This window comes from Nicotiana tabacum, chromosome 6 (genome assembly GCF_000715075.1).
Source record: "Nicotiana tabacum cultivar K326 chromosome 6, ASM71507v2, whole genome shotgun sequence".
NCBI classification, from domain to species: domain Eukaryota; kingdom Viridiplantae; phylum Streptophyta; class Magnoliopsida; order Solanales; family Solanaceae; genus Nicotiana; species Nicotiana tabacum.
The window spans coordinates 67,289,295-67,577,652 of record NC_134085.1 but is presented as its reverse complement, the minus strand read 5'-3'; the positions used below and the strand labels follow the sequence as shown (position 1 = coordinate 67,577,652).

The 288,358-nt window shown below is 42.0% G+C and overlaps 1 protein-coding gene across 1 annotated transcript; it reads left to right on the top strand.

Annotated features, from left to right (window-relative positions):
* The first annotated feature begins 181,071 nt into the window (after positions 1-181,071).
* On the top strand, positions 181,072-184,123 carry LOC107819750 (transcription factor MYB54-like). Its single transcript, XM_016645897.2, has 3 exons — positions 181,072-181,459; positions 182,546-182,983; positions 183,664-184,123. The coding sequence occupies exons 1-3, from the start codon at positions 181,345-181,347 to the stop codon at positions 183,852-183,854; spliced, it is 744 nt and encodes a 247-aa protein (XP_016501383.1). The 5' UTR covers positions 181,072-181,344; the 3' UTR covers positions 183,855-184,123.
* The last annotated feature ends 104,235 nt before the right edge of the window (positions 184,124-288,358 follow it).

Here is a 288,358-nt window from a genome sequence, read left to right as displayed (position 1 = left end):
GGATAAATAGTAGAATTATCTACACCTAAATTTTCATAATTCCAAGATGTCATGTTTCTCAAATCAATAGTTATAAGAAAAATACAAAAAAAAAAAAAATAAAAGTTCAAACTTGAACCCTAGCAATATATACAGCTACAACTACACCGTTAGTTCCCCGGCAACGACACCAAAATTTGGTCACGCCCAACTCAAGTCCTAAAAAGGATAAGCGGTCACTGCAAATATAATCCGGTCTAAAAGTCCGGAGTCGAATCCCATAGAGAACTAAGGCTTAGCTATATCTGTTTAATATCACTAAAAAGACAAGTTTGAACAATTTTCTAAATTATAAAGATTGAGATTTATATTTCTAACTAATTAATTAGCAAATACTAGAAAACGGTAAAATTATCAACTAACGAGACAAAGGGTTGGAGACTAAATTAAGGAGGTCTAGAGTTATGATTTCCCCAATTGTCGGAATCCTTCTAGCTATGTTCCCTACAATTTTGCCAATGTATTCTCTACTGATCGTGAGCACTTTAGATGCCGTAATTATCTCTCGAGAAACAACAACAATTTACTAGGCATATTCTCTCGAACTACGCTAGTTGGCTTTATCTCACCGCTCATTATGACCACGTCAAGGCTTTGTTATTTCTAAACCTACCTTTAAACCCGCTGTATTGATTTCTCACATACATTAGGAGTGACGTTGTTCAACAACCACTTAAATATGTATCCTTTCTCAAGCAACACATAATAAATAGGCACAGTCAATCGATGGCCATTCAATCAACAACAATAAACACGTAGTTGAACAAGTAGAGAAATCCAACGGCTCAATTATATAAAAACATAACAAGAATTTATTCTACAAAAGGTTCTATCAAAACCCTAGATAACAAATTAATTATTCATAATAGTATGTAAAACTACAATACTAAAAGTCATAACCAATAATGAAAAAATAGGAAGAGGGAGGAAAAACTCATAGAAGAATTCCCTGCCTTGCTCCTATTGTGTCTGTGCCTCCTTAGGTCGAATCTGTGTCAAATATTGGTCTCTCCCCCATCAAAATACCATTTTCCTATGTATATATACCAAGTAAGGTCGGGACCAAACTATTATACCTTCTCCTATGCAAAAAAGGATAGGTTTCCAGGCCTGGACGTCCGTGGCCTCGGCATGGGCGCGGTATTTGTCAAGTCTATTGTTTCAGTCCGCATCAGGTCTACGGTTGCAGTTTTGACTGCATTTTTCACCCTGTTCCGTTTGGAATTTGGAAAAACGATAAACATAAAAGTTGTAGCCCTTTGAGTTATATTTCTAACCATATATTGTGGATCCCAAATGGAGTTTTGAGCAAAAGGTTATGTGCATTTTACTAGATAGTGCGCAATATGCGTACTCGATTCTTCGTTTTGTTGCTCTATCATCCGTTTTGATCCCCGAATATGATCCCGGCTTAATTCCTTGGGCTTTTCCTCAGACTTCAAAGCTTCAAATCACTTGAATTCATTTTATAACATCTACATAACTCGGAATCACTCCTACAAGATATAAAACACACAATTAGTGCAAGACACTAGCGATTAAAGATCAAACTCAATTAAAGTGCAGTAAATTTGAGTGTAGTAAGCGACTAAATTATGTAATTTAGCCTATCATCAACACCCAACACTTAAACCATTGCTCGTCCTCGAGCAATCAAACTGCACTTTTTTTATAGACATGACCTTTTTAAACAATTCTCCTAACTTATCACACTAAGAGTATTTAAAATAGACTAAGCACATTAAACGTATCATCTTCACCTCAAGATTTGACTCACAAGTACCACGCATTATTCACAACTCACCCACTTACTCTAACATAGAGGTCACTAACATTACCTTTCCTTCATGAATCAAGTGCCCTCACACAACAACAGAGAGTAGTTCCACACAATAAAATTTAAGAACACTTAGGAACTCAAGATAGAAAGAATTCACTCACTCTCAGAAATAACATTAATATGCCACAAAAGATGCACCATAAGCTTGCCCGTAGTGTACTACTCCACTAATCGAGCTCATTCAATCTAGGATCAATTATGACTTTATTTGGTTGTAATGTAGGCTACGGGATGGGTAGGATACATTTAGATATAAGAGTGACTACATCACCCTAAGCACTTTAATACATATACTTTAACATTCAAGCCTCATACTTATGTCAAACCAAAACTCCACCTTCACATCAATGTATATTACCCTATTCTTCTTTAAGCACACTTACATCAAGAGCCACCACTTATCAAGAAATTTTTTTTCCACAACAATCCAACTATTTTTTTTTCAATTCAAGTTGCTCTTACTTTTTCAAAATAGTGCACCTTTCTCCTTATTTAATTAGTTCCACTCAAAATCCAAACCAACCACCCCACACTTTACAAAGTTCATAAACAATTCAAGTGCTCATGAGAGGTTAAAATGGTTCAAATATATGGTTAATTCAAACAAATGGGTAAGGCTTGTAATGTGGTTAGCAAAGAAACAATATTACATGCTCAAAGGGGTTAACTATGATACATATCAACTAGGTGGGTAAAATATACATATCTGGCTCAACAAAGAAACACCTATATCACTTCCAAGACTGAACAAAACTACTATTTCGCTTTGCAAACACACAGGGAAAGTTCTAGGCATCAAATGCAATGCACAAAATATAACAAATCCTTACACACACATGGCACATAACTCACTCAGGATTGCACTCATCAAGACACTCTAGTCAAAACAGTTAAGCAAATTTAAGATCATACAATTTAAGGTACTTATAAAAGAGTCAAAAGCTGAGCCTAAGCGTCACAACCAAAGTACTTACTATTCTCAAGGCATAACAAAATCAAGAGATATTGCTTCAATTCAAAAGACAATACAATGGCTCCTATTCCTAAAAAAACTAACTATACCCGGTTCAAATAAAACCATTGGAAAAGAATCGCGTCACAAAGAAAAACCAAGGGGGAATTGCTACACTACCTAACAAAAGAAAATCTTTTTATTTTATTTTTTCTTTAGACCTAAATCCTTCAAGAAAATTGTCTAATAAATCCATTGTCGGGAAAAGTCCAATCTTTTCTATTTTTTAAAAAAAATTATTCAATTAAACTAACACAACTAAAATAGCATAGAAAGTCACCCAGACAATCTCCTCGCCCCACACTTAAAATTGTGCATTGTCCCCAATGCACACCATAACTAATAAAAGGGTAAAAGTGACTCTCTGGTAGGCCAAAGGCCGAAGCACTAACAGCTCATGGGGTACTCAGACTTCTCCCAAGCTTGGTCCTTCGTGCGGGTACCTCACACTTAGTTCCAACCATTTGGTTTGCTGTTGCATCCTTCCAATACCTTTGCTTTCTATGCTCTTAGAACATAAACAATTGACACTACAAAAATAATACAGTTAAAAAAAATATAATATAAATAAAAGAAAGCAATAAAGCTGGGTTGCCTCCCTACAAGCACTTGATTTAACGTCGCGGCACGACGCGAATCACTTTTTGCCTCCACCTCCAGCTTATGAATTGAACCCCCAATTTGGCATCAAGTTTTCGGCTATGCTCCGGGGGTGGAGAAACAAATCTAATTGGCCCAAGCAACCATTGTACTATTCTACACTTCATGCCTTTTAGATGAGGTATGTAATCTTGTCTTTCTAGCAAGAAAAATTCCAGAATGTAGGCACCTTGTTCCTCATTCCTTGACTTCTCAATCGGCTCGGATGACTCTATTTCCATATCTTCATCCAAGTACAATGTAGAAAAATGTTTGGAGTGGGGACCAATGCGCTCACATACATGAACTTCAGGACTTTCGGCATCCTCAACATCAATGATACTAGAGTCAACAAAATTTGTATCCTCAATATCCTTGGCTGACTCTAGTCTCACTTCTTCAACATTGATATCCTCAAATTGTAGTTGGCTAGGTTTTTGATGTTCTACTTTGACCTCCCCAATTAACACCTCAAATTCATGCTCTTCTTGGCTACTATCCCCAATATTGGCTTGTTGAGCATTAACAACTCCAACCACTTGACTCAATTGAGCCTCCAAGTTGCGAATAGTTGCCTCTTGCCTCTCTATCTACAGTTGTTTATCATTATTTTATTCCAGAAGGCACTTTAGCATATCCTTGATCTCCTTCAGGCCCGCATCCCTAGGTTCTTTGTTCCTATTAACTTCACAAGAAAAGGTAGAACCATCATAGTAAGGGGTTGGGGGAAGATAAGAAATATAAGCAGAACCATTAAAGTGACCATTTTTTACCACCACACACATCAAGCACATTCTACAAATAAGATTGAGTTGGTGCACATAACTCGCTCTCGGTAATATTTTGATAATTTTGATACGGGTGGTTTCCTTCACAATATGTATGAGGATCAATAGTAGAATTATCTACATCTAAATTTCCATAATTCCAAGATGTCATGTTTCTCAAATCAACAGTTATAAGAAAAATACAAAAACAAAAAAAAATAATAAAAAAAAAATTTCAAACTTGAACCCTAGCAATATATACAGCTACAACTACACCGTTAGTTCCCCAGCAACGCCGCCAAAATTTGATCACGCCCAACTCTAATCCTAAAAACGATAAGCGATCACTGCAAATATAATCCGGTCTAAAAGTCCGGAGTCGAATCCCACAGAGAACAACGCTTAGTTATATATGTTTAATATAACTAAATAGACAAGTTTGAACAATTTTCTAAATTATAAAGATTGAGATTTATATTTCTAACTAATTAATTAGCAAATACTAGAAAATGATAAAATTATCAACTAACGAGACAAAGGGTTGGAGACTAATTAAGGAGGTCTAGAGTTATGATTTCCCCAATTGTCGGAATCCTTCTAGTTATGTTCCCTACAATTTTGCCAATGTATTCTCTACTGATCGTGAGCACTTTAGATGCCGTAATTCTCTCTCGTGCAACTGCAACAATTTACTAGACATATTTTGTCACGACCCAAACTGGAGGGCCATGACTAGCACCCGACCACACTTGCCGAGCACCAACGTACATTTCATCTAACCTTCATTATTATCTTTTAGGGCTGACGAGATCAATATAAATGGTAGACCTGGATCATGGACAACCAGCAATAAAATATGACGGCATGAACATACATAGCAAGGGATGACCAGACAATCAAGAAACTACATATAAGGTATGCGCTACCACGCTACTACAAAAGACTATACAACAAAACTAGCCAACAAGGCATACCAAACTATACATGAGTCGACACCTGTCTATGAGCCTCTAAAGGAACATAAGTGCTGCAACATAGCCGGAACAAGGCCCCGACATACCCATAATGTCTATAACAAAAATGCATACCAAGACCAAGGCAAGTCCGGAGAAGAGATCTCGCCAATCACCGCTGAACTGGACAGCCTACTGTGGTGGGGGAGCTGCACCTGCCTGTCTATCAGGACCTGCAGCACGACATGCAGCGTCCACAAATAAAAGGACGTCAGTACGAATAAAGTACTGAGTATGTAAGGCAGGGAACCATAAATACGATCAGTAATGTAAGCAAGGATAGAGAATATACAACCTGTAACATCTTAGTACCTCTGAGGGCTACTTACATGAAATGCATGATACATATGTATAAATACATAAACCCTTAAAACATTCGCCTCTGTGGGCATCATCATCATCATATCGTACCCGGCCATAATAGGCTCGGTAAAAAAACGTACCCGGCCATCATAAGGCTCGGTAGAATCGTACCCGGCCACGTGGAGCTCGATAAAACCCAACTGATCAGTGGTTACACAATAGGTGCCGTACCCGGCCAACTATAGCGTGGCTCGGTAGAGTAAAATAGATACATATATATAATGCATGCTCGACTCATGGAATCACATTCTAAACCTTTCGGAGTGACGTAAGGTCGGTATCCTCTGTACACGTTATTAGGACTAACTCTTCACTATGAACCTTATAAGAATCAGAAAGTACCAACAACATTGATAACATAAGAATAAGAGAAGCAACATCAACATCAATCGTTCCATAAGAGGGAAAACAATGTAAGTACTGCTAGCTTCTAAGAGTAGAGTATCTTGGAAGCTCGTTCATTACATTATGTACAATCGGAGTCGTGCAAAAGAAGGAAAGGGACAGCCTCACATACCTTGTATATACTACCCCAATCTCAAGCTATGCAATTGTCAAAACTCCTTAGTCTACAATAAGAGGAACGATACTATCATTATCATTTAAGCGTCATAACTATTATGTATCGACCACAACCTATTTTACGATGAAACGGACAACACCTCCCCTATATATATGACCTCACACCATTCAAAACAGTTACCAAACAGCCCAAACAACATCAATAATAAACATATTGAGCCTCCCAAAATAGTCCACACACAGCCTAATCACTCCATACATATGACGACCACCGTAGTCGTGTCAAACAACCTGGAAATATTACGAATAACTATCAGCCCATAACCCTACATATATATGGTGTTTATCCACACCCTTCATCCTCCAAAACTCCACAAAACAGTAGTAAAATACGCAGCCCAAAAGCAACGCAAAACAGTCCAAAAAACAATAACATTACTACCAAGCCTTTCGATATATATTTCACAAGTTCTAGCTTCAATGGCTTAGCCGCAAATTGGATAATCTTAAATACATATAGAGTAAGAGGTTCCTTACCTTTATACAGAAATAACAACTCCAATTTGACCTTAAATTTCCATGAAATATCCTTCCAATGCTGCCACAACAACAAAAAAGCGAAACTAGCGATCAATTAGTGTTTTTCGGCACTAGAATCACTTTAGAAGGCTTGAAATCACCTAGGATTTATATTAAGAACATGAGGGAGTATTTAAAGAACATAAAACCTTTAAAACAACCTCCCACACGAGCTGGAACGACACAAAAATGAGCAACAACAAGAAGAACAAGAGACTTACTAGCGCCACGGAATTCCCGACACTTGATTTGTGTTGTTTGCCCTTTTTTTGGGTCTTGAATCTTGAGAGAACCTTGAGAGGATGTTCCTAGGATTCTAAGGTCTGAAAATAGTGAGAAGAAATGACTTAAAACGGGTTGGAGGCATCCTATATAGGTCCAAATATCTTAAACCGCCTTAGTGGGCCCCATAGAGAGGTGCTTGGCGCAGTCTCGCGAAAACGCGAATATCTCTCTACTCCGAGATCGTATTAATGAACGGTTTAATGCGTTGGAAACTAGACTCATAGATCTTTAATTTTGTTAGTAGATCACCCGTAATTCCTTGTTAATTAGGAGAAAAGATTAGAAACATTTGACCTAATGTTTAAGTAAAATTATGAACCTAAGTTGCGACAACTTTTGTTTCATAACTCGTTTGACTTCAAGACTTATGATACAGATATTATATGATTAAAATACCTTAATAAATGAACTCTTGAGTGTATTAAGCACCACTAGATTACTTGAAAATACGAGTTACAACATCCTTGATTCATTTAACTTCTAATACTTGTTAGTCACCCTTATACACTCTTGTATCACTTAAGACCAATAGGATTGACTTCTTATCATATCAAAGATAATTCCTTCTTGGATTTATGTTAACTAATATATGGCATGAACTAACACATGTGGATATGAGTTGTAACATATTCTCTCGAATTACGCTAGTTGGCTTTATCTAACCGCTCATTATGATCACGTCAAGGCTTTGTTATTTCTAAACCTACCTTTAAACCCGTTGTATTGATTTTTCACATACGTTAGGAGTGACGTTGTTCAACAACCTCCTAAATATGTATCCTTTCTCAAGCAACACATAATAAATAGGCACAGTCAATCGATGTCCATTCAATCAACAACAATAATCACGTAGTTGAATAAGTAGAGAAATCCAACAGGTCAATTATATTAAAACATAACAAGAATTTATCCTACAAAAGGTTTTATCAAAACCTTATATAATAAATTAGTTATTCATAATAGTATGTAAACTACAATACTAAAAGTCATAACCAACAATGAAAAAATAGGAAGAGGGAGGAAAAACTCGTAGAAGAATTCCCCGCCTTAAACGCGTAGAAGAATTCCCCGCCTTGCTTCTATTGTGTCTCTGCCTCCTTAGGTCGAATCTGTGTCAAAAATTGGTCTCCCCCCTCAAAATACCATTTTTCCATGTATATATACCAAGTAGGGTCGGGACCAAACTATTATACCTTCTCCTATGCGAAAAAGGATAAGTTTCCAGGCCTGAATGTCCTCAGTCGCTGCCCGGGCGCGATATTTGGCAAGTCTACTGTTTCAGTCCGCGTCAGGTCCGCGGTCATGGTTTCGACCGTGTTTTTCATCCTGTTCTGTTTAGAATTTGGAAAAACATAAAACATACAAGTTGTATCCCTTTGAGTTAATTTCCAACCATATATTGTGGAGCCCAAATGGAGTTCTGAGAAAAATGTTATGTGTATTTTACTAGACAGTACGCAATATGCCTACTCGATTCTTTGTTTTGTTGTTCTATCATCCGTTGATCCCCGAATACGATCCCGGCTTAATTCCTTAGGCTTTTACTCAGATTTCAAAGCTCCAAATTACTTGAATTTATTCTATAACATCTACATAGCTCGGAATCACTCCTACAAGGCATAAAACACACAATTAGTGCATGACACTAGCGATTAAAGCTCAAACTCAATTAAAGTGCAGTAAATTTGAGTGTAATGAGCGACTAAAATACGTAGTTATAGCCTATCATCATTTACCAACAAAATTGAAATTCATAGGTATATTATCACAATTCCAAATCTACTGGTAAATTATGGAAGGAACTCGAATTCGTTGGTAAATTACCGATGGAATTCAATTTATCAATAGATGTTGAGGAGGGAACTTGCATCTATATCCAATTTTGGGATCACCATCGAAGTTATACCACTTTTGCCTAAAAAATTACAAATTTACCCATTTTAGGATCAACTTTAAATTTATCGGGTATGAAGTTGGAAAACAAATTAGTTTGAAGTGTGATGCACTTAAGGCCAATTGTATGTCTAAAGTGTAAAAATTGCACTTAAGATGTACTAAGGCCAAATTAGTCTGAAGTACAATAAATGTTTTCATGCACTTAAGACCAAATAGGTTTGAAATGCAAATTACCCAGAAATAGAAATTTGTTCTTCGAATTTCAACAATCTAACACATGATTTAACACCTAAATCAACTCCAAATAAGCTTAAATTTGAAATATAACCTCCAAATATTATAAAGAACAAACCATAATCATCAATATATCAAAACAACAAGTCTAACAAATGCATTTTGCAATTACGAAGAAGAAGAGACCCTAAGCAGTAGCAAAGAAAGGAGCGTCACAGCAACTCACAACTGTAAAATATCATAAACCACCTTAAAATCTGCTCACAAACACCAAGTAAATTCACCATCACCTTTGTTTTCACAGCAATTAAGAAGAAGGCCTAAGGTTATTTGTAATTTTGATATTAGTTAAACTTTATTTTAAAAAGCGAGTACACGTTAAATATGACTACCAAATAGGACATCTCGTAAGATTTTTACTGTTGAGGATCGGGAGTAACAACTAACTATAGGGCTAAACTAAAATCAATTGTTGTCATGTACATACCTAATTGATTGGTAATCAACCGTTACTAAATTCCGTTCTATTTTTCTACAACATTTACCTTTAGGGATTTTTTATTTTCAGCTCATCGGACGATATTATTACGGGCATGTTACACCCCAAAAACCAGCGCAACCGGCACCTAATACCTTCAGCTTACACCGAGCGAACCACTTGAACTTGTCTATCCATTCATGATTATTTCAAGGTTTGAAATATAGCTAACTATCTTAACTAAGTACACGTGCGGCACTTGACAACTCGCTCACGATCTTGCACAACTTGCTCATGTTCTTGCTATGTCAAGTCAGCCTTACTACACTCAAGATCGCTAAGAGAATGGAAGAAAGAACACAAGAGAATTGTTAAAGGAAACTTTGTATTAGAGAGAACTTGAATTGTTTGCTTGATGAATTACAAATGAGTGACCCCCTTTATATACTAGTATCCTAGGGGCTAGTGTATAAATATTAGTTATTATACAAGTCCTTGACATTTACAAGATAAGGGTTTTCTCTAATATTCTCTACAAGCCTAGAAGATTCCAAGGACTTTCCTAGCAAATCCATAAGGATCTAGGTTCTTCCTAAGGAAATGTCCATACTTCTCTAGAACCTTTTCACAAATGCTAGCCTTCTTCTTATGTAAGCTTCTACATGGTATTAATATATGCCAAATGGTTCCTATGTGGCATGATGATGTGGTGGGTCATCACACTCTCCCCCACCAAATATTGCGATGACCGCGGCGCAATGCTGCTGCATAAACTCTCGGATCTTGTCTTTGAATTGCCACAAGTCTACATATCACGCGGCCTCCTCCGGTGATTGCCGTTTCCAATGGATGAGGAACATATCAGTGGCTTTTTGCCCTTGTTTTCGCCTGGCCTAGTAATCTATGGTAACCTCAATCTCCCGATCATACGAGGTGATGATAGTTATTGGCGCTCAACTTGATTGGACCCTACTCGGATCATCCTTATCTTCATGATATGGCTTAAGCATGCTGGCATGGAAGACATGGTAGATCTTAAGATACGATGGCATGTCAAGCTTGTATGAGATCTTGCCTACCTTGGCGACGATCTTAAATGGCCCATCGTACTTGCGAATCAGATTCTGATGCATGCCCCTAGTGCCTTGAACTGTCTTGGGTTAAACTTCACCATGACCATGTCCCCAACTCTATAGTCTGTGGGATGCCGCTTACGGTCCGCAAACTTCTTCATCTTCTTAGCTGCCTTATCCAAGTAGGACTTAGCAGTGTTGAGCTACTCCTCCCATCTTTTGGCCATATGATAAGCCCCCAAACTCTTTCCCTCGAACGCGGCTAGTAATAAATATGGAGTTTGTGGTTGTTGGCTTGTGGCTAGCTCAAATGGTGTCCGCCCCGTGGACTTACTCCGCTGCAAGTTATAAGAGAATTGGGCGATGTCTAGGAGCATTGCCCAATCTTTCTGGTGCGCGCTTACATAATGCCTCAAGTAGAATTCTAGTAAGGCATTGGCCCGTTCCATTTGTTCATCCGTCTGTGGGTGGAAACTAGTAGAAAAGTGCAATTCAGTGCCAAGTATGTCAAACAACTCTCTCCAAAAGTTCCCAGTGAAGCGGGGGTGTTAATCACTGATGATATGCCTTGGTAAGCCACAATACTTTACCACGTTCTTAAAGAATAGCTTGGCAGCTTCCTTAGCTGTGCAACCCGGTGAGTCGGGCATGAAGGTGGTATATTTGGAAAATCTATCCACGACCACCATAATAGTACCATAACCGTCAGACTTCGGTAGGCAAGTGATAAAGTCCATAGTTACGCTCTCCCATGGATGCTCTGCAACTAGTAGTGGCTCCAAAAGTCCTCCGGGTTGTTGTTGTTCAACCTTGTCCTATTGACAGACAAGACAAGTCTACACATAACACTCTATGTCATCTCGCATGCGTGGCCAATAGTAGACTGACTCAATCAAGGCCCTAGTGCGACATTCACCTGGATGACCAGCCCATATTGAGTCATGACTCTCCCTTATGGTCCGTCGTCTAATGTCTCCAAACCTCGGCACGTAGTAGTAGGCCGTCTTCTATCCAAAACCATCTTGTCTTACCTTTGTTAGCTAACTCGATAGTTGTTTGGCTGATGGATCATGTTACATGCCTTCTTTTATAGCCTCCCGAATGTCCCATCTCGCTAGAGTGATTGCAGCAAACTCGGCTTTCCGGCTCAAGGCATCGGCTACAACATTACCTTTTCCTGGCTTATACTCCAGTGCATAATCAAACTCGGCCAAGAAATCCTGCCACCTAGCTTGCTTTGGTGTGAACTTCTTCTGTGTCTGAAAGTAGCTAGTAGACACATTATCAGTCTTGACCACGAATCTCGATCCGAGTAGATAATGTCTCCATGTACGAAGGCAATGCACAATGGCAGTCATTTCCTTCTCTTGCACCGTGTAACGCCGCTCCGTCTCATTTAACTTGCGGCTCTCAAATGCTATGGGATGCTTATCTTGCATCAGGACACCCCCAATGGCGAAGTCTGAGGCATCTGTGTGCACCTCAAATGTCTTGGCAAAGTCAGGTAACGCCAAGACTGGCTCCTCTGTTACAGCTGTCTTAAGGCATTCAAATGCCTTTTGACAATGCTCCGTCCAAACCCATGGCTTGTTCTTCTTTAGCAACTCAGTCAATGGTGCGGCCTTTGCTGAGTATCCACTGATGAACCGACGATAGTAGTTAACAAGGCCAAGGAAGGATCTCAACTTAGTTACCTTTATAGGAGCCGCCCACTCCTAGATAGTACGTACCTTTGCCTCGTCCATGCGTAGCTCTCCATTGCTAATGACATGGCCCAAGAAGTGCACCTTTGATTGTGCGAACTCAAATTTCTCCCTCTTGATGTATAGCTCGTTCTCTCGCAAGACTTGGAAAACCTTCCTTAAGTGCTCCATATGCTCTTCCAAGGTGTTGCTGTAGATGACTATGTCGTCTAGGTAGACTACCACGACCTGATCAAGGTAGGGATGGAAGATCTTGTTCATAAGGGTGTAAAATGTGGCTGGTGCATTGGTTAAGCCGAACGGCATCACCAACCACTCAAAGGCTCCATATCTCGTCACACATGTTGTCTTTGGCTCATCCCCTTCCGCAATACGAACCTGGTAGTAGCCCTTTCGAAGATCCACCTTGGTAAAGTACTTGGCTTGCCCAAGTCTATCAAACAAGTCCGCAATGAGCGGGATCAGGTACTTATTCTTCACTATGACCTTATTAAGTGCTCGGTAGTCTATGCACAAATGCAATGCTCCATCCTTCTTCTTCTGGAACAATACTGGTGCACCAAAAGGTGCCTTGGATGGGCGAATGTGACCAGCATCTAGCAGTTCTTTCAATTGTTTCCTGAGCTCTTCTAGCACGGGCGGTTCCATACGATGTCACACCTCCTTTTTTACCTACACCCCGTAAAGAGGTATATAAGGGAGTTTTTTCCAATTTAAGTGACAATCGAAACAGGATTGTTTATTTATTAAAAATCAGAGTCACCACTTGGGATACTTTTATGGCGTCCCAAGTCACCAGTTCGAATCCCGAATCGAGGAAAGAATGACTCTGTATTACAATCCGTGAACACAGAAATCCGGGTAAGAAATTCTGTTAACCCGGGAGAAGGTGTTAGGCACTCCCGAGTTCCGTGGTTCTAGCACGGTCGCTTTGATCATACTTGGCTTATTAAATTGTCTAATTACTCATTTTAGAACCTATGTGCGCTTACCTCTTTTTTAAGAAATTACCTTGAAACGAGTCACGCGTACGTGTACTCATTTCGTTTGGCGCGTCAAAAATCATGTCACGCGAACGTATCCATAATTAATAACGCTTGTTTATTTATTTAAGAAAATTTGGTTGAAGTTGCGCGAACGCATCCCTCGAGTTACTTTTAGAATTTGCAATCATGTCACGCGGACGTGTCCACAATCGCAATGGGCCTAAAGCAAACTACGAACATTTGTTATTTTATAGTTAAATCATAAGAAATTAATAGAGGGCCATAAATTGTGACTTGGCTAATAGCCCGCTTCAAATTATCTAAAGGGCTTACCAATAAAAAAACTTAAGGGACTGGTATTTAAATTAAGCTGAATCTAAAGTATGAATTTAAATGAACCAAAGCTTTCAATTTATTTCTCATCTAGGCCCGGTCCGACGTGAAGCCCTACAATTACTGAACCCATAAGTTGCAAAGAGCGAATCTCCACAACAAAGTTCAATGAGCCCATGTAGGAAGCCCAACTTAGCAATCATTTACAAGTTGGGTATCAACGGGTTACGTGCGTCGAACCCAGACTACAACAAAAGAACGTCCAAACTCTTTTAAACAAAACCAAGGGAGCTGAACATCACAGATCCGAAAACTTGGTATTGAATAATCACCGAAGTTAAACCCACGATTGAAATTGACTGAAACCCATTCCCAAATCATTTTAAGTTAACCACATGAGTATGATATTTATTTACACCCCAGAAGCTAACAATCATAGAACACATTACTTAGAGAATTATCACAGCTTATTTGAATTTATCCCCCCTACACTAAACATAACTCCAAACCTAACTTAAACAAAACATAAATTACCTGATACATACCATACTTCTCATGAACAAAACAATACTATCATTTTTACACAAATCACAGAACTCTACTAGTATCCCAGCATCAACGTTTTCCCCTAGCCTTTCCACATCGATTCAACCATAGAACTGTTATCAAGCGTAACAGTTTACACTATTTAAAGCTAACAGATCTAAAACACATTAAACTTGACTGAACTTCTAAACACCATGTTTTAACAGTCCAAAAAAAATACAGACTTAAAAATTACATAATACCTCATGTGGTATAGAGCACAGATATCATGGAGGGGTAGCAATGAACATAAGAGAATCTATAGCCATGCTTTCAACTTTTACTTCATCTTCAAATTGAGACTTACATCCAACAGAATTTAGGAGAAGTACCTAGAGATTGAAACAGAAAGGAAATAGTGACAGATCATCAGAGTAACAGCAGAGAAACAATGGAACAGTGTTGGAATCAACCAATCAAACCCAAGGAATTCAAGCTGAAACCCAAATTAGACAGTATTCCACACGAACAAACTCAAACCAAGCTTTCAAGCCCAGAAATGAGTTGCAAAAGTCCAAAAACCCAATTTCAATTGAACAAAACCCAGCAGAAATCAAAACCAAACTTTAAAGACTCGAACTCAATCCATTTCAACCCCATATAAATCAAAATTACTTCAGGAATTGAAAACCTCCAGACTTCAGAACAAGTTCAATGGAACAGTGTGTTTGTCAAAAGTTTTTCTTTTTTGATTTTTTCTGAAATTTCCTTCTCTTCAGCTCTTGGTCTGCCTTGAAAGGCAGGAAATGATGCCTTTATAGGCAAGAAACAGGGCAACCTTAAAGGTTCAGTTTTTCATTTTAGTCCTTTTCAAATTTTCCTTTTTGCTGCTTAGTCCTTCAATTACTGACTTGTTGGTCAAGTTAGTCTATTTTTCAGCTTCGAGCCAGCTTCTTAGGTGGTTATAACAAGATTCCCTTAAGTGACTTACCCAATTTACCCCTATTACCCTCTGTATTTTATCTTGAAGCCCGACTAGAATTGAACATGGGCTTCAAATCCCCGAACGACTCAATGCTTAACTGGACATGGGCTCAAACTCAAACCAAACATGAGATCTTAGACTGACCTCAGAGCCCAAAGGCGAAATCCAAACAGATTCGGAAAACTGAAAAACCAAACAAGTCAACTAATTAACGATCACAAACAGGCGGGGAACTAATTAAGATAACTAATTAAACTTAGTGACCAAAACCAAAACAAAAATGAAAAGTTTAAGCATGACACTAATGAAAGCTAACAAGACCACAAACTTCAGATTTGAAAAAGAAAGCTGAAAAGCCAATGGAACAAATACGGACACAAAATCAGTCTTAGAGGGAAACTAGGTTCAGAACCTTGCTCGAATTTCAATCAAAGTAAAAAACTTAAAGAAAGGGAGAAGAAAACAAGAGGAACATAAGGTAAAACTCGGATAGAAAAGAAAAAGGGAAAGAAACTTACCCTAGTAAACCCGAAACGACATCGGACAAAATGATTTCAACAGAACTGATGCTAATCACTTGTTCTTTGCCAAGAACAAATGAGAAGCATCAACTCGCATTGAATCTGACTTCAAACTCGAACAAATCGGAGGCCTAAGGTCATGCATGCCCACAGATTCGACGAAAATTGACTCCGGGCATTTTAGGGTTCGAACTCAGATTTGAAATTCGGAGAGTTCTGGGGTGATTTGAGGGAATCTAAGTGGGTATTTAGAATGAAGGAGAGACGGGGGTTCAGGGGTGTGATTTTGGGGTCGAACCGAGGCGGCGCCGCCACCGGAGAGCACATGGGCGGCGCTGGGGTTTTTCTTTTAAACCAAGATTCGAGACGTTCTGGGCTTGGTTGATGGAAGGTGCTTGTAGATTTGGGCTAAGGGAGTTGAGGAGGGTGTTTGGTGTTAATTTGAGGTCGATTTGTGGTGGCGCCGCCTCCGGTGGTGGGGGGATTTAGAGTTGGCGTCGTTAGGGTTTACAGGTGCGGGTTGTGAGGGAGATGAGTAAGGGGTAGGGGGGAAGGTTTGGACACTTAAATACTAAGTGACCCGAGCTTCAGGACCGTCCGATCAAGAAACCTCGACGGTCCTGATCTATTGCCCATGAAACGACGTCGGTTTTTAAAAAAAGGGCCGTTTGGTTGGGGGAAACCGGATCGGGTTAAGGTGGTTTGGGCCGGGTATTGGGGCAATTTTCGTTTGGGCTGGGGAAAATTGCATTGGTTTCAGCCCAAATTTGGATTTTCCTTCATTTCTTTCTTTTCCTTTTTCAATTTCAAAATTCTTTCCTTTTCAAAATTAAAATAAAACCTAAATTTATTAATAATTCTTTTTTTAAGATAAATTAACCTACCCAATTAGATTAATCACTCATCATGGTATTTACAATAATTAATTAAATCCTAAATTTAAAGAAAACTATACAATTCAAAATTAAAAAGTAAAAATGTAAAATGAATTATTTTTGTGATTTTCATTTTTTATAAAACAAACTAATTTACTAATTAATCTAAAAATATAAAATTAAATCCTAAATGCAGATGCAACATATTTTTTGTATTTTTCATGAATTAAATAAAATAAACGTGCACAGACAAATGCAAATAATTAACAGAAAATGCCACGAAATCCAACAAATTTGCAAACACTGAAAGAAATTATTTTGTTTTGAATTTGTTGGAGTAATTCTTATAGGGCAAAAATCACGTGCTCACAACTGCCCCTCTTTGCCCGGAAACACGAAAAGTTTTCGTGCAAAGATAAGTGAGCGGATACGAGTGGTTTTTGCCCGTCTGAATACTCCGTGGGAAGCATTTTTGAAAGATTTGACCGCACCATGCTTCCGAGGTTGCCTACATATCCTTGACTAAAAAGGAATCAGGTCAGTGTAGTTCGGGAAGTTTTGGTAGCTGGGACTACCATGAAGCTGTGATTTCACTATTGCTGCTGCTGCTACTGCTTACTGAACCCCCTTATTACACCGTGTCAAAAATAAAAGAAGCTAGACTAGACTACGATCTATGAGTTTACAAGAGATCCTATCTATATCTTCAAACTTGCTTCTTGCGGTTCTTGTTGCCTTGTTGACTTGTATTCTCCCGGTGATATCCATTTATTGCCTCCTTGAGTTGTAAGCTGAGATGTTTCCCCATCTTCAAGTGGGTGTCTGACTGCTGAACTTGATATGTATTCTCATGCTCTCCAGGCGGGCTCCTGACTTCAAAACGTGAATGTATTCCCATGCTATCCAGGCGGGCTCCTGACTTCGAAACGTGAATGTGTTCCCATGCTATCCAGGCGGGCTCCTGACTTCGAAACGTGAATGTGTTCCCATGCTATCCAGGCGGGCTCCTGACTTCAGCAAAATAGACAAGGACAAAGAAAATTTTCTGCCCCAGTTTGGGTATGTGGGCCCAGGTGTAAGTGTAAAACGAATCACATTACCGACTATCAATAAGAATTTTGAAAAACCAAAATTTGAATTGTACTCCCTTGTTCTCCAGGCGAGCTCCTAACTGCTAAGCTTGAAAGTATTCCCTGCTTTCCAGGCGGGCTCCTGACTGCAACTTGAAAGTACTCCCTGCTCTCCAGGCGGGCTTCTGACTTCAAAATAGACAAAACAAAGAATTTGAAAGCTAAAACTTAAATGGTACTCCCTTGTTCTCCAGGCGGGCTCCTGACTGTTGCGCTTGAAAGTATTCCCTGCTCTCTAGGCGGGCTTCTGACTGTTGCATTTGAAAGTATTCCCTACCCTTCAGGCGGGCTCCTGTTCTCTAGGCGGGCTCCTGACTGCTACGCTTGAAAGTATTCCCTGCTCTCCAGGCGGGCTTCTGACTGCTGCATTTGAAAGTATTCCCTGCTCTCCAGGCGGGCTCCTAACTTCAACATAGACAAAACAAGGAATTTGAAAGCTAAAATTTAAATTGTAATCCCTTGTTCTCCAGGCGGGCTCCTGATTTCAATTTGAAATGTATTCCCTGCTCTCCAGGCGGGCTCCTGACTTCAACAAAATAGACAAAAACAAAGAAAATTTTCTGCCCCAGTTTGGTGGCTGGGCACAGATGTAAGTGTTAAACTGAATCATATTACCAAATATTACTAAGAATTTGAAAGCTACGTCCCATTATCCAGGAGGGTCCTGAAAACTCCTAGTTAAACGACAATTAAAAATCTAAGTTATATATTCTAAAGTGTGACTTCTGCTAAATCTTGTTATCTAAGAGGGTCTTCAAACTACTCCGCATTATCCAGGAGGGTCCTGAAAATTAAAAGTCAAGTTTTATCTTAAGAGTGACAACTTTTATGGCTGAATTATACTACCCTACAACAAAATTTACGCTAAATGTTGCTATCTAATCGAAATTTTAAAGCTAAGTCCCATTATCCAGGAGGGTACTGAAAACTCCTAATTGAATCCTATCTCGAACATGCAAAATTCTAAGCTAACTTATATTCTTTTGGGATACACTTATGCTAGATTATGCTATTTCTGAACTTTAAACTAAGTCCCATTTTTTAGGAAGGTCCTGAAAATCAAAAGTCAAACCTGTTTAGTGACTGCCTTTCTCCACGGAGGGTTTCTCCGAAACAAACGAGTTTTCTGCCCCTGTTTCAATCAAAGAAAATTTTGTCAGTTTAAAGTGGTGGTTAGCTGATGACATTCTTGCTAAAGGTCTTTCCACTGCATTGTTTTTTCTAAATGGCTTTCTCGAACTAGCCCTGAACCGCTTTGACTTTCTGACTGACTTTCAAATCCCATAACCTTTTACGAATCGAGTTTGCTATACCTATGTTGTTGTTTCACACCTTTGACCCCTTTTATCTGAACCTTTGCATCTCCCACCAAATCATTCCACCGGTGAAACTTCGGGTGATCCCCTGTACCCCACCTTTCATCATGCTGTCTTTAGTATGCTCTGACCACTTTGTGAATTGCAATTTTGGAAATTGGTAGTGAGCTTTGAAATTCTTTTCCACTTACTTGGGACAAGACCGACATTAAAACATCTTATTCAAATAATCCCAAAAGAAAATGAAATGCAATGACTTTGCGGGTTAAGGATAAGAAGAATCCAATACCAGATGACTGCTACAAAGGGACAAAGAAAAATAAACTTATCTGAGTGGAACAACTGGTACCAATGATCTTGACATGCATTTCGGATTAATCGGCCCAATCTGTCCAACCAATCAACTTTCAGTTGCCGTACTTTGTTGCCTCAGAATTTCCATGACTTGATTACCTTACCCAAACCTTGTCCTTGTTCATCCTGCGGTTCCTTGAAACAGTTTTCCACCAACAGACCCTTCTCACTTTTGCCTCAAGGTGCCCGTGAGGGTTTTCACCAATAAGACTCTCTCATTTTAATTTCTCTCAACTCCCGTCGTCTTACGGTGCCTGTGAAGGCTTTCACCAATAAGACACTCTTATTTTATTTCTCTCAACTCCCGTTGCCTTACAGTGCCTGTGAAGGTTTTCACCAATAAGACTCTCTCATTTTTATTTTTCCTGCTTGAACCAGAGTGTTGCCCATGACATGAATTACCTTTACCTGCTCGACTTGACATTTCTCAAAGACTGATCAGAAGGTCTTTCTTTGGATCGTAATGTGGACTTTTGGACAGGGTTAGAAAGAAAGAGCATAAAAGGCTCAAAAAAATTCAAATGGGTTAAAATTACAACTTTCGGAATCAGATTTCTCACAATGACCACGACTTCTGCCCCAGTTTCTGGCTTGGGGGCTTTTGGTTTTTTGTTTGATGAGACCGAACCGTGAGGCTGCCTACGTATCCTTAAAAGGAATCAGGTCGAATGTAGTTCATATCATAGAAATTACTTTTTTTTGTGATTTTTCTTTTTCTCTTTCTCTCTTTTTTTCTCTTTTGCTTTTCGCTCTTTTTCTTTTACTGTTTTTCTTCTTCTTTTCCCTTTTTTTCTTTTTCTTTCTTCTCTCCTTTTAATTTTTCTTCTCCTTTTCTTATCTTTCACGTCTGTGTTTCTGATATTCACTACTGATTCCAAAAAAGGGGTATGAAAGAAAATAAATAAGGCTCAAAAGGGTTGACGAGGGATAAGGTGTTTAGATAGCAGAACAAAATACCTTCGTCATTTCAATCTTCAAAATATGCCAAATACAAACAAATACAAAGACAATCAAACGAAGAAATCATATATAGTATCTCTTGCCTGCATCGAAATTGATAGCCATTTCTACACATTTCCCTTCTACATCTGTCAAATATAATGCGCCGTTGGACAACACTCTAGTTACGACAAATGGCCCTTGCCAATTTGGGGCGAACTTCCCTTTTGCTTCAGCCTGATGAGGCAAGATACGTCTCAACACTAACTGACCCACTTCGAACTTCCGTCGACGTACCTTCTTATTATATGCTCTCGCCATTCTCTGTTGGTACAATTGGCCGTGACATACTGCTGCCAATCGCTTTTCATCAATCCGATTTAATTGCTCCAAGCGAGTTTTGACCCATTCAACGTCATCAATTTCTGCCTCAGCGACAATCCGAAGGGATGGGATTTCAATTTCTGCGGGTATTACTACCTCCGTGCCATACACCAACAAATAAGGAGTGACCCCTACTGAAGTGTGAACAGTAGTGCGATAGCCCAATAATACGAAAGGTAACTTCTCATGCCATTGTCTGGACCCCTCCATCATTTTCCGAAGTATCTTCTTTATGTTCTTATTGTCTACCTCGACTGCTCCATTCTCTTTAGGGCGATATGGGGTGGAATTGCGATGTATAATCTTAAACTACTGACAGGTCTCCGTCATCAAATGACTGTTGAGATTAGAACCATTGTCCGTGATGATTACCTTCGGAATCCTAAACCGACAGATGATATTTGAATTCATAAAATTGACCATTACTTTCTTGGTCACAGATTTGAAAGTTTTCGCTTCAACCCACTTGGTGAAATAATCAATGGCTACCAGAATAAACTTGTGTCCGTTTGATGCTGCCGGCTCGATTGGCCTAATGACATCCATGCCCCAAGCAACAAAGGGCCATGGTGCCGACATTGTATGCAATTCAGATGGTGGGGAATGAATCAAATCTCTGTGCACCTGGCACTGATGACACTTGCGCACAAAACTGATGCAATCTCGCTCCATAGTGAGCTAGTAATAACCTGCTCGGAGAATCTTCCTTGCCAGAATGTACCCACTCATATGCGGTCCACAAACTCCGGAGTGTACCTCAGTCATGATAACTGTGGCCTGTCTGGCATCTATGCATCTTAGCAATCCAAGATCTGGAGTTCTTTTGTACAACACCCCTCCATTGAGGAAAATCCACTCGCCAATCGTCGAATTGTTCTTTTCTGATCACCTGTGGCCTATACCGGATATACCCCCATTCTGATGTATTCTTTGATATCATGGAACCATGGCTCCTCATCAAGTTCTTCTTCCACCATATTACAATAAGCATGCTGATCATGTGCCTGGATCTGCAAAGGGTCCACATAAGCCTTATCTGGATGATGTAACATTGACGCCAGAGTAGCCAAAGCATCAACGACTTCATTATGTATTCTTGGGATATGCCTGAATTCTATTGACTGAAACCACTGGCAAAGCTCATGCAAACATTGTCTATATGGTATGAGTTTCAAATCCCGTGTTTCCCATTCTCCCTGAATCTGGTGCACCAGAAGGTCCGAGTCACCCAAGACCAAGATTTCCTGGATGCCCATATCCACAGCTAACCTCAAACCCAGAATGTATGCCTCATACTCAGCCATGTTTTTAGTACAGTAAAAACGAAGCTGAGCTATAATAGGGTAGTGCTGCCCTGTTTCGGAAATAAGTATCGCTCCTATCCCCACGCCCTTCATGTTTACAGCCCCATCAAAGAAAAGTTTCCATTCTAGCTTCTTGACTTGTTCCAACTAATCAATGTGCATCACTTTGCAAGCCTCTCTGTGGGCATAGGCTTCTGAAAGATGTACTTCAATGGATCCAAGCGATATATGAGGTAGGTAGTGTAAGATGACAAATAATGTTTCAGTTTCTGTGCCACCCAAGTTAGGGCACAACATGTCCTCTCAAGCTGAGTGTACTTAACCTCGTACGACGTGAATTTCTTGCTGAGATAATATATGGCCTTCTCCTTCCTGCTAGTGATGTCATGTTGACCCAATACACAGCCGAATGAGTTGTCCAAAACCGTAAATATAGAATCAAAGGTCGCCCTAGTTCTGGCGGGACCAACACGGGTGGATTTGACAAATACCCCTTTATCTTATCAAACGCCTCCTAACATTCATCTATCCACTTGACCCAACATATTTCTTTAATAGTTTGAAGATAGGCTCGCAAGTTGTCGTGAGTTGAGTGATGAACCTGCTGATATAATTCAATCTCCCCAACAAACTCATCACCTCGGTTTTGTTCCTCGGAGGTGGCAATTCCTGTATGGCCTTGACTTTCGATGGATCCAGTTCAATGCCCCAACAACTTTCCAGACGGCACCCCAAAAGCACACTTTGCAGGATTAAGCTTGAGATTGTACCTGCGAAGCCTTTGGAAGAACTTCCTCAGATCCCTGACATGGTCAGACTACTTTCTAGACTTCACGATCACATCATCCACGTACACCTCGATTTCCTGGTGTATCATATCATGGAATATTGTTGTCATTGCCCTCATGTAGGTTGCCCCAACATTTTTCAAGCCAAATGGCATGACCCGATAGCAGTACGTTCCCCACAGCGTGATGAATGCCGTCTTTTCTGCATCTTCCTCGTCCATTAAGATCTGATGATAACCCACGTAACAATCCACAAAAGAGCCAATCTCATGTTTGGCGCAATTATCAATCAAGATATGGATGTTCGGCAATGAGAAATTGTCTTTTGGACTCGCCTTGTTGAGGTCCCGATAATCAACACACACCCTGGTCTTGCCATCCTTCTTCGGCACAAGCACAACATTGGCTAACCAGGTGGGATACCGGGTGACCTGAATGACTTTGGCATCGAACTGTTTGGTGACCTCTTCTTTGATCTTTACACTCATATTTGTTTTGAACTTTCTCAACTTCTGTTTGACAGGAGGGAATGCCGGGTCAGTGGGCAACTTGTGAACCACTAAATCAGTGCTTAGGCCCGGCATGTCGTCATAGGACCATGAAAAAACATCTTTGTATTCGAACAGTGCTTTAATTATCTCCTCCCTGAGTTGAGGTTCCAGATGCACACTTATTTTAGTTTCATGGACATTATCTTGGTCCTCTAGATTAACTGCTTCTGTATCGTTCAAATTAGGTTTGGGCTTTTCCTCAAAATGACTTAGTTCCTTACTAATTTCTTCATAGGCCTCATCATCATCAAATTCCAACTCATCATCACACTCAATTTCTTGTATTATTATTTCAGAGTTAGATTGGCTTTTAAAACTGAGCCGAAGATTCCTCATGCATGTCATGTCATTGATATCAACATAAAAAGAACTATACAAAAGAAGAAAACAAAAATAAAATTAGAAGAAATGAAGGGAAAGGAACAGTTGCATTTCATTGAATTTAAAGATAACAGGGTTTTAACACATACAACTGGACAGAATATCATATCTGAATTACAGACCCTAGGATAACCCAAACAACTAAAAGAAAATCAAAACCCACTACCAAGACTCCCTTCGGGTAGGAAGAGGAGTAGCTTCCCAATTGTTGACTTTTGCACGTGGTCCCACGAATTGCACATCTGCCTTGCTGGACCCTTCCCCAGCCTTAACCATGTTGACCTCGGCGAATAACCTTTCAAACCCCTTCTCCAAGTCTCCATCGGCACCAATCAGTGATCCAGGAACCTTTGACAACAGTTGCTTTCTGATACCCGGCCTGACGAATGATCTGGACAGACGCGGGATTGGCTTTGGCAATGCCCATGCTTTCTGTTTCATTTTTCTAGCTCTTCTCACGTCTGCGACTGTGGGCTTGAACACCAGACCAAAAGCATCCAGATTATTTGGAAGAGAAACTGGCTGCACAATACCTTGCATAGATGCACCCAAACCCTTGCCCGATACGAAACCATTTTTCAACATTTCAACAACTACCATGACTGATGCAGTAGCTACCTTTGGAGTTGGAACGCACCTCCCTTCTGGAATTTTCTCTACCGATACTGTGTCGAAAACTTGATAAACCCATGTCCCCTTGTCATCTTCAACCTCTATGAGCGGAACAATGGCATCATTGGGCACACACAAATTATCTTTGCTGTGTACGACAATTTCCTGTCGATCCCATTCAAACTTGACAATTTGATGTAGGGTAGACGGGACCGCTTTGGCAGCATGAATCCAAGGTCGTCCCAACAACAGATTGTATGAAACAGCCACATCTAGCACCTGGAATTCCATAGTAAATTCAACTGGCCCTATTGTGAGCTCAATCACTATGTCGCCGATTGAATCTTTCCCTCCACCGTCGAATCCCCGAACGCAAATACTGTTCTTGTGAATTCTTTCATCCTCCACTTGCAGCTTGTTCAATGTGGAGAGAGGACATATGTTCGCGCTAGACCCGTTGTCAACTAATGCCCGAGTAACCACGGAATCTTCGCATTTCACCGTCAGATAGAGGGCTCTATTGTGCTCGGTACCCTCCACGGGCAACTCATCATCAGAAAAAGTGACTCGGTTTACCTCAAATATCTTGTTAGCTATCTTTTCCAAGTGGTTTACTGATATTTTGTCAAGAACGTGGGCCTCGTTCAAGATCTTCATCAAAGCCCGGCGGTGCTCGTCTGAATGGATCAATAATGACAAGAGCGAGATCTGAGATGGTGTCTTCCTTAACTGTTCCACAGTGGAATAGTCTTGCACTTTCATCTTTCTCAGAAATTCTTCTGCTTCTTCCTCAGTCAACGCTTTCTTCACCAACACTGGATTATCTTTTGAGGTCTTAGCTTTTCTTAACTCTTCGGGGGCAAAGCATCTCCCCGATCGAGTCAAACCATGAGTCTCACACACTTCTTATTTAACCTCTTTCCCTTTGTAAGTCACGGTCACTCGTTCATAATTCCATGAGACTGCCTTGCTATTGACTATCGGTAATTGAGTTACCGGTTTGATAACGATAGGATCTGTGGGGGCACCCTTCACAATTACCACAGGTTTGTTCGTCACTCCTGGCATAACCACTTTTGCTCTTTCTTGTTTTCCTGCAACGTCACTTGAGGACCCCTTCTTGACCTCCACAGATGGTTCATTATTTGCCCTGTTCAACTTGATCACAGTATATGATATCCGGGACAAATATTAGGCGTTTCCACGACGGATCCATCAGGGCCCAAGGCGGAAGGCATGGGCTATAGCACACAAACATTTGGGACTCGCGCGGATTTGCAGTTTTATGGATGTAAAATGCCAAAGAATATAATGTGGTCATTTCGGGTGGGTGGAAATTGTTTCATATGCTGTATTTGATGTCCGGGAAAAATAATAGGCGATTCCACGACGGATCCATCAGGGCCCAAGGCGGAAGGCATGGGCTATAGCACACAAACATTTGGGACTCGTGCGGATTTGCAGTTTTATGGCTGTAAAATGCCAAAGAATATAATGTGGTCATTTCGGGTGGGTGGAAATTGTTTCATATGCTGTATTTGATGTCCGGGAAAAATAATAGGCGATTCCACGACGGATCCATCAGGGCCCAAGGCGGAAGGCATGGGCTATAGCACACAAACATTTGGGACTCGTGCGGATTTGCAGTTTTATGGCTGTAAAATGCCAAAGAATATAATGTGGTCATTTCGGGTGGGTGGAAATTGTTTCATATGCTGTATTTGATGTCCGGGACAAATAATAGGCGATTCCACGACGGATCCATCAGGGCCCAAGGCGGAAGGCATGGGCTATAGCACACAAACATTTGGGACTCGTGCGGATTTGCAGTTTTATGGCTGTAAAATGCCAAAGAATATAATGTGGTCATTTCGGGTGGGTGGAAATTGTTTCATATGCTGTATTTGATGTCCGGGACAAATAATAGGCGATTCCACGACGGATCCATCAGGGCCCAAGGCGGAAGGCAAGGGCTATAGCACACAAAAATTTGGGACTCGCGTGGATTTGCAGTTTTATGGATGTAAAATGCCAAAGAATATAATGTGGTCATTTCGGGTGGGTGGAAATTGTTTCATATGCTGTATTTGATGTTCGGGACAAATAATAGGCGATTCCACGACAGATCCATCAGGGCCCAAGGCGGAAGGCATGGGCTATAGCACACAAAAATTTGGGACTCGCGCGGATTTGCTGTTTTATGGATGTAAAATCCCAAAGAATATAATGTGGTCATTTCGGGTGGGTGGAAATTGTTTCTTATGCTGTATTTGATGTCCGGGACAAATATTAGGCGTTTCCACGACGGATCCATCCGGGCCCAAGGCGGAAGGCAAGGGCTATAGCACACAAAAATTTGGGACTCGCGCGGATTTGCAGTTTTATGGATGTAAAATGCCAAAGAATATAATGTGGTCATTTCGGGTGGGTGGAAATTGTTTCTTATGCCGTATATGATATCCGGGACAAATATTAGGCGTTTCCACGACGGATCCATCCAGGCCCAAGGCGGAAGGCAAGGGCTATAGCACACAAAAATTTGGGACTCGCGCGGATTTGCAGTTTTATGGATGTAAAATGCCAAAGAATATAATGTGGTCATTTCGGGTGGGTGGAAATTGTTTCTTATGCTGTATTTGATGTCCGGGACAAATAATAGGCGATTCCACGACGGATCCATCAGGGCCCAAGGCGGAAGGCATGGGCTATAGCACACAAACATTTGGGACTCGTGCGGATTTGCAGTTTTATGGCTGTAAAATGCCAAAGAATATAATGTGGTCATTTCGGGTGGGTGGAAATTGTTTCATATGCTGTATTTGATGTTCGGGACAAATAATAGGCGATTCCACGACGGATCCATCAGGGCCCAAGGCGGAAGGCAAGGGCTATAGCACACAAAAATTTGGGACTCGCGCGGATTTGCAGTTTTATGGATGTAAAATGCCAAAGAATATAATGTGGTCATTTCGGGTGGGTGGAAATTGTTTCATATGCTGTATTTGATGTCCGGGACAAATAATAGGCGATTCCACGACGGATCCATCAGGGCCCAAGGCGGAAGGCATGGGCTATAGCACACAAAAATTTGGGACTCGCGCGGATTTGCAGTTTTATGGATGTAAAATGCCAAAGAATATAATGTGGTCATTTCGGGTGGGTGGAAATTGTTTCATATGCTGTATTTGATGTCCGGGACAAATAATAGGCGATTCCACGACGGATCCATCAGGGCCCAAGGCGGAAGGCATGGGCTATAGCACACAAACATTTGGGACTCGCGTGGATTTACAGTTGGAAGGCATGGGCTATAGCACACAAACATTTGGGACTCGCGCGGATTTGCAGTTTTATGGATGTAAAATGCCAAAGAATATAATGTGGTCATTTCGGGTGGGTGGAAATTGTTTCTTATGCCGTATATGATATCCGGGACAAATATTAGGCGTTTCCACGACGGATCCATCAGGGCCCAAGGCGGAAGGCATGGGCTATAGCACACAAACATTTGGGACTCGCGCGGATTTGCAGTTTTATGGATGTAAAATGCCAAAGAATATAATGTGGTCATTTCGGGTGGGTGGAAATTGTTTCATATGCTGTATTTGATGTTCGGGACAAATAATAGGCGATTCCACGATGGATCCATCAGGGCCCAAGGCGGAAGGCAAGGGCTATAGCACACAAAAATTTGGGACTCGCGCGGATTTGCAGTTTTATGGATGTAAAATGCCAAAGAATATAATGTGGTCATTTCGGGTGGGTGGAAATTGTTTCATATGCTGTATTTGATGTTCGGGACAAATAATAGGCGATTCCACGACAGATCCATCAGGGCCCAAGGCGGAAGGCAAGGGCTATAGCACACAAAAATTTGGGACTCGCGTGGATTTGCAGTTTTATGGATGTAAAATGCCAAAGAATATAATGTGGTCATTTCGGGTGGGTGGAAATTGTTTCATATGCTGTATTTGATGTTCGGGACAAATAATAGGCGATTCCACGACAGATCCATCAGGGCCCAAGGCGGAAGGCATGGGCTATAGCACACAAAAATTTGGGACTCGCGCGGATTTGCAGTTTTATGGATGTAAAATGCCAAAGAATATAATGTGGTCATTTCGGGTGGGTGGAAATTGTTTCATATGCTGTATTTGATGTCCGGGACAAATAATAGGCGATTCCACGACGGATCCATCAGGGCCCAAGGCGGAAGGCATGGGCTATAGCACACAAACATTTGGGACTCGCGTGGATTTACAGTTGGAAGGCATGGGCTATAGCACACAAACATTTGGGACTCGCGCGGATTTGCAGTTTTATGGATGTAAAATGCCAAAGAATATAATGTGGTCATTTCGGGTGGGTGGAAATTGTTTCTTATGCCGTATATGATATCCGGGACAAATATTAGGCGTTTCCACGACGGATCCATCAGGGCCCAAGGCGGAAGGCATGGGCTATAGCACACAAACATTTGGGACTCGCGCGGATTTGCAGTTTTATGGATGTAAAATGCCAAAGAATATAATGTGGTCATTTCGGGTGGGTGGAAATTGTTTCATATGCTGTATTTGATGTTCGGGACAAATAATAGGCGATTCCACGATGGATCCATCAGGGCCCAAGGCGGAAGGCAAGGGCTATAGCACACAAAAATTTGGGACTCGCGCGGATTTGCAGTTTTATGGATGTAAAATGCCAAAGAATATAATGTGGTCATTTCGGGTGGGTGGAAATTGTTTCATATGCTGTATTTGATGTTCGGGACAAATAATAGGCGATTCCACGACAGATCCATCAGGGCCCAAGGCGGAAGGCAAGGGCTATAGCACACAAAAATTTGGGACTCGCGTGGATTTGCAGTTTTATGGATGTAAAATGCCAAAGAATATAATGTGGTCATTTCGGGTGGGTGGAAATTGTTTCATATGCTGTATTTGATGTTCGGGACAAATAATAGGCGATTCCACGACAGATCCATCAGGGCCCAAGGCGGAAGGCATGGGCTATAGCACACAAAAATTTGGGACTCGCGCGGATTTGCTGTTTTATGGATGTAAAATCCCAAAGAATATAATGTGGTCATTTCGGGTGGGTGGAAATTGTTTCTTATGCTGTATTTGATGTCCGGGACAAATATTAGGCGTTTCCACGACGGATCCATCCGGGCCCAAGGCGGAAGGCAAGGGCTATAGCACACAAAAATTTGGGACTCGCGCGGATTTGCAGTTTTATGGATGTAAAATGCCAAAGAATATAATGTGGTCATTTCGGGTGGGTGGAAATTGTTTCTTATGCCGTATATGATATCCGGGACAAATATTAGGCGTTTCCACGACGGATCCATCCAGGCCCAAGGCGGAAGGCAAGGGCTATAGCACACAAAAATTTGGGACTCGCGCGGATTTGCAGTTTTATGGATGTAAAATGCCAAAGAATATAATGTGGTCATTTCGGGTGGGTGGAAATTGTTTCTTATGCTGTATTTGATGTCCGGGACAAATAATAGGCGATTCCACGACGGATCCATCAGGGCCCAAGGCGGAAGGCATGGGCTATAGCACACAAACATTTGGGACTCGTGCGGATTTGCAGTTTTATGGCTGTAAAATGCCAAAGAATATAATGTGGTCATTTCGGGTGGGTGGAAATTGTTTCATATGCTGTATTTGATGTTCGGGACAAATAATAGGCGATTCCACGACGGATCCATCAGGGCCCAAGGCGGAAGGCAAGGGCTATAGCACACAAAAATTTGGGACTCGCGCGGATTTGCAGTTTTATGGATGTAAAATGCCAAAGAATATAATGTGGTCATTTCGGGTGGGTGGAAATTGTTTCATATGCTGTATTTGATGTCCGGGACAAATAATAGGCGATTCCACGACGGATCCATCAGGGCCCAAGGCGGAAGGCATGGGCTATAGCACACAAAAATTTGGGACTCGCGCGGATTTGCAGTTTTATGGATGTAAAATGCCAAAGAATATAATGTGGTCATTTCGGGTGGGTGGAAATTGTTTCATATGCTGTATTTGATGTCCGGGACAAATAATAGGCGATTCCACGACGGATCCATCAGGGCCCAAGGCGGAAGGCATGGGCTATAGCACACAAACATTTGGGACTCGCGTGGATTTACAGTTGGAAGGCATGGGCTATAGCACACAAACATTTGGGACTCGCGCGGATTTGCAGTTTTATGGATGTAAAATGCCAAAGAATATAATGTGGTCATTTCGGGTGGGTGGAAATTGTTTCTTATGCCGTATATGATATCCGGGACAAATATTAGGCGTTTCCACGACGGATCCATCAGGGCCCAAGGCGGAAGGCATGGGCTATAGCACACAAACATTTGGGACTCGCGCGGATTTGCAGTTTTATGGATGTAAAATGCCAAAGAATATAATGTGGTCATTTCGGGTGGGTGGAAATTGTTTCATATGCTGTATTTGATGTTCGGGACAAATAATAGGCGATTCCACGATGGATCCATCAGGGCCCAAGGCGGAAGGCAAGGGCTATAGCACACAAAAATTTGGGACTCGTGCGGATTTGCAGTTTTATGGCTGTAAAATGCCAAAGAATATAATGTGGTCATTTCGGGTGGGTGGAAATTGTTTCTTATGCCATATATGATATCCGGGACAAATATTAGGCGTTTCCACGACGGATCCATCCGGGCCCAAGGCGGAAGGCAAGGGCTATAGCACACAAAAATTTGGGACTCGCGCGGATTTGCAGTTTTATGGATGTAAAATGCCAAAGAATATAATGTGGTCATTTCGGGTGGGTGGAAATTGTTTCTTATGCCGTATATGATATCCGGGACAAATATTAGGCGTTTCCACGACGGATCCATCCAGGCCCAAGGCGGAAGGCAAGGGCTATAGCACACAAAAATTTGGGACTCGCGCGGATTTGCAGTTTTATGGATGTAAAATGCCAAAGAATATAATGTGGTCATTTCGGGTGGGTGGAAATTGTTTCTTATGCTGTATTTGATGTCCGGGACAAATAATAGGCGATTCCACGACGGATCCATCAGGGCCCAAGGCGGAAGGCATGGGCTATAGCACACAAACATTTGGGACTCGTGCGGATTTGCAGTTTTATGGCTGTAAAATGCCAAAGAATATAATGTGGTCATTTCGGGTGGGTGGAAATTGTTTCATATGCTGTATTTGATGTTCGGGACAAATAATAGGCGATTCCACGACGGATCCATCAGGGCCCAAGGCGGAAGGCAAGGGCTATAGCACACAAAAATTTGGGACTCGCGCGGATTTGCAGTTTTATGGATGTAAAATGCCAAAGAATATAATGTGGTCATTTCGGGTGGGTGGAAATTGTTTCATATGCTGTATTTGATGTCCGGGACAAATAATAGGCGATTCCACGACGGATCCATCAGGGCCCAAGGCGGAAGGCATGGGCTATAGCACACAAAAATTTGGGACTCGCGCGGATTTGCAGTTTTATGGATGTAAAATGCCAAAGAATATAATGTGGTCATTTCGGGTGGGTGGAAATTGTTTCATATGCTGTATTTGATGTCCGGGACAAATAATAGGCGATTCCACGACGGATCCATCAGGGCCCAAGGCGGAAGGCATGGGCTATAGCACACAAACATTTGGGACTCGCGTGGATTTGCAGTTGGAAGGCATGGGCTATAGCACACAAACATTTGGGACTCGCGCGGATTTGCAGTTTTATGGATGTAAAATGCCAAAGAATATAATGTGGTCATTTCGGGTGGGTGGAAATTGTTTCTTATGCCGTATATGATATCCGGGACAAATATTAGGCGTTTCCACGACGGATCCATCAGGGCCCAAGGCGGAAGGCATGGGCTATAGCACACAAACATTTGGGACTCGCGCGGATTTGCTGTTTTATGGATGTAAAATCCCAAAGAATATAATGTGGTCATTTCGGGTGGGTGGAAATTGTTTCTTATGCTGTATTTGATGTCCGGGACAAATATTAGGCGTTTCCACGACGGATCCATCCGGGCCCAAGGCGGAAGGCAAGGGCTATAGCACACAAAAATTTGGGACTCGCGCGGATTTGCAGTTTTATGGATGTAAAATGCCAAAGAATATAATGTGGTCATTTCGGGTGGGTGGAAATTGTTTCTTATGCCGTATATGATATCCGGGACAAATATTAGGCGTTTCCACGACGGATCCATCCAGGCCCAAGGCGGAAGGCAAGGGCTATAGCACACAAAAATTTGGGACTCGCGCGGATTTGCAGTTTTATGGATGTAAAATGCCAAAGAATATAATGTGGTCATTTCGGGTGGGTGGAAATTGTTTCTTATGCTGTATTTGATGTCCGGGACAAATAATAGGCGATTCCACGACGGATCCATCAGGGCCCAAGGCGGAAGGCATGGGCTATAGCACACAAACATTTGGGACTCGTGCGGATTTGCAGTTTTATGGCTGTAAAATGCCAAAGAATATAATGTGGTCATTTCGGGTGGGTGGAAATTGTTTCATATGCTGTATTTGATGTTCGGGACAAATAATAGGCGATTCCACGACGGATCCATCAGGGCCCAAGGCGGAAGGCAAGGGCTATAGCACACAAAAATTTGGGACTCGCGCGGATTTGCAGTTTTATGGATGTAAAATGCCAAAGAATATAATGTGGTCATTTCGGGTGGGTGGAAATTGTTTCATATGCTGTATTTGATGTCCGGGACAAATAATAGGCGATTCCACGACGGATCCATCAGGGCCCAAGGCGGAAGGCATGGGCTATAGCACACAAAAATTTGGGACTCGCGCGGATTTGCAGTTTTATGGATGTAAAATGCCAAAGAATATAATGTGGTCATTTCGGGTGGGTGGAAATTGTTTCATATGCTGTATTTGATGTCCGGGACAAATAATAGGCGATTCCACGACGGATCCATCAGGGCCCAAGGCGGAAGGCATGGGCTATAGCACACAAACATTTGGGACTCGCGTGGATTTGCAGTTGGAAGGCATGGGCTATAGCACACAAACATTTGGGACTCGCGCGGATTTGCAGTTTTATGGATGTAAAATGCCAAAGAATATAATGTGGTCATTTCGGGTGGGTGGAAATTGTTTCTTATGCCGTATATGATATCCGGGACAAATATTAGGCGTTTCCACGACGGATCCATCAGGGCCCAAGGCGGAAGGCATGGGCTATAGCACACAAACATTTGGGACTCGCGCGGATTTGCAGTTTTATGGATGTAAAATGCCAAAGAATATAATGTGGTCATTTCGGGTGGGTGGAAATTGTTTCATATGCTGTATTTGATGTTCGGGACAAATAATAGGCGATTCCACGACAGATCCATCAGGGCCCAAGGCGGAAGGCAAGGGCTATAGCACACAAAAATTTGGGACTCGCGTGGATTTGCAGTTTTATGGATGTAAAATGCCAAAGAATATAATGTGGTCATTTCGGGTGGGTGGAAATTGTTTCATATGCTGTATTTGATGTCCGGGACAAATAATAGGCGATTCCATGACGGATCCATCAGGGCCCAAGGCGGAAGGCATGGGCTATAGCACACAAACATTTGGGACTCGCGTGGATTTGCAGTTGGAAGGCATGGGCTATAGCACACAAACATTTGGGACTCGCGCGGATTTGCAGTTTTATGGATGTAAAATGCCAAAGAATATAATGTGGTCATTTCGGGTGGGTGGAAATTGTTTCTTATGCCGTATTTGATGTCCGGGACAAATAATAGGCGTTTCCACGATGGATCCATCCGGGCCCAAGGCGGAAGGCATGGGCTATAGCACACAAACATTTGGGACTCGCGCGGATTTGCAGTTTTATGGATGTAAAATGCCAAAGAATATAATGTGGTCATTTCGGGTGGGTGGAAATTGTTTCATATGCTGTATTTGATGTTCGGGACAAATAATAGGCGTTTCCACGACGGATCCATCCGGGCCCAAGGCGGAAGGCATGGGCTATAGCACACAAAAATTTGGGACTCGCGCGGATTTGCTGTTTTATGGATGTAAAATCCCAAAGAATATAATGTGGTCATTTCGGGTGGGTGGAAATTGTTTCATATGCTGTATTTGATGTCCGGGACAAATAATAGGCGATTCCACGACGGATCCATCAGGGCCCAAGGCGGAAGGCATGGGCTATAGCACACAAACATTTGGGACTCGTGCGGATTTGCAGTTTTATGGCTGTAAAATGCCAAAGAATATAATGTGGTCATTTCGGGTGGGTGGAAATTGTTTCATATGCTGTATTTGATGTCCGGGACAAATAATAGGCGATTCCACGACAGATCCATCAGGGCCGAAGGCGGAAGGCAAGGGCTATAGCACACAAAAATTTGGGACTCGCGCGGATTTGCAGTTTTATGGATGTAAAATGCCAAAGAATATAATGTGGTCATTTCGGGTGGGTGGAAATTGTTTCTTATGCCGTATTTGATGTCCGGGACAAATAATAGGCGTTTCCACGATGGATCCATCCGGGCCCAAGGCGGAAGGCATGGGCTATAGCACACAAACATTTGGGACTCGCGCGGATTTGCAGTTTTATGGATGTAAAATGCCAAAGAATATAATGTGGTCATTTCGGGTGGGTGGAAATTGTTTCATATGCTGTATTTGATGTTCGGGACAAATAATAGGCGTTTCCACGACGGATCCATCCGGGCCCAAGGCGGAAGGCATGGGCTATAGCACACAAAAATTTGGGACTCGCGCGGATTTGCTGTTTTATGGATGTAAAATCCCAAAGAATATAATGTGGTCATTTCGGGTGGGTGGAAATTGTTTCATATGCTGTATTTGATGTCCGGGACAAATAATAGGCGATTCCACGACGGATCCATCAGGGCCCAAGGCGGAAGGCATGGGCTATAGCACACAAACATTTGGGACTCGTGCGGATTTGCAGTTTTATGGCTGTAAAATGCCAAAGAATATAATGTGGTCATTTCGGGTGGGTGGAAATTGTTTCATATGCTGTATTTGATGTTCGGGACAAATAATAGGCGATTCCACGACGGATCCATCAGGGCCCAAGGCGGAAGGCAAGGGCTATAGCACACAAAAATTTGGGACTCGCGCGGATTTGCAGTTTTATGGATGTAAAATGCCAAAGAATATAATGTGGTCATTTCGGGTGGGTGGAAATTGTTTCATATGCTGTATTTGATGTCCGGGACAAATAATAGGCGATTCCACGACGGATCCATCAGGGCCCAAGGCGGAAGGCATGGGCTATAGCACACAAAAATTTGGGACTCGCGCGGATTTGCAGTTTTATGGATGTAAAATGCCAAAGAATATAATGTGGTCATTTCGGGTGGGTGGAAATTGTTTCATATGCTGTATTTGATGTCCGGGACAAATAATAGGCAATTCCACGACGGATCCATCAGGGCCCAAGGCGGAAGGCATGGGCTATAGCACACAAACATTTGGGACTCGCGTGGATTTGCAGTTGGAAGGCATGGGCTATAGCACACAAACATTTGGGACTCGCGAGGATTTGCAGTTTTATGGATGTAAAATGCCAAAGAATATAATGTGGTCATTTCGGGTGGGTGGAAATTGTTTCTTATGCCGTATATGATATCCGGGACAAATATTAGGCGTTTCCACGACGGATCCATCAGGGCCCAAGGCGGAAGGCATGGGCTATAGCACACAAACATTTGGGACTCGCGCGGATTTGCAGTTTTATGGATGTAAAATGCCAAAGAATATAATGTGGTCATTTCGGGTGGGTGGAAATTGTTTCATATGCTGTATTTGATGTTCGGGACAAATAATAGGCGATTCCACGACGGATCCATCAGGGCCCAAGGCGGAAGGCAAGGGCTATAGCACACAAAAATTTGGGACTCGCGCGGATTTGCAGTTTTATGGATGTAAAATGCCAAAGAATATAATGTGGTCATTTCGGGTGGGTGGAAATTGTTTCATATGCTGTATTTGATGTTCGGGACAAATAATAGGCGTTTCCACGACGGATCCATCCGGGCCCAAGGCGGAAGGCATGGGCTATAGCACACAAAAATTTGGGACTCGCGCGGATTTGCTGTTTTATGGATGTAAAATCCCAAAGAATATAATGTGGTCATTTCGGGTGGGTGGAAATTGTTTCATATGCTGTATTTGATGTCCGGGACAAATAATAGGCGATTCCACGACGGATCCATCAGGGCCCAAGGCGGAAGGCATGGGCTATAGCACACAAACATTTGGGACTCGTGCGGATTTGCAGTTTTATGGCTGTAAAATGCCAAAGAATATAATGTGGTCATTTCGGGTGGGTGGAAATTGTTTCATATGCTGTATTTGATGTCCGGGACAAATAATAGGCGATTCCACGACGGATCCATCAGGGCCGAAGGCGGAAGGCAAGGGCTATAGCACACAAAAATTTGGGACTCGCGCGGATTTGCAGTTTTATGGATGTAAAATGCCAAAGAATATAATGTGGTCATTTCGGGTGGGTGGAAATTGTTTCTTATGCCGTATTTGATGTCCGGGACAAATAATAGGCGTTTCCACGATGGATCCATCCGGGCCCAAGGCGGAAGGCATGGGCTATAGCACACAAACATTTGGGACTCGCGCGGATTTGCAGTTTTATGGATGTAAAATGCCAAAGAATATAATGTGGTCATTTCGGGTGGGTGGAAATTGTTTCTTATGCCGTATTTGATGTCCGGGACAAATAATAGGCGTTTCCACGATGGATCCATCCGGGCCCAAGGCGGAAGGCATGGGCTATAGCACACAAACATTTGGGACTCGCGCGGATTTGCAGTTTTATGGATGTAAAATGCCAAAGAATATAATGTGGTCATTTCGGGTGGGTGGAAATTGTTTCATATGCTGTATTTGATGTTCGGGACAAATAATAGGCGTTTCCACGACGGATCCATCCGGGCCCAAGGCGGAAGGCATGGGCTATAGCACACAAAAATTTGGGACTCGCGCGGATTTGCTGTTTTATGGATGTAAAATGCCAAAGAATATAATGTGGTCATTTCGGGTGGGTGGAAATTGTTTCATATGCCGTATTTGATGTCCGGGACAAATAATAGGCGTTTCCACGACGGATCCATCCGGGCCCAAGGCGGAAGGCATGGGCTATAGCACACAAAAATTTGGGACTCGCGCGGATTTGCAGTTTTATGGATGTAAAATGCCAAAGAATATAATGTGGTCATTTCGGGTGGGTGGAAATTGTTTCTTATGCCGTATTTGATGTCCGGGACAAATAATAGGCGTTTCCACGATGGATCCATCCGGGCCCAAGGCGGAAGGCATGGGCTATAGCACACAAACATTTGGGACTCGCGCGGATTTGCAGTTTTATGGATGTAAAATGCCAAAGAATATAATGTGGTCATTTCGGGTGGGTGGAAATTGTTTCTTATGCCGTATTTGATGTCCGGGACAAATAATAGGCGTTTCCACGATGGATCCATCCGGGCCCAAGGCGGAAGGCATGGGCTATAGCACACAAACATTTGGGACTCGCGCGGATTTGCAGTTTTATGGATGTAAAATGCCAAAGAATATAATGTGGTCATTTCGGGTGGGTGGAAATTGTTTCATATGCTGTATTTGATGTTCGGGACAAATAATAGGCGTTTCCACGACGGATCCATCCGGGCCCAAGGCGGAAGGCATGGGCTATAGCACACAAAAATTTGGGACTCGCGCGGATTTGCTGTTTTATGGATGTAAAATCCCAAAGAATATAATGTGGTCATTTCGGGTGGGTGGAAATTGTTTCATATGCTGTATTTGATGTCCGGGACAAATAATAGGCGATTCCACGACGGATCCATCAGGGCCCAAGGCGGAAGGCATGGGCTATAGCACACAAACATTTGGGACTCGTGCGGATTTGCAGTTTTATGGCTGTAAAATGCCAAAGAATATAATGTGGTCATTTCGGGTGGGTGGAAATTGTTTCATATGCTGTATTTGATGTCCGGGACAAATAATAGGCGATTCCACGACGGATCCATCAGGGCCGAAGGCGGAAGGCAAGGGCTATAGCACACAAAAATTTGGGACTCGCGCGGATTTGCAGTTTTATGGATGTAAAATGCCAAAGAATATAATGTGGTCATTTCGGGTGGGTGGAAATTGTTTCTTATGCCGTATTTGATGTCCGGGACAAATAATAGGCGTTTCCACGATGGATCCATCCGGGCCCAAGGCGGAAGGCATGGGCTATAGCACACAAACATTTGGGACTCGCGCGGATTTGCAGTTTTATGGATGTAAAATGCCAAAGAATATAATGTGGTCATTTCGGGTGGGTGGAAATTGTTTCTTATGCCGTATTTGATGTCCGGGACAAATAATAGGCGTTTCCACGATGGATCCATCCGGGCCCAAGGCGGAAGGCATGGGCTATAGCACACAAACATTTGGGACTCGCGCGGATTTGCAGTTTTATGGATGTAAAATGCCAAAGAATATAATGTGGTCATTTCGGGTGGGTGGAAATTGTTTCATATGCTGTATTTGATGTTCGGGACAAATAATAGGCGTTTCCACGACGGATCCATCCGGGCCCAAGGCGGAAGGCATGGGCTATAGCACACAAAAATTTGGGACTCGCGCGGATTTGCTGTTTTATGGATGTAAAATCCCAAAGAATATAATGAGGTCATTTCGGGTGGGTGGAAATTGTTTCATATGCTGTATTTGATGTTCGGGACAAATATTAGGCGTTTCCACGACGGATCCATCAGGGCCCAAGGCGGAAGGCATGGGCTATAGCACACAAACATTTGGGACTCGCGCGGATTTGCAGTTTTATGGATGTAAAATGCCAAAGAATATAATGTGGTCATTTCGGGTGGGTGGAAATTGTTTCTTATGCCGTATTTGATGTCCGGGACAAATAATAGGCGTTTCCACGACGGATCCATCCGGGCCCAAGGCGGAAGGCATGGGCTATAGCACACAAAAATTTGGGACTCGTGCGGATTTGCAGTTTTATGGCTGTAAAATGCCAAAGAATATAATGTGGTCATTTCGGGTGGGTGGAAATTGTTTCATATGCTGTATTTGATGTCCGGGACAAATAATAGGCGATTCCACGACAGATCCATCAGGGCCCAAGGCGGAAGGCATGGGCTATAGCACACAAAAATTTGGGACTCGCGCGGATTTGCTGTTTTATGGATGTAAAATCCCAAAGAATATAATGTGGTCATTTCGGGTGGGTGGAAATTGTTTCATATGCTGTATTTGATGTCCGGGACAAATAATAGGCGATTCCACGACGGATCCATCAGGGCCCAAGGCGGAAGGCATGGGCTATAGCACACAAACATTTGGGACTCGTGCGGATTTGCAGTTTTATGGCTGTAAAATGCCAAAGAATATAATGTGGTCATTTCGGGTGGGTGGAAATTGTTTCATATGCTGTATTTGATGTCCGGGACAAATAATAGGCGATTCCACGACGGATCCATCAGGGCCCAAGGCGGAAGGCAAGGGCTATAGCACACAAAAATTTGGGACTCGCGCGGATTTGCAGTTTTATGGATGTAAAATGCCAAAGAATATAATGTGGTCATTTCGGGTGGGTGAAAATTGTTTCTTATGCCGTATTTGATATCCGGGACAAATAATAGGCGTTTCCACGATGGATCCATCCGGGCCCAAGGCGGAAGGCATGGGCTATAGCACACAAACATTTGGGACTCGCGCGGATTTGCAGTTTTATGGATGTAAAATGCCAAAGAATATAATGTGGTCATTTCGGGTGGGTGGAAATTGTTTCATATGCTGTATTTGATGTTCGGGACAAATAATAGGCGTTTCCACGACGGATCCATCCGGGCCCAAGGCGGAAGGCATGGGCTATAGCACACAAAAATTTGGGACTCGCGCGGATTTGCTGTTTTATGGATGTAAAATCCCAAAGAATATAATGAGGTCATTTCGGGTGGGTGGAAATTGTTTCATATGCTGTATTTGATGTCCGGGACAAATAATAGGCGATTCCACGACGGATCCATCAGGGCCCAAGGCGGAAGGCATGGGCTATAGCACACAAACATTTGGGACTCGTGCGGATTTGCAGTTTTATGGCTGTAAAATGCCAAAGAATATAATGTGGTCATTTCGGGTGGGTGGAAATTGTTTCATATGCTGTATTTGATGTCCGGGACAAATAATAGGCGATTCCACGACGGATCCATCAGGGCCGAAGGCGGAAGGCAAGGGCTATAGCACACAAAAATTTGGGACTCGCGCGGATTTGCAGTTTTATGGATGTAAAATGCCAAAGAATATAATGTGGTCATTTCGGGTGGGTGGAAATTGTTTCTTATGCCGTATTTGATGTCCGGGACAAATAATAGGCGTTTCCACGACGGATCCATCCGGGCCCAAGGCGGAAGGCATGGGCTATAGCACACAAACATTTGGGACTCGCGCGGATTTGCAGTTTTATGGATGTAAAATGCCAAAGAATATAATGTGGTCATTTCGGGTGGGTGGAAATTGTTTCTTATGCCGTATTTGATGTCCGGGACAAATAATAGGCGTTTCCACGATGGATCCATCCGGGCCCAAGGCGGAAGGCATGGGCTATAGCACACAAACATTTGGGACTCGCGCGGATTTGCAGTTTTATGGATGTAAAATGCCAAAGAATATAATGTGGTCATTTCGGGTGGGTGGAAATTGTTTCATATGCTGTATTTGATGTTCGGGACAAATAATAGGCGTTTCCACGACGGATCCATCCGGGCCCAAGGCGGAAGGCATGGGCTATAGCACACAAAAATTTGGGACTCGCGCGGATTTGCTGTTTTATGGATGTAAAATCCCAAAGAATATAATGTGGTCATTTCGGGTGGGTGGAAATTGTTTCATATGCTGTATTTGATGTCCGGGACAAATAATAGGCGATTCCACGACGGATCCATCAGGGCCCAAGGCGGAAGGCATGGGCTATAGCACACAAACATTTGGGACTCGTGCGGATTTGCAGTTTTATGGCTGTAAAATGCCAAAGAATATAATGTGGTCATTTCGGGTGGGTGGAAATTGTTTCATATGCTGTATTTGATGTCCGGGACAAATAATAGGCGATTCCACGACGGATCCATCCGGGCCGAAGGCGGAAGGCAAGGGCTATAGCACACAAAAATTTGGGACTCGCGCGGATTTGCAGTTTTATGGATGTAAAATGCCAAAGAATATAATGTGGTCATTTCGGGTGGGTGGAAATTGTTTCTTATGCCGTATTTGATGTCCGGGACAAATAATAGGCGTTTCCACGATGGATCCATCCGGGCCCAAGGCGGAAGGCATGGGCTATAGCACACAAACATTTGGGACTCGCGCGGATTTGCAGTTTTATGGATGTAAAATGCCAAAGAATATAATGTGGTCATTTCGGGTGGGTGGAAATTGTTTCATATGCTGTATTTGATGTTCGGGACAAATAATAGGCGTTTCCACGACGGATCCATCCGGGCCCAAGGCGGAAGGCATGGGCTATAGCACAGAAAAATTTGGGACTCGCGCGGATTTGCTGTTTTATGGATGTAAAATCCCAAAGAATATAATGAGGTCATTTCGGGTGGGTGGAAATTGTTTCATATGCTGTATTTGATGTTCGGGACAAATAATAGGCGATTCCACGACGGATCCATCAGGGCCCAAGGCGGAAGGCATGGGCTATAGCACACAAACATTTGGGACTCGTGCGGATTTGCAGTTTTATGGCTGTAAAATGCCAAAGAATATAATGTGGTTATTTCGGGTGGGTGGAAATTGTTTCTTATGCTGTATTTGATGTCCGGGACAAATATTAGGCGTTTCCACGACGGATCCATCCGGGCCCAAGGCGGAAGGCATGGGCTATAGCACACAAAAATTTGGGACTCGTGCGGATTTGCAGTTTTATGGCTGTAAAATGCCAAAGAATATAATGTGGTCATTTCGGGTGGGTGGAAATTGTTTCATATGCTGTATTTGATGTCCGGGACAAATAATAGGCGATTCCACGACAGATCCATCAGGGCCCAAGGCGGAAGGCATGGGCTATAGCACACAAAAATTTGGGACTCGCGCGGATTTGCTGTTTTATGGATGTAAAATGCCAAAGAATATAATGTGGTCATTTCGGGTGGGTGGAAATTGTTTCATATGCGGTATTTGATGTCCGGGACAAATAATAGGCGATTCCACGCCGGATCCATCAGGGCCCAAGGCGGAAGGCATGGGCTATAGCACACAAACATTTGGGACTCGCGCGGATTTGCAGTTTTATGGATGTAAAATGCCAAAGAATATAATGTGGTCATTTCGGGTGGGTGGAAATTGTTTCATAATGCTGTATTTGATGTTCGGGACAAATAATAGGCGATTCCACGACAGATCCATCAGGGCCCAAGGCGGAAGGCATGGGCTATAGCACACAAAAATTTGGGACTCGCGCGGATTTGCTGTTTTATGGATGTAAAATCCCAAAGAACATAATGTGGTCATTTCGGGTGGGTGGAAATTGTTTCTTATGCTGTATTTGATGTCCGGGACAAATATTAGGCGTTTCCACGACGGATCCATCCGGGCCCAAGGCGGAAGGCATGGGCTATAGCACACAAAAATTTGGGACTCGTGCGGATTTGCAGTTTTATGGCTGTAAAATGTCAAAGAATATAATGTGGTCATTTCGGGTGGGTGGAAATTGTTTCATATGCTGTATTTGATGTCCGGGACAAATAATAGGCGATTCCACGACAGATCCATCAGGGCCCAAGGCGGAAGGCATGGGCTATAGCACACAAAAATTTGGGACTCGCGCGGATTTGCAGTTTTATGGCTGTAAAATGTCAAAGAATATAATGTGGTCATTTCGGGTGGGTGGAAATTGTTTCTTATGCTGTATTTGATGTCCGGGACAAATATTAGGCGTTTCCACGATGGATCCATCCGGGCCCAAGGCGGAAGGCATGGGCTATAGCACACAAAAATTTGGGACTCGCGCGGATTTGCAGTTTTATGGATGTAAAATGCCAAAGAATATAATGTGGTCATTTCGGGTGGGTGGAAATTGTTTCATATGCTGTATTTGATGTCCGGGACAAATAATAGGCGATTCCACGATGGATCCATCCGGGCCCAAGGCGGAAGGCAAGGGCTATAGCACACAAAAATTTGGGACTCGTGCGGATTTGCAGTTTTATGGATGTAAAATGCCAAAGAATATAATGTGGTCATTTCGGGTGGGTGGAAATTGTTTCATATGATGTATTTGATGTTCGGGACAAATAATAGGCGATTCCACGACGGATCCATCAGGGCCCAAGGCGGAAGGCAAGGGCTATAGCACACAAAAATTTGGGACTCGCGCGGATTTGCAGTTTTATGGCTGTAAAATGCCAAAGAATATAATGTGGTTATTTCGGGTGGGTGGAAATTGTTTCTTATGCTGTATTTGATGTCCGGGACAAATATTAGGCGTTTCCACGACGGATCCATCCGGGCCCAAGGCGGAAGGCATGGGCTATAGCACACAAAAATTTGGGACTCGTGCGGATTTGCAGTTTTATGGCTGTAAAATGTCAAAGAATATAATGTGGTCATTTCGGGTGGGTGGAAATTGTTTCATATGCTGTATTTGATGTCCGGGAAAAATAATAGGCGATTCCACGACAGATCCATCAGGGCCCAAGGCGGAAGGCATGGGCTATAGCACACAAAAATTTGGGACTCGCGCGGATTTGCAGTTTTATGGATGTAAAATGCCAAAGAATATAATGTGGTCATTTCGGGTGGGTGGAAATTGTTTCATATGCGGTATTTGATGTCCGGGACAAATAATAGGCGATTCCACGCCGGATCCATCAGGGCCCAAGGCGGAAGGCATGGGCTATAGCACACAAACATTTGGGACTCGCGCGGATTTGCAGTTTTATGGATGTAAAATGCCAAAGAATATAATGTGGTCATTTCGGGTGGGTGGAAATTGTTTCATATGCTGTATTTGATGTTCGGGACAAATAATAGGCGATTCCACGACAGATCCATCAGGGCCCAAGGCGGAAGGCATGGGCTATAGCACACAAAAATTTGGGACTCGCGCGGATTTGCTGTTTTATGGATGTAAAATCCCAAAGAACATAATGTGGTCATTTCGGGTGGGTGGAAATTGTTTCTTATGCTGTATTTGATGTCCGGGACAAATATTAGGCGTTTCCACGACGGATCCATCCGGGCCCAAGGCGGAAGGCATGGGCTATAGCACACAAAAATTTGGGACTCGTGCGGATTTGCAGTTTTATGGCTGTAAAATGTCAAAGAATATAATGTGGTCATTTCGGGTGGGTGGAAATTGTTTCATATGCTGTATTTGATGTCCGGGACAAATAATAGGCGATTCCACGACAGATCCATCAGGGCCCAAGGCGGAAGGCATGGGCTATAGCACACAAAAATTTGGGACTCGTGCGGATTTGCAGTTTTATGGCTGTAAAATGTCAAAGAATATAATGTGGTCATTTCGGGTGGGTGGAAATTGTTTCATATGCTGTATTTGATGTCCGGGAAAAATAATAGGCGATTCCACGACAGATCCATCAGGGCCCAAGGCGGAAGGCATGGGCTATAGCACACAAAAATTTGGGACTCGCGCGGATTTGCAGTTTTATGGATGTAAAATGCCAAAGAATATAATGTGGTCATTTCGGGTGGGTGGAAATTGTTTCATATGCGGTATTTGATGTCCGGGACAAATAATAGGCGATTCCACGATGGATCCATCCGGGCCCAAGGCGGAAGGCAAGGGCTATAGCACACAAAAATTTGGGACTCGTGCGGATTTGCAGTTTTATGGATGTAAAATGCCAAAGAATATAATGTGGTCATTTCGGGTGGGTGGAAATTGTTTCATATGATGTATTTGATGTTCGGGACAAATAATAGGCGATTCCACGACGGATCCATCAGGGCCCAAGGCGGAAGGCAAGGGCTATAGCACACAAAAATTTGGGACTCGCGCGGATTTGCAGTTTTATGGCTGTAAAATGCCAAAGAATATAATGTGGTTATTTCGGGTGGGTGGAAATTGTTTCTTATGCTGTATTTGATGTCCGGGACAAATATTAGGCGTTTCCACGACGGATCCATCCGGGCCCAAGGCGGAAGGCATGGGCTATAGCACACAAAAATTTGGGACTCGTGCGGATTTGCAGTTTTATGGCTGTAAAATGTCAAAGAATATAATGTGGTCATTTCGGGTGGGTGGAAATTGTTTCATATGCTGTATTTGATGTCCGGGAAAAATAATAGGCGATTCCACGACAGATCCATCAGGGCCCAAGGCGGAAGGCATGGGCTATAGCACACAAAAATTTGGGACTCGCGCGGATTTGCAGTTTTATGGATGTAAAATGCCAAAGAATATAATGTGGTTATTTCGGGTGGGTGGAAATTGTTTCTTATGCTGTATTTGATGTCCGGGACAAATATTAGGCGTTTCCACGACGGATCCATCCGGGCCCAAGGCGGAAGGCATGGGCTATAGCACACAAAAATTTGGGACTCGCGCGGATTTGCAGTTTTATGGATGTAAAATGCCAAAGAATATAATGTGGTCATTTCGGGTGGGTGGAAATTGTTTCATATGCTGTATTTGATGTCCGGGACAAATAATAGGCGATTCCACGACGGATCCATCAGGGCCCAAGGCGGAAGGCATGGGCTATAGCACACAAACATTTGGGACTCGCGCGGATTTGCAGTTTTATGGATGTAAAATGCCAAAGAATATAATGTGGTCATTTCGGGTGGGTGGAAATTGTTTCATATGCGGTATTTGATGTCCGGGACAAATAATAGGCGATTCCACGACGGATCCATCAGGGCCCAAGGCGGAAGGCATGGGCTATAGCACACAAACATTTGGGACTCGCGCGGATTTGCAGTTTTATGGATGTAAAATGCCAAAGAATATAATGTGGTCATTTCGGGTGGGTGGAAATTGTTTCATATGCGGTATTTGATGTCCGGGACAAATAATAGGCGATTCCACGACGGATCCATCAGGGCCCAAGGCGGAAGGCATGGGCTATAGCACACAAACATTTGGGACTCGTGCGGATTTGCAGTTTTATGGCTGTAAAATGCCAAAGAATATAATGTGGTCATTTCGGGTGGGTGGAAATTGTTTCATATGCTGTATTTGATGTCCGGGACAAATAATAGGCGATTCCACGACAGATCCATCCGGGCCCAAGGCGGAAGGCATGGGCTATAGCACACAAAAATTTGGGACTCGCGCGGATTTGCAGTTTTATGGATGTAAAATGCCAAAGAATATAATGTGGTCATTTCGGGTGGGTGGAAATTGTTTCTTATGCCGTATTTGATGTCCGGGACAAATAATAGGCGTTTCCACGATGGATCCATCCGGGCCCAAGGCGGAAGGCATGGGCTATAGCACACAAAAATTTGGGACTCGCGCGGATTTGCAGTTTTATGGATGTAAAATGCCAAAGAATATAATGTGGTCATTTCGGGTGGGTGGAAATTGTTTCATATGCTGTATTTGATGTCCGGGACAAATAATAGGCGATTCCACGACGGATCCATCAGGGCCCAAGGCGGAAGGCATGGGCTATAGCACACAAACATTTGGGACTCGCGCGGATTTGCAGTTTTATGGATGTAAAATGCCAAAGAATATAATGTGGTCATTTCGGGTGGGTGGAAATTGTTTCATATGATGTATTTGATGTTCGGTACAAATAATAGGCGATTCCACGACGGATCCATCAGGGCCCAAGGCGGAAGGCAAGGGCTATAGCACACAAAAATTTGGGACTCGTGCGGATTTGCAGTTTTATGGCTGTAAAATGCCAAAGAATATAATGTGGTTATTTAGGGTGGGTGGAAATTGTTTCATATGATGTATTTGATGTTCGGGACAAATAATAGGCGATTCCACGACGGATCCATCAGGGCCCAAGGCGGAAGGCAAGGGCTATAGCACACAAAAATTTGGGACTCGTGCGGATTTGCAGTTTTATGGCTGTAAAATGCCAAAGAATATAATGTGGTTATTTCGGGTGGGTGGAAATTGTTTCTTATGCTGTATTTGATGTCCGGGACAAATATTAGGCGTTTCCACGACGGATCCATCCGGGCCCAAGGCGGAAGGCATGGGCTATAGCACACAAAAATTTGGGACTCGTGCGGATTTGCAGTTTTATGGCTGTAAAATGTCAAAGAATATAATGTGGTCATTTCGGGTGGGTGGAAATTGTTTCATATGCTGTATTTGATGTCCGGGACAAATAATAGGCGATTCCACGACAGATCCATCAGGGCCCAAGGCGGAAGGCATGGGCTATAGCACACAAAAATTTGGGACTCGCGCGGATTTGCAGTTTTATGGATGTAAAATGCCAAAGAATATAATGTGGTCATTTCGGGTGGGTGGAAATTGTTTCATATGCGGTATTTGATGTCCGGGACAAATAATAGGCGATTCCACGCCGGATCCATCAGGGCCCAAGGCGGAAGGCATGGGCTATAGCACACAAACATTTGGGACTCGCGCGGATTTGCAGTTTTATGGATGTAAAATGCCAAAGAATATAATGTGGTCATTTCGGGTGGGTGGAAATTGTTTCTTATGCTGTATTTGATGTCCGGGACAAATATTAGGCGTTTCCACGACGGATCCATCCGGGCCCAAGGCGGAAGGCATGGGCTATAGCACACAAAAATTTGGGACTCGTGCGGATTTGCAGTTTTATGGCTGTAAAATGTCAAAGAATATAATGTGGTCATTTCGGGTGGGTGGAAATTGTTTCATATGCTGTATTTGATGTCCGGGACAAATAATAGGCGATTCCACGACAGATCCATCAGGGCCCAAGGCGGAAGGCATGGGCTATAGCACACAAAAATTTGGGACTCGTGCGGATTTGCAGTTTTATGGCTGTAAAATGCCAAAGAATATAATGTGGTCATTTCGGGTGGGTGGAAATTGTTTCTTATGCCGTATATGATATCCGGGACAAATATTAGGCGTTTCCACGACGGATCCATCCGGGCCCAAGGCGGAAGGCAAGGGCTATAGCACATAAAAATTTGGGACTCGCGCGGATTTGCAGTTTTATGGATGTAAAATGCCAAAGAATATAATGTGGTCATTTCGGGTGGGTGGAAATTGTTTCTTATGCCGTATTTGATGTCCGGGACAAATAATAGGCGTTTCCACGATGGATCCATCCGGGCCCAAGGCGGAAGGCATGGGCTATAGCACACAAAAATTTGGGACTCGCGCGGATTTGCAGTTTTATGGATGTAAAATGCCAAAGAATATAATGTGGTCATTTCGGGTGGGTGGAAATTGTTTCATATGCTGTATTTGATGTCCGGGACAAATAATAGGCGATTCCACGACGGATCCATCAGGGCCCAAGGCGGAAGGCATGGGCTATAGCACACAAACATTTGGGACTCGCGTGGATTTGCAGTTTTATGGATGTAAAATGCCAAAGAATATAATGTGGTCATTTCGGGTGGGTGGAAATTGTTTCATATGATGTATTTGATGTTCGGGACAAATAATAGGCGATTCCACGACGGATCCATCAGGGCCCAAGGCGGAAGGCAAGGGCTATAGCACACAAAAATTTGGGACTCGTGCGGATTTGCAGTTTTATGGCTGTAAAATGCCAAAGAATATAATGTGGTTATTTAGGGTGGGTGGAAATTGTTTCATATGATGTATTTGATGTTCGGGACAAATAATAGGCGATTCCACGACGGATCCATCAGGGCCCAAGGCGGAAGGCAAGGGCTATAGCACACAAAAATTTGGGACTCGTGCGGATTTGCAGTTTTATGGCTGTAAAATGCCAAAGAATATAATGTGGTTATTTCGGGTGGGTGGAAATTGTTTCTTATGCTGTATTTGATGTCCGGGACAAATATTAGGCGTTTCCACGACGGATCCATCCGGGCCCAAGGCGGAAGGCATGGGCTATAGCACACAAAAATTTGGGACTCGCGCGGATTTGCAGTTTTATGGATGTAAAATGCCAAAGAATATAATGTGGTCATTTCGGGTGGGTGGAAATTGTTTCATATGCTGTATTTGATGTCCGGGACAAATAATAGGCGATTCCACGACAGATCCATCAGGGCCCAAGGCGGAAGGCATGGGCTATAGCACACAAAAATTTGGGACTCGCGCGGATTTGCAGTTTTATGGATGTAAAATGCCAAAGAATATAATGTGGTCATTTCGGGTGGGTGGAAATTGTTTCATATGTGGTATTTGATGTCCGGGACAAATAATAGGCGATTCCACGACGGATCCATCAGGGCCCAAGGCGGAAGGCATGGGCTATAGCACACAAACATTTGGGACTCGCGCGAATTTGCAGTTTTATGGATGTAAAATGCCAAAGAATATAATGTGGTCATTTCGGGTGGGTGGAAATTGTTTCATATGCTGTATTTGATGTTCGGGACAAATAATAGGCGATTCCACGACAGATCCATCAGGGCCCAAGGCGGAAGGCATGGGCTATAGCACACAAAAATTTGGGACTCGCGCGGATTTGCTGTTTTATGGATGTAAAATCCCAAAGAATATAATGTGGTCATTTCGGGTGGGTGGAAATTGTTTCATATGCTGTATTTGATGTCCGGGACAAATAATAGGCGATTCCACGACGGATCCATCAGGGCCCAAGGCGGAAGGCATGGGCTATAGCACACAAACATTTGGGACTCGTGCGGATTTGCAGTTTTATGGCTGTAAAATGCCAAAGAATATAATGTGGTCATTTCAGGTGGGTGGAAATTGTTTCATATGCTGTATTTGATGTCCGGGACAAATAATAGGCGATTCCACAACGGATCCATCAGGGCCCAAGGCGGAAGGCAAGGGCTATAGCACACAAACATTTGGGACTCGCGCGGATTTGCAGTTTTATGGATGTAAAATGCCAAAGAATATAATGTGGTCATTTCGGGTGGGTGGAAATTGTTTCTTATGCCGTATTTGATGTCCGGGACAAATAATAGGCGTTTCCACGACGGATCCATCCGGGCCCAAGGCGGAAGGCATGGGCTATAGCACACAAAAATTTGGGACTCGCGCGGATTTGCAGTTTTATGGATGTAAAATGCCAAAGAATATAATGTGGTCATTTCGGGTGGGTGGAAATTGTTTCATATGATGTATTTGATGTTCGGGACAAATAATAGGCGATTCCACGACGGATCCATCAGGGCCCAAGGCGGAAGGCAAGGGCTATAGCACACAAAAATTTGGGACTCGTGCGGATTTGCAGTTTTATGGCTGTAAAATGCCAAAGAATATAATGTGGTTATTTCGGGTGGGTGGAAATTGTTTCTTATGCTGTATTTGATGTCCGGGACAAATATTAGGCGTTTCCACGACGGATCCATCCGGGCCCAAGGCGGAAGGCATGGGCTATAGCACACAAAAATTTGGGACTCGTGCGGATTTGCAGTTTTATGGCTGTAAAATGTCAAAGAATATAATGTGGTCATTTCGGGTGGGTGGAAATTGTTTCATATGCTGTATTTGATGTCCGGGACAAATAATAGGCGATTCCACGACAGATCCATCAGGGCCCAAGGCGGAAGGCATGGGCTATAGCACACAAAAATTTGGGACTCGTGCGGATTTGCAGTTTTATGGATGTAAAATGCCAAAGAATATAATGTGGTCATTTCGGGTGGGTGGAAATTGTTTCATATGCGGTATTTGATGTCCGGGACAAATAATAGGCGATTCCACGACGGATCCATCAGGGCCCAAGGCGGAAGGCATGGGCTATAGCACACAAACATTTGGGACTCGCGCGGATTTGCAGTTTTATGGATGTAAAATGCCAAAGAATATAATGTGGTCATTTCGGGTGGGTGGAAATTGTTTCATATGCTGTATTTGATGTTCGGGACAAATAATAGGCGATTCCACGACAGATCCATCAGGGCCCAAGGCGGAAGGCATGGGCTATAGCACACAAAAATTTGGGACTCGCGCGGATTTTCTGTTTTATGGATGTAAAATCCCAAAGAATATAATGTGGTCATTTCGGGTGGGTGGAAATTGTTTCATATGCTGTATTTGATGTCCGGGACAAATAATAGGCGATTCCACGACGGATCCATCAGGGCCCAAGGCGGAAGGCATGGGCTATAGCACACAAACATTTGGGACTCGTGCGGATTTGCAGTTTTATGGCTGTAAAATGCCAAAGAATATAATGTGGTCATTTCGGGTGGGTGGAAATTGTTTCATATGCTGTATTTGATGTCCGGGACAAATAATAGGCGATTCCACGACAGATCCATCAGGGCCCAAGGCGGAAGGCATGGGCTATAGCACACAAAAATTTGGGACTCGCGCGGATTTGCAGTTTTATGGATGTAAAATGCCAAAGAATATAATGTGGTCATTTCGGGTGGGTGGAAATTGTTTCATATGCGGTATTTGATGTCCGGGACAAATAATAGGCGATTCCACGACGGATCCATCAGGGCCCAAGGCGGAAGGCATGGGCTATAGCACACAAACATTTGGGACTCGCGCGAATTTGCAGTTTTATGGATGTAAAATGCCAAAGAATATAATGTGGTCATTTCGGGTGGGTGGAAATTGTTTCATATGCTGTATTTGATGTTCGGGACAAATAATAGGCGATTCCACGACAGATCCATCAGGGCCCAAGGCGGAAGGCATGGGCTATAGCACACAAAAATTTGGGACTCGCGCGGATTTGCTGTTTTATGGATGTAAAATCCCAAAGAATATAATGTGGTCATTTCGGGTGGGTGGAAATTGTTTCATATGCTGTATTTGATGTCCGGGACAAATAATAGGCGATTCCACGACGGATCCATCAGGGCCCAAGGCGGAAGGCATGGGCTATAGCACACAAACATTTGGGACTCGTGCGGATTTGCAGTTTTATGGCTGTAAAATGCCAAAGAATATAATGTGGTCATTTCGGGTGGGTAGAAATTGTTTCATATGCTGTATTTGATGTCCGGGACAAATAATAGGCGATTCCACAACGGATCCATCAGGGCCCAAGGCGGAAGGCAAGGGCTATAGCACACAAAAATTTGGGACTCGCGTGGATTTGCAGTTTTATGGATGTAAAATGCCAAAGAATATAATGTGGTCATTTCGGGTGGGTGGAAATTGTTTCATATGCTGTATTTGATGTTCGGGACAAATAATAGGCGATTCCACGACAGATCCATCAGGGCCCAAGGCGGAAGGCATGGGCTATAGCATACAAAAATTTGGGACTCGCGCGGATTTGCTGTTTTATGGATGTAAAATCCCAAAGAATATAATGTGGTCATTTCGGGTGGGTGGAAATTGTTTCTTATGCTGTATTTGATGTCCGGGACAAATATTAGGCGTTTCCACGACGGATCCATCCGGGCCCAAGGCGGAAGGCAAGGGCTATAGCACACAAAAATTTGGGACTCGCGCGGATTTGCAGTTTTATGGATGTAAAATGCCAAAGAATATAATGTGGTCATTTCGGGTGGGTGGAAATTGTTTCTTATGCCGTATATGATATCCGGGACAAATATTAGGCGTTTCCACGACGGATCCATCCAGGCCCAAGGCGGAAGGCAAGGGCTATAGCACACAAAAATTTGGGACTCGCGCGGATTTGCAGTTTTATGGATGTAAAATGCCAAAGAATATAATGTGGTCATTTCGGGTGGGTGGAAATTGTTTCTTATGCTGTATTTGATGTCCGGGACAAATAATAGGTGTTTCCACGACGGATCCATCCGGGCCCAAGGCGGAAGGCATGGGCTATAGCACACAAAAATTTGGGACTCGTGCGGATTTGCAGTTTTATGGCTGTAAAATGCCAAAGAATATAATGTGGTCATTTCGGGTGGGTGGAAATTGTTTCATATGCTGTATTTGATGTCTGGGACAAATAATAGGCGATTCCACGACAGATCCATCAGGGCCCAAGGCGGAAGGCATGGGCTATAGCACACAAAAATTTGGGACTCGCGCGGATTTGCAGTTTTATGGATGTAAAATGCCAAAGAATATAATGTGGTCATTTCGGGTGGGTGGAAATTGTTTCATATGCGGTATTTGATGTCCGGGACAAATAATAGGCGATTCCACGACGGATCCATCAGGGCCCAAGGCGGAAGGCATGGGCTATAGCACACAAACATTTGGGACTCGTGCGGATTTGCAGTTTTATGGCTGTAAAATGCCAAAGAATATAATGTGGTCATTTCGGGTGGGTGGAAATTGTTTCATATGCTGTATTTGATGTCCGGGACAAATAATAGGCGATTCCACGACAGATCCATCAGGGCCCAAGGCGGAAGGCATGGGCTATAGCACACAAAAATTTGGGACTCGCGCGGATTTGCAGTTTTATGGATGTAAAATGCCAAAGAATATAATGTGGTCATTTCGGGTGGGTGGAAATTGTTTCATATGCGGTATTTGATGTCCGGGACAAATAATAGGCGATTCCACGACGGATCCATCAGGGCCCAAGGCGGAAGGCATGGGCTATAGCACACAAACATTTGGGACTCGTGCGGATTTGCAGTTTTATGGCTGTAAAATGCCAAAGAATATAATGTGGTCATTTCGGGTGGGTGGAAATTATTTCATATGCTGTATTTGATGTCTGGGACAAATAATAGGCGATTCCACGACAGATCCATCAGGGCCCAAGGCGGAAGGCATGGGCTATAGCACACAAACATTTGGGACTCGCGCGGATTTGCAGTTTTATGGATGTAAAATGCCAAAGAATATAATGTGGTCATTTCGGGTGGGTGGAAATTGTTTCATATGCGGTATTTGATGTCCGGGACAAATAATAGGCGATTCCACGACGGATCCATCAGGGCCCAAGGCGGAAGGCATGGGCTATAGCACACAAACATTTGGGACTCGCGCGAATTTGCAGTTTTATGGCTGTAAAATGCCAAAGAATATAATGTGGTCATTTCGGGTGGGTGGAAATTATTTCATATGCTGTATTTGATGTCTGGGACAAATAATAGGCGATTCCACGACAGATCCATCAGGGCCCAAGGCGGAAGGCATGGGCTATAGCACACAAACATTTGGGACTCGCGCGGATTTGCAGTTTTATGGATGTAAAATGCCAAAGAATATAATGTGGTCATTTCGGGTGGGTGGAAATTGTTTCATATGCTGTATTTGATGTTCGGGACAAATAATAGGCGATTCCACGACAGATCCATCAGGGCCCAAGGCGGAAGGCATGGGCTATAGCATACAAAAATTTGGGACTCGCGCGGATTTGCTGTTTTATGGATGTAAAATCCCAAAGAATATAATGTGGTCATTTCGGGTGGGTGGAAATTGTTTCTTATGCTGTATTTGATGTCCGGGACAAATATTAGGCGTTTCCACGACGGATCCATCCGGGCCCAAGGCGGAAGGCAAGGGCTATAGCACACAAAAATTTGGGACTCGCGCGGATTTGCAGTTTTATGGATGTAAAATGCCAAAGAATATAATGTGGTCATTTCGGGTGGGTGGAAATTGTTTCTTATGCCGTATATGATATCCGGGACAAATATTAGGCGTTTCCACGACGGATCCATCCAGGCCCAAGGCGGAAGGCAAGGGCTATAGCACACAAAAATTTGGGACTCGCGCGGATTTGCAGTTTTATGGATGTAAAATGCCAAAGAATATAATGTGGTCATTTCGGGTGGGTGGAAATTGTTTCTTATGCTGTATTTGATGTCCGGGACAAATAATAGGTGTTTCCACGACGGATCCATCTGGGCCCAAGGCGGAAGGCATGGGCTATAGCACACAAAAATTTGGGACTCGTGCGGATTTGCAGTTTTATGGCTGTAAAATGCCAAAGAATATAATGTGGTCATTTCGGGTGGGTGGAAATTGTTTCATATGCTGTATTTGATGTCTGGGACAAATAATAGGCGATTCCACGACAGATCCATCAGGGCCCAAGGCGGAAGGCATGGGCTATAGCACACAAAAATTTGGGACTCGCGCGGATTTGCAGTTTTATGGATGTAAAATGCCAAAGAATATAATGTGGTCATTTCGGGTGGGTGGAAATTGTTTCATATGCGGTATTTGATGTCCGGGACAAATAATAGGCGATTCCACGACGGATCCATCAGGGCCCAAGGCGGAAGGCATGGGCTATAGCACACAAACATTTGGGACTCGTGCGGATTTGCAGTTTTATGGCTGTAAAATGCCAAAGAATATAATGTGGTCATTTCGGGTGGGTGGAAATTATTTCATATGCTGTATTTGATGTCTGGGACAAATAATAGGCGATTCCACGACAGATCCATCAGGGCCCAAGGCGGAAGGCATGGGCTATAGCACACAAACATTTGGGACTCGCGCGGATTTGCAGTTTTATGGATGTAAAATGCCAAAGAATATAATGTGGTCATTTCGGGTGGGTGGAAATTGTTTCATATGCGGTATTTGATGTCCGGGACAAATAATAGGCGATTCCACGACGGATCCATCAGGGCCCAAGGCGGAAGGCATGGGCTATAGCACACAAACATTTGGGACTCGTGCGGATTTGCAGTTTTATGGCTGTAAAATGCCAAAGAATATAATGTGGTCATTTCGGGTGGGTGGAAATTGTTTCATATGCTGTATTTGATGTCCGGGACAAATAATAGGCGATTCCACGACAGATCCATCAGGGCCCAAGGCGGAAGGCATGGGCTATAGCACACAAAAATTTGGGACTCGCGCGGATTTGCAGTTTTATGGATGTAAAATGCCAAAGAATATAATGTGGTCATTTCGGGTGGGTGGAAATTGTTTCATATGCGGTATTTGATGTCCGGGACAAATAATAGGCGATTCCACGACGGATCCATCAGGGCCCAAGGCGGAAGGCATGGGCTATAGCACACAAACATTTGGGACTCGTGCGGATTTGCAGTTTTATGGCTGTAAAATGCCAAAGAATATAATGTGGTCATTTCGGGTGGGTGGAAATTGTTTCATATGCTGTATTTGATGTCCGGGACAAATAATAGGCGATTCCACGACAGATCCATCAGGGCCCAAGGCGGAAGGCATGGGCTATAGCACACAAAAATTTGGGACTCGCGCGGATTTGCAGTTTTATGGATGTAAAATGCCAAAGAATATAATGTGGTCATTTCGGGTGGGTGGAAATTGTTTCATATGCGGTATTTGATGTCCGGGACAAATAATAGGCGATTCCACGACGGATCCATCAGGGCCCAAGGCGGAAGGCATGGGCTATAGCACACAAACATTTGGGACTCGCGCGAATTTGCAGTTTTATGGATGTAAAATGCCAAAGAATATAATGTGGTCATTTCGGGTGGGTGGAAATTGTTTCATATGCTGTATTTGATGTTCGGGACAAATAATAGGCGATTCCACGACAGATCCATCAGGGCCCAAGGCGGAAGGCATGGGCTATAGCACACAAAAATTTGGGACTCGCGCGGATTTGCTGTTTTATGGATGTAAAATCCCAAAGAATATAATGTGGTCATTTCGGGTGGGTGGAAATTGTTTCATATGCTGTATTTGATGTCCGGGACAAATAATAGGCGATTCCACGACGGATCCATCAGGGCCCAAGGCGGAAGGCATGGGCTATAGCACACAAACATTTGGGACTCGTGCGGATTTGCAGTTTTATGGCTGTAAAATGCCAAAGAATATAATGTGGTCATTTCGGGTGGGTAGAAATTGTTTCATATGCTGTATTTGATGTCCGGGACAAATAATAGGCGATTCCACAACGGATCCATCAGGGCCCAAGGCGGAAGGCAAGGGCTATAGCACACAAAAATTTGGGACTCGCGTGGATTTGCAGTTTTATGGATGTAAAATGCCAAAGAATATAATGTGGTCATTTCGGGTGGGTGGAAATTGTTTCATATGCTGTATTTGATGTTCGGGACAAATAATAGGCGATTCCACGACAGATCCATCAGGGCCCAAGGCGGAAGGCATGGGCTATAGCATACAAAAATTTGGGACTCGCGCGGATTTGCTGTTTTATGGATGTAAAATGCCAAAGAATATAATGTGGTCATTTCGGGTGGGTGGAAATTGTTTCTTATGCTGTATTTGATGTCCGGGACAAATAATAGGTGTTTCCACGACGGATCCATCTGGGCCCAAGGCGGAAGGCATGGGCTATAGCACACAAAAATTTGGGACTCGTGCGGATTTGCAGTTTTATGGCTGTAAAATGCCAAAGAATATAATGTGGTCATTTCGGGTGGGTGGAAATTGTTTCATATGCTGTATTTGATGTCTGGGACAAATAATAGGCGATTCCACGACAGATCCATCAGGGCCCAAGGCGGAAGGCATGGGCTATAGCACACAAAAATTTGGGACTCGCGCGGATTTGCAGTTTTATGGATGTAAAATGCCAAAGAATATAATGTGGTCATTTCGGGTGGGTGGAAATTGTTTCATATGCGGTATTTGATGTCCGGGACAAATAATAGGCGATTCCACAACGGATCCATCAGGGCCCAAGGCGGAAGGCAAGGGCTATAGCACACAAAAATTTGGGACTCGCGTGGATTTGCAGTTTTATGGATGTAAAATGCCAAAGAATATAATGTGGTCATTTCGGGTGGGTGGAAATTGTTTCATATGCTGTATTTGATGTTCGGGACAAATAATAGGCGATTCCACGACAGATCCATCAGGGCCCAAGGCGGAAGGCATGGGCTATAGCATACAAAAATTTGGGACTCGCGCGGATTTGCTGTTTTATGGATGTAAAATCCCAAAGAATATAATGTGGTCATTTCGGGTGGGTGGAAATTGTTTCTTATGCTGTATTTGATGTCCGGGACAAATAATAGGCGATTCCACGACGGATCCATCAGGGCCCAAGGCGGAAGGCATGGGCTATAGCACACAAACATTTGGGACTCGTGCGGATTTGCAGTTTTATGGCTGTAAAATGCCAAAGAATATAATGTGGTCATTTCGGGTGGGTAGAAATTGTTTCATATGCTGTATTTGATGTCCGGGACAAATAATAGGCGATTCCACAACGGATCCATCAGGGCCCAAGGCGGAAGGCAAGGGCTATAGCACACAAAAATTTGGGACTCGCGTGGATTTGCAGTTTTATGGATGTAAAATGCCAAAGAATATAATGTGGTCATTTCGGGTGGGTGGAAATTGTTTCATATGCTGTATTTGATGTTCGGGACAAATAATAGGCGATTCCACGACAGATCCATCAGGGCCCAAGGCGGAAGGCATGGGCTATAGCATACAAAAATTTGGGACTCGCGCGGATTTGCTGTTTTATGGATGTAAAATCCCAAAGAATATAATGTGGTCATTTCGGGTGGGTGGAAATTGTTTCTTATGCTGTATTTGATGTCCGGGACAAATATTAGGCGTTTCCACGACGGATCCATCCGGGCCCAAGGCGGAAGGCAAGGGCTATAGCACACAAAAATTTGGGACTCGCGCGGATTTGCAGTTTTATGGATGTAAAATGCCAAAGAATATAATGTGGTCATTTCGGGTGGGTGGAAATTGTTTCTTATGCCGTATATGATATCCGGGACAAATATTAGGCGTTTCCACGACGGATCCATCCAGGCCCAAGGCGGAAGGCAAGGGCTATAGCACACAAAAATTTGGGACTCGCGCGGATTTGCAGTTTTATGGATGTAAAATGCCAAAGAATATAATGTGGTCATTTCGGGTGGGTGGAAATTGTTTCTTATGCTGTATTTGATGTCCGGGACAAATAATAGGTGTTTCCACGACGGATCCATCCGGGCCCAAGGCGGAAGGCATGGGCTATAGCACACAAAAATTTGGGACTCGTGCGGATTTGCAGTTTTATGGCTGTAAAATGCCAAAGAATATAATGTGGTCATTTCGGGTGGGTGGAAATTGTTTCATATGCTGTATTTGATGTCTGGGACAAATAATAGGCGATTCCACGACAGATCCATCAGGGCCCAAGGCGGAAGGCATGGGCTATAGCACACAAAAATTTGGGACTCGCGCGGATTTGCAGTTTTATGGATGTAAAATGCCAAAGAATATAATGTGGTCATTTCGGGTGGGTGGAAATTGTTTCATATGCGGTATTTGATGTCCGGGACAAATAATAGGCGATTCCACGACGGATCCATCAGGGCCCAAGGCGGAAGGCATGGGCTATAGCACACAAACATTTGGGACTCGTGCGGATTTGCAGTTTTATGGCTGTAAAATGCCAAAGAATATAATGTGGTCATTTCGGGTGGGTGGAAATTATTTCATATGCTGTATTTGATGTCTGGGACAAATAATAGGCGATTCCACGACAGATCCATCAGGGCCCAAGGCGGAAGGCATGGGCTATAGCACACAAACATTTGGGACTCGCGCGGATTTGCAGTTTTATGGATGTAAAATGCCAAAGAATATAATGTGGTCATTTCGGGTGGGTGGAAATTGTTTCATATGCGGTATTTGATGTCCGGGACAAATAATAGGCGATTCCACGACGGATCCATCAGGGCCCAAGGCGGAAGGCATGGGCTATAGCACACAAACATTTGGGACTCGTGCGGATTTGCAGTTTTATGGCTGTAAAATGCCAAAGAATATAATGTGGTCATTTCGGGTGGGTGGAAATTGTTTCATATGCTGTATTTGATGTCCGGGACAAATAATAGGCGATTCCACGACAGATCCATCAGGGCCCAAGGCGGAAGGCATGGGCTATAGCACACAAAAATTTGGGACTCGCGCGGATTTGCAGTTTTATGGATGTAAAATGCCAAAGAATATAATGTGGTCATTTCGGGTGGGTGGAAATTGTTTCATATGCGGTATTTGATGTCCGGGACAAATAATAGGCGATTCCACGACGGATCCATCAGGGCCCAAGGCGGAAGGCATGGGCTATAGCACACAAACATTTGGGACTCGCGCGAATTTGCAGTTTTATGGATGTAAAATGCCAAAGAATATAATGTGGTCATTTCGGGTGGGTGGAAATTGTTTCATATGCTGTATTTGATGTTCGGGACAAATAATAGGCGATTCCACGACAGATCCATCAGGGCCCAAGGCGGAAGGCATGGGCTATAGCACACAAAAATTTGGGACTCGCGCGGATTTGCTGTTTTATGGATGTAAAATCCCAAAGAATATAATGTGGTCATTTCGGGTGGGTGGAAATTGTTTCATATGCTGTATTTGATGTCCGGGACAAATAATAGGCGATTCCACGACGGATCCATCAGGGCCCAAGGCGGAAGGCATGGGCTATAGCACACAAACATTTGGGACTCGTGCGGATTTGCAGTTTTATGGCTGTAAAATGCCAAAGAATATAATGTGGTCATTTCGGGTGGGTGGAAATTGTTTCATATGCTGTATTTGATGTCTGGGACAAATAATAGGCGATTCCACGACAGATCCATCAGGGCCCAAGGCGGAAGGCATGGGCTATAGCACACAAAAATTTGGGACTCGCGCGGATTTGCAGTTTTATGGATGTAAAATGCCAAAGAATATAATGTGGTCATTTCGGGTGGGTGGAAATTGTTTCATATGCGGTATTTGATGTCCGGGACAAATAATAGGCGATTCCACGACGGATCCATCAGGGCCCAAGGCGGAAGGCATGGGCTATAGCACACAAACATTTGGGACTCGTGCGGATTTGCAGTTTTATGGCTGTAAAATGCCAAAGAATATAATGTGGTCATTTCGGGTGGGTGGAAATTATTTCATATGCTGTATTTGATGTCTGGGACAAATAATAGGCGATTCCACGACAGATCCATCAGGGCCCAAGGCGGAAGGCATGGGCTATAGCACACAAACATTTGGGACTCGCGCGGATTTGCAGTTTTATGGATGTAAAATGCCAAAGAATATAATGTGGTCATTTCGGGTGGGTGGAAATTGTTTCATATGCGGTATTTGATGTCCGGGACAAATAATAGGCGATTCCACGACGGATCCATCAGGGCCCAAGGCGGAAGGCATGGGCTATAGCACACAAACATTTGGGACTCGTGCGGATTTGCAGTTTTATGGCTGTAAAATGCCAAAGAATATAATGTGGTCATTTCGGGTGGGTGGAAATTGTTTCATATGCTGTATTTGATGTCCGGGACAAATAATAGGCGATTCCACGACAGATCCATCAGGGCCCAAGGCGGAAGGCATGGGCTATAGCACACAAAAATTTGGGACTCGCGCGGATTTGCAGTTTTATGGATGTAAAATGCCAAAGAATATAATGTGGTCATTTCGGGTGGGTGGAAATTGTTTCATATGCGGTATTTGATGTCCGGGACAAATAATAGGCGATTCCACGACGGATCCATCAGGGCCCAAGGCGGAAGGCATGGGCTATAGCACACAAACATTTGGGACTCGTGCGGATTTGCAGTTTTATGGCTGTAAAATGCCAAAGAATATAATGTGGTCATTTCGGGTGGGTGGAAATTATTTCATATGCTGTATTTGATGTCTGGGACAAATAATAGGCGATTCCACGACAGATCCATCAGGGCCCAAGGCGGAAGGCATGGGCTATAGCACACAAACATTTGGGACTCGCGCGGATTTGCAGTTTTATGGATGTAAAATGCCAAAGAATATAATGTGGTCATTTCGGGTGGGTGGAAATTGTTTCATATGCGGTATTTGATGTCCGGGACAAATAATAGGCGATTCCACGACGGATCCATCAGGGCCCAAGGCGGAAGGCATGGGCTATAGCACACAAACATTTGGGACTCGTGCGGATTTGCAGTTTTATGGCTGTAAAATGCCAAAGAATATAATGTGGTCATTTCGGGTGGGTGGAAATTGTTTCATATGCTGTATTTGATGTCCGGGACAAATAATAGGCGATTCCACGACAGATCCATCAGGGCCCAAGGCGGAAGGCATGGGCTATAGCACACAAAAATTTGGGACTCGCGCGGATTTGCAGTTTTATGGATGTAAAATGCCAAAGAATATAATGTGGTCATTTCGGGTGGGTGGAAATTGTTTCATATGCGGTATTTGATGTCCGGGACAAATAATAGGCGATTCCACGACGGATCCATCAGGGCCCAAGGCGGAAGGCATGGGCTATAGCACACAAACATTTGGGACTCGCGCGAATTTGCAGTTTTATGGATGTAAAATGCCAAAGAATATAATGTGGTCATTTCGGGTGGGTGGAAATTGTTTCATATGCTGTATTTGATGTTCGGGACAAATAATAGGCGATTCCACGACAGATCCATCAGGGCCCAAGGCGGAAGGCATGGGCTATAGCACACAAAAATTTGGGACTCGCGCGGATTTGCTGTTTTATGGATGTAAAATCCCAAAGAATATAATGTGGTCATTTCGGGTGGGTGGAAATTGTTTCATATGCTGTATTTGATGTCCGGGACAAATAATAGGCGATTCCACGACGGATCCATCAGGGCCCAAGGCGGAAGGCATGGGCTATAGCACACAAACATTTGGGACTCGTGCGGATTTGCAGTTTTATGGCTGTAAAATGCCAAAGAATATAATGTGGTCATTTCGGGTGGGTAGAAATTGTTTCATATGCTGTATTTGATGTCCGGGACAAATAATAGGCGATTCCACAACGGATCCATCAGGGCCCAAGGCGGAAGGCAAGGGCTATAGCACACAAAAATTTGGGACTCGCGTGGATTTGCAGTTTTATGGATGTAAAATGCCAAAGAATATAATGTGGTCATTTCGGGTGGGTGGAAATTGTTTCATATGCTGTATTTGATGTTCGGGACAAATAATAGGCGATTCCACGACAGATCCATCAGGGCCCAAGGCGGAAGGCATGGGCTATAGCATACAAAAATTTGGGACTCGCGCGGATTTGCTGTTTTATGGATGTAAAATCCCAAAGAATATAATGTGGTCATTTCGGGTGAGTGGAAATTATTTCTTATGCTGTATTTGATGTCCGGGACAAATATTAGGCGTTTCCACGACGGATCCATCCGGGCCCAATGCGGAAGGCAAGGGCTATAGCACACAAAAATTTGGGACTCGCGCGGATTTGCAGTTTTATGGATGTAAAATGCCAAAGAATATAATGTGGTCATTTCGGGTGGGTGGAAATTGTTTCTTATGCCGTATATGATATCCGGGACAAATATTAGGCGTTTCCACGACGGATCCATCCAGGCCCAAGGCGGAAGGCAAGGGCTATAGCACACAAAAATTTGGGACTCGCGCGGATTTGCAGTTTTATGGATGTAAAATGCCAAAGAATATAATGTGGTCATTTCGGGTGGGTGGAAATTGTTTCTTATGCTGTATTTGATGTCCGGGACAAATAATAGGTGTTTCCACGACGGATCCATCTGGGCCCAAGGCGGAAGGCATGGGCTATAGCACACAAAAATTTGGGACTCGTGCGGATTTGCAGTTTTATGGCTGTAAAATGCCAAAGAATATAATGTGGTCATTTCGGGTGGGTGGAAATTGTTTCATATGCTGTATTTGATGTCTGGGACAAATAATAGGCGATTCCACGACAGATCCATCAGGGCCCAAGGCGGAAGGCATGGGCTATAGCACACAAAAATTTGGGACTCGCGCGGATTTGCAGTTTTATGGATGTAAAATGCCAAAGAATATAATGTGGTCATTTCGGGTGGGTGGAAATTGTTTCATATGCGGTATTTGATGTCCGGGACAAATAATAGGCGATTCCACGACGGATCCATCAGGGCCCAAGGCGGAAGGCATGGGCTATAGCACACAAACATTTGGGACTCGTGCGGATTTGCAGTTTTATGGCTGTAAAATGCCAAAGAATATAATGTGGTCATTTCGGGTGGGTAGAAATTGTTTCATATGCTGTATTTGATGTCCGGGACAAATAATAGGCGATTCCACGACGGATCCATCAGGGCCCAAGGCGGAAGGCATGGGCTATAGCACACAAACATTTGGGACTCGTGCGGATTTGCAGTTTTATGGCTGTAAAATGCCAAAGAATATAATGTGGTCATTTCGGGTGGGTAGAAATTGTTTCATATGCTGTATTTGATGTCCGGGACAAATAATAGGCGATTCCACAACGGATCCATCAGGGCCCAAGGCGGAAGGCAAGGGCTATAGCACACAAAAATTTGGGACTCGCGTGGATTTGCAGTTTTATGGATGTAAAATGCCAAAGAATATAATGTGGTCATTTCGGGTGGGTGGAAATTGTTTCATATGCTGTATTTGATGTTCGGGACAAATAATAGGCGATTCCACGACAGATCCATCAGGGCCCAAGGCGGAAGGCATGGGCTATAGCATACAAAAATTTGGGACTCGCGCGGATTTGCTGTTTTATGGATGTAAAATCCCAAAGAATATAATGTGGTCATTTCGGGTGGGTGGAAATTGTTTCTTATGCTGTATTTGATGTCCGGGACAAATATTAGGCGTTTCCACGACGGATCCATCCGGGCCCAAGGCGGAAGGCAAGGGCTATAGCACACAAAAATTTGGGACTCGCGCGGATTTGCAGTTTTATGGATGTAAAATGCCAAAGAATATAATGTGGTCATTTCGGGTGGGTGGAAATTGTTTCTTATGCCGTATATGATATCCGGGACAAATATTAGGCGTTTCCACGACGGATCCATCCAGGCCCAAGGCGGAAGGCAAGGGCTATAGCACACAAAAATTTGGGACTCGCGCGGATTTGCAGTTTTATGGATGTAAAATGCCAAAGAATATAATGTGGTCATTTCGGGTGGGTGGAAATTGTTTCTTATGCTGTATTTGATGTCCGGGACAAATAATAGGTGTTTCCACGACGGATCCATCCGGGCCCAAGGCGGAAGGCATGGGCTATAGCACACAAAAATTTGGGACTCGTGCGGATTTGCAGTTTTATGGCTGTAAAATGCCAAAGAATATAATGTGGTCATTTCGGGTGGGTGGAAATTGTTTCATATGCTGTATTTGATGTCTGGGACAAATAATAGGCGATTCCACGACAGATCCATCAGGGCCCAAGGCGGAAGGCATGGGCTATAGCACACAAAAATTTGGGACTCGCGCGGATTTGCAGTTTTATGGATGTAAAATGCCAAAGAATATAATGTGGTCATTTCGGGTGGGTGGAAATTGTTTCATATGCGGTATTTGATGTCCGGGACAAATAATAGGCGATTCCACGACGGATCCATCAGGGCCCAAGGCGGAAGGCATGGGCTATAGCACACAAACATTTGGGACTCGTGCGGATTTGCAGTTTTATGGCTGTAAAATGCCAAAGAATATAATGTGGTCATTTCGGGTGGGTAGAAATTGTTTCATATGCTGTATTTGATGTCCGGGACAAATAATAGGCGATTCCACGACGGATCCATCAGGGCCCAAGGCGGAAGGCATGGGCTATAGCACACAAACATTTGGGACTCGTGCGGATTTGCAGTTTTATGGCTGTAAAATGCCAAAGAATATAATGTGGTCATTTCGGGTGGGTAGAAATTGTTTCATATGCTGTATTTGATGTCCGGGACAAATAATAGGCGATTCCACAACGGATCCATCAGGGCCCAAGGCGGAAGGCAAGGGCTATAGCACACAAAAATTTGGGACTCGCGTGGATTTGCAGTTTTATGGATGTAAAATGCCAAAGAATATAATGTGGTCATTTCGGGTGGGTGGAAATTGTTTCATATGCTGTATTTGATGTTCGGGACAAATAATAGGCGATTCCACGACAGATCCATCAGGGCCCAAGGCGGAAGGCATGGGCTATAGCATACAAAAATTTGGGACTCGCGCGGATTTGCTGTTTTATGGATGTAAAATCCCAAAGAATATAATGTGGTCATTTCGGGTGGGTGGAAATTGTTTCTTATGCTGTATTTGATGTCCGGGACAAATATTAGGCGTTTCCACGACGGATCCATCCGGGCCCAAGGCGGAAGGCAAGGGCTATAGCACACAAAAATTTGGGACTCGCGCGGATTTGCAGTTTTATGGATGTAAAATGCCAAAGAATATAATGTGGTCATTTCGGGTGGGTGGAAATTGTTTCTTATGCCGTATATGATATCCGGGACAAATATTAGGCGTTTCCACGACGGATCCATCCAGGCCCAAGGCGGAAGGCAAGGGCTATAGCACACAAAAATTTGGGACTCGCGCGGATTTGCAGTTTTATGGATGTAAAATGCCAAAGAATATAATGTGGTCATTTCGGGTGGGTGGAAATTGTTTCTTATGCTGTATTTGATGTCCGGGACAAATAATAGGTGTTTCCACGACGGATCCATCCGGGCCCAAGGCGGAAGGCATGGGCTATAGCACACAAAAATTTGGGACTCGTGCGGATTTGCAGTTTTATGGCTGTAAAATGCCAAAGAATATAATGTGGTCATTTCGGGTGGGTGGAAATTGTTTCATATGCTGTATTTGATGTCTGGGACAAATAATAGGCGATTCCACGACAGATCCATCAGGGCCCAAGGCGGAAGGCATGGGCTATAGCATACAAAAATTTGGGACTCGCGCGGATTTGCTGTTTTATGGATGTAAAATCCCAAAGAATATAATGTGGTCATTTCGGGTGGGTGGAAATTGTTTCTTATGCTGTATTTGATGTCCGGGACAAATATTAGGCGTTTCCACGACGGATCCATCCGGGCCCAAGGCGGAAGGCAAGGGCTATAGCACACAAAAATTTGGGACTCGCGCGGATTTGCAGTTTTATGGATGTAAAATGCCAAAGAATATAATGTGGTCATTTCGGGTGGGTGGAAATTGTTTCTTATGCCGTATATGATATCCGGGACAAATATTAGGCGTTTCCACGACGGATCCATCCAGGCCCAAGGCGGAAGGCAAGGGCTATAGCACACAAAAATTTGGGACTCGCGCGGATTTGCAGTTTTATGGATGTAAAATGCCAAAGAATATAATGTGGTCATTTCGGGTGGGTGGAAATTGTTTCTTATGCTGTATTTGATGTCCGGGACAAATAATAGGTGTTTCCACGACGGATCCATCCGGGCCCAAGGCGGAAGGCATGGGCTATAGCACACAAAAATTTGGGACTCGTGCGGATTTGCAGTTTTATGGCTGTAAAATGCCAAAGAATATAATGTGGTCATTTCGGGTGGGTGGAAATTGTTTCATATGCTGTATTTGATGTCTGGGACAAATAATAGGCGATTCCACGACAGATCCATCAGGGCCCAAGGCGGAAGGCATGGGCTATAGCATACAAAAATTTGGGACTCGCGCGGATTTGCTGTTTTATGGATGTAAAATCCCAAAGAATATAATGTGGTCATTTCGGGTGGGTGGAAATTGTTTCTTATGCTGTATTTGATGTCCGGGACAAATATTAGGCGTTTCCACGACGGATCCATCCGGGCCCAAGGCGGAAGGCAAGGGCTATAGCACACAAAAATTTGGGACTCGCGCGGATTTGCAGTTTTATGGATGTAAAATGCCAAAGAATATAATGTGGTCATTTCGGGTGGGTGGAAATTGTTTCTTATGCCGTATATGATATCCGGGACAAATATTAGGCGTTTCCACGACGGATCCATCCAGGCCCAAGGCGGAAGGCAAGGGCTATAGCACACAAAAATTTGGGACTCGCGCGGATTTGCAGTTTTATGGATGTAAAATGCCAAAGAATATAATGTGGTCATTTCGGGTGGGTGGAAATTGTTTCTTATGCTGTATTTGATGTCCGGGACAAATAATAGGTGTTTCCACGACGGATCCATCCGGGCCCAAGGCGGAAGGCATGGGCTATAGCACACAAAAATTTGGGACTCGTGCGGATTTGCAGTTTTATGGCTGTAAAATGCCAAAGAATATAATGTGGTCATTTCGGGTGGGTGGAAATTGTTTCATATGCTGTATTTGATGTCTGGGACAAATAATAGGCGATTCCACGACAGATCCATCAGGGCCCAAGGCGGAAGGCATGGGCTATAGCATACAAAAATTTGGGACTCGCGCGGATTTGCTGTTTTATGGATGTAAAATCCCAAAGAATATAATGTGGTCATTTCGGGTGGGTGGAAATTGTTTCTTATGCTGTATTTGATGTCCGGGACAAATATTAGGCGTTTCCACGACGGATCCATCCGGGCCCAAGGCGGAAGGCAAGGGCTATAGCACACAAAAATTTGGGACTCGCGCGGATTTGCAGTTTTATGGATGTAAAATGCCAAAGAATATAATGTGGTCATTTCGGGTGGGTGGAAATTGTTTCTTATGCCGTATATGATATCCGGGACAAATATTAGGCGTTTCCACGACGGATCCATCCAGGCCCAAGGCGGAAGGCAAGGGCTATAGCACACAAAAATTTGGGACTCGCGCGGATTTGCAGTTTTATGGATGTAAAATGCCAAAGAATATAATGTGGTCATTTCGGGTGGGTGGAAATTGTTTCTTATGCTGTATTTGATGTCCGGGACAAATAATAGGTGTTTCCACGACGGATCCATCCGGGCCCAAGGCGGAAGGCATGGGCTATAGCACACAAAAATTTGGGACTCGTGCGGATTTGCAGTTTTATGGCTGTAAAATGCCAAAGAATATAATGTGGTCATTTCGGGTGGGTGGAAATTGTTTCATATGCTGTATTTGATGTCTGGGACAAATAATAGGCGATTCCACGACAGATCCATCAGGGCCCAAGGCGGAAGGCATGGGCTATAGCACACAAAAATTTGGGACTCGCGCGGATTTGCAGTTTTATGGATGTAAAATGCCAAAGAATATAATGTGGTCATTTCGGGTGGGTGGAAATTGTTTCATATGCGGTATTTGATGTCCGGGACAAATAATAGGCGATTCCACGACGGATCCATCAGGGCCCAAGGCGGAAGGCATGGGCTATAGCACACAAACATTTGGGACTCGTGCGGATTTGCAGTTTTATGGCTGTAAAATGCCAAAGAATATAATGTGGTCATTTCGGGTGGGTAGAAATTGTTTCATATGCTGTATTTGATGTCCGGGACAAATAATAGGCGATTCCACGACGGATCCATCAGGGCCCAAGGCGGAAGGCATGGGCTATAGCACACAAACATTTGGGACTCGTGCGGATTTGCAGTTTTATGGCTGTAAAATGCCAAAGAATATAATGTGGTCATTTCGGGTGGGTAGAAATTGTTTCATATGCTGTATTTGATGTCCGGGACAAATAATAGGCGATTCCACAACGGATCCATCAGGGCCCAAGGCGGAAGGCAAGGGCTATAGCACACAAAAATTTGGGACTCGCGTGGATTTGCAGTTTTATGGATGTAAAATGCCAAAGAATATAATGTGGTCATTTCGGGTGGGTGGAAATTGTTTCATATGCTGTATTTGATGTTCGGGACAAATAATAGGCGATTCCACGACAGATCCATCAGGGCCCAAGGCGGAAGGCATGGGCTATAGCATACAAAAATTTGGGACTCGCGCGGATTTGCTGTTTTATGGATGTAAAATCCCAAAGAATATAATGTGGTCATTTCGGGTGGGTGGAAATTGTTTCTTATGCTGTATTTGATGTCCGGGACAAATATTAGGCGTTTCCACGACGGATCCATCCGGGCCCAAGGCGGAAGGCAAGGGCTATAGCACACAAAAATTTGGGACTCGCGCGGATTTGCAGTTTTATGGATGTAAAATGCCAAAGAATATAATGTGGTCATTTCGGGTGGGTGGAAATTGTTTCTTATGCCGTATATGATATCCGGGACAAATATTAGGCGTTTCCACGACGGATCCATCCAGGCCCAAGGCGGAAGGCAAGGGCTATAGCACACAAAAATTTGGGACTCGCGCGGATTTGCAGTTTTATGGATGTAAAATGCCAAAGAATATAATGTGGTCATTTCGGGTGGGTGGAAATTGTTTCTTATGCTGTATTTGATGTCCGGGACAAATAATAGGTGTTTCCACGACGGATCCATCCGGGCCCAAGGCGGAAGGCATGGGCTATAGCACACAAAAATTTGGGACTCGTGCGGATTTGCAGTTTTATGGCTGTAAAATGCCAAAGAATATAATGTGGTCATTTCGGGTGGGTGGAAATTGTTTCATATGCTGTATTTGATGTCTGGGACAAATAATAGGCGATTCCACGACAGATCCATCAGGGCCCAAGGCGGAAGGCATGGGCTATAGCACACAAAAATTTGGGACTCGCGCGGATTTGCAGTTTTATGGATGTAAAATGCCAAAGAATATAATGTGGTCATTTCGGGTGGGTGGAAATTGTTTCATATGCGGTATTTGATGTCCGGGACAAATAATAGGCGATTCCACGACGGATCCATCAGGGCCCAAGGCGGAAGGCATGGGCTATAGCACACAAACATTTGGGACTCGCGCGGATTTGCAGTTTTATGGATGTAAAATGCCAAAGAATATAATGTGGTCATTTCGGGTGGGTGGAAATTGTTTCATATGCTGTATTTGATGTTCGGGACAAATAATAGGCGATTCCACGACAGATCCATCAGGGCCCAAGGCGGAAGGCAAGGGCTATAGCACACAAAAATTTGGGACTCGCGTGGATTTGCAGTTTTATGGATGTAAAATGCCAAAGAATATAATGTGGTCATTTCGGGTGGGTGGAAATTGTTTCATATGCTGTATTTGATGTCCGGGACAAATAATAGGCGATTCCACGACGGATCCATCAGGGCCCAAGGCGGAAGGCATGGGCTATAGCACACAAACATTTGGGACTCGCGCGGATTTGCAGTTTTATGGATGTAAAATGCCAAAGAATATAATGTGGTCATTTCGGGTGGGTGGAAATTGTTTCATATGCTGTATTTGATGTTCGGGACAAATAATAGGCGATTCCACGACAGATCCATCAGGGCCCAAGGCGGAAGGCATGGGCTATAGCACACAAAAATTTGGGTCTCGCGCGGATTTGCTGTTTTATGGATGTAAAATCCCAAAGAATATAATGTGGTCATTTCGGGTGGGTGGAACGACGGGTTAACATTTCGATAAATTCGAAATAACAACCTTAAGGACAAGGTCCTTCGTCTAAGAAAAAGAGTTCGACCTTGATCGAATGACGACGGGTTAACATTTTGATAACTTCGAAAAGACACCCTTTAAGGCCAAGGGACTTCGCCAAAGAAGAAGAGTTCCACCTTGATCGAACGACGATGAGTTAATATTTCAACAAGTTCGAAATAACAACCTTTAAGGCCAAGGGGCTTCGTCTAAGAAGAAGAGTTCGACCTTGATCGAACGACGACGGGTTAATATTTCGATAAGTTCGAAAAGACACCCTTTAACGCCAAGGGCCTTCTCCAAATAAGAAGAGTTCGACCTTGATCGTACGACGACGGGTTAATATTTCCACAAGTTAGAAATAACACCCTTTAAGGCCAAAGGCCTTCTCCAAAGAAGAAGTGTTCGACCTTGTTTGAACGACGACGGGTTAATATTTCGACAAGTTTGAAATAATACACTTTAAGGCCAAGGGCCTTCACCAAAGAAGAAGAGTTCGACCTTGATCAAACGACGACGGGTTAATATTTCGATAAGTTCGAAATAACACCCTTTAAGGCCAAGGGCCTTCTCCAAAGAAGAAGAGTTCGACCTTGATCTAACGACGACGGGTTAACATTTCGATTAGTTCGAAATAACAACCTTAAGGACAAGGTCCTTCGTCTAAGAAGAAGAGTTCGACCTTGATAGAACGACGACGGGTTAACATTTTGATAACATCGAAAAGACACCCTTTAAGGCCAAGGGCCTTCGCCAAAGAAGAAGAGTTCGACCTTGATCGTACGACGATGGGTTAATATTTCTACAAGTTAGAAATAACACCCTTTAAGGCCAAGGGCCTTCTCCAAAGAAGAAGAGTTCGACCTTGATCGAACGACGACGGGTTAACATTTCGATAAATTCGAAATAACAACTTTAAGGACAAGGTCCTTCGTCTAAGAAGAAGAGTTCGACCTTGATCGAATGACGACGGGTTAACATTTTGATAACTTCGAAAAGACACCCTTTAAGGCCAAGGGACTTCGCCAAAGAAGAAGAGTTCCACCTTGATCGAACGACGATGAGTTAATACTTCAACAAGTTTGAAATAACAACCTTTAAGGCCAAGGGGCTTTGTCTAAGAAGAAGAGTTCGACCTTGATCGAACGACGACGGGTTAATATTTCGATAAGTTCGAAAAGACACCCTTTAAGGCCAAGGGCCTTCTCCAAAGAAGAAGAGTTCGACCTTGATCGTACGACGACGGGTTAATATTTCTACAAGTTAGAAATAACACCCTTTAAGGCCAAAGGCCTTCTCCAAAGAAGAAGTGTTCGACCTTGATCGAACGACGACGGGTTAATATTTCGACAAGTTCGAAATAATACACTTTAAGGCCAAGGGCCTTCACCAAAGAAGAAGAGTTCGACCTTGATCGAACGACGACGGGTTAATATTTCGATAAGTTCGAAATAACACCCTTTAAGGCCAAGGGCCTTCTCCAAAGAAGAAGAGTTCGACCTTGATCGAATGAGGATGGGTTAACATTTTGATAAGTTCGAAATAACGTCCTTTAAGGCTAAGGGGTTTCGCCAAAGAAGAAGAGTTCGACCTTGATCGAACGAAGACGGGTTAACATTTTGATAACATCGAAAAGACACCCTTTAAGGCCAAGGGCCTTCGCCAAAGAAGAAGAGTTCGACCTTGATCATACGACGACGGGTTAATATTTCTACAAGTTAGAAATAACACCCTTTAAGGCCAAGGGCCTTCTCCAAAGAAGAAGAGTTCGACCTTGATCGAACGACGACGGGTTAACATTTCGATTAGTTCGAAATAACAACCTTAAGGACAAGGTCCTTCGTCTAAGAAGAAGAGTTCGACCTTGATCAAACGACGACTGGTTAACATTTTGATAACATCGAAAAGACACCCTTTAAGGCCAAGGGCCTTCGCCAAAGAAGAAGAGTTCGACCTTGATCGTACGACGACGGGTTAATATTTCTACAAGTTAGAAATAACACCCTTTAAGGCAAAGGGCCTTCTCCAAAGAAGAAGAGTTCGACCTTGATCGAACGACGACGGGTTACCATTTCGATAAGTTCGAAATAACATCCTTTTTGGCCAAGGGCCATCACCAAAGAAGAAGAGTTCCACCTTGATCGAACGACGACGAGTTAATATTTCAACAAGTTCGAAATAACACCCTTTAAGGCCAAGGGCCATGGCCAATAAAGAAGAGTTCGACCTTGATCGAACGACGACGGGTTAACATTTTGATAACATCGAAAAGACACCCTTTAAGGCCAAGGGCCTTTGCCAAAGAAGAAGGGTTCGACCTTGATCGTACGACGACGGGTTAATATTTCTACAAGTTAGAAATAACACCCTTTAAGGCCAAGGACCTTCTCCAAAGAAGAAGAGTTCGACCTTGATCGAACGACGACGGGTTAACATTTCGATAAGTTCGAAATAACATCCTTTATGGCCAAGGGCCATCGCCAAAGAAGAAGAGTTCCACCTTGATCGAACGACGACGTGTTATTATTTCAACAAGTTCGAAATAACACCCTTTAAGGCCAAGGGCCTTCTCCAAAGAAGAAGAGTTCGACCTTGATCGAACGACGACGGGTTAACATTTCGATTAGTTCGAAATAACAACCTTAAGGACAAGGTCCTTCGTCTAAGAAGAAGAGTTCGACCTTGATCAAACGACGACGGGTTAACATTTTGATAACATCGAAAAGACACCCTTTAAGGCCAAGGGCCTTCGCCAAAGAAGAAGAGTTCGACCTTGATCGTACGACGACGGGTTAATATTTCTACAAGTTAGAAATAACACCCTTTAAGGCAAAGGGCCTTCTCCAAAGAAGAAGAGTTCGACCTTGATCGAACGACGACGGGTTACCATTTCGATAAGTTCGAAATAACATCCTTTTTGGCCAAGGGCCATCACCAAAGAAGAAGAGTTCCACCTTGATCGAACGACGACGAGTTAATATTTCAACAAGTTCGAAATAACACCCTTTAAGGCCAAGGGCCATGGCCAATAAAGAAGAGTTCGACCTTGATCGAACGATGATGGGTTAACATTTTGATAACATCGAAAAGACACCCTTTAAGGCCAAGGGCCTTTGCCAAAGAAGAAGGGTTCGACCTTGATCGTACGACGACGGGTTAATATTTCTACAAGTTAGAAATAACACCCTTTAAGGCCAAGGACCTTCTCCAAAGAAGAAGAGTTCGACCTTGATCGAACGACGACGGGTTAACATTTCGATAAGTTCGAAATAACATCCTTTATGGCCAAGGGCCATCGCCAAAGAAGAAGAGTTCCACCTTGATCGAACGACGACGTGTTATTATTTCAACAAGTTCGAAATAACACCCTTTAAGGCCAAGGGACATGGCCAATAAAGAAGAGTTCGACATTGATCGAACGACGACGGGTTAATATTTCGATAAGTTCGAAATAACACCCTTTAAGGCCAAGGGCCTTCTCCAAAGAAGAAGAGTTCGACCTTGATCGAACGACGACGGATTAACATTTCGATAAATTCGAAATAACAACCTTAAGGACAAGGTCCTTCGTCTAAGAAGAAGAGTTCGACCTTGATCGAATGACGACGGGTTAACATTTTGATAACTTCGAAAAGACACCCTTTAAGGCCAAGGGCCTTCTCCAAAGAAGAAGAGTTCGACCTTGATCGTACGACGATGGGTTAATATTTCTACAAGTTAGAAATAACACCCTTTAAGGCCAAGGGCCTTCTCCAAAGAAAAAGAGTTCGACCTTGATCGAATGACGATGGGTTAACATTTCGATAAGTTCGAAATAACATCCTTTATGGCCAAGGGCCTTCGCCAAATAAGAAGAGTTCCACCTTAATCGAACGACGACGAGTTAATATTTCAACAAGTTCGAAATAAGACCCTTTAAGGCCAAGGGCCATGGCCAATAAAGAAGAGTTCGACCTTGATCGAACGACGACGAGTTAATATTACTTCCTCCAAGCCTTGGAGCCAACTTACTATGCCCATCTGGTTTCAGCGGTTGGAAAATCATTCAACGAAGTGGTGAAGATGGGAGGTATGGTGGAAGAAGGTCTCAAAACAAATAAAATTATGAGCTATTTAGCAATTAAGGCAACTACTCAAGCTATTCAAGGCGGGGTAGGAGGAATCGGAAGAAAAAAGAGGGAGGAAGCAGCGGTAGTTGATTCAGGAATTTGGTCGGGACCCAGAGGTTCACCGCTTTACTATAATCAACAACGACCTCGCCAATCAGCTTACCACCATGATTCATCCCAACACTACTATCACCCTTCGGAGCCTCATTTCTCCATTAACCATGCTCAAGCATACAATCAGCCACCTGTTCACACCAATTGGCGTGCTCCTGCCACACCAAGTACTTACCCACGAGCCTATCCCGGACCAGGTTTCAGGCCGAGGCCAGCGTTCAGGGGGGAAAGAGAACAGAAAAAGAAAACTTACACTCCATTGGGAGAGTCTTACACTAGTCTGTTCCACAGGCTGAGATAGCTAGACATGCTGAGACCAGTACAATCCAAGCTACCCAATCCTCCTCCAAAGAATCTGGATTACACCATTAGCTGTGAATATTGCTCCGGTGCACCAGGCCATGACACGGAGAAATGCTGGCATTTGAAAAATGCAATACAAGAGCTGATTGATACTAATAAAATCGAGGTTCAAACCCCCGAAGCCCCAAATATCAATAGGAATCCAATGCCAGCCCATCAAGAGGCTAATATGATAGAAATCATACAAGCTGATGGGGAAACAAAGAAGCCGTCACAAATTGTCATGATGATCAAGTCTCATGAAGCCAAATCAGATAAGCAGTTAATAGAGGAGAAGCCGGTACCTAAGCAGAACAGAAATGGTGATGGACCATCTATGATAATCGAGGAGGGATCATCGAGCAAAGTTGCCGCAAAACAAGAAAGGCCGAAAGTGATAGTACCAGGGGTTGCTAACAAACCCATTGTATTCGTGGAAGGAGCCCGTACAGATCGGGTTATTATCGCACCTGTAATCCAGCTGCCAGTCATCAACAACAAAGCCATCCCATAGAACTACGAACGGGTGACTGTAATGTACAAAGGAAAAGAAGTCAAGGAAGAAGTGTGTGAGGTGCAAGGCTTGACTCGTTCGGGAAGATGTTTTACGCCCGAAGATTTAAGAAAAACTAAAAACAATCCAACACCAATAAAAAGAGCTGTGACGGAAGAAGAGGCGGAAGAGTTTTTAAGAAAAATGAAACTCCATGATTATTCTGTTGTGGATCAATTAAAGAAGACGCCCGCTCAAATTTCATTGTTGTCATTACTGATTCATTCAGATGAGCACCATCTGGCTTTGATGAAAATCCTGAATGAGGCTCATGTTCCTGAAAAGATCTCCGTAAATCATTTAGGAAGAATAGCCAACAGAATCTTTGAGACAAACAGAATTACATTTGCTGATGATGAATTACCTGTGGAAGGTACTGAGCACAATAGAGCTCTTTACCTCACCGTGAAATGTGAAAACTCTATAGTAACCCGGGTATTGGTTGACAATGGGTCACGTGCAAATATCTGCCCTCTCTCCACTTTAAGCAAATTAAAAATTAAAGAGGAGAGGATCCAGAAGAATAGTATCTGCGTACGGGGATTTGACGGTGGAAGCAGAGATTCATTTGGCGACATAGTGTTGGAACTAACAATAGGGCCAGTTGAATTCACAATGGAATTTCAAGTGTTGGACATAACTGTCTCTTACAACTTGTTGTTGGGCCGACCATGGATCCATGCTGCTAAAGCAGTCCCGTCAACACTACATCAGGTTGTCAAGTTTGAATGGGATCATCAAGAAATAGTTGTGCATGGGGAAGAAAGTTTAAATGCTCGCAGCAGTACCATTGTACCGGTCGAGGGAACAGAAAATGACCAGGGACCATGGGTATACCAAGTGTCTGACACAGTGTCGGTGGAGAAAATTCCAGAGGGGAAATACCTTCCGAATCCAAAGATATCCTCTGCATCAGTCATGGTAGCTTATGAAATGTTAAAAAATGGCTTTATACCCAGCAAATGTCTGGGATTATCTTTGCAAGGAATTATACAACCAGTATCTCTCCCCGAGAACTGGGGAACATTCGGTTTGGGGTTCACACCCACTGTAAATGACGTAATAAAGGCCAGGAAGTTGAAACACCAAGCATGGGTTCTTCCAAAACCAGTCCCACGTCTGTCAAAGTCTTTTGTCAAGACCGGTGTTAAAAACCGCCCGATAACAACAATTCCTAAATCCCGGGTCAATCCTGAGGAGGAATTAATTGAAAGATTCGCGAAATTGTTTAATGATGTGAATATGTTGGAAAGCGGAGAAGGGTGTAGCAACGCAGAAGTTCAATTCGTTGGGCTAGAAACAAAGCTTAATAATTGGAAAGCCACTCCTCTCCTTATTCGAAAGGAGTCTTGGTAGTTTATTTTGATTTTCTTTCAAGTTTGTTTGGGTTACTTCAGGGTTGTAATCCCAAAGCTTATCTTACAGTTTGTTTGAAGTGTGCAAACCTTGTTATCTTTCATCATCCAATAAAAAGCAGTTTCCTTTTTATTATCATTCCTGATAGTTTTCTTTTCTTTTTCCTGTACAGTTCTTTTTACGCTGGCTCTAGTGATATGGCATGCATGAGGAATCCTCAGCCCAGTCTTAAAAATCAATCTGGTTCCAAAATATTAATTCAAGAAATATATTGTGATTATGAATCAGAATATGATGAAGATGAGGTTTTTGAAGAGATTAGTAAAGAGTTAATTCACTTTGAGGAAAAAATCAAACCTAACTTGAGTGATACCGAGGACATCAATATAGGGGACACGAGTAATATCCAAGAAACTAAAATAAGTGTCCATCTGGAACCAACGATCCGAGAGGAGTTAATTAAAGCACTCATAGAATTCAATGATGTTTTTGCATGGTCATATGACGACATGCCGGGCCTGAGCACTGATTTAGTGGTTCACAAATTGCCCATCGATCCAACGGTGCCTCCTGTCAAGCAAAGGCTAAGAAAATTCAAGCCTGATATAAGTGTGAGAATTAAGGAAAAAATCACCAAACAATTGGAAGCAAAGGTCATTCGAGTCACTCGATATCCTGTTTGGTTAGCTAATATCGTTCCTGTGCCAAAGAAAGACGGCAAAATTAGAGTATGCGTCGACTACCGCAATCTCAACAAAGCCAGTCCGAAGGATAATTTCCCATTACCCAATATCCATATTTTGATCGATAATTGTGCCAAGCATGATATAGGATCTTTCGTGGATTGTTATGCTGGGTATCATCAAATTCTAATGGATGAAGAAGATGCAGAAAAGACGACATTCATCACACCATGGGGAACTTATTGCTACCGGGTAATGCCATTCGGTTTGAAGAACGCCGGAGCAACCTACATGAGAGCGATGACCACAGTGTTTCATGATATGATACACAAAGAGATTGAGGTATACGTGGACGATGTGATCATAAAATCAAAGCATCAGGCCGACCACGTTGGGGATTTGAGGAAGTTCTTCTTAAGACTTCGCAGGTACAACCTCAAGCTTAACCCTGCCAAATGCGCATTCGGAGTTCCATATGGAAAGTTGCTGGGATTCATAGTCAGTCGGCGAGGCATCGAGCTAGACCCATCAAAAATCAAAGCCATCCAAGAATTGCCACCTCCAAAGAACAAAACTGAAGTAATGAGTTTGTTGGGAAGGTTAAATTACATCAGCAGGTTTATTGCTCAGCTCACAACAACCTGTGAACCAATTTTCAAATTGTTGAAAAAGGATGCTGCGGTCAAATGGACCGATGAGTGTCAAGAAGCGTTCGATAAGATAAAATGGTACTTGTCAAACCCACCCGTGTTGGTCCCGCCAGAGCCAGGAAGACCTTTGATTCTTTACTTGACAGTTTTGGAAAATTCATTTGGTTGTGTATTGGGGCAACATGACCTCACTGGCAGAAAAGAACAGGCCATCTATTACCTTAGCAAGAAATTCACAGCCTATGAGGTTAAGTATACTCATCTGGAAAAGATATGTTGCGCCCTGACTTGGGTAGCTCAAAAGTTGAAACACTATTTGTCGTCCTATACTACTTACCTCATTTCTCGTCTGGATCCATTGAAATATATTTTTCAAAAGCCTATGCCAACGAGAAAGACTTGCAAAGTGGCAGATATTGCTCACAGAATTTGACATCATCTATGTGACTCGGACTGCAATGAAAGCCCAAGCACTGGCTGATCATTTAGCCGAAAACCCGGTCGATGAGGAATACGAGCCGTTGAAAACCTATTTTCCTGATGAAGAAACAATGCATATCGACGAGGTGGAGCGAATTGAAAAACCTGGCTGGAAACTTTTCTTTGATGGAGCCGCTAACATGAAAGGAGTCGGGATAGGAGCCGTAATCATTTCTGAAACAGGGCATCACTATCCTGTTACGGCTCAATTGCGATTTTATTGCACCAATAATATGGCTGAATATGAAGCTTGCATTTTGGGGTTAAGGCTAGCCGCATATATGGGTATCCAAGAAATCTTAGTCATGGGAGATTCGGATCTTTTGGTACATCAAATTCAAGGAGAATGGGAAACCCAAGACTTGAAGCTCATACCATACCGACAATTCTACATGATCTTTGTCAGCAGTTTCAATCAGTGGAATTCCGGCATATTCTGAGGATCCGTAATTAGGTTGCCGATGCATTGGCTACTTTGGCATCAATGTTGCACCATCCAGACAAAGCTTATGTGGATCCACTACATATTCGAGTCCACGACCAGCACGCTTAATGCAATATGGTCGAAGAAGAATTTGATGGTGAGCCATGGTTCCACGACATCAAGGAGTATATCAGGATGGGGATATATCCCGCACAAGCCACAGGAGATCAAAAGAGGACCATTAGGCGATTGGCAAATGGATTCTTCTTAAGCGGAGGAGTTTTGTATAAAAGAACACCAGATCTTGGATTATTAAGATGCATAGATGCCAGACAAGCTACAACTGTCATGTCTGAAGTACATTCGGGAGTTTGCGGACCCCACATGAGTGGATATGTATTGGCAAAGAAAATCCTCCGAGCTGGTTACTATTGGCTTACCATGGAGCGAGAATTGTATCAGTTTTGTGCGCAAGTGTCATCAATGCCAAATACACGGAGATTTGATTCATTCTCCACCATCCGAATTGCACACAATGTCGGCACCATGGCCCTTCATTGCTTGGGGCATGGATGTGATTGGACCGATTGAGCCAGCAGCATCCAATGGGCACAGGTTCATTCTGGTAGCTATTGATTATTTTACCAAATGGGTTGAGGCCAAGACATTCAAATCCGTGACCAAGAAAGCTGTGGTCGATTTTGTCCACTCAAATATCATATGTCGATTCGGAATCCCAAAGGTGATCATCACAGATAACGGTGCTAATCTTAACAGCAACTTAATGAAGGAAGTATGTCAACAGTTTAAGGTTACACATCGCAACTCTACCCCATATCGGCCCAAGGCGAATGGAGCAGTAGAGGCAGCCAACAAAAACATAAAGAAGATACTTCGGAAAATGGTAGAAGGTTCAAAACAATGGCATAAAAAATTACCATTTGCATTATTGGGATATCGCACTACTGTTCGCACTTCAGTAGGAGCAACTCCTTATTTGTTGGTATATGGCACTGAAGCAGTAATTCCTGCAGAAGTTGAGATTCCTTCCCTTCGGATCATCGCCGAAGCAAAGATTGATGATGATGAATGGGTCAAAACCCGTCTGGAACAGTTAAACTTGATTGATGAAAAACGATTGGCCGCAGTATGTCATGGTCAATTATATCAAAGAAGAATAGAAAGAGCATACAACAAAAAGGTGCGTCCACGGAAGTTTGAAGTGGGTCAGCATGTGCTGAAACGTGTTCTTCCACATCAAGTTGAGGCGAAAGGCAAATTTGCCCCGAATTGGCAAGGACCATTCATTGTGGCCAGAGTATTGTCGAATGGTGCACTATGCTTAACAGATATTTAAGGCAAATGCATGGACATGGCGATCAATTCTGACGCGGTAAAGAGATATTACGTATAACTTTTGAATGTTTGTATTTAGCATTATTTCGAAGATTGGAATGACAAAGGCAATTTATTCTGCTATCCAAACACTATACCCTTTGCTTCCCCTTTTGAGCCATATTTGTTTCGTTCCTACCCTCTCTTGGAATCGATGAAAATCAAATTGAAGTAACAATAATAATAATAATAAAAAAAAAGAGAAAATCACTATTATTTAGTGAACTACGTTTGACCTGATTCCTCAAAGAAGGATACGTAGGCGCCTCACGGCTCGGTCATAGGGTGCACAATATACATAATGTGCACAAAAAGTTATGTCAAGCGACCCCAATCAAAAACTGGGGCAAAGAAACTGTATTGCAAATAAGAAAAAGATTCCAAGAGTTGTAATTTTTAACCCATACCAAGAACTGTTTAGCTTTTAATACCTTTTGCATTTCTAACCCCATACCAAAAAGACCTTTCGATCAATCTTATAAAAATGCTGAGACAAGCAAATGAAGATGGTTCATAACACTCTGGTACAAATAAGAAAAGAAAGTAAAAATGAGAGAGTCTTATAGGTGAAAACCCACACGGGCACCATAAGGCGACGGAAGTTGAGAGAAAAGTAAAAATGAGAGAGTCTTATTGGTGAAAACCTTCGTAGGCACCATAAGGCGAAAAGGAAGTGAGAAATGAACAAATGAGGAAGGTTTATCGGTGAAAACTCTTTGAGATATTGCAAGTCCAACAGGTCTGTGAAATGAAAAATGAAGTTGGATTATGGAAATTTTGGGGAAAACGAAAATAAGACAATTGAGAGGAGATTGATTAAAAGACTGGGTTGATTAATCCGAAATGCATACCCTGATCATTGGCGTCAGTGACTCCAATCAGATAAGTTTTATTCCTTCTCCGACAGTCATCCAAATTTGGATTTTTCTTTTCATTCTATAATTGTCGAAATCAGCGCGTTTCGTCCCTAATAATCTTACTTTTCTAAAGCTTTGAGATAAGTTTTATTCCAAACAAATAAGAAGGAATGTCAAGGTATACTACCAAGATTCAAGGTTACATGATGCAAAATACGGCCATGAAAGGCGGGAGATAAAAAGATATTGGTGTAAGAAAAGTGAAATCAAAAGTGGATCAGCAAAGTCAGAAGGGACATATGATTACAGTTAAAAGGATTTGAAGGAAAACATACAGAGGGAAATCCTATAGACAAGGATCAATTACAAGGACAAAATGGTCTTTTTCAACCATTCCAAGGCAATAAAAAAGAGACGAAGAGAAGCCTCACCATCGGCAAGAATACCCCAGTAAACCACCCTGCTTTAAACTAACGAAGTTTTCTTTGATTTAAAACAGGGGCAAAGACAATATTTGTGTCAGGAAATACCTGGTAAAGAAGAAGAAGTCAGGCGTCCACCTGGAGAATGAGGATGAGAATTAAAGAAGTCAGGCGTCCACCTGGAGAATGAGGATGAGAAAAGAAGAAGTCAGGCGTCCACCTGGAGAATGAGGATGAGAATTAAAGAAGTCAGGCGTCCACCTGGAGAATGAGGATGAAGAAGTTAATTAAAGAAGTCAGGCGTCCACCTGGAGAATGAGGATGAGAAAAGAAGAAGTCAGGCGTCCACCTGGAGAATGAGGATGAGAATTAAAGAAGTCAGGCGTCCACCTGGAGAATGAGGATGAGAAAAGAAGAAGTCAGGCGTCCACCTGGAGAATGAGGATGAGAATTAAAGAAGTCAGGCGTCCACCTGGAGAATGAGGATGAGAATTAAAGAAGTCAGGCGTCCACCTGGAGAATGAGGATGAGAAAAGAAGAAGTCAGGCGTCCACCTGGAGAATGAGGATGAGAATTAAAGAAGTCAGGCGTCCACCTGGAGAATGAGGATGAGAATTAAAGAAGTCAGGCGTCCACCTGGAGAATGAGGATGAGAAAAGAAGAAGTCAGGCGTCCACCTGGAGAATGAGGATGAGAATTAAAGAAGTCAGGCGTCCACCTGGAGAATGAGGATGAGAATTAAAGAAGTCAGGCGTCCACCTGGAGAATGAGGATGAGAAAAGAAGAAGTCAGGCGTCCACCCGGAGAATGAGGATGGGAAAAGAAGAAGTCAGGTGTCCACCTGGAGAATGAGGATGAGAAAAGAAGAAGTCAGGCGTCCACCTGGAGAATGAGGATAAGAATTAAAGAAGTCAGGCATCCACCTGAAGAATGAGGATGAAGAAGTTAAAAAGAAGTCAGGCGTCCACCTGGAGAATGAGGATGAAGAAAGAAAAGAAGCAGTCAAGGCACCCACCTGGAGAACGAGGGAATGCAATTGAAGTTTTATAATCAAAAGCCCGCTCATATGATAAAGGAGCACATTTAGAATCAATAAAGCAGAGGAGTCCAACAAAATCCCCAGCAAGAAACAACAAGAGTCCCAAAAGAAAATACGGGACACAATGAAAAGGAATACGGAATAAGCCAAATGCCCAAGAGTCACCAAGATATCAAGACAACAAGAAACACAAGGGCATGATCTAGATAAGATTTTTTATAATTCCTGTACCATAATCTAGCTTAATTTTTGCATTACCTTTGAAGTAAGGTGTTATAAGGAGGTCAGCAAGCAGTAAAAACAACACGAAGCAACAGTAACATCACAGTCCCATGGTAGTCCCAGCTACCTAAAACTTCCCGAACTACATTGACCTGATTCCTTTATAGCCAAGGATATGTAGGAAACCTTTGAAGCAGAGGTTCGGTCAAATCTTTCTAAAAATGCTTCCCACGGAGTATTCGAACGGGCAAAAATCGCTCGTATCCGCTCACTTTATCTTTGCACGAAAACTCTTCGAGTTTCCGCACAAAGAGGGGCAGTTGTGAGCACGTGATTTTTGCCTTACGAAAACTACTCCAAAATAAATCAAAAAATAAAATAAATTTCTTTTACTGTGTAATTTTTGAATTTGCGTGGTGTTAAATATTTGTGTTATGTCCGTAAATGTTTACTTTGTCATAATAAAATGAAAATTAAAATAAAATACATGTTGCATGCATATAGGATTTAATTATGTATTTGAAAGATAATTTAAATAAAATCACCAAAATATGCATTTCGTTCTATTTTTTATATTCCACTGTGTGATTAATGTTTTATCTACGCGTTAATGGTTATTAAAAGATAATTAATATTATTGTAATGATAATTTTGTTTTTATAATTTTTGATTAGGATTTTATTAATTAATAATAAAATTAAAAAATAAAAAATATACAAGTTGTAAAATAAAAAAATTGGACCTGGATTAAAATCCAGGCCCAAATCAAATTACCCCCCACAGCCCAATCCAAACCGCCTGTCCGGTCCAATTCAAAGCCAAGACCAAACGACGACGTTTGGTCACACTTTATCAAGACCGTTGGATCAAAGCCAACCAACGGCTGAGATCCCACGAACCGTAACCCATAGCCCGTACCCGATCCGATACCCGGTTCAACCCGTCCCCCCAGCTTAAACCAAACGACATCGTTTGGTTAAGTGAATAAATCCTGACCTCTCATCCTACTAGATCTAACGGTCAGCATCAACCCACCCCGTCCCTATATAAGCCCATAATCCTTACCCCGGCCCCCTAACTAAACCCCCCCCTCTCCACTGTTCATCATCATCTTCCTCAGACCCACCCCTAACCCTAGCCGCCCTAGAATCCCACCGCCTGAAACCCGGCGGCATCAACGTCGTCGGTCACCAAAATAACACCCTAGAACCCCCTGAACATCCTCTACACAAATCTGACCTTAGTTTCCTTCGAATCAGACCCCAACTCTTCGAATACTAAATCGAAGGTGGGTCTGAAAACTCAAACCTTTCCAATGGCTTCCAAAATAACACCATAGTACCCCCTAGCATGCCTCGTTATGGATCTGAAGTTTGTTTGGCTCGAATCAGTTCCGAGCTTCTCGAATCTTCTTTTGAAGATTCAGACCAAACAAGAACAAACTCAGATCCGTTCTAAACTGACACCAAATGACCCCTAGGCTACCCTCACCCTTGTGTCATATTTGGTCCCCCTCGAATCTGACCAGAAATGGTTAAGTCCCAAATCGAACCTTCAAGAACCCTAGAAATACCAGATTTTTGGATTCTGTTCACTTCAGACGAAAGATTGAGGTTTAATCGACCTTAGTCGAAGTATTTTCAGTGGAAAATACTTCGACTAAGGTCTGTTTGATTTCAAACAAAATCCGATGCCAAGTTGAATTCGAGTTTGATTAAAATTCAGAGGTACTGTTCTATTTCTGTTTGTGTATTCTGTATGTATTTTTGTTTGTTTTAATAACTTGTTAATTTTTTACATTTTTGTTTTGATTAATTCTGTCATTTTTTGTCTCATACCCGTCTATATGCTCAAAATATGAAATTGTTTCTGTTGTTCGTGATTATTTACAATGTGAGTAATCGACTCGATTAAGTTCGTCGATTAGTTATATTGTGAATTCTCATTTATGATAATGCTAATGGAAACAGTCTGCCTCTATTGATTTAGACTGATTATGGACAAATGTTGTAAATAGTCTACTGATTAATATTTGTCAATTAAATCATATTCGTTTGCAAATCAGTAAATTCAAATGTATGATGTGTATATATTGTTTTCTAAACAGGGCATTGTCAGTATATTGACAATGCTCCTGTGTATGTTTGATCTTGATTCAATGTTTAAGTCCAGTCTGAATTGTTATAATGATTTCATTGATATGTTGTTATGATGTTAGTTCTGAATTCAATGTAATTTTACAAATGTTGATTAGATGTAATTGTGTTAGAAGGTTACATTCTTAGTTAGGATTCAGTCCAAAACTTTAGGATTGGTTATAGTTGCTTAAACAGATTTTAAAATCTGTATTGTTAGATTCTAAATTTAAGGCAGTAATAACAGTAATTACAGTAGAAAATCTGGGACATTTTCTGGGATAAAACAGTAAGGGTAATGTGACATAATAGTGGGCTGAAAGTGGTTTGTTAATGGTTTTAATTTAATAGGATAGTGGGAAACAAAGGGTAATGGGCTGCTGAAAAACAGGATAATAGCACTCAATAGGATTTAAAGTATTCAAAAGTAGTTTTAATGGAAACTTTTTGATTTTAAAAGGAGAAAAAGGTCCAAGAAGCACTAAAAGAGTATAGGACCAGCCCTGTATAAATACAGGGAGCTGGACTGATTTAAGGGGCAGACTTTAGGATTTTGAAGAGAGAAAAAAATCAGATTTGAAGAGGAGAGTCCTTCAGAAGAAAAAATAGGAAGAAGAAAAATAGGAAGAAGAAAAATAGGAAGAGAAAAATCTGATTTGAAAGGAAAAAGAAATCAGATTTTAACAGTAGCCTTTCAGGAAGAAAAAGAGAGTGTGAGATTGAGAAAAAAATCAGATTTAAAGATCAGTTTTCAGAGAGATACATTTGAGAAAAACAGAAAGAAAGAAAGAGAGAAATAGAATCAGAAACAGAAATTTGAAAAGAAAACAGAAACAGAAAAAATCAGAAATAGGAATCCGAAACAGGAAGAAATTGAAAAATAAAAAAAAATGTTATCCTTCTAGAAACTGTCCGTTGTTTGTTTTTGTGGATATTATTCAGTCTGAATTTGAAATCTTTCCCTCAAGTTTCTGTCACTGTTCATCTGGGTTAACGGGTCTTGTTCAGACTTGCTGTGTTATTGGGCTATTCTGCTGAGTTTGTTACTGCTGCAACTGCTAAAAACTTACTTCTTCTACCTTCATTTCCAGGTACTTATCTCTTAAATTCTATGTTGGAAAAAAGATTCAGCATGACAAATCAATGAAGCTTGAATTGCAAAATTCTATTTTTCATTTTTGTCCAAGTTCATTAGTTTAAATTTCATTTTTTTGTTTCATGTTAGTTAACTAGTAGTGAATTCAATTTGATAGTTATGAGTTAATTGTCTTTATTTGAAATTCATATAAAACTTTGTAATAATGTTTTCAATTCTAAATTTTCATTAAAGTATAGTTATGATTGAATTGTTAATATAGGGAACATGGCATGAAGTTGGCTATTAGTTAAGTCCTATGACATTGTTAGTCAGTTATAGAGTATTCTGAAATGTCAAGAAAATGCATGGTTAGTGTATTTCGATTGTTTGGTTGTGGATTAAGGTTAGATGTTGTTAGTTGAATAAAGAGTAGTATAAAAATGTCAAAAAAAAAACATATTGCTAGTTTTACCTGATTTAGTTATGGATTGAATGATGTGAGTTATACGTTCATATATGGTGTGATAATAGGTATATATATAACCATTAAGGGATGATGAGTTGATGTATCTCATTATGATGTTAAAATGCTATGAATGTTTTAGACATACAAACTATGTTGCATGTAAGGCAACATTATTAATCGATTTATAGTTCCATTTCTTATCAATTTGATGCCTATTTACCATCTTAAATAAATAATTAGGCCTATTAGATTAAAAGCAAGTATATGAGAATAGGATGAGATATACAAATTGTAACACTTTATATCAATGACAATTAGAAATAGGATTTGCACTAATTAAATAATGAAAAATTGTTCAAAAATACTTCTTCCCTTCATAAATCATGTTTGTTAGTTTCATATACAATTCATCCTTTGGCATATATATGTTGTATTTGTTTGAATCATATTTTTATTCTTTTCTTTGAACTTGAATAGTTGGGCTGAATATAATTTATATCCGGAAATTATAATCGACGGTCTATATTTAATAAATTGTGAATTCTTTTAAAAGAATTCAAAGCTCCCTTAAATGTGAATTTCTCAGGATTTTCATATAAAATGTGTAGATATAATAAACAATTTGTGAAAAATCCATAATATTATTACAAAGATTTTGCGCAATTAGGGATGCGTTCGCGCACCCTGATTATATTAAAAAAAAATTCGGATTATGCGTACGCGCAATTTCGAGCGAATGTTTAATAAAAGGATTTTTCCAAGGATGTTAAAATAATTTCATATAACCCGAGGTGTGCAGTTCATTATTTAAATAAAAAGGGTGATGATGTTCCTGATTTTATTTTAAATTTCGAACATATATTTTTTATAAAAACTATAACATGGACAATTTTATTGTGTACACGTACGCGTGGCATGATCCCCGATAATTATAAAAAGTATATAATACGAATATACGTACGCGTAATTCGTCCATATAATTGTAAACAATAAGTAAAAAGCGGTAGTAAAATCATGCAATAAAAACGTATTTCGTAAAATCAAGATAATTAAGCCAATAATAAAAACAGTTAAGCGACCGTGCTAGAACCACAGAATTCGGAAATGCCTAACACCTTCTTCCGGATTAACAGAATTCCTTACTCAGGATTTCTAGTTCGCAGAATAATAAACAGAGTCATATTCTCCTCGATTCAGGGATTAAAATTGGTGACTTGGGACGCCTTAAAATTCCCAGGTGGCGACTCTGAAATAATTAAATAAATCCCGTGTCGATTGTCCTTCAATTGGAGAAAACTCCCCCACGCGCCTTGCGGGCGCGGTAAAAAGGAGGTGCGACAGCTTCGACCGCTCCATTCGCCTTGGGACGATATGGGGTGGAATTGCGGTGTGTAATCTTGAATTGTTGGCATACTTCTCTCATCAGGCTGCTATTAAGATTCACACCGTTATCCGTGATGATTACTTTTGGGATTCCAAATCTGCAGATGATATGGGAATGCACAAAATCCACCACCGCCTTTTTGGTTACCGACTTGAAGGTTTTAGCCTCAACCCATTTGGTGAAGTAATCAATGGTCACTAGAATGAACCTATGACCGTTGGATGCTGCCGGTTCGATAGGTCCAATGACATCCATGCCCCATGCCACAAACGGCCAGGGTGCTGACATCGTATGTAACTCTGTTGGCGGAGAATGAATCAGATCTCCATGTATCTGGCACTGATGGCATTTCCTCCTGAAAGTGATACAGTCGTGTTCCATGGTGAGCCAGTAACACCCTATTCAAAGGATCTTCCTTGCCAATACATATCCGCTCATGTGTGGCCCACAAACTCCAGCATGTACCTCTGCCATAACCGTCGTGGCTTGACCGGCATCTATGCATCTCAACAATCCCAAATCCGGGGTTCTTTTGTACAACACTCCTCCGCTGAGGAAGAAACCATTCGACAAACGCCGAAGGGCTCTTTTTTGGTCTCCAGTGGCCTGTTCTGGATATGTCCCCATTCTGAGGTATTCCTTGATATCATGAAACCAGGGTTCGCCATCTGGTTCCTCTTCTACGGCGTTGCAATAAGCGTGCTGATCACGTACCTGGATGTGCATAGGATCAACATACATTTTGTCAGGGTGGTGCAGCATTGATGCTAAGGTGGCCAAGGCATCCGCAACCTCATTGTGAACTCTCGGGATATGTTTGAACTTCACCGATCGAAATCGCTTGCTCAGATTATGCAATCATTGTCGGTATGGTATGAGCTTTAGATCTCGTGTTTCCCATTCACCCTGAATCTGATGTACCAAGAGGTCCGAGTCTCCCAAGACCAAGACGTCTTGGACATCCATGTCCGCAGCTAAGCGTAGACCCAGAATGCAAACTTCATACTCGGCCATATTATTGGTGCAATAGAAGCGTAGTTGAGCCGTAACAGGATAATGGCGTCCTGTTTCAGAAATGAGTACTGCTCCTATTCCAACCCCTTTCGCGTTTGCAGCTCCATCAAAGAAAAGCTTCCAACCCGGTTCCTCAGGTAATTCCAACTCATTTGTATGCATTACCTCTTCGTCAGGAAAATACGTTCTTAAGGGCTCGTATTTTTCGTCAACGGGATTCTCTGCCAAATGGTCGGCCAGCGCCTGGGCTTTCATGGCTGTCCTCGTCACATAGACGATATCAAACTCTGTGAGCAGAATTTGCCATTTTGCCAACCTTCCCGTGGGCATAGGTTTCTGAAAGATATATTTCAATGGGTCCAAACGGGATATGAGATAAGTAGTATACGAAGACAGGTAGTGCTTCAACTTCTGAGCTACCCAAGTTAGGGCGCAACATGTTTTCTCAAGTTGAGTGTACTTGACCTCATGTACTGTGAATTTCTTGCTAAGATAGTAGATGGCCTGCTCCTTCCTTCCTGTGTCATGATGTTGCCCCAGTACACATCCAAATGAATTTTCTAGGACCGTCAGGTAAAGAATTAAGGGCTTCCCAGGCTTAGGCGGGACCAATACGGGTGGATTAGACAGATACCCTTTGATTTGGTCGAAGGCCTCTTGACACTCTGCCGTCCAACCTACCGCAACATCCTTTCTCAGCAGCCGAAATATGGGTTCATAAGTTGTTGTTAGTTGGGCGATGAACCTGCTGATGTAATTGAGTCTACCCAACAAACTCATTACCTCTGTTTTGTTCCTTGGCGGTGGCAAATCTCGGATGGATTCAATTTTGGATGGGTCTAACTCAATCCCCCGTCGACTGACGATGAACCCTAGCAGCTTTTCTGATGGAACCCCGAATGCGCATTTGGCCGGGTTGAGCTTGATATCATACCTTCGGAGCCTTTGGAAAAATCTCCTTAGGTCTGCTACATGGTCCTCCTGACGCCAAGACTTTATGATCACATCATCGACGTACACCTCGATTTCTTTGTGTATCATGTCATGAAACACAGCAGTCATTGCTTGCATGTACGTTGCCCCGGCATTCTTCAATCCGAACGACATTACCCGATAGCAGTAAGTTCCCCATGGCGTAATAAACGCTGTCTTTTCCGCATCCTCCTCGTCCATTAGGATCTGATGATAACCCGCATAGCAATCTACAAAGGATCTGATCTCGCGCCCAGCGCAATTATTGATTAAGATATGGATGTTGGGCAATGGAAAATTGTCCTTGGGACTTGCTTTGTTGAGGTTGCGGTAGTTGACGCATACCCTGATTTTCCCATCCTTCTTTGGAACTGGTACCACATTGGCCAGCCACTCGGGATATCGAGTGACCCGAATGACCTTCGCCTGCAACTGCTTGATCACCTCTTCTTTGATCTTCACACTCATTTCTGTTTTAAACTTCCTTAGCTTTTGCTTGACCGGAGGGTATGCCGGGTCAGTGGGCAATTTGTGAACCACTAATTTGGTGCTTAATCCAGGCATATCGTCATATGACCATGCAAAAACATCTTTGAATTCCATGAGGGTTTTGATCAATTCTTCCCTGACATTCGGCTCAATGTGGATGCTGATTTTGGTTTCTTGGACGTTATCAGCATCTCCTAGATTTACAGCCTCAGTGTCATTTAGGTTAGGCTTGGGTTTTTCTTCAAATTGGCATAGTTCTCAGTTTATCTCTTCGAAGGCCTTATCTTCGTCATAATCAAATTCATCGTCGCAAACGACCTCTTGCATCATTGAGTCGGATTCAGATTGATTTATTAGACTAGGTCGAAGATCCGCTGTGCATGCCATGTCATTAGAACCAGTAAAAAGAGAACTGTTCAGAAAGGAAAAGAACAAAACAAAATTAAAATGGGCAAAAGAAGAGAACTTTATTAAACTTGCGGGATAAAAGGGTTCACACTTTTACAAAAACGAAAGTAAAATTTGGATTACACCCTGGGATAATCCAAACAAAACAAAACAAACAAAACATAAATCAAAGCCTACTACCAAGACTCCCCTCGGACAGGAAGAGGAGTAACTGTCCAATTGTTGGTCTTGGCCTCAGGCCCCACAAACTGTATCTCTGTTTTGCTGGAACCTTCTCCAGCTTCTACCATACTGACATCAGCGAACAGCCTCTCGAAACTCTGATTCAGGTCCCCATCCATACCAATCAATGGTCCTAGGATATTCGGGACTGGCGACCCCTTAGCACTGGCTCTGATAAAGGACCTTGAGAGATGTGGCACCGGTTTAGGCAGAAACCAAACCCTCTTCTTCATTCTTCGCGCTTGCTTCCTATCTGCTGCGGTTGGCTTGAACCCAATCCGAAAGTTTCCAGATTTTTAGGAAGGGAGACAGGTTGGACAATCCCTTGAAGCTTGACTCCCAGGCCTTTTCCTGGCACAAATCCATTACCCAGCATTTCTGAGACCATCATGACTGTTGCGGCAGCTATCCTAGGCTGCGGGATGATTTCTCCTTCAGAAATTTTGTTGGCCGACCCTGTATCGAAAATCTGGTAGACCCAAGGACCTTTGTCATCATCGGTCTCTATGAAAGGTACAATGGCTCCGCCCATGGTGCACGTTGCGTCCTCGCCGTGTAACACGACCTCTTGTCTTTCCCACTCGAACTTCACCATCTGATGTAGGGTGGAGGGCGCTGCTTTGGCTGCATGAATCCATGGTCATCCTAACAGCAGGTTATAAGACACTGTGGCATCTAACACCTGGAACTCCATGGTAAACAGGACTGGACCGATGGTCAATTCAAGTACAACATCCCCCACGGTGGCTGTTCCGTTTCCGTCGAACCCTCGGACACAGATGTTATTCTTGTGGATTCTTCCGTGGTCGATCTTTAACTGGTTTAGGGTAGATAGTGGACAAATATTGGCACTTGAGCCGTTATCTATCAATACTCGAGTTACCACCGAGTCTTCATATTTGACAGCTAGGTATAGAGCTTTATTATGCTCCGTACCTTCCACCGGCAGATCATCATCTGAGAATGTTACCCTGTTCACCTCGAAAATCTTGTTGGCAATGGTTTCTAGGTGGTTTACAGAAATCTCGTTGGGTACATGAGCTTCGTTTAATATCTTCATTAGGGCCCGCCGATGCTCCTCAGAATGAATCAGCAATGATAGCAGTGAGATATGGGCCGGTGTTTTCCTCAGCTGTTCGACCACAGAGTAGTCCTGCACTTTCATCTTCCTCAGGAACTTCTCAGCCTCTTCTTCGGACACAGGTTTCTTGGTTGCAACTGGGTTGGTTCTTCTTAGCTCCACCGGAGCAAAACATCGACCTGATCGAGTCAGCCCTTGCGCTTCACAACTAACTTCTTCCACCTGTTTTCCTTTGTACATCACCACCGTCTTTTCATATTTCCAAGGGACAGCCTTGCTATCAATCATCGGCAGCTGGACTACAGACTTTATGGTGACCAATTCTCTATATGCCCCCTTCAACACAATTGCAGGTGCGGGCGGAATCCCCGATATTACCAACTTGTTTGGCTCGGGTTTGCTTGTCATGGCGGACAGGATCTTTCCCAATATCACTACTGGCTTGACGCCTTCTCCCTACGACTGTACCCTCGTTCCTCCACTGGTTGAGACTTCTTTTAGGGCGGCCTGGATCATCATCACTGTTTGTGAGGGTTTTCTCAACTCTCCTCCCTCATACACCAACTCAATCATGTGAGTCTCGTGGTGCGCTGGTAGTGGGTTTTGGTTGATGTTAGGAGCCTCCGGTGTCTGGACCTCGATCTTATTGGTGTCAATAAGATCCTGTATGGCATGCCTCAATTTCCAACACTTCTCGGTATCATGCCCGAGCATCCCTGAGCAGTATTCACAACTTATTGATCGATCCAAATTCTGAGGTGGGGGATTTGGTTCTCGAGACTGGATAGGACTAACCAAACCCAATTGCCTCAGCTTGTGGAACAAAGCAGTGTAGGTTTCTCCCAACTCCGTGAAAGTTCTTTGTTTCCGCAACCTGTCATTCCTAGCATCTGGATTTCCCCGAAAGCCTGCCCCTGAGGGGTTTCTATACGCCCTCGGTGGAGGATAGGTGTTTTGTGGTGGCGCATATATGTTCTGGGGAGCCGACGCGCGCCATTGTGGGCGAACCGGAGGCTGAGTGTATGCTTGGGCCTGGTGTACGGAACAATGTGGTTCTCGAGGTGGATAGAAATTTTGTGGTGGGTTGTATGGGTAGTTTGACCTGTAAGGTCTGGGTTGGTTGTAGTGCGGCCTGCCAGCCCTGGACCAACTGCCTGCCTCGATCGTGGCAACCTCTTCTTTCTTTCTTCTCAGCGCACCTCCCGTGCCGCTTTGAATAGCCTGGGTTGTGGCTTTGAGTGCCGAATAGTTCAAGATTTTGTCAGACCTCAGACCCTCTTCTATCATGACCCCTATCTTGACCACCTCGTTGAAGGATTTTCCAACCGTTGTCACCAAGTGGACAAAGTAGGTTGGATCCAATGTTTGTAAGAAATAGTCCACCATCTCTCCCTCTCTCATGGGAGGATCGACTCTAGCTGCTTGCTCTCTCCAGCGGAATCCGAACTCGCGAAAACTTTCCCCGGGTTTCTTCCCAGTTCTTAATAATGTGAGACGGTCAGGGACTATCTCGAGATTGTACTGGAAATGACCTGCAAAAGCCTGCGCCAGATCATCCCAAGTATACCACCTACTGGAATCCTGCCTGTTATACCATTCTAGTGCAGATCCGCTCAGACTTTGGCCGAAATAAGCTATTAGCAGCTCATCCTTGCCGCCTGCCCCTCTCATTTTGCTACAGAATCCCCGCAAATGTGCCATGGGATCACCGTGCCCTTCATATAAATCAAAGTTAGGCATCTTGAACCCAGCCGGGAGTTGGACGTCTGGGAAAGGGCACAGATCTTTGAATGCTACGCTGACCTGGTTGCCCAAACCGTGCAGGTTCCTGAAGGACTGCTCCAGGCTTTTGAACTTTCTCAATACTTCATCCTGTTCAGGGGCCTTAACCGGCTTTTCAATCTCTGCCGGCACTTCCAAATGTGGATTGTAAGCCTGTGGTTCGGGGGCATGAAACGTAGGCTCGGGGGGATAGTATTGCGTATCGTGAGCCTGAAACAATGGCTCACTGGTCGTTCTTTGCAAGGGGGTTGATGTGGGTCCCACAAAAATGGGAATATTGGGTGTTGGGAGAGGTTGATGGGGTGGTGGAGCTTGGGAATCATGAGGGCTTCTTTCTTGATGATAACGGGGATTTGGGAGGCTTGTGGAAGGGCCGGAGTGAGGGTATTCCGGCATGTGTCCTAGTGTTTCAGGGCTCTTTTGTGTTTTGGCTATGGCTAGCTGCATTGCATTCATCTCTAGTCCCATCCTTTCAATCTTTTCCATCGCTTCTTTTAACAACTGGCTCATCGGTCTCTTTTCCTCATTACTATTCTCTGAAGTAGTCATGTTTGTTGCTATCGGTCCTTTGGATCTGGTTTGATAGGAGTGTGTTGCCAGAGTTCTTTAACAACTAACTTGTCTGAATCAGACAACAACAAACTTTTGTTAGCGTTAGAGTTTAACAGATTTGATCATAACACATAGAGGATGCAATGCTCCTAGGCAGTTAACCGTTTCTACATGCTTTGCTTCGAACAACATGCGTCATCCCGGTTTGCTCATTTGTCCCCTTTTCTATTATTTTATTTTATTTTTGTATCTTCTTTTTCTTTATTAAGAGCAGTCGAATCTTATGGGGATTGCCTACGTATCACGTCCCCGCGCGAATCAGACCAGGCGTAGTTCTGCCTTAAAGTAAAGAAATACAAAATTCTTGTGAAATCATTAAATTCATTCTCAAAATTTTGCTATTACAAATTACTTCAAACAAGGAATAGCAACAATACAGACTCCACGGTTCTTTGACCCTATTTGATTAAAGGAAAAATAGAAAACAACATATGGGAATGCAACAAAGCCAAGTGACAGGATTTCGACCATGGATTAATTTTCCAACTTAGGGATCCACGAGGCATCATTCGGCCTTTTCGCGGCTCTAGGTGTGAGGTCTTTCTGCAAGCTTTTTAATTCATTCATGATCCGGTGGACGCATCCCATGATGGAAACAAGAAGGGTCTTCCGAGGCATTTGCTCGCATGCCAGGCATTTCATGTAGTTGTAATACCTAATTTCGTCGATCCTTCCTCGAATGTTGTCCCTTTCTGCGAACAACTGCCTTATCTGTCGGCTCTTTAATCCTAGTGTTTGCGCATTGGTGGCGAGTTGATCCTGGAACATCTCCATTTGCCTTTCCATCCTGGTCATTGCATTGTAATAGCATCTTCTGTCGGCTTGGGCATCTTGTGTTTGCTTGAAGATCCGCTCTTGCAGAGCGGAATTCGTTTCCTTTACCGTTTTGACGCTCAGTTCACAATCCCTCATGACTTGCTGTAGGCGCTGCCTCCGGGCCATTGTACCTTTTGCCCACTTGGTCCGCAGTCTTGCTGTGCTAGCCTTGGATCTTTCCAAATCTTCCTGGCATTCCGCAACCTGATCCTTTAACCCTGCTATTAATCTTTTATCCGCCCGGCTCCTTGGCTGGTTGTCGGCCTCCTTTCCCATCTTCCGGATCTGAGCTTTGAGGATTTCGCATTCTCTGATTAATCTGTTCTTTTCTCCTTTGTGGGCGGCGGACTGTAATTGGTATTCAAACTTCATGTCTTGAACTTGCTGCTTTAGTTTGCCTGTTTCGGCAAGATATTCCCGCTCTGTGGCCAACCAGCCCCACTGCTCTTGTGAAGATCTGGCAAACTCTTGCAAGTGAGGTCTTTTGGTCTGCCTTCCAGATGATGGCTCCCCTTTGTACCAGGCCTGATACCCGGGCGAAACTTCCCCTTTTGCCTGATTCATTACACAAGTATTTGCTTCTAAGTATTGACACTGGCTCCAAATTTGGCGAACCCTCGCTTCAGGAAACTGGCCGTCGGGACTGATCTCAATCACCTGGGTGCTTAGATCCTCGTCTTTCGGCACTATCTGACACCTCTCAAGTTGCATTAAAACCCGATGCGGCGCGTATGGTTGAATGCTCTTAAGTCCCATTAAGAGAAAATGGGGTCTGGCTGCTGGCATGTATATGACTTCGTCGATTGGTAACCATCCTAGCGCCCACTGTATTTGACTGGCGTCGAGGGTATGAAAATATGAGGTCCATGCTGTGACTCCTTCAGGTAGGTAGGTCTCATTAACTCTGGTATAGAACTCATCTATGCAGGTCTTTTTAGCGGATCCATGGCTCAGAAACTGGGCTCGGTGACATAGGTGTTCGGTCATCCACATTTGCAACAACAAATTGCAACCTTCGAAAAAACTTCCTCCGGCTTTGCAAGACGTGAGAGCCCGGAACATATCAGATACTATCATGGGCGCCAACGTACTATCTCTCTGTGTGAGCAACGTACTGACGACCCCTGCTATCTTTATGTCAATATTCCCATCTTTTCTTGGGAACACTAAGAGTCCTAAGAAAGTTATCATGAAAGCAATCCGTCTATGTTCTTCCCACTTTTGACGATTATTTTTGCTGCATAACTGGTTTTCTGGCTTGTCGAATCCTCCTATGTGACCATATCTTTGATATATGAAACTCTTGCTGCAAAAACCTTTTGCCAAGTCAGGGTTATGAATTGTTCTGACTATTTTTAAGGAGTCCAGAAACCGGTGTATTGCTACAGCTCTTGGAGCAATCAGATATTTGTGCCTCAAAGGAGTCTCAGAGCTGCCGATATACCCTGCTATTTCTTCTAAAGTTGGGGTAAGTTCAAAGTCCGAGAAATGGAAGACGTTATGCGCAGGATCCCAGTGGGGGACTAGTGCCCTTATGATATCTCCTCGTGGCCTGATATCCAACAAACTCGTGAGGCCTTTCAGATACTTCTTGATTTCGTCATGCCCTTCTTTGCCTAAATCATTCCACCAGAGCCGCAATTGGAGGGGGATTTTATTCATGATTGAAAAGGGTTCATTTGGAGTCGTGCTCATTCTGCATATTTATTAATAAGATTTTAACAAATGAAACTTATTCTGATAAAAACAAAAATATATGCGAATTTTCTCAAAAGGATTTCTGAACACGACCTTTCAGCACTTCATGAACGAAGATTTTTAAGGTTGTGTGAGAAAAAAAACGAGGTGGCCATCTGTACCAAGGCAGCCTTCCGGAGTTCCTTTCGGGAACACTTGGCTATTTTTGACATAAGCGGCATCACCCGGACTTGTTTATGACTCTCTTATCATTTTTCAAAAATAGAAAATTCAACATTGCAAACACGGCCTTTCAATGCCTCGGGGACGAAGATTTCTAAGGCTGTGTGGTTCAACTGGACCAAGTCTTAAAAATGACCCGAAGGTGGCTGTTCATGCAAAGTCAGCCTCCCGGCGTCCCTTTCGGAAATATTCGGCTATGTCTTGATAAAATAGCGGCACCCGACTTCTTTATGACAATCAAAATTTGACATCACTAGACTTTTTGAAAATTGGGAGTCTAAACTTGAAGAGACTTATGAATTTTAGAATAAGACTCTTTTTAATTTTTATTTTTATAACAAGACAAACTATATATTTCTATATTTTTCTGAAAAACAAAATAGAACAACGATTTTTTTTTCTATTTCTCCTTTGCTTTTAATAAAGCAAACTAATAAGACGTTTTTTTTTCATTTTCTCAAAATTTCGGCAGAGTTTTGACAGTATTTGGGTATTGGTTTTTTTCAAAAATAAACAATCAATTCCTTAACCGCTATTTCCCTTCTTTTTTTTTAATTTCACAACATTCGTAATATTCAAACACCGGTCAGCATGCGGGCACGAGACAAATAAATGCACGGAAAACAAATAGGATGCATCAGGATGGCCTTTTCATATCAGGTCGCTAGTCCTAGACGGACCCAACCCCTGTGTTGAGTCCCCTAAGTCAAATGCAACGTGATGCAAATAAGCGTTCCTACTAGGGATCCGGCATGAAGTCACGTTATTCTATGTTCAAAACCTGGGTCGGTGTTCTAGACAGTGTACCCGAGCGGACAACTCGAGCTGAGGAAGGAGCTCCTTTCCGGGAACCAAAAGGCCAGCCGGCTTAGAAACTTTCCGAGCCTCTTTTATTTAGGGTATGACACTAACAGAATAGGGAGTCTCTACCAGTAAGAACATCCTCAGAGGTAAGAAGAGAAAGGTTTCGGCACAATTTATATACAGTTCAGGTAATATCAAAGCGGTAAAAGCAGCATTTAGCACATTAGGCTCAAAGCATGTAAAAATCAGATAAAGCCAAATATAACAATTTATCTAAGCTCGAATTTCTAACCCTGAACCAGTGGTTCTGGGCCACTCCAGATCCCCAGCGGAGTTGCCAGAGCTGTCACACCTCCTTTTTCCGTACCCGAGAGGGTGCAGGGGCAGTTTTTTCCAATTAAAGGACAATCGAAACGGGATTGGTTTATTTATTTCAGAGTCGTCACTTGGGAGATTTAGGGTGTCCCAAGTCACCAATTTTAATCCCGAATCGAGGAAAAGAATGACTCCGTATTACAGTCTGCGTACTAGAAATCCGGATAAGGAATTCTGTTAACCCGGGAGAAGGTGTTAGGCATTCCCGAGTTCCGTGGTTCTAGCACGGTCGCTCAACTGTTATATTCGGCTTGATTATCTGATTTTATACAAATATGAACTTATGTGCAAATTTTAACTTTTAACCGCTTTTGTCGTTATTATTATTTTACAAGAATTGCAACGTCGTGATAACATATCTTGAACCACGTTACATCAATGCACCCGTGGTTATCGATATATCTCGACTCGGTTGAGATTTGGATTTGGGTCACATAAATGTGCACCCGAATTAAGGAAAATAAATTGTTAAAGGCGCGCCTAAAGCAACTAGCGTCTCATTATTTTGGGGAAGGTCGTAAAAATTCGTTAAACGGCACATCCCGAATTCTAAATACTTTAATATATACATACATTTAGAGGGCCCCGCAGCTTTGTACATTTTTGTTTGTCGAGGCTCGTATCATTCTTATTTTTAAAAAAAGAATTTGCGACGTCATGGACACGCATCTCGAACCACGTCACAATCAATGTACCCGTGATTAGAAACACATCTCGAATCCGTCAAGATTTGGATTTGGGTCACATAAATGTGCACCCGAATTTAAGAAGGTAAAATTATTAAATACGCGCATAAAGAGGCTATCGCGTTATTATTCCGGGAGGGTCGTGAGATTTGCTAAACGACCCACCTTGGGGACTGAATGCTTCAATATATACATTTAACGAGGGCCCCGCAATTTGTGCGTTTTTCTTTATTTTTGTCGAGGCTCATCTCGTCCTTATTTTAAAAGGATATCCTATAGCAACTACGTTTCTTGTCGCGTTTGTCTCTACTAATAGAAAACAGAAATAGTCCTAGTTAATTACATGCTTGTAGGCTTATTTATAGCAGGATTCAAAATGCTTTTACAGAATAAGTAAACGTCATTACGCACACGGACAACTGATTGAACATTACGGGCCCAAATCCAGCTCATGCGGGATGGGCCAGACCTGGGCCACTGTTTGTTCGATGCGGGCCTGCTTGGTCTGTTTTGACCTGGGCTCGACCTTCATGAGGTTGAGATTGCAAGCTTTGTGTTCTTTGTCTTAACGTGTGGTTTACCAGTTATATGAGACAATTTATCAGAAGAGAAAGAGCTTAGCTAATAATGTACAGTTTTCATGCTTGGCATACATTACAGAATATACCACACAATTAAACCAAATCTAAGATTCAACCTACTGCATTGGGAATACTTTTATCTACTAGCCTGCATATACAAACTAACGTTTAATTACCCTACAATTGATATCTACTAGGCATGCAAACTATCTTCAGTATCCAAACAACACTGCAAACTATCATGCATTACATGAGGTTTAACATAACAGTAAAAAAAATCTTCAGATCTTCTCTTTTGTATTAATGCTTAGCCTTCAAGTTACATTGACAATGTTCTAATCGTGTACCTGGTATAGCCAAGCAAAAGAAGAAAGGAATGATCAGCTGGGTAGTATGCAACAAACACAGCAACAACACAGCAACAACAACCAGCCAACAATGATGAAACTCACGAGCAGTCGAGCAACAAACAAACAATCCCAGAACTAGAGTAATGAACCAACAGAAATAACAGAGTATTCAATGGAGCAACACCAGCAGTTCAACAATCACAAGCAGCTCAATCAGGGCAAACAACAGAACTTGGCCAAGACAACTTGACCAATGTGAACTCTTCTGTAGTTTTCAGACAGCGTTTGGTTACAATATTCTCAGAATTTATGTTTCTTTCTTTCAGTTTTTTAAGAAAACCTTCTCTTTTAGGCTCCAAAAAAGAATCCCCCTTTCTAAATGGAAGGTCTGCCTCTTTTATAGCCTGAATTCAGCACTTTAAAGTCTGTGACAACTCAAAATTCCCCCTCCCTGTTGTTTTTCCACTCAGTTATTTTAAATAACAAAACTCCCATGAGATCCCTGACAGCCCCTCTCTATTTTTTGCTGTTAAAGTGTCCTAATCTCTTATTTATTTAGCCAAATTATGGGCAGCAGGAATATAATCTGACAGCACATGCTGTCCAATTATTTTAATTCCCTAACAGCTGACCATATGCATGCTGCCCACAATCTGAGCCAAGTAAACATGACATCCATTTAAAATCAAAGTCTGAACTGCCATTATAACCTACCCCCTAGATGTTTTTTGATTCAAATTGAACAAAACCATTAGGCAATACAATTCAGTTCCTGATTGGATTCAAATACGATCACAGCAGAAATAAACAACACGAATCAAGTTGTTATCATTAATGACTGAAACTAATTGACGACATACATCGACTCGAATATATTAGTCGTAACACATAACAATCAGTCGTTCATATAAACAACACGTACAGAGTCCCGAATGACTTCAGACAACTGTGTTCAATCACTGGGAACCTATATGAATTAACTTATTTGACGACTAATCTAATTGACGATCATGTATATCACAGAATACATTCAGAACACACACAGACAAACCAACGACCAAATAAAGGCCTTACAAAGATGGAAGGAATTAAGAAAAATATCAGAAATAATAAGCAATCACAAAAAAAACATGCTAACAACTTAATTACCACTCGAATAAAACAGAAAGGAAAAAGAAAACTTACCGAAAAATGCCCAAACAAAATTGACCCAAATCTGACTCAACTTTGACCATTTGAGGCCGAACAAACTTTAATCAGGGTGTTCTCACACGATAACACCTTGATTAAGGTCTATTAGACCTCAAACCCCCGTTAAGACTAGCCGGATTCCCCAGGTTCATGTGTTCTAGGGTCTGGATCTTCAGATCTGGTTTTTTAGAAGTTTTGGGTAGATTCGGACCAAACCAAGCCTGGTTTGGTCACGAGGGGGGTCAGGGGAGTGTCTGGTATGAAGATGGTGAGGTTTGGTATAGGTCAGAGTTCGACTCGAATCTTCAAATGAATATTCGAGATGAACGAAGGTGATTCGAGGCAAATGGATAGCAGATACATGTTCAGGACAGTGAGGTGGTCCTATGGTGTTCAGGAGGTGGTCACCGACGTTCATGCCGCCGGGTTCTGGTGAAAGGGAAACTAGGGCGGCTGCTAGGGTTTGGGGGGTTTCAGTGTTTGGTGAAGACGATGAGTGAAGGAGGGGTTCGGATAGGGGGCGTGGGGTGTGAGAGAAATCTTATATACGATCTAGGGGTTTAGATCCTGGCCGTTGGATCAAATGAGATCTATGGCTAGGATCTATTCACTTAGGGAAGACGGTGTCGTTTTGCGTTTGATAGTGGGTGAGACCGGGTAAGGCTGGATCGGGTCAAAGTTTGACGGGTTTAGGGGGAAAGGCCTGGGTCCGTTGGATCAAGGGGTTGGACGGCTTAGATTAATTTGCCTGAAACGACGTCGTTGAAGTGAAGTGATCAACCTGATCAGGACCGTTTGTTTGAGTCAGATCAACGGTCCTGATAAGGACGATGATACGGCGTCGTTTGAATCAATGTTTGGGCAGGCCTGACTTGGACTGGGTCCTTGTGTGCCAGTTTTGGGCCTATTTTTTGTTTCATTTCTTGGGCCCAAATCACTCTTTTCTTTGTTCTCTTATTTAAAAAAAATGAAATAACAAAATAAATAATAAAATAAATGAAATTAAAACAAACAACAATGTAACACTTCAACACAATTATCACACCAAATTAAAATGTTTAAGTAAGTTAAATCACAACCTAGAATAAACGATGCATATATATTTTTTGAATTTTCTTTCAATGACCGAATTACGGTTTGATTACCATGACAGACATACTTTGTATTTTGATTGATAAGATCAAATGCAACTTGGGACGAACCACAAATGACTAGCAGTACAGGTCATGAAAAATTGAAAATTTGTATAGCGAGGTCACTGGTCACTATTTTTGTTTTCTTTTGGAGTGATTGTCCGTGAGGCAAAAATCGCGTGCTTACAACACCCTTTAAGGCCAAGGGCCTTCTCCAAAGAAGAATAGTTCGACCTTGATCGAACGACGACGGGTAAACACTTTTATAAGTTCGAAATAACACCCTTTAAGGCCAAGGGCCTTCGCCAAAGAAGAAGAGTTCGACCTTGATCGAACGACGACGGGTTAACATTTCGATAAGTTCGAAATAACATCCTTTATGTCCAAGGGCCTTCTCCAAAGAAGAAGAGTTCCACCTTGATCGAACGACGACGGGTTAATATTTCAACAAGTTCGAAATAACACCTTTTAAGGCCAAGGGCCATGGACAATAAAGAAGAGTTTGACCTTGATCGAACGACGACGGGTTAACATTCCGACAAGTTCGAAATAATACACTTTAAGGTCAAGGGCCTTCGCCAAAGAAGAAGAGTTCGACCTTGATCTAACGACGACGGGTTAACATTTTAATAAATTTAAAATAACACCCTTTAAGTTCAAGGACCTTTGCCAAAGAATAAGAGTTCGACCTTGATCGAATGATGACCGGTTAACATTTTGACAAGTTCAAAATAACATCCTTTAAGGCTAAGAGCCTTCACCAAAGAAGAAGAGTTCAACCTTGAACGAACGACTATGGGTTAAGATGTCGATAAGTTCAAAATAACACACTTTAAGGCCAAGGGCCTTCGCCAAAGAAGGAGAGTTTGACCTTGATCAAACGACGACGGGTTAACATTTCGACAAGTTCGAAATAATACACTTTAAGGCCAAGGGCCTTCACGAAAGAAGAAGAGTTCGACCTTGATCGTACGACGACGGGTTAACATTTCGATAAGTTCGAAATAACAACCTTAAGGACAAGGTCCTTCATCTAAGAAGAAGAGTTCGACCTTGATCGAATGACGACGGGTTAACATTTTGATAACTTCGAAAAGACACCATTTAATGCCAAGGGCCTTCGCCAAAGAAGAAGAGTTCAACCTTGATCGTACGACGACGGGTTAATATTTCTACAAGTTAGAAATAACACCCTTTAAGGCCAAGGACATTCTCCAAAGAAGAAGAGTTCAACCTTGATCGAACGACGACGGGTTAACATTTTTATAAGTTCGAAAGAATGCCCTTTAAGGCCAAGGGCCTTCGCCAAAGAAGAAGAGTTCGACCTTGATCGAACGACGACGGGTTAACATTTCGATAAGTTCGAAATAAGATCCTTTATGGCCAAGGGCCTTCGCCAAAAAGAAGAGTTCCACCTTGATCGAACGACGACGGGTTAATATTTCAACAAGTTCGAAATAACACCCTTTAAGGCCAAGGGCCATGACCAATAAAGAAGTGTTTGACCTTGATCGAACGACGACGGGTTAATATTTCGATAAGTTCGAAATAACACCCTTTAAGGCCAAGGGCCTTCGCCAAAGAAGAAGAGTTCCACCTTGATCGAACGACGATGGGTTAACATTTCGATAAGTTTGAAATAAACCCCTTTAAGGCCAAGGACCTTCGCCTAAGAAGAAGAGTTCGTCCTCGATCGAATGATGACGGGTTAACATTCTGACAATTTCGAAATAATACACTTTAATGCCAAGGGCCTTCGCCAAAGAAGAAGAGTTCGACCTTGATCGAACGACGACGGGTTAACATTTTGATAAATTCGAAATAACACCCTTTAAGGCCAAGGACCTTCGCCAAAGAAGAAGAATTTGACCTTGATCGAACGACGATGGGTTAAGAATTTGATAAGTTCGAAATAAAACCCTTTAAGGCCAAGGGCCTTCGCCAAAGAAGAAGAGTTTGACCTTGCTCGAACGACAACGGGTTAACATTCCGACAAGTTCGAAATAATACACTTTAAGGCCAAGGGCCTTCACCAAAGAAGAAGAGTTCGACCATGATCGAACGACGACGGGTTAACATTTTGATAAATTTAAAATAACACCCTTTAAGGCCAAGGACCTTCGCCAAAGAAGAAGAGTTCGACCTTGATCGAATGACGACCGGTTAACATTTTGACAAGTTCAAAATAACACCCTTTAAGGCTAAGGGCCTTCGCCAAAGAAGAAGAGTTCAACCTTGAACGAACGACGATGGGTTAAGATGTCGACAAGTTCAAAATAACACACTTTTAGGCTAAGAGCCTTCACCAAAGAAGAAGAGTTCTACCTTGATCGAACGACGACGAGTTAACCTTTCGACAAGTTCGAAAAAATACACTTTAAGGCCAAGGCCTTTGCCAAATAAAAAGTGTTCGACCTTGATCGAACGACGACGGGTTAACTTTTTGACAAGTTCGAAATAATACACTTTAAGGCCAAGGCCTGCACCAAAGAAGAAGTGTTCGACCTTGATCGAACGACGACGGGTTAATATTTCGACAAGTTCGAAATAATACACTTTAAGGCCAAGGGCCTTCGCCAAAGAAGGAGAGTTTGACCTTGATCAAACGACGACGGGTTAACATTTCGACAAGTTCGAAATAATACACTTTAAGGCCAAGGGCCTTCACGAAAGAAGAAGAGTTCGACCTTGATCGTACGACGACGGGTTAACATTTTGATAAATTCGAAATAACACCCTTTAAGGCCAAGGGCCTTCGCCAAAGAAGAAGAATTTGACCTTGATCGAACGACGATGGGTTAAGATTTTGATAAGTTCGAAATAAAACCCTTTAAGGCCAAGGGCCTTCGCCAAAGAAGAAGAGTTTGACCTTGCTCGAACGACAACGGGTTAACATTCCGACAAGTTCGAAATAATACACTTTAAGGCCAAGGGCCTTCACCAAAGAAGAAGAGTTCGACCATGATCGAACGACGACGGGTTAACATTTTGATAAATTTAAAATAACACCCTTTAAGGCCAAGGACCTTCGCCAAAGAAGAAGAGTTCGACCTTGATCGAATGACGACCGGTTAACATTTTGAAAAGTTCAAAATAACACCCTTTAAGGCTAAGGGCCTTCGCCAAATAAGAAGAGTTCAACCTTGAACGAAGGACGATGGGTTAAGATGTCGACAAGTTCAAAATAACACACTTTTAGGCTAAGAGCCTTCACCAAAGAAGAAGAGTTCTACCTTGATCGAACGACGACGGGTTAACCTTTCGATAAGTTCGAAAAAATACACTTTAAGGCCAAGGCCTTCGCCAAATAAAAAGTGTTCGACCTTGATCGAACGACGACGGGATAACTTTTTGACAAGTTCGAAATAATACACTTTAAGGCCAAGGCCTGCACCAAAGAAGAAGTGTTCGACCTTGATCGAACGACGACGGGTTAATATTTCGACAAGTTCGAAATAATACACTTTAAGGCCAAGGGCCTTCGCCAAAGAAGGAGAGTTTGACCTTGATCAAACGATGACGGGTTAACATTTCGACAAGTTCGAAATAATACACTTTAAGGCCAAGGGCCTTCACGAAAGAAGAAGAGTTCGACCTTGATCGTACGACGACGGGTTAACATTTCGATATGTTCGAAATAACAACCTTAAGGACAAGGTCCTTCATCTAAGAAGAAGAGTTCGACCTTGATCGAATGACGATGGGTTAACATTTTGATAACTTCGAAAAGACACCATTTAATGCCAAGGGCCTTCGCCAAAGAAGAAGAGTTCAACCTTGATCGTATGACGACGGGTTAATATTTCTACAAGTTAGAAATAACACCCTTTAAGGCCAAGGGCCTTCTCCAAAGAAGAAGATTTCAACCTTGATCGAACGACGACGGGTTAACATTTTTATAAGTTCGAAAGAATGCCCTTTAAGGCCAAGGGCCTTCGCCAAAGAAGAAGAGTTCGACCTTGATCGAACGACGACGGGTTAACATTTCGATAAGTTCGAAATAAGATCCTTTATGGCCAAGGGCCTTCGCCAAAGAAGAAGAGTTCCACCTTGATCGAATGACGACGGGTTAATATTTCAACAAGTTCGAAATAACACCCTTTAAGGCCAAGGGCCATGACCAATAAAGAAGTGTTTGACCTTGATCGAACGACGACGGGTTAATATTTCGATAAGTTCGAAATAACACCCTTTAAGGCCAAGGGCCTTCGCCAAAGAAGAAGAGTTCCACCTTGATCGAACGACGATGGGTTAACATTTCGATAAGTTTGAAATAAACCCCTTTAAGGCCAAGGACCTTCGCCAAAGAAGAAGAGTTCGTCCTCGATCGAACGATGACGGGTTAACATTCTGACAATTTCGAAATAATACACTTTAATGCCAAGGGCCTTCGCCAAAGAAGAAGAGTTCGACCTTGATCGAACGACGACGGGTTAACATTTTGATAAATTCGAAATAACACCCTTTAAGGCCAAGGGCCTTCGCCAAAGAAGAAGAATTTGACCTTGATCGAACGACGATGGGTTAAGATTTTGATAAGTTCGAAATAAAACCCTTTAAGGCCAAGGGCCTTCGCCAAAGAAGAAGAGTTTGACCTTGCTCGAACGACAACGGGTTAACATTCCGACAAGTTCGAAATAATACACTTTAAGGCCAAGGGCCTTCAACAAAGAAGAAGAGTTCGACCTTGATCGAACGACGACGGGTTAACATTTTGATAAATTTAAAAAAACACCCTTTAAGGCCAAGGACCTTCGCCAAAGAAGAAGAGTTCGACCTTGATCGAATGACGACCGGTTAACATTTTGACAAGTTCAAAATAACACCCTTTAAGGCTAAGGGCCTTCGCCAAAGAAGAAGAGTTCAACCTTGAACGAACGACGATGGGTTAAGATGTCGATAAGTTCAAAATAACACACTTTTAGGCCAAGGTCCTTCGCCAAAGAAGAAGAGTTCTACCTTGATCGAACGACGACGGGTTAACCTTTCGACAAGTTCGAAAAAATACACTTTAAGGCCAAGGCCTTCGCCAAATAAAAAGTGTTCGACCTTGATCGAACGACGACGGGTTAACTTTTTGACAAGTTCGAAATAATACACTTTAAGGCCAAGGCCTGCACCAAAGAAGAAGTGTTCGACCTTGATCGAACGACGACGGGTTAATATTTCGACAAGTTCGAAATAATACACTTTAAGGCCAAGGGCCTTCGCCAAAGAAGGAGAGTTTGACCTTGATCAAACGACGACGGGTTAACATTTCGACAAGTTCGAAATAATACACTTTAAGGCCAAGGGCCTTCACGAAAGAAGAAGAGTTCGACCTTGATCGTACGACGACGGGTTAACATTTTGATAAATTCGAAATAACACCCTTTAAGGCCAAGGGCCTTCGCCAAAGAAGAAGAATTTGACCTTGATCGAACGACGATGGGTTAAGATTTTGATAAGTTCGAAATAAAACCCTTTAAGGCCAAGGGCCTTCGCCAAAGAAGAAGAGTTTGACCTTGCTCGAACGACAACGGGTTAACATTCCGACAAGTTCGAAATAATACACTTTAAGGCCAAGGGCCTTCACCAAAGAAGAAGAGTTCGACCATGATCGAACGACGACGGGTTAACATTTTGATAAATTTAAAATAACACCCTTTAAGGCCAAGGACCTTCGCCAAAGAAGAAGAGTTCGACCTTGATCGAATGACGACCGGTTAACATTTTGAAAAGTTCAAAATAACACCCTTTAAGGCTAAGGGCCTTCGCCAAAGAAGAAGAGTTCAACCTTGAACGAACGACGATGGGTTAAGATGTCGACAAGTTCAAAATAACACACTTTTAGGCCAAGGTCCTTCGCCAAAGAAGAAGAGTTCTACCTTGATCGAACGACGACGGGTTAACCTTTCGACAAGTTCGAAAAAATACACTTTAAGGCCAAGGCCTTCGCCAAATAAAAAGTGTTCGACCTTGATCGAACGACGACGGGTTAACTTTTTGACAAGTTCGAAATAATACACTTTAAGGCCAAGGCCTGCACCAAAGAAGAAGTGTTCGACCTTGATCGAACGACGACGGGTTAATATTTCGACAAGTTCGAAATAATACACTTTAAGGCCAAGGGCCTTCGCCAAAGAAGGAGAGTTTGACCTTGATCAAACGACGACGGGTTAACATTTCGACAAGTTCGAAATAATACACTTTAAGGCCAAGGGCCTTCACGAAAGAAGAAGAGTTCGACCTTGATCGTACGACGACGGGTTAACATTTCGATAAGTTCGAAATAACAACCTTAAGGACAAGGTCCTTCATCTAAGAAGAAGAGTTCGACCTTGATCGAATGACGACGGGTTAACATTTTGATAACTTCGAAAAGACACCATTTAATGCCAAGGGCCTTCGCCAAAGAAGAAGAGTTCAACCTTGATCGTACGACGACGGGTTAATATTTCTACAAGTTAGAAATAACACCCTTTAAGGCCAAGGGCCTTCTCCAAAGAAGAAGAGTTCAACCTTGATCGAACGACGACGGGTTAACATTTTTATAAGTTCGAAAGAATGCCCTTTAAGGCCAAGTGCCTTCGCCAAAGAAGAAGAGTTCGACCTTGATCGAACGACGACGGGTTAACATTTCGATAAGTTCGAAATAAGATCCTTTATGGCCAAGGGCCTTCGCCAAAGAAGAAGAGTTCCACCTTGATCGAACGACGACGGGTTAATATTTCAACAAGTTCGAAATAACACCCTTTAAGGCCAAGGGCCATGACCAATAAAGAAGTGTTTGACCTTGATCGAACGACGACGGGTTAATATTTCGATAAGTTCGAAATAACACCCTTTAAGGCCAAGGGCCTTCGCCAAAGAAGAAGAGTTCCACCTTGATCGAACGACGATGGGTTAACATTTCGATAAGTTTGAAATAAACCCCTTTAAGGCCAAGGACCTTCGCCAAAGAAGAAGAGTTCGTCCTCGATCGAACGATGACGGGTTAACATTCTGACAATTTCGAAATAATACATTTTAATGCCAAGGGCCTTCACGAAAGAAGAAGAGTTCGACCTTGATCGTACGACGACGGGTTAACATTTTGATAAATTCGAAATAACACCCTTTAAGGCCAAGGGCCTTCGCCAAAGAAGAAGAATTTGACCTTGATCGAACGACGATGGGTTAAGATTTTGATAAGTTCGAAATAAAACCCTTTAAGGCCAAGGGCCTTCGCCAAAGAAGAAGAGTTTGACCTTGCTCGAACGACAACGGGTTAACATTCCGACAAGTTCGAAATAATACACTTTAAGGCCAAGGGCCTTCAACAAAGAAGAAGAGTTCGACCTTGATCGAACGACGACGGGTTAACATTTTGATAAATTTAAAAAAACACCCTTTAAGGCCAAGGACCTTCGCCAAAGAAGAAGAGTTCGACCTTGATCGAATGACGACCGGTTAACATTTTGACAAGTTCAAAATAACACCCTTTAAGGCTAAGGGCCTTCGCCAAAGAAGAAGAGTTCAACCTTGAACGAACGACGATGGGTTAAGATGTCGATAAGTTCAAAATAACACACTTTTAGGCCAAGGTCCTTCGCCAAAGAAGAAGAGTTCTACCTTGATCGAACGACGACGGGTTAACCTTTCGACAAGTTCGAAAAAATACACTTTAAGGCCAAGGCCTTCGCCAAATAAAAAGTGTTCGGCCTTGATCGAACGACGACGGGTTAATATTCCGACAAGTTCAAAATAATACACTTTAAGGCCAAGGGCCTTCGCCAAAGAAGAAGAGTTTGAGCTTGATTGAACGACGACGGGTTAACATTTTGATAAATTTAAAATAACACCCTTTAAGGCCAAGGACCTTCGCCAAAGAAGAAGAGTTCGACCTTGATCGAATGATGACCGGTTAACATTTCCACAAGTTCAAAATAACACCCTTTAAGGCTAAGGGCCTTCGCCAAAGAATAAGAGTTCAACCTTGAACGAACGATGATGGGTTAAGATGTCGATAAGTTCAAAATAACACACTTTAAGGCCAAGGGCCTTCGCCAAAGAAGAAGAGTTTTACCTTGATTGAACGTCGACGGGTTAACTTTTCGACAAGTTCGATATAATACACTTTAAGGCCAAGGCCTTCGCCAAAGAAGAAGTGTTCGACCTTGATCGAACGACGATGGGTAAACACTTTTATAAGTTCGAAATAACGCCCTTAACGACGACGGGTTAATATTTCAACAAGTTCGAAATAACACCCTTTAAGGCCAAGGGCCATGGACAATAAAGAAGAGTTTGACCTTGATCGAACGACGATGGGTTAACATTCCGACAAGTTCGAAATAATACACTTTAAGGCCATGGGCCTTCGCCAAAGAAGAAGAGTTCGACCTTGATCGAACGACGACGGGTTAACATGTTAATTAATTTAAAATAACACCCTTTGAGTTCAAGGACCTTTGCCAAAGAATAAGAGTTCGACCTTGATCGAATGATGACCGGTTAACATTTTAACAAGTTCAAAATAACATCCTTTAAGGCTAAGAGCCTTCACCAAAGAAGAAGAGTTCAACCTTGAACGAACGACTATGGGTTAAGATGTCGATAAGTTCAAAATAAAACCCTTTAAGGCCAAGGGCCTTCGCCAAAGAAGAAGAGTTTGACCTTGCTCGAACGACAACGGGTTAACATTCCGACAAGTTCGAAATAATACACTTTAAGGCCAAGGGCCTTCAACAAAGAAGAAGAGTTCGACCTTGATCGAACGACGACGGGTTAACATTTTGATAAATTTAAAAAAACACCCTTTAAGGCCAAGGACCTTCGCCAAAGAAGAAGAGTTCGACCTTGATCGAATGACGACCGGTTAACATTTTGACAAGTTCAAAATAACACCCTTTAAGGCTAAGGGCCTTCGCCAAAGAAGAAGAGTTCAACCTTGAACGAACGACGATGGGTTAAGATGTCGATAAGTTCAAAATAACACACTTTTAGGCCAAGGTCCTTCGCCAAAGAAGAAGAGTTCTACCTTGATCGAACGACGACGGGTTAACCTTTCGACAAGTTCGAAAAAATACACTTTAAGGCCAAGGCCTTCGCCAAATAAAAAGTGTTCGGCCTTGATCGAACGACGACGGGTTAATATTCCGACAAGTTCAAAATAATACACTTTAAGGCCAAGGGCCTTCGCCAAAGAAGAAGAGTTTGAGCTTGATTGAACGACGACGGGTTAACATTTTGATAAATTTAAAATAACACCCTTTAAGGCCAAGGACCTTCGCCAAAGAAGAAGAGTTCGACCTTGATCGAATGATGACCGGTTAACATTTCCACAAGTTCAAAATAACACCCTTTAAGGCTAAGGGCCTTCGCCAAAGAATAAGAGTTCAACCTTGAACGAACGATGATGGGTTAAGATGTCGATAAGTTCAAAATAACACACTTTAAGGCCAAGGGCCTTCGCCAAAGAAGAAGAGTTTTACCTTGATTGAACGTCGACGGGTTAACTTTTCGACAAGTTCGATATAATACACTTTAAGGCCAAGGCCTTCGCCAAAGAAGAAGTGTTCGACCTTGATCGAACGACGATGGGTAAACACTTTTATAAGTTCGAAATAACGCCCTTAACGACGACGGGTTAATATTTCAACAAGTTCGAAATAACACCCTTTAAGGCCAAGGGCCATGGACAATAAAGAAGAGTTTGACCTTGATCGAACGACGATGGGTTAACATTCCGACAAGTTCGAAATAATACACTTTAAGGCCATGGGCCTTCGCCAAAGAAGAAGAGTTCGACCTTGATCGAACGACGACGGGTTAACATGTTAATAAATTTAAAATAACACCCTTTGAGTTCAAGGACCTTTGCCAAAGAATAAGAGTTCGACCTTGATCGAATGATGACCGGTTAACATTTTAACAAGTTCAAAATAACATCCTTTAAGGCTAAGAGCCTTCACCAAAGAAGAAGAGTTCAACCTTGAACGAACGACTATGGGTTAAGATGTCGATAAGTTCAAAATAACACACTTTAAGGCCAAGGGCCTTCGCCAAAGAAGAAGAGTTCTACCTTGATCTAACGACGACGGGTTAACTTTTTGACAAGTTCGAAATAATACACTTTAAGGCCAAGGCCTGCACCAACGAAGAAGTGTTCGACCTTGATCGAATGACGACGGGTTAATGTTTCGACAAGTTCGAAATAATACACTTTAAGGCCAAGGGCCTTCGCCAAAGAAGGAGAGTTTGACCTTGATCAAACGACGACGGGTTAACATTTCGACAAGTTCGAAATAATACACTTTAAGGCCAAGGGCCTTCACGAAAGAAGAAGAGTTCGACCTTGATCGTACGACGACGGGTTAACATTTCGATAAGTTCTAAATAACAACCTTAAGGACAAGGTCCTTCATCTAAGAAGAAGAGTTAGACCTTGATCGAATGACGACGGGTTAACATTTTAATAACTTCGAAAAGACACCCTTTAATGCCAAGGGCCTTCGCCAAAGAAGAAGAGTACAACCTTGATCGTACGATGACGGGTTAATATTTCTACAAGTTAGAAATAACACCCTTTAAGGCCAAGGGCCTTCTCCAAAGAAGAAGAGTTCGACCTTGATCGAACGACGACGGGTTAACATTTCGATAAATTTAAAATAACACCCTTTAAGGCCAAGGACCTTCGCCAAAGAAGAAGAGTTCGACCTTGATCGAATGATGACCGGTTAACATTTTCACAAGTTCAAAATAACACCCTTTAAGGCTAAGGGCCTTCGCCAAAGAAGAAGAGTTCAACCTTGAACGAACGATGATGGGTTAAGATGTCGATAAGTTCAAAATAACACACTTTAAGGCCAAGGTCCTTCGCCAAAGAAGAAGAGTTTTACCTTGATTGAACGTCGACGGGTTAACTTTTCGACAAGTTCGAAATAATACACTTTAAGGCCAAGGCCTTCGCCAAAGAAGAAGTGTTCGACCTTGATCGAACGACGACGGGTAAACACTTTTATAAGTTCGAAATAACGCCCTTTAAGGCCAAGGGCCTTCGCCAAAGAAGAAGAGTTCGACCTTGATCGAACGACGACGGGTTAACATTTCGATAAGTTCGAAATAACATCCTTTATGTCCAAGGGCCTTCTCCAAAGAAGAAGAGTTCCACCTTGATCGAACGACGACGGGTTAATATTTCAACAAGTTCGAAATAACACCTTTTAAGGCCAAGGGCCATGGACAATAAAGAAGAGTTTGACCTTGATAGAACGACGACGGGTTAACATTCTGACAAGTTCGAAATAATACACTTTAAGGCCAAGGGCCTTCGCCAAAGAAGAAGAGTTCGACCTTGATCGAACGACGACGGGTTAACATGTTAATAAATTTAAAATAACACCCTTTAAGTTCAAGGACCTTTGCCAAAGAATAAGAGTTCGACCTTGATCGAATGATGACCAGTTAACATTTTGACAAGTTCAAAATAACATCCTTTAAGGCTAAGAGCCTTCACCAAAGAAGAAGAGTTCAACCTTGAACGAACGACTATGGGTTAAGATGTCGATAAGTTCAAAATAACACACTTTAAGGCCAAGGGCCTTCGCCAAAGAAGGAGAGTTCTACCTTGATCTAACGACGACGGGTTAACTTTTTGACAAGTTCGAAATAATACACTTTAAGGCCAAGGCCTGCACCAAAGAAGAAGTGTTCGACCTTGATCGAACGACGACGGGTTAATATTTCGACAAGTTCGAAATAATACACTTTAAGGCCAAGGGCCTTCGCCAAAGAAGGAGAGTTTGACCTTGATCAAACGATGACGGGTTAACATTTCGACAAGTTCGAAATAATACACTTTAAGGCCAAGGGCCTTCACGAAAGAAGAAGAGTTCGACCTTGATCGTACGACGACGGGTTAACATTTCGATAAGTTCGAAATAACAACCTTAAGGACAAGGTCCTTCATCTAAGAAGAAGAGTTCGACCTTGATCGAATGACGACGGGTTAACATTTTGATAACTTCGAAAAGACACCCTTTAATGCCAAGGGCCTTCGCCAAAGAAGAAGAGTTCAACCTTGATCGAACGACGACGGGTTAACATTTTGATAATTTCGAAATAACACCCTTTAAGGCCAAGGGCCTTCGCCAAAGAAGAAGAATTTGACCTTGATCGAACGACGATGGGTTAAGATTTTGATAAGTTCGAAATAAAACCCTTTAAGGCCAAGGGCCTTCGCCAAAGAAGAAGAGTTTGACCTTGCTCGAACGACAACGGGTTAACATTCCGACAAGTTCGAAATAATACACTTTAAGGCCAAGGGCCTTCAACAAAGAAGAAGAGTTCGACCTTGATCGAACGACGACGGGTTAACATTTTGATAAATTTAAAAAAACACCCTTTAAGGCCAAGGACCTTCGCCAAAGAAGAAGAGTTCGACCTTGATCGAATGACGACCGGTTAACATTTTGACAAGTTCAAAATAACACCCTTTAAGGCTAAGGGCCTTCGCCAAAGAAGAAGAGTTCAACCTTGAACGAACGACGATGGGTTAAGATGTCGATAAGTTCAAAATAACACACTTTTAGGCCAAGGTCCTTCGCCAAAGAAGAAGAGTTCTACCTTGATCGAACGACGACGGGTTAACCTTTCGACAAGTTCGAAAAAATACACTTTAAGGCCAAGGCCTTCGCCAAATAAAAAGTGTTCGACCTTGATCGAACGACGACGGGTTAATATTCCGACAAGTTCGAAATAATACACTTTAAGGCCAAGGGCCTTCGCCAAAGAAGAAGAGTTTGACCTTGATTGAACGACGACAGGTTAACATTTTGATAAATTTAAAATAACACCCTTTAAGGCCAAGGACCTTCGCCAAAGAAGAAGAGTTCGACCTTGATTGAATGATGACCGGTTAACATTTTCACAAGTTCAAAATAACACCCTTTAAGGCTAAGGGCCTTCGCCAAAGAAGAAGAGTTCAACCTTGAACGAACGATGATGGGTTAAGATGTCGATAAGTTCAAAATAACACACTTTAAGGCCAAGGGCCTTCGCCAAAGAAGAAGAGTTTTACCTTGATTGAACGACGACGGGTTAACTTTTCGACAAGTTCGAAATAATACACTTTAAGGCCAAGGCCTTCGCCAAATAAGAAGAGTTCGACCTTGATCGTATGACGACGGGTTAATATTTCTACAATTTAGAAATAACACCCTTTAAAGCCAAGGGCCTTCTCCAAAGAAGAAGAGTTCGACCTTGATCGAACGACGACGGGTTAACATTTTGATAAGTTCGAAAGAACACCCTTTAAGGCCAAGGGCCATGGCCAATAAAGAAGAGTTCGACCTTGATCGAACGACGACGGGTTAACATTTAGATAAGTTTGAAATAACACCCTTTAAGGCCAAGGGCCTTCACCAAAGAAGAAGATTTCGACAATGATCGAACGACGATGGGTTAACATTTCGATAAGTTTGAAATAAAACCCTTTAAGGCCAAGGGCCTTCGCTAAATAAGAAGAGTTCGACCTTGATCGAACGACGACGGGTTAATATTTCAACAAGTTCGAAATAACACCCTTTAAGGCCAAGGGCCATGGCCAATAAAGAAGAGTTCGACCTTGATCGAACGACGACGGGTTAACATTTAGATAAGTTTGAATAACACCCTTTAAGGCCAAGGGCCTTCACCAAAGAAGAAGATTTCGACCATGATCGAACGACGATAGATTAATATTTCAACAAGTTCGAAATAACACCCTTTAAGGCCAAGGGCCATGGCCAATAAAGAAGAGTTCGACCTTGATCGAACGACGACGGGTGAACATTTAGATAAGTTTGAAATAACACCCTTTAAGGCCAAGGGCCTTCACCAAAGAAGAAGATTTCGACCATGATCGAACGACGATGGGTTAACATTTCGATAAGTTTGAAATCAAACCCTTTAAGGCCAAGGGCCTTCGCTAAAGAAGAAGAGTTCGACCTTAATCGAACGACGACGGGTTAACATTCCGACAAGTTCGAAATAATATACTTTAAGGCCAAGGGCCTTTTCCAAAGAAGAAGAGTTCGACCTTGATCGAACGACGATGGGTTAACATTTTAATAAATTTAAAATAACACCCTTTAATTCCAAGGACCTTTGCCAAAGAAGAAGAGTTCGACCTTGATCGAATGATGACCGGTTAACATTTTGACAAGTTCAAAATAACATCCTTTAAGGCTAAGACCCTTTACCAAAGAAGAAGAGTTCAACCTTGAACGAACGACGATGGGTTAAGATGTCGATAAGTAAAAAATAACACACTTTAAGGCCAAGGGCCTTCGCCAAAGAAGAAGAGTACAACCTTGATCGTACGACGACGGGTTAATATTTCTACAAGTTAGAAATAACACCCTTTACGGCCAAGGGCCTTCTCCAAAGAAGAAGAGTTCGACCTTGATCGAACGACGACGGGTTAACATTTCGATAAATTTAAAATAACACCCTTTAAGGCCAAGGGCCTTCGCCAAAGAAGAAGAGTTCTACCTTGATCTAACGACGACGAGTTAACTTTTTGACAAGTTCGAAATAATACACTTTAAGGCCTAGGCCTGCCCGAAAGAAGAAGTGTTCGACCTTGATCGAACGACGACGGGTTAATATTTCGACAAGTTCGAAATAATACACTTTAAGGCCAAGGGCCTTCGCCGAAGAAGGAGAGTTCGACCTTGATCAAACGACGACGGGGTAACATTTCGACAAGTTCGAAATAATACACTTTAAGGCCAAGGGCCTTCGCCAAAGAAGAAGAGTTTGACCTTGATTGAACGACGACAGGTTAACATTTTGATAAATTTAAAATAACACCCTTTAAGGCCAAGGACCTTCGCCAAAGAAGAAGAGTTCGACCTTGATCGAATGATGACCGGTTAACATTTTCACAAGTTCAAAATAACACCCTTTAAGGCTAAGGGCCTTCGCCAAAGAAGAAGAGTTCAACCTTGAACGAACGATGATGGGTTAAGATGTCGATAAGTTCAAAATAACACACTTTAAGGCCAAGGGCCTTCGCCAAAGAAGAAGAGTTTTACCTTGATTGAACGACGACGGGTTAACTTTTCGACAAGTTCGAAATAATACACTTTAAGGCCAAGGCCTTCGCCAAAGAAGAAGAGTTCGACCTTGATCGTACGACGACGGGTTAATATTTCTACAATTTAGAAATAACACCCTTTAAAGCCAAGGGCCTTCTCCAAAGAAGAAGAGTTCGACCTTGATCGAACGACGACGGGTTAACATTTTGATAAGTTCGAAAGAACACCCTTTAAGGCCAAGGGCCATGGCCAATAAAGAAGAGTTCGACCTTGATCGAACGACGACGGGTTAACATTTAGATAAGTTTGAAATAACACCCTTTAAGGCCAAGGGCCTTCACCAAAGAAGAAGATTTCGACCATGATCGAACGACGATGGGTTAACATTTCGATAAGTTTGAAATAAAACCCTTTAAGGCCAAGGGCCTTCGCTAAATAAGAAGAGTTCGACCTTGATCGAACGACGACGGGTTAATATTTCAACAAGTTCGAAATAACACCCTTTAAGGCCAAGGGCCATGGCCAATAAAGAAGAGTTCGACCTTGATCGAACGACGACGGGTTAACATTTAGATAAGTTTGAATAACACCCTTTAAGGCCAAGGGCCTTCACCAAAGAAGAAGATTTCGACCATGATCGAACGACGATAGATTAATATTTCAACAAGTTCGAAATAACACCCTTTAAGGCCAAGGGCCATGGCCAATAAAGAAGAGTTCGACCTTGATCGAACGACGACGGGTGAACATTTAGAAAAGTTTGAAATAACACCCTTTAAGGCCAAGGGCCTTCACCAAAGAAGAAGATTTCGACCATGATCGAACGACGATGGGTTAACATTTCGATAAGTTTGAAATCAAACCCTTTAAGGCCAAGGGCCTTCGCTAAAGAAGAAGAGTTCGACCTTAATCGAACGACGACGGGTTAACATTCCGACAAGTTCGAAATAATATACTTTAAGGCCAAGGGCCTTTTCCAAAGAAGAAGAGTTCGACCTTGATCGAACGACGATGGGTTAACATTTTAATAAATTTAAAATAACACCCTTTAATTCCAAGGACCTTTGCCAAAGAAGAAGAGTTCGACCTTGATCGAATGATGACCGGTTAACATTTTGACAAGTTCAAAATAACATCCTTTAAGGCTAAGACCCTTTACCAAAGAAGAAGAGTTCAACCTTGAACGAACGACGATGGGTTAAGATGTCGATAAGTAAAAAATAACACACTTTAAGGCCAAGGGCCTTCGCCAAAGAAGAAGAGTACAACCTTGATCGTACGACGACGGGTTAATATTTCTACAAGTTAGAAATAACACCCTTTACGGCCAAGGGACTTCTCCAAAGAAGAAGAGTTCGACCTTGATCGAACGACGACGGGTTAACATTTCGATAAATTTAAAATAACACCCTTTAAGGCCAAGGGCCTTCGCCAAAGAAGAAGAGTTCTACCTTGATCTAACGACGACGAGTTAACTTTTTGACAAGTTCGAAATAATACACTTTAAGGCCTAGGCCTGCCCGAAAGAAGAAGTGTTCGACCTTGATCGAACGACGACGGGTTAATATTTCGACAAGTTCGAAATAATACACTTTAAGGCCAAGGGCCTTCGCCGAAGAAGGAGAGTTCGACCTTGATCAAACGACGACGGGTTAACATTTCGACAAGTTCGAAATAATACACTTTAAGGCCAAGGGCCTTCACCAAAGAAGAAGAGTTCGACCTTGATCGAATGACGACGGGTTAACATTTCGATAAGTTCGAAATAACAACCTTAAGGACAAGGTCCTTCATCTAAGAAGAAGAGTTCGACCTTGATCGAATGACGACGGGTTAACATTTCGATAACTTCGAAAAGACACCCTTTAACGCCAAGGGCCTTCGCCAAAGAAGAAGAGTTCGACCTTGATCGTACGACGACGGGTTAATATTTCTACAAGTTAGAAATAACACCCTTTAAGGCCAAGGTCCTTCTCCAAAGAAGAAGAGTTCAACCTTGATCGAACGATGACGGGTTAACATTTCGATAAGTTCGAAATAACATCCTTTATGGCCAAGGGCCTTCGCCAAAGAAGAAGAGTTCCACCTTGATCGAACGACGACGGGTTAATATTTCAACAAGTTCGAAATAACACCCTTTAAGGCCAAGGGCCATGACCAATAAAGAAGTGTTCGACCTTGATCAAACGACGACGGGTTAAGATGTCGATAAGTAAAAAATAACACACTTTAAGGCCAAGGGCCTTCGCCAAAGAAGAAGAGTTCTACCTTGATCTAACGACAACGAGTTAACTTTTTGACAAGTTCGAAATAATACACTTTAAGGCCAAGGCCTGCCCGAAAGAAGAAGTGTTCGACCTTGATCGAACGATGACGGGTTAATATTTCGACAAGTTCGAAATAATACACTTTAAGGCCAAGGGCCTTCGCCGAAGAAGGAGAGTTCGACCTTGATCAAACGACGACGGGTTAACATTTCGACAAGTTCGAAATAATACACTTTAAGGCCAATGGCCTTCACCAAAGAAGAAGAGTTCGACCTTGATCGAATGACGACGGGTTAACATTTCGATAAGTTCGAAATAACAACCTTAAGGACAAGGTCCTTCATCTAAGAAGAAGAGTTCGACCTTGATCGAATGACGACGGGTTAACATTTCGATAACTTCGAAAAGACACCCTTTAACGCCAAGGGCCTTCGCCAAAGAAGAAGAGTTCGACCTTGATCGTACGACGACGGGTTAATATTTCTACAAGTTAGAAATAACACCCTTTAAGGCCAAGAGCCTTCGCCAAAGAAGAAGAGTTCCACCTTGATCGAACGACGATGGGTTAACATTTCGATAAGTTTGAAATAAAACCCTTTAAGGCCAAGGACCTTCGCCAAAGAAGAAGAGTTCGACCTTGATCGAACGATGACGTGTTAACATTCTGACAATTTCTAAATAATACAATTGAATGCCAAGGGCCTTCACCAAAGAAGAAGAGTTCGACCTTGATCGAACGATGACGGGTTAACATTTTGATAAATTCGAAATAACACCCTTTAAGGCCAAGGGCCTTCGCCAAAGAAGAAGAATTTGACCTTGATCGAACGACGATGGGTTAAGATTTTGATAAGTTCGAAATAAAACCCTTTAAGGCCAAGGGCCTTCGCAAAAGAAGAAGAGTTTGACCTTGATCGAACGACAACGGGTTAACATTCCGACAAGTTCGAAATAATACACTTTAAGGCCAAGGGCCTTCGCCAAAGAAGAAGAGTTCGACCTTGATCGAATGACGAACGGTTAACATTTTGACAAGTTCAAAATAACACCCTTTAAGGCTAAGGGCCTTCGCCAAAGAAGAAGAGTTCAACCTTGATCGAACGACGACGGGTTAACATTTTGATAAATTTAAAATAACACCCTTTAAGGCCAAGGACCTTCGCCAAAGAAGAAGAGTTCGACCTTGATCGAATGACGAACGGTTAACATTTTGACAAGTTCAAAATAACACCCTTTAAGGCTAAGGGCCTTCGAAAAAGAAGAAGAGTTCAACCTTGAACGAACGACGATGGGTTAAGATGTCGATAAGTTCAAAATAACACACTTTTAGGCCAAGGGCCTTCGCCAAAGAAGAAGAGTTCTACCTTGATCGAACGACGACGGGTTAACTTTTCGACAAGTTCAAAAAAATACACTTTAAGGCCAAGGCCTTCGCCAAATAAGAAGTGTTCGACCTTTATCGAACGACGACGGGTTAATATTCCGACAAGATCGAAATAATACACTTTAAGGACAAGGGCCTTCGCCAAAGAAGAAGAGTTTGACTTTGATCGAACGACGACGGGTTAACATTTTGATAAATTTAAAATAACACCCTTTAAGGCCAAGGACCTTCGCCAAAGAAGAAGAGTTCGACCTTGATCGAATGATGACCGGTTAACATTTTGACAAGTTCAAAATAACACCCTTTAAGGCTAAGGGCCTTCTCCAAAGAAGAAGAGTTCAACCTTGAACGAACGATGATGGGTTAAGATGTCGACAAGTTCGAAATAATACACTTTAAGGCCAAGTCCTTCGCCAAAGAAGAAGTGTTCGACCTTGATCGAACGACGACGGGTTAATATTTCGACAAATTCAAAATAATACACTTTAATGCCAAGGGCCTTCGCCAAAGAAGGAGAGTTTGACCTTGATCGAACGACGACGGGTTAACATTTTGACAAGTTCGAAATAATACACTTTAAGGCGAAGGGCCTTCACCAAAGAAGAAGAGTTCGACCTTGATCGAATGACGACGGATTAACATTTCAATAAGTTCGAAATAACAACCTTAAAGACAAGGGCCTTCGTCTAAGAAGAAGAGTTCGACCTTGATCGATGACGATGAGCTAACATTTTGATAACTTCGAAAAGACACCCTTTAACGCCAAGGGCCTTCGCCAAATAAAAAGAGTTCGACCTTGATCGTACGATGACGGGTTAATATTTCTACAAGTTAGAAATAACACCCTTTAAGGCCAAGGGCCTTCTCCAAAGAAGAAGAGTTCCACCTTGATCGAATGACGAAGGGTTAACATTTTGATAAGTTCGAAATAACGCCTTTTAAGGCCAAGGGCCTTCGCCAAAGAAGAAGAGTTCGACCTTGATCGAACGACGACGGGTTAACATTTCGATAAGTTCGAAATAACATCCTTTATGGCCAAGGGCCTTCGCCAAAGAAGAAGAGTTCCACCTTGATCGAACGACGACGGGTTAATATTTCAACAAGTTCTAAATAACATCCTTTAAGGCCAAGGGCCATGGCCAATAAAGAAGAGTTCGACCTTGATAGAACTACGACGGGTTAACATTTAGATAAGTTTGAAATAACACCTTTTAAGGCCAAGGGCCTTCACCAAAGAAGAAGATTTCGACCATGATCGAACGACGATGGGTTAACATTTCGATAAGTTTGAAATAAAACCCTTTAAGGCCAAGGGCCTTCGCTAAATAAGAAGAGTTCGACCTTGATCGAACGACGACGGGTTAATATTTCAACAAGTTCGAAATAACACCCTTTAAGGCCAAGGGCCATGGCCAATAAAGAAGAGTTCGACCTTGATCGAACGACGACGGGTTAACATTTAGATAAGTTTGAATAACACCCTTTAAGGCCAAGGGCCTTCACCAAAGAAGAAGATTTCGACCATGATCGAACGACGATAGATTAATATTTCAACAAGTTCGAAATAACACCCTTTAAGGCCAAGGGCCATGGCCAATAAAGAAGAGTTCGACCTTGATCGAACGACGACGGGTGAACATTTAGATAAGTTTGAAATAACACCCTTTAAGGCCAAGGGCCTTCACCAAAGAAGAAGATTTCGACCATGATCGAACGACGATGGGTTAACATTTCGATAAGTTTGAAATCAAACCCTTTAAGGCCAAGGGCCTTCGCTAAAGAAGAAGAGTTCGACCTTAATCGAACGACGACGGGTTAACATTCCGACAAGTTCGAAATAATATACTTTAAGGCCAAGGGCCTTTTCCAAAGAAGAAGAGTTCGACCTTGATCGAACGACGATGGGTTAACATTTTAATAAATTTAAAATAACACCCTTTAATTCCAAGGACCTTTGCCAAAGAAGAAGAGTTCGACCTTGATCGAATGATGACCGGTTAACATTTTGACAAGTTCAAAATAACATCCTTTAAGGCTAAGACCCTTTACCAAAGAAGAAGAGTTCAACCTTGAACGAACGACGATGGGTTAAGATGTCGATAAGTAAAAAATAACACACTTTAAGGCCAAGGGCCTTCGCCAAAGAAGAAGAGTACAACCTTGATCGTACGACGACGGGTTAATATTTCTACAAGTTAGAAATAACACCCTTTACGGCCAAGGGCCTTCTCCAAAGAAGAAGAGTTCGACCTTGATCGAACGACGACGGGTTAACATTTCGATAAATTTAAAATAACACCCTTTAAGGCCAAGGGCCTTCGCCAAAGAAGAAGAGTTCTACCTTGATCTAACGACGACGAGTTAACTTTTTGACAAGTTCGAAATAATACACTTTAAGGCCTAGGCCTGCCCGAAAGAAGAAGTGTTCGACCTTGATCGAACGACGACGGGTTAATATTTCGACAAGTTCGAAATAATACACTTTAAGGCCAAGGGCCTTCGCCGAAGAAGGAGAGTTCGACCTTGATCAAACGACGACGGGTTAACATTTCGACAAGTTCGAAATAATACACTTTAAGGCCAAGGGCCTTCACCAAAGAAGAAGAGTTCGACCTTGATCGAATGACGACGGGTTAACATTTCGATAAGTTCGAAATAACAACCTTAAGGACAAGGTCCTTCATCTAAGAAGAAGAGTTCGACCTTGATCGAATGACGACGGGTTAACATTTCGATAACTTCGAAAAGACACCCTTTAACGCCAAGGGCCTTCGCCAAAGAAGAAGAGTTCGACCTTGATCGTACGACGACGGGTTAATATTTCTACAAGTTAGAAATAACACCCTTTAAGGCCAAGAGCCTTCGCCAAAGAAGAAGAGTTCGACCTTGATCGAACGACGACGGGTTAACATTTCGATAAGTTCGAAATAACATCCTTTATGGCCAAGGGCCTTCGCCAAAGAAGAAGAGTTCCACCTTGATCGAACGACGACGGGTTAATATTTCAACAAGTTCGAAATAACACCCTTTAAGGCCAAGGGCCATGACCAATAAAGAAGTGTTCGACCTTGATCAAACGACGACGGGTTAAGATGTCGATAAGTAAAAAATAACACACTTTAAGGCCAAGGGCCTTCGCCAAAGAAGAAGAGTTCTACCTTGATCTAACGACAACGAGTTAACTTTTTGACAAGTTCGAAATAATACACTTTAAGGCCAAGGCCTGCCCGAAAGAAGAAGTGTTCGACCTTGATCGAACGATGACGGGTTAATATTTCGACAAGTTCGAAATAATACACTTTAAGGCCAAGGGCCTTCGCCGAAGAAGGAGAGTTCGACCTTGATCAAACGACGACGGGTTAACATTTCGACAAGTTCGAAATAATACACTTTAAGGCCAATGGCCTTCACCAAAGAAGAAGAGTTCGACCTTGATCGAATGACGACGGGTTAACATTTCGATAAGTTCGAAATAACAACCTTAAGGACAAGGTCCTTCATCTAAGAAGAAGAGTTCGACCTTGATCGAATGACGACGGGTTAACATTTCGATAACTTCGAAAAGACACCCTTTAACGCCAAGGGCCTTCGCCAAAGAAGAAGAGTTCGACCTTGATCGTACGACGACGGGTTAATATTTCTACAAGTTAGAAATAACACCCTTTAAGGCCAAGAGCCTTCGCCAAAGAAGAAGAGTTCCACCTTGATCGAACGACGATGGGTTAACATTTCGATAAGTTTGAAATAAAACCCTTTAAGGCCAAGGACCTTCGCCAAAGAAGAAGAGTTCGACCTTGATCGAACGATGACGTGTTAACATTCTGACAATTTCTAAATAATACAATTGAATGCCAAGGGCCTTCACCAAAGAAGAAGAGTTCGACCTTGATCGAACGATGACGGGTTAACATTTTGATAAATTCGAAATAACACCCTTTAAGGCCAAGGGCCTTCGCCAAAGAAGAAGAATTTGACCTTGATCGAACGACGATGGGTTAAGATTTTGATAAGTTCGAAATAAAACCCTTTAAGGCCAAGGGCCTTCGCAAAAGAAGAAGAGTTTGACCTTGATCGAACGACAACGGGTTAACATTCCGACAAGTTCGAAATAATACACTTTAAGGCCAAGGGCCTTCGCCAAAGAAGAAGAGTTCGACCTTGATCGAATGACGAACGGTTAACATTTTGACAAGTTCAAAATAACACCCTTTAAGGCTAAGGGCCTTCGCCAAAGAAGAAGAGTTCAACCTTGATCGAACGACGACGGGTTAACATTTTGATAAATTTAAAATAACACCCTTTAAGGCCAAGGACCATCGCCAAAGAAGAAGAGTTCGACCTTGATCGAATGACGAACGGTTAACATTTTGACAAGTTCAAAATAACACCCTTTAAGGCTAAGGGCCTTCGAAAAAGAAGAAGAGTTCAACCTTGAACGAACGACGATGGGTTAAGATGTCGATAAGTTCAAAATAACACACTTTTAGGCCAAGGGCCTTCGCCAAAGAAGAAGAGTTCTACCTTGATCGAACGACGACGGGTTAACTTTTCGACAAGTTCAAAAAAATACACTTTAAGGCCAAGGCCTTCGCCAAATAAGAAGTGTTCGACCTTTATAGAACGACGACGGGTTAATATTCCGACAAGATCGAAATAATACACTTTAAGGACAAGGGCCTTCGCCAAAGAAGAAGAGTTTGACTTTGATCGAACGACGACGGGTTAACATTTTGATAAATTTAAAATAACACCCTTTAAGGCCAAGGACCTTCGCCAAAGAAGAAGAGTTCGACCTTGATCGAATGATGACCGGTTAACATTTTGACAAGTTCAAAATAACACCCTTTAAGGCTAAGGGCCTTCTCCAAAGAAGAAGAGTTCAACCTTGAACGAACGATGATGGGTTAAGATGTCGACAAGTTCGAAATAATACACTTTAAGGCCAAGTCCTTCGCCAAAGAAGAAGTGTTCGACCTTGATCGAACGACGACGGGTTAATATTTCGACAAATTCAAAATAATACACTTTAATGCCAAGGGCCTTCGCCAAAGAAGGAGAGTTTGACCTTGATCGAACGACGACGGGTTAACATTTTGACAAGTTCGAAATAATACACTTTAAGGCGAAGGGCCTTCACCAAAGAAGAAGAGTTCGACCTTGATCGAATGACGACGGATTAACATTTCAATAAGTTCGAAATAACAACCTTAAAGACAAGGGCCTTCGTCTAAGAAGAAGAGTTCGACCTTGATCGATGACGATGAGCTAACATTTTGATAACTTCGAAAAGACACCCTTTAACGCCAAGGGCCTTCGCCAAATAAAAAGAGTTCGACCTTGATCGTACGATGACGGGTTAATATTTCTACAAGTTAGAAATAACACCCTTTAAGGCCAAGGGCCTTCTCCAAAGAAGAAGAGTTCCACCTTGATCGAATGACGAAGGGTTAACATTTTGATAAGTTCGAAATAACGCCTTTTAAGGCCAAGGGCCTTCGCCAAAGAAGAAGAGTTCGACCTTGATCGAACGACGACGGGTTAACATTTCGATAAGTTCGAAATAACATCCTTTATGGCCAAGGGCCTTCGCCAAAGAAGAAGAGTTCCACCTTGATCGAACGACGACGGGTTAATATTTCAACAAGTTCTAAATAACATCCTTTAAGGCCAAGGGCCATGGCCAATAAAGAAGAGTTCGACCTTGATAGAACTACGACGGGTTAACATTTAGATAAGTTTGAAATAACACCTTTTAAGGCCAAGGGCCTTCACCAAAGAAGAAGATTTCGACCATGATCGAACGACGATGGGTTAACATTTCGATAAGTTTGAAATAAAACCCTTAAAGGCCAAGGGCCTTCGCCAAAGAAGAAGAGTTCGACCTTGATCGAATGACGACGGGTAAACATTCCGACAAGTTCAAAATAATACACTTTAAGACCAAGGGCCTTTTTCAAAGAAGAAGAGTTCGACCTTGATCGAAAGACGATGGGTTAACATTTTAATAAATTTAAAATAACACCCTTTAAGGCCAAGGGCCTTCGCCAAAGAAGGAGAGTTTGACCATGATCGAACGACGACGGGTTAACATTTTGACAAGTTCGAAATAATACACTTTAAGGCGAAGGGCCTTCACCAAAGAAGAAGAGTTCGACCTTGATCGAATGACGACGGATTAACATTTCAATAAGTTCGAAATAACAACCTTAAAGACAAGGGCCTTCGTCTAAGAAGAAGAGTTCGACCTTGATCGATGACGATGAGCTAACATTTTGATAACTTCGAAAAGACACCCTTTAACGCCAAGGGCCTTCGCCAAATAAAAAGAGTTCGACCTTGATCGTACGATGACGAGTTAATATTTCTACAAGTTAGAAATAACACCCTTTAAGGCCAAGGGCCTTCTCCAAAGAAGAAGAGTTCCACCTTGATCGAATGACGAAGGGTTAACATTTTGATAAGTTCGAAATAACGCCCTTTAAGGCCAAGGGCCTTCGCCAAAGAAGAAGAGTTCGACCTTGATCGAATGATGACCGGTTAACATTTTGACAAGTTCAAAATAACACCCTTTAAGGCTAAGGGCCTTCGCCAAAGAAGAAGAGTTCAACCTTGAACGAACGATGATGGGTTAAGATGTCGACAAGTTCGAAATAACAACCTTAAAGACAAGGGCCTTCGTCTAAGAAGAAGAGTTCGACCTTGATCGAATGACGACAGGTTAACCTTTTGATAACTTCGAAAAGACACCCTTTAACGCCAAGGGACTTCGCCAAAGAAAAAGAGTTCAACCTTGATCGTACGACGACGGGTTAATATTTCTACAAGTTCGAAATAATACACTTTAAGGCGAAGGGCCTTCACCAAAGAAGAAGAGTTCGACCTTGATCGAATGACGACGGATTAACATTCCGACAAGTTCGAAATAATATACTTTAAGACCAAGGGACTTTTTCAAAGAAGAAGAGTTCGACCTTGATCGAACGACGATGGGTTAACATTTTAATAAATTTAAAATAACACCCTTTAAGTCCAAGGACCTTTGCCAAAGAAGAAGAGTTCGACCTTTGATCGAATGATGACCGGTTAACATTTTGACAAGTTCAAAATAACATCCTTTAAGGCTAAGGGCCTTCGCCAAAGAAGAAGAGTTCAACCTTGAACGAACGACGATGGGTTAAGATGTCGATAAGTTCAAAATAACACACTTTAAGGCCAAGGACCTTCGCCAAAGAAGAAGAGTTCTACCTTGATCGAACGACGACGGGTTAACTTTTCGACAAGTTCGAAATAATACACTTCACGGCCAAGGCCTTCGCCAAAGAAGAAGTGTTCGACCTTGATCGAACGACGACGGGTTAATATTTCGACAAGTTCGAAATAATATACTTTAAGGCCAAGGCCTGCGCCAAATAAGAATGTTCGACCTTGATCGAACGACGACGGGTTAATATTTCGACAAGTTCGAAATAATACACTTTAAGGCCAAGGGCCTTTTCCAAAAAAGGAGAGTTCGACCTTGATCGAACGACGACGGGTTAACATTTTGATAAGTTCGAAATAACCACCTTAAGGACAAGGTCTTTCGTATAAGAAGAAGAGTTTGGCCTTGATCGAATGACGACGGGTTAACATTTCGATAACTTCGAAAAGACACCCTTTAACGCCAAGGGCCTTCGCCAAAGAAGAAGAGTTTTACCTTGATCGTACGACGACGTGTTAATATTTCTACAAGTTAGAAATAACACCCTTTAAGGCCAAGGGCCTTCTCCAAAGAAGAAGAGTTCGACCTTGATCGAACGACGACGGGTTAACATTTTGATAAGTTCGAAAGAACGCCCTTTAAGGCCAAGGGCCTTCGCCAAAGAAGAAGAGTTCGACCTTGATCGAACGACGATGGGTTAACATTTCGATAAGTTTGAAATAACATCCTTTATGGCCAAGGGACTTCGCCAAAGAAGAAGAGTTCCACCTTGATCGAACGATGACGGGGTAATATTTATACAAGTTAGAAATAACACCCTTTAAAGCCAAGGGCCTTCTCCAAAAAAGAAGAGTTCGACCTTGATCGAACGACGATGGGTTAACATTTTGATAAGTTCGAAATAATGCCCTTTAAGGCCAAGGGCCTTCGCCGATGAAGAAGAGTTCGACCTTGATCGAACGACGACGGGTTAACATTTCGATAAGTTCGAAATAACATCCTTTATGTCCAAGGGCCTTTGGCAAAGAAGAAGAGTTCCACCTTGATCGAACGATGACGGGTTAATATTTCAACAAGTTCGAAATAACACCCTTTAAGGCCAAGGGCCATGGCCAATAAAGAATAGTTTGACCTTGATCGAACGACGACGGGTTAATATTTCAATAAGTTCAAAATAACACCCTTTAAGGCCAAGGGCCTTCGCCAATGAAGAAGAGTTCCACCTTGATCGAACGACGATGGGTTAACATTTTGATAAGTTTGAAATAAAACCCTTTAAGGCCAAGGACCTTCGCCAAAGAAGAAGATTTCGACCTTGATCGAACGGTGACGGGTTAACATTCCGACAATTTCGAAATAATACACTTTAAGGCCAAGGGCCTTCGCCAAAGAAGAAGAGTTCGACCTTGATCGAACGACGACGGGTTATCATTTTGATAAATTCGAAATAACACCCTTTAAGGCCTAGGGCCTTCGCCAAAGAAGAATAGTTTGACCTTGATCGAACAACGATGGGTTAACATTTCGATAAGTTCGAAATAAAACCCTTTAAGGCCAAGGTCCTTCGCCAAAGAAGACGAGTTAGACCTTGATCGAACGACAACGGGTTAACATTTTGACAAGTTCGAAATAATACACTTTAATGCCAAGGTCCTTCGCCAGAGAAGAAGAGTTCGACCTTGATCGAACGACGACGGGTTAACATTTTGATAAATTTAAAATAACACCCTTTAAGGACAAGGACCTTCGCCAAAAAAGAAAAGTTCGACCTTGATAGAATGACGACCGGTTAATATTTTGACAAGTTCAAAATAACACCCTTTAAGGCTAAGTGCCTTCGCCAAAGAAGAAGAGTTCAACCTTGAACGATCGACGACGGGTTAAGATGTCGATAAGTTCAAAATAACACACTTTAAGGCCAAGGGCCTTCGCCAAAGAAGAAGAGTTCTACCTTGATTGAACGACGACGGGTTAACTTTTCGACAATTTCGAAATAATACACTTTAAGGCCAAGGCCTTCGCCAAATAAGAAGTGTTCGACCTTGATCGAATGATGACGGGTTAATATTTCGACAAGTTCGAAATAATACACTTTAAGGCCAAGGGCCTTCGACAAAGAAGGAGAGTTCGACCTTGATCAAACGACGACGGGTTAACATTTCGATAAGTTCGAAATAATACACTTTAAGGCCAAGGGCCTTCACCAAAGAAGAAGAGTTCGACCTTGATCGAACGACAACGGGTTAACATTTCGATAAGTTCGAAATAACAACCTTAAAGACAAGGGCCTTCGTCTAAGAAGAAGAGTTCGACCTTGATCGAATGACGACAGGTTAACCTTTTGATAACTTCGAAAAGACACCCTTTAACGCCAAGGGCCTTCGCCAAAGAAAAAGAGTTCAACCTTGATCGTACGACGACGGGTTAATATTTCTACAAGTTAGAAATAACACCCTTTAAGGCCAAGGGCCTTCTCCAAAGAAGAAGAGTTTGACCTTGATCGAACGACGGGTTAACATTTTGATAAGTTCGAAATAAAGCCCATAAAGGCCAAGGGCCTTCGACAAAGAAGAAGAGTTCTACCTTGATCGAACGACGACGGGTTAACTTTTCGACAATTTCGAAATAATACACTTTAAGGCCAAGGCCTTCGCCAAATAAGAAGTGTTCGACCTTGATCGAACGATGACGGGTTAATATTTCGACAAGTTCGAAATAATACACTTTAAGGCCAAGGGCCTTCGACAAAGAAGGAGAGTTCGACCTTGATCGAACGACGACGGGTTAACATTTCGATAAGTTCGAAATAATACACTTTAAGGCCAAGGGCCTTCACCAAAGAAGAAGAGTTCGACCTTGATCGAACGACAACGGGTTAACATTTCGATAAGTTCGAAATAACAACCTTAAAGACAAGGGCCTTCGTCTAAGAAGAAGAGTTCGACCTTGATCGAATGACGACAGGTTAACATTTTGATAACTTCGAAAAGACACCCTTTAACGCCAAGGGCCTTCGCCAAAGAAAAAGAGTTCAACCTTGATCGTACGACGACGGGTTAATATTTCTACAAGTTAGAAATAACACCCTTTAAGTCCAAGGCCTTCTCCAAAGAAGAAGAGTTCGACCTTGATCGAACGACGGGTTAACATTTTGATAAGTTCGAAATAAAGCCCATAAAGGCCAAGGGACTTCAACAAAGATGAAGAGTTCGACCTTGATCGAACGACGACGGGTTAACATTTCGATAAGTTCGAAATAACATCCGTTATGGCCAAGGGCCTTCGCCAAATAAGAAGAGTTCCACCTTGATCGAACGACGACGGGTTAATATTTCAACAAGTTCGAAATAACACCCTTTAAGGCCAAGGGCCATGGCCAATAAATAAGAGTTCGACCTTGATCGAACGACGATGGGTTAACATTTTGATAAGTTCGAAATAACACCCTTTAAGGCCAAGGACCTTCGCCAAAGAAGAAGAGTTCGACCTTGATCGAATGACGACCGGTTAACATTTTGACAAGTTCAATATAACACCCTTTAAGGCTAAGGGCCTTCACCAAAGAAGAAGAGTTCAACCTTGAACAAACGACGATGGGTTAAGATGTCGATAAGTTCAAAATAACACACTTTTAGGCCAAGGGCCTTCGCCAAAGAAGAAGAGTTCTACCTTGATCGAACGACGACGGGTTAACTTTTCGACAAGTTCGAAAAAATACACTTTAAGGCCAAGGCCTTCACCAAATAAGAAGTGTTCGACCTTTATCGAACGACGACGGGTTAATATTCCGACAAGATCGAAATAATACACTTTAAGGCCAAGGGCCTTCGCCAAATAAGAAGAGTTTGACCTTGATCGAACGACGACGGGTTAACATTTTGATAAATTTAAAATAACACCCTTTAAGGCCAAGGACCTTCGCCAAAGAAGAAGAATTCGACCTAGATCGAATGATGACCGGTTAACATTTTGACAAGTTCAAAATAACACCCTTTAAGGCTAAGGGCCTTCGCCAAAGAAGAAGAGTTCAACCTTGAACGAACGATGATGGGTTAAGATGTCGATAAGTTCAAAATAACACACTTTAAGGCCAAGGGCCTTCGCCAAAGAAGAAGAGTTTTACCTTGATTGAACGACGACGGGTTAACTTTTCGACAAGTTCGAAATAATACACTTTAAGGCCAAGTCCTTCGCCAAAGAAGAAGTGTTCGACCTTGATCGAACGACGACGGGTTAATATTTCGACAAATTCGAAATAATACACTTTAAGGCCAAGGGCCTTCACCAAAGAAGGAGAGTTTGACCTTGATCGAACGACGACAGGTTAACATTTTGACAAGTTCGAAATAATACACTTTTAGGCCAAGGGCCTTCACCAAAGAAGAAGAGTTCGACCTTAATCGAATGACGACGGATTAACATTTCAATAAGTTTGAAATAACAACCTTAAAGACAAGGGCCTTCGTCTAAGAAGAAGAGTTCGACCTTGATCGATGACGATGAGTTAACATTTTGATAACTTTGAAAAGACACCCATTAACGCCAAGGGCCTTCGCCAAATAAAAAGAGTTCGACCTCGATCGTACGACGACGGGTTAATATTTCTACAAGTTAGAAATAACACCCTTTAAGTCCAAGGGCCTTCTCCGAAGAAGAAGAGTTCCTCCTTGATCGAATGACGACGGGTTAACATTTTGATAAGTTCGAAATAACGCCCTTTAAGGCCAAGGGCCTTCGCCAAAGAAGAAGAGTTCGACCTTGATCGAACGACGACGGGTTAATATTTCGATAAGTTCGAAATAACATCCTTTATGGCCAAGGGCCTTCGCCAAAGAAGAAGAGTTCCACCTTGATCGAACGACGACGGGTTAATATTTCAACAAGTTCTAAATAACATCCTTTTAGGCCAAGGGCCATGGCCAATAAAGAAGAGTTCGACCTTGATCGATCGACGACGGGTTAACATTTAGATAAGTTTGAAATAACACCCTTTAAGCCCAAGGGCCTTCCCCAAAGAAGAAGATTTCGACCATGATCGAACGACGATGGGTTAACATTTCGATAAGTTTGAAATAAAACCCTTAAAGGCCAAGGGCCTTCGCCAAAGAAGAAGAGTTCGACCTTGATCGAATGACGATGGGTTAACATTCCGACAAGTTCGAAATAACACACTTTAAGACCAAGGGCCTTTTTCAAAGAAGAAGAGTTCGACCTTGATCGAACGACGATGGGTTAACATTTTAATAAATTTAAAATAACACCCTTTAAGTCCAAGGACCTTTACCAAAGAAGAAGAGTTCGACCTTGATCGAATGATGACCGGTTAACATTTTGAAATGTTCAAAATAACATCCTTTAAGGCTAAGGGCCTTCGCCAAAGAAGAAGAGTTCAACCTTGAACGAACGACGATGGGTTAAGATGTCGATAAGTTCAAAATAACACACTTTAAGGCCAAGGACCTTCTCCAAAGAAGAAGAGTTCTACCTTGATCGAACGACGACGGGTTAACTTTTCGACAAGTTCGAAATAATACACTTTAAGGCTAAGGCCTTCGCCAAAGAAGAAGTGTTCGACCTTGATCGAACGACGACGGGTTAATATTTCGACAAGTTCGAAATAATACACTTTAAGGCCAAGGCCTGCGCCAAAGAAGAAGTGTTCGACCTTGATCGAACGACGACGGGTTAATATTTCGACAAGTTCGAAATAATACACTTTAAGGGCAAGGGCCTTTTCCAAAAAAGGAGAGTTCGACCTTGATCGAACGACGACGGGTTAACATTTCGATAAGTTCGAAATAACCACCTTAAGGACAAGGGCTTTCGTCTAAGAAGAAGAGTTCGACCTTGATCGAATGACGACGGGTTATTATTTCGATAACTTCGAAAAGACACCCTTTAACGCCAAGGGCCTTCGCCAAAGAAGAAGAGTTTTACCTTGATCGTACGACGACGGGTTAATATTTCTACAAGTTAGAAATAACACCCTTTAAGGCCAAGGGCCTTCTCCAAAGAAGAAGAGTTCGACCTTGATCGAACGACGACGGGTTAACATTTTGATAAGTTCGAAAGAACGCCCTTTAAGGCCAAGGGCCTTCGCCAAAGAAGAAGAGTTCGACCTTGATCGAACGACGACGGGTTAACATTTCGATAAGTTTGAAATAACAACCTTTATGGCCAAGGGACTTCGCCAAAGAAGAAGAGTTCCACCTTGATCGAACGATGACGGGGTAATATTTATACAGGTTAGAAATAACACCCTTTAAAGCCAAGGGCCTTCTCCAAAGAAGAAGAGTTCGACCTTGATTGAACAACGACGGGTTAACATTTTGATAAGTTCGAAATAATGCCCTTTAAGGCCAAGGGCCTTCGCCAATGAAGAAGAGTTCGACCTTGATCGAACAACGACGGGTTAACATTTCGATAAGTTCGAAATAACATCCTTTATGGCCAAGGGCCTTCGCCAAAGAAGAAGAGTTCCACCTTGATCGAACGACGACGGGTTAATATTTAAACAAGTTCGAAATAACACCCTTTAAGGCCAAGGGCCATGGCCAATAAAGAAGAGTTCGACCTTGATCGAACGACGACAGGTTAATATTTCAATAAGTTCAAAATAACACCCTTTAAGGCCAAGGGCCTTCGCCAATGAAGAAGAGTTCCACCTTGATCGAACGACGATGGGTTAACATTTTTATAAGTTTGAAATAAAACCCTTTAAGGCCAAGGTCCTTGGCCAAAGAAGAAGAGTTCGACCTTGATCGAACGGTAATGAGTTAACATTCCGACAATTTTGAAATAATACACTTTAAGGCCAAGGGCCTTCGCCAAAGAAGAAGAGTTCGACCTTCATCGAACGACGACGGGTTATCATTTTGATAAATTCGAAATAACACCCTTTAAGGCCCAGGGCCTTCGCCAAAGAAGAAGAGTTTGACCTTGATCGAATGATGACGGGTTAACATTTCGATAAGTTCGAAATAAAACCCTTTAAGGCCAAGGGCCTTCGCCAAAGAAGAAGAGTTAGACCTTGATCGAACGACAACGGGTTAACATTTTGACAAGTTCGAAATAATACACTTTAAGGCCAAGGGCCTTCGCCAGAGAAGAAGAGTTCGACCTTGATCAAACGACGACGGGTTAACATTTTGATAAATTTAAAATAACACCCTTTAAGGACAAGGACCTTCGCCAAAGAAGAAAAGTTCGACCTTGATAGAATGACGACCGGTTAACATTTTGACAAGTTCAAAATAACACCCTTTAAGGCTAAGTGCCTTCGCCAAAGAAGAAGAGTTCAACCTTGAACGAACGACGACGGGTTAAGATGTCGATAAGTTCAAAATAACACACTTTAAGGCCAAGGGCCTTCGCCAAAGAAGAAGAGTTCTACCTTGATCGAACGACGACGGGTTAACTTTTCGACAAGTTCGAAATAATACACTTTAAGGCCAAGGCCTTCGCCAAATAAGAAGTGTTCGACCTTGATCGAATGACAACGGGTTAATATTTCGATAAGTTCGAAATAATACACTTTAAGGCCAAGGGCCTTCGACAAAGAAGGAGAGTTCGACCTTGATATAACGACGACGAGTTAACATTTCGATAAGTTCGAAATAATACACTTTAAGGCCAAGGGCCTTCACCAAAGAAGAAGAGTTCGACCTTGATCGAACGACAACGGGTTAACATTTCGATAAGTTCGAAATAACAACCTTAAAGACAAGGGCCTTCGTCTAAGAAGAAGAGTTCGACCTTGATCGAATGACGACGGGTTAACATTTTGATAACTTCAAAAAGACACCCTTTAACACCAAGGGCCTTCGCCAAAGAAAAAGAGTTCAACCTTGATCGTACGACAACGGGTTAATATTTCTACAAGTTAGAAATAACACCCTTTAAGGCCAAGGGCCTTCTCCAAAGAAGAAGAGTTCGACCTTGATCGAACGACGACGGGTTAACATTTTGATAAGTTCGAAATAACGCCCATAAAGGCCAAGGGCCTTCGCCAAAGAAGAAGAGTTCCACCTTGATCGAACGACGACGGGTTAATATTTAAACAAGTTCGAAATAACACCCTTTAAGGCCAAGGGCCATGGCCAATAAAGAAGAGTTCGACCTTGATCGAACGACGACAGGTTAATATTTCAATAAGTTCAAAATAACACCCTTTAAGGCCAAGGGCCTTCGCCAATGAAGAAGAGTTCCACCTTGATCGAACGACGATGGGTTAACATTTTTATAAGTTTGAAATAAAACCCTTTAAGGCCAAGGTCCTTGGCCAAAGAAGAAGAGTTCGACCTTGATCGAACGGTAATGAGTTAACATTCCGACAATTTTGAAATAATACACTTTAAGGCAAAGGGCCTTCGCCAAAGAAGAAGAGTTCGACCTTCATCGAACGACGACGGGTTATCATTTTGATAAATTCGAAATAACACCCTTTAAGGCCCAGGGCCTTCGCCAAAGAAGAAGAGTTTGACCTTGATCGAATGATGACGGGTTGACATTTCGATAAATTCGAAATAAAACCCTTTAAGGCCAAGGGCCTTCTCCAAAGAAGAAGAGTTAGACCTTGATCGAACGACAACGGGTTAACATTTTGACAAGTTCGAAATAATACACTTTAAGGCCAAGGGCCTTCGCCAGAGAAGAAGAGTTCGACCTTGATCAAACGACGACGGGTTAACATTTTGATAAATTTAAAATAACACCCTTTAAGGACAAGGACCTTCGCCAAAGAAGAAAAGTTCGACCTTGATAGAATGACGACCGGTTAACATTTTGACAAGTTCAAAATAACACCCTTTAAGGCTAAGTGCCTTCGCCAAAGAAGAAGAGTTCAACCTTGAACGAACGACGACGGGTTAAGATGTCGATAAGTTCAAAATAACACACTTTAAGGCCAAGGGCCTTCGCCAAAGAAGAAGAGTTCTACCTTGATCGAACGACGACGGGTTAACTTTTCGACAAGTTCGAAATAATACACTTTAAGGCCAAGGCCTTCGCCAAATAAGAAGTGTTCGACCTTGATCGAATGACAACGGGTTAATATTTCGATAAGTTCGAAATAATACACTTTAAGGCCAAGGGCCATCGACAAAGAAGGAGAGTTCGACCTTGATATAACGACGACGAGTTAACATTTCGATAAGTTCGAAATAATACACTTTAAGGCCAAGGGCCTTCACCAAAGAAGAAGAGTTCGACCTTGATCGAACGACAACGGGTTAACATTTCGATAAGTTCGAAATAACAACCTTAAAGACAAGGGCCTTCGTCTAAGAAGAAGAGTTCGACCTTGATCGAATGACGACGGGTTAACATTTTGATAACTTCAAAAAGACACCCTTTAACACCAAGGGCCTTCGCCAAAGAAAAAGAGTTCAACCTTGATCGTACGACAACGGGTTAATATTTCTACAAGTTAGAAATAACACCCTTTAAGGCCAAGGGCCTTCTCCAAAGAAGAAGAGTTCGACCTTGATCGAACGACGACGGGTTAACATTTTGATAAGTTCGAAATAACGCCCATAAAGGCCAAGGGCCTTCGCCAAAGAAGAAGAGTTCCACCTTGATCGAACGACGACGGGTTAACATTTTGATAAGTTCGAAATAACATCCGTTATGGCCAAGGGCCTTCGCCAAAGAAGAAGAGTTCCACCTTGATCGAACGACGACGGGTTAATATTTCAACAAGTTCGAAATAACACCCTTTAAGGCCAAGGGCCATGGCCAATAAATAAGAGTTCGACCTTGATCGAACGACGATGGGTTAACATTTTGATAAGTTCGAAATAACACCCTTTAAGGCCAAGGGCCTTCGCCAAAGAAGAAGAGTTCAACCTTGAACGAACAATGATGGGTTAAGATGTCGATAAGTTCAAAATAACACACTTTAAGGCACAGGGCCTTCGCCAAAGAAGAAGAGTTTGACCTTGATCGAACAACGATGGGTTAACATTTCGATAAGTTCGAAATAAAACCCTTTAAGGCCAAGGGCCTTCGCCAAAGAAGAAGAGTTAGACCTTGATCGAACGACAACGGGTTAACATTTTGACAAGTTCGAAATAATACACTTTAAGGCCAAGGGCCTTCGCCAGAGAAGAAGAGTTCGACCTTGATCAAACGACGACGGGTTAACATTTTGATAAATTTAAAATAACACCCTTTAAGGACAAGGACCTTCGCCAAAGAAGAAAAGTTCGACCTTGATAGAATGACGACCGGTTAACATTTTGACAAGTTCAAAATAACACCCTTTAAGGCTAAGTGCCTTCGCCAAAGAAGAAGAGTTCAACCTTGAACGAACGACGACGGGTTAAGATGTCGATAAGTTCAAAATAACACACATTAAGGCCAAGGGCCTTTGCCAAAGAAGAAGAGTTCTACCTTGATCGAACGACGACGGGTTAACTTTTCGACAAGTTCGAAATAATACACTTTAAGGCCAAGGCCTTCGCCAAATAAGAAGTGTTCGACCTTGATCGAATGACGACGGGTTAATATTTCGATAAGTTCGAAATAATACACTTTAAGGCCAAGGGCCTTCGACAAAGAAGGAGAGTTCGACCTTGATATAACGACGACGAGTTAACATTTCGATAAGTTCGAAATAATACACTTTAAGGCCAAGGGCCTTCGCCAGAGAAGAAGAGTTCGACCTTGATCAAACGACGACGGGTTAACATTTTGATAAATTTAAAATAACACCCTTTAAGGACAAGGACCTTCGCCAAAGAAGAAAAGTTCGACCTTGATAGAATGACGACCGGTTAACATTTTGACAAGTTCAAAATAACACCCTTTAAGGCTAAGTGCCTTCGCCAAAGAAGAAGAGTTCAACCTTGAACGAACGACGACGGGTTAAGATGTCGATAAGTTCAAAATAACACACTTTAAGGCCAAGGGCCTTCGCCAAAGAAGAAGAGTTCTACCTTGATCGAACGACGACGGGTTAACTTTTCGACAATTTCGAAATAATACACTTTAAGGCCAAGGCCTTCGCCAAATAAGAAGTGTTCGACCTTGATCGAACGACGACGGGTTAATATTTCGATAAGTTCGAAATAATACACTTTAAGGCCAAGGGCCTTCGACAAAGAAGGAGAGTTCGACCTTGATATAACGACGACGAGTTAACATTTCGATAAGTTCGAAATAATACACTTTAAGGCCAAGGGCCTTCACCAAAGAAGAAGAGTTCGACCTTGATCGAACGACAACGGGTTAACATTTCGATAAGTTCGAAATAACAACCTTAAAGACAAGGGCCTTCGTCTAAGAAGAAGAGTTCGACCTTGATCGAATGACGACAGGTTAACATTTTGATAACTTCGAAAAGACACCCTTTAACGCCAAGGGCCTTCGCCAAAGAAAAAGAGTTCAACCTTGATCGTACGACGACGGGTTAATATTTCTACAAGTTAGAAATAACACCCTTTAAGGCCAAGGGCCTTCTCCAAAGAAGAAGAGTTCGACCTTGATCGAACGACGACGGGTTAACATTTTGATAAGTTCGAAATAACGCCCATAAAGGCCAAGGGCCTTCGCCAAAGAAGAAGAGTTCCACCTTGATCGAACGACGACGGGTTAACATTTTGATAAGTTCGAAATAACATCCGTTATGGCCAAGGGCCTTCGCCAAAGAAGAAGAGTTCCACCTTGATCGAACGACGACGGGTTAATATTTCAACAAGTTCGAAATAACACCCTTTAAGGCCAAGGGCCATGGCCAATAAATAAGAGTTCGACCTTGATCGAACGACGATGGGTTAACATTTTGATAAGTTCGAAATAACACCCTTTAAGGCCAAGGGCCTTCGCCAAAGAAGAAGAGTTCAACCTTGAACGAACAATGATGGGTTAAGATGTCGATAAGTTCAAAATAACACACTTTAAGGCACCAGGGCCTTCGCCAAAGAAGAAGAGTTTGACCTTGATCGAACAACGATGGGTTAACATTTCGATAAGTTCGAAATAAAACCCTTTAAGGCCAAGGGCCTTCGCCAAAGAAGAAGAGTTAGACCTTGATCGAACGACAACGGGTTAACATTTTGACAAGTTCGAAATAATACACTTTAAGGCCAAGGGCCTTCGCCAGAGAAGAAGAGTTCGACCTTGATCAAACGACGACGGGTTAACATTTTGATAAATTTAATATAACACCCTTTAAGGACAAGGACCTTCGCCAAAGAAGAAAAGTTCGACCTTGATAGAATGACGACCGGTTAACATTTTGACAAGTTCAAAATAACACCCTTTAAGGCTAAGTGCCTTCGCCAAAGAAGAAGAGTTCAACCTTGAACGAACGACGACGGGTTAAGATGTCGATAAGTTCAAAATAACACACATTAAGGCCAAGGGCCTTCGCCAAAGAAGAAGAGTTCTACCTTGATCGAACGACGACGGGTTAACTTTTCGACAAGTTCGAAATAATACACTTTAAGGCCAAGGCCTTCGCCAAATAAGAAGTGTTCGACCTTGATCGAATGACGACGGGTTAATATTTCGATAAGTTCGAAATAATACACTTTAAGGCCAAGGGCCTTCGACAAAGAAGGAGAGTTCGACCTTGATATAACGACGACGAGTTAACATTTCGATAAGTTCGAAATAATACACTTTAAGGCCAAGGGCCTTCACCAAAGAAGAAGAGTTCGACCTTGATCGAACGACAACGGGTTAACATTTCGATAAGTTCGAAATAACAACCTTAAAGACAAGGGCCTTCGTCTAAGAAGAAGAGTTCGACCTTGATCGAATGACGACGGGTTAACATTTTGATAACTTCAAAAAGACACCCTTTAACACCAAGGGCCTTCGCCAAAGAAAAAGAGTTCAACCTTGATCGTACGACAACGGGTTAATATTTCTACAAGTTAGAAATAACACCCTTTAAGGCCAAGGGCCTTCTCCAAAGAAGAAGAGTTCGACCTTGATCGAACGACGACGGGTTAACATTTTGATAAGTTCGAAATAACGCCCATAAAGGCCAAGGGCCTTCGCCAAAGAAGAAGAGTTCCACCTTGATCGAACGACGACGGGTTAACATTTTGATAAGTTCGAAATAACATCCGTTATGGCCAAGGGCCTTCGCCAAAGAAGAAGAGTTCCACCTTGATCGAACGACGATGGCTTAAGATGCCGATAAGTTCAAAATAGCACACTTTAAGGCCAAGGGCCTTCGCCAAAGAAGAAGAGTTCTACCTTGATCGAACGACGACGGGTTAACTTTTCGACAAGTTCGAAATAATACACTTTAAGGCCAAGGCCTTCGCCAAAGAAGAAGTGTTCGACCTTGATCGAACGACGACGGGTTAATATTTCGACAAGTTCGAAATAATACACTTTAAGGCCAAGGCCTGCGCCAAAGAAGAAGTGTTCGACCTTGATCGAACGACGACGGGTTAATATTTCAAAAAGTTCGAAATAATACACTTTAAGGGCAAGGGCCTTTTCCAAAAAAGGAGAGTTCGACCTTGATCGAACGACGACAGGTTAACATTTCGATAAGTTCGAAATAACCACCTTAAGGACAAGGGCTTTCGTCTAAGAAGAAGAGTTCGACCTTGATCGAATGACGACAGGTTAACATTTCGATAACTTCGAAAAGACACCCTTTAATGCCAAGGGCCTTCGCCAAAGAAGAAGAGTTCGACCTTGATCGTACGACGACGGGTTAATATTTCTACAGGTTAGAAATAACACCCTTTAAGGCCAAGGTCCTTCTCCAAAGAAGAAGAGTTCGACCTTGATCGAACGACGACGGGTTAACATTTTGATAAGTTCGAAAGAACGCCCTTAAAGGCCAAGGGCCTTCGCCAAAGAAGAAGAGTTCGACCTTGATCGAACGATGATGGGTTAACATTTCGATAAGTTTGAAATAACATCCTTTATGACCAGGGGACTTCGCCAAAGAAGAAGAGCTCCACCTTGATCGAACGATGACGGGTTAATATTTATACAAGTTAGAAATAACACCCTTTAAGGCCAAGGGCCTTCTCCAAAGAAGAAGAGTTCGACCTTGATCGAACAACGACGGGTTAACATTTTGATAAGTTCGAAATAACATCCTTTATGGCCAAGGGCCTTCGCCAAAGAAGAAGAGTTCCACCTTGATCGAACGACGACGGGTTAATATTTATACAAGTTAGAAATAACACCCTTTAATGCCAAGGGCCTTCTCCAAAGAAGAAGAGTTCGACCTTGATCGAACAACGACGGGTTAACATTTTGATAAGTTCGAAATAACGCCCTTTAAGGCCAAGGGCCTTCGCCAATGAAGAAGAGTTCGACCTTGATCGAACAACGACGGGTTAACATTTCGATAAGTTCGAAATAACATCCTTTATGGCCAAGGGCCTTCGCCAAAAAAGAAGAGTTCCACCTTGATCGAACAACGACGGGTTAACATTTCGATAAGTTCGAAATAACATCCTTTATGGCCAAGGGCCTTCGCCAAAAAAGAAGAGTTCCACCTTGATCGAACGACGACGGGTTAATATTTCAACAAGTTCGAAATAACACCCTTTAAGGCCAAGGGCCATGGCCAATAAAGAATAGTTTGACCTTGATCGAACGACGACGGGTTAATATTTCAATAAGTTCAAAATAACACCCTTTAAGGCCAAGGGCCTTCGCCAATGAAGAAGAGTTCCACCTTGATCGAACGACGATGGGTTAACATTTTGATAAGTTTGAAATAAAACCCTTTAAGGCCAAGGTCCTTGGCCAAAGAAGAAGAGTTCGACCTTGATCGAACGGTGACGGGTTAACATTCCGACAATTTCGAAATAATACACTTTAAGGCCAAGGGCCATGGCCAATAAAGAATAGTTTGACCTTGATCGAACGACGACGGGTTAATATTTCAATAAGTTCAAAATAACACCCTTTAAGGCCAAGGGCCTTCGCCAATGAAGAAGAGTTCCACCTTGATCGAACGACGATGGGTTAACATTTTGATAAGTTTGAAATAAAACCCTTTAAGGCCAAGGTCCTTGGCCAAAGAAGAAGAGTTCGACCTTGATCGAACGGTGACGGGTTAACATTCCGACAATTTCGAAATAATACACTTTAAGGCCAAGGGCCTTCGCCAGAGAAGAAGAGTTCGACCTTGATCGAACGACGACGGATTAACATTTTGATAAATTTAAAATAACACCCTTTAAGGACAAGGACCTTCGCCAAAGAAGAAAAGTTCGACCTTGATAGAATGACGACCGGTTAACATTTTGACAAGTTCAAAATAACACCCTTTAAGGCTAAGTGCCTTCGCCAAAGAAGAAGAGTTCAACCTTGAACGAACGACGACGGGTTAAGATGTCGATAAGTTCAAAATAACACACTTTAAGGCCAAGGGCCTTCGCCAAAGAAGAAGAGTTCTACCTTGATCGAACGACGACGGGTTAACTTTTCGACAAGTTCGAAATAATACACTTTAAGGCCAAGGCCTTCGCCAAATAAGAAGTGTTCGACCTTGATCGAACGATGACGGGTTAATATTTCGACAAGTTCGAAATAATACACTTTAAGGCCAAGGGCCTTCGACAAAGAAGGAGAGTTCGACCTTGATCGAACGACGACGGGTTAACATTTCGATAAGATCGAAATAATACACTTTAAGGCCAAGGGCCTTCACCAAAGAAGAAGAGTTCGGCCTTGATAGAACGACAACGGGTTAACATTTCGATAAGTTCAAAATAACAACCTTAAAGACAAGGGCCTTCGTCTAAGAAGAAGAGTTCGACCTTGATCGAATGACGACGGGTTAACATTTTGATAACTTCGAAAAGACACCCTTTAACGCCAAGGGCCTTCGCCAAAGAAAAAGAGTTCAACCTTGATCGTACGACGACGGGTTAATATTTCTACAAGTTAGAAATAACACCCTTTAAGGCCAAGGGCCTTCTCCAAAGAAGAAGAGTTCGACCTTGATCGAACGACGGGTTAACATTTTGATAAGTTCGAAATAACGCCCATAAAGGCCAAGGGCCTTCGCTAAAGATGAAGAGTTCGACCTTGATCGAACGACGACGGGTTAACATTTCGATAAGTTCGAAATAACATCCGTTATGGCCATGGCCTTCGCCAAATAAGAAGAGTTCCACCTTGATCGAACGACGACGGGTTAATATTTCAACAAGTTCGAAATAACACCCTTTAAGGCCAAGGGCCATGGCCAATAAATAAGAGTTCGACCTTGATCGAACGACGATTGGTTAACATTTTGATATTAAATAACACCCTTTAAGGCCAAGGGCCTTCGCCAAAGAAGAAGAGTTCAACCTTGAACGAACGACGATGGGTTAAGATGTCGATAAGTTCGAAATAATACACTTTAAGGCCAAGGCCTGCGCCAAAGAAGAAGTGTTCGACCTTGATCGAACGACGACGGGTTAATATTTCGAAAAGTTCGAAATAATACACTTTAAGGGCAAGGGCCTTTTCCAAAAAAGGAGAGTTCGACCTTGATCGAACGACGACGGGTTAACATTTCGATAAGTTCGAAATAACCACCTTAAGGACAAGGGCTTTCGTCTAAGAAGAAGAGTTCGACCTTGATCGAATGACGACGGGTTAACATTTCGATAACTTCGAAAAGACACCCTTTAACGCCAAGGGCCTTCGCCAAAGAAGAAGAGTTCGACCTTGATCGTACGACGACGGGTTAATATTTCTACAGGTTAGAAATAACACCCTTTAAGGCCAAGGGCCTTCTCCAAAGAAGAAGAGTTCGACCTTGATCGAACGACGACGGGTTAACATTTTGATAAGTTCGAAAGAACGCCCTTAAAGGCCAAGGGCCTTCGCCAAAGAAGAAGAGTTCGACCTTGATCGAACGATGATGGGTTAACATTTCGATAAGTTTGAAATAACATCCTTTATGGCCAGGGGACTTCGCCAAAGAAGAAGAGTTCCACCTTGATCGAACGATGACGGGTTAATATTTATACAAGTTAGAAATAACACCCTTTAAGGCCAAGGGCCTTCTCCAAAGAAGAAGAGTTCGACCTTGATCGAACAACGACGGGTTAACATTTTGATAAGTTCGAAATAACGCCCTTTAAGGCCAAGGACCTTCGCCAATGAAGAAGAGTTTGACCTTGATCGAACGACGATGGGTTAACATTTCGATAAGTTCGAAATAACATCCTTTATGGCCAAGGGCCTTCGCCAAAGAAGAAGAGTTCCACCTTGATAGAACGACGACGGGTTAATATTTATACAAGTTAGAAATAACACCCTTTAAGGCCAAGGGCCTTCTCCAAAGAAGAAGAGTTCGACCTTGATCGAACAACGACGGGTTAACATTTTGATAAGTTCGAAATAACGCCCTTTAAGGCCAAGGACCTTCGCCAATGAAGAAGAGTTTGACCTTGATCGAACGACGATGGGTTAACATTTCGATAAGTTCGAAATAACATCCTTTATGGCCAAGGGCCTTCGCCAAAGAAGAAGAGTTCCACCTTGATCGAACGACGACGGGTTAATATTTCTACAAGTTAGAAATAACACCCTTTAAGGCCAAGGGCCTTCTCCAAAGAAGAAGAGTTCGACCTTGATCGAACAACGACGGGTTAACATTTTGATAAGTTCGAAATAACGCCCTTTAAGGCCAAGGACCTTCGCCAATGAAGAAGAGTTTGACCTTGATCGAACGACGATGGGTTAACATTTCGATAAGTTCGAAATAACATCCTTTATGGCCAAGGGCCTTCGCCAAAGAAGAAGAGTTCCACCTTGATCGAACGACGACGGGTTAATATTTATACAAGTTAGAAATAACACCCTTTAATGCCAAGGGCCTTCTCCAAAGAAGAAGAGTTCGACCTTGATCGAACAACGACGGGTTAACATTTTGATAAGTTCGAAATAACGCCCTTTAAGGCCAAGGGCCTTCGCCAATGAAGAAAAGTTCGACCTTGATCGAACAACGACAGGTTAACATTTCGATAAGTTCGAAATAACATCCTTTATGGCCAAGGTCCTTCGCCAAAGAAGAAGAGTTCCACCTTGATCGAACGACGACGGGTTAATATTTCAACAAGTTCGAAATAACACCCTTTAAGGCCAAGGGCCATGGCCAATAAAGAAGAGTTCGACCTTGATCGAACGACGACGGGTTAATATTTCAATAAGTTCAAAATAACACCCTTTAAGGCCAAGGGCCTTCGCCAATGAAGAAGAGTTCCACCTTGATCGAACGACGATGGGTTAAAATTTTGATAAGTTTGAAATAAAACCCTTTAAGGCCAAGGTCCTTGGACAAAGAAGAAGAGTTCGACCTTGATCGAACGGTGACGGGTTAACATTCCGACAATTTTGAAATAATACACTTTAAGGCCAAGGGCCTTCGCCAAAGAAGAAGAGTTCGACCTTGATCGAACGATGACGGGTTAATATTTCAATAAGTTCAAAATAACACCCTTTAAGGCCAAGGGCCTTCGCCAATGAAGAAGAGTACTACCTTGATCGAACGACGATGGGTTAACATTTTGATAAGTTTGAAATAAAACCCTTTAAGGCCAAGGTCCTTGGCCAAAGAAGAAGAGTTCGTCCTTGATCGAACGGTGACGGGTTAACATTCCGACAATTTCGAAATAATACACTTTAAGGCCAAGGGCCTTCGCCAGAGAAGAAGAGTTCGACCTTGATCGAACGACGACGGGTTAACATTTTGATAAATTTAAAATAACACCCTTTAAAGACAAGGACCTTCGCCAAAGAAGAAAAGTTCGACCTTGATAGAATGACGACCGGTTAACATTTTGACAAGTTCAAAATAACACCCTTTAAGGATAAGTGCCTTCGCCAAAGAAGAAGAGTTCAACCTTCAACGAACGACGACGGGTTAAGATGTCGATAAGTTCAAAATAACACACTTTAAGGCCATGGGCCTTCTCCAAAGAAGAAGAGTTCTACCTTGATCGAACGACGACGGGTTAACTTTTCGACAAGTTCGAAATAATACACTTTAAGGCCAAGGCCTTCGCCAAATAAGAAGTGTTCGACCTTGATCGAACGATGACGGGTTAATATTTCGACAAGTTCGAAATAATTCACTTTAAGGCCAAGGGCCTTCGACAAAGAAGGAGAGTTCGACCTTGATCGAACGACGACGGGTTAACATTTTGATAAGATCGAAATAATACACTTTAAGGCCAAGGGCCTTCACCAAAGAAGAAGAGTTCGACCTTGATCGAACGACAACGGGTTAACATTTCGATAAGTTCGAAATAACAACCTTAAAGACAAGGGCCTTCGTCTAAGAAGAAGAGTTCGACCTTGATCGAATGACGACGGGTTAACATTTTGATAACTTCGAAAAGACACCCTTTAACGCCAAGGGCCTTCGCCAAAGAAAAAGAGTTCAACCTTGATCGTACGACGACGGGTTAATATTTCTACAAGTTAGAAATAACACCCTTTAAGTCCAAGGGCCTTCTCCAAAGAAGAAGAGTTCGACCTTGATCGAACGACGGGTTAACATTTTGATAAGTTCGAAATAACGCCCATAAAGGCCAAGGGCCTTCGCTAAAGATGAAGAGTTCGACCTTGATCGAACGACGACGGGTTAACATTTCGATAAGTTCGAAATAACATCCGTTATGGCCATGGGCCTTCGCCAAATAAGAAAAGTTCCACCTTGATCGAACGACGACGGGTTAATATTTCAACAAGTTCGAAATAACACCCTTTAAGGCCAAGGGCCATGGCCAATAAATAAGAGTTCGACCTTGATCGAACGACGATGGGTTAACATTTTGATAAGTTTTAAATAACACCCTTTAAGGCCAAGGGCCTTCGCCAAAGAAGAAGAGTTCAACCTTGAACTAACGACGATGGGTTAAGATGTCGATAAGTTCGAAATAATACACTTTAAGGACAAGGCCTGCGCCAAAGAAGAAGTGTTCGACCTTGATCGAACGACAACGGGTTAATATTTCGAAAAGTTTTAAATAATACACTTTAAGGGCAAGGGCCTTTTCCAAAAAAGGAGAGTTCGACCTTGATCGAACGACGACGGGTTAACATTTCGATAAGTTCGAAATAACCACCTTAAGGACAAGGGCTTTCGTCTAAGAAGAAGAGTTCGACCTTGATCGAATGACGACGGGTTAACATTTCGATAACTTCGAAAAGACACCCTTTAACGCCAAGGGCCTTCGCCAAAGAAGAAGAGTTCGACCTTGATCGTACGACGACGGGTTAATATTTCTACAGGTTAGAAATAACACCCTTTAAGGCCAAGGGCCTTCTCCAAAGAAGAAGAGTTCGACCTTGATCGAACGACGACGGGTTAACATTTTGATAAGTTCGAAAGAACGCCCTTAAAGGCCAAGGGCCTTCGCCAAAGAAGAAGAGTTCGACCTTGATCGAACGATGATGGGTTAACATTTCGATAAGTTTGAAATAACATCCTTTATGGCCAGGGGACTTCGCCAAAGAAGAAGAGTTCCACCTTGATCGAACGATGACGGGTTAATATTTATACAAGTTAGAAATAACACCCTTTAAGGCCAAGGGCCTTCTCCAAAGAAGAAGAGTTCGACCTTGATCGAACAACGACGGGTTAACATTTTGATAAGTTCGAAATAACGCCCTTTAAGGCCAAGGACCTTCGCCAATGAAGAAGAGTTTGACCTTGATCGAACGACGATGGGTTAACATTTCGATAAGTTCGAAATAACATCCTTTATGGCCAAGGGCCTTCGCCAAAGAAGAAGAGTTCCACCTTGATCGAACGACGACGGGTTAATATTTATACAAGTTAGAAATAACACCCTTTAATGCCAAGGGCCTTCTCCAAAGAAGAAGAGTTCGACCTTGATCGAACAACGACGGGTTAACATTTTGATAAGTTCGAAATAACGCCCTTTAAGGCCAAGGGCCTTCGCCAATGAAGAAGAGTTCGACCTTGATCGAACAACTACGGGTTAACATTTCGATAAGTTCGAAATAACATCCTTTATGGCCAAGGGCCTTCGCCAAAGAAGAAGAGTTCCACCTTGATCGAACGACGACGGGTTAATATTTCAACAAGTTCGAAATAACACCCTTTAAGGCCAAGGGCCATGGCCAATAAAGAAGAGTTTGACCTTGATCGAACGACGACGGGTTAATATTTCAATAAGTTCAAAATAACACCCTTTAAGGCCAAGGGCCTTCGCCAATGAAGAAGAGTTCCACCTTGATCGAACGACGATGGGTTAACATTTTGATAAGTTTGAAATAAAACCCTTTAAGGCCAAGGTCCTTGGCCAAAGAAGAAGAGTTCGACCTTGATCGAACGGTGACGGGTTAACATTCCGACAATTTCGAAATAATACACTTTAAGGCCAAGGGCCTTCGCCAAAGAAGAAGAGTTCGACCTTGATCGAACGACGACGGGTTATCATTTTGATAAATTCGAAATAACACCCTTTAAGGCCTAGGGCCTTCGCCAAGTAAGAAGAGTTCGACCTTGATCGAACGACGACGGGTTAACATTTCAATAAGTTCGAAATAAAACCCTTAAAGGCTAAGGGCCTTCGCCAAAGAAGAAGAGTTCGACCTTGATCGAACGACAACGGGTTAACATTTCGATAAGTTCGAAATAACAACCTTAAAGACAAGGGCCTTCGTCTAAGAAGAAGAGTTCGACCTTGATCGAATGACGACGGGTTAACATTTTGATAACTTCGAAAAGACACCCTTTAACGCCAAGGGCCTTCGCCAAAGAAAAAGAGTTCAACCTTGATCGTACGACGACGGGTTAATATTTCTACAAGTTAGAAATAACACCCTTTAAGGCCAAGGGCCTTCTCCAAAGAAGAAGAGTTCGACCTTGATCGAACGACGGGTTAACATTTTGATAAGTTCGAAATAACGCCCATAAAGGCCAAGGGCCTTCGCTAAAGATGAAGAGTTCGACCTTGATCGAACGACGACGGGTTAACATTTCGATAAGTTCGAAATAACATCCGTTATGGCCATGGGCCTTCGCCAAATAAGAAGAGTTCCACCTTGATCGAACGACGACGGGTTAATATTTCAACAAGTTCGAAATAACACCCTTTAAGGCCAAGGGCCATGGCCAATAAATAAGAGTTCGACCTTGATCGAACGACGATGGGTTAACATTTTGATAAGTTTTAAATAACACCCTTTAAGGCCAAGGGCCTTCGCCAAAGAAGAAGAGTTCAACCTTGAACGAACGACGACGGGTTAAGATGTCGATAAGTTCAAAATAACACACTTTAAGGCCAAGGGCCTTCGCCAAAGAAGAAGAGTTCTACCTTGATCGAACGACGACGGGTTAACTTTTCGACAAGTTCGAAATAATACACTTTAAGGCCAAGGCCTTCGCCAAATAAGAAGTGTTCGACCTTGATCGAATGACAACGGGTTAATATTTCGATAAGTTCGAAATAATACACTTTAAGGCCAAGGGCCATCGACAAAGAAGGAGAGTTCGACCTTGATATAACGACGACGAGTTAACATTTCGATAAGTTCGAAATAATACACTTTAAGGCCAAGGGCCTTTTCCAAAAAAGGAGAGTTCGACCTTGATCGAACGACGACGGGTTAATATTTCAACAAGTTCGAAATAACCACCTTAAGGACAAGGGCTTTCGTCTAAGAAGAAGAGTTCGACCTTGATCGAATGACGACGGGTTAACATTTCGATAACTTCAAAAAGACACCCTTTAACGCCAAGGGACTTCGCCAAAGAAGAAGAGTTTGACCTTGATCGTACGACGACGGGTTAATATTTCTACAAGTTAGAAATAACAACCTTTAAGGCCAAGGGCCTTCTCCAAAGAAGAAGAGTTCGACCTTGATCGAACGACGACGGGTTAACATTTTGATAAGTTCGAAAGAACGCCCTTTAAATCCAAGGGCCTTCGCCAAAGAAGAAGAGTTCCACCTTGATCGAACGACGACGGGTTAACATTTATACAAGTTAGAAATAACACCCTTTAAGGCCAAGGGCCTTCTCCAAAGAAAAAGAGTTCGACCTTGATCGAACAACGACGGGTTAACATTTTGATAAGTTCGAAATAACGCCCTTTATGGCCAAGGTTCTTCGCCAAAGAAGAAGAGTTCCACCTTGATCGAACGAGGACGGGTTAATATTTCAACAAGTTCGAAATAACACCCTTTAAGGCCAAGGACCATGGCCAATAAAGAATAGTTTGACCTTGATCGAACGACGACGGGTTAATATTTCAATAAGTTCAAAATAACACCCTTTAAGGTCAAGGACCTTCACCAATGAAGAAGAGTTCCACCTTGATCGAACGACGATGGGTTAACATTTTGATAAGTTTGAAATAAAACCCTTTAAGGCCAAGGTCCTTGGCCAAAGAAGAAGAGTTCGACCTTGATCGGACGGTGACGGGTTAACATTCCGAAAATTTCGAAATAATACACTTTAAGGCCAAGGGCCTTCGCCAAAGAAGAAGAGTTCGACCTTGATCGAACGACGACGGGTTATCATTTTGATAAATTCGAAATAACACCCTTTAAGGCCCAGGGCCTTCGCCAAAGAAGAAGAGTTTGACCTTGATCGAACTACGATGGGTTAACATTTCGATAAGTTCGAAATAAAACCCTTTAAGGCCAAGGGCCTTCGCCAAAGAAGAAGAGTTAGACCTTGATCGAACGACAACGGGTTAACATTTTGACAAGTTCGAAATAATACACTTTAAGGCCAAGGGCCTTCGCCAGAGAAGAAGAGTTCGACCTTGATCGAACGACGACGGGTTAACATTTTGATAAATTTAAAATAACACCCTTTAAGGACAAGGACCTTCGCCAAAGAAGAAAAGTTCGACCTTGATAGAATGACGACCGGTTAACATTTTGACAAGTTCAAAATAACACACTTTAAGGCTAAGTGCCTTCGCCAAAGAAGAAGAGTTCAACCTTGAACGAATGACGACGGGTTAAGATGTCGATAAGTTCAAAATAACACACTTTAAGGCCAAGGGCCTTCGCCAAAGAAGAAGAGTTCTACCTTGATCGAACGACGACGGGTTAACTTTTCGACAAGTTCCAAATAATACACTTTAAGGCCAAGGCCTTCGCCAAATAAGAAGTGTTCGACCTTGATCGAACGACGACGGGTTAATATTTCGACAAGTTCGAAATAATACACTTTAAGGCCAAGGGCCTTCGACAAAGAAGGAGAGTTCGACCTTGATCGAACGACGACGAGTTAACATTTCGATAAGTTCGAAATAATACACTTTAAGGCCAAGGGCCTTCACCAAAGAAGAAGAGTTCGACCTTGATCGAACGACAACGGGTTAACATTTCGATAAGTTCGAAATAACAACCTTAAAGACAAGGGCCTTCGTCTAAGAAGAAGAGTTCGACCTTGATCTAATGACGAAGGGTTAACATTTTGATAACTTCGAAAAGACACCCTTTAACGCCAAGGGCCTTCGCCAAAGAAAAAGAGTTCAACCTTGATCGTACGACAACGGGTTAATATTTCTACAAGTTAGAAATAACACCCTTTAAGGCCAAGGGCCTTCTCCAAAGAAGAAGAGTTCGACCTTGATCGAACGACGACGGGTTAACATTTTGATAAGTTCGAAATAACGCCCATAAAGGCCAAGGGCCTTTGCCAAAGAAGAACAGTTCCACCTTGATCGAACGACGACGGGTTAACATTTCGATAAGTTCGAAATAACATCCGTTATGGCCAAGGGCCTTCGCCAAAGAAGAAGAGTTCCACCTTGATCGAACGACGACGGGTTAATATTTCAACAAGTTCGAAATAACACCCTTTAAGGCCAAGGGCCATGGCCAATAAATAAGAGTTCGATCTTGATCGAACGACGATGGGTTAACAATTTGATAAGTTCGAAATAACACCCTTTAAGGCCAAGGGCCTTCGCCAAAGAAGAAGAGTTCAACCTTGAATGAACAACGATGGGTTAAGATGTCGATAAGTTCAAAATAACACACTTTAAGGCCAAGGGCCTTCGCCAAAGAAGAAGAGTTCTACCTTGATCGAACGACGACGGGTTAATATTTCAACAAGTTCGAAATAACACCCTTTAAGGCCAAGGGACATGGCCAATAAATAAGAGTTCGACCTTGATCGAACGACGATGGGTTAACATTTTGATAAGTTTTAAATAACACCCTTTAAGGCCAAGGGCCTTCGTCAAAGAAGAAGAGTTCAACCTTGAACGAACGACGATGGGTTAAGATGTCGATAAGTTCGAAATAATACACTTTAAGGCCAAGGGCCTTCGCCAAAGAAGAAGAGTTCTACCTTGATCGAACGACGGGTTAACTTTTCGACAAGTTCGAAATAACACCCTTTAAGGCTAAGTGCCTTCGCCAAAGAAGAAGAGTTCAACCTTGAACGAACGACGACGGGTTAAGATGTCGATAAGTTCAAAATAACACACTTTAAGGCCAAGGGCCTTCGCCAAAGAAGAAGAGTTCTACCTTGATCGAACGACGACGGGTTAACTTTTCGACAAGTTCGAAATAATACACTTTAAGGCCAAGGCCTTCGCCAAATAAGAAGTGTTCGACCTTGATCGAACGACGACGGGTTAATATTTCGACAAGTTCGAAATAATACACTTTAAGGCCAAGGGCCTTCGACAAAGAAGGAGAGTTCGACCTTGATCGAACGACGACGAGTTAACATTTCGATAAGTTCGAAATAATACACTTTAAGGCCAAGGGCCTTCACCAAAGAAGAAGAGTTCGACCTTGATCGAACGACAACGGGTTAACATTTCGATAAGTTCGAAATAACAACCTTAAAGACAAGGGCCTTCGTCTAAGAAGAAGAGTTCGACCTTGATCTAATGACGAAGGGTTAACATTTTGATAACTTCGAAAAGACACCCTTTAACGCCAAGGGCCTTCGCCAAAGAAAAAGAGTTCAACCTTGATCGTACGACAACGGGTTAATATTTCTACAAGTTAGAAATAACACCCTTTAAGGCCAAGGGCCTTCTCCAAAGAAGAAGAGTTCGACCTTGATCGAACGACGACGAGTTAACATTTTGATAAGTTCGAAATAATGCCCATAAAGGCCAAGGGCCTTTGCCAAAGAAGAAGAGTTCCACCTTGATCGAACGACGACGGGTTAACATTTCGATAAGTTCGAAATAACATCCGTTATGGCCAAGGGCCTTTGCCAAAGAAGAAGAGTTCCACCTTGATCGAACGACGACGGGTTAATATTTCAACAAGTTCGAAATAACACCCTTTAAGGCCAAGGGCCATGGCCAATAAATAAGAGTTCGACCTTGATCGAACGACGATGGGTTAACATTTTGATAAGTTTTAAATAACACCCTTTAAGGCCAAGGGCCTTCGCCAAAGAAGAAGAGTTTAACCTTGAACGAACGACGATGGGTTAAGATGTCGATAAGTTCGAAATAATACACTTTAAGGCCAAGGCCTGCGCCAAAGAAGAAGTGTTCGACCTTGATCGAACGACGACGGGTTAATATTTCTAAAAGTTCGAAATAATACACTTTAAGGGCAAGGGCCTTTTCCAAAAAAGGAGAGTTCGACCTTGATCGAACGACGACGGGTTAACATTTCGATAAGTTCGAAATAACCACCTTAAGGACAAGGGCTTTCGTCTAAGAAGAAGAGTTCGACCTTGATCAAATGACGACGGGTTAACATTTCGATAACTTCGAAAAGACACCCTTTAACGCCAAGGGCCTTCGCCAAAGAAGAAGAGTTCGACCTTGATCGTACGACGACGGGTTAATATTTCTACAGGTTAGAAATAACACCCTTTAAGGCCAAGGGCCTTCTCCAAAGAAGAAGAGTTCGACCTTGATCGAACGATGATGGGTTAACATTTCGATAAGTTTGAAATAACATCCTTTATGGCCAGGGGACTTCGCCAAAGAAGAAGAGTTCCACCTTGATCGAACGATGACGGGTTAATATTTATACAAGTTAGAAATAACACCCTTTAAGGCCAAGGGCCTTCTCCAAAGAAGAAGAGTTCGACCTTGATCGAACAACGACGGGTTAACATTTTGATAAGTTCGAAATAACGCCCTTTAAGGCCAAGGGCCTTCGCCAATGAAGAAGAGTTTGACCTTGATCGAACGACGACGGGTTAACATTTTGATAAGTTCGAAATAACATCCTTTATGGCCAAGGGCCTTCGCCAAAGAAGAAGAGTTCCACCTTGATCGAACGACGACGGGTTAATATTTATACAAGTTAGAAATAACACCCTTTAAGGCCAAGGGCCTTCTCCAAAGAAGGAGAGTTCGACCTTGATCGAACAACGACGGGTTAACATTTCGATAAGTTCGAAATAACATCCTTTATGGCCAAGGGCCTTCTCCAAAGAAGAAGAGTTCCACCTTGATCGAACGACGACGGGTTAATATTTCAACAAGTTCGAAATAACACCCTTTAAGGCCAAGGGCCATGGCCAATAAAGAAGAGTTCGACCTTGATCGAACGACTCCGGGTTAATATTTCAATAAGTTCAAAATAACACCCTTTAAGGCCAAGGGCCTTCGCCAATGAAGAAGAGTTCCACCTTGATCGAACGACGATGGGTTAACATTTTGATAAGTTTGAAATAAAACCCTTTAAGGCCAAGGTCCTTGGCCAAAGAAGAAGAGTTCGACCTTGATCGAACGGTGACGGGTTAACATTCCGACAATTTTGAAATAACATCCTTTATGGCCAAGGGCCTTCTCCAAAGAAGAAGAGTTCCACCTTGATCGAACGACGACGGGTTAATATTTCAACAAGTTCGAAATAACACCCTTTAAGGCCAAGGGCCATGGCCAATAAAGAAGAGTTCGACCTTGATCGAACGACTCCGGGTTAATATTTCAATAAGTTCAAAATAACACCCTTTAAGGCCAAGGGCCTTCGCCAATGAAGAAGAGTTCCACCTTGATCGAACGACGATGGGTTAACATTTTGATAAGTTTGAAATAAAACCCTTTAAGGCCAAGGTCCTTGGCCAAAGAAGAAGAGTTCGACCTTGATCGAACGGTGACGGGTTAACATTCCGACAATTTTGAAATAATACACTTTAAGGCCAAGGGCCTTCGCCAAAGAAGAAGAGTTCGACCTTGATCGAACGACGACGGGTTATCATTTTGATAAATTCGAAATAACACCCTTTAAGGCCCAGGGCCTTCGCCAAAGAAGAAGAGTTCGACCTTGATCGAACGAAGATGGGTTAACATTTCAATAAGTTCGAAATAAAACCCTTAAAGGCCAAGGGCCTTCGCCAAAGAAGAAGAGTTCGACCTTGATCGAACGACAACGGGTTAACATTTTGACAAGTTCGAAATAATACACTTTAAGGCCAAGGGCCTTCGCCAGAGAAGAAGAGTTCCACCTTGATCGAACGACGACGGGTTAACATTTTGATAAATTTAAAATAACACCCTTTAAGGACAAGGACCTTCGCCAAAGAAGAAAAGTTCGACCTTGATAGAATGACGACCGGTTAACATTTTGACAAGTTCAAAATAACACCCTTTAAGGCTAAGTGCCTTCGCCAAAGAAGAAGAGTTCAACCTTGAACGAACGACGACGGGTTAAGATGTCGATAAGTTCAAAATAACACACTTTAAGGCCAAGGGCCTTCGCCAAAGAAGAAGAGTTCTACCTTGATCGAACGACGACGGGTTAACTTTTCGACAAGTTTGAAATAATACACTTTAAGGCCAAGGCCTTCGCCAAATAAGAAGTGTTCGACCTTGATCGAACGATGACGGGTTAATATTTCGACAAGTTCGAAATAATACACTTTAAGGCCAAGGGCCTTCTACAAAGAAGGAGAGTTCGACCTTGATCGAACGACGATGGGTTAACATTTTGATAAGATCGAAATAATACACTTTAAGGCCAAGGGCCTTCACCAAAGAAGAAGAGTTCGACCTTGATCGAACGACAACGGGTTAACATTTCGATAAGTTCGAAATAACAACCTTAAAGACAAGGGCCTTCGTCTAAGAAGAAGAGTTCGACCTTGATCGAATGACGACGGGTTAACATTTTGATAACTTCGAAAAGACACCCTTTAACGCCAAGGGCCTTCGCCAAAGAAAAAGAGTTCAACCTTGATCGTACGACGACGGGTTAATATTTCTACAAGTTAGAAATAACACCCTTTAAGGCCAAGGGCCTTCTCCAAAGAAGTAGAGTTCGACCTTGATCGAACGACGGGTTAACATTTTGATAAGTTCGAAATAACGCCCATAAAGGCCAAGGGCCTTCGCCAAAGATGAAGAGTTCGACCTTGATCGAACGACGACGGGTTAACATTTCGATAAGTTCGAAATAACATCCGTTATGGCCAAGGGCCTTTGCCAAATAAGAAGAGATCCACCTTGATCGAACGACGACGGGTTAATATTTCAACAAGTTCGAAATAACACCCTTTAAGGCCAAGGGCCATGGCCAATAAATAAGAGTTCGACCTTGATCGAACGACGATGGGTTAACATTTTGATAAGTTTGAAATAACACCCTTTAAGTCCAAGGGTCTTCGCCAAAGAAGAAGAGTTCAACCTTGAACGAACGACGATGGCTTAAGATGTCGATAATTTCAAAATAACACACTTTAAGGCCAAGGGCCTTCGCCAAAGAAGAAGAGTTCTACCTTGATCGAACGACGACGGGTTAACTTTTCGACAAGTTCGAAATAATACACTTTAAGGCCAAGGCCTTCGCCAAAGAAGAAGTGTTCGACCTTGATCGAACGACGGCGGGTTAATATTTCGACAAGTTCAAAATAATACACTTTAAGGCCAAGGCCTGCGCCAAAGAAGAAGTGTTCGACCTTGATCGAACGACGACGGGTTAATATTTCGACAAGTTCGAAATAATACACTTTAAGGCCAAGGGCCTTTTCCAAAAAAGGAGAGCTCGACCTTGATCGAACGACGACGGGTTAACATTTCGATAAGTTCGAAATAACCACCTTAAGGACAAGGGCTTTCGCTTAAGAAGAAGAGTTCGACCTTGATCGAATGACGATGGGTTAACATTTCGATAACATCAAAAAGACACCATTTAACGCCAAGGGCCTTCGCCAAAGAAGAAGAGTTTGACCTTGATCGTACGACGACGGGTTAATATTTCTACAAGTTAGAAATAACAACCTTTAAGGCCAAGGGCCTTCTCCAAAGAAGAAGATTTCAACCTTGATCGAACGACGACGGGTTAAATTTTGATAAGTTCGAAAGAACGCCCTTTAAGGCCAAAGGCCTTCGCCAAAGAAGAAGAGTTCGACCTTGATCGAACGATGACGGGTTAACATTTCAATAAGTTTGAAATAACATCCTTTATGGCCAAGGGACTTCGCCAAAGAAGAAGAGTTCCACCTTGATCGAACGATGACGGGGTAATATTTATACAAGTTAGAAATAACACCCTTTAAGGCCAAGGTCCTTCTCCAAAGAAGAAGAGTTCGACCTTGATCGAACAACGACTGGTTAACATTTTGATAAATTCGAAATAACGCCCTTTAAGGCCAAGGGCCTTCGCCAATGAAGAAGAGTTCGACCTTGATCGAACGACGACGGGTTAACAATTCGATAAGTTCGAAATAACATCCTTTATGGCCAAGGGCCTTCGCCAAAGAAGAAGAGTTCCACCTTGATCGAACGACGACGGGTTAATATTTCAACAAGTTCGAAATAACACCCTTTAAGGCCAAGGGCCATGGCCAATAAAGAATAGTTTGACCTTGATCGAACGACGACGGGTTAATATTTCAATAAGTTCAAAATAACACCCTTTAAGGCCAAGGGCCTTCGCCAATGAAGAAGACTTCCACCTTGATCGAACGACGATGGGTTAACATTTTGATAAGTTTGAAATAAAACCCTTTAAGGCCAAGGTCCTTGGCCAAAGAAGAAGAGTTCGACCTTGATCGAACGGTGACGGGTTAACATTCCGACAATTTCGAAATAATACACTTTAAGGCCAAGGGCCTTCGCCAAAGAAGAAGAGTTCGACCTTGATCGAACGACGACGGGTTATCATTTTGATAAATTCGAAATAACACCCTTTAAGGCCCAGGGCCTTCGCCAAAGAAGAAGAGTTTGACCTTGATCGAACAACGATGGGTTAACATTTCGATAAGTTCGAAATAAAACCCTTTAAGGCCAAGGGCCTTCGCCAAAGAAGACGAGTTAGACCTTGATCGAACGACAACGGGTTAACATTTTGACAAGTTCGAAATAATACACTTTAAGGCCATGGGCCTTCGCCAGAGAAGAAGAGTTCGACCTTGATCGAACGACGACGGGTTAACATTTTGATAAATTTAAAATAACACCCTTTAAGGACAAGGACCTTCGCCAAAGAACAAAAGTTCGACCTTGATAGAATGACGACCGGTTAACATTTTGACAAGTTCAAAATAACACCCTTTAAGGCTAAGTGCCTTCGCCAAAGAAGAAGAGTTCAACCTTGAACGAACGACGACGGGTTAAGATGTCAATAAGTTCAAAATAACACACTTTAAGGCCAAGGGCCTTCGCCAAAGAAGAAGAGTTCTACCTTGATCGAACGACGACGGGTTAACTTTTCGACAAGTTCGAAATAATACACTTTAAGGCCAGGGCCTTCTCCAAATAAGAAGTGTTCGACCTTGATCGAACGACGACGGGTTAATATTTCGACAAGTTCGAAATAATACACTTTAAGGCCAAGGGCCTTCGACAAAGAAGGAGAGTTCGACCTTGATCGAACGACGACGGGTTAACATTTCGATAAGTTCGAAATAATACACTTTAAGGCCAAGGGCCTTCACCAAAGAAGAAGAGTTCGACCTTGATCGAACGACAACGGGTTAACATTTCGATAAGTTCGAAATAACAACCTTAAAGACAAGGGCCTTTGTCTAAGAAGAAGAGTTCGACCTTGATCGAATGACGACGGGTTAACATTTTGATACCTTCGAAAAGACACCCTTTAACGCCAAGGGCCTTCGCCAAAGAAAAAGAGTTCAACCTTGATCGTACGACAACGGGTTAATATTTCTACAAGTTAGAAATAACACCCTTTAAGGCCAAGGGCCTTCTCCAAAGAAGAAGAGTTCGACCTTGATCGAACGACGACGGGTTAACATTTTGATAAGTTTGAAATAATACACTTTAAGGCCAAGGGCCTTCGCCAAAGAAGAAGAGTTCCACTTTGATCGAACGACGACGGGTTAACCTTTCGATAAGTTCGAAATAACATCCATTATGGCCAAGGGCCTTCGCCAAAGAAGAAGAGTTCCACCTTGATCGAACGACGACGGGTTAATATTTCAACAAGTTCGAAATAACACCCTTTAAGGCCAAGGGCCATGGCCAATAAAGAATAGTTTGACCTTGATCGAACGACGACGGGTTAATATTTCAATAAGTTCAAAATAACACCCTTTAAGGCCAAGGGCCTTCGCCAATGAAGAAGAGTTCCACCTTGATCGAACGACGATGGGTTAACATTTTGATAAGTTTGAAATAAAACCCTTTAAGGCCAAGGTCCTTGGCCAAAGAAGAAGAGTTCGACCTTGATCGAACGGTGACGGGTTAACATTCCGACAATTTTGAAATAATACACTTTAAGGCCAAGGGCCTTCGCCAAAGAAGAAGAGTTCGACCTTGATCGAACGACGACGGGTTATCATTTTGATAAATTCGAAATAACACCCTTTAAGGCCCAGGGCCTTCGCCAAAGAAGAAGAGTTCGACCTTGATCGAACGAAGATGGGTTAACATTTCAATAAGTTCGAAATAAAACCCTTAAAGGCCAAGGGCCTTCGCCAAAGAAGAAGAGTTCGACCTTGATCGAACGACAACGGGTTAACATTTTGACAAGTTCGAAATAATACACTTTAAGGCCAAGGGCCTTCGCCAGAGAAGAAGAGTTCCACCTTGATCGAACGACGACGGGTTAACATTTTGATAAATTTAAAATAACACCCTTTAAGGACAAGGACCTTCGCCAAAGAAGAAAAGTTCGACCTTGATAGAATGACGACCGGTTAACATTTTGACAAGTTCAAAATAACACCCTTTAAGGCTAAGTGCCTTCGCCAAAGAAGAAGAGTTCAACCTTGAACGAACGACGACGGGTTAAGATGTCGATAAGTTCAAAATAACACACTTTAAGGCCAAGGGCCTTCGCCAAAGAAGAAGAGTTCTACCTTGATCGAACGACGACGGGTTAACTTTTCGACAAGTTTGAAATAATACACTTTAAGGCCAAGGCCTTCGCCAAATAAGAAGTGTTCGACCTTGATCGAACGATGACGGGTTAATATTTCGACAAGTTCGAAATAATACACTTTAAGGCCAAGGGCCTTCTACAAAGAAGGAGAGTTCGACCTTGATCGAACGACGATGGGTTAACATTTTGATAAGATCGAAATAATACACTTTAAGGCCAAGGGCCTTCACCAAAGAAGAAGAGTTCGACCTTGATCGAACGACAACGGGTTAACATTTCGATAAGTTCGAAATAACAACCTTAAAGACAAGGGCCTTCGTCTAAGAAGAAGAGTTCGACCTTGATCGAATGACGACGGGTTAACATTTTGATAACTTCGAAAAGACACCCTTTAACGCCAAGGGCCTTCGCCAAAGAAAAAGAGTTCAACCTTGATCGTACGACGACGGGTTAATATTTCTACAAGTTAGAAATAACACCCTTTAAGGCCAAGGGCCTTCTCCAAAGAAGTAGAGTTCGACCTTGATCGAACGACGGGTTAACATTTTGATAAGTTCGAAATAACGCCCATAAAGGCCAAGGGCCTTCGCCAAAGATGAAGAGTTCGACCTTGATCGAACGACGACGGGTTAACATTTCGATAAGTTCGAAATAACATCCGTTATGGCCAAGGGCCTTTGCCAAATAAGAAGAGATCCACCTTGATCGAACGACGACGGGTTAATATTTCAACAAGTTCGAAATAACACCCTTTAAGGCCAAGGGCCATGGCCAATAAATAAGAGTTCGACCTTGATCGAACGACGATGGGTTAACATTTTGATAAGTTTGAAATAACACCCTTTAAGTCCAAGGGTCTTCGCCAAAGAAGAAGAGTTCAACCTTGAACGAACGACGATGGCTTAAGATGTCGATAATTTCAAAATAACACACTTTAAGGCCAAGGGCCTTCGCCAAAGAAGAAGAGTTCTACCTTGATCGAACGACGACGGGTTAACTTTTCGACAAGTTCGAAATAATACACTTTAAGGCCAAGGCCTTCGCCAAAGAAGAAGTGTTCGACCTTGATCGAACGACGGCGGGTTAATATTTCGACAAGTTCAAAATAATACACTTTAAGGCCAAGGCCTGCGCCAAAGAAGAAGTGTTCGACCTTGATCGAACGACGACGGGTTAATATTTCGACAAGTTCGAAATAATACACTTTAAGGCCAAGGGCCTTTTCCAAAAAAGGAGAGCTCGACCTTGATCGAACGACGACGGGTTAACATTTCGATAAGTTCGAAATAACCACCTTAAGGACAAGGGCTTTCGCTTAAGAAGAAGAGTTCGACCTTGATCGAATGACGATGGGTTAACATTTCGATAACTTCAAAAAGACACCATTTAACGCCAAGGGCCTTCGCCAAAGAAGAAGAGTTTGACCTTGATCGTACGACGACGGGTTAATATTTCTACAAGTTAGAAATAACAACCTTTAAGGCCAAGGGCCTTCTCCAAAGAAGAAGATTTCAACCTTGATCGAACGACGACGGGTTAAATTTTGATAAGTTCGAAAGAACGCCCTTTAAGGCCAAAGGCCTTCGCCAAAGAAGAAGAGTTCGACCTTGATCGAACGATGACGGGTTAACATTTCAATAAGTTTGAAATAACATCCTTTATGGCCAAGGGACTTCGCCAAAGAAGAAGAGTTCCACCTTGATCGAACGATGACGGGGTAATATTTATACAAGTTAGAAATAACACCCTTTAAGGCCAAGGTCCTTCTCCAAAGAAGAAGAGTTCGACCTTGATCGAACAACGACTGGTTAACATTTTGATAAATTCGAAATAACGCCCTTTAAGGCCAAGGGCCTTCGCCAATGAAGAAGAGTTCGACCTTGATCGAACGACGACGGGTTAACAATTCGATAAGTTCGAAATAACATCCTTTATGGCCAAGGGCCTTCGCCAAAGAAGAAGAGTTCCACCTTGATCGAACGACGACGGGTTAATATTTCAACAAGTTCGAAATAACACCCTTTAAGGCCAAGGGCCATGGCCAATAAAGAATAGTTTGACCTTGATCGAACGACGACGGGTTAATATTTCAATAAGTTCAAAATAACACCCTTTAAGGCCAAGGGCCTTCGCCAATGAAGAAGAGTTCCACCTTGATCGAACGACGATGGGTTAACATTTTGATAAGTTTGAAATAAAACCCTTTAAGGCCAAGGTCCTTGGCCAAAGAAGAAGAGTTCGACCTTGATCGAACGGTGACGGGTTAACATTCCGACAATTTCGAAATAATACACTTTAAGGCCAAGGGCCTTCGCCAAAGAAGAAGAGTTCGACCTTGATCGAACGACGACGGGTTATCATTTTGATAAATTCGAAATAACACCCTTTAAGGCCCAGGGCCTTCGCCAAAGAAGAAGAGTTTGACCTTGATCGAACAACGATGGGTTAACATTTCGATAAGTTCGAAATAAAACCCTTTAAGGCCAAGGGCCTTCGCCAAAGAAGACGAGTTAGACCTTGATCGAACGACAACGGGTTAACATTTTGACAAGTTCGAAATAATACACTTTAAGGCCATGGGCCTTCGCCAGAGAAGAAGAGTTCGACCTTGATCGAACGACGACGGGTTAACATTTTGATAAATTTAAAATAACACCCTTTAAGGACAAGGACCTTCGCCAAAGAACAAAAGTTCGACCTTGATAGAATGACGACCGGTTAACATTTTGACAAGTTCAAAATAACACCCTTTAAGGCTAAGTGCCTTCGCCAAAGAAGAAGAGTTCAACCTTGAACGAACGACGACGGGTTAAGATGTCAATAAGTTCAAAATAACACACTTTAAGGCCAAGGGCCTTCGCCAAAGAAGAAGAGTTCTACCTTGATCGAACGACGACGGGTTAACTTTTCGACAAGTTCGAAATAATACACTTTAAGGCCAGGGCCTTCTCCAAATAAGAAGTGTTCGACCTTGATCGAACGACGACGGGTTAATATTTCGACAAGTTCGAAATAATACACTTTAAGGCCAAGGGCCTTCGACAAAGAAGGAGAGTTCGACCTTGATCGAACGACGACGGGTTAACATTTCGATAAGTTCGAAATAATACACTTTAAGGCCAAGGGCCTTCACCAAAGAAGAAGAGTTCGACCTTGATCGAACGACAACGGGTTAACATTTCGATAAGTTCGAAATAACAACCTTAAAGACAAGGGCCTTTGTCTAAGAAGAAGAGTTCGACCTTGATCGAATGACGACGGGTTAACATTTTGATACCTTCGAAAAGACACCCTTTAACGCCAAGGGCCTTCGCCAAAGAAAAAGAGTTCAACCTTGATCGTACGACAACGGGTTAATATTTCTACAAGTTAGAAATAACACCCTTTAAGGCCAAGGGCCTTCTCCAAAGAAGAAGAGTTCGACCTTGATCGAACGACGACGGGTTAACATTTTGATAAGTTCGAAATAATACACTTTAAGGCCAAGGGCCTTCGCCAAAGAAGAAGAGTTCCACTTTGATCGAACGACGACGGGTTAACCTTTCGATATGTTCGAAATAACATCCATTATGGCCAAGGGCCTTCGCCAAAGAAGAAGAGTTCCACCTTGATCGAACGACGACGGGTTAATATTTCAACAAGTTCGAAATAACACCCTTTAAGGCCAAGGGCCATGGCCAATAAATAAGAGTTCGACCTTGATCGAACGACGATGGGTTAACATTTTGATAAGTTCAAAATAACACCCTTTAAGGCCAAGGGCCTTCGCCAATGAAGAAGAGTTCCACCTTGATCGAACGACGATGGGTTAACATTTTGATAAGTTCGAAATAACATCCATTATGGCCAAGGGCCTTCGCCAAAGAAGAAGAGTTCCACCTTGATCGAACGACGACGGGTTAATATTTCAACAAGTTCGAAATAACACCCTTTAAGACCAAGGGCCATGGCCAATAAAGAATAGTTTGACCTTGATCGAACGACGACGGGTTAATATTTCAATAAGTTCAAAATAACACCCTTTAAGGCCAAGGGCCTTCGCCAATGAAGAAGAGTTCCACCTTGATCGAACGACGATGGGTTAACATTTTGATAAGTTTGAAATAAAACCCTTTAAGGCCAAGGTCCTTGGCCAAAGAAGAAGAGTTCGACCTTGATCGAACGGTGACGGGTTAACATTCCGACAATTTCGAAATAATACACTTTAAGGCCAAGGGCCTTCGCCAAAGAAGAAGAGTTCGACCTTGATCGAACGACGACGGGTTATCATTTTGATAAATTCGAAATAACACCCTTTAAGGCCCAGGGCCTTCGCCAAAGAAGAAGAGTTCGACCTTGATCGAACGAAGATGGGTTAACATTTCAATAAGTTCGAAATAAAACCCTTAAAGGCCAAGGGCCTTCGCCAAAGAAGAAGAGTTCGACCTTGATCGAACGACAACGGGTTAACATTTTGACAAGTTCGAAATAATACACTTTAAGGCCAAGGGCCTTCGCCAGAGAAGAAGAGTTCCACCTTGATCGAACGACGACGGGTTAACATTTTGATAAATTTAAAATAACACCCTTTAAGGACAAGGACCTTCGCCAAAGAAGAAAAGTTCGACCTTGATAGAATGACGACCGGTTAACATTTTGACAAGTTCAAAATAACACCCTTTAAGGCTAAGTGCCTTCGCCAAAGAAGAAGAGTTCAACCTTGAACGAACGACGACGGGTTAAGATGTCGATAAGTTCAAAATAACACACTTTAAGGCCAAGGGCCTTCGCCAAAGAAGAAGAGTTCTACCTTGATCGAACGACGACGGGTTAACATTATGATAAATTTAAAATAACATCCTTTAAGGACAAGGACCTTCGCCAAAGAAGAAGAGTTCGACCTTGATCGAATGACGACCGGTTAACATTTTGACAAGTTCAAAATAACACCCTTTAAGGCTAAGTGCCTTCGCCAAAGAAGAAGAGTTCTACCTTGATCGAATGACGACGGGTTAATATTTCGACAAGTTCGAAATAATACACTTTAAGGCCAAGGGCCTTCGACAAAGAAGGAGAGTTCGACCTTGATCGAACGACAACGGGTTAACATTTTGATAAGTTCGAAATAACAACCTTAAAGACAAGGGCCTTCGTCTAAGAAGAAGAGTTCGACCTTGATCGAATGACGACGGGTTAACATTTTGATAACTTCGAAAAGACACCCTTTAACGCCAAGGGCCTTCGCCAAAGAAAAAGAGTTCAACCTTGATCGTACGACGACGGGTTAATATTTCTACAAGTTTAGAAATAACACCCTTTAAGGACAAGGGCCATCTCCAAAGAAGAAGAGTTCGACCTTGATCGAACGACGACGGGTTAACATTTTGATAAGTTCGAAATAACGCCCATAAAGGCCAAGGGCCTTCGCCAAAGAAGAAGAGTTCGAACTTGATCGAACGACGACGGATTAACATTTCGATAAGTTCGAAATAACATCCGTTATGGCCAAGGGCCTTCGCCAAAGAAGAAGAGTTCCACCTTGATCGAACGACGACGGGTTAATATTTCAACAAGTTCGAAATAACACCCTTTAAGGCCAAGGGCCATGGCCAATAAATAAGAGTTCGACCTTGATCGAACGACGATGGGTTAACATTTTGATAAGTTCGAAATAACACCCTTTAAGGTCAAGGGCCTTCGCCAAAGAAGAAGAGTTCAACCTTGAACGAACAATGATGGGTTAAGATGTCGATAAGTTCAAAATAACACACTTTAAGGCCAAGGGCCTTCGCCAAAGAAGAAGAGTTCTACCTTGATCGAACGACGACGGGTTAACTTTTCGACATGTTCAAAATAATACACTTTAAGGCCAAGGCCTTCGCCAAAGAAGAAGTGTTCGACCTTGATCGAACGACGACGGGTTAATATTTCGACAAGTTCGAAATAATACACTTTAAGGCCAAGGCCTGCGCCAAAGAAGAAGTGTTCGACCTTGATCGAACGACGGCGGGTTAATATTTCGACAAGTTCAAAATAATACACTTTAAGGCCAAGGGCCTTTTCCAAAAAAGGAGAGTTCGACCTTGATCGAACGACGACGGGTTAACATTTTGATAAGTTCGAAATAACCACCTTAAGGACAAGGGCTTTCGTCTAAGAAGAAGAGTTCGACCTTGATCGAATGACGACGGGTTAACATTTCGATAACTTCGAAAAGATACCCTTTAACGCCAAGGGCCTTCGCCAAAGAAGAAGAGTTCGACCTTGACCGTACGACGACGGGTTAATATTTATACAAGTTAGAAATAACACCCTTTAAGGCCAAGGGCCTTCTCCAAAGAAGAAGAGTTCGACCTTGATGGAACGACGACGGGTTACCATTTTGATAAGTTCGAAAGAACACCCTTTAAGGCCAAGGGCCTTCGCCAAAGAAGAAGAGCTCGACCTTGATCGAACGACGACGGGATAACATTTCGATAAGTTTGAAATAATATCCTTTATGGCCAAGGGACTTCGCCAAAGAAGAAGAGTTCCACCTTGATCGAACGATGACGGGTTAATATTTATACAAGTTAGAAATAACACCCTTTAAGGCCAAGTGCCTTCTCAAAAAAAGAAGAGTTTGACCTTGATCGAACAACGACGGGTTAACATTTTGATAAGTTCGAAATAATGCCCTTTAAGGCCAAGGGCCTTCGCCAATGAAGAAGAGTTCGACCTTGATCGAACGACGACGGGTTAACATTTCGATAAGTTCGAAATAACATCCTTTATGGCCAAGGGCCTTCGCCAAAGAAGAAGATTTCCACCTTGATCGAACGACGACGGGTTAATATTTCAACAAGTTCGAAATAACACCCTTTAAGGCCAAGGGCCATGGCCAATAAAGAATAGTTTGACCTTGATCGAACGACGACGGGTTAATATTTCAATAAGTTCAAAATAACACCCTTTAAGGCCAAGGGCCTTCGCCAATGAAGAAGAGTTCCACCTTGATCGAACGACGATGGGTTAACATTTTGATAAGTTTGAAATAAAACCCTTTAAGGCCAAGGTCCTTGGCCAAAGAAGAAGAGTTCGACCTTGATCGAACGGTGACGGGTTAACATTCCGACAATTTCGAAATAATACACTTTAAGGCCAAGGGCCTTCGCCAAAGAAGAAGAGTTCGACCTTGATCGAACGACGACGGGTTATCATTTTGATAAATTCGAAATAACACCCTTTAAGGCCCAGGGCCTTCGCCAAAGAAGAAGAGTTTGACCTTGATCGAACGACGATGGGTTAACATTTCAATAAGTTCGAAATAAAACCCTTAAAGGCCAAGGGCCTTCGCCAAAGAAGAAGAGTTAGACCTTGATCGAACGACAACGGGTTAACATTTTGACAAGTTCGAAATAATACACTTTAAGGCCAAGGGCCTTCGCCAAAGAAGAAGAGTTCGACCTTGATCAAACGACGACGGGTTAACATTTTGATAAATTTAAAATAACACCCTTTAAGGACAAGGACCTTCGCCAAAGAAGAAGAGTTCGACCTTGATCGAATGACGACCGGTTAACATTTTGACAAGTTCAAAATAACACCCTTTAAGGCTAAGTGCCTTCGCCAAAGAATAAGAGTTCAACCTTGAACGAACGACGACGGGTTATGATGTCGATAAGTTCAAAATAACACACTTTTAGGCCAAGGAATTTCGCCAAAGAAGAAGAGTTCTACCTTGATCGAACGACAACGGGTTAACTTTTCGACAAGTTCGAAATAATACACTTTAAGGCCAAGGCCTTCGCCAAATAAGAAGTGTTCGACCTTGATCGAACGACGACGGGTTAACATTTCGTTAAGTTCGAAATAATACACTTTAAGGCCAAGGGCCATCACCAAAGAAGAAGAGTTCGACCTTGATCGAACGACAACGGGTTAACATTTCGATAAGTTCGAAATAACAACCTTAAAGACAAGGGCCTTCGTCTAAGAAGAAGAGTTCGACCTTGATCGAATGACGACGGGTTAACATTTTGATAACTTCTAAAAGACACCCTTTAACGCCAAGGGCCTTCGCCAAAGAAAAAGAGTTCAACCTTGATCGTACGACGACGGGTTAATATTTCTACAAGTTAGAAATAACAACCTTTAAGGCCAAGGGCCTTCTCCAAAGAAGAAGAGTTCGACCTTGATCGAACGACGACGGGTTAACATTTTGATAAGTTCGAAATAACGCCCATAAAGGCCAAGGGCTTTAGTCTAAGAAGAAGAGTTCGACCTTGATCGAATGACGACGGGTTAACATTTCGATAACTTCGAAAAGACACCCTTTAACGCCAAGGGCCTTCGCCAAAGAAGAAGAGTTCGACCTTGACCGTACGACGACGGGTTAATATTTATACAAGTTAGAAATAACACCCTTTAAGGCCAAGGGCCTTCTCAAAAGAAGAAGAGTTCGACCTTGATCGAACAACGACGGGTTAACATTTTTATAAGTTCGAAATAATGCCCTTTAAGGCCAAGGGCCTTCGCCAATGAAGAAGAGTTCGACCTTGATCGAACGACGACGGGTTAACATTTCGATAAGTTCGAAATAACATCCTTTATGGCCAAGGGCCTTCGCCAAAGAAGAAGAGTTCCACCTTGATCGAACGACGACGGGTTAATATTTCAACAAGTTCGAAATAACACCCTTTAAGGCCAAGGGCCATGGCCAATAAAGAAGAGTTCGACCTTGATCGAACGATGACGGGTTAATATTTCAATAAGTTCAAAATAACACCCTTTAAGGCCAAGGGCCTTCGCCAATGAAGAAGAGTTCCACCTTGATCGAACGACGATGGGTTAACATTTTGATAAGTTTGAAATAAAACCCTTTAAGGCCAAGGTCCTTGGCCAAAGAAGAAGAGTTCGACCTTGATCGAACGGTGACGGGTTAACGTTCCGACAATTTCGAAATAATACACTTTAAGGCTAAGGGCCTTCGCCAAAGAAGAAGAATTCGACCTTGATCTAACGACGACGGGTTATCATTTTGATAAATTCGAAATAACACCCTTTAAGGCCCAGGGCCTTCGCCAAAGAAGAAGAGTTTGACCTTGATCGAACGACGATGGGTTAACATTTCAATAAGTTCGAAATAAAACCCTTAAAGGCCAAGGGCCTTCTCCAAAGAAGAAGAGTTAGACCTTGATCGAACAATAACGGGTTAACATTTTGACAAGTTCGAAATAATACACTTTAAGGCCAAGGGCCTTCGCCAGAGAAGAAGAGTTCGACCTTGATCAAACGATGACGGGTTAACATTTTGATAAATTTAAAATAACACCCTTTAAGGACAAGGACCTTCGCCAAAGAAGAAGAGTTCGACGTTGATCGAATGACGACCGGTTAACATTTTGACAAGTTCAAAATAACACCCTTTAAGGCTAAGTGCCTTCGCCAAAGAAGAAGAGTTCAACCTTGAACGAACGACGACGGGTTAAGATGTCGATAAGTTCAAAATAACACACTTTAAGGCCAAGGGCCTTCGCCAAAGAAGAAGAGTTCTACCTTGATCGAACGACGACGGGTTAACTTTTCGACAAGTTCGAAATAATACACTTTAAGGCCAAGGCCTTCGCCAAATAAGAAGTGTTCGACCTTGATCGAACGACGACGGGTTAACATTTCGATAAGTTCGAAATAATACACTTTAAGGCCAAGGGCCTTCACCAAAGAAGAAGAGTTCGACCTTGATCGAACGACAACGGGTTAACATTTCGATAAGTTCGAAATAACAACCTTAAAGACAAGGGCCTTCGTCTAAGAAGAAGAGTTCGACCTTGATCGAATGACGACGGGTTAACATTTTGATAAGTTCGAAATAACGCCCATAAAGGCCAAGGGCCTTCGCCAAAGAAGAAGAGTTCAACCTTGATCGAACGACGACGGGTTAACATTTTGATAAGTTCGAAATAACATCCGTTATGGCCAAGGGCCTTCGCCAAAGAAGAAGAGTTCCACCTTGATCGAACGACGACGGGTTAATATTTCAACAAGTTCGAAATAACACCCTTTAAGGCCAAGGGCCATGGCCAATAAATAAGAGTTCGATCTTGATCGAACGACGATGGGTTAACATTTTGATAAGTTCGAAATAACACCCTTTAAGGCCAAGGGCCTTCACCAAAGAAGAAGATTTCGACCTTGATCGAACGATGATGGGTTAACATTTCGATAAGTTCAAAATAAAACCCTTTAAGGCCAAGGGCCTTCGCCAAAGAAGAAGAGTTTGACCTTGATCAAACAATGACGGGTTAACATTTCGATAACTTCGAAATGACACCCTTTAAGGACAAGGGCCTTCGCCAAAGAACAAGAGTTCTACCTTGATCTAACGACGATGGGTTAACATTTTGGTAAGTTCGAAATAAAACCTTTTAAGGCCAATGGCCTTCGCCAAAGAAGAAGAGTTCAACCCTGATCGAACGATAACGGGTTATCGTTCTGACAAGTTCAAAATAATACACTTTAAGGCCAAGGGCCTTCGCCAAAGAAGAAGAGTTCCACCATGATCAAACGACGACGGGTTAACAATTTGATAAATTCGAAATAACACCCTTTAAGACCTAGGGCCTTCGCCAAAGAAGATGAGTTTGACCTTGATCGAACGACGATGGGTTAAGATGTCGATAAGTTCAAAATAAAACACTTTAAGGCCAAGGGCCGTCGCCAAATAAGAAGAGTTCTACCTTGATCGAACGACGACGGGTTAACTTTTCGACAAGTTCGAAATAATACACTTTAAGGCCAAGGCCTTCGCCAAAGAAGAAGTGTTCGACCTTGATCGAACGACGACGGGTTAATATTTCGACAAGTTCGAAATAATACACTTTAAGGCCAAGGCCTGCGCCAAAGAAGAAGTGTTCGACCTTGATCGAACGACGACGGGTTAATATTTCGACAAGTTCGAAATAATACACTTTAAGGGCAAGGGCCTTTTCCAAAAAAGGAGAGTTCGACCTTGATCGAACGACGACGGGTTAACATTTCGATAAGTTCGAAATAACCACCTTAAGGACAAGGGCTTTCGTCTAAGAAGAAGAGTTCGACCTTGATCGAATGACGACGGGTTAACATTTCGATAACTTCGAAAAGACACCCTTTTAACGCCAAGGGCCTTCGCCAAAGAAGAAGAGTTCCACCTTGATCGAACGACGACGAGTTAATATTTCAACAAGTTAGAAATAACACCCTTTAAGGCCAAGGGCCATGGCCAATAAATAAGAGTTCGACCTTGATCGAACGACGATGGGTTAACATTTTGATAAGTTCGAAATAACACCCTTTAAGGCCAAGGGCCTTCGCCAAAGAAGAAGATTTTGACCTTGATCGAACGATGATGGGTTAACATTTTGATAAGTTCGAAATAACGCCCTTTAAGGCCAAGGGCTTTCGCCAAAGAAGAAGAGTTCCACCATGATCAAACGACGACGGGTTAACAATTTGATAAATTCGAAATAATACACTTTAAGGCCAAGGGCCTTCACCAAAGAAGAAGAGTTCGACCTTGATCGAACGACAACGGGTTAACATTTCGATAAGTTCGAAATAACAACCTTAAAGACAAGGGCCTTCGTCTAAGAAGAAGAGTTCGACCTTGATCGAATGACGACGGGTTAACATTTTGATAACTTCGAAAAGACACCCTTTAACGCCAAGGGCCTTCGCCAAAGAAAAAGAGTTCAACCTTGATCGTACGACGACGGGTTAATATTTCTACAAGTTAGAAATAACACCCTTTAAGGCCAAGGGCCTTCTCCAAAGAAGAAGAGTTCGACCTTGATCGAACGACGACGGGTTAAAATTTTGATAAGTTCGAAATAACGCCCTTTAAGTCCAAGGGCCTTCGCCAAAGAAGAAGAGTTCGACCTTGATCGAACGACGACGGGTTAACATTCCGACAAGTTCGAAATAATACACTTTAAGGACAAGGGCCTTCACCAAAGAAGAAGACTTCGACCTTTATCGAACGATGACGGGTTAACATTTTGATAAATTTAAAATAACACCCTTTAAGGCCAAGGACCTTCGCCAAATAAGAAGAGTTCGACCTCGATAGAATGACGACCGGTTAACATTTTGACAAGTTCGAAATAACACCCTTTAAGGACAAGGGCCTTCGCCAAAGAAGAAGAGCTCAACCTTGAACGAACAATGATGTGTTCAGATGTCGATAAGTTCAAAATAACACACTTTAAGACCAAAGGCCTTCGCCAAATAAGAAGAGTTATACCTTGATTGAACGATGACAGGTTAACTTTTCGACAAGTCCGAAATAATACACTTTAAGGCCAAGGCCTTCGCCAAAGAAGAAGTGTTCGACCTTGATCGAACGACGACGGGTTAATATTGCGACAAGTTCGAAATAATACACTTTAAGGCCAAGGGCCTTTTCCAAAGAAGGAGAGTTCGACCTTGATCGAATGACGACGGGTTAACATTTCGATAAGTTCGAAATAACAACCTTAAGGACAAGGGCCTTCGTCTAAGAAGAAGAGTTCGACCTTGATCGAATGACGACGGGTTAACAATTCGATAACTTCAAAAAGACACCCTTTAACGCCAAGGGCCTTCGCCAAAGAAGAAGAGTTCGACCTTGGTCGAACGACGACGGGTTAACATTTTGATAAGTTCGAAATAACATCCTTTATGGCCAAGGGCCTTCGCCAAAGAAGAAGAGTTCCACCTTGATCGAACGACGACGGGTTAACCATTCGATAACTTCGAAATGACACCCTTTAAGGACAAGGGCCTTCGCCAAAGAAGAAGAGTTTGACCTTGATCAAACGACAATGGGTTAACATTTGATAAGTTCGAAATAAAACCCTTTAAGGCCAAGGGCCTTCGCCAAAGAAGAAGAGTTCGACCCTGATCGAATGATGACGGGTTAACATTCCGACAAGTTCGAAATAAGACACTTTAAGGCCAAGGGCCTTCGCCAAAGAAGAAGAGTTCCACCTTGATCGAACGGCGACGAGTTACCATTTTGATAAATTTGAAATAACACCCTTTAAGGCCAAGGGCCTTCGCCAAAGAGGAAGAGTTCGACCTTGATCGAACGACGATGGGTTAACATTTCGTTAAGTCCGAAATAAAACCCTTTAAGGCCAAGAGTCTTCGCCAAAGAAGAAGAGTTCGACCTTGCTCGAACGACAACGGGTTAACATTCCGACAAGTTCGAAATAATACACTTTAAGGCCAAGGGCCTTCACCAAAGAAGAAGAGTTCGACCATGATCGAACGACGACGGGTTAACATTTTGATAAATTTAAAATAACACCCTTTAAGGCCAAGGACCTTCGCCAAAGAAGAAGAGTTCGACCTTGATCGAATGACGACCGGTTAACATTTTGACAAGTTCAAAATAACACCCTTTAAGGCTAAGGGCCTTCGCCAAAGAAGAAGAGTTCAACCTTGAACGAACGACGATGGGTTAAGATGTCGATAAGTTCAAAATAACACACTTTTAGGCCAAGGTCCTTCGCCAAAGAAGAAGAGTTCTAATATAGTAAAAATCAAATTTTCAGAACCTCTATAAGCTATGTTAAATGAGGAAATAACACTAAATGCCTATCACTCCCAAAATATTTACCCGAATTTGCCCATTTGGAAATTAATTACAATTTCTACCGAGGCAATCTAAACTTACTATATGTAAATTCACATGGGTTTTCCCTTTTAATTTGCTTTACGCTTTTACCCAACGTGATGTGCAAATTAAAAATGAAAATCTTTTTTCGTTCTGTTTTATTTTATGACTTGAATTCCAAGACTTTTGACTACTGCAAAACATTAATCTGTCATTTGAGAACCTTGAAGCTTGAAACTGATAAATTGGATTTCTTGAGTTTGTGGTTATTTTGATCCCATTCTGACCGAGTATGTTCGAAATGTTAATTGGAGGATGTGGCTATATTCTGAGTCAATTTGGTGGAGATTTTAAATTTTGGGTTGAAATTGAGTTGAACTAGCAAAGAAGACAGATTTGTACAGTTTACCAAAATGGTATATTGTATATTGTATTGATATACAATAATTAATTCAAGAGTATATAATTAACTACAATAGTATACTACTAATTTTTTTGAAGGAATGAACCAATCCTCTATATACTAAAATAACATATTATAAACCATTTTGATTAATTCAATAGTGTATAATTTATTGCGTTGAACTAGCAAAGAAGAATTTGTACTGTACGCCAAAATGATATACTATATACCATTTTGGTATACAGTTCATTCCAATGATATAGTATTATAGTATGCTATATAATATAACGGTATACTCTTACAATTTGGTCCTTTTAGAATATTTTGAAATTTTTATTGACAACTAATATTATTTCAGTTTAATAATTGAGTTAAAAAAATTATTTTAAACTCTTTGCGTACAATTGTATACTCTGTTGGTATAGCTATATACTATATTGGTATCATATGTTAGTTGGAATATTTTTTGCTTGTATTAGCTACATTTAATTGGTACACAATTTGATTTTTCTTTAGTAATACTCCTTCCGTTCCAATTTATGTGAACCTGTTTGACTGGGCACGGAGTTTAAGAAAAAATGAAGACTTTTAGAATTTGTGGTCCTAAACAAGTCAAAAAGAGGCCCAAAGTATTTGTGTGGTTATAAAAGCTTCTCATTAAGGGTAGAATTGTAAGTTTAAGCTAAATTATTACCAAATTTAGAAAGGAATTTCTTTTTGGAATTGACCAAGAAGAAAATAGGTTCACATAAACTGGAATAGAGGGAGTAGTAGAATAGTATAGTATCTTGAATTTTTTTAAATTTTCCTTTATGCATGTGTATTATGTAAACATTTTGATTTTTTCTTTATGTGTTTGTTTTATATAATAGTATTATAGTACAATATCTTGAAATACATTATTATATTAATATGTGGTACATTATTTTTTGATTTTTCTCTTTATGCATGTGTATTATGTAATAATAGTATAGTCATATAAAGTTGCTTGGAATTAATTAGTAGAACTGTATAACCTATTGGTATAATTATATGCCATATTGGTATCATATGGTAGTTAGAATATTTTTTGGTTGTTTTAGCTGTATTTTTAAGTGAATTCTATTCTAAATGATTTATATGATCATGTTTTGCTGTGTTGGATTTTCTTATACCTATGGACATAGATTTTGTGTATTATGTAATAATTTTTATAGTTATATGCAATTGTTGGAACGACCCCGTACAACTATATACCCTATTAGTATAGCTATATACCGTATTGATATCATATTCTAGCTGAATAATTGTTTGGTTGTATTAGCCCCATTTAATTGGTACATTTATTTGATTTTCTTTTTAATAGTAGTAATATAGTACAATATCTTAAAACACTTTATTATATTCATATGTGGTACACTATTTTTTTATTTTTCTCTTTATGCATGTGTGTTATGTAATAGTAGTATAGTCATATAGTTGTCGGGAATTAACAAGTAAAATTGTATACCATGTTGGTCTAGTTATGCGCTATATTGGTATCATATGGTAGTTTGAACATTTTTTTGGTTGTTTTAGCTGCATTTTAGGTGAATTCTATTCTGAAATTATTTATAAAAACATGATTTGCAGTGCTGAATTTTTTTGTGCCGATGGACATAGATTATGTGTATTATGTAATAGTTTTTATAGTTATAGGAAATTTTTGGAACAATCCCATACAATTATATACCTTGTTAGTATACGGAATGAGCAAGTTGCTTTGCGAATATTTAGCGTGCAATTCAAGCATATAATTTTCTCATACTTTTATTGCAACTTTTAATGTTTTCGTACAGTAGTATAGTCACAGATAGTTGAAGAAATATTCTAGAGAAATCATATACTATGTTGGTATACATGTATACCATATTGGTATCATATGGTACTAGAAGTCTTTTTTGCTACTTATACTTTTATTGTATTTTTCAATATTTTATTATCATTTCTATTTATATATGGAGATTTGGTAGGCATAGATTATGTTTTCTTGCTCCATAACTGGTTGTATTACTGCTAATGGTAGAGTCTGTATTGATATTTGTAGGGAAGGAGATCAAGGTTTACATGTCAATCACGTGTTGATTCTTAGAATCTGATTATGTAATTTATGGTGCTCAGCAGCAATCAGTGTGATATTCAGTGAATTAGATCAAGTGACAACTAATATTATTTGAGTTTAATAATTGAATTTAAAAATGAGAAAAAAAAATAAAAGTTATATTATACTAGTTATATTAAAAAGGTGAACAAATATTTACTATATCAGTTATTTTTTCTTATTGTATAAAAAATAAAAAATAAAAAAGTGAAAATAGTAAATGAAATTAGATTATGAAGAGAAAAAGAATATAAAAAAAGAAGTTAAATGAAATTAGAAAAGAAAAAAATAAGAAGAAAACGAGAAAAAAGAAGAGAAAAGAAAGAAGAAAAGAAAAAAAGTAAAGAATCATAGAAATAAAAAGAATTGGAGAAAAAAGAGAAAATTCCCCACAAAAACTACTATAGGTAGTAAATGTAATTAGTTTGATTGATAGGATAACAAATGGATAGACAAGAGTAAATAGTTTTATTTTTGTGGGTAATTGTGTCATTCTCCCGTGTTAAATCCCCTTAACATAATAGAATTTTCAGGTGTAGCCGTAAAGGGGTTCAAAAATTATTTTAGATTACATGTGCAAATCCTAAGTTTTATATATTACTTTTTTTAATCACCTTGTATATTTTTTATGCCTCCGTTATTGAATTTTGACATGAGTATTTTTCGTATTTGGCTCTATTCTTGGGGTGTGGTCTGTGTGTATGGGGGGGGGGGGAGTGGGTAGCAAAACAATCATTAATTGAATCTTTCTCTTTTGGAAGAATAGGCAGAAGGAAATAGTTTTTCACTTGAAAAGTAATGTACAAACTTTTCAGGGAGAAATATTTCAGAGAAGTAGCAGCAATTGAAACTAGCAAATTATATGAGCACCAAGCTGCACATATTTTGGAAATATTTTTTATTATGTCTAATCCTCCTCATATCTGTCGAAAAATATTGGTCTTTTTATTGGAAAAATCTTTTCATATCCCAACTTTTTTTTTATAATATTTGATTTATGAAAGAAATTCTTGTGCTACATGAAAAAGAGTACATGCATGGAAAGGAGTTGCGCGCAATGAAGGAGGAGGAATAAAACATCAGATCAAGTTATGTGAATTTGATATAATTAGTTGGTCGGACTAGTCTTTCAACCTTGAGATATACGACCTAAAGAGAAAACCGTCAAGGTAGTTAAGAGAAAGTAGAAAAGATTCATGTTACCCGCAAACAAGATTTGTGGCAAATAAACTTTCTTAAGATAGTTAAACTGCATGATCAAAACTTACAAATAGCAGAGACGGTTTGACTTATACAACAATTGGACCAATTATAGATGTTACCCCGAGTTTCCACTGCAGTTCCAAGATTGTTAAGACAATTTGTTAGTTAGGTACTTAAGTTTAGAAAGTTGAAGATGACCTAAATCTATCACCATACTTTTATACAATACCAACCTTTTGAATGTCTTAACATTTTTATTTTAAAAATATTCTATCTTTAGCTATTATTAACATTTACTAAATCTGGTTAAAGAGGGTGAGAAGAAAGGCAAAGTTCTATCCGTGTTAAGAAAGTGGTGATTGGACGTTAAGGCCTCCACTATTAGATGTGTCATTTAGTTTTATAATGCAGACTGTATACCAGCTTATGAATATAAGTATATTAACTTTTTTAGCGTTATGGAGTTTAATCAATTTTACCATGTCCTTTTTCTTTTAATAATTTATTATTAACGTATAGTTAGATCAAAGGAATTAATGCGGCTTAGGTAGGTTTGTAGGTTAGAAAAACTGGGAAAGATGTTGAAAGCAGAACAAAATTCACCCTAGCAAGCAACTTCCCTCCCAACCCCCTCTCAAAAAATAAATACTAATAAAATGAAAATACATGTGGAGCAAAATTAAAAATAAATAAATATAATGCATAGATACATGCATGCGGAGTACAAGACTAGACATAATTCAATATTGAATTTTCAAAATATATATATATTGAGGGGTGTTTGTTAGCCAAGATGTTGGCATCAATCACTGGTAGAAAGCTAAAGTCTGTACAAACGGAAAACACTTTCTGATCTCCTTTTATTGTTATTCCTCTTCTTATTTCTTCCTTAATCTGTCGTCCATATATTCTGTTTATAAAATCTGGTTTCTCAGCATATAAATATTAGCTCTGAGAACTTCTTTACTTTTCACTTACCCAAAAAACTCATTTATTCCCTTTCCACCTATCTTCTTTAAATCTTCTCAACAATCCAATATTCTTCTTGTGGATCTTCTCCTTTATTGCTTTGATCTTTTGTTTTTGGACAGTTTTTATAGCTTTAATTCACAAATAAAGAAAGGCGTTGAGGGTTAGTTTAAATTTAGGTTTCTATAGCTAGGAACTTTGTTTTATTATATCGGATATTATTTTTTGATAATTCATAAAGAAAGAAGCAGATGTGCAGCAGGGGCCATTGGAGGCCTCACGAAGACCAGAAGCTTCGGGAGTTAGTGGTAAAATATGGACCTCATAATTGGAATGCTATAGCAGAAAAGCTTCAAGGAAGATCTGGTAAAACAAACTGAAAATCATTATTGAACACTTGATATATTAGTTATTATATTACTAGTATTTTCCATTTCTTCTTCAGATTGTCTTTCTTTCTTTCTTTAGTACATATATATTAGTAATATCTTTGTGGTGTCTAGTGTTCAAGACCATCAAGGTTTTGATAATCATAAGATGTGGTGTATAATTTATTTTCAAGAAATTTAATCTAATTTCCTTTTTACTTAATTTTTTGTTTTTATGCCTATTTATTATTCAGCTCAAAGGAGTTTGGTTATTTCGCTTCATTTTTTCGACTATGAAATGGTCTAAAGAAAACTACTGCAAATTTGGTTGTTTGTGGTCACCAGAAACTAGGGGTTGATGAGGACAGTTCATATTTTCCCTTTTTTTTATTTTTTTTATTTTAGAGAAAGTGGTTGTTGTTCGATCGCCAAGAAGATGGTCATATTTCCTTGTTGTTCCTCTTTATTTATATTTTATTTATTATTAGCACTCATCTATCATGCGGGTACATTCGATTGAGTTTCAGCTTGATTTTTTTCCCAATATATTTTCTTATCTTTTTTCCTTTATAATTTATTTTTATGTATCTAGGATTTTATTGCAATAATTTTATAGGAAGTCTCCTTTTCCTTATGCCTGTATTACGGTCAAAAACTTACCCATAGCTGATATTTTACCTAAATCATATTAAATTTTTATGGTTAAGTAATTAATTAAGGTTGGATTATATTTGTATTAATTTTTTTAAATTAAAGTCATCAGCCTAGCTATACTGACTCACAATGGGGTTTGACATGATCCCTGCTTGTCTATACGTGTAATTGACTAAGGTTTAGCGACAATAAAGAATATAGAAATACATGTTATATACTAAATGAGTTTGTGTAAACACTAAGTGAGAGTAAGTTTTTTTTCCTCTGAATTGCTATGTGACATTGACTTCATGAATTTGGGAATATAAATATATGAATAAGCAAAAAGAAACATGATAATTCAATTTTCTTTTCATCGTGAAACAACTTAATTATGGAAAAGAAATATTAAAAGATGATAAAGTCATGCTTGTTACTATATATCTTTTAGGGAAGAGTTGTAGGCTGAGATGGTTCAATCAATTGGATCCAAGAATCAATCGAAACCCATTCACAGAGGAGGAAGAAGAAAGGCTTCTTTCTGCTCATCGGATTCATGGCAATCGATGGGCAATTATAGCGCGTCTTTTCCCTGGTCGGACTGATAACGCTGTCAAAAATCATTGGCACGTTATTATGGCACGAAAATGCAGAGAACGGTCCAAGATCCATGCAAGGAGAGCTGTCGCTGCTGCTACTACTGCTGCTCATAAAAATTCAATGAGCAATGACCAAGAATCGTCGTCGTCAAGGCAGCAAGATAATTATATGCAAATAAGTAATGAGATCATGATAACAAGGTGTTTCAACTCTTTGACGTACAACTATTCCTTTTACCCGAAGCTGCTTCACAATGACTATCTTTTTCATCATGCAAAAATGGATCAAGGTAATATTGTTATCCAGTTTTTAGACACTTTTTTTTTGGGTAACCCTCCTTACATTGTTCTTTGTGAGTTCTGTTAATAATGTTTGATGAAATTTCTTCAATTTTACTCTACGTACTCTTCATAAAACTACTCTTCTTTTCATTTTAACCACCTAATATGATTTTTCATTTTCTTGAAATTAAGAACTTTAAAATATTTAATTAGTACTAGAAAGAATAAACCCTCCCCACCCCCCACCCCCACATCTGCCTTTACTATTCTGGTAAAACACTTTTCTTTTTCTTTTTTCCTTTGATTTTCTCAAGGGATATCCATTTTCCAGAAAACTTAGGAAAGAAAAAGACATGTCGTCCGTTGTTCATGCTAATTGATAATTAAGGTTTTTTTTTACAAGAAAAGATATGTATTGAGTAGCTAGCTAAATTACCGAAATATTTGTCTAACTATCCTTTGTCTCTTCCTTAAATGTCTCATTTAACTAACATTTCACTAATTAGAACAATAAGGTTGGATTTATAAATTAAAAAAAAAAAAAAAAAAGGTAATAAATGACTTTTTATATATTTTGCTAAAACATCAATTATATTGGACCATAGGGAGTACAAATTAGTTTTTCGGAAGTAGCTCTAGGGTCTTTTGTTGATAATGATATTCCCTTACCTATTTCTTTTCCTTCTAGTTTTATGTACAGATGAAAACCAACCAACGGAGTTCTATGACTTTCTACAAGTGAATACTGACTCTAACAAGAGTGAGGTGATAGACCATGCGTCTAGAATAAGAGATGATGAGGAAGTTGAACAGGAAGCTGTTGATCTTCATAAGAGCGCACAATTCATAGATTTCTTATCAGTTGGAGACTCAGCATAAACTCGTATATATCAAGAAAAATCCTATCAATTCAACCTACTATAGTTTAGAATATATGTATAACGCTCTTTACTGTGAAATCCTAGAGATTTCTGCATAAATGAAGTTCGAGAATATTCCAATATAATTGTATTAGAAAAACAAAAGATTAACTTTTAGATCTATAATCTTGTTCATGTAATTCAATCAATTGAGACGCTACCAGGTTAGTTGAAAAATAATTACAAGTATTTGTGTGTATTATTAAATACACGTTAAATGGTATCAAATTTTATGTCTTTCACGCTTCAAATGTCCAGTTGTGGATGTGTCGACGAATTAAGTTAGAGTCTCACATCTGGTGAAGGCGAACTTATAGTCGCTTTTTACATTCTTGTACAGTATTCACCTCATCAGCAAGTTATTGAAGTTAAAGATTGATTCAATATATGTATTTCTGAACAAAATCAAACTAATGGGCAAAACGATTTTTCAAAACTGGCACATAGAGTAACTCACAAACATCATAACTGAGGACCAAGCATGCGGATATTCTATATTATAGACTTAATTTCAGTTGATTTCATACTTATTCTTGATTTTACTACACTATTACGGTTACGCAGTGCCTTCCTGAGATTCCTTGGAAGGGCGACGTAAGGCTAAGCAACCGATGCCAGTGCGGCTGTTGTCCGCCAACTGAGGTCCTCTCCGTACGCTACACGAGATTGCCAGTGCCGTATGGAAAAACCAATGTCAAGAGCAATTGCGGAAACGGAAATGAGAATTGAGAATAAAAGCCTGATTACATTAGTGAAAGCTATTACAAAAGGCTACGCGGTATCGGGGGGAGAGACACCAGTACAGAGAAATGTTTGTTTGCTTGATCCCCCATAATAGTGCTTAAGAAAATAAACCAAAGTTACAAGACATAACCTAACTAAGCTAGAGAAACATAATGGAAGTACATGAAATAAACTACTCTATATTTACAATGAAAAGGACTTAGTTTTCTGCAAAGTAGAGACAGGTCCGTTGGAAGCAACTTTGTCTTTCGCATCAGGGTATGTGCGCGCGGTGCTGTCGGCACTGTTGGCATCATCATGAACTGTGCGCTCGACATTGTCTGTGCGCGCTAAACTATTGACATTTGCCAGCCACTCGGCATTGGCGTGGATTATTAGTGGGGCGATAGGGCCACATGCACGCTTGTCACTTGGCGCTTCCCAGACCATGGGACAGACCATGGCGCTGGGCGTTGGGAGGCTTGTCAGGACGCCATAGGGTGCGTCCAAAGGGTCATGGGGCATGGCTGGAAAGCTGCCCATAACATTCTCCCCCACCTGAGTTGGCGACGTCCTCGGAGCCTTACCTGTAAGATGATGATTGATCAAGCTCTTGTTAGTTGTGAGGTCTGTTCCCCTCTGTCTTGTGAGTTGGCTTTGTGAATGATGTTCCATGTCTTTCCGAAGAGATCTCAGGCGACTGACATGGAAGACTGGATGGATCTTCCACCAGGCTGGGATATTCACCTGGTATGTGGCTTTCCCAATGCATATTTCAATGGATAAGTGCCTAATGTCTTTTTGCAGTAGGCGAGGGTCATGGGTCCTCTCTGCGAACAAGTACCGCCTTGAGATGTTTAGCATCACTTTGTCTCCTACTTGGTGTTGGAAAAAGCAAAGATTTTGATTAGCGAACATTTTCACCTACTCTTGGGATCTGACGAGATAGCTCCACAATATCTCCAAATTGCGCTCTCATTCCCTCAAGAAGTTGGCAGCTCGAGGATATTTCGGCATGGTTGATGTATTCACCGTTTGCGGGAGAAGCGGTTGCTATCCGGTAACAATTTCAAAAGAGCTTTTGTCTGTATTAGGGCTCTTTTGAGAATTGAAACACAGTTGTGCAGCATCCAAAAGCTTCACCCAATGTTGTTGTGATCCGGTTGCGAAGTGACGAAAATATTCCTCCAGCATGTCATAGAACTATCCCTTCTAGTCATCTGATGGTGGATAGAAGCTTGAGCTGTGACTCAATTTTGACCCGAAATACTTAAAGAGATGGGCCAAAAGTTGCTAGTGAAGCATGAGCCGCGGCCACTAACGATGTCTTTGGGCAGACCCCAATATTTGACAATGTGCGAAAAAAAGAGTCGAGTTGTATCTTATACTGATTTTTTTGTGGAGCTGCTATGAAAGTTGCATTATTGGAAAACTGATATATTACAACCAAGATAGATGCAAGGTTTCCGACTGGGCAATCTTGTGATGAAGTTAAGGGAAACTCTTTCCCAAGGTCTTTCTGGGCATGTAGTGGCTCCAAGAGTCCCGTTTGTGATGAGCGGTCCGACTTGTCCTTTTGGTCTGCTTGACGAGTCTTCACACACTGAGGAGCGCCATAAGTCATCTGAGGCCGATGACATTGTCACACCTCCTTTTTGCGCGCCCGCCTCGAAGGGTAAAAATGCGCGAGGGGAGTTTTTCCAATTTAAGTGACAATATTCGAAATGGGATTATTTATTTAAATCAGAGTCGCCACTTGGGAAAGGTTTGGCTTTTGGTGTCCCAAGTCACCGGTTTATCTTGAATCCCGAATCGAGGAAAATATTCCACTTTTCCAAATAAGAGACGAAGGCCAAAGCATTGACTGAAGAGGGGGGCAAAGAGATATTCGCCTTTGACTTCTTCTCCGCCTACTGACTGCTACTCGGCTAGATGCTCCTATTTCTTATTCGTAGATCGTAGATTAAGATGTTATTAGGTAAGGAAAGTCAGTCCTTTCATTCCTTCCTGAGAATAGATCCCCAATAGCTCGCAGATGAGGAATTCTTCCGCTACGACCCTTAGGCGAGCTAATCAGTCTTGCTTTGCCAAAAAATCCCTCCTCACTCTTCTATTCTGTGAACCAGAAATTCTAAGTAAGGAATTATGTTGACCCGAGGGAAGGTGTTAGGCATCCTCGAATCCCGTGGTTCTAGCACGGTCGCTTTAATTGTTATAATGGCTAAATATCTGATTTAAATACATGTTGTGACTTATGTGCTTTTACTAAGTTTAAACCGCTTTTATTATATTTATTTTTATAGAATTGCAACGTCGTGAAAATGCATCTCGAACCACGTCATAATCAATGCACCCGTAGTTGTTAACACATTTCGACTCCGTTGAGATTTGAATTTGGGTCACATAAATGCGCACCCGAATTTAAGAATGTAATTTAATTAAGTCGCGCCTAAAGAGTCTAACGCGTTATTATCTTTGGGGAAGACAGTAAAATTCACTAAACAGTCCATCCCAAATTCTAAGTATTTATTATGACCAATTATTGAGGGCCCCGCAATTTGCATTTTTATTTGGCGAGGCTCGTCTCATTATTTTTAAAAGGATAATCTTAGCATGACTACATTTCTATTTTTTTGTTTTTCTAAAATAAATGAAGAAAGAAAATACGTGCTAATTAAATTGCATGCTTGGCCAATTTGACCTCTTACTAGTTATTGGATTAATTCTCTGCGAGGTGGGAATTTTTTGTACCTTATTGGACATGCTTTCAGTTTGATAAAAGAAACTGCATACAAGACAAATAGCATGCTAAACTCACCCTAGACGTCTATCCCATTTTTATTTAAGCTGACCTTTTAACTAGATTAATAGCATTGACTACTATAAGCTACTACCAATGGGGTTCGGACGTGGTCCTATAAACTGCCTAACGAAACCAAATTTGATAGAGTTAGTTTAAATGACTCAGAATTATGATGCGACTTTTGTCGAATTAAAAGTATCCTGCCTTACATGTTTAGGAATAAAGATAGAAGCTGAGATTTAACTGCCAATGTACTAAACACACGCGCACTCCTCGTCATACAGACGACTTAACAACTGAAACCAAATAGTGTTAAATAGACTAAACTTCTATTAAGTACACATTGCACAAATGTATATTTTTTATGGAGCTACAAACTGAAAGTTACACAAACCCAAACACATTTAAAGTTGTAAGTGCAGCAGATGATTAGGTTCCTTTGCATCTTTCATTTCATGCCTTTAGTGTTACATCAGTATGAGATTCGAGTGTGTACCTGGAAAGTGCTTACAATTGAAGAAGCAGGAAAGTCAGTAGAGCAGTAGTAGCATACACCAAACAGCAGCAGTAACAGCAGGTAACAACAGAACAAATCCCAATGCAAGATGCAACTATAGCCGATAGAAAAGTAGCATAATGACAGCAGCAAGCAGTGTAGTAGAAACAGAACTCCAGACAGACCAAATCCAGGAATAAACTAATGCAACACACAACCAGTAACCTCAGTTAAAGACTTGGAAGAATCAGTATTGATTAAACAGGTTGAAAACAAGTGAAATCCAAACAACAATAGGAAGAAACACTTTCTGATTTTTGTCTGTATGTTTTCTATTTCTTGCTCTCTCTCTATCTGTGTTTTTTCTCACTTAGTGTATGTCTGTATATGCCTGTCTTTGTGGTATCTCTCTCTGTATATGTCTGTATCTCTTTTTTTTCCTCTTTTATAGCCTAGTATAAGGCCCTTTACAATCTGTAAAACCTATTCAGATTCCCTCCCATGTGGCCTCCTCCTTTCCAGTTTCCACTCAACTATTTAAAATAACACCCTTCCCATGATATTCCCCTGGCAGATCTATCTTTTAAGTGGGGTTTATTATTTCTAAACTAAATCAGGGTATGGGCAGCAGGGGTGTGTTCTAACAGCCCATGCTGTCCCATTTGCTCTAATTATTAAAGCACTATAGTGCACATGCTATCAATTCAGAACTCAAGCTGAACTGAAACCACAAACTAAACTATAAATGTTTCTGATCCAAATCGAACAAAACACAGACAACATACTCAGTTCCTAATTGAGTTTAAACAAAATTTCATCAGACAAACCAATGATATGTATAAGATTATCACTATTCCAAGCTGAACTAATTTACGACGTATATCGACTCGACTATACTAATTGTAACACAGGATAAGCATTCGACCAAACAAAACAACACAAAGCAAAGTATAACACTATTCTTGACAATTTGCAATGATACAGGAAAACAAACGGGCATTATTGGTTTGACGATACCAATTGAATTGAAATAAGCATACTACCACATGAACTTAACATAACAGAATAAACAAACAACCAAACAAAAGGTCTTGTAGAGATGGGGAGACAAACTGATAACAGAAATCCCAGAACCGGACAAACAAACTAAACATGCCAACAAATTAAACTAAAAATGGACAACAAAAGGGACAAATGAGCAAACCTGAAAAGCCTTAAACATAGCTGACCATAGGCCCGACTTGATTTGCCTGTTTGAAGTCGAACAAATCCTAACCGAGGTGTTCTCGACCGAGAACACTTCGATTAGGGTTTACTAGACCCCAAACTTTGTCTAAATTCAAACAGACCCCACAAAACTTTATGTTCTAGGGTTCGATTTTTCCAGATTTGGGTTTTTGGGATTTGTGGGTGGATTCGGACCAAAACAAGCATGGTTTGGCCACGAGGGATGTCAGGGGAGTATCTAGTGTGAATCTGGGGTAGATCGGTGTAGATCGAAGTCCTGCTCGAATCTTCAAATGAAGATTCGAGAACCTAGGGACTGATTCGAACCAAGCGGTTAGTGGATTTGGGTTCAGGGTTGTGAGGTGTATCTAGGGTGTTAAGGTGGGGGTCACCGGCGTCCATGCTGCCGGGTTTTTGGTAAGGGGAAAGGGGGCGGCTCTAGGGTTCCGGGGTTTTGGGTCTGTGAAGGGGATGAGGACGAAGGAGGGGTGTTTGGATAGGGGGTGGGGTATGAGAGGAAAGCTTATATATGGGGTGGATGGCTTGATCTCGGCCGTTAGATCAATCGAGATCAACGGTCTGGATCTGAAGGTTTAAAACGAACGGTGTCGTTTGGCTTAGTATTAGGGTCAGGGTTGGTTCGGGTAATGGGTCGGGTTTGTATGTGGGTATGGGGGATGTGATCTTGGCTGTTGATCGTCCTGAGATCAACAGTCCAGATTGAAAGTGGCTCAACGACGTCGTTTGGACGGTTGTGTGGCCAGCTCAACTAGACCGGGTAAACAGGGATTCTGGATTGGGTTGTTTGGGCCTGTTTGTTTCAAATTGGACTGGCCCAAGTCCGAAAACTCTTTTTTTTTTTTAATCTCTTAAGTAAAATTCCAAATAATGCTATAAAAACATTAAACCATAATTAACACACAATTAAAATAACACCACTTAATGACAAAATAGAATGAAAGATGCAATTTTTTTTGTGATTTTCCTTTTAATAACCGGATTACGGTTCAACTACACACGACATATATGTTTTTATTATTTTTTTGTTTGGTAAAAAAAAAACGGACAAGATCACAAATAACCACAAAAAATGCCACATAAAATCCAAAATATTGTACAGCAAGACCAATTGCTATTATTGTTTTTTTTATTTTGGAGTGATTGTCGCGGAAACAAAAATCACGTGCTCACAGCTGCCCCTCTTTGTTCGAAAACTTGAAGAATTTTCGTGCAAAGATAAAGTGAGCGGATACGAGCGATTTTTGGCTATTGGAATACTCCGTGTGAAGCACATTTTGAAAGATTTGACCGAATCTTCGCTTCAAAGATTTCCTACATATCCTGGGCTAAACAGGAATCAGGTCAATGTAGTTCGGGAAATTTTGGTAGCTGGGACTACCATAGGATTGCAATGCTCGCTGTTACTGTTGTCGCTGTTGCCACAGTTGCTTTACTGACCACCTTATTACAACCAAAGGAAAATTGAAACTGAACTATTTACTTATGCTTGTCAACTGCTAGTTACAAGATTCCTATCTATGATTCTTTTGCAACTTGATCTTGGGTCTTAGCTGATTCTGCTTGTAGACTTCGATCTGAATCCTGATGCTTGCAAGTTGTAGGCGCCTGTTTATTGAGTGAGAGGGGATAGGTAGAACTCAGGACCTTGATCGAATCTTGGGGTGATCCGTCCCTCGTTTTTCCAAGTATCTCGGAACATCTCCTTTTTTTCTTTTTCTTCTTTTCTTTATTCTGGGTCGAGACTCATCTTGTGGGTCGTCTTGATTCATGCGCCTCGAGGTCAGACCTGCGGGAGAAACAAACAAACGAAATTTCGTGCCCCAGTTTCACTAGGAAAGTTTTGTGAGTTAATTGCCAGGAATATTATGGAATTGATGAAGGATTGGAAAATTTCAGTCTATAAATGCCAACTCCGGGATTGGATCCCTAATATTGCCACAAGGTAAAAAATGCTCAGTTTAGGGTTGGAGCCCTAATGCTGGCTAAATGGAAAGAGTTCAGTTCAGGGTTGGAGCCCGGATGCTGACTAAATGGAAAAGTTCAATTCAGGGTTGGAAACCCAATGCTGACTAACAGACAATGCTCAGTTCAGGGTTAGAGCCCTAATGCTGGCTAAATGGAAAGAGTTCAGTTCAAGGTTGGAGCCCTGACGCTGACTAAATGGAAAAGTTCAGTTCAGGGTTGGAACCCCAATGCTGACTAACAGACAATGCTCAGTTCAGGGTTGGAGCCCTAATGCTGGCTAAATGGAAAGAGTTCAGTTCAGAGTTGGAGCCCGGATGCTGACTAAATGGACAATGCTCAGTACAGGGTTGGAGCCCTAATGCTGGTTAAAATGGAAAAAGTTCAGTTTAGGGTTGGAGCCCTAATGCTGACTAACAGACAATGCTCAGTTCAGGGTTGGAGCCCTAATGCTGGCGGAAATGAAAGAGTTCAGTTCAGGGTTGGAGCCCTAATGCTGACTAAACGGAAAAGTTCAGTTTAGAGTTGTAGCCCTAATGCTGACTAACTGGGGAAAGTTCAGTATAGGGTTGGAGCCCTAATGCTGACTAAAGGGAAAAAGTTCAGTTTAGGGTTGGAGCCCTAATGCTGACTAACTGGGGAAAAGTTCAGTTTAGGGTTGAAGCCCTAATGCTGACTAACTGAAAAAATTCAGTTTAGGGTTGGAGCCCTTATGCTGACTAAAGGAAAAAAAAAAGTTCAGTTTAGGGTTGGAGCCCTAATGCTGACTAACAGACAATGCTCAGTTCAGGGTTGGATCCCTAATGCTAGCTAAAAATGGAAAAAGTTCAGTTTAGGGTTGGAGCCCTAATGCTGACTAACAGACAATGCTCAGTTCAGGGTCGGAGCCCCAATGCTGGCGGAATGGAAAAAGTTCAGTTCAGGGTTGGAGCCCTAATGCTGACTAACAGGAAAAAGTTCAGTTTAGGGTTGGAACCCTAATGCTGACTAACGGGAAAAGTTCAGTTTAGGGTTGGAGCCCTAATGCTGACTAAAGGGAAAAGTTCAGTTTAGGGTTGGAGCCCTAATGCTGACTAACTGGGGAAGAGTTCAGTTTAGGGTTGGAGCCCTAATGCTGACTAAAGGGAAAAGTTCAGTTTAGGGTTGGAACCCTAATGCTGACTAACTAACAGACAATGCTCAGTTCAGGGTTGGAGCCCTAATGCTGGCGGAAATGAAAGAGTTCAGTTCAGGGTTGGAGCCCTAATGCTGACTAAACGGAAAAGTTCAGTTTAGGGTTGGAGCCCTAATGCTGACTAACTGGGGAAAGTTCAATTTAGGGTTGGAGCCCTAATGCTGACTAAAGGGAAAAAGTTCAGTTTAGGGTTGGAGCCCTAATGCTGACTAACTGGGGAAAAGTTCAGTTTAGGGTTGGAGCCCTAATGCTGACTAAAGGGAAAAAGTTCAGTTTAGGGTTGGAGCCCTAATGCTGACTAACTAGGGAAAAGTTCAGTTTAGGGTTGGAGCCCTAATGCTGACTAACAGACAAATGCTCAGTTCAGGGTTGGAGCCCTAATGCTGGCTAAATGGAAAAAGTTCAGTTTAGGGTTGGAGCCCTAATGCTGACTAAAGGGAAAAGTTCAGTTTAGGGTTGGAGCCCTAATGCTGACTAAAAGGGAAAAAGTTTAGTTTAGGGTTGGAGCCCTAATGCTGACTAACAGACAATGCTCAGTTTAGGGTTGGAGCCCTAATGCTGACTAACTGGGGAAGAGTTCAGTTTAGGGTTGGAGCCCTAATGCTGACTAAAGGGAAAAGTTCAGTTTAGGGTTGGAGCCCTAATGCTGACTAAATGGAAAAAGTTCAGTTTAGGGTTGGAGCCCTAATGCTGACTAACTGGGAAGAGTTCAGGTTAGGGTCTGAGCCCTAATGCTGGCGGAAATGAAAGAGTTCAGTTCAGGGTTGGAGCCCTAATGCTGACTAAACGGAAAAGTTCAGTTTAGGGTTGGAGCCCTAATGCTGACTAATTGGGGAAAGTTCAATTTAGGGTTGGAGCACTAATGCTGACTAAAGGGAAAAAGTTCAGTTTAGGGTTGGAGCCCTAATGCTGACTAACTGGGGAAAAGTTCAGTTTAGGGTTGGAGCCCTAATGCTGACTAAAGGGAAAAAGTTCAGTTTAGGGTTGGAGCCCTAATGCTGACTAACTAGGGAAAAGTTCAGTTTAGGGTTTGAGCCCTAATGCTGACTAACAGACAAGGCTCAGTTCAGGGTTGGATCCCTAATGCTGGCTAAAAATGGAAAAAGTTCAGTTTAGTGTTGGAGCCCTAATGCTGACTAACTGGGGAAGAATTCAGGTTAGGGTTGGAGCCCTAAGGCTGACTAAAGGGAAAAGTTTAGTTTAGGGTTGGAGCCCTAATGCTGACTAACTGGGAAGAGTTCAGGTTAGGGTCTGAGCCCTAATGCTGGCGGAAATGAAAGAGTTCAGTTCAGGGTTGGAGCCCTAATGCTGACTAAACGGAAAAGTTCAGTTTAGGGTTGGAGCCCTAATGCTGACTAATTGGGGAAAGTTCAATTTAGGGTTGGAGCACTAATGCTGACTAAAGGGAAAAAGTTCAGTTTAGGGTTGGAGCCCTAATGCTGACTAACTGGGGAAAAGTTCAGTTTAGGGTTGGAGCCCTAATGCTGACTAAAGGGAAAAAGTTCAGTTTAGGGTTGGAGCCCTAATGCTGACTAACTAGGGAAAAGTTCAGTTTAGGGTTTGAGCCCTAATGCTGACTAACAGACAAGGCTCAGTTCAGGGTTGGATCCCTAATGCTGGCTAAAAATGGAAAAAGTTCAGTTTAGTGTTGGATCCCTAATGCTGACTAAAGGGAAAAGTTCAGTTTAGGGTTGGAGCCCTAATGCTGACTAACTGGGGAAGAATTCAGGTTAGGGTTGGAGCCCTAAGGCTGACTAAAGGGAAAAGTTTAGTTTAGGGTTGGAGCCCTAATGCTGACTAACTGGGGAAGAGTTCAGTTTAGGGTTGGAGCCCTAATGCTGACTAAAGGGAAAAGTTCAGTTTAGGGTTGGAGCCCTAATGCTGAATAAATGGAAAAAGTTCAGTTTAGGGTTGGAGCCCTAATGCTGACTAACAAAACAATGCTCAGTTCAGGGTTGGAGCCCTAATGCTGGCGGAAATGAAAAAGTTCAGTTTAGGGTTGGAGCCCTAATACTGACTAACAGACAATGCTCAGTTCAGGGTTGGAGCCCTAATGCTGTCTAAATGGAAAAAGTTCAGTTTAGGGTTGGAGCCCTAATGCTGACTAACAGGAAAAAGTTCAGTTTAGGGTTGGAACCCTAATGCTGACTAACGGGAAAAGTTCAGTTTAGGGTTGGAGCCCTAATGCTGACTAAAGGGAAAAGTTCAGTTTAGGGTTGGAGCCCTAATGCTGACTAACGGGAAAAGTTCAGTTTAGGGTTGTAGCCCTAATGCTGACTAAAGGGAAAAAGTTCAGTTTAGGGTTGGAGCCCTAATGTTGACTAACTAGGGAAAAGTTCAGTTTAGGGTTGGAGCCCTAATGCTGACTAACACACAATGCTCAGTTCAGGGTTGGATCCCTAATGCTGACTAAAAAAGGAAAAAGTTCAGTTTAGTGTTGGAGCCCTAATGCTGACTAAAGGGAAAAGTTCAGTTTAGGGTTGGAGCCCTAATGCTGACTAACTGGGGAAGAATTCAGGTTAGGGTTGGAGCCCTAATGCTGACTAAAGGAAAAGTTTAGTTTAGGGTTGAAGCCCTAATGCTGACTAACTGGGGAAGAGTTCAGTTTAGGGTTGGAGCCCTAATGCTGACTAAAGGGAAAAGTTCAGTTTAGGGTTGGAGCCCTAATGCTGACTAAATGGAAAAAGTTCAGTTTAGGGTTGGAGCCCTAATGCTGACTAACAAAACAATGCTCAGTTCAGGGTTGGAGCCCTAATGCTGGCGGAAATGAAAAAGTTCAGTTTAGGGTTGGAGCCCTAATACTGACTAACAGACAATGCTCAGTTCAGGGTTGGAGCTCTAATGCTGACTAAATGGAAAAAGTTCAGTTTAGGGTTGGAGCCCTAATGCTGACTAACAGAACAATGCTCAGTTCGGGGTTGAAACCCTAATGCTGGCTAAATGGAAAGAGTTCAGTTCAGGTTTGGAGCCCTAATGCTGACTAACAGGAAAAAGTTCAGTTCAGGGTTGGAACCCTAATGCTGACTAACGGGAAAAGTTCAGTTTAGGGTTGTAGCCCTAATGCTGACTAAAGGGAAAAGTTCAGTTTAGGGTTGGATCCTTATTGCTGACTAACTGGGGAAAGTTCAGTTTAGGGTTGGAGCCCTAATGCTGACTAAATGGAAAATGCTCTGGGGATACTAACTCAACCATTTTTTTTTTTGAGTTTTCCTTGTTTTAGTAAAAATGTAAAAGAGGATTTTGTGGAAACTTCCCTTTCGAGTGGATTCCTTATTGCCAAACTGCTTCTTGCACTCATGTGTTTCTTTTCTTCTTTGGGTGACACGTGCTTCTTGCACGGTTGTCTTGGATCATACCTGTTTCAACTTTTCAAACAAAGAACAATTGTTAGCTCGGAAATGGCGGTTGGTTCGGTGACCTTGATTGTTCCAGTTTCTTTGCTGCGTCCTTATTTCTGTTGAGAAACTCTACCATTGATTTGATTCAAATGGCAAAACCCTTTAGACTGCTCAGGCCTGCGTTTCCAGATTCTGTGATGATTTGCCTTGTAAGGCTTTGGTTTTTTCATCCGGTTTTTCTTGGGGATTTTTCAACGGGGATTTTATTGGGGATACTCTGTGGGGATTTGTACAAGGGTAAGCTCTGTGGGGATTTGTACAAGGCGGACTTGCTGGGGATTTGTTGCAAAGTGGACTTGCCAGGATTTGTTGGGGCAAGCTCGCTGGGGAATTTTTACAAAGGGAGGCTCTGTGGGGATTTGTACAAAGGGAAGTTCTGTGGGGATTTGTACAAGGCGGACTTGCTGGGAAAATTTCTCTCTTCCTATTTTTTTTTTTTTACTTTACTTTACTTTAAACGCAGTCAAACATCATGATTCATCAGGTTTGGACAAACGTACCAACGAAACGGGGCATTTCCCTTGCGAAACGGAATTCCGTGAAACCAAACCTGCCACCTGTCCTTTCCGGTATATCTGGAACTTAGGGTTAAAATGAATGGGATTCGAAGAAAAACAAAGAAAGGAGAAAGCAAACTTCAGAAAAAAAAGTGTCCCTTTCGAGACAAGAAAGACTTATCTGAGGAAGACAACGCTGACTTTAAATGGACATGACATGCTCTTTGGACTGGACGCCTCACCTTCAATGAACTTGCATTTCCTCCCGAACCAAAATGGATTTGTGTTTCCAAACCGGTGGAACTTTGTCGAGACCTCCTTGGGTGGAGTCGTTCTTTCGGCCAACAGCGCCCTTTGCGGGTTTTCGCTGGCTGACCTCTCTCATTTCCCTCCTTGCTGTCGCTCGATAGCACTCTTTGCGAGTTTTTACTACACAAGCTCTCTCATTTTGGTTTCTCTACTCCCGTCGCCTCGCGGTGCCCGAAGGTTTTCACCGACGAGACTCTCTCATTTTATTTCTCTCAATTTACAGTGTACCGGTCTCCATTCGTGACACTTCTTGGCTTCCCGCTACCTTTGGTAATTGATCTGAAGGGCTTGTGCTTGGCAAAGAAAAGTAGATGATACTACGACTTCTAAGCCGCTTGACGTGCCCCGGTTTCAATTTCAGGGTAAATGAGATTTTATTGTTGGTGTGACTGAACCTCAGAGAGAGGTTGCCTACGTATCCTTTCGGAATCAAGTCAGACGTAGTTCAGGCTGACCTTCAATGAACTGTTTTGTTTGTTTTCGTTTTCTTTCTCTTTTTTTTTTGATTGGTAACCAAAGAACTGTAACCGGCTCTAAGGCTTATAGAGAGAGTTGATAGTGTTTGGGGTAGTGGGAATAAAACCTCCCTCATTTCAAATGTGTCAGGATCGCTGGGGTGTCACTCAGACATAGTATCTTTTGACTGCATTAGCATTCACCGTTGTTTCGGGATCATTTCCTTCAATATCACCTAGGTACAATGCTCCTCTCGGCAATATCTTCCTGATGATGTATGGGCCTTTCCAGTTTGGAGCAAATTTCCCTTTTGCTTCCTGGTGATATGGCAGAATGCGCCTCAGTACCAGTTGACCCACTTCGAAATTCCTGGGTCGGACTTTCTTATTGTAAGCACGAGCCATTCTTCGTTGGTATAACTGCCCGTGACAAACCGCAGCCATTCGTTTCTCGTCAATCAAAGTCAGCTGCTCCAATCGAGTCTTAACCCACTCGCTGTCTTCGATTTCTGCTTCGACAATGGTTCGAAGCGAAGGAATTTCTACCTCTGCTGGTATCACAGCCTCAGTCCCATAAACCAAAAGATAAGGGGTTGCCCCTACTGACGTGCGTACCGTAGTGCGATATCCCAACAATGCAAACGGTAACTACTCATGCCACTGTCGGGAACTCTGGATCGTCTTCCTCAAAATCTTCTTGATGTTCTTGTTTGCTGCTTCTACAGAGCCATTGGCCTTGGGCCGATAAGGAGTAGAATTCCTATGCGTTATTTTGAATTGCTCGCATACATCTCCCATCAAGTGACTATTCAGGTTTGCTACGTTATCTGTGATGATAGTTGCAGGAATACTGAAACGAAAAATAAGATTTGAATGTACAAAATCCACTATAGCTTTTTTGGTGAACGATTTGAGAGTGACAGCCTCTACCCATTTTATGAAGTAGTCGATGGCAACCAGTATAAATCTATGTCCATTTGAGGCCTTTGGCTCAATTTGTCCAATGACGTCCATGCCCCATGCAACAAATGGACAAGGTGCAGACATGGGATGCAACTCCTTGGGAGGTGCATGAATTAAATCACCGTGCACCTGACACTGATGACACTTCCGAACGAAGCCAAAACAGTCCCTTTCCATGGTCATCCAGTAATAACCTGCTCGAAGGATTTTCTTTGCCAATACATACCCGTTCATGTGAGGTCCGCACACTCCTGCGTGTACTTCATGCATGATCTTTCTTGCCTCCTCGACGTCAACACATCTTAGTAGATTGAGGTCCGAGGTCCTCTTAAACAACAACTTAGTGCTCAAAAAGAAACCACTTGCATGTCGCCTAATGGTTCTCTTTTGATCTCCAGTAGCATGCTCGGGGTATTCTTGTGTTTTCAAGAACCTCTTGATATCATGGTACCATGGCTGTATACTCGATCCTGTCTCGATTGCGTTGCAGTAGCCGTGTCTTTCCCTGATTTGGATTTCCAAGGGATCGACGTGGGCGTTGCCTGGGTAAGGTAGCATTGAAGCTATGGTAGCAAGTGCATCCGCTAATTCATTGTGACATCGCGGGATATACCTGAACTCTATTGATTTAAAACGCTTGTCGAGATCCTCCACGTGTTGTCGGTAAGGAATAAGCTTGATATCCCGAGTTTCCCATTCACCTTGGGCTTGACGGATAATCAAGTCAGAATCTCCCATAATCAGTAAGTCTTCGACATCCTGATCGATCTCCATATGCATGCCCATGATGCAGGCTTCATACTCAGCTGTATGCTTGTGCAAAAGAAACATAGTCTAGCTGTGGCGGGATAATGCTGACCGGAAGGCGAAATCAAAATTGCCCTGATTCCTACACCTTTGGCGTTTACGGCTCCATCAAAGAACATCTTCCAAACATAAGCGTTCTCCGAGACCACTTCTACGGTGTTTATTTCTTCATCTGGAAAATAGGTACTCAATGGCTGGTATTCCTCATCGACTGGATTTTCGGCCAAATGATCTGCTAGCGCCTGGGCTTTCATTGCCGTGCGAGTGACATAGACTATGTCGAATTCAGTAAGCAAGATTTTCCACTTGGCCAGTCTTCCAGTAGGCATTGGTTTCTGAAATATATACTTCAAAGGATCCAGCCTGCTTATGAGGAAAGTAGTGTGAGCTTGGAGATAATGTCTCAGCTTTTGAGCAACCCACGTCAGAGCGCAACATGTTCTTTCCAGCAGAGTGTACTTGGCCTCGTAGCCAGTGAATTTCTTGCTCAAGTAGTAGATTGCTTGTTCTTTCTTTCCGGTTATGTCATGTTGCCCGAGGACGCAACCGAAAGAATTTTCCAAGACTGTCAGATTCAAGAACAGTGGTCTTTCTGGCTCTGGTGGGACCAAAACTGGGGGATTTGAAAGATATTCTTTAATTTTGTCAAAAGCTTCTTGACACTCAGCCATCCATATGATCGCCGCATCTTTCCTCAATAGCTTAAATATGGGCTCACACGTGCTAGTTAGCTGGGCAATGAATCGACTGATATAGTTCAACCTGCCCAACAAACTTATCACGTCTTTCTTCGTTCTTAGGGGAGGTAGATCCCTGATAGATTTTATCTTTGTTGGATCTAATTCGATACCTCTCCTACTCACTATGAAGCCCAAAAGCTTGCCCGATGGGACTCCGAAAGCACATTTGGCTGGGTTCAGCTTCAAGTCGTACTTCCTCAGTCTCCCGAAGAACTTCCTCAAGTCTTGGATGTGATTATCCTGCGTCCTGGATTTGATTATCACATCGTCCACGTACACCTCTATTTCTTGATGCATCATGTCATGAAAAATGGCAGTCATGGCTCTCATGTAAGTTGCCCCAGCATTCTTCAGACCAAATGGCATAACCCGATAACAGTAAGTGCCCCAAGGCATGGTGAAGGCAGTCTTCTCGGCGTCTTCTTCATCCATCAATACCTGATGATACCCAGCGTAACAATCTACGAAAGACTGGATCTCATGTTTGGCGCAATTATCAACAAGGATGTGGATGTTGGGCAATGGGAAATTATCTTTGGGACTTGCTCTATTCAGGTCTCGATAGTCCACACATACCCGAGTCTTCCCATCTTTTTTCGGAACTGGAACCACATTTGCCAACCATGTTGTATACTGGACTACCCGAATCACTCCCGTTTTTAGCTGCTTGGTGATCTCCTCTTTAATCTTGTCACTGACCTCAGTTTTGAACTTTCGTTGCTTTTGTTGAATTGGAGGACAATCAGGATGAATTGGCAATTTATGAACCACTAGATCAACACCTAGTCCCGGCATGTCATTGTATGACCAAGCAAACACATCTCTAAATTCAAAAAGAAGTTGAATTATCGCGTCTCGCATTTTCTTGTCCGTATGAATGCTTATTTTGGTCTCCCGGATTTCTTCAGGAGTTCCTAAATTAACCGGTTCGGTGTCATTCAGATTTGGCTTAGGTTTATTCTCAAAATGTTCCAACTCTCGGTTTATTTCCCTAAAAGCCTCTTCTTCATCATATTCTGGTTCTGGGTTCATTATTTCACAATTAAATAGCTCGTTGTGATCTGGGCATGAAGTCCGCAAGCATGTCATATTTAAAGCCGCATTATTATAACTGAAAGAAAAGATAAAGGAAAAAATAAGAAAATCAGAACAAAAGGGAAAAATGAGAAAACAATGACGATTTTTTTTATTTTTCTTGGAATTTTGGAAGACAACAATGTTTACAACTCGGGAATTCAAAACAACAATTGAAGGGAAGAAAATATCCAAGTTATATCCTGGAGATAACTCATGATCCAAGAAAGGTGGCAGGACAGGTCTACCCGGACTTCTGCCTAGTCGGGAATGGCGTGGCCTCCCAGTTTCGAAGTTTGGCATTTGGCCCCATATATATCATCTCGGCGGTGCTGGTGCCTTCTCCTGGTTGAACCATGTGAGCCTCATAAAGCATTTCTCTCATTGCCCCACATATCTCCTCGATTTCCTCAGCCGTGAAAACCTCATCATCTTCTTCTTCAGTGTATCTTGGTCTGACGAAGGTTTCATATAAATCCGACAGTGGCCGAGGCAGTTTCCAACCCCCATTCTTCCTCTTCTTTGCCAATTCTTCATCTTCTGGAGTGGGTTGAAAACCTATCCCAAAAAGTTTCTTGGCGGAAGGCAAGGTGATGGGTTCTGTTATTCCTTGCAATGTTCGTCCGAGCCCTTTCCGTGGCCTGAATCTGTGTCGGATCATCTCTTTAGCCACTATAACCGAGGCATTAGACAAGAAAGGTTAGGGGCAAGGTCTTCCCTCTTCATGCTACTCTGCTAACACAATTTCGAAAGCCTGGTAGACCGTGTGTTCACTACCTTCTCTTGGTTCAAGATATGGGATGGATGGGTCCCGATAAATAGCATGCTCGTCTTCTCCATGGACCACAATCTCTCGGTCTTCGTACTCAAACTTCACCATCTGATGAAGAGTGGAAGGCACAGCTCCTGCCGCATGAATCCAAGGTCTGCCAAGGAGGAAATTGTAGGACGTATCCATGTCAAGCACTTGGAAAGTTACCTCAAACTCTACTGGCCCTATGGTCAAAATCAAATCTATTTCCCCAAGGGTGTCTCTCTTGATGCCGTCAAAAGCCCTCACGCAGACATTATTGGGGCGGATTCTTCCGGTCCCAATTTCCATTCTCTGTAGCGTGGAGAGCGGACAAATGTCAACACCTGAACCCCCATCCAATATTACCCGCTTGACGTAGTAGTCTTCGCATTTAACTGTTAGATGCAAGGCCTTGTTGTGTGCCGCTCCCTCTGGGGGTAAGTCGTTCTTGTTGAAAGAGACCTGGTTAACGGTGAAGAACCTTTCTGTCATTCATTCCAGTTGTTCGACTGAGGTTTCAACTGGCACGTATGCTTCGTTCAGGGTTTTGAGTAAGATCTTTTGATGCTTGGCTGACCTCATCAGCAATGATAGCATGGGAACTTGCTCGGGGCATTTGCGTAGTTGGTGTACCACTTCGTAGTCTGGCATTTTCATTTGTTGGAAGAAAACTTCCGCTTCTTCAACGCTTACAGGCTTCTTTGGTTGCCGCACTTCTGTCTTCATTTGGGCCAACAGGTCGTAACAGTATTTGCTCTCAAATTAGAAATCCTCGGCCCGTTTAGCTGCTTTAACCTCAAGTGTAGCCATCTCTCTCTTCATTTTAGCAACAGTTTTCTCGTGGTCACGTTTCTGTTGGTTCAAGTATCGACAATGCTTATCTGTTCTTGTACCCCACTGTGCTTTGAGTTCTGCCATGACATTTTCAGATTCTTCTAAACCATCTCGCCATTCCCTGACTTCTCTTTTCAAACCTTTTATCAACTGCTTGTCTGATCGACTTCTGGGCTGTTTATCAAGAGCCAATCTCAATTCCTGGATTTGGGCCTTAAGTTCTTCATTCTCTTGGATCAATCTATTCCTTTTGCCTCGATCCGCAGCGATGTGTATGATGTTATTGAATTTCAGACTGTCAATTTGTAGCTTCAAATCACCGATCTCTGCCCGATACCCCTTTTCTTTTGCTAACCAGTTCCATTGCCCTTGGGACGACTCAACGAAATCTTTGAGATGAGGTCTCTTAGCTGGTCTCTCGCAAGACAGGTCACCTCTGAACCAAGCGTGATACCCTGGGGCAACTTCCCCTTTTCCTGTATCCATCACACAAGTGTTTGCTGTTAGATGTTGGCACTCACTCCAGATTTGGCGAACTTCCTCTTCGGGGAAATGACTGTCCGGGCTGATTTCAATCACTTGAGTACTCAGATCTTCATCTTTTGGTACTATTTGATACCTCCCAAGTTGCCTCAAAACCCGATACGGTGCATAGGGTTGGATGCTTTTAAGTCCCATTAACAGAAAGTGGGGCTTGGTTGCCGGCATGTATAAGATTTCCTCAATGGGTAACCATCCAAGCGTCCACTGGATTTGGTTGGCAGTGAGAGTTCGGAGAAATGAGGTCCATGCTGTGACTCCCTCAGGTAGACTGAACCCTTTGATTCTTGTGTAGAATTCTCCAATACAAGTTTTTTCGGGCGAACCGTAACCCAAAAGCGGGGAGCGGTGGCATAAATGATCGGTAATCCACATTTGCAACAGTAGGTTACATCCTTCGAAAAATTCGGCCCTGGCTCGGCAAACAGTGAGAGCCCGGAAAATGTCAGCCATAATCATAGGTGCCAGAGTACTTTTATCTTGGGTGAGCAAAGTATTGACGACCCCAGTTACTTTTAGATCGATGTTTCCGTCTTTCCTTGGGAACACTATAAGACCCAAAAAGGTTGTCATAAAAGCTAACAGCCTGTGTTCGTCCCACTTTTGTCGGTTGCCTCTACTACATAGTTTGAAATCCGGCTTATTGAACCCGCTCTCGTGGCCGTATCTAGCATACATCAGGTGGAGACTGCAGAAACCTTTGGCAAGATCTGGATGGTGAAATGTTCGGGGTATTTTTAAGAAATCCAGAAACCGGTGTACCGTGACGGCTCTAGGTGCAATCAAGTATTTGAACCTTAACGGAGCTTCATCACCTCCAATGTATTCCGCTATTTCTTCCAACGTCGTGGTGAGCTCAAAGTCTGAGAAATGAAATACATTGTGCGCTGAATCCCAGCAAGTGACCAATGATCTGATAATATCACCCCGAGTCTGAATGTCTAGTAAATCCGGGAGATCTTTCAGATATTTCCTTACTTTGTCTTGCCCCTCCTTGCCTAAGTCGTTCCACCATAATCGCAACTCAAAAGGGATCTTGGTCATTATTGAAAAGGGTTCGTTTTGTATCGTGCTCATCCTGCACATTTATTAGGGTGATTATGCTAATGAAAAGACTTTTATTAGACTCAAAATAAAACTATCTAGATTTTTTCAAGATTTATTTTTTTTATTTTTTATTATTATTATTTTTTCCAAAACGACGAACTCGATTTCCAAAATGCGGCCTTTTAGTACTTCGAGAATAAAGACTTTAAAGCTACGAGGACCAACCGATCAAAAATGATGACCGAAGATGGCCGTTTATGCAATGTCAGTCTTCCGACGTCCCGCTTGGGAACATTCGGCTATTTTTACAAAAAACGGCCTCACCCGACTCTTTATACAAGTGGCGACATTTTGTCATTTTTTTTTTGTTTTATTGGTTTCGGCTATCTTAGCAAAAGGTGGGGTTGAACCCGATGGGGGTTGCCTACGTATCTCACACCCGGTGAGAATCAAACCGGCGTAGTTCGGTCGGATCAGAAATAGGGGAAACAAATAAAATCTTTTTAAAGAAAAGAGGAATAACTATTTTTCTGGAATTTTATATATATTTTTATTTTATTTTATATTTTTTTGAAAAGAGACTAAGGAAATATTTATACATTTAAACTTCTTTTTTCATTTTGTTTTTTGAAATTTCGAAAATCTTTTAAAGAGATACTACAAATGAAACCATAATTTTTTTTTGATTTTTTTTTCTTTTTTATTTATATATATATTTTGGATTTTGAAAGTGATTAAAAGGAATAAATCAAACTAAAGACAAACTTTGTTTTCATTTTTCTCTTCTTTTTTTTTTAAGAAAATTCCGGCGAGGTTTCAACATTACTTGGACATTGGTTTTATTTTTCCAAAAATAAGTAATTATCTCCCTACGCTGCTATTATTTTTTTTTTTTGAAACTTTTGGAAACCGGTCAGCATGCAGACCCGAAGCAAATAGATGTGCAAAACAAACGGGATGCAGCAGGATGGTCTTTTCATTTCAGGTTGCCTGTCCTAGACGGACCCAACCCCTGTGTTGAGTCCCCTAGGTCGAATGCAACATGATGCAAATAAACGTTCCTACTAGGGATCCGGCATGAGGTTTCGTTATACTAGGTTTATAAACTAAGTATATGTTCTAGACTGTGTACCCGAGCGGACGACTCGAGTCGAGGAGGGGGCAACTTACCGGGAACCAAAAGGCCATCAGGCTTCGTAACTTGTCCGTCCTCTTTCTTATTTCAGGTATTGACACTAACAGAATAGGGAGTCTCAACCAGTAAGCACATCCCCGGAGGTGAAGAGAGAAGGGTTTCGGCACAGTTTATATACAGTTCAGATAATATCAAAGCGGTAAAAGACAACATTTAGCACGTTATGTCAAAACATGTAATAAATATCAGATAATAAAGCCAAATATAACAATTATTCTAAGCTCGAATTCTTGAACCCTGAACCAGTGGTTCTGGCTTACAACAAATCCCCAGCAGAGTCGCCAGAGTTGTCACACCTCCTTTTTGCGCGCCCTCCCCGAAGGGTAAAAATGCGCGAGGGGAGTTTTTCCAATTTAAGTGACAATATTCGAAATGGGATTATTTATTTAAATCAGAGTCGCCACTTGGGAAAAGTTTGGCTTTTGGTGTCCCAAGTCACCGGTTTATCTTGAATCCCGAATCGAGGAAAATATTCGACTTTTCCAAATGAAGTCTGCGAACTAGAAATTCTAAGTAAGGAATTCTGTTGACCCGAGGGAAGGTGTTAGGCATCCTCGAATCCCGTGGTTCTAGCACGGTCGCTTAAATTATTATAATGGCTAAATATCTGATTTAAATACATGTTGTGACTTATGTGCTTTTACTAAGTTTAAACCGCTTTTATTATATTTATTTTTATAGAATTGCAACGTCGTGAAAATGCATCTCGAACCACGTCACAATCCATGCACCCGTAGTTGTTAACACATTTCGACTCCGTTGAGATTTGAATTTGGGTCACATAAATGCGCACCCGAATTTAAGAATGTAATTTAATTAAGTCGCGCCTAAAGAGTGTAACGCGTTATTATCTTTGGGGAAGACAGTGAAATTCACTAAACAATCCATCTCATATTCTAAGTATTCATTATGACCAATTATTGAGGGCCCCGCAATTTGCATTTTTATTTGGCGAGGCTCGTCTCATTATTTTTAAAAGGATAATCTTAGCATGACTACATTTCTATTTTTTTGTTTTTCTAAAATAAATGAAGAGAGAAAATATGTGCTAATTAAATTGCATGCTTGGGCAATTTGACCTCTTATTAGTTATTGGATTAATTCTCTGCGAGGTGGGAAATTTTTGTACCTTATTGGACATGCTTTCAGTTTGATAAAAGAAACTGCATACAAGACAAATAGCATGCTAAACTCACCCTAGACGTTTGTCCCATTTTTATTTAAGCTGACCTTTTAACTAGATTAATAGCATTGACTACTATAAGCTACTACCAATGGGGTTCGGACGTGGTCCTATAAACTGCCTAACGAAACCCAATTTGATAGAGTTAGTTTAAATGACTCAGAATTATGATGCGACTTTTGTCGAATTAAAAGCATCCTGCCTTACATGTTTAGGAATAAAGATAGAAGCTGAGATTTAACTGCCAATGTACTAAACACACGCGCACTCCTCGTCATACAGACGACTTAACAACTGAAACCAAATAGTGTTAAATAGACTAAACTTCTATTAAGTACACATTGCACAAATGTATATTTTTATGGAGCTACAAACTGAAAGTTACACAAACCCAAACACATTTAAAAGTTGTAAGTGCAGCAGATGACCAGGTTCCTTTGCATCTTTCATTTCATGCCTTTAGTGTTACATCAGTATGAGATTCGAGTGTGTACCTGGAAAGTGCTTACAATTGAAGAAGCAGGAAAGTCAGTAGAGCAGTAGTAGCATACACCAAACAATAGCAGTAACAGCAGGTAGCAACAGAACAAATCCCAGTGCAAGATGCAACTATAGCCGATGGAAAAGTAGCAAAATGACAGCAGCAAGTAGTGTAGTAGAAACAGAACTCCAGACAGACCAAATCCAGGAATAAACTAATGCAACACACAACCAGTAACCTCAGTTAAAGACTTGGAAGAATCAGTATTGATTAAACAGGTTGAAAACAAGTGAAATCCAAACAACAATAGGAAGAAACAATTTCTGATTTTTGTCTGTATGTTTTCTATTTCTTGCTCTCTCTCTATCTGTGTTTTTTCTCACTTAGTGTATGTCTGTATATGCCTGTCTTTGTGGTATCTCTCTCTGTATATGTCTGTATCTCTTTTTTTTCCTCTTTTATAGCCTAGTATAAGGCCCTTTACAATCTGTAAAACCTATTCAGATTCCCTCCCATGTGGCCTCCTCCTTTCCAGTTTCCACTCAACTATTTAAAATAACACCCTTCCCATGATATTCCCCTGGCAGATCTATCTTTTAAGTGGGGTTTATTATTTCTAAACTAAATCAGGGTATGGGCAGTAGGGGTGTGTTCTGACAGCCCATGCTGTCCCATTTGCTCTAATTATTAAAGCACTATAGTGCACATGCTATCAATTCAGAACTCAAGCTGAACTGAAACCACAAACTAAACTATAAATGTTTCTGATCCAAATCGAACAAAACACAGACAACATACTCAGTTCCTAATTGAGTTTAAACAAAATTTCATCAGATAAACCAATGACAGGGATCAGATTATCACTATTCCAAGCTGAACTAATTTACGACGTATATCGACTCGACTATACTAATTGTAACACAGGATATGCATTCGACCAAACAAAACAACACAAAGCAAAGTATAACACTGTTCTTGACAATTTGCAACGATACAGGAAAACAAACGGGCATTATTGGTTTGACGATACCAACTGAATTGAAATAAGCATACTACCACATGAACTTAACATAACAGAATAAACAAACAACCAAACAAAAGGTCTTGTAGAGATGGGGAGACAAACTGATAACAGAAATCCCAGAACCGGACAAACAAACTAAACATGCCAACAAATTAAACTAAAAATGGACAACAAAAAGGACAAATGAGCAAACCTGAAAAGCCTTAAACATAGCTGACCCTAGGCCCGACTTGATTTGCCCGTTTGAAGTCGAACAAATCCTAACCGAGGTGTTCTCGACCGAAAACACTTCGATTAGGGTTTACTAGACCCCAAACTTCGTCTAAATTCAAACAGACCCCACAAAATCTTTATGTTCTAGGGTTCGATTTTTCCAGATTTGGGTTTTTGGGATTTCTGGGTGGATTCGGACCAAACCAAGCATGGTTTGGCCACGGGGGATGTCAGGGGAGTATCTAGTGTGAATCTGGGGTAGATCGGTGTAGATCGAAGTCCTGCTCGAATCTTCAAATAAAGATTCGAGAACCTAGGGACTGATTCGAACCAAGCGGTTAGTGGATTTCGGTTCAGGGTAGTGAGGTGTATCTAGGGTGTTAAGGTGGGGGTCACCGGCGTCCATGCCGCCGGGTGTTTGGTGAGGGGAAAGGGGGGTGGCTCTAGGGTTCCAGGGTTTTGGGTCTGTGAAGGGGATGAGGACGAAGGAGGGGTGTTTGGATAGGGGGTGGGGTATGAGAGGAAAGCTTATATATGGGGTGGATGGCTTGATCTCGGCCATTAGATCAATCGAGATCAACGGCCTGGATCTGAAGGTTTAAAACGAACGGTGTCGTTTGGCTTAGTATTAGGGTCAGGGTTGGTTCGGGTAATGGGTCGGGTTTGTATGTGGGTATGGGGGATGTGATCTTGGCCGTTGATCGTCCTGAGATCAACGGCCCAGATTGAAACAGGGATTCTGGATTGGGTTGTTTGGGCCTGTTTGTTTCAAATTGGACTGGCCCAAGTCCGAAAACTCTTTTTTTTTTAATCTCTTAATTAAAATGCCAAATAATGCTATAAAAACATTAAACCATAATTAACACACAATTAAAATAACACCATTTAATGACAAAATAGAATGAAAGATGCAATTTTTTTTTGTGATTTTCCTTTTAATAACCGGATTACGGTTCAACTACACACGACATATATTTTTTTATTATTTTTTTGTTTGGTAAAAATAAAACGGACAAGATCACAAATAACCACCAAAAATGCCACGTAAAATCCAAAAAATTGTACAGCAAGACCAATTGCTATTATTAATTTTTTTTATTTTTGAGTGATTGTCGCGAAAACAAAAATCACGTGCTCACAGACATGACTTCTGATTCTTGTTGCAAAGGGTAGCGCGAACCATAGGTTCATGTTTTTTGACTCCCTTCTTCAACTGCATAGCCGAGATGTTTTCAACGGCCATCTTTATGGGCATGCACGGTATGATGCGGGGCTTGGCCCCGTTTTCTCCTTGTCGCGCCCCTTTTTCTCGAGAAATTGGGTTTCGACATTGACAACTCTTTTAAGGAATAGTTTTAATGAGAGAGTCGTCACTTAACGAATTAAGGTGCGTTAGGGCACCTATTTGTAGATAACTCTGTTTAACCAGTTTGGGCCACCAAAGATCGGGTAAGGGCTCGAAATTACCTCGAAGAGATGGTGTTAGGTACTATTCGAGGTCCACAACTGTGGGTCGCGACCGAACTTAATTATATGAATTAGTCTTTGTGATCAAAGATAAGAAAAAACAGTGAATCTGGGAAGTTCATTAAACGCAAATAATTGATGAAAGACAAGGTGGGGGGGGTCCTAAATGTTTTATCCTAAAGGATCACCCCGTGTAACATAAATAATACTTTGTAACTTCCTCAAGATAGGATGTTACTCATATTATTCAGTGGGCACAGACTATCATCTCCTGCTACCCGATTAATATCTTTAAGTTGTTACCTAAAGCGCACTAGTTGATTCTAAACCGCACCCTCTGCGTGCACTTCCGTCCCATGCCTATGGTCCAGGAGGCTTTGGACCTCTATTTAAGTAGTTCTACACCTTAACCTAGGTTAATCAAACGAGAAAAATACTTAGCGATAGACAAAATAGTTAGGACTTTTATTTATAAGAAAATAAGGGCTCAAGTTGGCCTCTGTAATTAGGCAACAAATGCATGCAAGTCATATTAACAAAGACAATTGCTGATTTTAAATAGTTAAGATTATAAAAACCTATATGCAGGATCTGTATATGAATCTGGATTTGTATGGGTGGACAATTTCATAAATAGAAGCCAATTTTTAATATGATTTCTGAAAGACTATGCAGTTGCCTACTGATTATACATTATAAGTGGTTAAATTTATAAGCAAGACATCTAGGTGATTTATGCAATAGTAGACAGTGGCAGGTCATAGAAACAGATCCAAAATCATTTGTTGAATCCTATAGTCATATTGTCTAGTGAGAGTAACAAGTCGTCCAACCTTTGCACTAGGCTGCCGTTTGCCGGTCTCCTTCAGAGTCAAGACTGATATTTGCTATGTCAACTTCGGCGTGGAGCATTCTGCGATCCAAGTCGTCCAACCTTTGTGCTAGGCTGGTTCTTAGTTTAGGCACTGTATCCACGATGGGTCATAATACGTCAACCGTCTCTTCAAGGGATGCAATGCGGTCCCCATGATTCACCATGGTCAGAAATGGTGGTAATGGAAATATGTTCCCTCGTCCGATGTCGAGCCTAGGCTCTGATACCAACTGTTACGCGGTGTCTTCCTGAGATTCCTTGGAAGGGCGACGTAAGGCGAAGCAACCGATGTGAGTGCGGATGTTGTCCGCCAACTAAGGTCCCCTACGTATTCTAGACGAGATTGTCAGTGTCGTACGAAAAAATCAATGTCAAGAGCAATTGCGAAAACGGAAATAAGAATTGAGAATGAAAGCTTGATTGCATTAATGAAAGCTATTACAAAAGGCTACGCTGTGTCGAGGGGGAGAGACACCAGTACAAAGAAATGTTTGCTTGCTAGAAAGTTTGATTGCTTGATCCCCCCTAATAGTGCTTAAAAAAAATAAACCAAAGTTATAAGACTTAACCTAACTAAGCTAGAGAAACATAATGGAAGTACATGAAATAAACTACTCTATATTTATAATGAAAAGGACTTAGTTTTCTACAAAGTAGAGACAGGTCCATTGGCAGCAACTTTGTCTTTCGCATCAGGGTCTACGTGCGTTGTGCTGTCGGCGCGCGTGACACTATTTGGAGTCTGCCTGCGGCTGGCCGCTGGCAAGGCATCAAATCTGCGCGCACGACGGTGTTGGCATCAAAAGGAACTGTGCGCCTGGCATTGTCTGTGTGCACCGCACTGTTGGCATCTGCCAGCCGCTGGGTGCTGACGTGGGCTATCGGTGGGGTGACCATTACTAGAAATCAGGTGATTTCCGTCCACAATTTCCGACCGAAATCAGTCGAAAATTGATAATTTCCGACCGTTTTTAATTGGACGGAAAAATAATGGTTGCAAACGTAAACCGACCGCAATTGGTCGAAAATTACCGACCGAAATCCGTAGGAAAATATTGGTCAAAAATTTTCGACCAAAGTCGGTCGGAAAATTCAATGCATTGACTGCCAGTCAAACTTTATTTTTCGACCGAAATCGGTCGAAAATTATTAAATATTTTTTTTTTAATTTTCAAATTTCTAACCGAAATCGGTCGGAAATTATTATTATTTTTTTTAATTTTAGTTTCCCGACTGAGTTTGGTCAAAACTTTTAATTAAATAATTATTTGTAAATTATTAATTTATTTAAAAAATAAATATAAATTCATAATTTCCTACCGAATTCACAATTAACCAAATTGAAGGAGATCAAATTGTTTGTCCCTCCTTTCTAGCTGACCGTGAAGGGTATCAAATCTCTTCTTTTCTCTAGCCTTGATCTCTTCAAACTCTGCTGTCAGCTTTGCGATCTTCTCTTCCATAGACGATATAGCCGAACTATCAATCGTCTCGCCTTGGGCGGAAGTCCCTATACCTTGCAATCCAGCCCTGTAGCGTCGAAACGATTTTTCTAAAAGGTTGTATGCTATCCCCTTTTTAAGACCACCGACAGTATCCATCCATATCCTCTTCCCTTCTTCGTCTGAAATGGGCGGTCGCTCGCCTTGCTCATTCGGTGGCAAGCTCTGAGTGTACTCCTCCAAATTGATCTTGTAACGACCGTTTATTTAGAAGATAGAAAATTACTAACTATATAATAATATAAACATTTATATTAGTTATGAAACTTACATGTGTAGTCTCTGTCCGGTGCTCGACCCATCTAGTTGGATCTGTCGGTGCCTTCTTCCGGATGTGAGTCTCCATGAAGAACTCATCATGACTCATCTTCCTCCCCAATTTTTTTTCCTACAAATATAATAAACGTGTTAACGAAAGCTGTAGCTATACTCGCATTTTGTTGTAAATGCATAGTGCAATTTAAGAGATAGGAATTTTAAGTAACTAGATCCTTGAGAGAAACATAGAATAAAAAATACAACATGAAGCTAGGATTTTGAGTAAATAAGAGATCTAGTTATCTTTTAAATAAGAGATCTAGTTACAACATGAAATTTATATCATTTACAAAAATAAGAGATCAATAATTACATATTCTTTGCATAGATGTCAGTTAAAGTAGTGTTAAGAAGTAATAAGAAGAGAGGACCAGCTTAAGAGACTTCATCTAAAACAGCAATGACAACAAAAGTTGTCAGTTGATCTCCTTAGTTAAAGTTCTTTTCATTCCTCCTTAGTATGGACTCTGGAGTCTGGACCTAAGCCATAGATACTTATTACGTCCTAATGAATAATGACACTGGAGTTGGAAAATTTTAAGTTTTGGTGACGCACTAGTTCATGAAACTTACCAACTACAATTTCAACACCTAGTTGGTGCTATATAGTACTTCATGTCCTTTTGAAATATTATACTACTACTACTTTTTTACTAAAAAACAAACCTTGATAAAGATAATAGCAAAAATCATAAACCATTTGCAGATAGGCTCACCCAGTTCAGATGATTATACATCGCACTCTCCCAAAATGACAATGTTTCAGTAAAGATGTGCCCACTGCATATAATGGTAAATATGTAGTGAGATTTGATACCCATTATTAGGGGTGTCAAATGGCCGGGTTGGGTCAATTTTGGGTGGGTCAATTTTGGGCGGGTCAAAATGGGTTGAGTCAATAATTGGGCGGGTCAAATGACCCGCCCAAAAGTTACTTGGGATAAGATGGGTTGGGTCAAGATGGGTTAAAATTTGGGTCATAACCCAACCCGCCCAACTGTTATTAAACTTTAATTAATATGTGTTATTTTCTTATAAATTATATAATTACTAAATAAGGCTTTTTTGCTTTTGTTATGGTCATATTTAAAAATATTAAACAAAAAATAAAATTATTTATAATATATTTTGACAAACTTACTCATGGATCAATTTGGGCTAAAAATTAGTCGAACTTTAATTGGGCTGAGATGAGTTGGGTCAAGATGGACTAAGTTCAATAAATGGGCGGGTCAATAACCAACCCAACCTTGGGCGGGTTGGGCGTGTAATTTGGGCTTAGGCCAAATTTGACAGCCCTACCCATTATATTATCATCCATTCAATGTAGCTGATGCAAAACATTGAAACCATTTCTTCCCAAAAAGATAAAATGGTACAAGGTGACAACATAAACAGTCCCAACTATTTAAATCTTCTTCAACATGCATGTAAGCTGCCTCCTATCTTCAAATTTACAGCATGAAGCATTCCCGCTATATTCCAACGAAAAAATGACAGAATTAACATCTTAGTCATCTCCGATGACGAGTTGAGAAACAAGGAAAGTGCTAAATAGTAAGATGTAAATTTGCATCGCATCAAAGGAGCTAGAGATCAACTGTTGTAAATTTGAACATAAGTGCTACATAAATCATATCATATAATACAGTTGACAATTAATGCTTTATCTACAAGCTAGAGGTTCAGATTTAGCACAGAAGTGCTAAGCTCTCATTCCTTTAACAAATGCATTTGCTAATCAACACACTCAGTTGTGCTAGGAACAAAGGACATAGCATTTTGATCTCTCAGATGCTTCTTTGATAAACTGTGCTTCCATGAATTACTTTCATGTAAGGTAAGATTATGAAGATGGCCATCATTTACTACTACTTTCATGTAAGGTAAGATTATGTATTTTTTTAGGACGGTGGTATTCAAGGCAGCTTAAATTCACCTTGACTATTCCACAGCGTACCTATTACTTCCAACCAACATAGGTATCGGAGTATTATATGTATTTTTAAAACGCCAACTTGCCGTGATATTCCAAAATTATGGGAGATATATAAATATAGTTCCATAAAAATAGACTGAAATATTTTAAGAAATTACCAGATGTCTCCTCGTATCCCCCATGCTCCTTGAACCCAGACAGTGCAAGGAGCCATCCTTCTCAGATGCTCGGGCCTTCTTTCCCTGTTCACTCTACTTCTTGAATTTGTCGGTGGTCCAATACCTCTCCAGAGGTCCATAATACGCAAGTATAACCAAATATTTGGCCAATTTCCGACCGAAATAGGTCGGAAATTTTATTTTTTTGTTGGCAAGCAATTTTTGTTGACTTTTGCGACCAAATACTCTTATTTCCGACCGATTTCGGTCGGAAAGCCTTGGACGGAAATCACCTGATTTCTAGTAGTGGACAGAGGCACATGAACACTTGTCACTTGGCGCTGCCGAGACTAAGGGGCCGATTATGACGCTGGGCGTTGGGAGGCTTATTAGGATGCCATGAGGTGCGTCCAAGGGGTCATGGGGCATGACTGGAAAGCCGCCCATGACATTACTCATGTTCATCATTAATAATTTTATGATGTTCTGTTCTATCTATTATGTAGAATACTAGCAATTTTATTTATATTCCGGCTGTCCAGATCAGATAAAGTAGCTAGCTATTTCAATATGGTAACATTGTAAGTAAAATTTATATCTATTTAATAATATAATATGGTAAATTTCGCAAATGATCACCTAACTTTACATTTTTTGTAACTAAATGGTCATTATTGCCGGAAATGTGTGAACTTATTTGTATCAGTTTCCCAAAAATCAAGTTGTTACTGTTCATCACCCTGAAATTAAATAATTGTATTTTGTAGAGAAATCTTGAATTAACTAATATACCATGACGAATAGTGCATAATCACAACTCCCTCCATCCCAAAATTAATTGTTATGTTCGTTTCTCGAGACTCAAACTTTATGATTAGGAAAATTACACCTATTTTTGAATATTTAAATTTTAGTTTTAAAATATTAAATAGATTTCATCCAATTGACTCTCTAAACAGGACAACTAATTTAGGATGAAAGAAGCATTAGTCAGCAATATGGCAGAAGACTTGTCAGTTATACCACAGCGAAATGTCTTCCTTAGTTCTGCGTTGCAATGCTGTACATTAGTATATTTTTCGTCGTATTGACCACATACATTTTGAACTGTAAATTATGTAGCAAAATCAGGAATTTTAAAAAAAAGCAGTTATTGTCAAGGAGAAAAAAGGTTATAAATCTATTAACATCAATGTTAATTTCTAGCATTATTAATAACTCCATAATGACACCGAGGTACTAAGACTGCGATTTGATGCAGTTTAGGAATTGAAAATCGTGATTAATGGTTTTGACAGGACACATAACAACTCTTCAAACCCCTCTTGCCTCTCACCAGAGAAGGAAGGATTTCAAGAGGATGGATACACTATTGCGAAGAGGTGCATCTAGAATTTATATTTGACAGGCTTCACTTGCGTGTGTATACTTTGTGCTGAAAACAAGACTGTTCAAAGTGGAATTTGAATTGCCAATTTTACATACCCAATAATAATTGCATCATAAAAGTCTTTAGGCAAGAGTTCACGCACATATAATTAAGTAATTTGAGAAAATATAATATTGAAAATTTATTGAGAGCAGTATATATAGATTCATATGAACACATACTCTGCCTCTCACCCCACCTCCGCAGCACCCACATTCACAAATCATGTACATTCGACGTGTCACCATTGAGTAACATTAAGGATGGTGAAAATTCTTGGATGGTCCCATTTTGTTTGTCACTCAATTGATTATAGCGTGGTTAATGAATTAATCATCCATTAACCAGATTACTAGTTCAGGGTGAAAATTATTTTCCCCTCCAACTTTGTAAAAACAAAACAAACTGAAACTCTGATAAAGTACAGTCTAGTTGGAGCCAATAGTGTTGCATTCTCTCTCTTATTATTTTTGGTTCAAAATAATACAATTTTATTGTTTCTAATGTCTACCAAATAGTTTCTGTTGCATTAGGTGACATTTTAACTATTGCAAAAATTAATTGAACCATACCAGTATTCAAGAGAAGTGGATGATAGAAAGTAGGGGTCCACCAAACTATATAGAGAATCAGGTTCTTTATTAGTTCATACAGAACACACGCACACAACAGCAAAGCAGTAAGTTAATGAACAGTGGAGTTTTACGTGGAAAACTCTCAGCTCATGGGATTAAAAATCACGACCTACACTCGTAGGATTTCAACTTCACTACTGAGCAAACTTTAGATTACAAACTATTGTAACCTAGGAATTAAACTCTTAATCCCTCACTAACTTGCAATAACCCTATTACAAGCCTCTTTGCAATAACTCTATTTCAAAGATTATAACTCGACTAACTCTAATCAAGACACAAACACAAGGTTTATGGTTTTACAAACGGTTTCCTACATAATGCTTCTTAACTAAGCTAAGTAGGAATTACAAGTAAATCACTTTATCAAAGGTGCAACACATATAAGGACATGCAATGACTCAATGCAGGAAACTGGTCCTTTGTTATGTTGTTCTTTGTTCTTGAAGCCTTGAGAGTCAATTGCAAGATTGACACGCTTGAGAGAAAGCTTGATCAATTATGGAATGTGCAAGTTACTTGTTTTTGCTTTGCTTCATGTTAATATTACCCAAGTGATGTCACTTGGATGATGCAAGCATATTTGGTACAAAGGCATTCCCCATAAAGTGACTGCTACACTGTTGCCTTGTTGTATGCGTGCAGAGAAACAGTTGCAACAACTTTACAACTGTAGGGAGTTGACTTAGTACAATCAGCAAGAGAACTGATATCCGTTTGTTCCCTCTATCATTTCTTTGACTCTGAATTGTTGAGACATGTCCCCGACTTGAGACTTGTTGTTCTTGAGCACCTGAGGATGTACAGCAGGTTTCTCATCTAGTTCTTGAAGTTTGTTAGATCATCAAAACATAGCAGATTATAGGTCACAAAATCTATCAATTTTTCCCATTTTAATGATGGAAAACTTGTAATTGAAATTCGCCCTAACAACCAAAGTGTCATGCATATTTCCTATATTCCCCCTGAACGTGTTCTCTCTCTTGTTCCTCCTTAATTCATTTTTCCCCTTTTGGTATCATAAAAAGATTAAGCAGAAGCAATAAGCAAAAATAAGTCTAGCCTGGTTAACTCATGACACATGTGTGCACACAAACATGACTAAAAATAAAGTATAAGAGCAAAGTATGCACAACAAAAGGATGAGATATTCATTAAATTTGGAAATATGCAGTGAGCAGTACCTGTTTTACATAATCATCCACACATTAAAACAGCAAAAAAAAAGTACCAGTCACTGAACACGGTCAAACAAAAAGGATTAAAATAGAGGGCAGACAACTTGAACTTGACACTTGGAAGGGAACGATTTTAGGGAGCAATGGAAGGGGGGCACATATGAAGAGGAAAGTGTTCTAAGGAGGATGTCCATTCGAGCATTTGCTGACACCTGCTCATTGAGCAACCTCTCCTTCATGTCCTCAACCTATTTCCTCAGATCTGCATATTCCTTTGTCAGTCGGACAACCTCTGTGCCTTGTGAACTGCTGGAACCAGGTGCCTCATGGGCCTGACTGAGCTGACCTTCGAGAATGGATTTCCTTGCCTTTAGTTTCCTTATCTCTTCAGTGGCAGTATTCTGAACGTCAATGAATTAAGAGTTAGTGGAAATGCTGCCAGCCCCTCCCCTTTTATCGATGCACTTACACTCTTTAAAGGTGGTCTTGGAGATGGTTTTCTTGCGAGAACCCACTGTATCCTTTCCCAAAGGGACCTTGAAATAGTTAAATACTTTGGTGAGTAGGAACCCATACGGCAACCCATGATTATCATCCTTAAAATCCGCCACTTTCTTCATATCTTCTATCATTACACCAGGCAAGTTTATAGTAGAGTGGGCATCTAGTGCTTCCATTAGAAACAATTCTGCTCGTGACGTAATGGAATGTCTTTCTGCACGTGGGAGCAGAACCTTGTTGACCATGTCAAACAGCAGTTGGTACACTGAAAGGAAGGCCTTCTTGTGTACCTGTTTCCTGTGTTGTACTGCATTATCCTTCAAATGGTATTTCTAAAGTTTGAAGAAGAAGTACCTTCAATGGAGGATATGCGCTAGTAGGCATTCCCAAGATGGTTCCCAACACACTCTCATCCATCACAAAGTCAACCCCATTCACCTTCATGCAGATGTTGTAATCCTCCACTGCGAAAAAGCCAGCATAGAAACTGTACACTTCTACCTCATACACCTTAGGATTCTCGACCATGAACAAATATGTGCACTGTTGAGATTCACAAATCTCCACTAGTTGGCGCATACTAGGCATGTCCATAATATCAAGGGCAAATGTTCTGCCCTACAACATCTTTTTATTTCTTAAGTTTTCTCTTCCTGCATCCTTGTCCACACGCAGCTTGGCCCTTTTTAGAGGAACCGGGTTCCTCACCAGCTTTTCTTTTCACTAATCTTCTCACACTTTTCCTTTTGTCTGCAGATTTCTCAGACACAAATTTCTCAATCACCTTCTCATCAGAGTCCTCAACAATTTTCTTACTAGACTCTCAGCTACTTTGTCACCAGACTTTCCAGCCTCAACGTTGCTAAACTCCATCACACTCTCAGATGACTCCTTCCTGGATTTCGGAACTGTAGGTTTCTTGGAGAACTTACGAACAAAGGAACTTGGTTCCTCGTTCACCTCATCATCAATGTCCACAACAAGTTCTGGAGGCACTACCCTCTCATTCACAAACTTTCCATCCTTCATCAATCTCCCCTTCTTTTTTTCTTCTTTGTTTTGCCTTAGAACAAGTTAATGATCTTCCGTCTTCAGTAGCCTAGTAGTAAGACTCTTAGAAGTGGACTCCTTGGGAGTTTCCTTTCTACTACTAACACTAATGAATCTTCCAAGAGCCACATCTTCATAGTCTTCTTCATTATCCTCATTCTACTCCTCAGATAGAGATCTCTTTTCAGGAATAACAATCGCCAATGGCTTAGCATAGAAATGATGAAAGGGAGCGGCATCAGTACTGACTTGGGGTTATTATAGAGAATTAGGGGTTTTATCCCAATTAGAAGTAGAGGGATCCTTTTGGGCGGAGGGATTAGGTCCCTCATGTGGTTCCCCAGTAGTACTTTCAGGTGCAATTTTTTTTATAAGCACTAGTTCCCTACCCTCTACTTGTAGATATCATCTTCCCCCTGAGACCCATGGGTTTTAGACACACCTTCACAACTACCCACCTAACTTCCCTCAGCAGCTATTGACAACATATTTTCTATGGATTCTTGCTCTTGTAACCCCAATGTAAACTCAGAAGGCACAACAAAGGCATTACATGTAGAATCAGCGACATTCAAATCAAAGCTTGGTGTAGTCATCGCTGATTCATCACCATTGTGAACCACATCCTGTTGCGCTTCAGGATTCCCTTCTACTAGCATACTTAAGACTTTTGGATTTTCTTCTCCTTATACTGGTTCTCCCTCAGCTATTTTTCCTGATGAGGTAAAAGGAGAGGTAGTAGCTATAAACCTCTTGGGGTTCGAAGTCTTGTGACTCCGATGAGAACCAGAACTTGACTAGGTTTGAGATGGGACAGTGGGTGGTTGGGAATTTTGCTTAGGGTTTGGACTGGGTGGCATAGGAGACTTCGACTGTGTCACCGGTGCTTCAATAGATGAAGCCATAGTAGGGACAAGACTTGGGACATTCGTGGCTTCAAGATTTTCAGACATAGTGGAGTGTAGTGCAAGTTTAAGGAAAAAGAGAGTGTTTAGTTGTTTGAGATAAAAGGGAAGGTTTGGCTTTAGATGTGAACAGTTATGAGAGTGAAATCGTTTGGATTAATTTAAAGGGGGTGAGGGACTGGTTAGGAATGGGTATTGAGTTTATGGGTAGGCGAGTCATTTCATAACGGGTAGGACGCTTAGGTTCCAAAAAAAAAAACTGACATTTTAATGACGTGGAGCCCTTTTTAGCAATTTAAAAATTATGCATAAGAGTACAAAAGGGACTACTAACCTCTGTCAAGGGAACCTGGTTCCCTAATAGGTTTTGTAGATAAGAGCTGCATCCTTTTGCCAAAATGCATTACTATTAGCTTCTTTTTTGCCCTGTAATCGCCATGCGTGTCTACCTGTAACGGTATAGAAATGAGTTAGACCTTGCTAGAAAATACTTTTAGCTATTTTATTTGTTAATTTCTTTCATAGCCAATCATTAAGGGACCAAGTTCTCAGTTAGGTTTTATTAACCTCAGAGCCAGGCGATTTATTTCAAAATGCTCTACTTAGTGATTTGGTGAAGTTCTATACTGCAAAACATCATGCGGATATGCCCTTTTTCAACATTATCTCTAAGGAAGTGGTGTCGCACATGAATGTGCTTTGTTTTCTTATGCTGAACATGATTCTTGGCCATGTTGAGAGCACTGGTGTTGTCACACAGTAATAGCACACAATCAGAGAAGATACCAAAATCTTATAGTTGCTGCTTGATCCACAGCAGTTGAGCACAGCAAGAGGTAGTTGCCACATAGTCAGCTTCTGCTGTTGAAAGAGCCACTGTGTTTTGTTTTCTTGTACCTTATGAGATTATACAAGATCCCAGAAAGTGTTCCATGCTAGAAATGCTTTTCATATCCACTAGATAACCAGCATAATCAGCGTCAGCATACCCGATCAAACCGAAATTATCTCTTGGGGGATATTAGAGAACCAGGTCCTGCGTCCCTTTAAGATAACTTAAGATTCTTTTGGCTGCCTTCAGATGAGACTCCTTTGGATTGAATTGAAACCTGGCGCACAGTCCCACATTGAAGATGATATCTGGTCTGCATGATGTGAGATATAAGAGTGACCCAATAATACCTCTGTACATGGTCTCATTTATAGGAGAACCATGCTCATCCATGTCCAGACGAGTAGAAGTGGCAATAGGGGTATCAATGACTTTTGAGCTTTCCATCTCAAATCTCTTTAGAAGATCTTTGATGTATTTCTGCTGACTTATCATTGTGCCCCTTTGAGTTTGCTTAACTTGCAGACCTAAGAAGAAATTTAATTCCCCCATCATGCTCATCTTAAAGTCTCTTCCCATGAGCTTTGGAAATTCTTCACACAGAGTCATTTGTTGCACCAAAGATGATGTTGTCAACATAGACTTGCACAATGAGCAGGATCCTCCCCCATTTCTTCAGAAATAAGGTGTTGTCAATTTTTCCTCTTGTAAAGCCATTTTTTGGAGAAATTTGGACAACTTTTCATACCATGCGTGAGGATCCTGCTTCAGTCCATACAAAGCCTTGTCAAGTTTGAAAACATGTTCAGGATGCTCATGACATTCGAAGCCAGGAGGTTGTTTGACAAAAACTTCATCTTTTAGAAAACCATTCAAAAATGCACTTTTGACATCCATTTGGAACAACTTGAATTCCATATGAGATGCAAATTTAATAAGGATTCTTATGGCCTCCATTCGAGAAGCTGGAGCAAAGGTTTCATCATAGTCAATCCATTCTTCTTGATTGTATCCTTGAACAACTAGGCTTGTCTTGTTCCTTGTCATATTTTCGAACCCATCCAGTTTGTTTCTAAATACCCACCTGATTCCTATAATAGTTCTGTCAGTAGGTCGAGGAACCAAGTTCCATATGATGTTCCTCTCGAATTGATGGAATTCATCTTGCATGGAAGTGATCCAGCCAACATCTTTCAATGCTTCCTTGATACTTTTTTGCTCAATTTGAGAGAGAAAGACTGAGAAGGTAAGTGAGTTTCTTGACTTTGATCTAGTTTTAATCCCTAAGTCAAGAGGAGTAATCACATTCTAAAGAGGATGTGAGCTCTTATGCTTCCAGCTGGACACCCAAATTTCATTATGAGAGGATCTAGGTTCTTATGGATATGATTCATGAGCCCTGCTTCTCACCATAGCATCTGGGGTTCCTTGCACAACATCCACAACTATGCTCTCTACTTAAGTTATTGTGATTGAGGGACCGGGTTTCTCTATATCAGCTCTAGATTCAGATATGCCATTGTCATTTGATTCTTTGACCTGACTCATCATGTCAGCCTTTCCATTTGCCATATAAATGACTTCACCAGGGAAATTTGATAGATCTCCATCTTTATCAACCTTATCATGTGTAGCTTTTCCAAAGAGGTGGTGTGATTCGTCGAAGATCACATGTGTGCTTTCCTCAACACATTGAGTTCTTTTGTTGTACACCTTATAAGCTTTGCTTTGTATTGAATATCCAAGAAATATTCCTTCATCACTTTTGGCATTAAATTTTCCTAGAGCTTCTTTATCATTGTTGATGACAAAACATTTGCAACCAAATGTCCTTAAGTGTGTTAGCTTAGGCTTTCTCCCATTCAGCAATTCATACGAGGTTTTGTTAATGAGGGACCTGATCATGCTCATGTTTACCAAGTAACATGCAGTGTTTACTGCCTCTGCCCAGAAACCTTTTGCAACACCACTGTCAATCAACATTGTTCTAGCCATGTCTTCAAGAGTCCTATTTTTCCTTTCCACAACACCGTTTTCTTGAGGTGTTCTTGGAGCTGAAAAATTATGACCTATACCATTTTCAGCACAGAAGTCATCGAACTACGCATTATCGAATTCTGTGCCATGGTCATATCTTATACTCACAATAATATGGCTCATCTTTACTTGGATATTCTTTAAAAAAGCAGTAAACACTGGAAAAGTCTCGTATTTAGTTCTGAGGAACAAGGTCCATGTGAATCTGGAGTAGTCATCCAATATGACAAAAATGTACTTCTTTCCTCCTGTACTTGGCACTCTTACAGGTCCATCCATATGAAGGAGATCAAGTGTCCTTGAGGTGCTTACTTCATTTTAGTGTTTGAAAGAGGACCTGATCTGCTTTCCTTTTACACATGCATCACACACCTTGTGATCTTTGAAACTGGCCTTAGGCAGTCCACAAACCAGGTCCTTCTTGACCGATTTGTTCAGCAATGTAAAACTTGCATGGCCCAACCATCTGTGTCATAGTTCAGCATCATCATCCACAACACTCAAACATGTGAGATCCCCATTATGTAGGGACTCAAAATCAGTGACGTAGATGTTTTTGTATCTTCGTGCCATCAGGATCACTTCACCAGTCACAAGATTTGTAATTGTGCAGAATTTTTTTATAGAAATTCCACCTTGTTGCCTTTGTCGCAAATCTGAGAAACACTCAGTAAGCTGTACTTCAATCCATTCACATAGTACACATTCTCGATTGAGTGAGTGAGAGACTTTCCAATTCATCCTACTCCTAGAATATATCCCTTTTTGTCATTACCAAAGTACACACTCCCTCCTTGCAGGGCTTTGAGTGAAAGGAAATCATTAGTGCTTCTAATCATATACTTCGAGCAGCCACTATCCATATACCATCTTTGGCTGGTTCATTTCACTACTCCCTGCACAAGAGAATCAATGAATAGACTTAGCAACCCAAACGAGTTTGGGTCCTTTGTAATGAGGAAAAAGGGTGAATCAAAGTTCTTTTTGTCCAAGAAGGCATCACACGTTTTTTATATGAGGGATCAGGTTCTTTAGCAATAGTTAATTTTTCAGCAAAAACTTTGTTTTTCTGTTGGGACTGAAATCTAGCTTTACATGTTTCTTTGAAATACCCAGTGTTACCATAATGAATGTAGAGCCAATTATTTGGGTCAGTAATGTTCTTACTATGTGATCGGGTCCAACCCTACACCACTATAGAGTGGCGAGAGCGGTCGATGCAGCTTTTACCCGAGAAGGTCGGGATCGAATCCAAAGGGAGCTACAACAATGTTTGGAGTTGGATTTCTATCTAATCTAACAGTGCGTAGTGCTCTTAATTACACTTCCAATCATATTTGTTTGTTTGTTACTTCTAAGTTTATACTAATGATATGCAAAATTAAGCTAAGTAAAAATGCTTGTAAGGTTTTCTAAATGGTTAAAGAGGCACTAGGTAAGTGACTTTTCCCTAGGTGAATACTTGACTTGTTCTAAAGCCTAAGGCAAAGTTGTTATGATTGGGATCACGATATAGCCAATGCACGAAACCACACACTCTATACCTCTCAGTAGCTTGAGTGATTTTGCCCTAATTGACTTTCTCAAGACCAATTGGGTGTCAAAATTGTGCAAGCAATATAGGCTCAAGTCGGGTATTACTATCTCTAGGTTTAACCCTTTAATTGGGGCTATCAATCTCTTGAATACGCCACAATTCCTTGTTGGACTGATTTTCCTAGACTCAAGCTCTCTTTCTCAAGAAGAGATCAAGTCAAAAAGGCACAAATTAGTGTTTGCAACCACTAATTCAATATGGAAAACACAAATCAGGCCAAATATCAACCACCCATAAACATTTAAGCCTTAAAATAAAAGACCAATCAAATACCCACACTAAGGTTGAGGCACAACCCTAGCTAATGGGTCTAGCTACTCATAATAATAGAAGAAATCAGATATTGAGATGAAGAATAACCCATAAATATAATTACAAGCTAAGATTTGAAGATTCAATGTTAAACTAGATACAAAATTACTCAAAATAGACTAAAAACATCGTTCACATGCTCAGCTACAGATAAGATACCCTAAAAATCTGAAAAGAAGTATTTATACAAAGCCGAATTTTCTGGACAAAAATACCCCTAACGGAGGTACCGCGGACTGCGTAAAATGAACCGCAGCCGTGGTGAGACTTTTTGGCTTCAAGTTTTGGTCTCTGATTCTGGCCACTGCGGACCATAGTAAATGGACCACGATTGCAATGGCTTCACCGCGGATCACAACAAATGGTCCGCGGACCGCGGTGTCTTGAAACTTCCAAAATCCTAGCTCTCTAAATCCCTTCTCCGCGGACCGCAACAAATGGACTGCAGCCGCGATGAGGCTACTGCATCCGCGAAGAATCTACCACAGGCCGCATTGCTTGGAACTCCAGGATTGCATTTTCTTTGATCTTTGCTATCGCGGACGACACTAAATGGACCGCGGCCGCGATGGGTCTTTTGCAGCCGCAGTGGATTTACTGCTACATCGGTGCTGTGACTTGTCCTTGGCACTTGTGTAGGTTTCACTCCTTTTTGAGCTGGTTTTGACTTCTTGTCACTTTTTTGACCAAACACTGCAAACAAGCACAACATGTAAGCTCTCAAGATTACTTGTATACATTTTTAATCCAAAACTCAAGCAAACTGAGTATAAGATAGACTAGAATCCCTAGTTATCAACTCCCCCAAACTTAAGCTTTTGCTTTTCCTCAAGCAAACAAATTTAGTCCCACCTTCTTAAGAATAAAACCAAGAAAATTCAGCTGACCTAAAGTGACCTCTTCTAGCATCAATTGAGACTAACAATTGCCCTCAATGAAAATGAATCATTAAAAACATACAACCTTTTAAGCACCATGATTTTAGTGCGACACAAAAGCATCAAGTGTTGACTCAACTCATCAAGGAAACTCTTTCTACTACTTTGGTCACAGTAAAGAGCAAATTAGGGTCTGAGTAATGTGTGAGAATGCAAAGAGCGAAAAGTGTAAAAGAGGGCTTGAGGTTCTATTTATAGAAAAAGAACTGGGACCCACACTACTTACCCACTGCGGACCGCAAAAAATCCCCCACAGACCGCGGTACTTAAACACAGAAAGACACTGACAAGGACTTCACCGCAGACCACAGAGAATGCACTGCGGCCTCAGTAAGGCACCGCGGACTGCAAAAAATGCATTGCGGCCGCGGTTGAAACTTCTGAGAACCTCCACTTTTAACCATTTAGCACTACGTACCGCAATCAAATTTTTCCCCCACGATAAGGCCACTGCGGCCACGAAAAATGCAATGCGACAATGGTCCAAACTTCAAAGCGTGCAACATTTTTCCAATTTTGGTCGTGCACTGCATCAAAACAGCCCTACACACATCTCACAACCAGGTAGTCCAAAAACAAATCCTACACTAAAAAGAAAATCAAAGAAAAACAAAAACAAAGACACATGGGTTGCCTCCTAGGAAGAGCCTGATTTAACGTCGTGGCACGATGCAGGTTACCATCAAATCATGTTAGATGGATCATTGCCACCACGTGGATGTCATCAATCTTGCCAAGATAGTGCTTGACTCTATGCCTATTAACTCTGAAGATCTCTCCATTTTTGTTTTTCAAGTCAAGTGCACCAAATGGAGTTACAAGCACCACTTCAAAAGGTCCACTGCATTTCGACTTATGTTTTCCGAAAATAGACGTAACCGAGAATTGAACAAGAGAACCAAATCACCCACTTTGAACTCCTTTCCACGAGCATACTTGTCATGAAGGTACTTCATATTATCCTTATACAAGGACGGACTAGAGTAGGAATGAAATCGAAATTCATCAAGTTCATTAAGCTACTCCACACGAAGATTTGCTGGCACGTCCCATTCAATATTTAGCTTCCTCAAAGCCCACATGGCCTTGTGCTCTAACTCGACCGGTAGATGGCAAGCTTTCCCAAACACCAACCGGTACGAAGACATACCAATCGGGGTCTTGTAAGCATTCCTATAAGCCCATAGAGCATCATCCATTTTCTTTGACCAATCGGTCCTATTTACATTGACCATCTTTGACAATATACTCTTGATTTCCCTATCTGAGACTTTAACTTTGCTACTCGCCTGAGCATGATAAGGGGTAGAAACTTTGTGATTGACATCGTACTTTGCAAGCAAAGTGTCAAAAGCTCTATTGCAAAAATGAGACCCCTAATCATTTATGATTGCTCGTGGAGTGCCAAACCTAGTAAAAATACTCTTCTTGGGAAACACAACAACACTCCGGGCCTCATTATTGGGTAAAGCCACGGCCTTAACCCACTTTAAAACATAGTCAACTGCCACTAGAATGTATGTGTTGCCACATGAACTAACAAACGGGCCCATGAAATCAATGCCCCACACATCAAAGATATCAACTTCGATAATAGTGGTGAGAGGAATCTCATCCTTATTTGAAATTCCACCCGCTCTTTGACATTCGTCGCATTTCTTCATAAGTTCACTTGTATCCTTATACAATGTTGACCAGTAAAAACCACAACTAAAAACCTTTGAAGGTGTCCTTTCCCCACCATGATGACCACCATAGGGAGAGGAATGGAAAGCCTCTAGAATACGCAATTGCTTCTCCTCCAGGACACATCTTCGGATGACACTGTTAGTGCATATCTTAAACAAGTAAGACTCATCCAAATAGTAGTCCAAACTATCCCATTTAAGCTTCTTCCTTTGGTTAGAAGAGAGCTCACACGGTATGTATACGGTGAAATTGGAGGGACCAATTTCTCGTTGTAAAGGCATCTCAAAAGATCACCTCGAAGGCTCGAGACCACGGGCCGAGTACCCTCCCTTGGGGTCCATCGATGCTCGAACTAGGGATAACGTTGGCCGCGACCCCAACAGATATGGGGGGTTCTTGAGGAGTGTAGCCAGGGCCGATAAAATCTATCAGGCTAGTCTGAAGCTTGTCTAAACCTGCGCCATGAAGTTAGCTAGCTATCCCATCCCTATTTCTTTATCATTAATGTATTTTGTACTATGTTGCGATTTTCTCTCTTATAAAAAGGGAATCCCTATCATCTAAAAACTCTCTCTATTGCTTCAGCTACTCCACACGACATATACAAGAACTTTCTCTTTGCTCTCTAGCATATTCTCTCAATATTATTGCCTCCATTTATTGTCTTCATACTTGTTCTTGATTTATTACTTATCATTAGCCATAAAGAGCCTCCATTGATTTTATTATAACTGTTAGTCACATAGTAACTGCCTTTCATAGCTCACAATCGAGCCCCGGGATCGACCTCGAAGCCAAGAATCGACAAGCCCGAGGCCTCGAATAACTGACATATCGGTTTGATTACAGCTCTCGTCTTAACTTTATTTCGTCTCTAAATCTCATATACTTAGCATCAACTGCTTAACAACCTAACATAAAAATAGATCACGTATTTTTAGAGTCCCATCAACAAATTTAATTGTTATTACCATTTTTACGTTAAATAGTTTGGCGCCCACCGTGGGGCTAAAAATAATAGTGATTATTTTCTTGTTGGTTTCGTCGCACAACGCAAGTTATCCTTCACCCTTTTTCTTGTCCAAGATCTTCAATTTCAGGTCAAAATGTCTAACTTGGTAAATGGAGGTGAAAACAACAATCTTGAGGATCACGGGGAAAATGGTGTGGTTGTTCCAGATATTGGTGTGCCTCCACAAAACCCTGGAAATGCGCCAGATCAGATCCCCGTGGACGCGGTCTCACATGAATCCCAAGAGGTCGATATAAGCTCGCATACCGATAGGAGCGTGCATCAAGGAGATTCGCAAGAAGCTCAGAAAACCCCAACTAGGGAAGAACGTGTGGTTAGCCTTCATGTTATTTTTGAATTGTTGCAGGCACAACAACTAGCTATTGCTCAGCTACAAAGTCACCAGAAAACTCCTAGCAAAATAGCACCGGGGACAGCTCCCCCAACCGAGCAGGTACCAGAGAGATCGAGCAATAACGGGTTGATATCCGACCCTGTCATCATAAAAATGCTCGAGAATCTCACCAAAAGGATCGAATCGTGCAAGAAAATGATAGAATCCAATGATAAGGAGGTTGAGACCTACAATTCCAGGGTCGACCAAATTGCAGGCACACCCTCGGTCTTGAAAGGCATGGATTCGAAGAAGTTCATACAAAGGCTGTTCCTAGAGGAAGCGGCCCTGATACCCATTCCAAAGAAGTTCAGAATACCAGAACTCCCAAACTACAACGGGACCTCGGACTCCAATGAACATGTTACTGCTTACACTTGTGCAGTGAAGGGCAACAACATAAAGGACGACGAGATCGAGTTCGTCTTACTGAAAAAGTTAGGAGAAATGCCCCGAGGCGCAACCCACCTCGCAATGATCGAAGGATAGACCAAGGACATGATCCTTAGGGACTCATCATCAGAGCCAGATTCGATAGGAACGCAGGGCCAATGGGGGCACCTCATTTATTAGAATACAACTTCAATGTCGATGTATCGGAAACCGTGTTCGCCATCAGTAAAATCAGAGACACCAGGTGGCCTAGTCCTGTACAATCAGATCCTTCATAAAGGAATCATAACTTAGTGTGCGAGTTTCACATCATGCACGACCACAGGTCCGAGGATTGCCACCAACTCCGAGAAGAGGTAGCTCGACTGCTTAACAAAGGTCATCTCCGGGAATTCCTTAGCGACCGAGCCAAAAATCAGTTCGGAGAGAGAGGCGGCCAAGATAAACGAAGAAAATGAACCAAAACATGTCATCCACATGATATTGGGAGGCGTTGACGCCCCGCAGGAACCCGTGATGAGAAGGACTAAAATATTCATCACAAGAGAAAAACGAACCTGGGGGTATATACCCGAGGATGCCCTCACATTCAGCGAAGAGGACACCGAGACCTTGTCTCAACCTTACACGTAATCTCTTTCCTTGTAAATTCTTTTCAAATAAAACATGTACTTATGGATCCAGGTAGCTTGGCCAATATTATTAGGTTAAGGGTGATAGAGCAACTCGGACTGCTTGACCAAATCGTGCCCGCCACTCAAGTCCTCAACGGATTCAACATGGAAGGTGAAACAACGAAAGGAGAAATCACTTTCCCAGTCACCATGGCCGGCACCACCCAAAATACTAAATTCCATGTCATCGAAGAAGACATGAGGTACAACGCCTTGTTCGGACAGCTGTAGATACACTGCATGAGAGCAGTACCATCCACTCTCCACCAAATGATGAAATTCCTGACAAAGGATGGGATTAAAACCATCTACGAGGAACAACACGTGGTAAGGGAAATATTCGCAGTGCATGATGTTGCGCTGACACCGATACCTCCATCTGTAAAAGAGCCGAAGGATAATCTAACTACGCCTTCGATTAAGACCGATTATACAAATTATAGGACTGTAAGGTGTCCTCATCTCAAGTAACTAGGACATATCGGTCCTCGAAACATCACCGCCACATCCCACACTAAGGTATAACCATCTCCCTTTTCATTTCATATTTCATACTAACCCTTATGTAGGTGCCTGACCAAATCAGTCAAAACATTAACCCAGCTCGAAGACCTTAACGTTTTAATGCATCTGTTGCACTTTTTTCCTTCGACCGGGTTTCATCCCAAGAAGGGTTTTACCGGCAAGGTTTTTAACGAGGCAACATCCATATGCTACCTTAGGAAAATCCAACAAGTGTTCAAGGTTCCTTTTGCAATCGACCCTGAACACTGAGGGGCATCACTCTGGAAGTTTGTACACTCGGGAAAGATAGGACACGCCAAATGGGGTCCCAATAGGAAAACGATGTACCAGGCCAAACGGTCAAACGAGCCGTGTCCGTATAGCCGGACCCCCGATGGCGAAAATATGTACACTTGTACCAAATAATTGAAGAATATATTTCACCAAAGCATCTCGCATTCTAAAAGAAGCCCGGCACCTCCGCGAAAACTACTTCTCCACCAAAAATGTCCCGAATACTCGGGGACTGGCGTCAATAATTCAACACCTGAATGACCTCCGGGTCGGGACTCCAAAATCATAAGCCCTCAGATGAGGCAACATGAAAATCACAAAACATCTCCAATACCTAAAGTACCCCGAATACTCGGGGACTGGCGTCAAAATCACAAAAAACGCATCACCTTAGGGTCAGGATCTCCAAAATCATAAGCCCTCGACGAGGCAATACAAAGTTTGCAAATAATGGCTCTCGAGTCAAGAAACCCTCAACGACTCGGGGACTGCCATCAACCCGAGGCCATAAGATCCCGAGCAGGCAAACTCGCTCTCATAAGACCTCAATAGCATGTAAAATATGTAAGACCTCAACGACATGTAAAAACTGTAAGACCTCAACGACATGTAAAAACTGTAAGACCTCAACTACATGTAAAATCTGTAAGACTTCAAGCAAGGCATGAACTACACTTGTACCAATTGACAAAAATTGTAAGACTTCAACAACATGTAAAAACTGTAAGACCTCAACGGCATGTAAAAATCGTAAGACCTCAACGACATGTAAAACTTGTAAGACCTCACTAAAGTCATAGACCCGATACAAAGTTTCGTCTATATATCGAACTTGTAAGACCCCTAAAAAGGAATAACCTCGATATAGATCCCAAAACTACCTCATTCGAGACTCAAAGGCTTCGGCCGAACACAAATGACTCCGGTCATACGGCTATACCAGCCGAACTAACACAACTCAGGGACACCTGACCGTCGCTACAAGGCGTAAGAGCCATTGTTGCCAGCCCACACAGGCCTTCAATTACTCCGAATCTACTTCAGAAAAAACAGGTTAAACAGGCTACCCTCGGCATAGGCAAAAGAACTTCAACTATGTCAGCTCCAAATCACAGGCTTCGAGCTACTAGCCTCTGAGCCAAACCTTTCAAGGTTCTCGAACATCGCCGCTAGTTACTCGAAATCGAGGTTCTTCCTGAACCGACGATGGGTCAGGCAAAAATTACTTCAAAAAGTCCTTAACGAGAGGAAAATAAAGCCAATAAAAGGTCACTTCAACCCAGGGCATAAGAGCCATTGTCGCCGGCCTAATGAGCCTTAGGGCCACACACATAAATGGTCGGGTCGACCAAGCACGTAAGAGCCACTGTTGCTAGCCTGAAATCTGAAAACTTGAGGGTCAAAATAAGCTCGAGTCGTAATCCGACTCGGAGACTTGATCCAAAATAGTTAACAAAATATGCTAGAGGGTAAAATCATAAGAGCCATTGTCGCTAGCCCACATACACTAAAAGGCCATATCGGCCAAAGGCGTAGGAGCCATTGTTGCCGGTTCACATACACTAAAAGGCCGCATCGGCCCAAGGCGTAAGAGCCATTGTTGCTAGCCCACATACACTAAAAGGTTGCATCAACCAAAAGCATAAGAGCCACCGTCGCAAGCTTAAATTTCGGCCATTCGAAGGTCAAATAAGCTCGAGTCGATGCCCGACTCGGGGACTGAGCCCAAAAACAGTCGGCCTAAATATGACTAAGAGCAAAAGTATGTAAGAGCCTACGGGCCAGTCTAACAAGCTCTGAGGCCACATCACGGCTCTAAGGATTCCTACCAACGCAAAAACCAGCTCGCCTGGCCAAATTCAAAATAGGAAAAGATACGAAAGAAATAAAGACGCAAGGTTTTCTTTCATACACAAATATGAAAAGGTGCAATCTCAATGTACAAGCATGCTATGAAAGTGCTACACATAGATGACAAAATCTACACCCCCTAGGGCTATGGCCTGCTGGCCTCATCTTAACTTTCTTCAGCATCAGGCAAAAGCAACCGAGCATCGCGCTCATCCGCCCTTGCTAGCGCCAATTCTTTCGAAAGGGCGAAACCCCTAGAAAAGATCTCCTCGAGTGTCTTTCTTCAAGATTTGTAGCAAGCATATTCTTCAATCCTCCCTTCGCGGTCGAGGATCCTTCTCGGCTTAGCTTGAGCATCGGCAACATCTTTGAATAGATCGCCATCTCCTGGTCAGCCTTAGTCTGGCTCATTGTAGCTCCAGCCCGGGCATCAATGACCTCAGCCTTGACCTTCGAAAGCTCGGACTCAAGCTTCGCAATTATTTCTATCTGAACCAAAGCATTATCACGAGCTAAGAAAAGTTGAGCTTTAAGAGTAGGAACTTTATCCAGGGCGTCCTTCCCCTCTAAAGCTTGACTCTCCGCCCGAGCTTTTCGCTCATCATGCTCACGCCTGGCCCAGCCAACTTCATCTCGAAGGTGCTCCAGGGCCTCCGTCTTTTTCTGCAACTAAAACAAACTAAGCATTAGCCTCAGGAACCACGAGGCGGAATGCACACTCACCTAGGATAGAAATTTACCTACTCCTTCAGGTGGTTCTCGTAATTCAAGCTCTGATCCAACTCATACTGCAAGTATACCAACTCAACTTTCTTTTCATCACAAAGGAGCCTAAGGGATCTCTCCTCATCCAGAGCTTTCCGTAGCCTGGCTTCGTAATGAAGCAGCCTGGACTTAATCTCGCCGAATGCCTGCAAAAGAAAACCCAATAAGGAAGGAAAGGCACGAAGCTCGAAAGACCTGCACCGAAACTCACCACAAAGTGAAGCCGTTAGGCTTCCTCGAAGGCCGAGCGCACGCCTACCAATCCAGTTCCTTCATCCCTAAAAGAGTCAACTCCGGTCGAAGCATGGTCGCTCGGCGTATGCGACCCCAGTTTTCTAGTATCTCCCGAAGTACTATCGACAGAAAAAGAAGGAGACAGCAACGGAGAAACCCTCTTTCTAGAGCCAGGAATCATGGACACGGCAGGTCCGGGCGATACTTCCGCTCCAAAGTCCCGTTCCCATTCTGCTTAAATTTTGAGCACCATCACCCTGTAAAAGCATCTCTCACTTATTGTTGTCGTTCTTCAACTCGCTAGTTGGCAACCCTTCCCCCTCTCCAAAGGAGCGTGGCCTTGCCTCAAAAGGCTCTTCAATGCCTACAACATCAAGCTTAATATGCATAAAGGGAAAATACCCCTCCAGATGTAGGAAGGGAGGGGAAAGTATAACATAGCACTCACCTTGGTGTTTTGCTTCCCATTTTCCCTGGGACACAGCTCGCCACCTGCTCTCATCATAGGTCGAGTGGGTCGCCAACTTTGGGACCCAATCCAGCAAATCACAAACGTCGCTCGGTGCCCATAAAACCGCTACGGGAAAAGAAAATAAGGAACGGTTACGAAACAAGGCTTCTATCAAAGACGGAACTAAAAAGGCACGAAATGCACCACTTATGTGTATAGTTTCATTCCTCAGGGAGTGGCATAAGCTCCACGGGGATAATGTCAGCGGTTCGCGCTTGGACGAAGCTACTCATCCAACCCCGGTCTCCATCTTCCTCATTATCAACAACAAAGGGCGTGGTCGATCGGCATAGCAAGGTCAATAGACCTCGATGATAGAAGGGTCGGTACAGCCTGATAAGATGATTGAGAGTGAAATCAAGCCCCGCCTTCTCTGCAAAAATCTCATCATCAACACCGTTCGCCAAAATGACAGATGGATCTGCGCCAAGGTAACCCGATACTCTAGGCAGAAGGCGAGCACAACCCTATCGAGGGGGCCTATTATGAAAGGGTATGTGTACACATTCAAGAATCCATCGGCACAATCCGTGATTCCCTCACCCGGGGGAAATATCTGTAACACTACCTCTTTCCCCTATCCGCAGTCTTTTCTCACTAACCCGAGATGTTCTTCTCTTATCGAAGAAGAAACCTTCAAGGCATACCCTCATTGGTCCTGAATACCAGAGGCGGAGCCTCCCTCTTTCTGCTGGGCAGACCCCGATACAGCAGCCATAACTATGACAAAATTGGAGAAATAAAGCAAGAATCTATGCGAGTACGTTAGCACTAAAGTAACGAAATGTTTGATGTGGAAAGAGAAGGGAAACTACTTAAAATGGTGGGATCTCAAAAAAAGAAAAAATGTCCTTGCATTTATATGGAAAAAACGACGACGATCCACCTGCCTCAAAGCCGATTAAAAGCACCTTCGCCTGTTCCGAGGTGGTACCCGACCTCTAGGACCTCCATCAGAACAAGCCTAGGCTCCAGGAAGCCAATAACACTTTTGCCAGCACCGAGGTGGTACCCAACCTCGAGGATCTCCATCAAAAGAAAGTTAGGCTCTAAAAGGCCAACAATATCATCGCCAGTTCTGAGGTGGTACCCAACCTCTATAAAAGGGAAGGTTAGGCTCTGGGAAGCCAATGGCATCATTACGAGACCCGAGGTGGTACCCGACCTCGGGGGTTTTTTATCAAAAGGGAATCAAGCTCCAAGAAAATAAGCATTTAAACTCCACCCGTATGGGTTTGGCCCCGGGGTGCCGTCTGAGATCAGACAAACCCTATTTCAAGATCTATCTACAACGCCTTAAGTATATTTACACTAAGCTCAAAGTGAGTTTCTAGGTGGTTCATATTTGAACGAACTTCCACTCAGGGACTGCCCTTGAAAGATCAAAGACGGTCCCTATCCACGGGCCTCCGAGCAAATTTCTTCTCAAAGGTCACCGCAGAGCCTAAGTGATAAATCACGATCTCAAGGCCCAGAGCATTGCTTTTATTCGACTCAAAGTAAAGGCCCCGATGACCCGAGTTTATCGGATCAATCTATATTTGGCCCGAGGAACGATAAAAGATTCCACGGGAAGCCGTTTCTATCAACCAAAGGCCAGAAAGAGTACTTACAACCAGGTTTTGATATTGTCAGCAGCTGATAGAGTCATGCATTTAGAGTTTCCACAAATGTAAAAGAATATAACAAGCATCAAAGACAAAAGTTGAGGAAACGCCTTTATATTCATAAACATTTGGTTATAATGGCACGCGAGGGGTCATTACATACAATTACAAAAGCTCACCAGGGGTCCTTACACAAAAACAAAGAAGCAAGAAGGTTTACATATAGTAAATGCCTAAGAGCCTAGCCTATTCTCTAATGTGTATCCTCGACAGTAACATTTTCGGGCATCATCTCCTCAGGCATGCTTCCTCAAAGAAAATATCTTCCAAGCAAAATCCCCTCGTGAGTCTTATCTCAATCCCTAGAATGGCATCTTCAAAAGGGGAGACGGCGAAGAGGAAAGCGATGTAGAAGGACAAAGTGACGCTGAAGAGTTAGGAAGGAACGAAGAAGTGGCTGGGTGAAAAATCTAGCTACTATGGATTTTGCCAGGCTATTATTGTAAAGACACTTCTTGAGCGTTTCCCCTATGCGAGATGCAATAGTTAGTAGATAGTACCACCTCACTCCATGGAAAGCAAAGGGAGTGAGGCGCCATACCGGGTAATTGGAGGATGTGAGCAACAGTGTATAGTTTGAGCCCCCTCTTGAGAAGTGGTGTATAGTCCAAATATTTCCTTAGGTCGGAAGAAATCGGCCCTCTGCTTCGTCGTCCAGAGCCAATAACGACAGTAACAGAAATAGCAACAACAATAACAACAACGTAATCTCGCTCGACCAGAGAAGGTCTAGGAGATAGGCCATAGCATGACTAATAGAAGTACCGCCATACAATATTGAGGCCATGGGCCTCAAACATGGTGAACGACAAAGAATAAAGATAGTGAGAAGGGAGGAATGGATAGGTATGGGAAGATACTTGGATGAAAGGCTGATCCCAGGAGCCCCCCAATTTTAGAAAGAGAGGCAACGTAACGGACGACACTATTATCGCCCTCAAAAAATGTAACAGTAGGTGCACTTAATGTGTCCCTGAGAGCTAAATCGGTGGCGACATTATGGCTTTGGAGAATTAGAAACTGCAATGCGTTGAATGATCCTGGAGAAGCCTGAAGAGTCGGATGTCAAAATCGTTCAGTATGACATCAAAATTAGAAACTTAATCGAGTCTTGCGCCATTAGTATGACATCATCATGGGAAGCCTGAAGAGTCGGATGTCAAAATCGTTTCTTATCACTCATTTCTAAGAAACATGGGGACTATATTTATATGGTAAAATCGGAGGGACAAATTTGTCGTTGTAAAGGCATCTCGGAAGATCACCTCGAAGGATCGAGGCCACGGGCCAAGTACCCTCCCTCGGGTTCCATCGTTGCCCGACCTAGGGATAACGTTGGCCACGACCCCAAGAGATATGGGTGGTTCTCGAGGAGTGCAACCAGGGCCGGTAAAATCTGTCAGGCTAGTCTGAACCTTCGCCATGAAGTTAGCTATCCCATCCCTATTTCTTTATCATTAATGTATTTTGTACTATGTTGGAATTTTCCCTTTTATAAAAAGGGAATCTCTATCATCTAAAAACTCTTTCTGTTGCTTCATCTACTCCACAAAATATACAAGAACTTTCTCTTTGCTCTCTAGCATATTCTCTCAATATTATTGCCTCCATTTATTGTCTTCATACTTGTTCTTCATTTATTGCTTATATTGGTCATAAAGAGCATCCATTTATTTTATTATAACTATTAGTCACATAGTAAATGCCTTCGATAGCTCATAATCGAACCCCATGATCGACCTCGAAGCGCAGAATCGACAAGCTTGAGGCCCCAAAAAACTGACCTATCGGTTTGATTACATCTCTCTTCTTAACTTTATTTCGTCTCTAAATCTTATATACTTAGCATCAACTGCTTAACAAACTAGCATAAAGATAGATCATGTATTCTTAGAGTCCCATCAATAAATTTAATTGCTATTACCATTTTCACGGTAAACACGGTATAATACCCGTCACAAGGAAGTTAGTAACTTCCGCAAACCATAGCATAATATTCACTGTTACGGAGAGGAACTGCTCATTAGGAAAAGAATCATTAATCTCAAGGCCATCACGGGGCCTCCCCTCCTCCTCCAAGCGGGACAAGTGGTCCGCCACTTGGTTTTCACACCCTTTCCGGTCCACAATCTCCAAATCAAACTCTTGAAACAACAAGACCTATCTCATCAACCGAGCTTTGGAATCCTTCTTCGTCATCAAGTATCAGAGTGCACAATGGTCGGTATGAACTATCACCTTGGAACCCATGAGATAAGGCCTAAATTACTCCATTGCGAACACGATAGCCAACAACTCTTTTTTCGTCACCGTGTAAGTCACTTGAGCATCATTTATTGTTTTGCTTGCATAATTCACTGAGTGAAACATTTTATTCACTCTTTGACCCAAGACCGCCCCAGTCGCAATATCATTCGCGTCACACATGAGCTTAAAAGGCAAGCTCCAATTGGGTGTTGTAATAATAGGAGTGGTGATCAACTTGTACTTGAGGAGTTCAAAAGCTATCATGCATTCCTCATTGAACACGAACTTGACATCTTTTTCCAATAACTTACACAAGGGATTCACTACCTTAGAAAAGTCTTTAATGAATATTCAATAGAACCCCGTATGACCAAGAAAACTTCTAACCCCCTTGACTGAGGTAGGAGGAGGAAGCTTTGAGATCACTTCAATTTTAGCCTTGTCCACCTCTATGCTGTGCATAGAGATCTTATGGCCGAGGACAATGCCCTGCTCGACCATAAAGTGGCATTTCTCCCAATTGAGCATAAGATTGGTTTCTTCACATTGGTCCAACAACCTGTCAAGATTCTTCAAACATTCATCAAACGGGTCACCCACAGCACTGAAGTCGTCCATGAACACCTCCAAAATATCCTCCACCATGTCAGTAAATATGGCCATCATACATCGCTGGAATGTAGCCGGTCCATTACACAACCCAAATTGTATTCTAGAAAAGGCAAAGGTACCATACAGACATGCGGAAGTGGTTTTCTCCTAATCGTCCGAAGCAATTAAAATTTGGTTGTACCTAGTATACTCATCTAAGAAATAGTAGAAGGCACGCCCAACAAGTCTATCTAGCATCTAGTCAAGAAAAGGCAATGGAAAATGATCCTTGAGGGTCACTGATCGAGGCCAACCCTGAACTACTATTGAGTAGCAAGAGAGGTCGAAGCAGCTTTTACCCGATGAGGTCAAGATCGATTTCCACAAGGAGCTAGATATTGGAGTTGAGTGTCTATCCAAAGTGGAGTTATGTATTTATTCCAAATTACACTTCTAAACATTTTGGGTTTTGATTTTACTTCTAATTGTATAATACTACGATGCTAAATTATGCTAAATAAAGCTAAGATTAGACTATTGAGAATTGATCAAATAGATAAAAGGCACTAGGGTAGTGACTTTCTCCTAGGCGGTTAATTAACGGATTCTTGAGTCTAAGGCTAGATTGTCATATTTGGGGAGGATGATATAACCATTGCACGATTCTACTCTCTAAACCTCTCGATGGTTCAAGTGATTTTTCCCTAATTGACATTCTCAAGTCCAATTGGGTATCCAAATTTGTGCAAGCAATTGAGGTTCAAGTCAGGTATTGCGATCTCTAGGTTTAACCCTTTAATTGGGCTATCAATCTCTTGAGTATTCCCCAATTCCTTGTTGGACCAATTTCAGAGACTTAGGCTCTCTTTCTCATGAATATCCAAAGTCAACTAAAGAGTAACTAGTGTTTGCAACCACTAATTCAATAATTAAACATGAAATTAGTCCAAATATCAAACAACCATAGTCAATCAAGCCCTAAAACACAAGACTCATCAATTACCCATACTAGGGTTGAGCCACAACCCTAGCTTATGGGCCTAGCTACTCATAATTAGAGAAGAAAACAAGGTAATAGATGAAGAAAAGCTCATAATAATAATTGTTAAATTAAACTTGAAGACTCAATGTTGAAATTAAGCAAAAATTACTCAAAATAGGTAAAATAAATGAAGTCACGAGCACAACTCTGAGTACAAAACTATCTGATCACCTAAAAATGGGAAAAGAAGCTATTTATACTAAGCTAAAAATTCTGGACAAAAGTACCCCTGCAGGGCTAGTGCGGACCGCACAAAATTGAGTTCGGCCGCACTAAGGCTGTAGGCTCCAATAAATTGCTCTCTGAACTTGGGCAATGCGGATATCACAAAATCGAGTGCGGCTGCGGTGGCTTCTAGTGCGGTCAACATGAAATGGACCGCGGACCGCATTGGGCTTTATCCTCCAAAATGCCACCTCTCTGAACCTTGGCTCTGGGGACCGCACAAAATCGAGTGCGACCGTGGTGAACCCAATGCAGACCGCACAAAACCCTTTGCGGCCGCATTGTCTTATGGCCTGAAAAGCAACCTCTCTGAACTTCACTTTTTGGGACTGCACATAATGGTGTGCGGCCACACTGGCCCTGTTTTTACTTAGCTTTGTCTTGTCTTGGTACTTATACAAGTTTCACTCCTTTTTGAGCTGGTTTTTGACACCTTGTCACCTTGTTGATCAAACCTGCAATCAAGCACAACTTGTGAGCCTTTGAGATTATTTGTACACATTTCTAATGAAAACTTAAGCAAGAAGGAGGGTAAAATGCATCATATTCCTGTCACGCCCCAAAACCGAGGGGCGCTACCGGTGCCTTTCCTATTCCACGTGTTACCCCGCGTTTCCATTTCCCAATAACCAAGTGAAATAGCCATTTATAAATTTAAACACATTCTTACGAGATTTACATAGCATACATAATTACTTAGCGTGATTTACAAGTTATACTGCCCAAAATACATAAGTACATAACCCACATTTCCTGTCTACGGAGCCTCGAGGGATACAAAAGAGTGATACAATACTTGCCGGTAACAAGGCTCTGGCTATACCTTACATCAAAAACCAAAACAAGACTCCGAAATAAAAAGTGGCATGAGCCACGCAAGTCCCCGGGAGGAAAAGGGCTCACCAATGCTTATGGGGGAAAGTGAAGGGGAGCTACGGTCGGTGGACTGGAGTACCTGCTATGGATCCACCTACAATCATAACACGAATGTAGCGCCCTCGGCAAAAGGGACGTCAACACATTTGAATTGTACTGGTATGTATGAACAAAATTGCCCTAAGTAAACTCAAACCATACACAAGTAACAAGTAGTAATGGAACCAACAATCAAATACACATGAAATAAAACCATCAAGCCAAACAAGTTACAATCTCTCCATTTCCCCTTCAACATTTTCACATCAATGATTTCACAACTTTCTCATATTTTCATTTCAATAGTGATTTCGATCACTTTTCCACCCTTATTACCTCGGCCACCCTTATTACCTCGACCACCCTTATCACCACAACCCACACCTTATTACTTCGTGTTGCGGCGAGCAACCCGATCCCACCGAACAATCATAATTCACAAACAACACAACAACAATTCACAAAGAACAACAACAACAATTCTCAAAGAATTTCCATAGCCATCAATACTATTTCCATCATATTCAACAACTCATATGCATTTTATGTCACCGCGATAATTGCCAATACAAGCCATATATGTTATTACCACAGTTGTTCCAACTGCATCATTTACGATTTCCTTCTATCATTTGTTTCTCAACTCTTACCACATAACACATTCACAATCACACATTTGTTTTATTGCCAATTACGTACACCATTATATCGGGAGACCTAACCACGAACAATCAAATCATACCAATCACAAGAATTCCACAAATAATCCACGTAGATATCACATACCAAATATTCGTACACCAAACAAAGTGACTTTACAAAGGTCAAAGTTAGCCATACATACCTTGTTTGAGCTTTCTTTAAGTTACTTCGACGTTTCGAAAATTCTAGCAATCCCAATCTACTTGAGACATAACAAAATTAACACAAATTAGGAAGGTATTCATGGTTTCAACTCATTTGAGCATTTTATCAAACACTAGTTGAGCATCTTGATTTTAAATTCCTTTTACAAGATTTTCTTCTTTCCCCAACCCAATCTTTACTTATTTAAATTCATCAATCTTCCCACAAACCTAATTTGTACATGCATGTATACATAATACTATTACCCCAAGATTCATTCCCCAATAACCTACCTCACAATCTCTACAATATCAACAGATCCTAGGTTAGGCACCTATGACTTCCAATCCCCATCCCATGAGTTACAATACTTAATCCATACTCATATTCCCATAATAACTCCATATATGTAAGTCTAAGGTGTAGGATTACCTCTTGTAGACAAAATCTTGAAAGACAAATTTGGGGAAATTCTTTAAAACCCAATCAAAATCATGTTGTAACTAGTGATTGAGAAGTGAAATCACCATGAAAACACACTTAAAAACTCACCTTAGGTGTGCAATTGGATGCCTTGGTCGAGTTGGAGGTGTAGAGGAAGCCCTAAGCTTGAGAAATGACTCAAATTCTCTTATTTCCGGTCTTTAGGATATTTAAAAACCTTCCAGGTGCGCGAGCTCGTGCTATGTTCGCGCGCGGGAGGCAGAATACTCAGCATAATGCGCGACTTCGCGCTAATGTTTGCGCTAGAGATACCTGCCCAGTAAAATAGTCATAACTTTCCGTATACACATCCAAATGACGAACGGTTTGTTTTGTTGAAAACTAGACTCAAAGGGATCTAATGTAATAGGTTATGTATCACACAACTCCTTATAGAACTGGAGATATGATCGTTCAAAGTGAGGTCTTGTGCGCACTCATTTACAGATTTCGTCTAATATGAAACTTTTCTAACTTGGCTTAGACTTAGGCCTCTCCTTAGACCCCAATTCACCTCTAATATGACTTATACACTTCTTAACATATCCAATTGATATCCATAATATCCTTAATCCTCATTGGCACGCAAGATAAAATATTTGGCATACCTTGGCACCACGAAATCTTAAATTACTAAGCAAATTTTATTTCTGGGGCTTTACACTCTCCCCCGCTTAAGATCATTCGTCCTCGAAAGAGGATTAAGTTTCATCCATTAGCCATCCTTATGTAACTTCTGCTTTTTCACATTATGAAATATATCATCAGCCCCAAATTTGGCTAACTCCTTAGATTTTCCGAGAATTTCGCCAGAGTTTCCTTTGTAACTAGGACTATCCACCTGTCAGAGTGCCCCAGATACATATCCTAACAGTATATACATGTTCCATAGACATAACATAACTTGTTTAACACCAACTATGGCCGCATAGGCAACATACATAGTCAAAATGGAATAGTTTAACATAGATCAAATCAAAAGATAAGAGTTTACAGGAACCAAATGCATGAAATCTATTACATAACTATTCAAACAAATGTGGGTACTTCTTTCTCATTTCTTCCTCGGTTTCCCAAGTGGCTTCCTCAACCTGCTGGTTCCGCCATAACACTTTTACAAAGGCAATTTCCTTAGTTCTCAATTTACGGACTTGCCTATCAAGAATGGAAACTGGAATTTCTTCATTAGATAGTTCTTCATTAACCTCAATAGCTTCAATTGGCACAATAACGAATGAATCTCCCACTACCTTCTTCAACATAGACACATGGAAGACCGGATGTACCAACGACATCTCGGGTGGCAGTTCGAGCTTGTATGCCACTTGAACGATCCTCTGAAAAATTCTGTATGGTCCGACATACCTCAGACTTAATTTCCCTTTCTTCCCAAATCGCATGATTCCCTTCATGGGGGAAACCTTCAAAAATACCTAATCATCTTCTTTGAACTCGAAATCTCTACGATGAATGTTCGAATAAGACTTTTGGTGACTTTGAGCAGTTTTCAACCTCTCCTTAATAACTTTGACTTTCTCCAAGGCCTGGTGCATGAGGTCCGACCCTATCAATTCTGCTTCTCCAACCTCGAACCACCCAATGGGAGACCTGCATCTCCTACCATACAGTGCCTCGAATGGTGCCATCTGGATACTACCATGGAAGCTATTGTTGTAAGAAAATTCTATGATTGGCAAATGGTCATCCCAACTACCTTTGAAATCAAGAGTACAAGCTCGCAACATGTCCTCAAGCGTCTGAATAGTCCGCTCTGCTTGCCCGTCAGTTTGAGGATGGAAAGCTGTGCTGAGATTTACCTGAGTGCCCAAGCCCTGCTGAAATTTCTTCCAAAAGTTGGTCGTGAACTGAGCCCCTCGATCTGAAATGATTGAGACTGGAGTGTCATGCAACCTGACTATTTCTTTGATATACAACTGGTCATATTGTTCCGCTGTGTCGGAAGATTTAACTAGCAAGAAATGCGCTGATTTTGTGAGTCGGTCAACGATCACCCAAATTGAGTCGAACCTGCGTGGAGTGCGCGACAGCCCCACTACAAAATCCATATTTATCATCTCCCATTTCCACATTGGAATTTCTATGATTTGAGTCAATCTACCAGGTCTTTGATGTTCGGCCTTCACTTGATGATAGTTCGAACATCTAGTCACAAAGTCCGCCACACCTCTCTTTATACCGTTCCACCAATAAATTTCCTTGAGATCATGATACATTTTTGTAGAACCTGGGTGCACCGAATAACTGGAATTATGAGCCTCTGCCATTACCCTATGCCGAAGATTATCCACATCTGCAACACATAGCCTACCTTGACATTGTAAAACACCATCCCCGCCACCAAGTGAAAAGGCCGAAGTCTTGTTATTCAAAACTGCCTCTTTTATCTGCGCCAATGCTGGATCAATGAACTACTTTTCCTTGACTTCCGCTACCAGTGATGATTCTGCTCCATTACGCACCATAACCTTCCCCTCGTCTGAGGTCGAAATACAAACCCCCATACTGGCTAATTGATAAACCTCCCGAGCCAAAGACCTATGATCCGCTCCCAAATGAGCCAAACTACCCATGGACTTCCGACTGAGAGCGTCGGCCACCACATTCGCCTTCCCTGGATGGTACAAAATATCCATATCATAATCCTTGATCAATTCTAACCACCCCGCTGCCTTAAATTCAACTCCTTCTGCCTGAACAAATATTGGAGACTCTTGTGGTCCGAAAACACATCCACATGGACCCCATAAAGATAATGCCGCCATATTTTCAAGGCAAATACAACTGCCACAAGCTCCAAATCATGCGTCGGATAATTCTTCTCGTGATTCTTGAGTTTCCTTGAAGCATATGCTATAACCTTCCCTTGTTGCATCAACACACACCCCAAACCGACCTTGGAGACATCACAATAAACCACAAATCCTTCCGTGCCCTCCGGTAAGGTCAATATCGGCACCGAGGTCAATCTCGACTTCAATTCCTGAAAACTCTTCTCACAAGCATCGGACCATTAGAACTTAACTGCTTTCTACGTCAACTTAGTCAAAGGGGAGGCGAGGGTAGAGAATCCCTCCACAAACCTCCGATAATACCCCGCTAAACCCAAGAAGCTATGGATCTCCGTCGGGGTCGTGGGTCTAGGCCAATCTTTTACTGCTGCATTCTTCTGGGGATCCACCTGAATCCCTTCACTGGAAACAACATGGCCTAGAAAGGTAATGGACTCCAACCAAAATTCACATTTTGAAAATTTAGCATACAACTGGTGTTCATAAAGGGTCTGCAGAACTGCCCTGAGGTGATCGACATGATCCTCCCGGCTCCGCGAATAAACAAGGATGTCATCAATGAAAACAATCACAAAGGAGTCTAGAAATGGCTTGAAGACCCGATTCATAAGATCCATGAAAGCTGCCAGGGCGTTGGTTAGCCCAAAAGACATGACTAAGAATTTAAAGTGACCATAGCGAGTTCTAAAAGCGGTCTTAGGAATATCCTGCTCTCTGATCTTCAATTGGTGATACCCGGACCGTAGATCAATTTTGGAGAAGAACCTTGCACCTTGCAATTGGTCGAACAAATCATCTATCCGAGGCAAAGGATATTTATTCTTGATGGCGACCTTGTTAAGCTGTCGATAATCAATACACATCCGGAGCGACCCATCCTTCTTCCTGACAAAAAGAACAGGAGCACCCCACGATGACACACTTAGCCGTATGAACCCCTTTTCTAATAAATCCTTCAGCTGCTCCTTTAACTCCCTTAACTCCGCTGGCGCCATCCTGTATGGTGGAATAGATATTGGTTGCGTATCTGGCAATACATCAATCCCGAAATCAATCTCCCTATCTGGTGGGATCCCTAGAAGCTTGTCCGGAAACACTTCAAGAAACTCATTCACGACTGGCACAGACTTGGGGGCAGACACTTCTGAAGTGGTGTCCGCCACCTGGACCAAATGGTAGATACACCCCCTCCTAATCATCTTTGAAGCCTTAAGGTAGGAAATAAACCTATCTTTCGGCACCACACCATTTCCCTTCCACTCAATAACCGGCTCATTAGGGAACTCAAGCCTCATGACTCTCGTTCGGTAGTCAAGTTTAGCAAAGAACGAATAAAGCCAGTCCATTCCCATAATCACATAAAAATCCACCATTCCAAGCTCAATAAGATTGGCCGTGGTAGCACGACCACATACCGTGACAACACAATTCCTATAAACTCGTGCGGCTGTGATAAAATCACCAACCGGAGTTGATACAGAGAACGACTCATGAAGTTGTTCGGGTTCTACCCCAAAACTTGAAGCAATGAATGGGGTGACATAAGACAAAGAGGACCCCTGATCAATAAGAGCATAATAATCAATGGCCTGAACAGACAAGATACGTGTGACAACATCTGGAGAAGCCTCAACACTCTGGCAACCACTCAAAGCATAAAATCGGCTAGGTCCACTTCTACCATGATCTCCACCCCTAATTGCACCATGCCCTGCTGGAGCTGGAGGGCACGCAGATGATGTAGCAGCTAAAGAACCGGATGGCTGAGCAAATCCCCTACCCGTGCCTTGTCTGGGCGCTTGACAGTCCCGCTGGATATGACCTTTCACCCCGCATCTATAACACACCGGGATATCCAAATAACAATCCTCCGTATGGAATCTCCCACACTTGGGGCATAGAGCTCCCCCATGCTGCTGTGATCCCCCTCTTGGACGACCGGACTGATGGGGTCTCCTGCTTTCTGAACCTGGTCTCAAGTGACTGCTCTACTGATAACTGTGCACAGATGGCGGTGCGCTAGTTGAGGACTAAGCATATGACTGGGATGACCCTGATGGCCCCCTTCTCTGAACTGGTCTCCCTGAGTGACCCACTGATCGGGCCCTACTGTTACTCTCCCTTTCTTCCCGTATTTTCAACTTTCTAGCCTCTGTGGCCTGAGCGAATCCCACAATCTTCCCATAATTCATATCTGAGTGTAAGGCCACTGTAGCAGCCTCGTTCACCACCAAGGGACTAAGACCTTGAACAAATAACTGAACTCGATCACCCATGGTCGACACTAACTGGGGAGCATACTTGGACAATCTCACAAACTCCATGTGGTACTCCCAAACACTCATACTGCCCTGCTTGAGGACCTCAAACTCAGTGGCACGGGCCGCCATTGTCTCGGCAGGCAAGAAGTGGTCCATGAATGCATCTACAAACTCATCCCATCTAGCTGGAGGTCTTTCCTCCCCACGGGAATCCTCCCACATCTCGAACAATGAATACGCTGCTCCCCTCAACCTATATGAAGACAACTCAACCCCCTCCGTCTTTGTAGCCTTCATCACTCGAAGGGTCTTATACATTTCATCAAGGAAATCCTGCGGATCGGCCTTTGGGTCTGTACCTGTGAACTTTGGAGGGCCCAACCGCAGAAACTGGTTGGCTCTGGAGCTGGCGGAATCTCCCTATCCGTTGGAGGATGTTGGGGCATCATGGGATCTTTAGTCCTGAGCGCCCACTAACTGGATCAACATATGAATGGCTCCTCTAAGGTCCCCATTAGAAACCCCGGGACCGAAAGCTGGAACTGCATCAGGATCTGAAATATCTGCTGGAGGGATGGTAGCACCTCTACCGCAGCTGGAACAGGAATACATGGATCTGGAATAAATGGTCCAGGCAGATTCAAGACCGAGGAGTCACTCTCAACTACGACATCAGGTACATGATTCATAGCCACACTTGGGGTGGCATTAGCCCCGAGGCCGAGTCTAGCTCTCTTATTAGGTGCCATTACTAAAATTTGGAACAGAGCACGAGTTAGAGGTAAATACTTCCAATTTTCACTTCACCGCATGATATGGAGTAACAAAGAAAAAGGTAATTTACTAAATGCCCATGTAGCCTCCAACTTATAGATGTGGTCAACAACACACCGATAAGAAGGACTCTACTAGACACGGCTCCGAGACATCCTAGGACCCTTTTAAAACCTTAGGCTCTGATACCAAGTTTGTCACGCCCCAAAACCGAGGGGCGCGACCGGTGCTCGACCGGGCAGCCCCAGCAAAGCGAACCTGGGTGCCTTTCCTATTTCACGTGTTACCCCGCGTTTCCATTTCCCATTAACCAAGTGAAATAGCCATTTATAAATTTAAACACATTCTTACGAGATTTACATAGCATACATAGTTACTTAGCGTGGTTTACAAGTTATACTGCCCAAAATACATAAGTACATAACCCACATTTCCTGTCTACGGAGCCTCTAGGGATACAAAAGAGTTATATAATACTTGCCGGTAACAAGGCTCCGGCTATACCTTACACCAAAAACAAAAACAAGACTCCAAAATAAAAAGCGGCATGAGCCACGCAAGGCCCCGGGAGGAAAAGGGCTCACCAATGCTTCTGGCGGAAAGTGAAGGGGAGCTATGGTCGGTGGACTGGAGTACCTGCTATGGATCCACCTACAATCATAACACGAATGTAGCGCCCCCGACAAAAGGGACGTCAACACATTTGAATTGTACTGGTATGTATGAACAAACTTGCCCTAAGTAAACTCAAACCATACACAAGTAACAAGTAGTAATGGAACCAACAATCAAATACACATGAAAGAAAACCATCAAGACAAACAAGTTACAATCTCTCCATTTTCCCTTCAACATTTTCACATCAATGATTTCACAACTTTCTCATATTTTCATTTCAATAGTGATTTCGATCACTTTTCCACGCTTATTACCTCGGCCACCATTATTACCTCGGCCACCCTTATCACCACAACCCACACCTAATTACTTCGTGTTGCGGAGCGCAACCCGATCCCACCGAACAATCACAATTCACAAACAACACAACAACAACAACAATTCACAAAGAACAAAGAACAACAACAACAATTCTCAAAGAATTTCCATAGCCATCAATATTATTTCCATCATATTCAACAACTCATATGCATTTTATGTCACCGCGATAATTGTCAATACAAGCCATATATGTTATTACCACAATTGTTCCAATTTCATCATTTACGATTTCCTTCCATCATTTGTTTCTCAACTATTACCACATAACACATTCACAATCATACATTTGGTTTATTTCCAATTACGTACACCATTATATCGGGAGACTTAACCACGAACAATCAAATCATACCAATCACAAGAATTCCACAAATAATCCACGTAGATATCACATACCAAATATTCGTACACCAAACAAAGTGACTTTACAAAGGTCAAAGTTAGCCATACATACCTCATTTGATCTTTCCTTAAGTTACTACGACGTTTAGAAAATCCTAGCAATCCCAATCTACTTGAGACATAACAAAATTAACACAAATTAGGAAGGTATTCATGGTTTCAGCTCATTTGTGCATTTTATCAAACACTAGCTGAGCATCTTGATTTTAAATTCCTTTTACAAGATTTTCTTCTTTCCCCAACCCAATCTTTACTTATTTATATTCATCAATCTTCCCACAAACCTAATTTGTACATGCATGTATACATAATACTATTACCCCAAGAATCATACCCCAATAACCCACCTCACAATCTCTACAATACCAACACAACCTAGGTTAGGCACCTATGACTTCCAATCCCCATCCCATGAGTTACAATACTTAATCCATACTCATATTTCCATAATAACTCCATATATGTAAGTCTAAGGTGTAGGATTACCTCTTGTAGACCAAATCTTGAAAGACAAATTTGGGGTGTTCTTGATATTTTGAAGAAACCATAAGAAACCCAATCAAAATCATGTTGTAACTAGTGATTGAGAAGTGAAATCACCATGAAAACACAATTAAAAACTCACTTTAGTTGTGCAATTGGATGCCTTGGTCGAGTTGGGGGTGAAGAGGAAGCTCTAAACTTGAGAAATGACTCGAATTCTCTTATTTCTGGTCTTTAGGATATTTAGAAACCTTCCAGGAGCGCGGGTGGCAGAATACTCAGCATAATGCGCGACTTCGCGCTAATGTTCGCGCTAGAGACACCTGCCCAGTAAAATGGTCATAACTTTACGTATACACCTCCAAATGACGAACGGTTTGTTGAGTTGGAAACTAGACTCAAAGGGCTTTAATGTGAAAGGTTATGCATCAAATAATTCCTTATAAAAGCGGAGATATGATCGTTCAAAATGAGGTCTTGTGCGCACTCATTTACAGATTTCGTCTAATATGAACATTTCTAACTTGTCTTAGACTTAGGCCTCTCCTTAGACTCCAATTCACCTCTAATATAACTTATACACTTCTTAAAATATCCAATTGAAATCCATAATATCCTTAATCCTCATTGGCACGCAAGATAAAATATTTGGCCTACCTTGGCACCACGAAATTTTAAATTACTAAGCAAATTTTTTTCTGGGGCTTTACAATTCCCTAGTTATCAACTCTCCTAAACCTAAGATTTTGCTTGTTCTCAAGCAAACAAAATAAGACCCGCCCCTTAAGAGAATATACAAGAAAATTTAGCTATCCCAAAGTGACCTCATCTAGCATCAATTGGGACTAACAATTGCCCTCAATACAAATGAATCACTAACAAGATTCACTCTTTTAAACACCATGGATTTAGTGCGACACAAGAGCATCAAGAGTTGACTCAACACATCAAAGAAACTCTTTGTATTACTTTGGTCATTGTGGAACCCAAACTCACACATCCTCAGCTCTCCCTAAGCAAACCTCACTTTTAGGGTAGTGGCACTTAGAACGAGGTTAATGGATATACACTCATCTCTCTCAAGGAAAAGTGACAAGTTCGGCTCTAAGTACCATATGCTTGCCCCTTTTGTGAGTCACCACTAATGTAAGCTTCATTCAACTCAAGATCATATAGGGCTTTTGTGGAGACATAGTGAAGGCTTATGGTTCAGGGTAGGAAATGTTTGGTCTAAGTAGGTTCCATCTTCCCTTAAACACTTCTTTTTGCTTCATTTTGGCACACATTTACTTTACTTTTTAAGTCATTTCACTTCTTTCTAAGGGGTTAGGTAGACACACTATCACTCTTTCTTGTTCATTTCAAATCTTTTCTCCTTTCTCAACTTTCCACACCTTTCATTCTTTGTTTTTCTTGAATCCCTTTTATTCATTTCTATATTGAACATTCTTTTTGTCTTTTTGCTTTTCTTTCTTTTTCATTGCCTTTCCTTTCTTCATTATTGCCTTTTTACCTCTTTGTTGCAATCCTCGTCTCTCCCCCCCAAACTTATACTTTTGCCATGTGCTAAGGAATGATCGGGTGCCAAGGGATGGTATCTTTTAGAACGGGTAAAGGCTTGTATTATGGTTCTTGAAGGAAAAAGGTCTAAGGCTCAAAAGGGTTGATTAGGGATTTTATTTTGGTAGGCTATGGAAGTTTTCAAGCTATAATTTGGATCAATGAGAGCCTATAATCATGTCTCAAGTTAAATTTCACTTAGGATTTCGCCTAGACAAACATTCAGGGCAAGTTCTAGACCAATGGCTCGGGTTTGGACTTGCAATGCAATTTCTCACCACACAAGCTATGGGATCGCTAAAGACATAGAGTCGGAGGCCCACAATGACCTCAGATAATATTTGAGCACACAATGGTCCCAAAAAACTACTTGATGATTATCGGTCAACATAAGAGTCTCAAGGTCACGACTTTCACCATCTTATACTCAACAATTTGTTTTTGACCATGAGATCAAAGCCAAATGAGCTAGGCCCAAGTGAAGTTTTGCTTGAGGCACCCTTAACACTAACTACTAAAAAGCAAAAATAAAAACAGACTCAAACCCTTAAGAAGGTTGTCATGCCATCCATCATTGGGAAGTGCCACCCGGTTCACACAAATTCCATCTTTGGAAAGAACTGTGGCATTAAGAAAACCAAAGGCTTAATGAAAAAGTTCAAAATAAGAAGCTACGAACATAAATAAGAAGCTAAGCAAGGAAAAATGCGGAAAGTAGAATGAATATGTACAAGAGGGCATTTAATCGAATATACAATAGGGGAGATGAATATATACAATGAAATATACTTTTATATACAGACCCAAGGTAAAAAGTACGAAAAATATAATGAAATGCTGAAGTTATATACATACCAAAGATAAAAAAAGAAAGAAAGAAATCATAAAATCTGTCAAATATATACAGTCATCCAAATCAATCAAAGTAGGGCCTACCCCCTCAAATGAAAGCTAGCATTGTCCTCAATACCAACTAATCACAATAAGTACCAAAAATAAAGCAAAGAGGATACAGAAACTCCATATGGGCCGTCTGTCATCATGGGATCCTGAGTGGTCCTTGGATCCTCAATATGCTCGGAAACCTCAGGTTGGCTCCCTGTGTCCTGTGGCTCTGCTGTTGGGACCTGGACCTGGACCTAGACAGGCTCCTAGGCTGCATCTTGTGGCTAACTGGAGGAAGTCTCTGGTGGGTCTGCCAACTAGATAACTGCATCATCTGAACTGGGAATCATCCTCTTCCTCTTGGGAGGCCTCTGGACTGCTCTGGCTAGGGATGAGCCTGCTGGCACAAGGTCCTGTAGTAGCAAATCCAAAGGTAGGTGATCTGCCTTCGATCTCTCCACCTCGACCCTCAACTCCTTCAGGGACTCTTTGGAAGCCCTAGGCTTCCTCATCTTCTTAACCTCCCTAGAAAGCTCCTTGAGAGCCTTTCCATATGAATCAACAACGTCCGAGAGCAATTTCTAGTTCTCAAGGATCTTCTTCGGGTTGTCCAGAAGATCCTTGAGAGCGTCCTCAATAGACTGTGGGACCTGTGGAGGCGGAGGTGCTGACTGAGCTTCCATGGTAGTAGATAATATAGACAGCTTAGAAGTAGTTATCTGCATCCAGTTGTTGATGCTGGTGAGGGCCTGGCTCAGACGGTGGGCAGTCAATGGATAGGCAGTGGTGGAGGGAATCTATGGATCAGTGGAGGTGGATGGACCTAAGGCCATATCTGCTGCAGTGGGGAGAGGTTGTGGAGTAGTCACTACCACTACTGGATCTTCAGTTTGGGCAGTTGAAGTAGTGGATTTTCCCTTGAAGTGCTTGCCCTTAGGGTTGTCATCACCCTGTAGTGCTTACCCTTGAAGTGCCTTTGCCTTCACCTTCACGTCAAATTTTCTCTTCTCCACATTGAGGTCCTCAAAATACATCGTCAAGAAGTTAGGGAATGAGTAGGACCTATCACCCTCATCCACCACCTGTGAAATGACCCGGGAGATCACATTCTCGACATTGATCGGGTACCCTGCCATGATGGATGCTACTAAGATTGCCCGGTGAAGTGGGAGTGAGTTGTCATGGGTGGTAGGGTCTAGTCTGCTGCACACGAATGTCTCCCACCACTTGGCCTAGAAATTTAATTTCCTCTTCAATATCTTCACCCCCGCAGTCAACCACTTGGGGGTGGTACCTGGGATTGCCAAGTACTCCGCCAACCGCGGGCGGGCTTCTTTACCTAACTTCATCTTCTCCAAGTATTGGGACTCATCCTCCTCTGCGAACCCCAAGTAGTCATTGATGGACTTGCTATCGAATTTCACTTTCAAGTTCCGCACCTTTGTGACCTTGGTGCCCTTTTTGATGTGGGACACATTGGTGTAGAATTCTTTCACAAGATGTTCATTTGCGTCCCCCACATGGTCAATGAAAAAGTCCCATCCCGTTTCTATCTGTGAATTGCCTCAACACATTTGGGTTGTGAGGCATAAGGTCCCGAGTGACTATTTTCCGCTCAAGTATCAATTTCTTCTCGGGCCACCACTCTCTAAATTTCTGGTAGGCCACCTCACTCACGAACTGGTCTTGCCATACTTCCTGTTTCCTAGTTCTCTCTACCCCTCCAACCTGAGGTTCACCCCCTTCTACTTCTTCCCCTTCTTCTGGTACTGCACCCTCTCCGGATTATGAAGTTGTGGGAGAGGTGGAGTATTCATTTCCACTACCGGCAGTTGAGCCTTTAGACAACTCAGAACCTACACGCACTGAAGCTTGGGCAGTGGCGGAAGCTAGGGGTGAAGGTGTATCTCTCAACCTGTTTCTCTCCGGCCAGTCAGTAACGTGCTCTGGCATGGAGTCTGAGGATATATCCCGGGAGGGCTCATACTCACTCCCCGACTGGTCAATAGCCCTATCTGCAACTTTAATGATTTTCCTTTGGTTCTTTATGTTATGTCGGACTTGCGGGGTCAGTCTTATCATTCCTTGTTTCCCTTTACCACCTCGAGAGGACTCCCCTCTGCCCGGTTGTTTACCACATTTTCCTCTAGATTTCACCATTGTCAGAAGTAAGATGCTGTGATGATGATTAAGAATTAGTGGTTGATTATGGGCAATAGAGAGAGATGAACAGTGAACTTTTTAAGCTTTGAGAATAAAGGATCAAAAAGTGTAAAAGGATGGCCTCAGATCCTATTTATAGCGAAGGTCATGGGGTGGTCCTGCATACCTACCACCCGTGGACCGCACAAAATGGTACCACGGTTCGCGGTGCTTGAAACAACAAGTCACTGACAAATGACCACTGCGGACCGCACAAAATGTGATGCGGCCGCAATGGACCACCGCGATCCGCACAAAATGCAATACGGACGTGGTGGAAAACATCAGAGAACCTCCACTTTTGTCAATTCATCAGTGCGGTCCGCATTCATTTCTTGCCCCCGCACTGAGGTTTTTGAGGCTGCACAAAATGGGAGTGCGGTCCGCATTGATAATCTTCAGAGAGTAGTCATTTTCCAACTTTTTCCTGCACTGCATCAGCACAATCCTACAACATCTCACATCCAGTCAGTCCAATAATAAATCCTACGCTACAATGAATCCTACAACATCTCATAACCCCGCATGCCCAAGAAAAGTTCTAACTCACCTGATAGAGGTAGGGGGAGCCTTGAAATCACATCTATTTTTGCTTTGTCTACGTCAATACCATGCTTTGAAATTTTATGCCCAAGAACTATGCCCTCTTCTACCATAAAGTGGCATTTATCCCAATTGAGAACAAGATTAGTTTCTTCAAAACGAGCCAAAACTCTCTCAAAATTTTTCAAACACTCATCAAATGAATCACCCACAAAACTGAAGTCGTCCATGAACACCTCCAAAATATCTTCCACAATATCGGTGAAAATGGCCATCATACACCGCTGAAATGTAGCCGGTGCATTACACAACCCAAAAGTCATCCGAGAAAAGACAAAGGTGCCATATGGACAAGTGAATGTGGTCTTCTCCTGATCTTTCGGAGCAATAAATTTTTGGTTGTATCCAGAATACCCATCCAAGAAACAGTAGAAGGCACACCCAACAAGTCGATCTAACATCTAATCAAGAAAAGCCAATAGAATGTGATCCTTGCGGGTCACTTTATTCAGCTTGTGGTAGTCCATGCATACCCTCCAATTGGTGACGGTTCCGGTAGGAATCAACTCATTTTATGAATTTGCAACCACGGTCATGCCACCCTTCTTCGGTATACATGGCACCGGCGAAGTCCAAGAACTATCAAATATGGAGTACACAACCCCGGCATCCAACCACTTGATCACCTCCTTTTTCACAACTTCTTGCATTGCTTCATTCAATCTTCTTTGATGCTCCAAGGAGGGCTTTGAATCATCTTCTAGAATAATCTTGTGCATACAGAATGTAGGGCTTATCCCCTGAATATCAGCTAAAATCCATCCAATTGACTTTTTCCGCTTTTGAAGCACCGCCAATGTGGTATCAACTTGCACCTTAGTAAGAAAAGAGGAAACAATAACTAGCAAAGTAGAACTTGGGCCTAAGAACTCATACTTAAGGTGTGGAGTCAACGACTTCAACTCCAACACCGGAGGTTCCTCAATTGAAGGCTTTGTTGGTGGAGTCTTCCTATTCTCAAGATCCAAAGAGAGTTTTCTAGGCTCATAAGAGTATGAGCCCATTCCATGTAAAGAATTCACACAATCCACCCGGCTTGGATCCTCATTGACATCAAGATTCAACAATACGGCCTCAAGAGGGTCCTCCACATTGATCATTGCACTTGTATCATCAACTATCACTCTGTGACAAGGTCCACAAAAGAGCACACCTCGAGACTGTTGGGCTCTTCATTGACTTGCACACATGAAAGAACACCTTTTCATCGCCCACCCGGAAGGTGAGTTCCCCTACTTTCACATCAACTAAGGCCTTCCCCGTAGCAAGGAAAGGTCTCCCCAATATGATTGGAACTTCACAATCCACCTCACAATCCAAGATCACAAAATCAGCTGGCAAGATAAATTTGTCCACCCGGGCAAGGACATCATCAATAATACCCAATGGTCTCTTTATTGTTCTGTCTGCCATTTGCAATCTCATGGAAGTCGGCCTTGGTTGCCCAATACCTAAAGTCTTGAAAACTGAGTAGGGCATCAAATTGATACTAGCCCCCCAAATCAAATAGAGCCTTAGCAAAGTCCGCACTCCCAATGGTGCAAGGAATGGTGAAAGCACCGGGATCTTCAAGCTTCGGGGCCATTGAATGCACTATAGCACTAACTTGGTGAGTCATCTTTATAGTTTCATAATCCATGGACTGTTTCTTTGTCACCAAGTCCTTTATGCATTTAGCATAACCCGACATTTTTTCAAGAGACTCCACTAAAGGTACATTAATGGACAAGCTCTTCATCATGTAAATGAACTTTTTAAACTGATTCTCACTTTTCTGCTTAGCGAGCCTTTGAGGATAAGGCGGAGGTGGCCTTGTCAAAGGTTCCTTGGCTTTAGGCATAACCGGCTCTGGCATGTCTATTATGTGTTCCCTAAACGAGTTCATGTCATTTTCAGTTTTTACCTCGGCATCTTGAATATCAATCCTCACTTCTTCGTTCACATTGTCATAAATCACATTTTCAACCACCAAAGGAACTTCATCTTCTTGAAACTCAACTTCATCACTCAAAATTTTCTTTTGTTTCGAGGCATTCACATCACCGCCTCTCCCACTTTTTGTAGTTACCACCATAACATGATTGTTCCCACCCTTCTGATTAACCACCGTATCACTAGGTAGAGCCCCCTTAGGATGAGTATTCAAAGACTGTGAGATTTGACCTAACTGCACCTCCAAGTTTCTGATTGAGGTATTGTGGAAGCCAACTGTGCAACAGAATACGCATTCTTTTTAATCATTTGTTCGAACATCATTTCAGTTCTCCCTATACCATTGTTAGAAGAACTAGGACCATGGGATGGAAATGGAGGCGTATTGTTCGGTTGTTGGTAGGGTCTTCAATGTGTGACCCGGAGGCAATCCCTTATTCTGCAGAACATGCTGCATGTTGTTGGTGATTTGGAATGTCTCCGCTTGTATTGGGGGCATATCAATGGTAGTGGCCAGGTTGTTAGCTATTGGTTGTGCCCAATCATAAAGTGCAGATTCTGGCACAAGAGGTGCTAAAACTCTAACATTTGGGTCAGTTGGCTCATCCCTGATGGTTCCGTCGACGTTGTTTTCACCCATGTCAATTTCAAGTTGGTATATTTGTTGTGATTGTTTGTTCTTCTTGTTAGCACGGTTCAATGTCCTGAATGTTTTCTCGGTGTCTGAGAGTCCTTCAAGCAGTTCTCCAGTACTCGAAGAATTCCTAGGCATACACCTGAATCCCACAAGAGTTCAAATGTGAGAATTTCAATGAAAAAGAATTGTTTAACACCTTAGAAATTTTATCTAAACTAATAATTCTAGCACTACTTCTAAGTTTTAATAAATAACACCATTAATTCCCCAGCAACGACGCCAAAATTTGATCACGCCCAACTATTCCTTGTAAAAGACAAAGTGATCATTGCAAATATAATCCGATTTTAAGTCCGGAGTCGAATCCTCAGTGAGCTAACCTATCTATTACAACTCTTAGCAATGCAATTATCAACTCAAACAATTTCCAGATGCAAGATTTTGATCAATAAAGATTGGATTTTTTTGTTTAACTACTTCAAATGATATTAAAAATAACAATAAGCTAAATCAAAGATAATTCAATAGTAAAAAGGTCTAGGGTATTGATTTCCCCAATTGCTAGTTTAAGTCTTAACTCTTTTTCTATAATCTCGCCGTAATACTTCTATGAGGATTATGAGATATGGGTTATCATAATTATCTCTCGATCAACTACGATAATTTACTAGAGCATTCTCTCGAACTACTCTAGCTGACAATTCGTGTAGCTCTGAATTATCCCACCAAAGTTTCGTTATCTCTAACACCACTTTTAAGTTCAAGTAATGAATTTCTTCAATTCCCAAAAGTGGTGTTGTTCAACAACAATCTAACCTAGTATTCTTTCTCAAGCAACACAGGGCAATTAGACACAATTAATCATGGGCCCATTCAATTAATCACCATGCAAAATGTAGTTGAACAATCATATAATAAATCCGGCTTGATTATAACAAAGTTGAGTCAAAACCTCATCCAACAATTGGTTCCTTCAACCCTAGATCAAATGTTTAGCTACTCATGACAAAGCAAGAGAAAACTAAATTGTTCATAATGTGAAATTGCAATAATAAAGAAAAGATAGAAAAACTCTTATGTTTGGTTGATCTTCTCACACTTGTTCTTGCCTCCAAAGTAGTCTAAAAATAAGCCTAATACTTTCTTGGGAGAGCTTCTAGAGTTTATAAGGGTTTGGAATAAGTTTTCCTCGAGTTACAATTTGGTCCCCAAAATTTCTGGCAACTGCACAGTTCACCACGACCGCGGCGTACTGCGGCGCGACCACGATGAGAGCCAAACATTCTGCCTCACCTCTGTGGCCTACCACGGTCCAACCACGGTCCACCGCGGTCGCGGTGGATTCAAATCAGTCCACTTTTTGCTTCTTTATGCTCGGGCGCATCTTGTTTGGACGTTTTCTTCACATCATTGACTCCAAAGCACTCCATAGTTTTTCCTAACTTGTATTAGTACTTGTGAGCAAAATAATACCAATTAAAGCATTTTATTATCATTTAGCCTATAAAACAACAATAAAGCATGGTATAATTTGGGTGTAAATATCGTCTATGTAGCCTATTATCAGGAGGCAAGGATTAGCTTCATGCAGGTATGGAGGCAGGGATTAGCCTCATGCAGATGGGGAGACAAGGATTAGCCTTATGCAAATAGGGAGGCAAGGATTAGCCTCATGCAAATATGGAGGCAAAGATTAGCCTCATGCAGTTGGGGAGGCAAGGATTAGACTCATGCAAATAGGAAGGCAGTGATTAGCCTCATGCAATTGAGGAGCCAAGGATTAGCCTCGTGCAAGTAGGGAGGCATGGATTGGCCTCATGAAGGTATAGAGGCAAGGATTAGCCTTATGCAGTTATGGAGGTAGGGATTAGCCTTATGCAAATAGGGAGGCAAGGATTAGCCTCATGCAATTATGGAGGGAGGGATTAGCCTCATGCAAATAGGGAGGCAAGGATTAGCCTCATGCCATTATGGAGGCAGGGATTAGCCTCATGTAAATATGGAGGAAAATATTAGCCTCATGCAGATTGGGAGACAAGGATTAACTTCATGCAAATAGGGAGGCAAGGATTAGCTTCGTGAAGTTATGGAGGCAAGGATTAGCCTCATTGTTTACCATGAAAATGGTAACAACAATTAAATTTGTAAATGGGACTCTAAAAATACGTGATATATTTTAATGCTAGTTGTTAGAGTAGTTGATTCTAGGCTTATAGAGTTTAATGATGAAATACAAGTTAAACAAGACAGCAATAAAACCGAGGGGCTTGCTATCTGGGCTTCGGAATGACCGATGAAAGGCCTTGAGGTTGATAGCAGGCTCGAGCTCGGGCTATCGGGGGTAACCGGGAAGGGGATAACAATTAAGATATAATTAAAGAAGACTCTATATGGCCAATATCAAGCAATAAATGAATAAGAAGTGTGAAAGCAATAAATGGAAAGAGTAGTCTCGAGCAAGTAAGTTAAAGAGAAAAGAGAGAGAGAGAGAGAGAGAGTTATTATTGATCTTGTGTAGAGTAGTTGGAGTAATATCCACCCTTTACAAAGTGGTAAGGATCCCCTTTATATAGGAGGGGAAATACAACATAGTATAAAATGCATTAATTATAAAAGCATGGAAATAGGACGGCTAGATGCAACACCTCGATACAGGCTATTGATAGGCCAGCTCTATCAGACATAACCGCGTGCCTTGGGAATTCCCCATTTTACTCTAGCCTCGATCTTCGTCTTCGTTGAGTCAGGCCTCGACGAGCCCCAAGGAAGGGAACTCGGCCACAACTACACGTCCTCGGGGTCTCAAGACATTCTTCTGAAGTGACTTGATAGCAAGAAATTAGGCCCTCTGATTTTGCTGCATACAGATAGTCTCTGCGTTTCTCAGAACGAAGCGATGGGAAACAACTCTGACACCCGACTCCTCGAGCTTGTCGTGACGATGTCATATGATGACTCAACCTATGGCGCGAGTTTTTGTGATAACCAGGACATCCCATAGACTTGTGTTTTCGACATCATTCAATGCATTGTCGATTCCCGTTCTCCTAGGTGAAAGTACCATCATCGATTCGGTTCCCCAAGAACATAGTAATCACATCCGCCGGTCAATCTTCTAAAGTCCTCAAGGACCGCATCGTTACCTCCTATAAATGGGGGCTTTCTGGCATCATTTTTCTATCTAAGTGCCTTCATCTGCCCATTCGCCCTTTTCTCCTTATCATCTTTCTCTATTGTTGATCGCCATGTGTAGATTCTTCGGCCTCAAGGTCATTTGGCATCTTTCCAATAGGTCGTGCCATGGGCATTTGTCTATGCTCCTCTTCGTTGAGCATGATTATGTCTTTCTATCGCTGCTATGGTTGTTGTTACGTCTATTTTCACTGTTCCTGTTGGCTCGAGACAATGACATACAGGGAATCGATTCTCCCCTTTTTTAGAAAGTCATTTGGACTATGCACTGTTGCTCACTCTCCTACCCTGGCCTAGTGTGGCACTTCATCCCTTGGGTTTTTCTTTCACAAGGGATAAAGTGGCTCCACCTGTCGTTGAGGCTGGGGCCTACCGAATTTTCAACCTTTGCCTTCGGCGGGCTATGTCTATTTTTTTTGCCTCCTCTGCATCCCCTCCTTTTCCTCTTTTTCATCTTTTCCCTCGGTGAGGACGTCCCACAGGACTGAGCTGGGAACCTAGAGGAGATGGCGGTCAAAGGAGTTGCCTTTGAGGGGGCAGCGCTCGAGGATGCTGATACCGGAGATGGACCCTCGAGGATGGACTAGGTTCTTAGGTTCTCACTATGGGTGCATACCCCTTTGTTTCTTTGTTTCTGCGTAAGGAACCCTTTAAGGGCTTCTGTAATTGTATGTAAGGACCCCCCGAGGGCCATTGTAAGCCAATATTTTTGAAATATGAAGACATCTTCTTTACTTCTGCTTTTGATTTTTGCCGTGTTCTTGCATACTGTAGTGCGTTTGCGGGGATTTTGAATGTATGCCTCTGTTGACAATCGTCAACATTCTTTCCAGCCTTTGGTCGGCAGAGATGGCTCCTTTCTGAACTCATCGTTGTTCTCGGAATCAAGACTAAAACGGTCCAGTAATCTTGGATCACCGGGGCCCTCGAGCCTCGCGGAGATAGAGCACCAAAGTGAAAGCCGAGTTCGAGTGATTGGAGCTCTTACTTTGAGCTTTGACGTAGACAACCTTTTGAGGTGTTTGTTTGCAAGTTTCTGAGGAAGGGGTTATTCGTAATTAGGCAACTTTCTAAGGTCGAGCCCTCGTGGTTTGAGCTTGAAGTGCTTATTTTTATTCTCGATGGAAAACTTTGAGGTCGGGTACCACCTTGGAACTAGGGACGATGTCGCTGACCCTCTGTGGCCTGATTTCTTCTTGACGGAGATCTCTGGGGTCAGGTACCACCTCAGAACTGGGGATGATGTCGCTAACCCTCTATGGACTGACTCTTTCTTGATGGAGATCTTTAGGGTCGGGTACCACCTCGGGATCCGTATCTAGGCCGTTGGCCTCCCGGGGCTTATCTTGGGTAGGCAAATCGTTGTTATTTCCCACATATACAAAGGGTGGCTCTTTCTTCTTTGGAAGATCCTATTTTAGATAGTTAGTATTCCGCCTTGGCATCGAGTCCTTCGTTACCTTAAGCGCAAAAATGTTGGTGTAGGTCCCTACTTTAGTTTGCCAATTCTATCATAGCTATAACTGCTACTTCAGGTCCTACCTGGCAGGGAGGGGAGAGTTCCACTCCCAGTGGTTAGGATCCGCGGGAGTTCACTCTGAAGACTATGTCTTCGATAAGAGAGGAACATCTGGAGATGGTGAGAAGAGACTGCGGATGGAGTGAGGAGGTAGTGTTGCAGGCATTTTCCCCTGATGAGAGTATTATGGACCCTGCTGATGGATTCTTGAACGTATACTTATACCCTTTCGCACTAGGCCTCCTTGATAGGGCCGTGCTTGATTTCTACCTGAACTATTGGGTTACTTTGGCACAGATACATTCATCATTTTGGTGAGTAGTGCTGATGATGAGATTCTTTGTGGAGAAAGCCGGGTTTGAATTTACGCTTAGTCACCTCGTCATGTTGTACCGGCCCTTTCATCATCGAGGCTTGCTAACCTTGCAGTGTCGTTTGTCCATGCCCTTTGTTGTTGATGATGAGGTAGATGGGGATCGAGAGTGGGTTAATGGATTCGTCCGGGTCCGAAAGACTGACATTATCCCCATAGAGCTCATGACATTTCCCGCTGGGTGGAATTATGCGGGTGAGTGGAGTGTCTCATGATTTCTTAGATTCGCTTATAGTGAAAACCAGTTTAGTAATTGTGCTTTCTGCTTTCTTGTAGCAACTTCGTGGGCGCCGGGCGAAGTTCTCGATTTGCCCGGCTGGGCCCAGAGGTTGGCGACCCATTCGACTTCCGACGAGCATAGGTGGTGAGTTGTGTCCCATGGCAGATAGGAAGCAAAATACCAAGGTATGTGCGTAAACTGCTTTTACCTTGGTCTATGTATATTTGAGATGACATTTTTTCTCTTTCTTTTGTACTGGTTTTGCCGTTATATGTATCGGAAGGTCCTAGAGGCGAGGCTGTGATCCTCCTGAGAGAGGGAGGAGTTGTCGGCTTTCGAGCCAAGGGACGATGGCGATAAATGGGATATGCACTTATAGTGCGATGGAGATTTTAGCGCGGCTGAACGGGTCCGTATCTTCGAGGAGAGAACATCGCCCAAGCCTGCCGTTCCTGAAGTCTTTGGTTTCGGAGTGGTGGTTGCTTCAAGTGATCATGCTTAGACCGAGGTTGGTTCTTCCAGAGCCGAGGTGGCTGGACCAATAGGAGTGTGCTCGGCCTTAGAGGAATTCTACCGGCTTCACATCACGGTGAGTTTTGGCCTAGTCCTTCCGCATCTCGTGTCTTCCCTTCCTTATAGAGGTTTTCTTCTACAGGCCTTTCATAGGCTCAGGTCTGAGCTACTCCATAATGGGGCTAGGCTTGGGAAAGCTCTGGATGAGGGTAGGTCCCATAGGCTCTTCTGCGAGGAGAAGGAGGTTGAGTTGACGCACTGGCGATATAAGGCATACCAGAGCTCAAATTACGAGAGCTATTTGATGGAGCAAGTAACCTCTCATAGTATGCGTTTCACGCTTTTAACCTTTAAGGTTAATCTTTATTCCTATCTCAGTTGTAGAAAAAGATGAAGGCTCTAGAGTACCTTAGGGGTAAAGCTGAACGAGTTAGGAATGACTGTGGCGAACTAAGAGCTCAGGTTCAGGCTCATGCTTCAAAGGAGAAGGGTGCCTTGGCTAAAGTTCCAGCCTTCGAAGTCCAACTCCGCTTGGCTCATGACAATGCTTCAGTTCAAACACATATGATCACGAAGCTCGAGTTCGAACTTTCGAAGGTCAGGGCTGAGATCATTGATGCTCGGGCTGAAGCAGCATTGAGCCGGACTAAGGATGATTAGGAGATAGAGATTCATTTGAAGGACGCTACTGATGCCCAAGCCGAGTTAAAGAGGGACCTCGATCGTGAAGAGAGGATCGAGGAATATGTTCGTTGTAGATCCTGAAGAGAGGTACTTTAAGAGGTCGGCTCCAGGGGTTTTGTCCTCCCAGAAGAGCTGGCTCGAGTGAGGACAGACGAGCGTGATGCCCGATCACTTCTGACCGACATCGCGGAGAGTGAAGATGAGGCTGGTAGGCCGTAGCCTTCTAGAGCAGGGGGTAGAATTTGCCATTTTATACTAGGTATTCACAGAGCATGTTTGTAGATGGAGAACAAACCTTTTTGCGTATGTAAATAAAAGAAAACCTCAAGCTTTATCTCTTATATATCCCTTTCTGCTTTGCTTTTGACCAGGCGGGCTGGTTTCGGAGTTTAGCGAGAACCCTTATATTTGTAATACGATTCTGGAGCTCATTAGGCAGGCCCGAAGGCTCTTTTATCCTCGATTAAATGCGGATTTTAACGCAAGCTAGCGTTAGAGCTCTTATGCTTTGCTCAGGTATTTTAGGTTTAGTCTCCGAGTCAGATTTTGACTCGAGCCAACTTGACCTTCAATCTTTTGTACCTGCATGGGCGGATGACAATGGCTCTTACGCCTTGCCCTTAGGCATTTGTATTTTAACTATTTTTGGTTCAGTCTCCGAGTCACGTTGCGACTCGAGCTTTAATTGACCCTCGAGTGCCCGCATGGGCGGATGACGATGGCTCTTACGCCTTGCCCTTGGGCATTTGTATTTTAACTATTTTGGGTTCAGTCTCCAAGTCGAGTTGCGACTCGAGCTTAATTGACCCTCAAGTTTTTTTGTGCCTGCATGGGCGGATGGCGATGGCTCTTATTCCTTGCCCTTGGGCATTTGTATTTTAACTATTTTGGTTTCAGTCTCCGAGTATTTTGGGATGTACTCGATGGAGGGATCCTTGCCGTGATTATGCTGAATTTTCTTTAGAGTGAGAGATGCTTTTGGTGAAAGATATTCTTTTATTGCTTATTGTAAGTACATATTGTTTCGTTGCCGTTAGCTCGGCCTGCGCGGGCGCAAATTTTTTAACTGTTTGGTCTGGTACATTGTTTCCTATTGGAAATTAGTTTGTCGTTCCCCGGCCCTTCCGAGCGGACGACATCTTCAAGGGGGGTACCTTTCAACGTTCGAGGTTGATTGCGAAAGAAGCCTTGCAAGCTTGTCGGATCCTCCTTAGGAGGTACGTCACCCTGCTAAGAACCTTGCTGGTGAGACCCTCTTCGGGGCAAAAGCTTGGCTGAGGGGAAAGAGTGTGATGGGTGCCATTAAGGCTTCAGGATCTTCGGGTAGGGTTAAAACTTCTGAATGCCCTGGCTGGGTGTCTGCATACGGGTTTGTGTAAAATAACGAAGGAGGGAGGTGGTCTAACCTTATCGCAGGGTGCACAGGCGATGTTCAGAGGCCTGATATGTCCCTACTGTTTTGGAGCAAGGATTCTTGTACAACCCTCCATTGTGTTTAATCGGGCTTGGCGGAAGTCATGGGTTGATCACACTTTGAATCTTTCGAGAGTGGAGATATTGATGCCGATGATACGTTATGTGATGCGAACATTCCCCTTGCTGTGTGTTGCTCCCTACTGACGATTTTAATTTCATCCCTTGCGGGGGATTTCATCCTTTGGTGAAGGGGGGATAACACTGCCTTTACGTGGTGCGTACGTGGTCATCTAAATAAGGCATTTATGCCTTGTTCCTCCTTTGATGATACGAAACTTGGTATTCCAGTCTGTGCCAGCCGCATTGACTGAGAGAATGGTCTGTCTTCACGTCATCTCGATCACCGTGTGGAATCCGCTGAACATTTGATAGGCGGGCGTGATTTGGTCCGGCGGTCCGAGCTGCCCTATCATCCTCGGCCCGATAATGTTGATCGAGCCACCTGAATTTATGAGCACATGTTTTATTTAAAATTGATAGAATGAGGAAGAAGGTTACCAGTGCATCGGTGTAAGGCTGAGACACGGTCTCGGTGACCTCTTCGCTGAATGCGATGATGTCCTTGGGAATGCATCCCCGAATTCGCTTTTCTCTGGTGACAGGCATTTTTTACCCTCCTCCTTATATGTTCTTGGAGAGTGTCTTCGCTCCTCCACTATCATGGTAATATGTTGCAGCCCATTCACTTTGTTCTTCTCGGTCGCCTTCATTACTCAAAACTGAACTTGAGCCTGATCGCTCGATAGTTCTTGGTGGTGATTTTTATTGAATAGCTTGGCCTTTTTCCTTTTGAGATGGTGTCCATCTTCAGCCGTGTGGCCATGCGTATTATATAGTTCACACACCAAGCTATGGTTCCTCTGAGTGTGATTTGACTAAATAGGCCTGGGCCCTTTGGCGTCCCCGGTTTTGCTGATAGTGAACAAGATATCTGATACAACGATATTGACATTGTATTCTGATTGGCGCGGTGCCCTCGCTAGCCTTGTGTCCCTGTCAAATCTGGCTCTGTTGAGGATTCCTTGAGGATATTGTCCTCGATCCATTCTCTGGTCGTAGCAAGGTAGGTTGCGTCTCGGGGTATTCCTTCTATCTGCGGTGTACGGCCGGTATCTCTCCTTGTTTGGTATCGATTTCTTTGTTAGGAGCTTGTTTAGGCATACTGAGCCTGAGGGGGTTCCCAGCTGGTCATCCTTGACCCTGATTTGCGACTGGTGCCGGATGAGGGCGTCCGACCAGGTCTTGGCTGGATAACAGATCAAGTTCTATTTCAACTACTATGAAATCACCGGGCTTTGCTCGTTTACACTTTGAGTGAAGGCCTGTACTGCCCGGTCGTCTGAGACCAGTTCCGTTCGTTCCATTTGGGAACGAGATGCGAATTCTAACAGCATTTCATTCTCCCTTGCTCAATCTTGGACGCGTCGGGCTTTCTTGTTGTTGCTTCGATGGCACCGGTGTGTGCCTTCATGAAGGAATCTGCCAGCATGGTTAGTGAGTTTCTGGGGTTGGGAGCTAGGCTATGATGCCACATCGTGTCCCCCTTCGAGAGAGTTTCTCCTTACCTCTTCAATAAGACAGACTCGATCTCATCGTCGTGCGTGCCATTGCCTTTCACCGCACACGTATAGGTAGTGACGTGTTCTTTGGGATCTGAGGTCCTGTTGTACTTTGGGAGTTACGTCATTTCGAACTTCTTTCGAATGGGTTTCAGAGCCGCTTCCTCTAGGAAGGCCGTTGCACTAACTTCATCGAATCTACACCCTTCAGGACTTAGGGCGCACCCGGGATTTGGTCGGCTCTGAAGTTATAAGTTTTGACCTTCTTATAGTTGGCTGCTATCATTTTCTCTCCTGACTCGACCCTTTTGGCGAGGTCCTCCAACATCTTCACGATGGCAGTATCGGCTACTGATTCGTTGTTGCTTGAACTCTCCGGTACCTGTTCGGCTGGGGGAGTAGTTTCCGGCGTTACTGTGCTGGGAGTCTTCGGGTGGCTTTGGAACTGTGCAATAGCCAACTGTTGTGCCTACAACATTTCAAAAATATCATGAAGACTAACTTTCTGTACTTCCCAAGCCGAGGTCTTCTGGGCTTCCTATTGATCGTTGCATTGTATGCTTCTGTCGGTGTGTGAGGTTTCGTCGACCTGCTGCACATCTTGCAAACCCACGTCTGCTGGAATTGGTCTAGGTGCATTATCGGGGTTCTGCGGTGGTGCGCCAATGACTGAAATAGCCACACCATATTCTTTGTGATTTTGAAGGTAGTCGTTCTCAGCTTCATTTACCGAGCCAGACATTTTGACCTGAAATCTAAAGATCATGGACAAGAAAAAGAGTAAAAGATGACTTGCGTTTGTGTAATAAAACCAGCAAGTAAATAATCACTATTATTTTTAGCCCCACGGTGGGCGCAAAGCTGTTTACCATCAAAATGGTAACAACAATTAAATTTGTTAATGGGACTCTAAAAATACGTGATCTATTTTTATGCTAGTTTTTAGAGCAGTTAATGCTATGCATATGAAGTTTAATGACAAAATAAAGTTAAAACGGGGAAATAATCAAACCGAGGGGCTTGCTATCCGGGCTTTGGACTGATCGATGAAAGGCCTCGAGGTTGATACCAGGCTCGAGCTCGGGCTATTGGGGGTAACTGGGAAGGGGATAACAGTTAAGATATAATTAAAGAAGGCTCTTTATGGCCATTATCAAGCAATAAATGAAGAACAGGCGTGAAAGCAATAAATGGAAAGAGTAGCCCCGAGTGAGTAAGTTAGAGAGAAAAGAGAGAGAGCGTTATTATAGATCTTGTGTATAGTAGTTGGAGTAATAGCCGCCCTTTACAAAGTGGTGAAGATCCCCTTTATATAGGAGGGGAAATACAACATAGTGCAAAATGCATTAATTATAAAAGCATGGAGATGGGATGGCTAGACACGACACATCGATACGGGCTCTGGGTAGGCCCACTCTATCAGACTTAACCGCGTGCCTTGGGAATTCCCCGTTTTTCTCCAGCCTTGATCTTCGTATTCTTTGAGACGGGCCTCGACGAGCCCCGAGGGTGGGAGCTCGGCCGCAACTCCACGTCCTCGGGGTCTCGAGACATTCCTCTGGAGTGACTTGATAGCACGAAATTAGGCCCTATGGTTTCGCCACATACACTCATGCAAATAGGGATTAGCCTCATGCAAATGTGGAGGCAGGGATTAGCCTCATGCAAATGTAGAGGCAAAGATTAATCTCATACATATAGGGAGGCAAGGATTAGCCTCATGTAAATCTGGAGGCAAGGATTAGCCTCATGCAAATAGGGAGGCAAGGATTAGCCTCATGCAAATATAGAGGCAGGGATTAGCCTCATGCAGATATAGAGGTAGGGATTAGCCTCATACGAGTAGGGAGGCAATATTAGCCTCGTGCAAGCGGGGAGGCAGGGATTATCCTCGTGCAAATAGGGAGGCAAGGATTAGCCTCATGCAATTATGGAGGCAGGGATTAGTCTCATGCAAATAGGGAGGCATGGATTAGCCTCATGCAATTATGGAGGCAAGGATTAGCCTCATGCAAATAGAGAGGCAAGGATTAGCCTCATGCAAATATGGAGGCAGGGATTAGCCTCATGCAAATATGGAGGCAAGGATTAGCCTCATGCAAATAGGGAGGCAAGGATTAGCCTCATGCAAATTTGGAGGGAAAGATTAGCCTCATATAGATATGGAGGCAGAGATTAGCCTCATGCTGATATAGAGGTAGGGATTAGCCTCATGCGAGTGGGGAGGCAAAGATTAGCCTCGTGTAAATAGGGAGATAGGGATTAGACTCATGTAAATAGGGAGGCAAGGATTAGCCTCATGCAATTATGGAGGCAAGGATTAGCCTCATGCAATTATGAAGGCAAGGATTAGCCTCATTCAAATAGGGAGGAAAGTATTAGCCTCATGCAATTATGGAGGCATGGATTAGCCTCATGCAATTATGGAGGCAGGGATTAGACTCATGCAAGTATGGAGGCAAGGATTAGCCTCATGCAAATATGGAGGCAAGGATTAACCTCATGCAAATATGGAGGCAAGGATTAGCCTCATGCAAGTACGCGGGACAAAGAGTAGTATATATCTTAGCTAGAGATATGTTCGGTATCTGATGACCTGATTGATAGTAATCTTGCTACGTGTATATATTTGCGGATGTTATCGTTACGTCTAATGTGCATGCATTCAAAGAAAATTGTAAGTTTTGTGACGGGAGGTTGGTTCGTGCCTTCGTCTGCTGCCCTTGCTTTGCTCCATTCTAGAGACCCTTTCTAGTTCCCCTGGGTAACACCTGACTATTACGAAAATAGAGTTTTCGAAAATATGCAATTGTTGATAAAAATAGAGTCATTTTAGGAATGTATTGACACATCAAGTAATTTAGATGAACTAGTGACTGTAACACATCTCAAAGGCATTGGAGTTCTCTTATATTGGAATTTTGATTGTCCTGCTCAAAATACTGCCCCAGTTTGGTAGATGTTCTTTTGACTGTTTGCGGATAATAGACCTTTCCTGAACCTCCTTCGGAATTTTGATAATCCTTCTCAAAATTTTGCTCCAGTTTCTTAACCAATTTCTGACTTTTTGGCATGCGATAGCGTCGGCTGGAATTGCTCCGGAATTTTGAGGGTCCTCCTCAAAATTCTGCCCCAATTTTTGCTCTTGGGGAAATGGACATTTTATTATGATATGACCGAACCCATAAGGCTTCCTACATATCCCCTCTTAAATGGGAATTAGGTCAAGCGTAGTTTAATTATATCAGATGAGGAAATGTAAATAATCTAAGCATAGTATCTCTTGACTGCGTCTGAATTGATGGGTCTTGGCCAAATTTCTCCATCCATTTCTGCAAGTATGAGTGCTCCTCCTGTCAGCACCCTGTGAACCATGTACGGACCTTGCTAGTTGGGAGAGAATTTCCCTTTGGCTTCATCTTGATGTGGGAAGATCTTCTTCACCACCAACTGACCTCGCCCAAATTGCCTTGGTTTGACCCTTTTGTTGAAAGCTCTGGACATTCTATTCAGATAAAGTAGGCCGTAATATCTGTTTTCATTCTCTTTTCATCGATAAGGGCCAATTGTTCATAGCGACTCATTATCTACTATGCATCGCTGAGTTTAGTTTCCTGTATGACTCTTAAAGAAACAATCTCTACCTTGGCTGGGATGGCAGCCTCGGTACCATAAACCAACATGTAGGGAGTTGCCCTGGTCGATATGTGAACTGTAGTGTGGTGTCCCAATAAAGCAACCGATAGCTTCTCGTTCCATTGTTTGTGGTTCTCTCCCATCTTTTTTACTATCTTCTTGATGTTTTTATTGGCGGCTTCTATAGCTCTATTTATCTGAGGTCTGTAGGCTGTGGAATTCTTGTGCTTGATTTTGAAAGTTTCACACATGGCTTTCATCAGATCACTGTTGAGATTGGTGGCATTATCAGTAACAATGGACTCGGGAACTCCAAATCGACAAACAATGCGATATTTGACAAATTCTGTGACGACTTTATTGGTTACAGATTTGTAAGATGCAGCCTCTACCCATTTTGTGAAGTAATCAATGGCTACCAAAATAAACCTGTGTCCCTTTGAAGCAGTGGGCTCAATCAGACCAATAACATCCATTCCTCAGGCGGCGAACGACCAAGGTGAGCTTGTTGCATTGATCTCGTTTGGCAGTACTTTTATCATGTCGACATGCATTTTGAATTGAAAGCATTTGCGGACATACTGGATGTAATCTGTCTCCATGGTCATCCAAAAGTAGCCAACACTAAGTATCTTCTTAGACAAGACAAAACCATTCATGTGCGGGCCATAGGTTCCGACATGCACATCCTCAAGCAGTTTAGAATCTTCTGTTGCGTCGACATATCTTAGCAATCCCAAATCGGGAGTCCTTCTATATAGATTTCCTCCACTGTGGAAGAAGTGATTGGACAATCTCCGGAGTGTGCATTTCTGAGTGTAATTTGCATGCTCCAGATATTCTTCCTTCGAGAAATACTCCTTGATGTATTGGAACCAAGGCTTTCCATATGTTTGTTCCTCAACATGAGCACAATATGCCGGATGATTATGTATCTATAATTCTTATCTGGATGTTGTATCATAGATGACAAGATGGCCAATGAATCGGCGAACTCATTCTGAATTCTGGGTACATGTTGGAATTCTTTCTTTGTGAACTTCTTTCTCAATTCCTGCACATGGTACTGATATGGCAATATCTTGGAATTCTTAGTGGTCCACTCTCCTTGTACCTGCTGCACAAGCAAAGCTGAATCACCGATCACCAGCAGCTCCTGGATGTTCATGCCGATTGCCATGTTGAGACCTAGTATGCAGGCTTCATACTCTGACATGTTGTTGGTGCAGGGAACTCTGAGTTTAGTAGATACTAGATAATGTTGACCCGTTTCTGATACCAAAACTTATCCAATGCCCACTCCTTTGAAATTTGCAGCTCCGTCAAAGAACATCCTCCAACTGTCGTATGCTTCAGTAATGTCTTCCCCTACGAACAACACTTTTTCATCAGGAAAATATATTTTCAAAGGTTCGTATGCTCCTCCCACTAGATTTTCAGCAAGGTGATCTGGCAATGCTTGTCATTTGACCACCTTTTGAGTTACGTAGACGATGTTGAACTCTCTTAACAGTATCTGCCATTTGTCCAACTTTCAAGTCGGCATGGGTTTCTGAAATATATACTTCAAAGGGTCTATCCTGGATATTAGGTACGTAGTGTAGGCACATAAGTAGTGCATCAATTTTTGAGTTGTTCAGGTCAAAGCACAGCAAGTGCATTCCAGTAGGGAGGACCGTGATTCGTAAGGTATGAACTTCTTACTCAGGTAGTATATGGCCTGCACCTTTCTTCCTGTCTCATCATGTTGCCCTAAAACACATCCGAAGGCTCCATCCAATACAGATAGATATAGTAGCAAAGGTCATCCTGGTTCTTGTGGGACCAGAACTGGTGGTGTGGATAAGTACTCCTTGAACTTATCAAAATCTTTCTGACAATCCTCTGTACAGCTTGTTTCGGCATCTTTCCTCAGCATTTTGAAGATGGATTCACATATGACTGTGCACTGTGCTATGAATTGACTGATGTAGTTGGGACGTCCTAGGAAGCCCATTACATCCTTTTTGCTCTTAGGTGGTGGTAACTCCTGTATAGCCTTGACTTTAAATGGATCCAGCTTGATTCCTCGGCGATGGATGATGAATCCTAGTAGCTTTCCTACGGGAACCCCGAATGCACATTTTGCAGGGTTCAGTTTAAAGTTGTACCTCCTTAATCTGTCAAAGAACTTTCTTAAGTCCGCTATGTGGTCTTCGGATCTCTTGGATATCATAATTACGCCGTCCACATACACCTCTATTTTCTTGTGAATCATATCATGAAAGATAGTTCTCATGGCTCTCATTTAAGTAGCCCTAGCATTCTTCAGATCGAATGGCATCATCTTGTAACAGTATACACCTCAAGGTGTAATAAAAGTTGTCTTCTCTATATCTTCTTCATCCATCCAGATCTAGTGATAACCTGCGAAGCAATCTACAAAGGATTGGAGTTCATGCTTGGCGCAATTATCAATCAGGATGTGTTTATTTGGTAGTGGGAAGTCGTCCTTGGGACTTGCTCTGATTAAATCCCGATAGTCAACACTTATTCTGACTTTCCCATCCTTCTTCGGAATTTGTACAATGTTACCTAACTAGGTTGGGTACTCGACCACCCTGAGAACTTTGTCTTTGATCTGCTTGGTAACTTCCTCCTTGATTTTCAGGCTCATGTCGGGTTTGAATTTTCTGAGTTTCTGCTTTACTAGCGGACACATGGGATTAGTAGGCAACTTGTAAGCCACTATGGACGTGCTCAAACCAGTCATGTCATCATAAGACCATGCGAAAATGTCCTCATACTCTTTTAGGAAACAGATGTACTCTTCCTTCTCTGTTGGTGACAAGTGAATGCTGATGCGAGGTTCCTTGACGGTTTTGGCGTCCCCCAAATTTACTGTTTCGGTTTCGTCCAGGTTGGACTTAGGCTTATTCTCAAAGTTTTCAACCTCCCTGACAACTTCCTCGGGTATCTCATCTTCTTCGTTTGAATCACTATTCTCATGTTGCATTGCCTCATTACATGTCATAGTCACTGGTTCATCAGGAAAAGTAATAATAACGCCGTGGAAAGAAAAAATGTAGAAATAGTAATGAATAATAAAGAGCAAATGCATTTGATTAAAATCAAAAAATCATCTAGATAAGTACAGCTGCATGAATCGAGCGTTTATTTTGAAACAAGTAAATCTTAAAACAAAATTACTGGAAATCCTAAATGCCTAGAATGTCTATAGAAGTAAAAGCTGCCAAGCTACCCAAGGACTTGGCGGGCTCGGGATGGTGTGGCGGTCCAGTTCCTGAGAACAACTCCCTTCTTTATGGTCTGTATCGTGAGACCTGCTTCCTCCTCCTCCTCAATTATAGCACTGTAGTCCATGTCTTCATCCTCCAAGAACAAATTCTTCAACCCAACTAGTTTTTCCTCTTATGCAGTCCCCCATATCGTATTAGCTTGGTGAAAAGCTTGTTCTAAGTCTGGCACTGGTTGCTCGATAGGGTAATTTGGGCCACGCCATGGAGGTGACCAATCATTGTATTCTCGCCAGGTGTACTGATATTCGAGCCCAAAGGTGGTACCATGATTCTTTAACCGTATTGGTTTAGTGATGCCTTGGAGATTCTTCCCCAGCCCTTTGTCGTGCTCATACCTAGACCATGCCAATATGCTTTATATTTTACTGCTCCACTATTTATCTTTCTCGATGGTATTGACACGTTCAATGTGATGATAGGTTTCCCCTCCCAGCCTTTTTCTATGACCAATAGTCGGGATGGTTTGACTAGTGTAAATAGGGTTACTCCCATCTCCGTGAATTGTCACCTCCTGATGATTCTATTCGCATTCCACGACTTGATGTAGTGTGGACGACACAACCCCAACAACATGAATCCATGGTCAAACCAATAGAAAATTATATGAGGCTAGTATGTCAAGCACCTGAAACTCGACGTCAAACCAAGTTGTCCCCATCTGCAAGCAAAGGTTAATTTCTCTGATTGTGGCCCTTTGGGACCCATCAAAAGTTTTCACGTTCATGCTTACTACCCGTATTTCATAAAAAGCTTTGTCCAACCTTTTTAGAGTGTCAAACAGACAAATATTTAGGCTTGAACCTCCGTCAACCAAGACCCTAGCAATGAATCTGTCTTCAAATTGCACTGTGATATGCAATGCTCGATTGTGATTCAACCCCTCAGGCGGCAGCTCATCTTCGTGGAAGATAATCTTATGACTTTCCAGTACTTTCCCTACCATATTGGCCATTTTTTCACCAATGATGTTATTAAGTACATAAGCCTCGCTAAAAACTTTCATTAAAGCGTTCTTATGTTCCTCTGAATTTTGCAACAGTGATAGGATAGATATCTGAGTTGGTGTTTTTTTCAGATGGTCAATGACAGAATACTCATTTCCTTGTACTTTCCTCCACAAGTCATCTTGCCCTATCTCAATGATATGCTACCTGGTAGTGGCATCCTTACCTGATCCTCCCAAGTGTTCAGGTGTATAGACTCTTCCCGTTCTAGTCATTCCTTGCACAGCATCAGATTCTTCTACCTTGGCCTTCCCTTTTTGCCGAGCCTCGGTAACATAATCCCAGGGTATTACTTTTGAGTCGAATGGAGGTATGGTTGATACTATCATAGTGAAAGGTGTGACCACTTCTACTTCAAATGGAGTGGGGGTGGCCATAGGTGGAGCCACCTCTACCTCGAATGGAACTGATGCAACGACCTCAACCTCGATTAGTGACTAAGTCTGTACCACGATAGGAGTAAGTGTGACTGCAACTTTGAAGTCATCGCCTTTTTGAATAAGCCCAATCGACCCCTCAGGATCCCATTCTTCTTTCGTGTCTATCACATGTACCCCACCACCTCTATGATCAGGGAGAGGGTTGTTGCGGATATTAGGTGCGACTTCCATGGCCTGTTTGACCTTGTTGTAGATTAGCGTATAGATCTTATCCTTCAATGTTCGGCACTTATCAGTTGTGTTCCCCTTCATACAAGAATGGTACGCACAAGCTTTGTTTTGGATTGACCCATTGGGATGGATTTTCTAATGCCACAGCAGGAATGAGGGTGATATAGCCAGTAAATTTTAATCTTTCATACAGTTGGTCAATGGGCTCAGCAATGGCAGTACATTGTCTGGGTGGTTTGCGGTCAAAATTTGGTTGTGGTCTTGGATAATTTTGACGGGTTGGGGTGATTGGAAATGAGACGGTTGAGAGTTATAGGTGTGATGGATAGCGGCTAGTCGGGAATATATAGGAGATGATGGTTGATATGTGGGCGGTGGTGTTTGGTATGTGGGTTGAGGTCTTTGATATGTGGGTGGAGGTGTTTGATATGTAGGCCGAGGTATTTGATATGTAAGTTGAGATTTCAGGCCCTGAGCCACCATTACTGCCCCAACGTCTCTCTTTTTTGATATGCCACCTGATTGTAACGCCTTGTTTGTGGCCTGTAATGCCTCAAAATTTGTTACCGTCTCGCTTTTCATGCCTTCCTTAATTCTTTCCCCAAGCTTTCTAATATCAAAGAACATATGGTTTTCAATGACCATCAATCTTTCATAATACTGCGGATCCTGTGCTCTGACGAAGAACTTGTTCAACTGTTCCCCTTCCAAAGATGGTCTGACCTTGGATGCTTTCGACCTCCAATGAATAGCATACTCGCAGAAAGTCTAGGTAGGTTACTTCTTAAAATTATGGATGTAGAAAACATCCTGTGCATTCTATGTATTGAACCTGAATCGGTCCATGAAATCTGATGTCATACTCACCCAATTAGACAATTTCTTGGGGTCTTGGCTGATGTATCAGGACAAAGCATCTCCATAAGACTCCACATAAAGAGTTTCATCCGGATCTTTTCATCCTTTCCGACCCCGACAAGCTTGTCACAATAGGTCCTCAAATGAACCCTGGGATCACCTGTACCATCAAACATCTCGAACTTGGGAGGTTTATACCCTTATGGTAGTTCTACATCTGGCTATATGCATAGGTCTACACAGTTCAACCCTTCTATTCCTTTGCCATATTCGACACCTTAAACTCGGCTTGTCAACTTCTTGAGTTCTTCAGCCATATTTTTAATGAGTAGGTCCTTCTCGGAGGATTCCGGTGTATAGGAGATTGGTTGGATAAAGTGAGGTACGATTTCTACGTATATAGGGTTGCTTTTATGGGGGCCGGAGACTTGGGTGTAATGATGGTTATAGTTGAGTTTTGGGGATCAGGAATAAGTTGTGGTGTGTTTTGGGAGTGTGGTAAATGGTGGTTGGTCGGTACTAAATTGATTGATGGTGATGTTGTGGTGGAGTTGCGTATTGATTTGGTGTAAAACGATTTTGTGGGTGCTGGTTTTGTGTGTTTTGGGGAGGTGCTGGGTTCTTTTGTGTTTTGTTGGTGGATGTCGGGGACATTTAGGGTGAGTGACATGTTTGTCAAGTTGCGGACCTGCTCTAGTTCTCCTTGCAATGCCAATATCTTTTGTTCCAGCCTCGAGACTAGATCATTTGGGGCCGAAGTACTACGACCATTTCAAGTTTCTGCATTCTCAACATTCTCCTTTCAGATACTATTTATGTCGTTCATTTTTGCATTCCCTCTGCCTTTTGTATTGCTTGGAGGACGAGGAGATGGAGGACCTCTAGATCTGGTGTGATATGCTGATGATGCTAGTATGAGAGAACCAACCTAATGGGATGGGAATAATCAAAATAAGGAAAAACAAAAAGGTAACAAGTCGGTGAGGATTCTGAAATGTTTGCGGTAATTAAACACATAATGCGGAAATGTAAATTCATGACCTAATTTGGGGAGCCTCGTTGTGCCCGAGGTAGGACTAGAAACAAGTATATTTGGAGAACTTTAGATGCCAGTAAATACTTCATTTCATAATGTATAATAGACGAATCCCAAAATGACACTAAGATAATAGAAAAATAAGTTACTATTGACACTTGGCATAATTACATTTCAGGAAAGCAAATAAATCTAGCTTATTTGGTCCTAGAAGGACCTTCCCCATATTCGATCTTCCTAACTCCATCATACAGGTCCCCCAGCTTGTGCAGACCCAACAACAAGTAGGCTTTGGCCCGATGTCCTCCTTCAGTTCCTTCAGCGTTCTAGCAATCCTCGATCTTCCTAACGCAAGATTAATAATAACTTTCTCTCTCTCTTTTCTCTCTAACTTACTCGCTCGAGGCTAATCTTTCTATTTATTGCTTTCATACTTGTTCTTCATTTATTACTTGATATTGGCCATAAAAACCTTCTTTAAATATATCTTAACTGTTATCCCCTTCCCAGCTACCACCGATAGATCGAGCTCGAGCTGGGTATCGACCTCGAGGCCTTTCATCGATCAGTCCGAAGCCCGGGTAGCAAGCCCCTCAGTTTGATTACTGCCCCGTTTTAACTTGTATTTCGTCATTAAACTACATACGCCTAGCATCAACTACTCTAACAACTAGCATAAAAATAGATCACGTATTTTTAGAGACCCATTACAAATTTAATTGTTGTTATCATTTTCACGGTAAATAATTTGATAATTTTGACTGTTTAATCTTCTGTTTCTTATATGTTTTAACCGATTTTGTAAGGTTTGCTCTAACTTAACTCGTTTATACTAAAAGCCCTAATTTTTCGGCATTTTTGTTTGGTTTTTGAGTTACTTGTGTACTGACCTTGTCCTTGCTTTGGTTCTTGTGATTTTTTCTTTATCCAATTAGATGTCTTATGATTTTCATATCCTAATATGCCTCTACTATGTTTCTTGGTTCAACTTTTCTACTTACTCTATATGTCTATGTTCATTCTGGATATTCATGGTAAACCTATATTTTTCTTCTTAAATCAGGGTTATTTTGAAATTTTGATTTACCAATCTGCTTTGTTGAAACCAATGTGTTGAGTCCTGACTATTCCTTTCTTGCCTATATGAATTGTCTGATATTTGCTGATTCTTTACGTGATTTTTTATTTTAATTAAACCCTTGAATATTCTGAAGTTCTTACTTTGGTTGATTTGAATTCTTTTCCTTAACAAAACCTTTGATTCGTACTCGGTTTGATTGAACTTCTTGCCTTAATTAGTTTTCTCTTACCTTATTTGTTATTTGCTGATTCTTGCTAATTATTCCTTAATTAAACTCTTGTTCATTCACCCCTAATTATCTACTATGTACCCAAGTCTTACTTGATTTCCTTCCATAAATATTTGTCCTGCTTTTACCGTTGAGTGATTATCCCTTGATTAAGGGGAAGACTTACTGATTTTATGTGTGTGATTGATTTTGGAAATTTCCCTAATTGCTATATAATCGATTCTTTACCTTATTTTGTTTAACATTTGATTACTATATATGCCCTTACCTATTCTCAATTCAAAACACGAACAATATTTCGGAAACTACTACTTTTACACTTTAAAAAGGGCTCTTTTTGCTCTCTCTACTACTGGAGATCTCTATTGTTCTAGCCGGCTACAAGCCAAGGCTTGAAATTGCATAATACTTTTCTCACATCTTGTGTTTTCTTTCTTTAGCTAGGTATGCTTCTGATTAATTTAAGAATCAAAATCTATGAGTTTACTTACTGCTTTAGTTCATATGGCCTGAGTCCATTCTTTCTTCTGTTTATTACTTACCCAGCATGCCAAATACAGCCTATTGAAATCTGTGATTAACATGTTTGAACTTTCTTGCTTATTTTCTATCTAGTTTAACACACTTACATATGTAACATGCATTTTTGACTGACTACTGTTTATCTAGCATGCCTAAACCCTGATTTTGTGTAATTAGCATACCTGTACTTGTTAATACTTTCCTAGCTTGTCCATTTAAGTTCTTGCATGTTCTGCCTCACTCCTACTAAGTTAGTTAAACTCTAGTTGTGTTGTTTATATGTCCTCAACATGTTTCTGCTGTGATCTTTGTTGCATGACCTGCATTCTATCTAAACTTCTGGTTCTGTGGAACCCCCTTAAGAACTCTATTAAAGTGTATTCTCTGTGTTCCCAACCCCATTTCCCTTGTGTGATAGTTGTTTGCCAAAAGTACTTCCTCCCCTCTGGTATGTGTACTACTTAGAGACCCTTGAGATCTCTCTAAACTCTGGCATATCAGGGCTGACACTTCAACATTGCACATAAATCAGTTATTATTTGAGAAAGGTCTAGGTGTAAGCACTACCTGGGATCCTTGAGGTCCTTAGAGAACTATGACACACTTAGACATGAAATTGGCTATGGAACTTTGGGCATTTGAGACTACTGAAGGCTTGGGAAACTACTTTGGGCCTGCTTCAGGCTCCCTATAGCTTATTTTCTGTTCTATTTATGTAACTCATTCAAGTCTTGGTCTATAATAATTGATTATAAACAAATATTGGGGTGACTAGTGAAAAGGGAGGGTAGTTGTGTATTGTGGGTAAAATTGGGTAGATAACATGCCTATAGGGTTTAGTTTGATTTACATGTGCTGTGTTAGACAACCTGCCCATAGAATTTCTTGGTTGAAATGAATTTTACCTGCTCCATCTCATACAATTAGATATCATGCCTATAAGGTGTCAAGTATTTGAAGTTCAATTTCCATTATAGCATGTATTCAAATTCATCTCCTTAGAAATCATGCCTATACAATTTAAAATCAGTTTTAATAGAAATCATACCTATAAGGATTTATCTTTGGAAAAATAAATTTTGCTTGCTTTGCCTTATGTTTAATTAGAAATCATGCCTATAAGATCTAAAACCAGTTTAGTTTAACTTTAACCCTTATTTGTAGACTCTGAATCGCTTTAATTAACTAATCTGTTCGTTTCCTTAATGAGTTTTCAATGCTGCCTTAAATAACATTACTAGAAAGCATGCCTATAGGATTCAAATTGCCTTTTTAAAAAATTGTTTATTGTTTTACTGCTTTCCTAATCAATAATAGATACCATGCTCATAGGACATCACTATTATACGCCTAGGCAAGCCTGTAGGGCGATCAAAAATCCTGCAACTGAAAACTATGCTCTACTATTTATGTTTGCTCCTATTCAATAGGTCTAAAATTAGTAGGCAAGCTGAATAGGTCTTTGACACTTTGGTCCTAATTCAATATTGTATCTCTCTGCTCACCTAGATATCATGTTCTAAGGTTTTCTCTTAAATACCTGAAACTGTTGTTTGAGATGCGCACTTACTTGTTCTGTTTGTGGAGGTAAAAATGTGAGCCTTTAATTGTTCTCTCTTTTATGCAGTCCTAACTATTTTGATTGACGCCTAGATTTTTCTCCTTTAAGTACCATAGGATGGTCTATAACTACCTAAATTAGAGGTCCTAAATACCTCCAGGGCCACAAGGAAGGGACGGGTAGTGCACGCATAGAATATCTTTCAAGGTTGCTAGAACGCTTTAGGCCATGATCAAGGGGAGGGAATTGGGTAGTAAGGATATGATGACTACACGCTAATGTCACGTGTATTCCCTCATTGAGGAGTGATTACCGGGCATTGCGTGGGTATGATCCTGTAGGCTGACCAACCTAGGACCCTTCTTTCCTAACTCCTGTTGTTCAAATGAATTTACTTTTCTTTACGTATGTGCAAATTGTTCAAACCTTTTCCTTTATTTTATCACTTAGAATGTCAAAACATGCCTTTATTTGTGAGTATGTGTTAAAACTATTTATTTGTTAAAATGACTAATTCACATAGCTTAAGTTTGGCCGGGACCCACCGTTGTTCACCACGAGAAGTGCCTAACACCTTCCCCTCAAGGTTATTTCGAGCCCTTACCCTAATCTCTGGTAATGCAATCTAGTTACATGAGTTAATCGCATTAGGTGCCCTAACGCACCGTAATCCGTTAGGTGGCGTCTCTTTAAATACCCAATTCCCAAAAGGAAACGAATTGTTTCCCCATGAACGTCAAAACCTAGACTTCCCCACAAAGGGAAAAATGGGGCGCGATAGCATGGCGACTCTTCTAGGGATATTTTAGGCTCTTACCGTAACGAACGTATCTTTTGTGAGTTAGTCCAAGCATGCTCTATCCCACGTACATTTTCCCCTAACTGTCTATTTTTAAGCATTTATGATTCTTTTATTCCCAAAACTGACTTGTCTCTTTGTTTCCTTTTTTCTGTAACTGTCTTTCCATTATTTAAATACTGCATTTATCATTTTCTTACATGCAAATACTTGACAACATGCTCTTTACTACTGCATAAATCATGCTCAACATCATACTCCACTCGTGCGTAATTAAACCTATAGCAGACATGTACCGGGCTTTGGTTCAGGTTCTTCGAGGGTTGCAACTTGCTGCTACAGGCCTGGTTTTTGGAACATCTCCAAAAGGGACAATACCATCAAGAATTTCCACAAAGACCGTGGAATGATCACATAGCCTTCCATCATCCCAAAAGAATGAACTACATTCCAGACATGTTTGCTCAACCAGAGGACACTACGGGACAGATACAACTTTTCGAAACTTTTACCGAAGATCAATTATAGTGGATGTTCGCGTGGTTCCCTACCGATGAATTCATCATCAGATCTAGAGACTTTCCACACTTAGTGTTGATTAGGTTGAGGGGCATATACCCTTACGCTCCTCTCAGGGTTACGAGACAAGCAGGCAGGAGACAAATCATACCATGGGTCAATAAAATGTGTCACTTCAGAGATAATTTCCAATATGATGCAATCCCATATAAAAATGAAGAACAACACATGTGGACCTTAAAGATTATTGTGGAGAAGGATACTATTGAGCCAGACTAATATCACGCAGGCGGCTCATACCTTTACCCTTCGTGGTTGGAGTACACCATAACTGGGGTCGTTGAGCAAAGGAATGGGCCAGGAAATAGGGTCATAGAGAAGGTTGCTGAAACAGAGGTGAATTACAACAAGCTGAGAAAAAGAGTTCGAGAGTCTGAAGCCGAGCATATGTCACTGCATAAGGCTGACATGGAGATTATTAACAAATGGAAAGAAAGAGCCGTTAAATTTAGCGAGAGGATTGAATACCTGGAGTACAGTTTAATAGAGTTGGAAGGGAAGATGAGAAAAAGGGTCACTGACTGCCAGAATGCTGACAGAAACGAAGGAGAGCATCTTGCAAGGGCAATCCTGCTGTTGAACCTGCACGAGCTGGGAGAGTTGATCGACAAAAGCATCCATTCTGGAGAGGGTCCTTCTGGAACCAAGTAGATTAGATTTATTTGCTTAACTTTCAAATGTAATAAGGCCAAGTGCCATTAGTGACAATATCTTATTTCGTTTTGGTTCATTCACTTTTACATTAATGAAATGAGGCAATTATTGGCACTAAATTTCTCCAAATTTATTTGTCACTAGGCATACCTCGGGCACAACGAGGTTCCCAAATAAGGAGGCGAATTCACATTCCCGCAATATGTGTTTAAATACTGCAAATATTTCAGAATCCTATTGACTTGTTTACCTTTTGTTTTTCTATATTTCTTATTCCTATTCCTTAAGGGTTGTTCGCTCATATTGGCATCGTCAACATATCACACCAGATCTAAAGGCCCTCCACCCCCTCCTCCTCCAAGTAATACAAAAGGCAAAGGAAAAGTAAAAATGGATGACCTAAGTGGTATTCGAAAGGATAATGTTGAGAACGCAGAAACTTTAGATGGGCAGAGTACTCTGGCACCAAATGATTTAGTATTGAGATTAGAACAAAAAACATTGGAACTACAGGGAGAACTCAAGAAGTTCCGCAACTTGGCAAACTTGTCACTCACCCTGAACGTCCCCGACATCAACCAATAAAACACCAAGAACCCAGTGCCTCCCCAAAACACACCAAACCAACATCAACAAAACCCTCAAACACCGCATCAATACACAACCCCACCTCAAAATCTCAATCCCCTACCAATACCAACTCTGCCACAACACCACCATCAACCAATTCATTATCCACCAACCACTACTTATCATACTCCCTTGAATATACCACAACTCTTTCCTGACCCTCAAAACTCTACTAATGACCGCCATTACACCCAAGCACCCCGCACTTACCAAAATAACCCTATATACGTAGAAATTGTACCTCACTCTATCCAGACAATCTCCTATACACCAGAATCCTCTAAGAAGGACCTGCTCATTAAAAACATGGCTGAAGAACTCAAGAAGTTGATGAGTCGAGTTCAGGGTGTCGAAGGCGGCAATGGAATAGAGGGTTTGAACTATGAAGACTTATGCATACAACTAGATGTAGAACTACCAGAGGGTTACAAACCTCCCAAGTTCGAAATATTTGATGGTACAAGTGATCCTAGGGTTCATTTGAGGACTTTTTGTGACAAGCTTGTCGGGGTCGGAAAGGATGCAAGTATCTAGATGAAGCTCTTTATGAGAAGTCTTACGGGAAATGCTTTGTCCTGGTACATCAGCCATGATTCTAAGAAATGGTCCAATTGGGTGAGTATGGCATCAGATTTCATGGAGCGGTTCTGGTTCAATACAGAGAATACACCAGATGTTTTCTACATCCAGAACCTTAAGAAGAAATCCATCGAAAACTTCCACGAGTATGCTACTCGTTGGAGGTCGGAAGCAGCCAAAGTCAGGCCATCTTTGTACGAGGAACATATGAACAAGTTCTTTGTCAGAGCACAAGATCCATAATATTATGAAAGGTTGATGGTTATTGAAAATCATAAATTCTCTAATATCATCAAAATCGGAGAATAATCGAAGAAGGCATCGAAAGCGGGATGGTAACAAATTTTGAGGCATTATAGGACACAAATAAGGCGTTACAATCAGGAGACATATCAAAGAAAAGAGACGTTGTGGTAGCTCAAGGCCTGAAATCTCCACTTACATATCAAACACCTCCACCCACATATCAGACACCTCCACCCACATACCAAGTACCACCACCCACATATCAACCCTCATCTCTTAGATATTCCCAACCAGCCACTGCCTATCATACCTATAATTCCCAACCATCTCATTTCCAATCACCTCCGACTCACCAAAATTATCCAAGACCAAGACCCAATTTCGACTGCAAGCCACCCAGACAATATACCGCCATTACTAAACCCATCGACCAGTTGTATGAGAGGTTGAAAGCCGCAGGTTATGCCACTCTTGTTCCCACTGTGCTATTAGAAAATCAATCCCAATGGATCAATCCAAACAAAACTTGTGCGTACCATTCCGGTATGAAGGGGCACACCACAGATGAGTGCCGAACATTGAAAGATAAAATCCAGACACTAATTGACAACAAGGTCATACAGGCAAAGGAAGCCACTTCCAATGTCCGCAACAACCCCCTACCTGATCATAGAGGTGGTGGGGTACATGTGATAGAGACGAATGAAGAGTGGGATCCTGAGGGGTCAATTGGGCTTACTCGAGAAGGCGACGATTTAAAACCCTCGGTCACAATTACTCCTATTGTACAGACTCAGTCACCAATAGAGGTTAAGGTAGCTGCATTAGTTCCATTTGAGGTAGAGGTGGCTCCACCTGCGGCCACCCCCACTCCGTTTGAAGTAGAAATTGTCACACCTTTCACAACGATAGTATCAAAAACACCTCCTTTCCATTCAAAAGCAATACCTTTTGATTACGATGCTAAAGATCGGCGAAAAGGGAAGGCAAAGGTAGAGGAATACGATGCTGCACAAGGAATGATTAGTATAGGAAGAATCTATACACCTGAACACTTGGGAGGAACAAGTAAGGATGCCACTACAAAGCAACTTGTCATTGAAACAGGGCGAGATGACCTTTGGAGGAAAGTACAAGCAAGGGAGTATTCCATGATTGATCATTTGAACAAAACCCCAGCTTAGATATCCATCTTGTCATTGTTGCAAAATTCAGAGGTGCATAAGAACACTTTAATGAAGGTGTTGAGTGAAACTTATGTACCCAACAACATTACCGACGGGGGATGGCAAACATGGTAGGACAGGTGCTAGAAATTCATAAAATAATCTTCCATGTGGATGAGCTACCGCATGAAGGATTGAATCACAACCGAGCATTGCATATCACAGTGCAATTCGAGGACAAATTCGTCGTTAGGGTCTTGATTGATGGATGTTCGAGCCTCAATATTTGTCCGTTGAATACTCTGAAAAGGTTGGACAAAGGTTTTCATGAAATAAGAGCAGGAAGCATAACATGAATGCTTTCGATGGGTCTCAAAGGGCCACGATCGGGGTAATTAACCTTTGTCTGCAGATGGGGCCAACTTAGTTCGACGTCGAATTTTAGGTGCTCGACATACCGGCCTCATACAATCTTCTGTTGGGCCGACCATGGATCCATGCTGCTGGGGCCGTGGCGTCCACACTATATCAAGCCATGAAATTTGAATAGAATCGTCAGGAGGTGATCATTCACGGAGATGGAAGTAACCCCATTTACACTAGCCAAACCATCCCGGTTATCGAAAACAGAAGAAGGCTAGGAAGGAAAACCTATCTTCACATTGAACGTGTCAACGACACTGATAAAGACAAATGGTGGAGCAGCAAAATAGAGAGAATACTAGCATGGGCGGGGTATGAACCCGACAATGGTCTTAGGAAGAATCTCTAGGGTATCACTAAACCGATACGGCTGAAGAGTCATAGTACTACCTTTGGGCTCAAATATTAGTATACATGGCAAGAGTATAATGATTGGTCACCTTCATGGTGTGGACCGTATTACCCTCTCAAGCAACCAGTGCCATATCTAGACGACACTTTTCACCAAGCTGATACAATATGGGGATCTGCAGTAGAGGGAGCATTAGCTGGGCTGAAGAATTTGTTCTTAGAGGATGAAGACATAGACTGTAGTGCAATAATTGAGGAGGAGGAGGAAGAAGGCCTCAATATTCAGACTGTGGAGAAGGGAGCTTTTCTTAGGAACTGGACTGCCATACCATCCTGGGCCCGTCAAGTCCCCGGGTAGCTTGGCAGATCTTTATTCCTATAGTCATTCTAGGCATTTAAGATTTTCAGTAATTTTGATTCAAGATTCACTTGTTTCAAAATAAATGCTCGATTCATCGAGCCATACTCGTTTGGATGTTTTAAGTATTAATCAAATGCATTTCTCTTTATTATTTATTATTTTCTTTCATATTTTTCTTTCTACATCGTTATTGTAACTTTTCCTGATGAACCGGTGACTGTGACATGTAATGAGGCAACACAACATGATAATAGTGATTTGGATGAAGAAGATGAGATACCTGAGGAAGTTGTCAGGGAAGTTGAAAACTTTGAGAATAAGCCTAAGTCCAACCTGGACAAAACTGAAGTAGTAAATTTGGGCGACGCTGATACTGTCAAGGAGACTCGCATCAGCATTCACTTATCACCAACAAAGAAGGAAGAGTACATCCTCTTCTTGAAAGAGTATGAGGACATTTTATCATGGTCATATGATTACATGACCGGTTTGAGCATGTCCATAGTGGCTCACAAGTTGCATACTAATCCCATGTGTCCACCGGTGAAGCAGAAACTCAAAAAATTCAAACCAGATATGAGCCTAAAAATTAAGGAGGAAGTTACTAAGAAGATCAAAGCCAAAGTTCTTAGGGTTGTTGAATACCTTTAGCCAACATTGTGCTAGTTTTGAAGAATGATGGGAAAGTCAGAGTATGTGTTGACTATCCAGATTTAAACAAAGCAAGTCCAAGGGATGACTTTCCACTTCCAAACATACAAGTACTGGTCAACAATTGCGCCAAGCATGAATTCCAATCCTCTGTAGATTGCTTCACGGGTTATCACCAGATCTGTATGGATGAAGAAGCACAGAGAAAACTAATTTTATTACACCATGGGGGGTATACTGCTATAAGATGATGTTATTTGGTCTAAAGAATGCTAGGGCTACCTACACGAGAGCCATGACAACTATCTTCCATGATATGATACATAAGGAAATAGAGGATTATGTGTACGACGTCATTGTCAAATCCAAGAGGGCCGCGGATCGCATAGCTGACCTGAGAAAGTTCTTTGACAAGTTAAGGAGGTACAATCTAAACCTGAACCCCGCAAAGTATGCGTTCGGGGTTCATACAGAAAAGTTATTGGGATTCATCTTCAGCCATCGAAGGATCGAGTTTGATCCGTCTAAAGTCACGGCTATTCATGAGTTACCGCCACCTAGGAGCAAAAAGTATGTACTTATGTATTTTGGGTAGTATAACTTGTAAACCATGCTAAGTAACTATGTATGTTATGTAAATCTCGTAAGAATATGTTTAAATTTATAAATGGCTATTTCACTTGGTTAATGGGTGATGGAAACATAAGGTATCACGTGGAATAGGAAAGGCACCCAGGTTCGCTTGGCTGGGGGCTACCCGGTCGAGCACCGGTCGCGCCTCTCGGTTTTTGGGGCGTGACAAACTTGGTATCAGATCTTAAGGTTTTAAAGTGTCCTAGGATGTCTCGGAGCTGTGTCTAGTAGAGTCCTCTTTATCGGTGTATTGTCGACCACATCTATAAGTTAGAGGCCACATGGGCATTTAGGAAATTACCTTCTTCTTTGTTACTCTATATCGTGCGGTGAAGTGAAAAGTGGAAGTATTTACATCTAACTCGTGCTTTGTTCCAAATTTTCAGTAATGGTACCTAAGAAGAGAGCTAGACTCGGCCTCAGGGCCAATGCCACCCCAAGTGTGGCTGTGAATCATGTACTTGATGTCGTGGGTGAGAGTGACTACCCGGTCTCGAATCTG

Bases quoted from the DNA above. Each gene is read 5' to 3' on its own strand.
- LOC107819750 (XM_016645897.2), top strand. From the start codon at position 181,345: ATGTGCAGCAGGGGCCATTGGAGGCCTCACGAAGACCAGAAGCTTCGG. The intron at 181,460-182,545 runs GTAAAACAAACT...TATATCTTTTAG, and splicing joins AAAGCTTCAAGGAAGATCTG to GGAAGAGTTGTAGGCTGAGA. The intron at 182,984-183,663 runs GTAATATTGTTA...TTTTCCTTCTAG, and splicing joins TCATGCAAAAATGGATCAAG to TTTTATGTACAGATGAAAAC.